This window comes from Thamnophis sirtalis, unplaced genomic scaffold (genome assembly GCF_051295495.1).
Source record: "Thamnophis sirtalis isolate CommonGarterSnake01/CBP01778 unplaced genomic scaffold, rThaSir2_p1.2 scaffold_1, whole genome shotgun sequence".
Classification (NCBI taxonomy): domain Eukaryota; kingdom Metazoa; phylum Chordata; class Lepidosauria; order Squamata; family Natricidae; genus Thamnophis; species Thamnophis sirtalis.
Window position 1 is genome coordinate 97147967 of NW_028261381.1, and position 288358 is coordinate 97436324.

The following is a 288358-nucleotide window of genomic DNA, read 5'->3' on the forward strand; positions in this document are numbered from 1 at the left end:
GCGCCCTGCTCTGCTCAAGCGGGAGAACCTGTACCATTTCAGATCAGTGACTGTCTAGTCTCTTCTTAAAAACCTCCAGTGATGGAGTGCCCATGATTTTTAAAGGCAAATTGCTCCACTGGTTAATTGTCCTCACTGTTAGGAAGTTTCTCCTTAGTTCTAGGTTGCCTTTCTGATTAGTTTACAATGATTGTTTCTTGTCCTGCCTTCCGGTGCTTTGTAGAATAATTTGACCCCCCTCTTCTTTGTGGCAGCCCCTCAAATACTGGAATACTGCTATCATGTCACCTCTAATTATTTTAAGTGAGTGAGTAAAATACAGAAGGTAATCAGTTGAAATAGGTTGGTAACTTGTAGTTTTCAGCTTAGATATGACCACCTAATCTACTTATTTTTAATATTAGTAATCCATTTTTTTCTCTAGGAGCTTAAGATAAACTCTCAGGGAAATCCTGTAACTTAGATGGGCTAAGACACTGACTGGCCCAAAGTCACCCAGTGAGTATCTATGGCTGAAGGTGGATTTGAACTTCCATAGTCTTCCCATAGTAGTTATTCTGCCACATACTGACTCTTTCATTGCTGCCTAATGAGCTTCTTTCACATTTTGAGAAATAAGCCTAGGCTTGAAGCACACACTGTAACAACTACTATGTGCAAGGAAAAAATAGCTCATTTCAAAGAACTGAGGGGAAAAAAGGATTGTGTAAGACTTTGTTTTCATTGAAAAACACTTTTCAGAATCCTGATAACAGCAGAAATTGTCTATAGTCAAACTTAATTAGCTCTATATGCTTAATTGGCTCTATGTGTTTTGGCTCTGTATCCCTTTTGCCTTTTGAACAGATAGTGTACGCAACAAATTATTATTCAAGGAGACTCATCTTGACATCAAGAAGTTCTACAAAGATGACTCAGAATTAATTGATCTCAGAATAGTGTTGGAAAACAGTGCATTAGAAATAAAAAAGGAACACTGAGGAACCCATCAATGAGGGGTTTGAGCACATAGTAGACAACATTTTCAAAATTGACCATAATTGGTATGTGGCTCCAGCTAAATTGGGAAAACCAGCTTGTATTCTTTCAAGTGCTAGAAAAATAGTCTGTAGTTAGACCCTCATTTATTCTTTGGTTTTGTTCTATACTTCCTCTAGAAGAGAATAAAACATTTGAAAAGGTAACTTAAGACTTTAAGACAAAACCTTTTGAGAACAAAATTCTGGCAAAGTACAGAGACCCTTTCATGCGAGCAGAGAAGCAGAAACAATATTGTATTTGTTTTAGCCAACTATTTTATCAATGTTGACTAGAGGGTAATCTATTGTGACATGCTGTTACCAAATTATGGGTATCAATCTATAAGCAGCGGAGCAGTGGCTACTTAATGGGTCTCTTTTAGTAGTGTGTGTTCAATAATTGCATTCAACATCAGGTTGCAAATAGATGAGGGTCGAAGTTGTGACATCGCTGCCCATATGTCCTTTTGACATACATTTGGTTTTCAGCAGTGCTTGATTTTCAAGCGCACTTCATTAGAAGTTCACCCTATTGTCTTTTTATCTCCTTATTGTGTCTGCGTAAAATAGATATCTGTAGAATTTTCATGCATAATATTTAAAATCTGCCTGAAAAGAAACTTCTCTCTCTCCTGAATTATTGCTGGAACCATAGCACTTCACAGATTTATTTGGCAAGTCTCTGCCAGCAGAAGGAACGCTGATGTCCTAAAGCAGGGGTACCCAATCCCTGGGTTGTGGGTCACCACCGGGCTGTCGCCTATTCGGAATTGGGTTGCATGAGCTAGCTTGGACCAGCAGGCTGCTCATGCAATTTAACCTCTGTGTGTGCCAGCCTGCTACTTGCGCAAGGGCTGCATGTGCGTATGCACGCACACCAGCCTGTCACTCACCTGGTCCAGTTCCCCTCTCTCTCCCTCCCCCCCAGCTAGGCCGCCCAGCTGCAAAGATTGGAGACCACTGTCCTCAAAGGTTTCCTATATGTGCATGCTAAGAAGCCTTTCAAGATCCGAGTTGTCCCATGGCATTTTTCTGCAGTGATTGTTTCTTCAAAAGGTTAGCTTATGAATATTAAAGCTTGCGTGCCCAGGTGAGACCATTATCTGCATCCAGTGCATCTTTGAAGGAAAGACCAAGGAACTGGCCAGTTCCCCTTGTGGGTCTGAGCATGCTATGATTTGGAGGACAACGACAAAGATATGTAGGGCTGCCACCGTTCCCTGCAGGGGGAAGGTGATGGTATGACCTAGTTGTCAGGTGTGATTGTGCCTCCATTTCAGAAATACTTGAATGGTTCTGACAGCTGGCAGCACCTATCTTGCTGGCTGGGAAAGGTCTTTGTCAGAAAGTGTGTACTGCAGAATGGATGCCCTTAAGTTGAAGGCTGTATAGTTGAGAGAGCCTGATCGGTAAAACTTCTATAATAATATGATATTATTATTCAGTCTTTCACTCTGTGATACAAGGCTCAGGTATTTGAAATGGAGACTGAGGGAGAATGATGCTTGTCATACCAGCCATATATCTGGAACTTAATGTCTGCTAAATTTCCCAAATGGTTGGTGCACACCCAACTATCCTCTATCCTAATGCATAGAACATGAGTAAGATAATGAATCTCACCCAACAAAACCTGCACAAATCAGTGCACTAGTCTTTAATAGGGTCAGCAGAGATTATTTTGTTTATGTTGCACCAGCCCAGTACCCCTCTGGAAACTAAAGCAATGGACACGCCCAGGAGAACTACTTACTCTACAGTCACTTGTTAGGTCATTTAGGACAGGGGTCTCCAACCTTGACAACTTTAAACCTGGTGGACTTCCCCAGCCAGCAAAGCTTGGCTTAAAGTTGCCAAGGTTGGAGAGCCCTGATTTAGGAACCACTAAATGGAGACTTCATGCTTTTTATACCTTCCAAAAAATGTATGTCGGCAGCTTTTATGTTAACTTTTACTAGTTGGGTGTGATATAGGAAAGCCTTTTCTCTGTTGCTTAATAGGAATCTTCTTTAATGGCAACAAGGCTGATCTGTCCGGATTAGCCTCTTTCCCTTCCACAGGTCCCAAACAGATTCTACCCTGATGCTATTCGCAGCCTGATATTTGCTAACACTTCCACTAGGGAAGTCCTAGGCTTGTAAGGATCTGGAGGAAAGGGTTGCCTAGGGGATGTGCACAGCAGTGGAAGTTCATCCGGTGCTGCCAACCGTAGTAACAGCCTAGGCCCCAGGAGGGTAAGCGGTGCATTCAGCTTGGCCGGGGAATGACTTCTCAGCAGATGCTAGTGGCAATCTTTTTTGTTGCCTTTTTTTAAGAAGGCGGTTAATGGGAAGGGCAATGGCTCGAGCCCAAAGAGATGGTGGGTGCTTGGTCACAGAGGTCTTCTTTGTGGTCAAGTTTCTTATTGCCAGAGATCAGCATGGATTTCAGAAAACGGGGAGAGTTGTTTGCCCAAGTAAATAAATCAACAAACACTAAATACAGATTTCCTCAATGTGCTTGTGTCCACTTGTTGTAATTCACATGTCTGAACTCTGCATTTTTTAACTGCAGCAGCTGTTTCCCTGGTGCAACTTTCTTGGCAGCCCTCAGTCAAGCTACAGGGGTGGGAGAGATGCATTTGTGTGGTCCTGTAACTCCATTCGAAAGGCCTAGAGTGAAATGACTGCTTAAAAATTTAGGTTTTGGAAACTTTTTGACTAAAATAAAATAAAATAGGAGCTCATACGCCCGTAGAGGTTCTACAAGGCTCAATTTCAGTGCTGTTCTAAACAATGTATGAACCAGAGATGGGCTGCTCCCAGTTTGGCCCGGTGTGGCCGAACCGGTAGTGTGAATACAGGCCTGGTTCGCAGAACCGGCAGGGACACAGGCCTGCCACGCCCAAAAATTGGTTCTCTTGCTGCCGCTGGGCTGCCACCATTTCGGATATTAGTGATGGCACATGCACAGTTCACTGTAAATTGTTCTGCGTATGCGCAAAGAACAATTTACATTGAACAGTGCACGGGCACGTCTGGCATGCAGGTTGCAAAAGTAGTGAAACCAGCAGCAATCCACTCCTGGTCTGAACCTTTACAACTGCACACTTTTTAAAGGTATTCTGCACCTGAGAAATCTTGTTTGACTTGGCATAGAAAGGCTGTTATTCCTGTCAGTGTCTAATAGCAATTTCTGTAAGTAATCCCTGTTTGCTGCAAGTACAAAGTTGACCACTGATGGTTCTCCTGACTAAGATCATCTCCACTGTCCGAAGCGAAAAGAAAAACTTGATCCATGAACATTTGATCCATGAGCAAATAAGGTTTCTCAGGTGAAGAATACCTTTAAAAAGTTGTAAATGTTCAGACATTTTTTAGTACTGCACTGAAATTGAACCTTGTAGAACCTCTATAGACTTAGGGACTCCTATTTTATTTCAGGCATACTGCACAGAAAAAAAATAGTATTTAGCACTGAAACCATGAACCATGTGAGAATATACACAATACAATTTCAGAGCATCAGGTGAAGACTGGTCAGACTAGCAAACTGAAAATTTTCTAATTCCACAAAAGCATTTTAAAAAGCATGTGTAGGCAATCCTTTCAATGACTCCTGGAGATTGCCTGGACAGCAGTTTTCTTGGCAAGTTTTTTTGGGAAGTGGCTTACCATTGCCTATTTTCTAGGACTGAGACAGAGTGATTGGCCCAAGGTCACTCAGCTGGTTTCATACTCAAGGCAGGACTAGAACTCAAGAGTTTCTGGTTTCTATCTTGATGCTTTAACGACTATGCTAAACTGGCCCTCTTTTAAAAACAGTATTTTTGCCTATATTTATCGCAATGCAACAAACACAGAAATTGGGGGGGGGGGGAAAGACCATACTTATATAGCCCATTTTTTGTGTGAAATTATTAAGCTTTACACCATCTGCAAAGTTTAACCAAGGGTCATGTTGTTAATAAAATATGGGACATTTACATAAATGACAACATTAATGTACAGTTAATATAACAGACATTGTCACAATACAACAGATTTTTGTACAGGTAGCTAAATCAGCTATTTAAAAATTATTTCCCAAAATGACAAAATTTGGGGTATTTCCTAACTACTTAATGACAAATCTTACACTTTTCTGTGATCTGGAGAATATGAGGTGCTTGTGTTTGTTTTGCGGATCCAGATTGGAAAAAAATGACAGATTTATAGCTTATCTTTTTTTTTAATCTTTAGAACTATTCTGCAAGTAGGAGTTGAAATGTGTAGGTAATTCATACAGTTCCCATGTTTTGATTCCTCTCCACCTATCCCACTTCTTTCTTGACCCATTTATAAATATTTTAGTTAGGTATTGCCTTTGTACCATGTGATTCACATGCATTATGCAAATGTACTGAAGTCTTTAGGCACAGGTTGTAACCGAGAAAAGAGCAAGATACCTGAGAAAAATAATTTCCCCCCAGTTAGTTTACCCAACCTCCCTGCTCAGTTACAATTATGGCTTGTGTTATTGCTGAACTGCTCCAATCTTTATAGCCTTAAACCAAATGTAATAAGCATTTCTAAACATGGTTCATCCTGTAATGATGTTTTCTCTTTGTTAAAAATGAAGATTTTATGGTGAGGACCTTAAACTCTCAAATAGGTATGGGAAAAGCCTCTCTTGCTTCTGAAATGTCTATATATTTGCATGATACTCTTTCATGATCTTTCCTGGAACCACAAAATCTCTTGTGGCATACACCTAGCTTCCTTCCCATTTGACTTGACTTCTTTTCCCTTGATTAGTTTGATAATTTCCTTCAATTTTGGGGGGTTTTGTGCATATTTCCCCAACTGATAACCATAATCCCTTTGCTAATACTCATTTATTAAAACTATAGCCTAAATTAATATTTTCTAGTCCAAAGATGGAAGCAAACTGTTGAGTATTGGAAAGAGGGGAAACATGTTCCTATTTCATCTATTTCCCATCTCAACCCTTACATTTCAATGCAGACTGAAGTATATGTGGAGGGATATGAAAATAATTTGTCCCAGTCATACTGACTTTCTGACTCAAATGGTGAGATGTCATGTGCAAAAGTCCTCGTTCAGTTATTTACAATGATTTAATATTCAACTTTGAACCCAGTCGGGCCTGATTTACCTACACCAGCTGAAATCCAGTTCAATGAGTCAGCATGCTATCACATGCAGCAAATGGTGCAGTAGCAGTATTTAAATGTGGCTCTCATTCGAAATCATACAATTCAGGCTGCGTGTGTAGTCAGCACGGAGCTTGATTATTGCTTGCAACTTCCAGTTCTAAAAATGATACGCACAAATATACAGTCTTTCTATACAGAGATCCCTTTAGCTGGAATTCCCTAGTCCTATTTCTGTGCGTGATGCACATAATTCCCAGGCAGACGGTGGTCCAGATCATAAGCACCAGATCAGGCATTTCAGGCAGTTTTTGCTATAATAGCGTTGACAAAGCAAAGCCCAGCCCTTTATATACAGCTGTATTGCAGAAATGAGAGAAATTCTATCTGCAACAACCAGTATCATAGATTCCACAGTGTGATGGTCTTGGCGATAATAATTTGCACAAAGATGTAGGTAGCTGTAAATATTAGGACAGTGTTTCTCAACCTTGGCAACTTGAAGATGTCCGGACTTCAACTCCGAGAATTCCCCAGCCAGCATTCGCTGGCTGGGGAATTCTGGGAGTTGAAGTCCACACATCTTCAAGTTGCCAAGGTTGAGAAACACTGTATTAGGGACAACAGGTTATGTTTCTTTAAATACAAAAATGGACAGCCAGAGCTAGTTAAAAACCGAGGCCAAAATAACCTAGATCTGTTAGGTAGCATATTATTGTATCTTCAAAACTAGCTTTTTTTTAAGCTTTAGCCCCTACTGAACCTGCACGTCTGAATGGAAAAAGCAAAAAGCCGGATCTGTTTGCAGCATGGCACTCTGGTGGAATCAGCTAACCCAATATTAAACAGTTTGAGTAGCCAAAGTTGAGAGAAATTGGAATTTCTACATTCATAGCCATTTTTTTTAAACAGTCTGTCCTCTGGCTAAATGCCAACTATAGTTTGTGCATTCTTCTAAGTGATCTTCTGGATGCTTAGAAGTGAATTTCCCCCTGAGTTCTCCTTTCTGATGCGTACCTAGCAGAATAGCAGCATCCCACCTCAGATTCTGCTCATCCGTTTTCAGCTAAAACCATTCTGGCATGTGAGTTATTTTTCTTGCGTTTTGGATAAGTTTGCTGAGGTGGTGGAAGAGGCACAGTCTTCAGAAGCCGGATGAAGCAGCCACGATGGGCTGCCGGATGAAGCAGCCACGATGGGCCCATTTCAGTGCAGTTCAATGAGCAGGGGCTTTCCTTAACAGCAGGGCCGCGGATCTTAGCAATTACACTCTTGAAGTTACATAAACGGAATGAAGTCTTCTGGCCAAAGTGGACTGCAAATCCTGGAGGGGATCCAGGCCCTGAACCCTACTGTTCCTGCCATAGATGAGCTGCCTGAACGATTCCTGCTGCACCAGGGAGTTCATATGCTTGAGAAAAAAGCCTTCGCAAAAAGAGGCCAGTTCTGGGGCATTATGGATCTATAAAAAACAAAGGGATGCTGTGATAAAACACACATTAGGCAGCTGTCAATTATCCCCCCCCCTCTCTCCCACCCTTCTCCCTCCCAAAACAGCTTTATCCTGATAGCAAATGCCTGAGAGCATTTTCATCCTTTGGTTAAAAAATACTGTCGATTTTGTCAGTGTGTTTGTGTCCACCCAATTTTTGCGTGGTTATTCCACGGGGATATTTTGAAGTGATTAAAATGCCTCCCCTCCCAAACGCTCTTTTCTTCTGCTGCTTGTTGAGCCAAAGTTAAGGAAACCTTAAAAGGGAATGAGCAACTTGTCAGTGGAACTGGCAGGCTAATACAGGCAGTCCTTGTTTAGCGACTATTCACAGGTACAATAGGGATGAAAAAGTAACTTTTTGACCAATTTTCACAATTGATGACCTTCTCGGGGCAAGTTCATAAACAGAGTCACAGTTTCAACTTAGCAACTACTTTGCTTAACAAGTTGCCGGCCCCAATTGTGGTTGTTAACCAAGGATTACCTGCTCCTCTTTGGTCATGGAAGACTGCAATTAATATGGAAGAATGATGATTAACTTCCCAAGAATGAATAATGTTAGCAGTCAAACAAATTTGAGGCATGTATGATGGGTCTTATGAAGAAAAGAAATAAAGTAAACCGAAGTAAGAGAGGCCTGGATCTTCATATTCAGCTTCATATTCAGCTGCCACCCATGGAATTGTTTATTATTTTGCAATACTTGGTTTCCCCCTATAAACAGGGGAATCTTTCTTAAGTCTGGCCTTGTCTATAAGACCTCTTTTACTGGTTTCCAGCTTCTGATGCATTAAAGGCCGTTTTTCCCAATTCCTCTCCTAAGATCTGGCATTCTTATACATGGAAGTTGACTAGAATGTCATCTTTACCTTGGCATATTTATAGATGTGAACACAACTTTCAGTATTGATGGTCTGAGCACACAGTATCTCGCAGTGGCGCTGGAGGCCATCCAACTGGAATAAACTTGCAGCTGAGAGCAACTGGCCGGGATGAAAGAGAAGGCATTATTTTAACATTTTGCTCATTCCATTGACATTCAATATCTCTAGGTTATCCCTGAGCTGAAGTCGTCGTTTGGGTGACATGCAAAAAAAATTATATATCTTAAAATGTAACACATTTTAAAAATGAAAAATATCAGTGTATATTAAAAAAATAATAAATGCATTTTTAGAACTAAAAGTATTTACCGGGAATGGAAGAAAATACAGAATAGGTCTCACGGTCTCATTTATTGCAATCTCTTGAGACGGGCCTTTCAAAAGAATGTCAACGTACACGTAGGAATATGTGAGAGGATAAATTTTGCAACCCTATAAATTTTGGGGACTATTCCAAAAGCTGTCTTTGCACAATAGTTTTTGTCCTGATTTATCAATTCAAATTGTTAAAGGCATCTGAGTCAGAGAGATACACTAGCAATTGTGAGGGATTAAGTAATTCCTCCAAACTGCATTTTCCCAGAAAGTTCGGAATGCTTAATTGAGGAATAATATACCCTAATAATGCCTCTGTCCAAGGTCGTTGGGATGGGAAGTTTTCAATATGATAACATATAGTTTCCCTCAGATCAACATCAAATCCTGGATATGCCCACCTTTGTGTGAGCACATCTGTATGTTTGTGACAATGTGGATGGGGTTTGTTATTGTTGCCTTCTAGGATATTTTTTCACCTTTCCATTGCATCTTTAAGTGTCTGCATAGTTCTATTATAATTCATTGTCCTTAATTTTTCAAGACAAAGGCTAGGCAGTGCTGTAAGTTATTGAAAAGTCTGAAAGATTATCAACATTGTTATTTGTTCATTTCTTGCATTTATTATTTTTATACACAATTCAAGCAAACATATACAATACTCCTTCCTCTTCCTATTTTCCCCACAATTATCCTGTGCGGTGGGTTGGGCTGACAGAGAGAATAACTGGCCCAAAGTCACCCAGATAGCTTTCATACCTAAGGCAAGACTAGAACTCAGAGTCCCCTGGTTTCTAGTCTGGTGCCTTCACCATCTACACCAGTGGTAGTCAACCTGGTCCCTACTAGTGGGCGTTCCAGCTTTCATGGTGGGCGGTAGGGATTTGCTGTAACTCTGCTTTATAAATTTTATAAAGTAAAGTTTCTTCCCTACTTTATAAATCACCATTACTGTGGAACTGGTGGGCGGTTAGAAAATTTTATTACTACCAGAAATACAAAAGTGGGTTGACTACCCCTGATTTACACTAACCATCCCTTTCTTGGTACTATGTAAAACAATTCCAATCTTCCTACAAGCGTGAAATATTTCCCATTCCAACTAGTAATCCCCAGAGATATTACAAAGATATTGCAATGGTGTGATGGCTGCATTTTGTGTATATGTGAAACTCTGCAGTTTAACTAAGCTCTTCAAGCTGTTAACTGTGTTGTTCAACCACAAGTCCCAAGGCCCTTACATCTACGTGCCTGACTCAGAGGTCTCATCCTTGTTGCTACCTCAGCATGATGAAGACTAACTTCCTTATCTTTTTTCTCAAGGTTATTTCTACTTGATTATTCCCAATATCTGTCATTACTTTAGCCTTAGTGCTTATCTTTAATCCCCTCTGCTTTGCACTTTACATTTTATAATACTCTCGTTAATCTCAAAGCTGCCAGAGGGAGTTCAGATTGTTCCTCTCTCTTTTTTTGACTATCACACCATTTTCTTCTTTTTGACTGTCCCACACATAGTTCAGCGCTGCAGGCTATCTCCAAACAAATCAACAGTCCCATCACTCGCAGTAATGGATGGCTTGAGATAACAATTTCAAACTTTAGCAATTTGGGGAAAGTTGAAGTAAATTAAGAGCATAATTCATCATACATCAATTTATATCCTGCTTTTCTACCTAGAGAATCTCTCTGGACACGCATTGAATCCAAGTTGCTTATTCAATCTACATTTCTGAAAATCAGTCTAGAATATTTTCATCACTTTTCCATCAATCAAAGTAATTTTTATGCTGTTTTGGTTTGCAAACGGATGAACAGTTTTAACTCTAGAATTCATTTACTGAATGTGCAGACAAGTGTTCCTAAAATTAGCACAGGTTCTGTAATGAAGATACATTAGCTATAGGTCAAAAGTCAATGAGAGGCAAATGCTCACCTCTAGGATATCAGCTATGGGGATTTCCATGGCTTCCATTCCTCCATAATATAAATACTGCATCAGCATCTATAAGAAGAAAGGTAGAGCATTAGGAAGTCTGTAGTTTCACTTAAGAGGAACATACAGAAACCTTCCACTACTGAAATGAAAGCAAATGCAGCATGTAGCATTAACCCTCCCTTAAGTACCACAATGTTTGATGTTACGTATGTTGACAGCAGCAAGATTACTTTATGCACAAAAATGGAAGAACCCTTTGATTTTCACAATAGATGGAATGGCTGCAAAAGTTGACGGAGTTAGCAGAGATGGCTAAATTGACCGTTTTGATTAAAGAAAAAAAATACTATTGTTTCTACTTGGAAACCACTTCTGGACTTTGTGCTTGAGGGAAAAATGAAACTTTGATTTTACTGATTAGATAGGTTTGTTGTTATAGAAATGCCTAGTTTATATTATTACGTAAAATTAAAAAATGGAGGTTTGATGTTATTATCTTATTCTACTGCAATAGCAATAGCAATAGCAGTAGACTTATATACCGCTTCATAGGGCTTTCAGCCCTCTCTAAGCGGTTTACAGAGAGTCAGCATATTGCCCCCAACAATCTGGGTCCTCATTTTACCCACCTCGGAAGGATGGAAGGCTGAGTCAACCCTGAGCCGGTGAGATTTGAACCGCTGAACTGCTGATCTAGCAGTAGCCTGCAGTGCCTGCAGTGCTGCATTTAACCACTGCGCCACCTTGGCTGCATTAAAGGGAGTCAGAAGTTAACGTCTTTTATTTCTTTTTCCATTTTTTCCCTACACTTTTCCCTTCCTTGCTCCCTCCCCTATTTTCCTATTATTTTCCTTTGTATTTTATATTATAAAGTTTTTTTTTAAAAGTTCAACCCTAATGGACAGATCTGGCTTGCAAAGACTGGTGTAAAGTTAACAAACCCTGGTCAATAGAACCCTAAATGCTTCTGTCTTCACCTAGTTCACTGCAACATAACTGCAACCAAAGGTACTTTTTTTTCCAAGAGGCAGAAACTGGACTTGGGAGGGAAAAAGCACCTTGGGAACAACCATGACTTAGATGACTAAGACTCTCCATAGATATTGTTGTGGCCCAGCAGGTGCCGTTGGAGTTGCCACCAGACTCCGGCAGCGAGGAGCCCTCTGAGTCGGCTCTGGAGGATGTGGAGGACCCTGGATAGGGTTCCGACTCCGAGCAGGGCGCAGAGAGGCTGGCTGGCCACCAGGAGGCACCTGAGCCTGGGACCAGTGGGTAGGAGACAAGGGAGAGTGAGCTGGAAGTGAGTTGTTCCTGGATGCACACCATCGAAGAGCTACTAGGCGTCAGGAACAATTATGCAATTACAGGAGGTAATTGCGCTCAGCTGGTGGTCATTAGGCCCCTCTCCAGACTATAAAAAGCTACTTGTGTACACGCCCCTCTTTGCAGAAGTCAACACAGAATCGAATGTCAGAGAACTTTGTGTGAGCTTGGCAAGCTGGATTGCTGCCAAGCCTTATCTGTGTTTATTGCTGCCCAAGCTTGTCTGTGCTGGGTTGCTGCCAAGGACCTGTTTGTCTGTTAATTAAATGCCGTAATTTATCTCTGGCTCAGAGTGTGCTTTGGTGTGGAACGGGGTGTGTGTATGTGTCAGAACAGATAGATATCTAAACTCATATAACACAAATGAAAAAGAAATGACTGTGAGTTTTCTGGGTCTCTGGCTTTTACATATTTTCACTTGCTCTATAACAGGAGTGTCAAGCTCACATCATCACGGTGGCGTCACGTGACACATTGTGACTATTTTTGCCTTCACTAAACCGGGCGTGGGTGTGGCTAACGTGTGACGCATCCGGCCCGCAAGCTAAGAGTTTAACACCTCTTCTCTATAAAAATGAATGTATTAATCCTATGTATTAAGATTTTACCGATCTATTTTTTTCCATGTCAAAGTCAGCTTTATTTATTGTCTTTTAACAACATTCCATATGCAAGGTTATGTATCTATGTAAAAATATTCCACAGTCATGTTTGGGGATTTTGGTTTTTTTTTTACAAGAAAGCCTCATAAGCTTTCAATTGCCTAAGTGGATTTAATATAAAGCCAGCAAGATTTTTTGCTCTATTCATATTTAATTTGTTTAACAGAGCATGAAACTTATGTCTGGGAAGCTTTGGTTACTATCCATGGAATATACTTTTGCTAAGTAAAAGGACTATTCTTCAGTATGTGCTTGCATTTCAGGAAACCTATAATGGGGGGAAAAATGAACTTTGGGTGGATCTGGTTTAATCTAATGAAAAAAACAAACAAATAAATTGGCAGGATTTTTTTTACTGTTGCTGCTGATTTGGCCTCATCCCATGGACATAAGCATAAACCACTATCTTTAGTCAGAGTTAATCATTGCTCTCTTATTGTGCAAATGTGCTAAGTATCAGAAGATAAAGGCATTCAAAATCACAGCTCCACATTTCAGTGTCGGAAAGAATAGACTGAACTATTTTTTGCAACCCACCTTGAAGATATTATATCTCATGTCACTAATTTCCACAATCTTACTGCCTTGGCTGTCTTGCCCTGTTTTATTGGTCATCAGTGTCTTAAATCTGTGAAAACAAGCAGAGGTGATTTCTTAGGAGGTTTTAAAAGTTTATTTGCTTGGATTATGTTTTAACTGATAAAGTATAAATGCCTTCCCACCACCCCACCCAATTCCATTCTTTGCATTTTCAGGATCATCAGCCTTCCTAGCAGAAGCTTTTTGCAAAAACAAAACAAAAAATCAAACCAAACCAAACCAAACTAAAAACAAAACAGACCTAACAGGTACTCTCTGAATTTATTGGAGAATTCTTATTCTAATATCTGACATTGAAAACCAGACTTTCTTCAAGCATGGAAAGTAGTTGCAGAAATCCAGTTCAGATTTAATTTGAAAACTAGGCTGAAAAACATGAACCAGGGATTATGATTATCTGTTATCTCAGCACTGGACAGATATAAACTGGATTTGTAGTTAATTACAATAAAACAACATTGTAATTCATCCCCCCTTATATATATATGTATGTTGTGTTACTGTAAAACTGTTTTGTACACTATCCCAAGAGTGAAATTCTAAATGCACAAGAACAAATATTGATATAACCTTGCTTAAATTATTACTACTCATAATAGTGCAACTTATGCTTACAGTTAGTGGCAGCAATCCAAGCAGGCTAGGCCAGCTGAGGTGGAATAACTACAAAAAGATTTTCTCTGCACAAATATCATCACAGTTATTACAGCAGTCTAAGTTTAGTACAAAGACACCAAAGTCATTTGTGCCGCTAGCAAGAATGGTGGATTAAATCCTACACTATGAATCTGATATTTAATAAGAGTGTAGCCCTCTTCAAACCAGATTGAAATGGTTTGATGGAACATGAACAATATTCTAAGACTATCTTTGATCAGAGTCAAATCTCAATGTATTGGTCCTCATCCTATTCAGTATATTAGGAGTTTTTAAAGACGAGAGCCTGAGGTGAATTTAACCGAACTTTATTGCAGAAACCAACACATAACAACAGAACACGAACAGGGAGCGGAGCCCGCCTGACAGCTATTTATATTTGACAGCTGTCAGGCGGGTAGCCAATCAGCAGCGTGTTTTTGTCCCGCCGGCCGGCGCGCCAGAGCCAATCAGAAGCCTCGGGCTCTGGCTACGGCTGCCAGCTGCGTCAGGAGGATGCAACAGGAGTCCCGAACCCCTGCACCTCAGACCAGTACCAGTCTGTGTCCTGTTAGGAACTGGGCCACAAAGCTAGAAGTGAGTAGCGGGTAAATGTGTGAAATGAAACCATCCCCCCACCCAAGTCCATTGAAAAATTGTCTTCCATGAAACCAGTAGATAGGATATTTGAATGAGATATATTGCAGCAGTCCCCAACTGCTACAGTATATCTCATTCAAACATCCTGTCTACATCTTCTGAAATGGAGAGGCAGGGCAAGGAGCCATCTGCATATTGATTTGACTTCAGTCCCTATGCTGATATACTGTAGCTATCTCTTGCTTTATTAGAAATGGGGTACAGGAATTAAAGATAAATTAGCAGAATCCAAGGAAATTCCATGGCATAACTGCAACCATCTACCAGCATCAGATAGGTTAATCCTGCACAGTCCAAGGTAATGAGATTAACAGAATGTAACCAATCACATAATACCTCCCATTTCTTTCAGCAAGGTTCATCTCCTTGCTGTTGACCAAAGTACTAACATAAACCCAGATACAAATTGCAAATACAATAAAAAACTACAGGATCCTGATCAACAATTACTCTATTGTGCAGAAAACTGCAGGAACTGATTTAAAATATTACATCATCTGTGCTGGCTAAGTTTCTTTAGGTGTGACCAGAGAAATTTAAATTTCAAGGAGATGGTATCTTTTTTTGTTAGGGAGAAGAGAAATCTACAAAGCTCAGGACAGAAATGAAGTCCCCTTTCTATTAGACTTAATAAGTCAAGAGGGACAAGTGAGAGGTCACTTAGACTTGGCCAATATTTTGTTTATATTCTCAAATTTCAGTTGTTGGAGTGCTTTCAGTAATAACTGAGTATATGTAGGTGGAACTGAGTACTTCCATAAAAGGAAGAACATTTAGTGTGGACCTTAGTCAAAGTGAAGATATACTATACAAGTTGATCTTTCAAATATCTCAGAGATATCAAAAGAAACTACAGAGTATTCTATCACATCTTGTCTAGAGCCAGAATGGTATTGGCTTCTAACTCCATGGACAATATTGATATAGTAATGTAAGTAGTGGTAATAAAGAACTCTTAAAGTCAATCAGATATAGTATATTATTATTATTACTCTTACCAGTTTAAAAATGCAAACTTTATAATTATCATATGACCTCTAACCTTCCATGTTTCTGCCTGGAAACAGTGGCAGAAGTTCCTTTTTATCCATTCTGGACTTGTAAATATTGTAAATCTATTTTCCAGCCACACTTGAATGGTTTATGAGTGATGTGGACACATTCTTGTCATTTGTCTGATCTGGATCCAAGCACAATCCTCTACTGCCTATGCTATTTTGGAATTTGGAATTGGGGTATAATTGTTCTATGCAGTACAGGGTGGTATTACAAACAGAAAACAGAATAACAGAGTTGGAAGTGACCTTGAAGGTCTTCTAGTTCAATCCCCTGTTTAGGCAGGAAACGCTGCCCCATTTCAAACAAATGGTTTTCCAATATCTTCTTAGACTTCCAGTGTTGGGGCATTCACAACTTCTGGAGTTGTGATTAATTGCTCCAACTATCTGGAAATTTCTCCTTAGTTCTAGGTTGCTTCTCTGCTTGATTAGTTTCCACCCATTGCTTCTTGTTCTACCCTCAGGTGCTTTGGAGAATAGCTTGACTCCCTCTTCTTTGTGGCAACCCCAGAGATATTGGAACACTGCTTTCATGTCTCTCCTAGTCCTTCTTTTCCTTAAACTAGACATACCCAGTTCCTGCAACCGTTCTTCATATGTTTTAGCCTCCAGTCCCCTAATCATCTTTGTTGCTCTTCTCTGCACTCTTTCTAGAGTCTCTGTTAATTGCACTTGCAAATGACCTTTGGAAGGATTGGGATGGTTGTGGTCACTTATCCTAAGTTTCCTTGATTTCTCAGTGCCTTCTGCTATCATGGTTATAGTATCCTTCTAGAGTGGCTTTGAGGTTTTAAAGGGAAAGACATGATGTTTGGATGGTTCTCATCCTTCCTCTATGGTCTTGTCCACTCAGTGTGAGAGTGGGGGTGGGGGAAACCTACTTTGGAGGGTTTCTTAGAATTCTACTCTGTTTTGACTCTTCTTTAACATCTACAAGTAACTTCTCAAAAAGGTTATTTGTCAGTACAGGATAAGGTATCATCCATGTGCTGTAACTTGGGAGATCCTTTGCATAATTCAGTACCAAGTACTACTCGCTGAGGGAGAAACTCACCTATTTGAAGCAGTAACCAAGAGAACTTTATGAGCATAGAACAGTTTTCCTTCCACTTGAAACGTCACATCAGACATATCTTTGTTATTTAGAAAGTGAGGATCTGCATAAAAGAGAAAAAAAGAGGAAGTTTAATTACATTTCATTGTAGAAAAGCAGGATAAGAAACCAATATCCACCCAATAACTGCTGATTGAAGGTTAACTATGTTACCTAGGCGGGCTGGCAGTGTCTTTCTGATTTCAGGAATACTGGGGATGGGGCTGCTTCCATAGCAGTGAGTAAAGATAGCTGCGAGATGCTGGCTGATTGAGTCATTCTGTGAATAGACAAGTTAAAGAATAATATTATTCTGTTTCTATTATGCATAGGAGAGCAAAATATAAAACACCTGAATTCATCTCTTTGCCAAGAGAGTAATTGCTGAATGCAATTCTCAGAGGGAAGAATAACTAAATCTGCACTGACACCTATAACTATAATCCAAAATAAATAAAATTCCTTTCTCAACCTACAAGTGGCATCTTTTTTACCAAAGGCCCATGAGTTTGAGGGTTCTGCACAGTATCTCTGTTTGATCCTGGTACTTCCCTCTTCTGGACTAAGCTCTGATGTTGCTCCTGAGAACTGTTGGAGCCACTCTCCCAGTTTAGGATTCACAGACCAAAGTGCTTCTTCCACCACTGACCACTTTGGCCTTTACTTTCCACATACCTCCACCTATAAGGGATCTGAGGATCTCTTGTACCTAAGAAATATAAAGTTAACTCAACTAGATTTTCTGAAGTGTTTTGCCATTTTTGTCACATTCCAATTTCTGGAAAGAAATAATTGCGAATACCAGAGGAGGATTGATCAACAAAACTATATATTTTGTAAAGGTATTGGTGGTATTGAGATTTATATATTTATATAAATGGAACACACTGAATTGTAAATTTTGTGTTCAGTTGTATGACAGAAAGGGAGAGTTTAAAATATTATTAACCTGTGGAGGTGAATTTATGAATGAATACCTTTATTAAATCGTGACCCGACAAAAGCGCGAACGTCAAAAGCGCGCCGACAAAACCGCGGTGCTACAACCGCGATGTCAAAAGCGTGCCGACAACAGCGCGCTGACAGAAGCGCGATTTAAGTTAAGGTAAGGTTTAGGGTTAGGTTTAGGTTTAGGGTTAGGTTTAGGTTTAGGGTTAGGTTACAGCGCGCTTCTGTCAGCGCGCTGTTGTCGGCACGCTTCAGCGCACATTTGTCAGCGCGGTTTTGTCAGCGCGGTTTTGTCACTGCGGTTTAGTCAGGCATGCTTTTGTCGTTCGCGCATTTGTGGTGGAACCTTATTAAATATCCACTCATTACAGATAAACCAAAGAGAAGCTGTCATACTTTGGTCCTGTCATGAGAGCTGATTCACGTGAAAAGACAATCATGCTGGGACTGATCAGTGGAAAAAGGAGAAGAGGCCACCCTAGTACCCATTGGCTGAACCCTATAAAGCAGTGGCCCCCAAACTTTTAGGCACCAGAGACCAGTTCTGTGGACCAGAGGTGGCATGGTTTTGTGTACTGCCTGCATCCCACGGAAGGGGCTTCACTTGTTTCCATGGCCCAGTTTCATGAGGTGACCAGAGGTTAGGGAGATGACACCGGGATGACCATGGCACATCTGAAGGAGGCGGTGTGAAACAGAGGGGCATGGAGAGTACTGATCCACAGAGTAGCCAAGGATTGGACATGACTGAGTGGCTAATGATGACAACGACAGATGATTTAAATTATTAGAATCAGGGCTTCTAGTACAAAAGAGAGCTTTTTCTTCTGGTCCCTGTTTGTGTTGCCAGTAAACAAGCATAAATACATATAGCTGGGATGAGTGAAAACCTAGAACTAATTATGATTTTTCAACAGCTTAAACTCCTTTTGGTTAGGTTATAATTTTGGACCTCATTGTAAATATATTATCAAAATGGCTAAGACAAAAAGAAAACCCATCTTACCCTTTCCCAAAACAGCTTTTTCTCAACAAGTAGACAGGTGAGGCTAAAAGCAAGGGACTGCGCCAAGAAGTTAAGTACAAAGCAAAGGGGAGCATTGAGTTTCAAAAACCAACCATTCTTTTAAAACTAGTTCTCTGATTTCACATCCATTTTCTAGAAGAATAACTAATGAGACACACATGCTAATTTGTTAGCCATGAACATGTGAAATCTGCAGCTGCCTTTTTGTTATATTCCCCATTATAAGAACTCAGTGATATTGCTGTATTCACATTCAGGAAAGCTTAATCCAGATGGTAAGTTTATTCTAACTGGCTTAATTTTTGTCCAGTACGTGACTGTAAACTGTGAGACTGTTCAGCCCTTTGACTTCTTTCACATTTCTGATTGAACTATCATTTCATTGTCAGAAATATGCAGCTCTGAAGGTTGATCAAGGAGGAGGAGGATACCTAGTAGATTTCTACCTCTGAGTGTTTGCAACTTCAGAAGAAGAAAGTCAACAAATCCAGCTGCAGAATGGATGCAAATGAATGAATGGATGAATGAATGAATGAATGAATGAATGACTAGGAAGTGCAAGCAACCTAACAAGCAATAAGAGTATGGTAGATGACTTGACAATTGGTATCTTTGAGATCTACCCTAGTAATCCAGTGCCAGTAGATGTATTTCTTCATTTAGCATTATTTGCATGTCTTGCCCAGGCCAAAGATCACCAAAATGACATAAGCGTTTGAGATCTCCGGATTTCTGCATCAAGAATGATGTTATGAAATGAGGCAAAGGAGATGAAGTGATGTGTAAAGTTTTAGAATAGCTTACTTTGGTGGTTCTGAGAATTTCAAACATTAGTTTCAGTCCTTCAGTCACTAACTCTTCATTGTATTCTTCTTCTTTAATGGTGACAAATTCCCGTAGGAGATTCTGTACCACTGAATAACGAGACTGATAAAAAGTTGTTCGTAGTGACTCAATCCATACATGCAGCTTCCATGGGATTCCTGGAACCATTCCGAAAGAAAGGAGAAATACAATTTTATTAATAAATGTGGATATTGAACTGTTAAAAGACAAATATGTACTTTGTATAAAACCAAATGTTTAGTTTTAATGTTCTAATAGCACCAGAAACTTATTTATAGAGTATGACACAGGGCGGCACAGGGAGGTATAAAATTCCAAATAAATATACGAGAGGTGATTATCTTTTAAAGGGTACTATAAAAATAACAGAACTTAAGAGAATTAAGAACCTGCTTTTGTTTTATATTTATGTACATGGATGATATGCTGGTATCATGGATGCATGATAACAGGTCCCACAGTGCTTTCACTATGAAACTATCTATGCAAATGATTAGGATGGATTGTATGATTATCTCCATTGCCACAAATCTGCTAATGAATAGACATCTCCATTGCACAAAACTATGCAGTGTATTTTAGTTATGTAGGAAGAATTTGAAGGCATGGTACTGAAGCAATTCCAAGACTATTCTAATCATAGCACAGAATTAGCAGGAATAACTCAAGGTCAGATAACACATTCGTTCAATCAAGTAGTGAGCTGTTCTATTTCTTCTTTTCTTTTTATCAATTTGGAAGCCTACACATGATTTCCTAATAAAGTAGACCGGTAGGTTTAATCCCACTTTCTGCAATTGCTGTTTAAGTTCTCTGCTGTCCATGCTTCTGAATATCCCAAACCTAGCTGGTAAGTTGTACGGTATCATGGAATGCTGAGAAAAAAAATATTAGTAGGGTTTCTATTTTCTTATGAAAAATCATCATCAATAAGTCTCTCAGCCTTCCCAAACCCAAGAGACTGAACTGGATTTCATAAAAGCGTATCCGGCTGACATTTATGGAAGTTCATCACCAACATGTCTCAAGGGCTTAAATGAAGCAAAGCCATGTTGGATTACCTGGAGAATTATTCTAACCAGAATATAATTGGAATTCCTATCCCTAGTTCCAATTCTAACCACAACCCAAGAGCAGGTACACCAGGAAATAAGGTTACTTACAAAACAATATGGGTGAAACAGAGAATCAAGAAAAAAAACTTGCTTCTTTAGTCAGAACTAAAATGAAATGTTTCTTTTGCTTCCTCAGCTTGTCAGGAAAAATGAAAGGTGAAGAAAGAACTCCTACTTTTAAAATGAGAAATTTGCAAGAATGCTCTTTTTCATACAAGAATAAAGATTAGAATCCAGATGCTTTTTTTTTCTTTCTTAAACATCATTTCAGTTCTAAGGAAAGAATGCAAAGCAGGGCAGAACCTCTATCCGAGTTTGAAAGTAGAAAGAAGAAATCCAATCATATATGGCTTGTTACCAAATGACCCATTTTTACATAGCTGTTTAAATGACAAATCTGATTTTAATTTGTGATTAGTCCAATATTCTTAATCTAATGTTTTCAAACTTAATTTAAAAAGATCTTGCACTGGACCTCATCTCATTTAAACTGCAAAAAACATTTGAGCAGATCATATGCCCTAATAATGAGACAGCTCTTTCATTTTAACGTTCATTTAATGCATTTTCAAAAGGTCTGATCTCCTTAAAGAGGAAGATTGAAACTCTCCAAAGTTTTAAGAAGCAATTTTCCAGCACTTAAGAGGACTGAAGCACATGTGGCTATTTCTTAATAGTCAATCTTTATTTCAGGACAATATATCTTTATTTCAGAATAATGATATCAGTGCCAAAGCTGAAGTTTATTTATTACCAAAGCATTCCTCTATTACTGTAGTTCAGTTATTTGACCAATAATGTATATTTTGCAGCACAGTCTACAGCATTAATTCAATATAATAAAAATGATTCTTCAGCTTTTTCTAAACATTCTTCCTGGAATAAATTAGAATGCAACTAATTTTTTACAACATACATTATCTTGTATGCCAATGGATCAAAAAGCCCTGCCTTAATGTAACTTCTGATTCTCTTTGCAGCAAGAATTAGTGTAGAGGTAGGAATATAAGCTACTACTTTCTATTTCTTTTCATTCTTTTTGCACTCTCTTTTTCTTTTCTTTTTTCTTTGTTTCCTTTTTGTTTCTTTTATTAAATAACTCAAGGTGGCAAACATATACAATATACTTTCCCCTTCCTATTTTCCCCACAACAACAACAATCCTGTTTGGCGAATTGGCCCGTGAGAGAGTGACTGGCCCAAGGTCACCCAGCTGGTTTTCATGGCCAAGACGGGTCTTTAATTCTTGGTCTTTTGCTTTCTAGCACGGTCCCTTAACCACTAGACGTATTATTTTTAATCTTCTTTTAAAAAACTTAATAAAAAATTATACCAAAACAAACCCTGCCTTGTTCACTTCCTGAACTACTGTCATAAAGTTCTATGTGAGGGTGCCCATCAGGAAGCCACTTTGTCCAGAATGCAGGAGCAATAGCAATAGCACTTATATACCACTTCATATTGCTTTTACAGTGGTTAAGTGGTTTACAGAGTCAGCCTATTGCCCCCAACAATCTGGGTCCTCATTTTACCCTCCTCGGAAGGAGGGAAGGCTGAGTCAACCTTGAGCCTGGTGAGATTCAAAGTGCCAAATTGCAGGCAGCCAGAAGTCATCAGAAGTAGCCTGCAGTACTGCACTCTAACCACTGCACCACCATGGCTCAGTAGTGCAGGTAATTACCATTACTTTGCAAGATCTTGCCTGCAGAAACCCAGACAATCACTAGATGGCAGCAAAGAGATTACCGAAGCCTCCTCTTTGCTGTCATCTAGTAGTATGATACATAGAGAGAGGGGGGGGGGGAGAGGGAGTGAGGGAGGGGGAGAGAAAGAGAGAGAGAGAGAGAGAAATGTACAAGAGACTTAAGGAATGTTTCCATGTCTTACAATGATAAGAAGAGTCAAAAACAAAATCTTACCAAGTACTCTCAGTTCCATTGTGATATCGACATAGCCATGCTCGGCACTGTAATACATGGCCTCCTGTAATGCTTTCATTCTGGTTTTGCATAACTTAACTTGGCCCTCATTAGAACTTCCTTGGCTGGAAGTATCACTTTCCACACCCTCTGCTAAAATCTCTTCCAGGGAGAGAACATCTCCCTTTGACTGCTGTGGTTGGGTCAACAGCTTGCGCAGAACATTTCTGTAAAGTAAAAAACAAAAGGATCTGTAACTATACAGATCTGGAAACTATGAGATAACTCAGTTTACTCTGGTAATTTGGTTAGTAAATGCCTACTCCCCACAAAAATAATTTTAACGACGTCAAGGAGATCTTTGTAGACAAGCAAGAGAAATGCAAAGGTGGAATTTAGCAACATTATTTCTTTTAATTATTTTCTTCTTTGATTACTGAAATATTCACTAGGCCACATATAAATTTATACTATAACCACACCTTGCAATTTAAAACAATCTTTTAAATTGCTACCAGCAGCTACATTCTGTGAATTGAACGTAAGGATACAGTGTGTGTATTAATACTGAGATTTTTAACACTCATAACTAATACAAACTAAAGTAGAATGAGAAAGGAAAAAGGAAAAGGGAAAGGCGAAAAAAAGTATAAAGTAATAGGAAGATAAAAACAAAAAAGTAGATACATATATTAAAAAGATATTAAAAAGTTAGCTTTTGATCTTTACAGCAGGTTTAAGTACAATAATAACCTCTCTGACTAAGATTATATCATGATTTTCTGTTTTCTATATCTTGCCTAACCATCAAAGACATAAATCACAACTTCGTTTTTTTTGTTTTTTACACAAAAAATCCACAAGGAGTTGTATCTTTTGTCAAGGACTGCAAAAGGGATACAATTTTTTTAAAAATTCTAAATCTCTCTTGCAGGTACTCTTCTTGTTGCTGTTTTTTTCCTACCCCAAGATGCTTGAGCCCTTGGTAATTTGTGTGTTTTCTATTACTGTTTGAAGTTCCCGGCCAATGATTCTCCATTAAAAAATAAATAACAAAAGATACTAATTTGGAAATGATGGTAGCAAAAATATGAATAGTTGTCTGAAAGTTAGAAAATGATTAAAAATATAGTGATGCTAGGATACTGAAACTTGATGAATACAATTGTTTTAGGCTACAGAAATATCCTGGCAAAGCTACTGTTTCTATCATGTGATACCTGGCAAATGAAAAAAAAAAGGAGAGACCATTATTCTCTGAACTTTCACAGAAGTCCATAATCCACAGTGTCTTTTGCAATGTTATTGAACCATCCAGAGGCCTTTCTTAATGTCCCGTGAAAGAGCCCAAATAAATTCCTTGCTCCAGGTGCTGATATAAAGCACAGAAGGAAAAAGAGGTGACATCTCTTTTCCTATCATCCATGGGGCACAACTGACTACACTTACCAACCTATGCCTATGATTTACCTGTGTCCATGAGCAGCAGCATGGCTGAAACAGTTCATGTCTTCATGAAGTGATGAGGAGATCCCATTGGCCTCCAGCATACTCAGAAGGGGATCAGCTCCTCGGCTCAGTAGCAAACTGACCAGTTCATAGTTGCCTAGAAATGCAAACAGTTTATGTTTTTTTTTTGTAAAATTGTAAGATAGCAGCTAATCTTTCTTTCCTTCCTCCCTCCCTCCCTCCCTCCCTCCCTCCCTCCCACCCTCCAATTTTTAATAGTGATCCTGTATATTTGATAAGATGTGGTGATGAAATCTTGCTATGCACATACAATAATGTGCAAACATTTGTGGATATTTATATGCACTTCATTATTTTCTATTATAGTTTCCATTCCCCCAAAAGGGAGCAAGAATCATGCCAAGTGGATCTATGTGCATACACTAGGACCACATATTATCTTGTATACATACACTAAGTACAATTCATCATTTCATAATCCTACATAGTCTCACTGCCCCACTGCAAATAGGTTGCCAGGAACTGCACGCCTGTATTAAGTACAAAATATTTGGCATCTCTGAAAATATTGTTTCTTCCAAATTTGGGTTTTTTGGCACTTCCTAGTCAGACTGAAACTCATATAGATATTGGAGGCAATTGTTGTTTTAAGATCATGTATCCACACCAATATTTCTCAATAACTTTAAGACATGAAAACTTCAATTCCCAGAATTCCGAGTCAGCCAATACTGGGAGCTGAAGTTGCTGAGGTTGAGAAACCTCTGAACTTCATTAGGGATGAAAGTGCAACACTTGCTGAAACTTGCCTGCTGCTGAGGCCAGTTGAAGTGGTGTCTCAGCATAGTTGTCTTCTCCACTGTTGACAGCAGAACCTTCAACATGGGCCCCTGCATCCAGCAGCAACTGTAAAACAACAACAACAGGGAATTCGAAGAAGAAATGGAGGCAGGGAGACTGCTAATCATGGCATATACTTTCCTTGGTTGCCTGTTGTAAGACCTACACAGTAAGGTTACTAGATGTGGAGTGCAACATTCAAGGTGGTCAATAGATGGCAGCAAATAATATTTTGTAAGCCTCTGCTACTCACTGGTGGTTATTTGGAATTTTGCAGCCCGGATTTGATAGTTCTAACATACAACACTTTTGGAATTCAATTTGCCATCTCTAAAAGTTTTCTCTGTCTTTTTTTTTTAAAAAGCTCTGGTAATATTCAAAGAGACAGCTGTATGTCAGATGCATAAAAACATAACATTTCCAGCTAGTTCTAAAAAAAAGTGGCAGATATGGAAAATCATTTGAAAATATGCTTTGAATTTGGAGTTGTTCTTAAATAATTGTATCCATTTTTGGATTCATGGCCTCTCTCAAATCTCACCAGCTGAGCACCATTCCATAAAGCTATTTGGATGTATTCTACTCCAATCAGTCTATTATAATAAGATATGAAACTGAAAGAAAGAAGCAGCCTGCACCTGCTTTTGTCCTCCTCCATGCCAGTCCCTTCTGTTTTGTGTTCCTTGTCTTTTTGGACTGTCTGAGGCAGAAGCTGCTCTACTACTTATATATCTATGCCACTTTGGTTTCAGAGAAGTGCTTGCAGTGAGGATGTCCATTGACAGCCTGTGTGTCTGTACCAGAGGTGGGCTCCTACCAGTTCGCACCTATTCGGTAGAACCGGTTTGTCAAATCTACCGAATCGGTTAGAAGAGGTTCCACCAGTGGACCCGGAAAGCAGGCCACACCTACAGAAGAGGTTCCAAATTTTTTTGAAACCCACCACTGGTCCTTGGATATGATTATTCTACACTATCATGCTCATATTTATAAAACTCAGTGCCTCTGTGAAAGGTAAGGATGACTACTACATTTGTGGTGGAATCAGAACATTGTATTGAAGTTGTTTTAACGCAAACCAAAGATGCCTTTTAAAAAACAAGTTTACATCATATTCTTATGCATGCCAGTGCTGTGTGTGAGGTAATTTAAGGTGGTTCTGACAAGTGTCGTCGGCATCTTCATATCCGGTCACATGGGCGGCAAGCCACTCCCATCCGGTCACATGGGCGGCAAGCTACTCCCACAAAGGAGGCCATACCCACAGAGTAGGTTGGAACAATTTTTGAAACCCACCACTGGTCTGTACCCACAACATTTTTACAAGGTCTCCAGACCCTTGCACACTCTTTCCTGCTTTTTCAAGCTAAGCAGCTTCTGATTTCTTTTACCGGGAAGTAAAGACAGTTTCCTATCTCCTTCCTTCTTCCTACCTAAGATTGCTTTAAGGCGGGAAGGTTGGTTTATCTTTATACCTGCCTGTTCATCCAAACAGTGAGACGCTGTATAGATTTTGCATGCAGCTGTCTCTGTCTATGTGAAATAAGTGTCTGAAGATTGTATGTTTTGTGTGTGTGCAGACAGTTCTACATCTTTCAGTGCTTATACAAATGCATGTCAATAAATGGGCCCAATCAGGTACCTTGGCACATTATGTACCTTCCAGCTTGTAAAGCATTGTCTCTCCCAGTGAAAATATCCAAAAATTAATGAGTATGAAAGCAATGCTTTGTTTCTGAAATAATTGGTGGGGCTACTGCTCTTCTAAATTTGCATTTATGAATTGTTGCCAGTTTTCCTGGGGAAAAGTCTGAGAAAGGCATTTTGTTTATTTATTTATTTATATTCACCTGATTATTTTTATAAATATCTCAAGATGGGAAACATATCCAACATACCTTCCTCTTCTTATTTTTCCCACAATGATAACATGTGTGTGTGTGTGTGTGAGAGAGAGAGAGGGGGGGAGGGAGGGAGGGAGAGGGAGAGATGGATGGATGGATGAAAGAGAATGACTGCCCCTAAGGTCAGCTATTGAGTAAGATATATGACTGGCTCCAAAATGCCCAGCTGGCTTTGATAGCTAAGGTGGGACTAGATCTCAGTCTCCTGGTTTTCAGCTAATTAACCACTAGACCAAGCTGCCTCTCATTGCTAGTGAGAACACATGTGCTTCGAAATGGAGGCATATTTAGCATCAAATGCAGAGTGATCCCTCCCAGGCATGTTCAAGCAATCTATAAAATCCCAGGCAAAATGGTTTTTCATCTTGTTAGTGATGTGTTATGGATCTCCGATCATATTCTTTTCAGATTGCGTGTGAAACTTTAACAACTTGTCTTTTGCTGACCTGGACGACTGAGATATGGCCATGTAATACAGAAAAAGTGAGCGCAGTCCAGTGTCGGCTATCAGGATGAACTGATGGGTATCGAGATGAACTTCCAGGAACCTGGGAAAAAGGGAGAAATATTTATTGGTTGCAATTCTTCTTGTTGTTAAGCTCCTAAAATGCATTTGAGAATAGCACAACGCTGGTAAATTGCAATCCTTGGAATCTGTAGGCTGACAAAATGCCGAAAATTCTGCCAACCCCAATCAGTGTGTTTAATTCTTTAGACTGGTTTGTTGATTTAAAATGCACCTGCTAGTTTTCTTTAGAGGTTGTGCTTGCAGAGGGAAAATAATTTATTCTTTCAATTTTTGCATTCCTTTGCATTGTGATTCATAATCTCATCTACGGCAAGTATTGTTACTTTAGAATCCATAAACCACTATCACCATCATTTTTAAAAAGAAAGAAATTTCTCTCCAAACTTATTCAGCAAATTATTATATGAACCTCAAAATACAATGTTGAATTTATATTTATCGACAAAGAAATAAAGGGAGATTAGTATAGATCTATTCTGAGCTATTTAGCTCTCGTCAGCTAGCCAATAAATAGCTAACTAGATCAAAAGAGATCTATATTAGTCTCCCTTTATTTCTTTGTCGGTAAATACACAAAAAGTAGTTTGTTGCGAAAGCGACTGCCTGTGAAGAGGCTCCTGGTCTGGGGCTGAAAGGCGCAAGCGGAAACAGTATGCTCCGTCCTATATTTGGGTTGACTAGGTTGCCTTGATAAAAAGCACCCAAAATACAATATTTCATTTTGCAATTATTAAAAAAGAATCCATACCCATTTACCTTTCTGCAGCTGCTTTTCACTTACCGGTATATCCAGATTTGCTCCAGCATCAATCAGCATCTGCACCATGGCTTCATCTCCAGCAGTACAGGCATACATGAGTGGAGTCATACCCTTTAAGAACAAGGCACACAGCCAGTTATTTTATTTCCAAAAGCAAAGCTCAGAAACAAAACGTTAGGTTCTATATATTCTACATATGAACATCTGTTTCCCCACACTTTATAATACATCTATGTTATCCATGTATGATATACTTCGGCATAAATATTTTTTTGTTCTTATAAACATTGGAAGTAGACTAGACGTTGCATTAATTTCAGTGTAAGGATTTATATTGATTCTCCTGCAGAAATGCTTAAATGTTGCACGATTGTTTTCCTTCTCTTTTTTTTATCTGAGAGACATAAAATGAGTGCATTCACACAACACATGAAAGCATAAACACAGGTTAATAGTGGGAAATTGCTACATCAACATAACCCATTGGGTTATGAACTGGCCTCAGAGCTGGGCAGAAGTGAGTTCCAGAAGACATGCTTAAACACTGAAATGACATTGGTTTACAGCTACTATATTTGCTTTACAAATGTAATTTGCCTATAAATCTTTACAATGCCTTCATGATATCAGTCAGATTAATGAGGCTTCTGAAATTCTTCTATTTCCCATTACAAATTTAGTTACTGCTTTCTATTGACTTGAAGTCTCCCATAATGGGATGATGCTTTAAGGAGAAGGAGGCGAACCACACATGCACCCAGTTTTGCTAAAATAACTAGAATCAGTTAAATGCTCCTAGTGCTGAATGATGCAGAATATCAGAGTAGCCCTGAGTCAACCTGTGGTAAAAACGTTTACATGCTGGTTTGGGGAAATACTCTTTCCCCAATACCCCAATACTCTTTACATGATAGCAATAGTATTAGCAATAGCATTTAGATTTATATACCGCTTCACAGTGCTTTTATTCTAAGCGGTTTACAGAGTCAGTATATTGTCCCCCAACAATCTGGGTCCTCATTTTACCAACTTCAGAAGGATGGAAAGCTGAGTCAACCTTGAGCCTGCTGAGATTCGAACTGCCAAATTGCAGGCAGCCAGCAGTCAGCAGAAGTAGCCTGCAGTACTATATCCTAACCACTGCACCATCACAGCTCTTTTGCTATGTCTTTCTATGTATATGGATGATTATAACCCGGACTTTGGATTTGCTCGTCTATGTCATGAATGTTACAGAACTGATTTTTATATACCTGATCATCCATTGTATTAACTCCTTCGGGTCCTAAGGCTTCTATAGCTTGGTTAATCAGATCAGTCCTTCCACAGTTCAACATTCGAAACCCCAGATCCTGCTGGAATTTTTCAGTAGCAGCCTTTGCATCCATTCGCCGGAAGGAACTAAAGCAGCATTCTGGCCTGTGGAAGTGTTACAATCAAACAGTACAACCACAGTTTATTAATATTGTCATTAATATTATAGCTAGGGCCCTATATCTCAGCATGTTGTGATCTTGCATTCACAGATATAAATGAAAGACACAGAATTATGTTTGTTGCATATCATTCCTGCTACAGTATTTGTCTTCCTCACTATTAATCTGAGGATTGTTTTACATTTGATATGGCAGAAATATGAGGTGGCATAAAGGATTGTATTATTTCAGACTTCACATAAGGAGATCATGTTTCTAAATAATGTTTCTAACTAAAATTTCCTACAAATAGGCAATGGTTTTAACTCTCATTATTGTTGATCATTTACAGGAAACGTTCAGAAGAGGCATAATTCTTCTTGTAGACTGAAAAATTACAATCCTATCATTCATGCTCACCTCACTTGACCATGTGTAGATCATACCTAAGACAAATGCTTTGTTAACAGTTTTGTTAACATATGATCTTGTCTTCAACTCATCCCTCTATGCAGGGACTTATTCATTTAATTAGAAAATTTATATGGCTGGCCACTCACTCTCAGAGACTGGAGCTTACCACAAATAAAAGCCCAATATACAAACATCTTAATCCTAATCCCCAGACAACAAAAAACATCAATCTAACAAGCCACTTGATGGGCTCCTTCCCACTCTGGGTTCCCCAGGTCTGTTGGCAAAACCAGGTTTCTAAGGCCTTGAAAAAGAGTGTCAAAGTGGGGCCAGTCTAATTTCCATGGGAATGAAACGGAGGGAGCCACAAGAAGAAGGGATCATCAGATGGATGTTCTTCAGCATCTCCAGAAGGGATCTTATTATGTGGATGCTATAGCACATACAACAGAAGGTAGAACAATAGGGTCCTATTGTTCTTGTTGCCCATTTGAAACCACTGTGACCATATCCATCCCTTTGGTCCCTAGCCATTGTTTTTCAGTCTTTTGGCAACAGGAAGGTCCAATCCCTCCCATTTTATTTGCTAGATTTGGCAAGTAGCTGTGCAGCTGCCGGGCTGGGTGAGATAGCAAGAGAAGTATGTATGAACTGAGTGAGTCTGTAGGCATGCATGCATGTGAGCATGGGAAAGGGCTCTTGAGACACAAGTTCTTCTATCTTTGTGTCAGGCTGAAACTACAGATCAATTAGTAGGAGTTGATTGTGCAATTTTTACTTGGGTCCAGCAGGAAGACAATGGGCATTGTTTCCATGCCCAGGCAGAATAAGGGTTGCAAGTGCAGTCAGCACTTTTTAATGTCATACAGTTGCCTTCCATATTGGTGAATTAACTTTAGTCTTGTTGTGTGGTTATCTCCCAATAGGTCTTTTATATGGATAGCTAGCTGAATCATTTGACAGTTTCTTCTGTATGTGCAAATTGAGGTTCTTTGGTCTTTTTTTTTTTTTTTACTAAGAGACCTTGATGAAATTATCAAAGCTTTTCTCTCTCTAAACATATGGAGTACTTATGTTTTAATTGTTGGTGTTGCATATGACTAAATAAAGCAGTTAAGATTAGGAAAACAATATGGGATGATGCTGCCAAGATAGCAGATTGGAAAATTCCAATGTGTGACTTTTGTTTATTCTAAACTTTTGACAGAAATCCATTTGTTTCTTAAAAAGCATTTACTTATATTCAGCACTTTTGGAAATGCTAGACTGAAAGACTTGGAAGAAAGAAATTTTGCACTGTTAGCCTATTTCTGAGCAGTTAAAGAAAACTGCTAATATTCTGTTCAATGCATTTAATTTAGCAATCTTAAAATTCAATTTATGTATTTGTTTGATACTGATGCCAGCTGACTGCAACTGACTCTTCAATGCATTTTTCTTCGTATAATAACTACTTTTCATAGTTTTTCAGAGAACCTTAAGAGTGCTTAAATGACTTTTCAGTAGCCATACAGAATTATTAAAGAGTTAAAGATTTTCACTGAAATCTTTCATGCCTAAAATATACTTACAGTATATACAGCAATACTCCAAATTGAGTATTCATAAATATAAAGTTAGCCTCATCGTCAAAATAATTTCCTATAAATATTTAGATTCTGAAGAGGTATTGAGATTTTCAAGTGGTATTTAAACATTAATATGCTAAACATATGACACCAAAACAGCAAACAATGATTGTAAAACCGGTAGAATATATAGCAACTGAACTGTGGAAGGAAGCAGGAAGCAACTGACTGTTTGATATTAGTTTATACAGTCCGTACTAGAACACTCCCCGCCATAATATTGAAGGTTCTTCAAAGAACAGCAGAACATTCAGCTGTGCTGAATTACATAGAAGGCCCAACTAATCCAGCTTTTTGTTTCCACAGTGGTCAACCATAGTGGTCAACCTAGCAGCCACTGGGATGCTAGTATCCAAGTATCCTAGCAATCATGAATAATCATGAATCTGTAATAACTCTACAGATATTAATTAAACCTATTTTAATTTTAAGGTTTTTTTGGGAGGAAGGAAGGACAAAAATGAATTAAAACTTTTTTTGAGGGATAAGGAAATTAAGCCTTTTTCTTTCCATGCTGTGCACTGAGTAATTCTCACTGCTGCAGATAAATTGAGGCGACAAATTCATGCAAGATTACTTGTGAGTCATTAGTCTTGAATATTCTGATGATTGGTGATAACATTTATTATTATGTGGTTAATCTTTGGTGAGATTCACAGCCTCTGGGGCTGGTTGGTAGCTCAACAGCTTGAGTCTTAACCAAGGACCTAGGAACTGTTAAGGTAACGTCGGAGGATATAACTTGTTCCAAGTAGGGTGGTTTTTTATAGAGTCAAAATGTTCAAGTCAGGTAAATTTAGAATTTCCAAATAGCAAGGTAGCCCTTTGGGTATTGCTCCAAGGGCTCCAATTACAATTGGGACAACACATGATTTCTTTTTCCACAGTCGCTCAACTTCAATTTGCAAGTCCCGGTATTTTGTGACTTTTTTCTTGCTGTTTATCTTCAATTCGTGCATCACCAGGTATTGCAATGTCAATGAACTATACTTTTTTCTTTTCAATTATTGTTATGTCAGGTGTGTTGTAGGCCAAGTGTCTGTCAGTCTGGATTCTGAAGTCCCACAAGATCTTGCCTTTCTCATTCTCTAAAACCATCTCAACCTGATGGTCCCAGTGGTTTTTGCTGTATTCAAATCCAAACTTTTGGCACAATTTCCAGTGAATAATCTTAGCAACGCGGTCATGGCGTTGTAGATAGTCATTTTGTGCACCCGCTGATCAAGTGGTCAACTGGCTCATCTTTCTCATTACAGAGGCGACATTTGCTGTTGGTGGTAACATGTTGAATTTTTGCCTTCATGCAGTTTGTGGCTAAGGCTTGTTTTTGAGCTGCCAAAATAAAGCCTTCTGTTTCTTTTTTCAGTACTCCTGCTCTTAACCAGTTCCAAATTAGTTTTTGGTCAGCTTTGCCTTCAATACTTTTCAAGTATTAGCCATGCATAGCTTTGCTTTTCTCAATTACTTCTTTCTTATATTCAGCTTTTAACTTAGTTGTCTTCAAAAGGCCTCCTTTATTTACTTCCTTAATCATTGGTTCTTCACTTTTCTGGATGTAATCATTCAAGCTGTGTCTTTCTTCTTCCACAGTCTGCTTTACTTGTAGGAGTACTTGACCACCCTCTGCTCTTAGTAGACACAATTGGTCAACCTAACTTTTAGGGTGCAAAGCATGATTCATTGTCATAAGCTTCCTTGTTTTTCTGTCCAAATTGTCCAACTCCATCTGGGTCTAATCAATTATTCCTGCAGAGTATAGAATTACAGATATAGCCCAGGTATTTATGGCTTTTATGATGTTTCCTCCACTCAGTTTGGACTTTAATATCTTGCGAATTCATCGAATGTACTTGGCTGAGGTTAATTCCTTGACTTTATTATGCATTAAGTCAGAGGCCTCTAAAATTCCCAAGTACTTGTAGCCTTCTGATTTTACTGCCTTTATCATTTCTTCATTCTCAAGTTGTATTCCATCATCTTCTAGGACCTTGCCTGCCTTGGTTGCCATTGTTGCACATTTGTCAATTCCAAATTGCATACCAATGTCTTGGCTAAATTCTTTTGTGCTTTCAATTAATAAATTCAGTTCAGCTTTTGTTTTACCAAACAGCTTCAAATCATCCATGTACACCAAGTGTGAAATTTTCAGTCCTTTCTTTGCAAGTTCGTATCCACAGTTCACCTTCTTCAAAATGGTTGTCAGTGGTAGCATTGAGAGTATAAAAAGTAGGGGTGAAAGGGAATCATCCTGGAAAATGCCTCGTTTAATTTCAACTTCACCCAATTCTTTTCCATTAGCCATAAGCTTCATTTTCCAGAGATTCATTGAAGTTTCCATGAATTTTTGTATGTTGCTGCTGATGCCAAAGATTTTGAGACATTTCTTGATCCAGCTGTGGGGAACTGAATCAAACACTTTCTTATAGTCTATCCAAGCCATGAACAGCTTGGTTTGTCTTTTCTTTGAATTCTTTAGGATTAGCTTGTCAATCAGCAGTTGGTCCTTTGTTCCTCTTTAATTTTTGCAGCATCCTTTCTGCAGGAAACAAGTCATTTCTTTCCAAGCATCCGTAAATTTGGTTTGCAATGTTACCAGTAAGGAGCTTGTATGTTGTTGGCAAACAGGTGATTGGCCTATAGTTTCCAGGGTCCTTTCCTTTTTCTTTATCTTTTTGGATCAAAAATTCCTTCCAGTTGTCATCCATTCATCATTTTCAGGTGTTTTTAAGATCTGGTTCATTTGGGCTGCCAATCTTTCGTGCATACTTGTAAGTGCCTTTAAACAGAAACCATGTAGCTCATCTGGTCCAGGTGCACTCCACTTTTCTTGATTGCCTTTACACCATTTCTTTTGTTATTTTCACACCTTCCATTTTATGCACTTTAATAGAATCTTCAACCTGCTTGATCCATTTTGCATTTCTGTTGTGCTTCTTGTTTTCCCACAAATTCTTCCAGAATTTCAGAGCTTTCTCTTTATCAGGCTTTTCATTTGTTGTTACTTCATCTCCACTTTCTAAGCTCTTATAAAACTGGTTCTGATTTGCTCTGAACTGTGAGTTTTCCTTGAACTGAGTTACTCAATTTTCATACCATTTAATCTTTTCAGCAATGGCAACAACCCTCTGCTTCAGCTCTTCAATTACTATCGCAATCTCCTTATTCTCCAAATTATATCTTGCTCCAGGCTGCTTTTGACCTGCTTGTTCTTTAGCTGACCTTGCCTTAAGTTCTTCAAGTTGCTCAAGTCTCCATGAAATTTTTTGATCTTCAATTCCAAATGAATTTTCCTCAGAGGCTTCTCCTTCTTGCCTCTTTGGTTATTATTGTTATTATTCAATTTAAATCATTTTGTGTGCACTTGACCTTTTACCATATGCATAGGTTTAATGAACACATACTTTAGAAGGAATATATGTTCATTTTATTTGCTATTTTATATGCTTAATACAATTAATTCATTAATTCATTCATTCGTATAGCACCAGCTCTTTATGATACATGCAGATATCCTGTCATAATCATCACTGGCAATCACCAATAGTTGACAGTGCAATTAACATTGCACTAGGAAAGAGCAACAAAGATGATTAGGGGACAGAAGGCTGAAACATATAAAGAACGTTGGAAGTGATTTTCGCCAATCGCGAAAAGAAGAACCAGGGGGTGACATGATAGCAGTGTTACAATATTTGAGGGGCTGCCACAAAGAAGATGGGGTCAAACTATTTTCTAAAGCACCAGAAGGCAAAACAAGAATCAATGGATGGAAACTAATCAAGGAGAGAAGCAACCTAAAAATAAGGAGAATTTTCCTAAAGGTGAGATCAATTAACCAGTCGAACGGCTTGCCTTCAGAAGTTGTGGTTGCTCCATCACTGAACAAATATAAGAAGACTGGACAACTACTTGTCTAGAATGGTATAGGATGCCCTGTTTGAGCAAAGGTTTGGAGTAGGACACTTCCAAGGTCCCTTCCAACTCTGTTATTCTATTGTTCTGTTAAAGTTTTACTGTTCATGAATTTGGCCAAACAGTTTTAAAAAATCAGTGGCCGCTGATTCAATTTGTGGAAATGGATTTTATAGTTTTAATTACCCATAAATTTCTCCAGACATTCCCACCATTCTGTTTAATATATAACCCCCTGGTGAGGTACATTGGCTGAAAGTGAGCTAAGTAAAGTAAATAACTTAAAGAAAGCATACCGAGCATGGCTTCATGAATTGCTTACAAACCGCTTGGCCACAGAAGGCATATTTACTTTCTCCTGTATAACAAACTAATACGCTATGGACGTTTGTTTCTGCTTTGTGTGCGTGTGTGCCCTGAGAAGTATTGAGAAGGCTGCACACATTCTGCACTGGGTCATGTGACCAGAAAAGTGGGGGTTTAAAGTAGAACAGCAGCATTTCTGAATTACTGTTTCCAGCTGCTTCTCCTAAAATATAGTAATGCACTGGGGGATATTTTTTTCCCCTGGATTTCTTTTCTCTGCAGTTCCAATCAGGTCCAGCCTATTAAAAAAACACGCACAATCATTGTTTTGCATGCTTCTGTCATAGATAATTTGCCCTGTTCTGTTCTGATTTGGGAGAGCTTTCCTATCGGCCGACAGATAGCCAGAGGGCAGATGGTACTAAGCTCTTTTATATAATTTCCTTCCAATATTCTGTCGGATTAGAAAGAATAAAAATATTGGTCCTGATGCAGACTCTTCAGGTTGATAGTAGTTATGTCCATCCATTGCAAGAACTGTTCACTTAATCCCATTCTCTGATTTCTGTTATTTAATCATTACCAATCTTTTCTTATTTATGACTGCTCTGTTTGATCAAGAATTTCTTAATATTTGGTTAAAGCCTCTTCAAAATCCAAGTCCACTATTCTTTCAAGGATATTCCTCTGTACATTTCTTTACATTCCGAAAAAAACTCAAAAGGCTATTGCGGCCTAATTTTACCTCACAGAAGCTACCGTATTTTTTGGAGTATAAGACACAGGTTCTCCCCCCCCTAAAAGAGCGTGGAAATGTTGATGTTTCTTATACACTGAATAGAGCCATTTTTGGCCTCCCGAAGGCCTGTCCCTGCATCCCATTTTTGCAAAAAATGGGCAAAAAACAGTCTGTTTCTCACCAAAACGGGTGTTTTGTCTTCCCCGCCCCACAGGAGTACTCTGCAGGCTTCAGCAGGGCTGGGGGAAGGGAAAACAACCCCCCCCATTATGGTGAAAAATGGGGGTGTTTTTGCCTTACCCCAGCCCTGCTGAAGCCTACAGAGTGCTCCTGGGGGCCAGGGAAGACAAAACCTTTTTTTCTTACTTAGCTCTTCCAAATCTTGGTGCATCTTATACACTGGTGCATCTTATAGTCCAAAAAATATGGTACTTTAATGTTCTTTCTATGTGCCTGATCATTTCACCTTTAAAAATACTGTCCTTCAATTTTCTTGAACAAATTGTGATTTATGTTCAGGGCCACGCGTGGTTATTCACAATAACTCCAAGGGAGAGCTTGTCCCATTTTAGATGATTTTTTTTGTTTGTTTGATTGCCAAGAAAAATGCTAAAGTTTATAAATCAACAGCTCGTGTCCTTTCAGAAATAATACCGACACAGAGCCCCTTACAAACAAATCAGTCTTCTGGCATGTACATATAAAATATATTAAAAAACAGCAGCCTTAATTAGAATATATTGCAATTAAATGTAAGTGGAATATTAAAAGTGCGCCACCTACTTCAATTGTCGAGGTTCACAGTCCAATCCAGGTAACAGCAGCCTAGCTGTCTGTCGTATATCATCACTGTGTACAGTTAAACTGCGCCGGTGCTCAGCATAGGTTATAGCTACTCGCATCCATTCCATCAGAGGGGGCAAAAGCATGAATGGCCTGAAGAAACAATAAGACATCCATCACAACTTCATGTTAGGGCCCATTTTATCTAGGAATATTCATCATGTATCATACAACTTCTTCAAAATCCAAACTTTCTTATTTCACAATAATTTTACTTAAGTTTATTACTGGTACCTACTTTGAAGTAATCATGTCCTCTTTAGTAAACATGGTTACACGGGACACGTTGGCTAGGATATAAAGTAATTAATGGGTGACCTACTTTATATTTCTTTTTGCATACAATGAATGACATGCCAAAGTGCCATAAAAACTGGAATATGACCTCTAGGACATCTTCTAAACTTGCCATTGAGTGAAGCAGGATAATAACATTGGCAAGAAAGAACATAATAATTCTGCTCTCTTTTGTTAGTCTTACATTCATCGTGTTTCTGGATGGGAGAAGTATATGTACTTAATCTTTGATTTACAATTGTAATTGAGCCTGGAATTATAGTCCTAAATCATACCAGTTGTTAAATGGGTCACCATGTGACTACACCCAATTTTGCAACCTTTTTTTGGGCATCATTAGTAAGCACAATGATTGTTGCGCAAATTCATTGTCTGCAATGGGTGTTTTTTTTGGCCAGAAACAGGAACAACGCATGATTTTTGGTAAAAAATGTTCTAAAACCTGATCACATGACCAAAGGATGCTGCAAATGGTGGTAAATGTGGGCTGACTGCAAGAGTCCACAATGTAATCATGTGTCTGTGAGGGTGGTGGTTGTGAGAATTTAGAATCTGGGTCATAAGTAATCATGTGAAGGTCCATTGTTACTTCGAAGGATGACTAAGCGACCAGCCATAAGTTGAGGACCATCTGTTCTCTGGGAAACAGATCAGAGAAGTCTCATGTGGGCATGTTTAATGTTCTTGCCCACTTCCCCATGATTTTGTCTCCATGGCCATTTCGTACACTTCGCAACAATCAAATATATTTCACAACAATCAAATATATTTTTCCAGATGCAAAACAATTTTGCACATGATGTCTCATGTATCAGATTTCTGCAACTGGATAACCATCCAAATGTGTAAACTTTAACTTCCAGAATTTTACTTTGCATGATCACTGCTGAACATTCTGGAAGCTGAAGTTCACGCATCTGGATAGTGCTCCAATTGTAGAAGGCAGAAAATCGGATATCCACTTCATAGACAACTGAGATAACAAGAGAATGTGGTACAAGCTGGGAGTTCACGTAATCTGTTTAAAGTATTGCTACGGCCATTGTTAGTAGCTAGCCAAGGGCAAGTCAACTATATAAAAAAGAAACTCTTTGACTCATTTTTCACAGAACTGTAGTAAACAATGTTCAGTGTTGAGACTCTTCATTACCTTTAATATTTCTCTGAACATCCATAAAAACCCATTTGTGACAGTGTATATAAAAATGAGTGGGCTATTAAGAAAATAAGCTGATAGCATGAAAGACAAATCACATTAAAAATAATGATGAATAATAACATCTATGACTGGAGCTCTCTTTTTAAGCCTTTCAGCCTTTCAACTTTCTGCTCATCAGGAGCCTACCATTTATGTTTATTTTGCCACAAGAAAGGCATGTTTTGTTCAAATCTGCCTTTTGAAAACACAGTGTGGCTTCTGCCGGTTAGACACTCAACTAATCAAGTTAATCTTTTTGACTCATGCTTTTCGAGCACAGCTTCACCAGTCATTTGGTCCAAAGTATTGCTACCGCCGTTGCAACAAAAACAGTATATGTCTATTTAGTTCCCTTTATTTTTCCGCCATCCCTCTAGGCAGCAACATCAAGATGACTTTGCATAATAATGGAAATATAGAATCTAAATTAGAAATAGGTTATAATGGCAGATACACATGCACACACCACTCTGGAAGAAGATAATGGCTAGCCCTTTTCATTTTGTTGCCAAGAAAATTGGATTTATGTATCTAATGCGTAACTAGGAATTGAGTTCTATCCACAGTGAAAAAGGTTTTGGAGGAGGAGCGGAGGCAGCAACCCACAAACAATATTATTAATGTGCTACATGACTTATAACAATCTCACAATAACAAACCAATTGATTTAAAAACAGATCTCCCACTCTTTAATCAAAAAATGATTCTTGTGGTGGTTTCAAAGAATCATAAATGATTCTTATGGCTATTTAATCTAATTTAAGAAGCAGTCTCAGAGTACGATTTGTTTAGCAAGAGGCGTGAACCCAGCCCTTATCTGAGAGCCATGCTCAGCAGATCTACTATTGGCAGCACCTGTCTGTGACAAATGACGAGAAACATAGGGGCGAAATTGGAACACCATTTCTCAATGCCCATACCCATCTGAAACAGAGAAGCTATTCTATTTTTTTCACTACCGGTTCAGTAGTGGGAGTGCGCGCACGTCTGGGCATGTGTAGAACCTCATCAGGGTGTGGGTGGAGCCTTGCACCACCACCACTACTGGGTCACCCAAACCAGTGCAAACTGGCAGCATACCCCCTCTGATGTGAAATGCATGGGATATGCTGGAAGATCTGATTACATATAGGTCTCCATGCCTGTATGAAACGTAAACACAAAGATAGTTGGTGACTCAAGAAAATAAAATAACCAATTTTGTTGTATTTAAGTACAATGACGATAAAGATTATACATACAGAGCAGAGATGGCTCTAAATATGATTGAAATAGAGGGGTTTTTTTCTGACAATGCTCAAGGTGACATACTCTAGAAAGTAATTTTGCATCCACACAGTGCAACAAGAGCACATACTGGACTAGAGTCTCTTGAAATTATATCAGATATAAAATATAATGCACAAATGGGTCATTGTTTAGGCATGTTTCAATAGCTCCCCCCTGATCCTCCTAAGGGAAATACAATACAATAGCAGAGTTGGAAGGGACCTTTGAGGTCTTCTAGTCCAACCCCCTGCCTAGGTAGGAAACCTTACACTACTTCAGACAAATAGATGTTTCCAACATCTTGTTAAAAACTTCCAGTGTTGCAGCATTCACAACTTCTGGAGGCAAGCTGTTCCACTGATTAATTGTTCTAACTGTCAGGAAATTTCTCCTCAGTTCTAAGTTGCTTCTCTCCTTGATTAGTTTCCACCCATTGCTTCTTGTCCTATCCTCAGGTGCCTTGGAAAATAGTTTGACTCCCCCTTGTTTGTGGCAACCCCTGAGATATTGGAACACTGCTATCATGTCTCCTCTAGTCCTTCTTTCTATTAAACTAGATATACCCAGTTCCTGCAACCGTTCTTCATATGTTTTATTCTCCAGACCCCTAATCATCTTTGTTGCTCTTCTCTGCACTCTTTCCAGAGACTCCACATCTTTTCTACATCATGGCGACCAAAATTGAATGCAGTATTCCAAGTTTGGCCTTACCAAGGCATTATAAAGTATTAACATTTCACGTGATCTTGATTCTATCCCTCTGTTTATGCAGCCTAGAACTGTGTTGGCTTTTTTGCCAGCTGCTGCACACGGCTGGCTCATATTTAAGGAAATGATTGTTGGGCTGCAACAGTCAACAGCAAACAAACTGGCCAACTGATGCCTTTACAACAGTGATTTCAGTATAATAAAAGGTAGATGCCTATATAAATCTGAACAACTAGATATATACAGTCACATTGCTAAAATGTTAATTTAAAACTAGTTGGGGCTTGAAGAATTGTTGGAAGCACTACAGAAACCTGAAAACCAGTTTAACCAGAGATGCCAGTGACAAAATGCAAAAAAATGAGGGTGTATAAGTACATATTAACAGTATTACTTCCAAGTCTTCATAGCCTTAGCCTTGTCAGTAAATCTACAACTCCTCTGTTTAATTCTTAAACTAAAAGAGAGGAAGGTAAATAGAAAGATAATCTGTTGGGGTGATGTTTGTTCGTTGTATTCGCGAAAATGACATTACCATTCTATAAAGTTGCTGGACTTGATTCAGAAAATTAAATATCTTTGAATTGGTTTGGGGCAATTCCGTTCCTGAGAAACAGGGAAGTGTCCTATTCATCAGGACACATATTAGCATATGCTTTCTGCATCAAGGCTGATGGCTACTCTGCGTATCCCCCTTTCTTCTTGCACCCATACATGTAAAACACATCATACATACATATGACGCAAGTATTTCCCCCTTCATGAAAGTAACATGAACTTTAGCTTTAACTGAAGCATTTACAAATGTACATTATGTTTAACTGAACAACCTATAGAGTCATAACAATGTGAAAAGTCATCCTACACAAAGGTCTTATTCAGAGGTGGGTTCCTCCTGGTTCGGCCCAGATTGGGCGAACCGGTAGTAGTGGTGGTGGGAGGCTCCACCCACTCGCTCGAACGCTTCTGCGCATGCACAGAAGTGTCACACACTCGCGTGTGCATGCACCCTAACCAGTAGTAAAAAAAGTACAAAACCCACCTCTGGTCATATTATTCTAGCAGCTACTTTTGCCAATAATGATTTTTGCAGAATGGGATGTACTCATCTTATTAATAGCTTTCTCATATTTTCCCCAAAATAAAATCATAAACATCCAGCTTAGCTGGATTCATATGCTTCTAGATTTAAAACAGGAGGAAAAAAGGAGGCTGCACTTGGACATTGTTTTGGATTATTATGGTTTGGCATCATAAGAATGAGCTGCAGTACATCTTGCAATTGCTCGTAAATCTTCCTCTTCCAAAGTGAAGAAAGAGTTTGGAAACTTTTGCTGCCATTTTTTTTCATCTTACCTGTAGATTGATATAAATTCCAAGCATTAAATGGTGGAGAATCTCAGTTGAAATAAGCCAACAGTTACAATTCGCGATGACTTCAGCTACCACTAGTTAAATTGAGCTATTGGTTAAAATTCAAACGATACGTTAAATAAGGATAAATCTAAATGGAAACTTCTAACCACCTTTGACCAATGTTAGAAAAGGAGAGGGAAAAGGAAGAATGAGTTTGAGTTCCCTTAGGCCTGCACTAAATCATACATTGGTATTTTTTTAATAGCAGATATTCTTTCCACTGACATTTAGGAAGTGGTATGACATGCAGAAAGTGGCATAAGTTGGACAAAGGGGAACCTTATGGGAACGCTGTGAATCAGAAACTAAATATGCATTTGTGTCCACATTTTCCTGGAATTGGACACAAGTCCCTATGAAAACAGGGAATCCCACTTCTGAATAAGCATACAAAGAATCGTCCTTTATACACCAATCTGGATTCAGGTTTGCTTATATTGTGCCCTTGATATTTTTATAATCCACAACTCCTTGATGTATTTCCTCCTGCTAAAAAATTAAATGACAAATTAAATGACAAATGTCCTAGCATTGCCACCCATTCCATTACTGCACATTATCTAAAATTAAATCTAAAGAATGCAACACAGGATAAAAACCGCTCATAAGAATGTGTGCAATTTCTAGTTTCAAAATTCTCCTACCAAACACTTTTCTCCCACAAAGTGTTTATTTTAACTTTAAAAGCTTTTTTATTCAGTTTGTTTGAGAAGACGACGAAATGGTAAGATGCAGATAAAGTAAAAGGAGTCAGACTGTAAAAGATTATAGAGAGATTGAAGATTAACGTTGGCTTCCACTCACTTTTTATCGGTTAACGTAAATGAAGCTAAGCTTTTGCAATGAGGGATATGCATAAATAATGGGATGCACAGCATAGCTTTTTAAGCTGCAGTAAATCTTGGTTTGGTATAGGAAGGTTTTATTCTCCCCCTCCCCATATTATGGCACACCCTTTAAAGCAATAGGGCAAACAAAGAAAAAAATATTACTTTTTGTTGTTTGGGGAAAGATTAATGATACCATATTACACACTGGTTCTTTTTATCCATTTTAATATTAATTTTAATGTTCTGACTTTTAATGTCTGATGTTTTAATGTCTTAATCCTGTAAGTGTAACTGTTTTATTCTATTATTTGAGGTATTGTAAACCACCCAGAGTTGCTTGGTAGAGAGATGTGCAGCATACAAATTTAACCAACTGACCAACTAACCAACCCCCCCCCCCTTCTAGTACACAAAACCTGTTACTCTAGTCAAGAAAATTGCTGACATTGTGGGATAGAGATGCTTCCCCCAAATTCCATTATGAAGCCTGTTCTGCCTACTCTGAGGCATTCATTGCATTTTGGCATATGTCACATTATATCATATTGTATCATGAGTTGTGTTATATCACATCATAGTTGCTTTGAGAAATTCTACCCAATCCCTGTTTTTAAAGAAAATGCTGGGGAGAAGCTCTTCTTCTACAGTGAAACTTTCCTTCACAAGTAAACATGCTTAACTTCAAGAAGGAGCAAGAAAGCTAAGCACTAGTAACTGTTAGAAGACCTGGTTCTGAAAATTCTCAGTGTGTTTTACTAATTTAGCACAATTAATTTGTAGGGAATTTAGATACAATTGAGCTGTAACTTTATCAACAACCTAATATGGCCAATAATGTATTTAGGTAACAAAATGAATTTCTAGTTAGTAAGTCATAGACAGGGCAGAAAAAGAAGAACTTTAAGAGAAAATGGCTGGACACTATTGGAATTGAGTTAAATCTATTTTTTAAACTACAGTATTTGATTGAAGTCGCATTTGTGCATGATCTGTTGTTGCTGAGCATGCAGACTTTGTATACAACTCAATTCCCATTTGAAGTGGATGCCAGTGTTTTCTTAGTGGAATGCTAAATTAGGATGTGTGACTGTATGTGCATTTGAGTGTTTGTAAAGGATAATTAGCTGTTGTCTGTGAAGGGCTCCAGAGATCATTTCACTTGGAACTCTGCAAGCGCAAAAGTTTAATATTTACAATACACAGCAAATACTTTATTTCTGAAGACCTACAGCAGGCTATGAATGTATTCAAAAAGAGAAAAAGGGAGAGGGGCATTTTTTCAACAGTGATCTAGCAAATGATTAGAAGGAGGAGGAAGAAGATATAGTACATGGGGAGAAGAAGCAGGAAAGCAGTGGTGAGGAATGAGATGGGTGGAATTAAGGAGGTCCTCCAGAGCAACAATAAAGACAAAAAATGTATTGGGCAGAGGTGGGTTCCTACTGGTTTGGCCAAACTGACAGTGGTATGGCAACCTGGGTCGCTGGAACCAGCAGCAACCCAGGCCTGCCACACCCCTGAACCAGTTCCCCGGTGGTCGCCATCTTGTTTTTGAGTTCTGTGCATGCGCAGAATAATTTTAATTGAACTTCGCATGCGCACACGAGTGAAGCATGCGCACGAACAAACTAGCAGTAAAGCTGGCCAGAACCCACCCCTGGTATTGGGGTACTCAGGAAACAGTTCCTTAATGAAAGAATAAGGATGTGATAGAGCACAATTAAAAGACTAACATTTACTATGTAAATGAATAATAACTTTTTTCAGAATACAGACGTTCCTGAGTGAAGAAGAGAACTGTTTGTCCAATGTGGAATACTATTCAGAAGAAGATAGGATTCCTGTTATATTTTTCTAATTCTGTTATCCTTCAGAAAGACAGGAATACTTGCCTCCTTCTTTAGGCTTGGTGCTGGTTGAATGGCGTTCCCATCCTAAGGGAGGTATGAATGATATTTTTTCTGGTAACTTATTTTAGTTTGGATTTTAATTTGAAATTGCTTACCTGTTTTCCTTTGGGAGTCTATTGTTAGCCATCTGGATTTATTGTGTTTGAGTGGTGACATAAATTACTTCAAAACATACACATACATATGTTCTGGGGAACCTAGCAGAAACTAGGAAAAACTATTTTTTTTGACCCTCGAAACAAGCGCTTAACCTTATTTTTGGGGAGGTCTTATTATTTTTGAGGTGCAGGAGGCAGCGAGCGTGGTCACCTCATGGCTGCTGCTGTGTTGCAATATTTTCAGGGAGGGATTATTTTAGCGCATGTGCTCAAAAGCCCGATTGGGCTTATTATCTGGGGAGGTCTTATTTGCAGGGAAACAGGGTAGTTAATAGATGGTTCTTGAATAATAACATTAATATCAAGACTGACATACTTTGTCTTTTAAAGGTTAGAGCTCATTTTCTAGTGAACCACAAATTTCTCCCAACTGAGATCCCTGGAGAAGATAGAAGGCAATATTATGAATCAGATTCCTTAGCTTTAGACTATTTACACTAGTAAAAGAAATTTCCTATTATTGCTGGTGGGAGAATCATAAAATATTCTATGAGAAATGCTGAGAAAACAAAGATCATTCAGAGAATGAGTTGGAAAGCGTGTTGATTGCTTTGCAAATGAGCCAGATGTCACAGTACTAGCATAAAATATTAGCATAAATTGATCTCATTCCCAATTTGGAATTGTTTGGGAAGAGACTGTATTGACCTAATGAGAAATTTATATATATATAATTTTATTTTATATATTTAAATATATATATATATATATATATATATATATATATATATATATATATATATATATATATATATATATATATATATATATATATATATATATATATATATAATTTTCTCATTAGGTCAATACAATATATATAAAGTTTCATTCCTTTCCTCGCCTTTATTATTAGCCTTGACTTTGTTATGCCATAAGAACAATATAAATGGAAGTGAAACAACCACTTTCCACCATTAAAGCATTATCAAGGGCAGGCTCAGTGCCATATGCTTATGTTTAGTATCACTTAATTATATAAGAACAGACCACATCATTCTTTTAGAAACCACAGATTCCTTTATCCTATAATTATCTCTAATGGAAAATTATTTTAACAATAATGGGTTGGGGTAGGCAGTGATGACTAAAAAGTATTCCTTGTTTTATCACATCTTTGCCAATGGTCTGCACTCTGCACGAATGATAATTGGTAAAGTAGTCCTACTTTCAACACAGTTTAAGTAACTATGTTTGACTCTAATGTTGATGAGGTGTGGTGCAGTGGTGAGATTCAAGATTTTTTAATACCGGTTCTGTGGGCATGGCAGGGAAAGGTTATTGCAAAATCCCCATCCCCTCCTGATCAGCTGAGACTCGGGAGGCAGAAAATAGAAGGGGGCAGGGCCAGTCATAAGTGGTATTTACCAGTTCTTCAAACTACTCAAAGTTTCTGCTACCGGTTCTCCAGAATTGGTCAGAACCTGCTGAATACCACCTCTGGTGTTGTGGCCTGTCAGCTGCCAGCCCTTCCAGTAGCCAAATCAGAGGAGGAGGAGGTGTGGGAGTCAGGGTCGGCATCAAGGCAACCTGGGAGCTCCAAGGGGAAGAGCGAATGGAGCTGGTAGAGAGGGAGACAGAGGGCCCTCAGCCCTCAGATAGAGAGTCAACAGCCCCCAGGTCTGGAGATGGTTGATGAAGAAAAGGAGGAACAGCTGGGTCCAGTGCCTGATGCCCAGCTGCGCAAAAGGCAGGGAAGAGGAGAGCAGTGCAAAGCTGTGGGCCGATCCTGGGGGAGGAAGAGCCATTGCTGCTAATGAGGCCTCACCCTAGCTCTGGGAATAAAAGGCAGGGATGGGGGAGATGAATAGATGTGGCAAACAACTATTCATCTTCCTTATGGACAGACTTGTTAGCCTGCAAGAGAAACATTTTGCCAGGGCTGCCGGCATTCCTAATAAAGGAATCTTTTGAGTTCACGTCAGAGGGTTTGTCGTGTTTGGGGAGCTGGGTCAGAACATGAGGTTTATCTAACATAATTTCTTAGCCTGCTATTTATTTAAGAAGTGGCCTGATTCGCTTCCCATTGGGAAAACCAAATTTAAACTTGCCTTTCGTTATGGAACAACCTAGATGACTTTGAGGTAGTCACTCCCATGTGCATAAGTGCAACAAATGTTAAAAATGAACTGAAAAATGAAAAGTAAAGCAAGGGCAGTGGGAAATGTGTGGAAAAAAACCACATACTTCAAACTATTATATGTTACACGTGTAATCGTTTATTCATTTTACTGGCACATCACTCTCAGAAGTGCTCTGGATTTCAATCCATTCACTTCTGGCATTTCTAGCCCAGGCCTTTCATCTCATAGGTCTGTGGATGAATTAGATCAGAGATCCCCAAACTCTGGATGGTGGACGGGTATCGGTCCATGGCCTGTTAGGAAATGGGCTGCATAACCAGCAGGCGAGCAAGCAAAACTTTATTTGGCATGTACGGGATCTAGATTGTATGTGAAACCATCCCCCCCCCAACCCCTGTTCTGTGGAAAAATCATCTTCCATAAAATTGATCCCTGGTGCCAGAAAGGTTGGGGACCACTGAATTAGATGGCTCAAATAAGCAGAAAATGTGTAAACTGGCATTGTGGAGAAACTGCGAAGGCAATGCTGGGCACTCATTCCTCGCTGTTATCTTCTTTTCAAGGCCATGTCTTCTTCACTAAACCACGGCTGGTGTGGCTTCACTTCTTCCTTTTGGCCCCTGGCTTGGCTTCTCCTCCGCTTGGGTACAGGCTTTCTTTCTCTCCTACAGTGCCAACTTCTGCAGTACTGCAATTCTGGATTGCCCCATATAAGCCAGCACTGCAGGTGAGACATAAGACTGGCCTTGCACAAGGCAGAACTATGAAAGATAAACTGGTTCCTTGGACATTGAGACTATGGAAAAAGGAGGGTGGGGCTCGAAAATCTGGAACAAATGGTAAACTGGGATGTATGATCACAAACTATTCTATGTGCCTGGCCAAATGCACATAATAGAGATGGATCAATAAACTGAGATAGCAGTACCTCGCAGGTAAGTCATCACGGGCATCAGAACAGACAAAGCTCAGCAGGTTGCATGGGCCTGCAGGATGTTTGTTTGAGACCCTTATGCTAGAGCAGGGTATCAAACTGACAGCTCCTGAGCCGGATGCGTCACGCGCAGGCCATGCCTACCCCAGCTCAGCAAAGGGAAAAAAACACTGTGAAACATCACGTGATGGCAACGTGAGTTTGACACCCGTGTGCTAGACAGTAATAATAAACAAGGGATACTGACCGGTTAACTGTATTAATCAACTTCATAGACATACCTGATTTGACACTGTATTTAGAAATAAATAATAAACATAATACATTTTATAATGAATAATAAAAATAAATAAATCACAATTTAAATCCTAGATTTGTTTGGTTACTTCAATGATCTAAGGAAGTGAATAGTCATTCACAAAAGCTCATGCCTTTTAATAAACATTAGTCACTAATGATTCCTTCTAAAAATAAAAAATAAGCATCTCTGTCACAGAACAATCATGTTAAAAATGTGCACAGATTCTACATCTCTCTAAAGAAAAAAAAATGCTAATCAAACCAATGAGATTATGTAAAGTCAAAGGATTTCTTATTCTCTCCAGTTTTGTTCATTTGTTTGGAAGGATATATTAGAAGACTTCAGTAGCTTCTCAGAGCACTGAGTGTAACTTAATGTACATATCTAAATTAAAACAATGGTTTACTACCGTGTTTCCCCGAAAATAAGAGGTCTTATTTTCTTTTGACCCCCAAAATATGCGGTTGACCTTATTTTGGGGGAGATCTTATTATTTTTGAGGTGCAGGAGGCAGTGAGCGTGGTCACCTCATGGCTGCTACTGTGTTGCAATATTTTCAGGGAGGGATTATTTTTTGGGGGGAGGGATTATATTTTAGCACATGTACTCAAAAGCCTGATTTGGCTTATTATCCAGGGAGGTCTTATTTTTGAGGAAACAGAGTAATAGGCCATTTAGGAAAAGTACAAAAAAGGCACTTTTACAATAGCTTTACTGTATTTAGTTTAAAGCTTTTATCTCAAAGCCACTTCATTGGCATCCTTCAATCTCAAAAGACTATGGTTTCATGCTCTGGGAAGCTGGAGTGTCCTCGCTAGCACGAGGCCTGGCCTCCTAATATGGAGGATAGACTGTTACTCAAGCAGCAGATCTCCCCTTTCCACGTCACTGAAATAGTCACTGAAATAGTCCAATGGAACAGCAGAGCTGATACGATTGGTTCCAGCCACTTAATATCCTGGAATATAAACTAGTGTTACTCTCCCTTGGCTCTGTTAAGTCCTAATTCTTTAAAAACAAATCATTCATACTTAAACTGTATCTTTAAATGCTTCTTTAGTACTTGCTTAGGCTGATGGGCATTTTGTGGGTCTTTTGCAAAATGGCTGCTGGAGAGCTGTGCCCAGTCATGCCCTGCCATATGAAATACTAACCATCAAAGTGTTACAATTTGTAACTAGTTATGATCCTGCTACTGGTCCTGCTTTTCTTTAGGTTTTTTTTTTCCTGGGCACATAGACAAATTTCTAAACTGGATTGCAGATGTTCTTTGATTAAACTTTTCAGCTTACAGAATTTTTGTGAGTAAGAAGTTAGAGACCAGTGCTTTGCCAATTTTTATACTTAAAAATATTTTAAAATATAAATGTTCAGGTAGGATAAAGAGCCTGGAAGATCCATCACCTATTGGATGACAACAACACATTGAGCCTCTCAGTTTTTTTCAAAGTTATGCTTTACCAAAGATGTAAGAATAAGAGGAAGTCTTCTCTTTCAAACAGGAAACTGTCACATCATATTAAAAAAAAGGCAGTTGCTAGGAAAGAAAAAGATAACATAATCTGCACTATGTATTTGGTCCAGTAGCTAACCAAAATGCTTTGCAGCTTTCTCACCCATACACCGATTGCCACAAATCCTTATAAATACTATGCCTGAAAACTAGAACAAGATCTCTTTTGTTTAAATTAGATGTTCTCCCCCCACTTTTCCATCCTACGCTCTGTTTCCATGAAGTTGGCATTTTCTGACTTTTGCAGTGTATTTCTAGATGGATGGCATGGTTCCTCTTAGTCCTAACACAAAATGCTTATAATCTAAATGCTTATAATCCTGATCAATCAGTCCACCCAATCTAATGGGTATCAAGTCAGACAACTCTACAGTTACAATTGTTTATCTGATTTCTTTGCTGTTAATAGAACCCCATAAAGGATTATACTACAATGTGGGGTACTGGCAAGCTGGACAGCTCATAAACCTCTGCCAATATTGATTCAAAAAAAACAATGGGATTTCCTTTTCTGGTACTTCCTAAAATGAATTCAGGTTCTCTTTGTATAGAATGGAATAATGCTAAAATGACTGATGGAAAAGTTACAAAATTACTCAATGATGTAACCACACCTGTTTACTTTTTGTACATTAAAATATATTGCTATGTAATGGATCCCTGTGAAATCAAAGAGGCACTGAAGCACACATACATATGGATTCTGCTAACATATTTTCTTTGATGATGGGATCTTATAGATATTATTACCCTTAGGCAGAAGGGATTTGCTCAATACGTAAAGAGCTTCATCACATTTTAGCACACAGGTGCAGCATTCCAGCAGGTTGCAAAATACCATTTCAGATGAGTCCACAGTGGTAGACAGACTTCTTGGTATGTGCACTTAAATTAACACATGCCTATATTCAAAAACTTTTCCATATATGTTCCAGTGACATGGGAAACAATGTGGCTGAACTGGGAATGCAAAGGTTCAAATATCAATCCAGCCATGAAGCTCAGTGACTAGTATTAGCAATTATGCTAAGGATAGTTGTAAGGAATGAAGACCTATATATCTTATTTTAGTTGCTTAACAAAATAATCCAATAAATAAAATGTCCATCTCGGCAATTAAAAGCAGAGGTACTTTGCATGATTTCAGATGTATGTTTCTCAAGCCATTATGGTTCATGAGAAAGTCAATGATAGGTGGGAGTAAGGAGAAGTGAGTAGATATGCTTCATCAATAGAGTTTGAAATTCAGGGGTGGAAGTTCAAAATTAAAATCTTTTTGGAGGTTCTTAGATGACTATGGTCTCTTTCTGTATATATCTCATAATATAATTTTGAAACTAAACATGATTATACAATGCTACTAAGACCTTCTAGAAAAAAGGTGAGGTATGAATGCAACAAATACAAGACTTGGGATTAACCAATGTCCAGCATGATTGTGACGTTAAAAAATGTTGCCTTTTTCTCACTTTATGTGGTCTTTTCATCATTCCAGCTTTATCCTCACAGTAATCCTGTGAAGTAAGGCAGGCTGAGAGAGAATATTTCATGGAAAGTTATTAGGTGGCTGGGTTTTCATAGTGCATTAAATAAAAAGTAGATTCTTTACTTTGCTTATTGGATGATGTCATCCTAGCCATTCATCCAAACCATCATTTGACATTCAGTATTACATTTGAATTCAGAAGTCATGGCTTAGTCTGCATAGAATGTCCATTTCTAATATAAAATATAGTTAAGGAAAGTCCTGTGAATCAATGTGGTAACAATGAAATAGCATAATACAGACTGGGCTTCATATACTTAGTCATATATATTTATTTTCTCAAACTGACACTGTACATTTGGGCCCCAAAGGATGTTTGAGTGTGTGCAGCAAGGAAGAGGAAGAGGAAAGGATGGGAGGTAAGATGTCCACAGAATTCATTTTATAGGCAGAAAGAGGATCTGGAACAAGGTGAAAATGAGACTAAAATAAAAGAAAGCCCAAAAGAAGAGAACTAAGACCTTTTCTGCCTGCTCTCCTCAAATTTTGTAGTTATTATTCAGTTATTCCACTAACTGAAATACTAAAAAAAAAGGTTGAAGAGAATTTGATGAATACCGGTAACCAACTGAAAGAATAACAAGCAAGCAAGTTCTCACAAAATTAATCAAAAGCAGTCTTGGGCTCCTGAAAGGCTTCGGGATCTGAAATTCAATACCCTTGCAGGGTGGCAGATTGGGGAAGCTTGTTCTAATGCACGCCAGTTAAAATAATGATAGGAATGACAAAAAATGTGCATCGCCTTTCTCGATGTTTAAAATGACTGCATTAAGCATTAATAGATTTCACAGGCATCTCAAAAATAATCATAGCGCAGCTGATCTTCAAAGATTTCCTTTGCTTTAAAACTGAGATTTTTTTTTCTGCCTTAGCTTTGCAATGCCTTCAAAAGCATACTTCATAAGCTCAAGGAGGCACAATGGAGTAATGCAAAATTTGCAGCTGAATTAGCACTAACAGTTTTTTAAAAAAAGGCTGGCTCTTACAGCCTTGCCAAGAAAGGGTATGTGAATCAGTGCCTTTATGCAGCATGCTGCGGATCTGGCATACTCAGAAATAACCTCAATTTACTTTTTCCTCTTGCTGGAAATAAACAAACAGAAATCTGTGTATATAGTATCCCTTGCAGTATATATCCCACTGGCCACATTAAATGGAAAGCGCTGGATTTATTGTGAAAAAGCACAGGGTTTTTTAAAAACCATTTTCAAAGGCTGGTTAGATTTTTATTCAGCAACAGCCACATCGTTCTGAGTCTGTTACCTTCCAGCTTGCATTTACCTATGCGTGAATTTGAGCTTAAAAATTATAATGCATGCAGAAAGGGCTGCACTTGCAGATGAGAAATGGATCTGCACGTGAAATTCTCTGGTGTGCATCAGGAGCCAAGAACACCAGAAGAAGAAAAAAGGAATATTATTGATCCATTTCTTGGAAGTAGAATAGTGGATATATTTGATGCATTCCCACGTGCGCCTGCTCTGATCAGCGTTAGTAGAATAAATGCTTTGAAACAGTGCTTTATTAAGACACCCACAATTATATTACCCTTGATCTGTTGTATCAGTGCCTATGTCTATATATTTTAAGCATTGCTTTAAAGATTCTCCATATTAAGTTTATTAAAAACAACCAATAATTTTTGCAGCATGTATATTGATTTTGGAATATTCCAGAGACACATTTTGAAAAAACAAACCAAGCTTTCTCCTCTTTCTGTCTCATGTCCAACTAGAAAAAGAGTTTTTCAGGGAAGCTTAAAATCTAATATTTGTATCTGAAATCTGCTTAGATCAACAACTCTCAACAGTATGCAAGAGGGGAAAATTAGAAATTAGAAGTGGCCCATGAGCAGTTAATTAAAATGGTAACAAGTACTGAATCTGCTAAAATATCCTTATTTTTTAATGATCTACAAAGTTTTCTTATAAAAATATAAGTTATTTATGTGCCTTAAAAGTTTGCTAGGAACTATGGGAATTAAAGTTGAACATGTCTGGAACAGAGAAACAAACATTAAAACAACAACAACCCTGGAACACTTCTGTTCTTTCCAGCCTTTCCTCTGTAACACTCTAGTTCCAGTTCCAACGTATTAGCCAAGTTAAGAAAATGTCTTGGCTGTGCTACAGAAATGACTGGAGAAGGCTGGTTCTGTGGAATTCACCGAGCAAACTAGTCTTAAAATGCTCTACAAAGTGAAGCTCTGTTAACTTGAAAAGTCATTTTGGAGCACGGAGAGGAAAAGACCTACCGTTCATTACTCAAGGCCATCCTTGGTGGATCCAGGTTGGGGTTCTCCATGGATTCCATCTGAGGGCAGCGTAGAAAGTAGTAAAGGGTATGGAGGGCGTCGGGGGACCAGGTGATGGGCGGCTGCTGTTGCCTGGTTTGCCGAACAGGGCTCATGCCAGGACGAAGGGTAGTCAAACACTGCATGTGGTGCATTGCTCGTGATACCAAATCACCTGGAAAGGGAGTAGAGGTAGAAACCAAAACAGTTGTATTTTCAAAAAGCATGACGATATTTCACCGCTTCTTCACTAAAAGGTGAGAAGTGAAAGGACATTCTGTTTCAGTTCATTCTAAGACCCTTTTGAATGCAAACCATGTTTTAAAACCTATATCTATGCCATTTACATTAATTTCAACTTCTGATTGGAATCTGGAAAGCCTGCTTTTTAATGCTAATGATTGGCTCAGTATCCCAACTTACAAAGTGATTTTTTTTTTGTAGTATACATACTGTGTTACATACATATTCAATGGTTTCCTGAATTCTGGTTTCTGTAAATGCTAATGTTATGAGAATGAATTTTATCCCCTATCACCTCAACAGACAATTTGGCTAGTTTTTTCTAGAACAAGCTAGAAAGAGAAGTCATCAGTAAATTGTATTTTCTTTTTCTGGTTTATTTGGACAATATGAATTTGAGCTACTGTCCATAGTTTATTAAAGCAATTGAAAAGATACTATATGATCTGAATATATAATATGCTCAATGTATCATAGTTGATATTGGTCAATTTGTAATATTGTGGCCCGCCAGCTGCCAAAGGAACTTGTGGCAGACTCAGACGATAAAGAGGTTGGGGTGGAACCTGGGCCAGTTATGGAGTCTGTGGAATGCTCTGCATTGGACGCAAAGATAGAGCCAGGGCTGTCTGACATTTCCCAGCCACTGGAGAGGCAGCTGCCTTTGGAGGCTGAAATGAGTGAGGAGGAAGAACAGCTGGGGCCTGTTCCAGATGCACTTATGCACAGAGCAGTTAGGAGAGGGGAACAACGGAGGACAAGAAGTTGACTCAGGAATCAAAGCACATATGGATACTGAATGGCCTCTCCCTGGCTGGGAAATAAATGGAAGGAAAGGGGAGTGGTTGTCGTAGGAGACAACACTTCATATTTCTGAAGATTTTGCTCATTACGTTTAGTGCCACAAAGACTGCTTGCAGCCTTTTGGCTGGGAGCTCAGGCCTTGCAATTATTGCAAGGAACTGGTAAGGTCTGTAACTGATTGCAGTTAAGTCTTTGAAAGACTATTGTCTGGACTTTTTGGTGGGTGAATACAATTAATTCACAAGAGGTAAATAAAGAAGGGCTTTTTTGTGACAAGAAGTCTGTTTCTTGCTTCTACTAAGGCTGCGTCAGAGCATGTATTTCTTTGATAACTGGTATGCACAATGAAGTTCATGATAACTCAAGAAGCTTCTACATTCAGAATTAAAAGAGGAGGGGACTGCTAAGTTTAAGGACTTCAAGACTGATTCCTAAAAAGTCATATAAATGTGAATGTTTATTTTTTACCATTGCAAAAAGGAAATGTGGGCCTTACATCTAAATAGCAGGATGTTTAGTATTCACTGAAATATACCCCTTACTAGGGAGTAAAATGCACTGATTTCACTGAACTTACTTAAGCTTGAAAGTTTATCTGTTTAGTATAGGAAAAGATTATAAATTTTTTAAAAGAAAATTGCTTAACTAAGTATTATATCTTAAAATGTGAATAACAATTTTCTGAGTCTTCTATTAATGTGTATTTATAGGTACAATAAGATGCGTATCCCGTATAAAAAGAAATGTGCAAATTTTCTGTGCAAATTTGTAAAATCTTCTACAAAAGATGTACATTTGGATTCAAATTTTCAGGCAAGAGATTATACGAGATTTCATTAAAGGCAATCAGAGAACTTGCCAAATTACAAAGTGGGGAAAGGAAGCTGTGTCTAATCATGGACTGATGCCATAAGAACATTCCTGCATTACAGAATATACTGTACATATGTGTTAAACTTTTTTTCTTTTAGATAAAACCTCAAATTAATGCAGGCCGTTAAAAAAATGGTGAGGTCTGTAAGGCATGGATTGATTTCTGATAGTCCCACTCAGATGATGATAATAAACAAAGAGGAGATATGCTAAGACCAACATTTTCCAGGGGAAAAATAAGTCTACAAAGCATCCTTTAAGTAGTATACAGTACACCCTAAAACATAGTTTACATTAATCAAAATATAAATAAACTTTTATAGCTTATTTTATATATATAAAATTCTGTTATGTCTGTGTTGTTTTTTTAAAGCAACACAGAACACACATTAGAAGTTTTATTTATTTATTTTGCTATTACTAACTGGCTCTTGGGCTGGAAAGTTGCCCTTTTGGCATTTGAGTATGATTCATCCGTTTGCCAGATTCATGGGCTTTAGGATGGATGTGGCATGTTAGCCAAATACTGGGGCCCACAAGTTTCTCTCTGGAATTTTCAGCAGGAGTGGAAAACAAGCTGGTCCTTCAAACATTAAGTGGGATGTAATCTATGGCTGGCAAAGCAAATGCAGCATAAACAGTTGCTACTTTCAGACGTCCATTTCAATTAGTTTGTTACTTATCAAAACAATTGTAGTACTGTACTGGTGCCAAAATAGGTGGCAAGCACTCACAAATGTATACAATTTCAGCATACAGTTGATATCAATCATTGAGTGTTCAAGTATCTCCAATTCTGTGAAATAAATAGATTCCTATCCATTGCTAGACTATGTATATGCTGTGATTTTTATCTTTGGCTTCAAAATCCTTGATAGCTTTTACTCTTTTATGTCTTCTTCCTCCCCTGGAATAAACCCTTTTTCTCAGCTTGGCATGTTCTCTCTAATATCTTGATAAGGCCATTCTTTCTTACATCTCATAAAGTATGTGTTTCCTATTAAATCTCTGAAACATTCCTGATCAAAACTACCTAAAATAACTAAACTGAAAAACATGACATTGAAAGACATACTTCTCCTCATCTGTCTTGTCCCCCATTTTCTTCTTACTGAATTGCTTCCTTTACCAGTTGACAGCACCTGGTCAGAACTTCAGAAATTAGGCAGGGTTGGTGATTAGATTGATTAGAACTTGGGGGCACCTTGAAATTTTAGGGCTGTTAGCCACTATGTGATGTTGAAACAGCAATACAGGTGAAATGAATAGTAAATTTCTGCAGAACTGTCAAAAAACCTGTATAGCTGCAGATTCTAGGAGATCAGCTTCACTTGAAGGCATTCTTACCTTTCCTTTTCTCCTGTTGCTTTCCACATACAGAATTCTAGATTCTAAATCCCTTGGAGTAAGAAGATGTTTCATGTATAAAGTACTGCATTTATTTATAAGTGATGACAGTTTTAATAATCTGATGGGGGCAGAAGCTAATCTCTTTGTAATACTGTATGAAACTCTGAAATATCCAACAAGAGGATCTTATTTTCCTGAAAAACGTCCTGAAATGTATTTTCCAGTGTCAGCACATGCAAAACAAAGGTAAAATGCAAAATATTTCCTCCTAATCTTCCTAGGGAAAGGTCCCATATGCTGTATAAATTAATAACCTATCGGTGCTTATGTCGCTTACTCAATTCAGAGATGCTTCCAACGCAAGTTGCCAGGAGAGATTGTTCTAGAGTCCGAAGTTCTAGCTGGGCATAAGCATCAGCTCTTCCATTGCTGCATATCGATCCATCGTTGTAAGGACTGAAGTAGGCAGGCAGAGAAAGCACACCTTAAAAAGCAAGAGAAAAGGAGCCTATTAGGAAACACCAGTACAAAATAAAGATATCTGAAAATGCAATGCAGTTCTATATGACTTCCATAATACATGCAGACAATGGTCAGTCTCAACATGCAGAGCATTATCTCTGAAGCTTAGCAACCCTTAGCCAATGTGATACCCATGCTCATCTACCATATTCTCTGCAGCAAACCACAATGCTCATTAATGGGAAGTAAATCTAATGGCCCAACTAATTAGCTTCCAAGTGATATATAATTATCAAAATCAAACATGACACAGTCAAAGTAGATCAGTTCCTCTCTATCTTGTTCAATTCCCCATCACTTAAGACTGATGGGAGGGAGAAATATATAACTAGAGAGCTTCCAGAACCTCAACATCTGTAACTCTGTGTCTCATGATAACCATAAAATCATTGGTTTATGTTTATTAGGGCTGTGCAGAGCATGTGAAGAGAGACACGGTGAAGCATATTAGCATGTGAAACTTCCCTTTTCTAAGCAGAAAGGCAGTTGTATCCATCAAGATGCCTGGGACATCTGCAAGAGCTTTCCTGAATTACCTTTGCATTTGTGTGCATGTACCCACAAGACCTCTGCAACTGCCAGTGGATTATACTTCAATAGTTCAGTGAAGAGAGCTTTGCTTGGCCAATACACTGCACAAAGCTCTTCTTTCAGCACTTTGTACAGTTATTGCACTGTTGAAGCTTTTACTGTACTTCTATTACAATTAAAAAGGGGGATTCTGAGACTGCTAGGGTTTATACCACAAAATAATTCCTTTACAGAGATTTAATGGACTGGCTTTGTTTCATGCTTCTGAGTTTCTTCAACTAATAGAACTAGGATACCCTTTGTACCTTTCATTTGATTTCTGCCATTATGTGGTATTTATTTATTTGATTTATATAGCCACCCATTTCACTTTCATGTAACTCTATCTTAGAATAAAGCAAAGAAAAACACAAAATAAATAATATAAAACAAAAATAAAAATGCACAGCAGCTGGACATGACCTCATCTAATGTCTATGTAACCAAGAGCAGGCTCTAATCCATACCTACAGCCCCAAGCTCAAGCACAAAACCAAGTTTTGCAGGCTTTACCAAAGGCCAACAGGAAGGGGGACAATCTAATCTCAGGGGAATGAGGTTCCAAAGAGTGGGGGCCACAACAGAAAAGGCTCTTGTTCTGGTCCCACCAGACAATACTGTCTATTTGATGCCTACCCATAGAATGGGTAGAAACAATTGGGGACAGGGGTAGAATCCTATAAGTACATATGTGTTATAATCCAATATGCATAACTTTTTAGACATTTTTAGACATTTTATTGGGATTTATAGGCCGCCCTTTTCCCTGAGGGGACTCAGGGCGGCTTACAATCGTAGGGAAGGGGGTGCAATACAAAAACAAACAATATGTGAACAAAATAAAATGATAAGACACAACTTGCATTCAACAGTCAACACTCGGGCGGGTAAATTGGGAACCTATCCCCAGGCCTGATGGGATAGCCAGGTCTTAAGGGCTATGCGGAAGGTCTGGACGGTGGTGAGGGTGCGAATCTCGACGGGGAGGTCGTTCCACAGGGTCGGAGCTGCAACAGAAAAGGCTCTCCTCCGTGTAGTCGCCAGTCGGCATTGACTGGCAGATGGGATTCGGAGGAGGCCCAGTCTGTGCGATCTAATCGGTCGGAGGGAGGTAATCGGCAGAAGGCGGTCTCTCATAACTCTATATGTAATTATCATACATTTTAAAGGCAGCCAATTCATCAACAACTCTGGGTGGTGTACAGAACTAAAAACAAGGGTATCAAACATCAGGGGGGGAAATCATTCAGGTGGAGCAAACATCCATTATAAACCCATAAAATCCCTCACAAAGGAGGCCCAAATCCCTGGAGATTAAAAAAAAAGCCAAGGATTCAGAATCTGTTTAAAATATGGCAGAGTCCAAGTCATGAACATCTCAGATTTACACAACAGATATGAGGGATGCTAATCTAATTTGTCTAACAGTACCACCTTTGTCAGATTGTTGAGTTTAGTGCTGGCTCATCTGAATTCAATAGAAATTGTTTTAAAGTATGCTTTACAATCCATGTGGTAGAGCTTCAGAGAACACTGACGATAAGACAGAAGTGAGAAATGAGCTTTGAACATCTAATTGAGTTTTCATTCCTACTAGGTACCTTATATGTGCTCTGCATATCCATTCTTCATAATTTGCCCAAAGTTTAGATGGCACAGCTTCTAACTGGACCATTTACCCCTCACACAGAAAGTTAGAAGTATTAGATGGAACATAGATTTTGCAGGTAATTTGTAAAGGGCCTACTTCTTTTTCATTCTGTCAACATTAGGAGCTGCAATGGCTCCCTATAAGGTTATAAAATCACATCCTGCAAAAATATCCCAAAGATCAAAGTTACAACTGTACAAAGTTACATGCATAACAATTCACATTTCTGGCTATTGTCTGCAATCAGATAAGAGCATTGGTGACAATCTACTGCTAGTTGCCAAAATGGATAAGATTCAATTGAAACCAGGTAAATAAAAATGTGCTGATTTATTTATTGACTAAAACTAAAGTTCATAACACCAAATAGGGGCAAAATAAAAGTCTAGATTGTGGCTACAATTGTGTGTTGGTGCACCAAGTAACAGAAATTATATTAACACCAGTTAATGGATCTCTTAGGTCAGGTTTTTTTCACCACCTGATTTGTTTGGATATCTGGAATTTGTTCTTTTTCAAGAAAAAGCCATTGAAAATTCTGTCCTTAGCAGCATTATCAAATTTAAAAAAAGTACTAGTGCCAACCAGAAGTGGATTCATAAATTATGCTAAATTGTGCTGCAAAGGAATTTGTTGGCTAAAATACAGCACAGAATGAAATGTTCCCGAGGGCTGTAAATTGTGTTAGATTGTGGTTATTTTTACTACACATTTCATATCCAGACTAATGCCAGCGGTGCTCTGTTATCTCTCACATCTCCTCTAAGGTCCACCAATTCTGACTATAAAGGCATCATTTAAATTGACAATTAACAAAGCAACATCTGTATACAGCATATTGTACATCTCTGTAATACCACCATCAAGACTACATTGAGCAAAAATACTTTCTGGCAGTTCCCAAAGCCTTTGAAATAGCAGCTGAGAATTAAGTGTGTTTATTCTATCTTAATATAAGAAACCTGTTCATGAAACTCTTTCTCCAGCACACTTAAAAGACGTGCGCACAGAGTGGAATTCCAATAACCCATTTTAAAAATGAAATGATTTAGCTTTTTTTAAAAAAAATGCCTACAATGTGATACTTTTTAAAACAGCCAACATGTTCCCAGTTTCCATTTTCCTAGCCAAAATCAGTTCAGCAGGAAGAAAAAAATGGGTTCCCCTTTATCGTAACATTCTTCTCTTTTAACAGTACTATACTCGGTTATTTCAAATAAAGAGCTTGAAATATAGTTCAGAGAAAAGAAACTACTTGGTATCTTTGGAATCAGCAGTTTCAATTTAAGGAGCAAACATTAATGCATCATTTGCATTTAATTTTCAGTTTTGTCAAGTGTTTCTGCATGTGTGAAACTTATAAGTAGAGATTCAGAAGAGATGCAGAGAGTGCATTTAATTGTTTTCTTTTCTTACTGATAAAAATCTCTTTCTTGAAGTTAATACATAGGCATGATGGAAACCCTACTGGTTATTCCTGAAAGTTATCACTATTTCCCAGAAAACAGAATACCAGAATTGGAAGGAATCTTGGAAGTCTTCTAATCCAACCTCCTGCTCAGACAGGAGACCCTCTACCATTCTGGACAAATGGCTCTCCAATTTCTTCTTAAAAAAGCTCCAGTGATGGAACACTCATAACTTTTGGAGGCAAGCCGTTCCACTGATTCATTATTCTCATTGTCAGGAAATGTCCCTTTAGTTCAAGGTTAGATTTCTCCTTGGTAAGTTCCATAAATTACTTCTTGTCCTTGGGTTAGGGTTAGGTTTATGCTTTGGAGAATATGTAAACTTCCTTCTCTGTGACAGCCCCTTAAGTACTAAAAGACTGTTATCAGGACTTCTCATTGTTAGACTAGACATACTGAGTTCCTGCAACCATTCATCATATATTTTAGCCTTCAATCCCTTAGGGCTTGGCAGGTGTTGTGAAGATGAACTATCTCTGTCCAGCTAACTGGGAATAGAATAGAATACAATAGAGTTCTTTATTGGCCAGGTGTGATTGGACAGATAAGGAATTTGTCTTTGGTGCATATGCTCACAGTGTACATAAAGAAAAATAAAATACATTCATTAGGAATCATAAGAATACATGCAGAAAGCCTGTGGACAATCTGTGGTCTGTAGACCATGGACTGAATACTACTGTCTACGTACAAGAATTACAAGCATTTTCTGGACCCCAATAAGCCTTAGAAACAGACTTAGAAAATTAAAACCAGGAGAAAAAAATCCAAGAAAAGTGCTTAATCAAGAAGTGTAATTGCCTGTTCAGAAAAAGCAAAAAGGAAAAAAAATACAATGATGGATGATTGAAAAGACCCAAGGGTTAGAGGGAATGTGGAGTAGTTGGCCTTTGGGGAAATGGCTAAGTCTTGGAGTCATTTTATGAACAGGTAACTCTGTTGCTCACTTACACACAGCAGCCATTTTATGGGAAAATGTGCACTATTCTTTAGTATTCCAATTGTATTAAGCAGCCTAAAGAAATGGTTAATCCCTGTAGTTGATGAGATGGAAGTCAGAGCACTAAGTAAAAACATTAGATATGCAGCACCTGAGCATATTTGTTAGCCTTTGTCCTAAGAAGCAGCTTTGTAGGTCAGAAACAGCACTTTGAATTGTGCCTGACAATTTAAATGACAGCCAACAAAATATAACCAGTATAACTGCAGAGGGCTCTGAGGTTTGTCTTGGGTAATAATGGTTCAACATTTTTACACCATCTGTAACTCTGTTTTGCAGAAGTCATCTACTCTACAGATTGATATCAGCAAGAAAATACAGGTCTTAATAAATCTCTCGTTAATTAATTCTGCATAATCCAAACTTTCTCTCTATGCCAGTGTTTCTCAATCTTCACAGCTTTAAGATGTGGAATTCAACTCCCAGAATTCCCCAGAACACATCTTAAATCTGCGAAGGATGAGGACCATTGCTCTATGTAATGGATTATGCAAATCTGTCCCAAGCATCACATGACTGGGTGAACTCCCATTCTTGCTCCAGCTCCTGCTAACCTAGCAGATTGAAAGCATGCAAATTCAAGTAGATAAATATATCCCAACCGGCGGGAAGGTAACTATGTTCTATGTTGTTATAGTCATGCCAGCCGCATGATCACAGAAGCATCTTCAGACAATTTCTATGGAGATTCTCAGTCATCCAGGTAGTGGTTGTCCCAAAGGTTTTTCTTTGAAGACTTTTCACTTCTCATCCAAGAAGCTATGCCTGAGAATCTCCATAGACATTTAGCTCTGCACTTTGGGATGGACACCCTTTGAATGGTGTGGGAATATGAACGGATTTCCAGAAAAATTGCAGACTACAGACCCATTTGCGCTTCAGCCTGAGATGTGCACAACACAGACTTATCCCCAACACTGCAACTGTGCTCAACAGTGAAGGGACATAGGGAAGAAAACATATTGCAGAAAGCACAACTCCACAACACAGTCCTTTCAGCAGTTCCAAGAAGGCTCCACACCCATTTGCACTACTCAGGTAACTGTGAGGACACAGGCAAACCTCCAAGAGCCCTTAATGACTCTCTAAAAGAATGCAAATGACTAGCTGTCTGCCAGGAGTATAAATCCTTCTATTCTCCACTATCCAGTCTGAACTGAAGAAGCTTTTTGGATGAGAAGTAAAACATCTTAAAAGAAAAACCAGAAAGTCCAGTTGCTTCTTGAAAAAGCATCTATGGGATCTTTGGACAATGCTGGATCCCTCAGCTAGGAAACAAAGATGAGTACTGCCCCCTAGAGTCGGTCATGACCAGACAGAGGAAATCTTTTTTTTGGGGGGGGGGGGTATGCCATTAATAGTCTACAGAAGGTGAATATGCCTAGTACAATTTGATCTGTGTTGTATTCTCATCATCATAATCAACAGTTTAGAGCCGTACCCTTTTATGATAATGGAAGTTTAAGTCCAACATATTTTATAGGACAATTTTAGTCTGCTGCTTTTTAAAGGTTATCACTCATCTTAAGCAGACACTCCTCCTTCAGCCTCTATGAATGTAGCGCATATATTGGAATTCCAATTTAATATTTAGCATTATTACTTGAAGGACAGTTGATACGCCTCTGTGTGATGGCTTCACCTTCCAACTGTTTCTCTCAATGGTCTCTAAGACTGTTGATTATATTTGTCTTGAAAATATGTATTCAATATTCCGAGTGAGACGTGAGGATGATCATTATATACTGATACTTACAAGTCAACTTTGGGTAGCGATATTTAACAGTGTGCAGGATTTTTTTGTAGCAAATAAAACGTTCTAATCCAACTGAAAATTTAACTCCATTGTGGAATTTGGCCAAGCCATCAAGAATGAAACCCTTATACAAAGCGTGCCAAAATATTTTAAGAGACCACAAATGGTCAGAGCTTCCATTCATGTGCTTTTAACATCACACCAAAAGCTCATTGTCCTATTAGCTGATTCTGAAATGCTGAAATACTAATTCAGTACTGCGTCCTGAGGCAGAAACCCCACCTGCTCATCAAACCCACTTCCTGGAGCTCATTCCTTCCTCCATGGGAATTCTCTCAAGCCAATACTTAAATTCTGGTAGATTTATGGACTCTGATTTACAAATCTCAATCATAGTTAATCAAACCTTATAAAAATCTAAAAGTCTAAGCATTTCCTTAAACATTAACAATGACACTAATAGCAGTAGAACTAGCAATTAACAAACAATGGTATACAGTTAATTTTACTATCTAGTATAATAACAAGTAGACATAATAATAAATTTGGTAGAATTGCCATGCAGCAATCAGAACTATATTTTTTTAAAAAATTAGAAACATATAGATTTCCTGACTGAATAACCTTGTTCTTCTTGCTGTTATTGGTATAACTTTCCAGAAGTCATACCAGCACAGCAAAGAGTGTTGGAACTGTAATTCAACTAAATATGATATTTAGTTGTACTAAGTTAGATAGGTACTCCACATCTACTATATAGAGCGCTCAAGTTGATTTATGTAACACAGCTTTAGTATAGAAATTTGGAAAAATTTCTAGATCATTGATCTTTGATAAACGATATCTTGATTTTGATTCCTTTGTGCAAGTTCTTTAAATTTCTGAAAATCAAGTGATAATTATATTGATTGCAACTTTTTAGTCAATTGCATTTTGAATAATATCAAAGAAATGAAAACAAAGATACAAATGAATGATAAAGGTTCCAGAATGCAATCAGATGTTTTCTGTCTATAAGTTTCAGAGCAACTGCATTGACAAAATACAGACTTTCCTGGGAGAAAAAAAAAAACCTAAGTATTATAAATGCCTGTCTTTCCAGGGTCTCTTGATTATGTAAACCATAAAAGAATGAACTTTATGTTCTTTACTATTTTTATTTTATATCACCTTTTAGTTTGCTGCTCCATGATTTGCAACTTTCTCTCTCTATATGTCTACTCATAAAAAAATTTCACTGGCTTAGATCCTAGATTGAAGACACATCTGCTTCTTAGAAAACAGCCCTTCAATGAACCCAATCTTCTCTGTGAATAAAGGCTTCTTTATTAAATAGAGCAGAATATTAACATCTACATTAGCTCAATGGCATGTATTGAGGTATACCTTTTAGCCTTAAAGCAGTGCTAATTTATTTGGTCCTTTCTGCATAAAGTCAAGCAAGCAACAGTTACTTATCACGAAATGTCCAAATATTTTGAGGGTGATATTGCTGTGTCTTTCACAAAATTTTGCAGGCATTTTCACTGTAACATTATGATGTCTGAGGGTGAAGGTTCATTCTCTGAGCTTGTGGGTTGGTTTCAGAACGTTTAGCTAGGTAACATCTTCAGTGGAGTTTAGGGGATGTTTATAAGGGCTTCAAGTGTAGCTCTTATAAACAGAAGAACACTGACATCCCCTAAACTCCACTGAAGATGTTACCTAGCCTGGTAATGAAACATTCAGAAACCAACCTACAAGCTCAGAGAATGAACCTTCACCCTCATCCTACACCCGAACTACAGATATTCCCCACTATTGTGGTGACTGCTCCTTGCTTTATCTGTCTTTATTTCTTTATTTAACTATCCAAAAGGAAATGACCAATCAGGAAATAATTATCTGCTGTCTGTTGAGTGATAGCAACACAGGCTCTCTTCTGAAGTGACTTTGTCCCAACGCTTCATAGTGTATGTAATGGCCCCTTCTGTCTTTACATTTCATGAATGTAAAACTATACTTGCAACTTCCTCTTAATGTATAGATTATAGCAATAGCAATAGCACCTAGACTTATATACTGCTTCACAGTGCGTTACAGCCATCTCTAAGTGGTTTACAGAGTCAGAATATTGCCCCCAACAATCTGGGTCCTCATTTTATCCACCTCGGAAGGGTGAAAGACTGAGACAAACTTGAGCCTGGTGAGATTTGAACTGCCACATTGTAGGCAGCTGGCAGTCAGCAGAAGTAGCCTGCAATACTGCATACTAACCACAGCACAGATTATTTGTAAGACTGCTACTTAGCTACTAAGTTAAGAGTTAAGAAGTTGCAATGTTCCTTCCAAAGTTATGTAACTCCCTCAATGCCATGAATGCCGTCATAATCTGTTGTAAGAGTATGACAGAGAGCAATATAATGATATTAAGCAATTGTTAAAGTTTTAATGAATGAGTCAACAATTCAGGAAAAACATTCAGCATAGGGTGTCTGCTTCCTTTTTATAAAAAACATTTTTCTCCCAAAATGTTGGGTACCAGATCTGATGTGTTCAGCTTTTTATACTCAGAAAAACCTTTTAAAAAATCAGTTTCAGTTTTAATTGTAGTTCAATCAAGTCAACCTTGATTGAGATAAAGGTTTTCCTTCATTTATCTCCATAATAGCAAATCTCCCCTGAGGTAAATTGAATTCAGACAGAATGTCTGGTTCAGGATCCATCAAGGATTCTGTGATCAAATAGAGATTTGAGCTTGAGTTTTCCAGTTAAATTCATTAAGTTAGGCACAAAAACATTCATATATACATGTATTCCTAAGAACAATTCAACACTGAAATACTTATACACATGATTATGGCACACAGCCATAATCCTGCCTAAGCTTCTCCTCAATCCTGTCTTCCTTGCTGTCATCTCCTCTAGCAATATTAACAAATAACAGAGTTGGAAGGGACCTTGGAGGTCTTCTAGTCCAGCCCCCTACTCAAGCAGGAGAATGTATACCATTCCAGACAAGTGACTGTCCAAACTCTTTTCAAAAGCCTCCAATGATGAAGCACCCACAACTTCTTTTTTAAAAAAAATATTTTTCCTTTCAAATTCATTCTTAAATATACATTGTAATCATTGTTGTTTAACATTTGTCAATTCGTATCATTTTTCCATCTGTATATTTACATTTTCATGCTTTCTTATTTCCCGTCCCCCTGATTTAATAATGTGTAGTCTGAATTATTTGTTTTGTGCTTTGTTCCTTTCTCTTTCTATTTGTTATCTTTTTTCAAGCCAACCATAAAATCACCCCCGTATCCTGTAGTACACTGATTCCTCTTTGTTCTTTATTCTCAATGTCAAACTACTCATTTCTGCACAATCTAATATCTTCTTTATTATCTCTCCTTCCGATGGGATTTTGTCTGCTTGTGCAAATACAATTCTAGCTGCTGTTATTATTTGTACAATCAGACATGAGTCTTCTTTAGTATATTTCTCTGGTAGAATACCCAATAAAAATCTCTATGGCTTAAATTCTATGTATCATTTTCTCTAACTATGATTGTATTTTAACCCAATAGCTTTTTGCGTCTCTACATGTCCACCACATATGATAATATGTTCCTGGCAATTGGTGAAATTTCCAGCATTTAGCTGATTTATCCTTAAACATTTTTGCTAATCTTTCCGGTGTCATGTGCCATCTATAAAACATGTTATATAAATTTTATATAAATTCTCTTTGTATGCTGTTGCCATTGTCATTTTATAATTCCTTTCCCATAGTTGTTACCATTTTTCTAGTTTCTAGTATATCCAAAGTTTTTTGCCCATCTTGTCACTGTTTCTTTAACCTCTTCTTCTTCTGAATTTATTCTAAGTAAATAATTGTACAATTTTTAATAATTTTTTCATCCATTCCCATGAGTATCATATCTAATTCTGAATCTTCCATACTAAAGCTATACTCTTTAATGTCTTTCTCATATCTTGTTTGTATTTGCATTTGTTTAAACCATCCTATATCAATCTCTTGTTCTTCTAATTCTTTCTTTTGTTTTAGTTCTCCCTGTGCTGTTAGAAGTACCCACAACTTCTGGAGGCAAGCTGTTAATTGTTAAAACTGGTTAATTGTTCTGACTGTTAGGACATTTATCCTTAGTTCTTACTTACATCACCATCTTACAAATAATCTTGGACTGCATAGCAAGAAAGGGAGCAGGATGATTTGATATTAGGTTGATGGGAACAGGTAAGAGGGCAAGAAAGCTAGAATTCTGGACTGAGGAATGGCAGCTCTTGATAAAAAGTGAGGACAGCCAGGGCTAGCAATCAGGGTAGGGATAGGGCAGCTAGGAAATAAAAAGAACAAGGTTGGGGAGAAGTATGATGGTTTAAAAGGAGTGGATGGACTGATGAAGTAGAAGAAAGAGCAGAGAACATGATGAATATAAAGAATAAGACATAAGAGATGGATGGACGTTGCACAGATTCAGAAAGAGGAAGAAAGCAAGGAAAGAAGCGATAGACCTAACCATTTTGTTTACAGTATTTATGGATTTCTGACCTGAGGGAGAATTTATAGTCTAAAACATGGCCTTATGTGGGCAATACTGGACATAGTATGCCAATAGGGAACAATTCATACATCATCTTCTCCTGCTTGGCAGATGAAAGCAAAGGGCAATGCTAAATAGACATTGAATGGGAAAGAGACTGCAATTTTACACTAACAAGGAAAAAAACAGTTTCTTTGGATTACTTATTAAAAGCACTATGCATGCAATTTTTTAGTAATCAAAGCTAAAGAAAATAACCAGTATTATTTCCACAAACCATAATTAGTATAAAAAACTGAATAGGGCTGAAATCAGTCTTAGAAATCTTGCCACTTTGTGTCATTTCTACAAATATCAAATAGTAGGTTTATAACTAATAATTTTACTTCTTAAAAGTTTCAAATAACAACTTCTGGGCTAAAATTCTCCTTGAAAAATCTGTCATCCATCCATCCATCCATCCATCCATCCATCCATCCAGATATACAGAAATTTAAATACTTTAAAACATTAATAAAAGCTAGGGTTCACATCTTATTTTAAAAATTCTAAATATTAAATTATTAGGTTTTCAGAGAGATAAAGTTATAGTATTCTAGAGACCAACATCTTTGTTCTGGTATAAGTTTTTGTGGAGTACCATTTCATTAATCAGATGAACAAATAAAAAATGTGTTGGAAATAAAATTCGTGTTATCTCCTGACAGTCTTATTTCCACTGTTTATTATCATCTGAATAATGATGTGGCTCCATGTGAGTTTGTGTACTGGAAAAAGAAGCCATCTGCTGCTTCATTTCCATGTTCTCCGATAAACACTTGGAACTGTTTAGTAGGGCGGGTTATTTGAAGTAAAGCAAAATACTTTCTTCATAATGCTTGAGTAATTCTGAATAATCCTTCTAACTTCATGATAATAAGAAATTCCAACTGGTCAGCCAAAACTGAATTGGTATAATGTAATGGTTAAGAGTGTGAATTCTGAGCCAGGAACTCCCTGGCTTAAATCTTACTGTCAGCCTCATTATGAAGGTTTAGACATGCCTTTACATGTTAAACCTCTGTACTCTGTCTACAGTAGGGGGGAAATACGCATCTGCTTTAAAGATTACTAACATGATTTTGTTTAATAAAGATTGTATATGAAAGGCATATGTAAATATAATAGGATTTTAAATATATATATATATAAGAAAAAGACAATAATGATCTTTTTACTACCTCAGGGTCTTTTAAAGAGAAGACAATTGTTTCAGACTGCATACATTCCTACATTTGGAGCAGAGCTCTGTTAAAATTATTAGCAACCAGTCAATGAAAACAGAATCCAGCTATTTCAGTATGTTGGGGTTCTCTGCCCAGACCCATTTGCCGGTCCATTGATTTCAATGAACAATAACAACAAACACAAATGAAGAAACGATTACATCAATAGAGGATGCAATGAAAAAAATGGGAGGGAGTTCAAATGCCCTTTCAAACTTGAAGGTCTTGGTTTTGTTTTAAAAAAAAATGATTTGACTGATAAATAGCATCTACATTCTTAAGAGAGGAAATCCAGGATAAAAACCAGCACAATCAGTGGTTGCTCCAGTATTAGAGGAAGAGGCCTAAGGATTCAGGTTTTTAAGTAAATGCTTTTTAGTATTCAGAGTTGCGTACCAAGATGTTTAAAGGTTCTGTGAAGGCTTGGTATCCCACACTGTCCTGGATATTGGTTTAGCTGGGCCTTTTATTTATTCTGTTTATTACACATACATTTTGCCTTTCCCCTCTTCTGTGTTACAGATCTCTTATAAAATATTGCTTCCCATGATTTACTTCTCTTCACCGTGTCCTTCTCATTTCACAGTGAAGTCTTTCCCCATTCCATTATTGTTCTACTAGCTATAGCGGATAACTTTAGCTGTGATGCCATTTTTCTTCAAGAGATCATATTCATATGAATTCATATTACACATACTACACTACACCACTCCACATCACACTATACATACTGAAATTATGTCTGAAAAGCAGGATTGTTTTACAACTTTCAATGATGATCCTGTAGTCATAGGATGGGCAGTGGGTTCAGAGCCCTCCAGTTAATTGATGTTACAATTTCTTCTGTTTATACCATCCCAAACAGAAGATTGTTTTGAACTAGACCACTTGCCTTTGGCTATTTACAGAAGCACAGAAAGCATCACTTATACTCCACCACGGAAGGGCCACACTTCTTTTAGTTCTATTTTAGATTGTATAGTAGTTCAGACAACTAATATATAATTCTCTGAATGCACAATTCAGATCACAACAATGTCACTTTGAGTTTTGTTTTTAGAAGAATGTCAATGGTCATGGCTATTATTGATTTTTTTTCCCAGAATCATTTTAAAGACATGAGAGAGAAAGCTATTTTATTAGCAATATTCTGACATAGTTCTTTGAAAAGTACAGAATCAAGATGATATGTTAATGATGTTGTGCTTTAAAAGCAAAAAATTATTAGCTTATAATGTTTTACAGTTAATAACAGCAACAAAGGCTCTCAGAATCTATGACCTAGAATACAAACAGGATTCTACAATATATATTTAGCAAGACACACCCATGTTGTAGATATTTTTAATTAACTAAAGTGCAAATTGGACCATGAAAATCACAGCCAGAAGCCTTAACCTAATTACAGCTCTATCAGATTGCCAGTTCTTTTTCTATTTTTTTTTAAATAGAGGTTATTTTAAAAAGGACCTCCACAGACTAGGATGCTGCCAGTGAAATCAACCACCACAATTACTCTATATGAATGAGCAATAGAGCAGTTATATACAAATAAAAATGTATGTCTAGTTCAATCTGTAGTGATCAAAGATTTATTTCTCCAACTTCTCATAGAAGCTATCAGTAGAGTTTGAGGTTATAAAGTTCTATCACAAAGTTGCTCAATTCTAACTGGGAAGTGAAAGTGTTACTTTGTTCTTGGGGTGGGAGAGAGAATCAGCAGGATGCTTGTGGGAGTTTGGCTTGGCAGACCCTAATAGGAGTCTGGTCAGAAGACATGGCCCCTTCAAACAAGGTCATGTGTTCAGTCATGTCACTCAAGTTTATACTCGTGAGTCATCTGACAATTTCAAGCCAATTTTCTGCATCAACTCCCTCAAATAATACATTGTTTTGGTGTCATGTGCCTAAAACAACAACTTCCTCTTTGTCTTCATAGAAGCTAAGTAATAACTGAGATGCCAATATGTTAGATTTTCTGTCTTCCCAGAATGACGATAAACAAAATATAGATGCATTTATGCGCGTGTCATAATAACTTTTTCTGTACTGCTATGTTTACTTTTGATGTATTGTTTAAAGATATCCTAATGATAAGAGCACAAACAAAGCTCTAGGTTTGGCTCATGAGAGCAACAGTTCTGCCTGTACAAAACCTCATGTTTAATAGTTATGCATGGTATACTAATAATAAGAAGGAAAAAATATAAATAGGACCGCTGGTCATCATGACGAATAATGAATAAACTTGGAAGATATATTCAGCTACCGAAGTTAATTCAATATATATAATTTAATACTAAAAACAATGGAAGTAGTTCCCTCTGGTTGAAGCAAATAATAAGAAAGATTAAACTTGAGCTGAATTTTCCAAAAGGCAGAGCTTGATTCCTTCCCATAGAGTTTTGTTGGCAAGAATATAAAAGTAGTTCAATATTGCAATCCGCCAGGATGGTTTTCTTTTGTTAACCTTTCTGATCTAGCCTACAGCCATGACATTTTGTGATAGTCTCCCACCCAAGTACAAAGCAAACCAGAACCTGCTTCACCTTTTTGAAATCAGCTAGATCCTACTACCTGAAACGAGCGAGTAATAGCCTTAGGTAGGTGTGTGTGTGTGTGTGTGTTTGTGTGTGTGTGTACAGGTAGTCCTTGACTTACAACAGTTCATTTAGTGACTGTTTGAAGTTACAATGGCATTGAAAAAAGTGACTTACAATACATACATACATACATACATACATACATACATACATACATATAAAATACACACACACACACATATAGATGCACATACATACATACACACACACACGTGCATACATACATACAAACATGTGGAGTGCTAAAACTGATACAGTAATTACTTTTGATGGTTTGAAGAAAACTATTCCTCCCTCCATCTCTCTCAACTTCAATACTTTAATAATTAGACTGGCTGGATGAAGTCATATGACATATTCTACTCCTGGAAAGGCAAAATGGGTGGGGGATGCTCACTGGCAGAAAAGGATACAGGACAACCAATCTAGAGAGACCTAGTTAAACAACTTGTCTATCTCAAGTTTCTGTCTTCTTGAACAAAATGTTCTTTCAAAATGAAACACACAATAAGCAAAAATTACTGGTGCAGGAAGAATCTAATAAATTTAGCATACATTAAAAAAAAAGAGGCTTAAAAATTATCTGGCCAATGCCGTTCCCTCATTACATTGCCTGACACTATCAATATATATATATATTTACCCTCCTATCCCCTCTCCCCTCCAATGTTGGTTACACATCAGCACTTTCAAACTGTACTTATTTATTTAATGCCTTTTGAATCATCCCACTATTGAGCACTTGTGGTGATTTAGATGAACCACGAAAAATAAATAAAAGAGGACATTTTTATTTATTTCCAAAAGGGGGGGGGGGGGCTTGATTAAAAATTTTATACAGAGCAACAAAAATTTTCATACAACGCAAAAATAGTATTGTAATTTTTTTATTTCAACATAACTACAATTTACAAATATAAATTGTAACTGTTGCCAAACATCAAAATTTTGATCACGTGACCATGAGGATGCTGCAACGGTTGCTAAGTGTGAAAATGGTCGCTAAGTGTGAAAAATGGTCATCAGTCACTTTTTTCAATGCCATTGTAACTTTGGTCACTAAGCCCATTATACCACCTTTCTTGCCCCAGTTCTTAAGTGAATAACTGCAGCTGATAAGTTAGTAACGTAAGTGAATCTGGTTTCCCCATTTGACTTTGTCAAGATTATATGACCCCAGGACACTGAAACCATCATAAATACTAATCTGTTGCCAAACATCAAAATTTTGATCGCGTAACCATGAGGATGCTGCAACGGTCGCTAAGTGTGAAAATGGTCGCTAAGTGTGAAAAATGGTCATCAGTCACTTTTTTCAATGCCATTGTAACTTTGGTCACTATACCACCTTTCTTGCCATAGTTCTTAAGTGAATAACTGCAGCTGGTATTTTGTATTTTGGATAGAATCTTTTTTTAAATTGTCTAAGACAATTTAAAAAAAGAATCCACACAGAATAAAAGTATTTTAAAAAATCCTATGCACAATAAATAAAATATTATTTTAAAATACATTAAAAAAATAAAAGAAAATAAACCAGCTCACTTACCAGCAGGCAAGCACATATAATGTTCAGACTGTAAAACTCCTAGGAATATTTTTTTTAACCTGAAATATTGCTTCACACAGACCTACCAGAATTATCTAATTACCTAATTCTGGCAGGTTGACCAAAAGATCTTATCTATAATCAGTAGATTAGAATTAATGATAATAATTACAATAAGGATATAGTAAGCATCAGAAAAAATGCCCCCCCCCCGCTGCTAATTTCCCCTTCTGCACCATTTTTTTTTGTAAGCACCAAATTTCCAAAATTAGGTTTGATTCATGACCAAATCAGTTTGCGACCAAAGTTATGGAACGAATTATGGTTGAGACCAGAGGTTCTACTGTATTCATGCCTTTACATACTCTATACCACCTCAAAATGTTGCACAGCCTTCATAAGTTTCTAATACAGATAAAATTAAATATAACATAAAAACCATAAAAAAGTAAAATTAACCTGGCTGGAAAATCCTATGCCTGTCTTGCTATTATTACTGACAAACTTGCTGCAGTATTTGATGGCTAAAAGAAAAAAAAAATGGTTAAAGTGTGTATTATGTTCACTCCCATGTCTTGTCTGCTGCGTTGATTTTGAATTCATTAAAAGAGCTTATTTTACATCAAATCCCTCTCATATTATTCTCCTATGTTCAATAAACCCTAAGAGACAGCATACTATACATGAAATTCCTGTAACTGTATATTTAGTAAATTGTGGAGCTGAGTTTATCCAATTAACTCAGTTTTTGGACTTGAGTAATCACATACAATAAAGGAAATAAAACTATTTAGAATGAAGTGTAGTTGGGTATTTGTGATTAAGGGTGTCATGCAGAAACAATTATAGTTTTGATGAGGAAAATACCCTAAAAAAAACCTTTTGTTCTTTCAGGGGTTTTTTTTAACCTTGCTTTGGGAACAAAAACCATTCTTGCTACTACAGATATTTGCAGATATCAATTCAATGATTTTTCCATGGCACATCATAATGTTACACATATTGTTTTGAATAAAAAAAACAGCAGCTGCACATTTTTAAAAACCTACGTTATTTTAAAATACATTAAAAAAAATAAAAGAAAAAAACCCAGATCACTTACCAGCAGGCAAGTCAACTGAGCAAATTAAAATGGTGAAATAGTCCCAGGAAAATATTTTTCAAATAAAAATGAGGAGCAGGCAGCATACAAATTTTAATAAACTTGAATAAACACCATTTTCTTACCACCTATAAAGCCCTTCATGGTAGTGGATCTGGGTACTTGAGAGACCGCCTCCTGCCAATTACCTCCTCGAGACCGATTAGATCTCATAGATTAGGCCTCCTCCGAGTGCCATCTGCCAGCCAGTGCCGGCTGGCCACTACGCGGAGGAGAGCCTTTTCTGTAGCAGCTCCGACCCTCTGGAACGATCTCCCCATGGAGATTCGTACCCTCACCACCCTTCAGACCTTCCGTGCAGCCCTCAAGAGCTGGCTATCCCGCCAGGCCTGGGGGTAAAGATTTGATCCGCCCCCACCCGAATGTTGAATGAATGTTGTTTATTTTTTAATTATGTGTTATGTTATATGTTACTGTTTGTATCCCCTCCCTATAAGTTGTTAGCCGCCCTGAGTCCCCTCAGGGAAAAGGGCAGCCTATAAATAAACTTATTCCTATTCCTATTCCTATTTTTTCCCCACACGAGCCAACCTCCAACCTCTGTGCCCCTCCCCTCCTGAAAATCCAGGAAGTAAAACTCACGACCTCTCTAGCCACGTGTTTCCTGCAGCTCTATGGTACTTGGCCATTTTTTCTTATAAAATGAGGTAAAAGGGGCGCGGGGGGGTCCGTCTTGTTGCTTTAACGTTTTAATATCTTCAGTGAAAGTACTGAGACATAGAGAGGGATTAGACAGGGTGTGCTCTGTCTTGCCCCGGTTAGGATTTCTTAAGCAAATCCACTGGGCTTTCAACATGAAGCCAGAAAATCGGGACTTTTTTAAAACGGCCCAGGACATGGGACAAATTGTTATAAAGTGTGATTGTCCTGCTGAAATCAGGACGTCTGGTCACCTTATGTATGATGGCCAGTTGAAATGCCCCGCTTGTGATTGCCCTTCCCAGCAACCTATAAGACATCCAAAGCATCAAACAGGTTCCCGCACTGTACAAAACAGCTAACCATTTAGAACATTGGAGTCTATGCCCCAAAGTAGCAAGCCAGCAAGCCAGAACAGCAACCTGACACGTCTCCATTTCATTCAACAAGTCCAGGGGTTCAGCAAAGTGCATCTCAATTCCTGTCACCTAAGAGAGTAAGCGAAAAGTTTCCCAGCACTTTTGCATTACAAGCCTGATTTTCCTGTTCACTGAAAGAAGACAGGAGTATTTAGAACCAACGTGCTCAACTTGTATTCAGCCAGCACAAAAGACAACACAGAAAAGAAACTTCAAACAATTTTGAAGGTCTCTTTTGAAAAGCAAATACAAAATAGGGCAAGGATTAGAAAACACACAGCACTCACAGCCTGGTCTTTTGTCTTCTTTTGCTCATTATTATATGGGGACATGACCTTCCCCCCCCCTGCAGATTTCTTGAAAGAGATTTTATCACATCCACTGTACAGTGAATAATTATTTTCACAACAATTACCAAAAAAGCCTGTCATAGTTTTCCTGAACTTTAATATTCTTAAGAAAAATGGAAGATAAAACCATGGCAACCAGAAAGGAAATATCTAGAGAGACCAGGTGTACCAGGAAAACACCTAGTAGTTTGATGGGAAGAATAATGAAAAATCATAGTCAGATATTGTGTTTGGCTGCATCTTCCTTCACATTCTTCTCATCCACAAATTTGTTAAATATCAAGGACAAGTTAGTTTCTCTTTTTCTCTGAGTGAGACTTAACTTACAGGGTTACTGTGGCTTTAAAGGACTACTCTGAGCTCCTTGAAGGAAGGCTATAATAAAAACATGGAATTTGGAGCACCAGGTGGAGCAGGATACACCTGTATTGTTTCAAGATACTGCTCAGCAGCCATGTGGCTAAAATCGTTTACAAAACACTGAAAGAAAGAGTCAAGAATTGTAGATGTCTTTTGGGAGTTGGCTGTTCTGGGAAGAGAGGTGATACCCGAGACTCTAAGAGTTTCCTCCTAGAAGAAAATGATTATTTTGAAAGTCGATAAGGCTGGAGAAGGCAATTTGTCACGGTGCTTTCAAAATATTTTGTTAATTGCCACACTGCGTTTACATCTCATAATCCACACAACTCCATGCTTTTTACCCAATCATCCACAGTGCCTTATCATGTCAACCTCATTTGGTTTTTTTCTTAGTACAATAATGGAGAAATGCAGTGAAAGATATCCACTACAATTACAACCTTAATAGTTTGCTCGTTGTTTGCTTTTCCTATTTCTGCTTATTTTTACAGAAATGGTCACAGATGGTATTTTACACATGGAGATGTCTTTGCATGAAATGCGTTTTATTTCATTTCTGCCTTTTTTTTCTCTTGCAAACTATTTTTATTCATTTCTTATCTACAGCAGTTCAGTCGTCACCCTGCTGATGTACTTAGTGTAATCTTTTATAGGAAACCAGTTATCTCCCTTTTTAAATTTAATCTCATGGCAGTATGAAAATGGAATCCAGTATTTCTTTCTTTTTTCTCACACACTAGAAGTTTTAAGACGGTAGGTTGGGCACCACAGCTATTGATGATTCTAGGAAATCAGCTTTTCTTATTATTAACCTCTGGGGTGTTTATCCCATCTGAGGTTTGAGGTTCAGATCAATTCATTTACCAAGGCAGGGTAAGTCATCATTTTTGGAGATAATCACAGAAGAAAAATAGTTTATTTTATATGAGGTTATCTGGGCTCCCTCTGGTATTTCTATAGCTTGATAAAATAAAGAAATGAGCTACTAAGAAATGAGCTACTAATTCAACTTGAATAATTTTCATAAATGGTACAGTCTTAACTAGCGTATAACATAGCAGACTCATTTTGGCAAGGTGCAGATGGACAATGTTTTGTTTTCCTTAAAAGCCCAGCAACTTCACTTGATTTAATGCCTCTGTAATTGCTTTTCAGTTTCTACTGTCTTTATTTGATATAGAAAGCAGTGCTTGCTCCTCTTATACTTTTTAGATACTTAAAAGAAATATGTTCTTAGAATACATAATCACAATACTTCCACAATGTACACAAAATTATTTTGGACCAACATTAATCAAATAAATTAATTAACATTCTATAAAAGGCTTTTCATTATAAACAGCCTTATATATTATATAATATCTATTTTTTCTAATTCTACATGTATTATACTAGAAAAAACAGATAATGTTTCTGCTCTGAGCTTTTGTATGGTGAATGGGAGGTCTTAGAGAATCAGATGTGTGTATCCTTCCAGGAAAATATTGAGGAGGTTGAAATAATGTTATTTTATATCTTTGTAAATGGTCCTGAACAAAGCTAATGACATGTTTCTTTTCCCATTAAGAAATACCCTCTGCTGACTGGAGGAAGGTTAACTGAATGGGCTGAGAAAACAAACACACAAAATTCTAAATCTCTGTTGTTCTATTCTGCTTCTCTATAAGTCAAATGCAGAAGACATCTATAATAGTAGATTATATGAATGAATGGGAAGAAAGTTCTGCCTTTTAAAGCTGAAACTGGAAGAACTATTTATGCCCTGAGTTTTTCCTGTCAGTTGCCAAAATAGATATATTTGGGGAAAAAATTCAGTGCATGGTCAATAGCATGTATTTGGCACTTTTTATGCATAAACCATTCTGCAAAGTCTTTATTTTATTCTTAAACACCAACTTGAGAAAGTCTTACTACCTTAATGCAGCCTTCCACATCCTAGGACCTAATGTATTGCTGTATAATCACAATTCTAGCCAAGCAAACTAAAAAATTTGCAGGTCCATTCTCTCTGGAATAGCAGCTTCATGCGTCATGCTGCACATCTATAGCAATAATTTAAAAATCTTAACAATGTCCGAAGAAGGAAATGGAAATATACACCCTAACCAAACTGGTATACCACGTTTGTTATCTGAAGTAAAGGTGGCGTCTGTCACTTCCTCCACTAACTAAAAAACATTTTGCCTGGCAGTTTTATCTTGCCTCCTGCATGGACAAATAGAAAGTCTTCATCATCATATAATATCAGCAAGGGAACAGGGCACACGTACAGCTCTTCATCATCTTGGCACTATGTCTCTTTGGCATTCACCTGCTAAGGCACTTGGTCCAATGCCTAATACCAAGGCACATTTTGAATCTCTGAAAACCCACTGTTTAGTTTTTTATTCAATGCTGGTATGGGTAAATGTTTGGAAATTAAAATAAGGAATAAATCCAGTAGATTTATAATCCAATAAATTCTCGTCTAATGCAATTTTCAAAATACACATGTTAAATAACTACTATACTCCCAAAGGGGAAAAAATATTATGAAATCTTAACACAGGTATTTTATCGACTTAACACTTAAAATTAAAATCCATTCATTCTTAATAAGTATGAGGTCCTCATTGAAAGCCAAATTTTGTATCATACAGAAGCTGGATTCATCTGAGATTCTGTTTCCATTAAAAAATAGGGCTAAATTTTCAAATCACCGCATGCCACCATATATAATGTACACTCAAGACTTCAAATCAGCTACAGAATGATGGACCTACTTTATCGGTAAAGTTGCTTATAGTTACACATCAGGTATACAGGAAACTTCGTAACCTGTGTTCAGGTTCTCCTGAGAAAACAACAAGGAGCACTCAATTTTCTTTTGGAATATCTACAAGCAAAGAAGGTTAGCCCTATTGTTTAGTAAGTTGCACCACTGCAATTATTGTTGCAGGTAAATGTATGTTATATCATATGCTATTATTAGTATTTATTAATCTGGAAGGTCTGACTGGCATATATAAAACAAATAAAATAATGGGATTGCACTCTCAATTAATTTACAATCATTACGATGCTTCCGAAATCCTATCAAGAAAAAGATCGTGTGCACAGGGGATCTTCAGAGGGAGAGCAGATTATTATGAAATCCAGGATTTTTACGGGTATCCTTTGTTACTACTGTGACTTAATGCAATTTCAGGGCAATTAAGTGTGTTTAGGATAACATCTTAATATGGTTTGCATTATGAGAAGAAGCAAGGAGACATAGCAGTTGGGTCTCTAACCAGAGTGGACAATGCCATTCTCTGTTCACTTGAAGCAAAGGGAGGATGGAAAGGGAACTGAGCCAGAAACAGTTGTCATTTCTGACCATGCAGGCTCTCCACAACCAACCTCCAAGACACTCATTTTTATTACAACTGAAACAAAACAACAAAAAGGGTAGTGAGCGAACCCTGTGGGTGTGAGATCGGGATACAAATGACATAAGCTATGAATGAGATATTCAGGAAGGGAGAAGTTCCTGCTCAGACAGTGTCCTCAGTGTTTGAATATAGTTGTATACTGTCTTTGCTGGATGAGTGTAAACCAAGTGATTGATATGGAAGGGATATGGACAAATACGAACTGAAAATAGAACACAAATTTCGCAGTGGAGAATTCTGGACTTCTAGATGGGGGATCATGGAAGTAAAGGACTACCTGTCCATATTAGAGTATTTGGATCACTTAAAATGCACAATAATCAAAATACTCCTCTTTTCACACAGTCCATGTGAGTAAGAATGTAATTGCAATATCAGCAAGATGCTTTTTCTACTTCTTTGTCTCATAGCTGACTTCTATCTGTAAGTCTATATTTGGATAAATAAGGTAAAGGTAAAGCTTCCCCTAGCACATATGTGCTAGTCGTTCCCGACTCTAGGGGGTGGTGTTGATTTCCGTTTCAAAGCCGAAGAGCCAGCGCTGTCCGAAAAGTCTCCATGATCATGTGGCCGGCATGACTAAACACCGAAGTCACATGGAACACTGTTACTTTTCCACCAAAGGTGGTTCCTATTTTTCTACTTGCATTTTTACATGCTTTCAAACTGCTGTTGGCAGAAACTGGGACAAGTAACGGGAGCTCACTCCATTACAAAGCACTAGGAATTCAAACTGCTGAACTGCCGACCCTCTGAACAACAAGCTCAGCATCTTAGCCTTGAGTCACCACATCCCATCGTATTCATAAATAAGGTAGGAAGAAGTAAAATGCTGAAATGATAGAACAGACTGATGGTGTTGACTCTAACATCGGAAGATTGATCCACCACATTGGTCTGGTGATTAAGGCTTCAGGCTAGAAAGCATGAGACTCCTCTTCAAGTCCCATCTTAACCATGAAAGCCAGATGGGTGACTCTGGGCCAATCACCCTCTCTCTGCTCAACTCAACTGACAGAGCTGTTTGTGGGGAAAATAGGGGGTGAAGGAATGTTGAATATATTCTCTGACTTGAGTGGTTTGTATAAAAAGAATGAAAGTGGGATAAATAATAAAAAATGATCTGCAGTTTTAGCAAGAAGATGGGAATTGCTTTTAAAAATAGAAACCAACAACAGAAGTTAGCAATAAATATGGATATCTGATATGACCCATATACAAATATATAGGGAGAAGCATATTTGAAGCTAGCATCAGAGGCTGGTGATTTACAAAATCCATTTGCAAAGAAGAAAATGTTTCCTTTTATTTCAGTTGATTCATCTTCAATGAAGTCTTTAAAAAAATATCTGGACATACATATTATCCACAGCATCCTTCTTCTCCCGGAACGCCTCTCTAGGACTGCCGTCCATTCTCCAAGGGGAAATATATACCAAGGACACTTATAAAATATGCCTATTTTGAACTGTGAGGAGCTTTAAAATGAAATAAATCTCATCTGCTGCAATATAATAGAACACACAGAGAAAAGCCTAAAGCGTAACATAATGGGTTTTGTCACTCATGACCAGTTTGCTTTGCAACATTTATTTTTTCCTTAAAATATTCCCTGTAGAGTGTCACAGTATAAATCTTACTTTAGGACCAATAAAAAGGGTCTCTATGAGAGATAAGGAAGTATGGTTGCATGAATATAAAAATCTATGATTTGTCGAAAAGAGAAACAAAACCTAGTTTTGTATTGCCCTCTATTAGTAGCCTCAGCAGGGCCTGGTTAATAATAGCATATCTGTACCGGGAAAGATTCCTTAAGAAAACAGAGCATGATGAATGCTCAAAAGCAAGCCAGATTTTTTTGACCTTTTAGTTCCTAATGTTAGCAAGGTGTGGGGGGATGGCAGGGGGGATATGCAAAAGGGATCAGCAATAAGCAGCAGTTTTAGAGATTTGTTTAATGCAAGAGAAGATGGCTGAGAGAAGAAAGAAGGAAGGAGAGATTTGGTGAAGTGTATTGGTGCCAGATTTCAACAGGCTTTCCTAAATGAATTTCGTCCTACAAATCTAAAGCTGCAAGGGGTCCCCATTTTAATTTAACATTTACTGTTTTTCATCTCTGAGGCTTTGCTACATCCAAACCTGCCCAAAGGCCCAACCTTTAGAATTTTATATCATTTTATTTTATAGTCTTGCTCTGGGCCCTTCAGAAATTGAATGAGTGCAAAAATCCTGATCCAATGAAAAATACATACTCCTTGACTTAGACTGACTATGCTCTGGGACCAATGAAACTATAACTAATTTGCTGTGTGTGCTCAGCAACAGCAATAGCACTTAGACTTACACTTAGACTTCATAGACACTTAGACTTCACAGCACTTAGACTTACTTCATACTGCTTTACAACCCTCTCTAACTAGTTTTAAAAAACAGCATATTGTCCCCCAAAATCTGGGTCCTCATTTTATTGACCTTTGAAAGATGGAAGGCTGAGTCAACCTTGACCTGGTCAGGATCAAACTGCTGGCAGTTGGCAGAATTAGCCTGCAATAATGCATTCTAACCACTACGCCACTGTTCTTATTGTGCCCTGTGTTAGCTTCTTCTCTCTTAAGAGTCGGTATCAAAAAATTAGCTAGTCAGTTGAAATCAGTATATAAAATTAAGTGGAAAACTCACTACCACTGAATCTTTGCTGTGGGCTCTGAATTAGTGATGCAGTTTGAGAGTGTTTGGGCTTACACTGAAGCCTCTAAGAAGGTTTAGGGAAGAGAAAATGTTAACCTATGTCCACCCTGTTTGCTCTCTGCATCCACTCCCAATGTAATCTTTCAACAGGCGAAGAGCCAAGGTGGCACAGTGGTTAGGGTGCAGTACTGCAGGCCACTTCAGCTGACTGTTATCTGCAGTTCAGCGGTTCTAATCTCACCGGCTCAAGGTTGACTCAGCCTTCCATCCTTCCGAGGTGGGTAAAATGAGGACCCGGATTGTTGTTGGGGGCAATATGCTGACTCTGTAAACCGCTTAGAGAGGGCTGAAAGCCCTATGAAGCGGTATATAAGTCTAACTGCTATTGCTAATCTTTCCCCTATTTTTTTCCTGCTGAAATCAATTACTCAGTAAAAACACTGAGGGGGACCGAATACCAATGTAACTCTTTCAATAACGCCTTATCTGTTATGGTTCCTCTTATGATTCGGCCTGTGAGATTGGACAAGTTTAATCCCGTTAGCCCCTTAGGAAGGCTTTGAAGACTTGGATACTGCCTTGGCCACTAGAGTTAGGATGTTAGACTGACTCATCCTACATGGTGTTGCTTTGACTGTGGTTATAATTCCTGATTCATGGGGGTCTATTATATTTTTGAATTGTCCCATTTTTGTGAGTTGAGTAGCCACATAAATCTTATAAATAAATATTACTTGGGGTGTTCAAGCCAATTAGTTTTACTTCCTTGAATTGATTTCTCTACTAATATCAAAGGCCAAGAGTTCTTTGGAGATGGCCCAGTCCACATTTGGATCTCAGAGCTTATTGTAGCAGTTGCCACTACAAAAAAACGTTTCTTTTTTAAGGGTGTAATATATTGCAAGCCAGCACTACTCTAATTATCTCTTCCTTTTCTATTCATTTTGCTGGATTTGGTCTTGGATTTCAGCCCTGGCAGTATCCCTGTGTAGGTTGTTGATTCGTGACACTGTCATACTGCAAGAAACTAAACCTACCAATCTTTTCTATGATGCTCTAAACTTCTTGACAATCATACGCATTGTGTATCACAGTGCCTGAGGCTGCACAGCTTCTTTGCCTAACAACTTTCATATAAAAACTACACAACGTTTATTTATTTTAAAGGTTAAAGCTATCTACAACTTTGGAGAAACCCACCATCCTTACAAATGAAAATCAATTCATGTCCTCTCTGTCAGGTTCCGAAGGGATAATGAAACCAGTCAAACACAGAAACGGTTTGAAATGCAGTTTGTATTGTTCCTTCGGCATGAACTGACCAGATTTAGGTAAATCTCACTTTTTAAATGGGCCTTACTCTCCAATAATAGCACAGAAGAGGAAGCCTCAGGCAGACACCTGGCTTGCCAGAGGATTAACTACAGCTTTCAAAACCTTTGAAAAACTACTACTCGTCTTTCTTGTGAAAGAAAGGGGAAATTATTAAATACTCAGGGAGTGATTAAATTCTGTATTTAATTAATGGAAGGTAAACTTAAAGGAATAAAATGCCTCTCTTGCCTTGGTTTCATCCACCTATTTTGTTAAGTATTCATTAATTCTGTCCTTTAACCTGTTTTTCCTCTGAAGAAGGCTCTGTATACTGGCTGTTGTCTACTGAAGAATGCAACTCCCAGAATGACACCAATGAGAAGAACAATTTTCCCTGAAGGTGGACTCCTTTGATGTAAAAGCATACATCCAAATCATAATTCTCTTAAGGTAGTGCTGGAGCACGGGAAGGAGGAAATAAGATGTAACTAGCAGAAAAAGACCTTGTTATATTTCAGGGTTTCTTTGGGATAAGAAAATGACTGGAGTAAAAGCTCAAATATGTTCCTTCTGAGTTCTTTAGCTAATAAATGATACATGGCTCTGCATTGAAAACAGATGAAATTCAATAAGAGCCTCTCCTGGCATTACTAGCCAGCATGAGCTTTCACAACTAGTGCATGGAGAATTAATGTGTGCTTCCCTCTCCCCAGATCAAATGGCACTGTGAGTTTCAATGGGACTGTAGATGACTTAGATGACATGTATCTCTTCAGAAAGGGATAATATTTCTATCCAAATTTGCCATCTAAAGAGACTTGTATACTTGGTATGGCTGACTACATATTTATTAACAATTATAAATACTGTATAAGCATGATTATATAATCCACCCATTACAGAAGGCACAATGATCAATAATCAAAAAGTGTTATTAAACATTGCGCAAATATTTTTTATTGGTTATACAGTAATTGAAAGTTTGAACCTGTAAAAACCTACTAACCCAATGATCATTTCTATAGGTCTGGATTCCTCCCGGAGTCCTACGGGATTGGGCGGCATATAAATTTTATTAAATTCAAATTCAAATTTGTTCTCCTCTGATTACCTCAACGTTAAGTCCTTCTAGGACTGGAGAATAAGAAGGCATGTTGTAAGGTTAGACACCTTCCAATTTGGTTTGGAGGACAATAGGAGTTTGGAGAAGATGGGATACAGTCTCAGAAGGGCTTGTCAGCCTTATTTATTTAAAAAAAAAGATTAGTAAGCAAAACAGTTGCCTACTTTGGCATATCAGGTAGTTTTTTTACATGAAGATAGAATGCAGACATGCAGTTAAGTGCATTGGTTTCTGAAGTCTGAACAAATCATTGATACACTTTTAATGAATGAATGATAATGCATCCAGAGTACAACACATTACTTTAAGTTTTTCAGTCTTTAAGTTGAGAATGATCAGAAATAAACTTGTAATATTTGCAATTCATTTGTCATGACTGAAAGAAATGACTTAGTTAAAATCAAAGAGCAACTCAATGTATTCTCTAAGTACACACCGGGGGGGGGCTGTTTGCTGCCGGCATTGCTGCCGGTTCACTTCACCCGTGCATGCCAGATGTGCGCTGCATGTGCATGCACAGTTGACTGTAAATTGTTCTGTGCATGCAAAGAACATGAAAAAAATTACTAATAAACATGCTGGCAATGGCCGCGGCAACCGGGGAACCAGTTCGGGAGTGTGGCCAGCCTGGGTTGCTGCTGGTTCTGTGACCCATGCCAAAATACCACTACCGGTTCATCCGAACCAGTGCAAACCAGTAACAACCCACCTCTGTTACACATGTACTAAGAATTCAGCCACTGCTGTAATTTGTAAGTCAATAGCACAATGTGTCGTCCCTGTGCACTAATTCTTTTTCATTCTAAATCAGATTAAGTAATAACTATTTTAAAGTAATAATCCTTGAAAATCAATAGTATGAAGCCTCTTAAGGATAAAGATACCAAGGATTGACATGATCCTCTTGAGTTCCCAGACTTTACTGAGGAGTTGGCAGTTAATTGAACTATTTCTCATGTTGGCCAGAGGAAGTGAGCAAACCTGCCAAGAAGACTACAAATAGTTGCTTTTTGTTTCCTGTCCAAATGCATGGCAAGTGAGGAAGCAGAGTCATTGAAGGGGGCACTATTGATAGACTGTGCTTAACCAACACCCCAAACTTGCTGGCTGAAACCAGCAAAACCAGAAGCCACTAATTGAGAATGCCTTCTGTGCAGAGCAAGTTATATGCCATGGTGTCGTGCCAAAGTCCTTGACTTGGGAAAAATAAGAAGGTTAAGAAGTTATACTAATCCAGTTCACTAAGATATCTCAGATTTGTTTTCAACAAAATGGATTCTTAAAATGTGCTTTTTGTGTTTAGAATTGGGGATTGATTGCCTTGTTCTGGATTTCATTATCCTAGTGGACTTACTTGAAAGCTGTTAAGTGTGCTTTGTAAAATCCACTCAATTGGAGAGATCACAATCTAAGCAAAGCAAGACTGATTGAATATCAATGTTTTTGAGTCAGTATTTGGATAAAAGCTCTTCTGTGTTTTTCACTTAGTCAGCTTTATGGAAAGAAGTTTCGGTCAGAAAAAAACAGAAACAACACAGTTTGACCAATCCTATATTCAGAAATATGCATTCAGATAAAATGAGTTTTAAAAGTACATAAGCATACATATAGAAGTGTTTTATTTGCATGTAACAGATCATTTTATAGAATTTCTCCCTGTCATGGATACCCCATACTTCAAAGAAGTGTCTGTCTCTAGATAGCAGACACAGAGTAAGCTCTCTTGCTATGGCATCCAAAACAAAGTAACCGTCATATAAAAAGATGTTAATTTTATGAAAGAATTAAAATTAAAGAATTAAAGAAAATGAGCAGACAATATCAGCTAGCCTGGAAAACTAGTAAAAAGGAGAGCCAGAAAGATCCTTAGGAGGCTTAGCAGATCTAATACGTATATACTCCACCTGCTGTACTTTTTTGTAAAAATGTTCCCGATCACAATACCCAAAGCTGACTCCATCTCAAAACTAAGTCTGATGCTGAATTAAATTGTATACATTAAATTAAGTTTTAGTCAAGCAGATTAAAGGGATTTGCTAATTGATCTACCATCTTAACTGGTAATAGCACTTGCCTGAAATTTTCTTAGTTTAGTAGCTAAGAATGGGCAAGCATCAGTGGTGGGCTGCAATCGGTTTAACAACAAGTTCAGTGAGTATACACTTCACACGCCTAACACGCAGCGTTCAAAAGACAACAATTTAAACTCAGCTGCTTACTTTCAAAGGCAGCTCCGGGAAGTAGAACAGTGGAGGCGCGAAAATCAGCTGTGCGGTGCAAATCAGCTGAGCCAGAAAGAAGAAAATATAGGACAGGATAGGGCAGGAGTGGGAGGGTGGGGCCAGCTGATCATCAGAGCTACCAGTTCACCAGAACTGGTCCAAACCAGCAGCAGCCCACCATTGGCAAGCATAGTACTGTAGATAGTTGGAGAGAAGACTTCAAGAGTATCTTATGGCAGTAGCATAGACTAGACCGTCGAAAAAAATATCCTAGAAGACGGCAATGACAAATCTCTTCTGTTCTATTGCCAGTGAAATTATGGGGATCTAATCATAGCATTATTAGAAGTCAAGCTCAGCTTGGAAACTCTATTTGCTAACCGATGGCATGACAAGTGGCCAAAGATGAATGCCAGAGAAATGAATACATATTAAAATAGTTCTTCATTGTAAGTGCCATTTCTATATTTTGCCTGCCTTTGCTGACTAAAAATTAATACGGATAACGAAGAAATTTTTAAAAAGGTGAGCATTAATAAATTGGGGAAAAGTTTTCTTTTGCTTTCCTTGGGCATTACAGAAAATCAAATGTTTTCAACAGTAAAGAATATCTGTTGCTCAGTGTTGAACTCTTGACTTCTTGGCATTCTCTGAACTTGGCTATTGTCTTGCTTCATGTGTTCATGAAGCTTTTCTCGGTTTAGTAGCCTCGGTTTAGTAGCCTGCTTTAGTAAAGCATCAGAGAAACCATGAAAAAGTTCAAAGAACACCAAGATTTCAACAACTATTTTAGCTTTACATGTAATGTCTATGTGTTTAAATGTGGCATTAATTTAAATCCCTTATGAAGAAACAAAGTGTTTACTGTTATGAATATAATTATTTTGCTAGCTAGCCGAATTCAGGTATTCCCCACTTCCTTTTCTCACGAGTAAGACATGGTTATGGATAATGTCAAATGATTCCAGATCCTCCCTTTGCTGCAGATAGGAAAAGTCAATGGTTCTCTTCAACAGCCTCTGGTTGAAGTGGAATTTCCACCAAAAGTTGAAGCAAAGAATGATCGTTTTGGAAAGTTTCTCATCTTGGTTGAAATAGAGAAACAAGCAGCTGGCAGTTTGCTCAACTATGCAAACTGTGTATGCATTTGCATTCATAGCCCAGGTTGTAAAAGAAACAATAGTATTTTCTTTAAACTATTTTTGTAATATAATTTGGAATTTTTGATAGAATCCACTCTAGAGATATCAGGTATGACTGCTGAGTTTTCAGCAGATCAGCATCAGGTTACAGCCTGCCTATAGCACTGCCTTTTCTTTTGTGTTTTTTTTAAAGTTGCAAACTGTGGTCCTTGACTTATAACAGTTAATTTAGTGACCAGTCAAAGTTACAGCACTGAAAAAAGTGACTTATGATCATTTTTCACTTAAGACCCTTTCAGCATCCCCATGATCATGTGATCAAAATTCAGATGCTTGGCATCATAAATATGATTCACATTTAGCAACTATGGCAAAAAAGGCCATAAAATGGATCAAAATTCACTAAACAAATGTCCTGCTTAGCAACAGAAATTGGGCTTAATTGGGCTCAATTAAGGTCATAAGTCGAGGACTATCTGTATTGTGAAGATCTATTATTTATATTGATTGTCCAAATTATGTATTTTGGGTTAGAAGAGGCTTTTATATTTTAGTTCACCTTTTTCTAATAAAGTTTGATTTTGTTTGTTTCCTGTGAGAGTCATCTATTTTCCTGGACAGAGCACATCTATGCATTAGTTGGCCAGAAACAGACCTTTTAGAAATTATTTTATCACTTACATTTTAATGGCCCGAAAGGCAGCATAGATATAAGAGTCTTAATTCGTTTACATACAGGGAAAATGCCCGGTAAGGCATTGTCTATACAATAGAGTGTAGCAATGGGAGCTACCAAGTTGTTACTGCAAGAGTCAGGTCCAGATTGTGAAGACGAAGAAACTTCTGAGAGAGAAGACCGCTAGCCCATGGCCCAGACGCTCTGTATATGCCACCTCTGACTTCTCTGATTTTTTAAAATATTCTTTTAACAAACAAGTAAACAAAACATGAGGACATTGCATGCTACAAAGCAAAGCATTAGCTTCTAGAATCATATTTATTTGCAGGAGTACTCAGGGCTCCAATCGGGTTGACTTTGATGGGAGACAGCATTGTGGGATGCGAGTTAATCTTCTGCTAAATTAATGTTTGGTGCCTAGACATGCCTCTATAGTAGCCATCTTGTGAAAAAGCAAGTCTCCACAGTGGTCATTCTGTGAATATGTCTACTACATACTCTCCCTATTACAAATGTGTCTCCAACTCAGGAAGATTGCTGATCTCTATTTTATTTGAAAGGGATTAATTACAACTTGTCTAGAGTCAAGTACCGTATGTAAATGAATATTTCATATCTAGCCCATGGATGGCTAGTTGATAGCTCTGTAAAGCATGAGATGCACAATGTGATTCTGTCTGGTTCTTATAACAGCTTCAGGGATAGTTTCAGAGGTGGGTTTCACATAATTTTATCACCGGTTCACTGCGCACCAAAACTGTGAGTGCATGCGCACACATATTCATTTCGCTTTCTCATGTGCGTTCCACACATGCATGTGGCCTTTCACGCATATGCTTTGCTCTCGCATGCTGCTTGCATGCATGCATGCATGCGGCTTAGAAAACATGGCTAAAAAGAAGGGCATACCGCTGGGGCAGGCACACTTGAAGGTCGCCACTATTGGTTCACCTGAAGCAGTCCGAACCAGCTGAGTACTACCACTAGATAGTTTATTATCATACTATGCTGATGATATACAAAACTTTGAAAAATATACTTTCAAAGAGGCATTAGTAAAGTGTCTGGATTTCTGGTTCTGTTGTTTACAGTGCTCATTATTCCAAGCACACAGATGAAAAACCAATCTTGGAAGAATGAAAATGCTTTCAAATAAAAAAAAAAGATAATTGGAATGAAGAAAAAATTAATGGAAAAGAGACATGGCACTACATTTAATATATATCCCAACCGACACCGATATCAAAGCCAAGGATGGTTTGGCCTACTTTATAGTCTTGGAACAGAAGGCAGATCTTCTCTAGGATTCTCTATTAGTCTCTTAACTTCACATCTTGGATTAAAACTAACAGGTACATTATTACAATTGTTCTCATGATTTCCATTTATGCACTGTGTTCCCAAAGTTCAATCCCTTTTCTCTATCTCCAGGCTAACTTACTGAATGCAAAATGCTACTGTACTCCTTGAAGCATTCTTTGCTGCTGTTGCTCCCTGCCCCCAAACATGTGGTAGTAGTTAGAGAAAGACTGCTGAAGCACAGCACTTGGCAGTGGGGCAGAAAATGTGTTCTATGCCTGGAACATAACAAAAGTATAAATTTTATTTTAATCTTGCTCTGTGGGAATTTCTTTGCTTACAATTTTATGTACAGTTACATGCATTATACTGACAGAAGACAACACTAAATCCAAAAACAGTCCGTTTATATCGTGGTTGAATAACTAACTATTCCATATTCCTAGAGGATTATTGCACAATACTGTATTATTTTAATCAGTTGTTGTAACCATCTTTGTTGGTTTATTCCAAAGGTGTTGAGCCTAAAACAGTCAGAATTTACTACCCACAGACATAGCTGTTATCTATAACCTATCGGGGGCTATTGAGAAGGGTATTAAGTTCAGAACATATAACTTTTAAACCTGCTTGTTGTTTTTATAAGAATATTTATAGACAGTAGCCTTTTTGGAGTCATGATGAAGGTAATTTAGCTCTGGTATCAAACTGAATGCCCACACCATTAGTCTTAAATTAATGCATGTTCTTATCAGACACAGTTTTATCACCTGGAATAAATAAGGCCGTCTATACATTTAGAGAAACTGGGGAGTATTGCAAAAAAGTGAGTAGAAATTAAAGCAGGTATTCCCCTCACAGGAAGCATACACAGACAGGAAACACATTTTGATTTGTGCTGAGATAGTGAAGGGCAAGAGGAGACTAAAGGAAAATAAAATGATGTGTGACAAGAGGGCTGGTTTAAGCACAGCTAAAACACAAATGTGCTCACATCTGCCTTACTGGGGTGGGAGGAGGGAAAATCCAGGAAAAGAGAAAATCAGAACCAAACAACACTTCATTCACAGTTTCCCGCCCTTTGCAACCAACTCTCCCTGAAATCCTGGGAGAAAAGAACTTCAAATATCAATGCAGCTGGAACATTTCCAGCAGAGAGAGCCTCATTTCGGAAACTCTAACATCTAATATAAAACATTCTCATCAATAATTCCACACTGTGCACAACTTTATCATTCAGTCTGAATACTAAACAGAAGGGGTTGCATTTTAGCAGCCGCATTACTGTATGTGAGAAAGGGTGAAGCAGATCGCTAGTTAATGTATTGCAGAAGATCTTTTGGATGGGTGAAGCAGTGAATCTTTTAGTTAAACTGGCAAAGAATTATGGCATTAGATCTGAAACATCTGAAGAGTCCCTGTTAGTTTATCCTAACAGAGTCCCTTATCTTAAAGCAGAGGTGGGTAACTATGGCCTTTTTATGATTTGTGGATTTCTGAGTAAGCCATGCTGCTAGCCCACAAGTCTTAAAGGAGCCATGGCATAATACGTCAGGGGTGTCAAACTCACCTTGTCACGGTGTTGTCACATGACATACCGGGACTTCCCCCCTTCACTAAACTGGGCATGGGTGTGGCCAGTATGTGACGCATCCAGCCGGCGGACTGGGAGTTTCACAGCTCTGTAATACAGCATCCTATCTTTGCTGGAATCACAGATTTGGAAGGGGCTTTTTAAACCATTGATTCCTTTGTTTGCTTCAGGGAAAGGATCCACGTTAAAATAGCCCTTCAGACAGTTGCTTAAATTATACTTGGTCACACCTAGTAGAATGGAAGGATAAGTGTGCCTACTGGTGAATTGATCATAAAGGTATTGTCATAAAGGCGTCATAATCCCCCACCACTGTCCTCAAGAGTCTCTTATCTATCATACTATCTTCTGAGATGTACATTTTTCTGGCCTCCCATCCAGTTTTTTTTTTAAAAAAATTGGGCCATTTATCTACCACTTGAATCCTTACAGATTAAAGTGAACTAGACATTCCTTGTGACAAAGCATAGACCCAACACTTAAACACAGACAATATTTCTAAATAACCTGGATTCTAATGAAATATTGATTTTCATTAGAAATATTAACATTTTAATACTAATATCATCAGCTTTGCTTCGGATGAATGATTACAGCCTATGGACAACTGTAGATTCTACTACAGATTCTACTGCATGGGTAGGTTTTTAAGTGTATGTCGCACTAATAGTAATGACAGGATCTGAACCCCTCTATCTGGATTTCTACTCTCAAGAAGATCACTGGGTATTAATTGCATCCCATTACCTGTGCAGTCATGCCATCCCTAACATAAAGGGTTGACATAGTCATCGTTGCCTAGCAGGATCCCAGTAATAAAATAAAGTCCAACTCCTACAGCTATTGCTGGTCCTTATTGTTGCTTGTCCTCCAAAAGAAAAGATCAAAGGATTAATGATTTGAGAACATTGAGCTGCAGTTGGTGTCTTTTGCTCAGTCACCCATCAACAATCTCACTTGTAAACCAGCGTTCATAGCAATGACTATAAAGAAAATGAAACCCAATAAGAAGGAAGTACTGTATCTTAAAGCCAGTGCAATAGAGCCTTGGGGATATACTACATATAGATGATCTTAACTGGTGCCACTTGGCTAACTTTCTCTGGGTTCAAAGGCCAAGCAATCTTTGGACATTTAATATGAAGGTAATTTTTCACAAAGCTGGACTTTTGTTTATCCAAGTTCCTTGGGGTTTTTCTTTATCACTAATTCCATTTTTGATGGCACGACTTTGATATATTTTGCTGCAAAAAGTGGAGCCTATGGCCAATTTTCAGAGAAAATGAAATGAAATTACAACCCCTTGGGTTAGGATAGGGTGACATCCATCTTTTTCTGCGGTGGCAACAGAACAAAAGCTTGTCTGTCCTGGAAGACCCAGCAATTAATGATAAATGTAAGAATTCCCTTGCTCAATCCATCTCTAGAATTTCTAATTTCATGGTCAGCTAGCAGGTGATAGGAAAGACCTCTGCTGGAAGAGCTTGATATAATCCAAGCGCTTAATCCTTGGTCCAAGAAATGAACAGTGTAAAATAGGTAGTTCTTAGTTCAAAAATATGATTGTATCCTATTGCCATGGTAACGATTACAGTGCATGCTTGCTATCATACCAAATCTTTGGAACATCCAAAGACTTCCAATTGTAGAAGCTGGTCCCCATACTGTCATAAATTATTTTAGTTAGTTCCAGTATCAATAGATACTATCACGTAATTTGTTTCTAAGTTAAAGAAATTAAGAAGGATGAATTAGTTGGATTTTTCACCACCACTATTAAGGCAACATTCACAAATATTTTATCAGAAATGGGGAAAAAAAGAATAGACAATTACTAGCTAATGCCTAATAATTGAGCAGAAACCACCAAGGCAGAATCTGTATGCTTTGAAGTACATGAGAATATTAAGAAATGGAAACATAACAACAACAAAGGATGTGAATAAGGGTTATTAAAATGAACAGACCAGTGTGTTCAATTTGCCTCCTGTCTTTTTTGACAACTGGTATACTTTTTCTCTGAACGTCTACTCTAAAAAAGGCCACTGGAAATAAAATGCATCCCAATACTATGCAGATACTCACCTGTTGAGGCTAACACTATGCCCAGTTCCAAAGTTTCTGCAGCAGCAGAGTTGAGAAATTCATGGAAATTCACATTTTGCTAATAAAATCCACAAGAATGTCATATTAACAATAGCAATACCATTAAACAACATCTGCCTATCCCAGGTCCTTGGGAAAGATTCGATAGATGGGATAAAATGCCAAAATGCAGTCCAAACATCTGGCTGACTGTGTGACAAATCACAATAATGCATTGGTTCAATTAATTCACACGAATCACTTTTAAAAGGCACGTGGCAGATTGCCCAAATCAGATAACTTCTGGAGGAAGGCTGATGAATTCAAATCCTGGTTTCAATATTTGGCCCCCTCCAGTTAACTTTGGGAAAAGTTTCTGCTTTCTGGGATCTGTTGCCCTTGAAGGCAGTACCGGAGACAGCAGAATAATATAGTTTGATTTGATTTCCCTCCCCTTGTGCACAATCTGCAATCTGTGGACCAGGTGTCAGATGGTGTGCCTGATCTCACTACCAGAATCTGTCACTGAATGTTGATAGTATCAACCCATCCTTCACTGTTCCCAGCCCTTGTCCTTCCACCATTCTGCCTCATCTTGTTACTACCATCGCTCTCCGCTTTCTTACCAGTCTCAATATCCACTGCAGCATTTTGTCTTCCTTGTCCCTTTGTTTACTGTCTTCTTTGACCCAAAGCATACAATCGCTTAAGGTGTCCTCTCTGTCCCTATCCCAGTCCTGCTTATATTCTCCTTTCACATCCTAATAGCAATTCGATTTTTCTCACACTCCAATTTTTAAAAGCATTTTTAACATGGTCATGTCCCTGTCGCAGTGCAGTCCCTGATCTACCTGTAGGAACTGTCTTTGTGTACTTTTTCCTACTCCTGTATACAGGACTGAGGACTTTTAGCCCACCAAATATCACTGAATGGTAACTCCCACATCCCTCAATATTGATTGCTGACAGATGAAACACAATAACATGAGCAAAAACACTGCTTTCCTGACTGTATGAATGCTCTTTTGCAAGAGGGAGAGAAAAAGAGCTCTTATAATGTGGGTGCACATTGTTTCCAGATCTGGGGCTACAATCACCTTTCAGCAGCATCCCAAAAGCTAGAAAAGGCCAGGAGAAATAGCAGCAACAACAACCTGGACCTAGACATGACTAAATTTGATTACACTGAAACCCCTTTAAATGACCATTCATTTGGAGTTAAATGAATTCAATATATTTGATTACTTCCCATGCAGTTGATACATTTGTGGCTAACTTTGCGGTGGTTTTTGAGCAACCCAAGATTCAAGGGGTCTTAAGCTCAGTAACTCTGATTAGCAAATTATTATAAGGTGAGTTTCTCTTCCTGAGGAATAATCAGTCAGTCAGTCAGTCAGTCAGTCAGTCAGTCAGTCTGTCTGTCTGTCTGTCTGTCTGTCTGTCTGTCTGTCTGTCTGTCTGTCTGTCTGTCTGTCTGTCTGTCTATCTAATCTATCTATCTATCTATCTATCTATCTATCTATCTATCTATCTATCTATCTATCTATCTATCTATCTATCTATCTATCATCTATAAAACGTCTCTCTCTCTCTCTGTCTCTCTGTCTCTCTGTCTCTCTGTCTCTCTCTCTCTCTCTCTGTCTCTCTCTCTCTCTCTGTGTGTGTGTGTTTCAGCATAACTCTGGAACACCTCAAGCAATTTCAACCAAACGTGGTACACATATGACTTATTCTCTGGAAACAAAGAGATAATTGTTTAATAAAACCTAGTAAATGAATGAATTTTACTATGAAGCAGATGCAAACAGGATCACCTTGAACATTCCAGGTGCATTTGTATTTTCCTAATATAAAAGATCCGGCACATGGATATGCACTTCCCAAGTAAAGGATTTTTCAAACCACAAGCAGAGTGGAGCGAAGGTATGTTAAGTGGTGGAACCTGCAGCAGTTAAAATTAAGTGATTCACAAAGTTATTTCAGAGAGTAAAAGTAACAGTTCTTGGCACATCATACACAGGATTTTTGGAGAAGGGAACAATATATAGATTAATTTATCTTTGAGAGCTGAAGCTTAAGTTAAAATAGTTTAGTCATCAAATGAGAAGAGAGGACTCACTGGAAAAGCTCCTGATGGGAAAGACTGAAGGCAAAATGAGAAAGGGATAGCAGAGGATGAGATGGTTAAATAGTGTCATCGACGCAACAAACATGAACAAACATGAACAAACATTGAAGAGCCGAGGTGGTGCAGTGGTTAGGGTGCAGTACTGCAGGCCACTTCAGCTGATTGTTATCTGCAGTTCAGCGGTTCTAATCTCACCGGCTCAAGGTTGACTCAGCCTTCCATCCTTCTGAGGTGGGTGAAATGAGGACCCAGACTGTGGGGGCGATATGCTGACTCTGTAAACCGCTTAGAGAGGGCTGAAGCGGTATATAAGTCTAACTGCTGTTGCTATTGCTATGAATTTGGGCAAACTCTCGGCGATGGGGAGGACAGGGGACCCTGGTGTGCTATGTTCCATGGGGTCACGAAGAGTCAGACACAGCTTAACAACTGAGCAATAACAGAATCTTGGAGTGGTTTTGAATGTAAACCACAGCAAAAGCCTTACATGATTGAAGTGACTTGTAAAAAATGAATCTGGAGTCTTTTTTTTTAGCATGCTGAAAGGGTATGGTTGTGTAGTTTATTGCATTATTTGGAATTTACGCTTGCATAACATGGAAGTCATTAGTGGGGAAAATCACATTACTCTCAAATTCCAACTCAACCACTTTTTTATTCACTTCTCATAAACAAGAATTAGTATTTTTAAGTTAGAAGAGTGAGATAATCCATATGCTTAAGATTCATGTCCAATACCATACACAGTAACACTAAGCACCCATGCTTAATAGGAAAATTTAACAAAAATCAATCTTAAAGGCATGCATTAGGATATGCAACCTAACCTTTCTTTTACAAATACCAAACTTTAAAGATTGTTATTTACACATCTAGCAATGTGTGTGCATGCCCGCGTGTGTGCATGCACACCCCTGTGTGAACAAGTAATCCCTCTATAGTTGTGTGAGATCTAATGCCATCAGAGGGTATTTCATTTATTTTGCAACCTAAGCTTTCTCAGGAGGTTCCTTTTAAAAAAAATAAGTTGAATACAATACTTCTATTCATACATTGCTTTTTTCTCATTAACTGACATGCTGGGGGGCTCATTCTCCCCCTCTTCTTGCCAGCTTCTCACCTTCCCACACACATCCTATAAACCTAAAGCACCATCACATTGTACTCTGTCTCTTCTCTTTCACCTGATTTTGGTTTGGGTTAGAACATGTCCTGTAATATTGAGGGATAATATTTTGCTACTGTTAAATATAACTAAAGGAAGCTCCAGTGTCTCCCTAGTGGGAATGGTCAGAACCATGTTTATTTCTTTAACCAGCAATGTGGAAAATAGCTGGAGTCCAGCTGGCCTTTCCATTCAAGCATACTGTACAGAAGTGATTATCCCTAGTTGAGTCAGTCATGACTTTTCTTGCTTTTATTTATACTTAATGGACCTACCATCTCCCCTTCTGTTTGTATATGCCTTTCAATTTTTAGTTATGTTGATTTATGGCATTAATAGTGAAAGCAAATTTATGACCAAACTATGGGGGACATGTACGAAGCCTAAGCATTATTGGGATAAAATATGTATTTTTTTAAATTCAGAAAAAACTATTTTTAAAATCTGGATAACATTGGAAAGTATTGTTCCAAAATATAATAACAGCCTTTAAATAGACAATTTTCCTAGCTCAGGAAGATGAAATCTCTGTGTTAATATTTGGTAAGGGAGCAATTTTGAATGGAACTACTAAATGTTGTTACAGAACTGAATGGTTTCATTCGTGGAAATAAGGTCAGTAGATGTAAGCCTTCTTTAGAAATCCCACTGATATTTCAGGAATGTTGGGGATGAGCAAATAGCACAATTTATCTCCTTTCAAAGAAATTATGGTTTAATGCAGGGGTGTCAAACTCAAGGCCCGAGGGCTGGATGCAGCCCACGGAATACTTAGATCTGGCCTGTGGGACCTCCCTGGAAACAGTGAAGGACTGGCCTGCGGTGCTTCTGCAAGCAAAAAGGGGCTCCTGAGCTCCGTTTTTAGCTGCCATGGCCTCCTGAAACCCTCTGCCAGTGAAAATGGGTTGCAGGAGGCCGTGGCAGCTGAAAACAGAGCTTAGGAGCCTGTTTTAGCTGGCAGAGCACTTGGGCCCACCACAGGTGCCCCCGACAGGAGTGACATTGAGCTGGCCATCCCCACCCTAGCTACGCCCACCCCAGCCCCCCGAGGTCAAACACAACCCTGATGTGACCCTCAATGAAATCGAGTTTGACACCTCTGGTTTAATGTATCAGCTTGTAACTTCATGGACAAATCCATATCACTTTCTTGGCAACTGTAAAGCAGTGATTTGTCACTGCCTTTTTATTGGATATTTTCTGTGTTCTCAGTCAAACTAGGAACGTGATAATAAGCTATTCAGTATATTGAATTCTCATGTAGAAATAAGTGGCAAAAGACTATTTGGTTTCACACTACCATTAATAGCATCCTGAGGGCACAGACATTTCAGTATTTGTGTTGTTTCATAGTCACCCTACCAAAAGCATATTTGAAGGAAAATAATACTCCTGAATTGGAATGACAGTATTTTTATAGGATTAATAATAATATCAAATGATAAAAATAATAATCTTCATTATCCCTTTGTCTTTCGTTCATAGATTCTATTCAGGTAGGGAAAATATAAAGCAATTATTTCTTACTCTTTCAAGCAACTCAGTATGAGCATGGGGAAAACTGATGTTCCATGAAACATAGTTTAAGAAACCCCACTGCCGTACCCTTCTGCCACATGAGTTGCGTCGGAAACCTTCTCCATGCACAGCTTATATTCTGTTACTAAACTATGGATCCTCCTCCTTGCTCCCCGTACCCTAAATTTATCACATTAATTCTAGTTTCTTTTTATTTATTTGATTTATCCCTTAGCAATGTTAAGAAAAAAACTGTGGGCATTGTAACTTCTAAAAAGAATTGTTTTGCTAGGAAATATCAATTGGTTAAGTACACACAGTCTATATGGTACATTTTAAAAAAAATAGGACAAGTCTCTTTCAAGTCAAGCTTAACTTCTGGGGACTTCATGACCATATCTGTGCAGTTTTTCTGGACAATACTATGGAAAGGACTTTGCAATTGCCTTCCTCTGGTATGACTTTTATTTCTCAATCACTTCCATTGTAGTCTCTGCTACAAGGTGCTGCTTAGTTTCTGAAACTGTTAGCTTTTGACAAGGTCGGCCAGATATGGCCACCCACTGAGACTTTGCTTGAATAAATAGGCATTTAAAATCCCAAATCAGGGCTTTCCAATCTTTTCCCCTGAAGCTGCCTGTCTGTGCATTACATTTTAGCCTACCTTTGCACATCTTGCATCAGTGCCGAGAGACATACTAGGAATAGTAATTTCTAAACACTACCCTCCTGCTTCTCTTCTGCAGCACATATACAGCACATATACACCATAAATTCGAAGTCATCCATTTGGGGAAAACAAGATATATCAATGCTTTTAAGCAGGGTGGATGTGATTTAAATCTCTAGTAAAAAGGCTTGATTTAAATCAATTCCATTTAAATCATAATGTTTACAGAGCAACTGTAATCTCTGTCCCGCAGCTGACTGGCTGTCGACTCATTGACAGTCCCAATATTGCAGAATGCTATATAATTAAGCTCCAATAAACTAAATTATTAGTATATCTTAAATAGAAAATTCTCTTTAAGTAGATTTTTAATCCAAAAGCATTTTATTAAAATAAATTTGATAAAAATAAAAACATCGATGTAAATTAAAAAAAAACCCAATTTAAATTTTAAAAATCATATTTATTTATTTTTAAAAGATTCATCAATTTTTATCCAACCTGCTTTTAAGCAAATCCACACATGCATTCCAGTCATTATGGTTTTTCAAAGCATAAAATATGTCTACTTCTCGCCATAATGAATTATACTAACAAATAATCCAATACAACTCTACCCCTCCCTCTCCCCCACATCTGATGCCCTCCAAAAGTTGATTGGCCATTTTGGGGAATAAAACTAGGTTGGGGGAAAATGTTAGGACAATTGTCCTAGCCACCATAATCTTTAATATTATTGCCTTTTTACCCTATTCCTGTGATGGCGAACATATGGCACTTGTGCCACAGGTGGCACTCGGAGCCATATTTGGTGGCATGCCAGCTGTCAGCTCTGGCGCGCATGCATGCTCTGGCCAGCAGATTTTTTTACCTTTCCAGAGGGCCAGAGGAGACGGTTTTTGTCCTCCCCAGCCTTCAGGAAACCCTCTGGAGGCTGGGGAGGGAGAAAAATGGTCCCAGCGGCCCAACCAGAAGTTCGGAAATGATCTGTTGTTCCATATGTACGATAGCATGCACATGTGCAATTTTGACACGCCTTTTACAAAAATGTTTCCCATCACTGCTCTAGGAAGTAGTCTGCATGACATGGGATGAATTAGTTTGTGGGGGATGGATTTAGTTTAAACTTAAACAAGACTGGTTTTGTTAAGACTTATAAATTTAGCTTCCTTTTTTTTTAATGGATAAGAGAGACTGGCTTGTCTCCTGCCCCGACATCTCAATTAAGCATGTTGGGTTAGCTAATGCAATTTCAAGAACTTTCACAACAGTAGGTAACTGAATTAGGAGAAAAAAATGGAGCAAATAAAAAGTTCATTCAATACATATTGAATTAAAACAGTATTTTTCCCCTCATAAACATTCTATCATGAAACAAGTCTTGTTCATTTTTGTAAATGAAATGAAAACTATGATTTATGTAGACTCTCTTTTATTGGATTAAGGGTTGATAATAGGACATAATGCTTAATATACTGGTCTCTCCCCTCCCCCAGTCAGTTAAGTACTTAATTTTAATAACTATCTGACAAGGAAGTTAACTTTCAGTTAGGTGGAATATGTATGACACAGGCCTAAATTAGATTCTGCAGAAAGGCAAGGCAGGCTGTTCAGCCAAAATAAAGCACTTCTCATCCTGTTGATCTCACTGAGAAAGGTAAGTGTGTTACGTTCCTGATACTACTTCACTGGCTTAGAAACTGGTTTTACGTCTTTCCTCTGAGTCATTCTGTTAAGGTAAGGAGACTGGTAGTTGTGGGAGGAACAGTGATGGTCTACGTCTTGCTTATGTATTGCTCTAATTCATATTGAATTTGTTCTATTTCACAAAATAGAACTGAGCACAACAGATTCATGTTACAATGGCGCCCACCACTTAAATCCTTTGGGAAGAAGCCCTTGTTACTCTTGGCTGGATTTAGGGCAATAAATTTCTTCTGGCAAAAATATTGCCTATACTCATCTGAGGCATTTTAAGGAAAATCATCACTTTTTTTTCCCCAAATAAAGTCAAAATCAGTGGTGATTTTTACTACTAGTTCTGTGGGCATAGCTTGGTGGACATTGCATGGCTTGGTGGGCATGGCAGGGGAAGGTTACTGCAAAATCCACATTTCCTCCCGATCAGCTGGGACTCAGAGGGCAAAGAATAGATGAGGCCAGGGTCAGTCAGAGGTGGTAATTACCGGTTCTACAAACTACTCAAAATTTCCGCTATCGGTTATCCAGAAATGGTCAGAACCTGCTGAATACCACCTCTGGTCAATATACAGTAAACTGAGATATCTGGAGAATTTTGAACATTGCCGTTTGTTCAGAATAAAACATGAAACTCAGGATAAACATTTCCACAGGTTAGATTGTTCACTGAAACATGGAGGAAGGAAAGGTAATCAGGAGAACATGCTGCAATCTTCTTGTTTCTAGCTTTCTGAGGTAGCAAGTTTAGCACAGAAGTGAGAAGACTCTCTGAGAATCCTAACATCTCTTGAAGAGCAAATTAAAATTTGAAATGGTTTTCATGCTCTTTCAAGCACTGTTTCTCTACCTATGAGTCAATGTGGTAAAGACCTTTCTTTTCCCCCCATGCTTCTTAATTGCCTTTTAATTCATATTATTTTACTTTTGAATGACCTCCTTGCAACTTCCTAATATTTATATTGGTTTTATTTTAATGTAGGAATCTCCATGCAAATTGCACTTTAGTGTGACCACTCACATTGGGGAATTTAAAATTTTTGACCAACAAATATTTAGGAAAGCACCTAAAACTTATCTCTTTTAACAAGCTTTAACTGTTACCTGATTTTAATGAATGGGAATTTGAATTACGGTAACTTTAACTTGAGAGACAAAGGCAATGTTTTATTTTTAGTTTGTCTTTCAGAGTCTTACCCTCATAAGACAGATTCCAATTTGCAATAATAGAATTAAGAGACAGTTTAATTATGAAACACTATAAAATAGCAGTAGTTTGAATAAAATAGCAATGGAGCAAAAAATTACATGTCTTTGTTGATATAATCACCTGGAATCAAGCTTGGTCTCTCTCCTTCCTTCGTCCCTCCCTCCCTCCCCACCTTCTTTGCTAAAGTTACTGCTCCATGCACCAACTTATTTTTTTTTAAAAAATGCAATGTTTTTAAAACAATTATTAGATCATACTCTAAAATATTCTTTCCTCCTTCTCCTAAAGTCCCTTATACTGCATAATAGTACATCTAAAATGGATTCCATACAACCAATTATTGCTGGAAACCTAGCTAAATCAAGGAATGAATCTAGGTTAAACATGACATTTTATTCAGCAACACTTTTACTCGTAATCTTGTTAAAAGCAAACTCATGAAGAAGTTGCCAAGAAGAGACTTCATAAACCAGAGGGAAATCCTCTTATACTCAGGAGATCCTTGAAGAATGCAAGCACACAGAACAAACTCTTCTAAAAAGGTAGACTTAATACCCACCGACTATTGCAAGTTAGTTGTGAAATCAAAACACCAGGAAGAACAAATGACTTGCCCCGGTTGAACAGAATGACTGGTTGAAACCATGAAACCAGGCAACCTGGGCCTCTGATTAAGAAAGTAGCTATAACATTCCATTGCAATTTTTGCTTCTCCCTTTAAAATAGCCAAATTAGAATGATGTTCACTCTGGAAGTTTTGCATTGTTAATAGAGTTTTGCTATTCAAGGAGGACGACGGCTTTTTGTGGAATGTCACTTTGACTCAGAGTAAGATTGAGAATGCTGATGTGTTAGAAAAAAGATGTTTGAGTCTTGGGAAAGTAGAAAGCGTGAGAAAGAAAAGCAAGACAACTTCTCCTTGATTGTGTTAGGTATAAGCTGCAGTAGAGAGGACTTTGGCAGATCTTCAAGATTCTGCTCGAATATTGCAGCATTGTACGCTAATGCACAATCTAAGATTTCTAGAGACTTCTGTTTTCTGATGTAGCCTAACCAGAAGGGCTGACAAGCTTGAATCTCTTTATCCACATTTAAATACTGCCCATTCTTTGAATATTCTTCCATTGTCTATTGACAGAGTCAAGTGATTCACTGAAACATTTAAAGTGGACCAGTGCAAAAATTGGCAACCTGCCTAGTTTTGAAGTAGAGGTTTAATTGCCACGGCAATCTTCTTTTATAGTGTTTTCGGCCCTCTTCTCTGCTGTCTATCCATAAAAGTAATATGAGAGCCTTCTGATTTGGTTCTTTCATAGCAGAGATGAATATTGGGGTGGGAAGAGTTTCCACAAAGGCAGATGTGAGCACCCTCCCTGGAGCACAATATCTTGATCAAGCACTACTCACAAGCTATTGTAGTGAAGGATGACAATCTTACGAAAGTTTGATTGTCCTACAGTGGAAAGCTCAGCAGTTTTGGGAACAGTTAAACATTAAGTGGGCATACAGCCATCACAATGGCAAGACTTTATCTGGGTGGAAAGAATTCACGAAGCCTAATGAATAAACTACTAGCCCCACTGAAACCAACTGACTCATTAATTGTTATGACAAAGAGTTGACATCATAGATTACCATCTGTTTATTTAGGAGTCCAGGTGTGTGAGGTTTTTTGGAATCAGGAAAGAGAATTAACCATTCATAAAGTTTTGCCAAACAAACAGACATGATTATTTAAACCAGTCAGGAACAATTCTGGGGCATGAGTACATTAAATGAACTCTGTCATTATTTAAGCATAACCCCAAACAACAATACAGATGCAACGTAACTAACTATAAATGTAGTGCTACCTCTGAGTTTATTTCTCCTATGCCTCTCGTGAGATGAAGGTGCATCTCTATAGCAAAAGACTTCTATATCCAGACAAGTTATACAACAATTGAAGGGAAATGTAATTACAGAATTTAAATGATAATCCAGTGTTTGATATCCATCCAATAGACAGAATATTTGAGACTTTTTACCTTAAAGCTTATAAAATAGTTGAATTTTATAAAATCAAGGGAAAATGGAAAATAGGGATTTCCCCCCTTGTTTTCAAAACTCTAGCAAGCCATTAGATAAATTAATGTAGCAAAGGTCTATTAAGGGTTTAGAGGAATTTTGTGTTAATAAAATCTTATGCACAGTCAACTACAAATAAATCCTATCAAGCTTAATGAAGTTTGTCGAATTATTTCATACATTAAATTGATTTATAGGACTGTCCATCTCTGGAATGTGATTCTGGATAGCCAATTGCACATAAAAATAATAAAAAATATTAACAAAAAACCCAGTAGTGACTACTAAGGATAAACCCAGACAAAATATATCAAGGTTTATTTTTGATTAGAAGTAGTATCAAATCACATTGACTCTTCTGGTATATATTTCAGAATGCAAATGAAAACTGCAATTCAAAATTGCTCTGATTTCCTAAAACCTTTTTCTTAAAAATTATCCATGTACTTTACAATCTATTTTGCAAGGCACATTAGGCCAATGTTTCTTTCTAAAGGTTTGTGTGGGTGAGAGAAATTCCTAATTATAAAAATCATTGGAAATGAATCTGGTTCAAAGATTGGTTTTTTGACAATATTTCTGGAGTTTCCTTTGCCAAAGAATCTCTCCAGATAAATTTCATATTAACAAACTTCAAAATCTGATTTAAACTCACATGTCTTACAAGGAATAATTTAACTTTATTACATGAGTATGCACTTTAGGCCATTAAAATAACAATAATATTATTTCTATGCTAAGATGCTTTAATGTTTTTAACTTAAAAGGACCAGCTTTCAGATGTTGGCTGACCTCACACAGTGAACTTGTCCACATAACACATTTAATGCTAACTAGACAGATATAGTGGCAGAAAAGAAACATAACCATGCTTATATATTCCTTTGCTGAAATGAGGCAACATATTCCTTTTATCACCCAGATTAGTGTATATTAAAAGAATTGTAATGATGTTTAAAAATCTAAACGAGAAGCGTGCAGCTTTTTGATATCCACCAATGAAATGTGCTATGAAAAATTACAAGATTATTTAAACACTGCAGCTGCAACTTATTTGAGATGCCTTAATAAAATGACGATGAAGTATATATTGGTACACCATTAAAAGAGAACAAGAAAGAAAACGTTCCTTAATTAAAGTTCTGTGTATCCCTTTATTGAATTCTATTCTTTTGTAATTTGATATTCAGTTCAGTGATTTCAGTGCTGGTTAACTCCAGTAATGGACCCCTTAATTACATTTTAGGGCTTAGTCCCCATACTGTTTGTTCAATTGCAATTCACTCTACTTTGAAGCATACTTGGAAGCTTTAACTGGTCCAGAAGACAATGATGTGGACAATTTGGAGCACACCACATAGGGGTGGGTTGCTGCTGGTTTGCTACACATGTAAATTGTTCTGCACATGCGCAGAACATGAAAAAAATGACTAAAAAAACAAGCTTGCAACAGCAGAGACAACCAGGGAACTGGTTCGGGTGTGTGGCCAGCCTGCCATCCCTACCGATTCAGCCACCAATTTCCACTACCAGTTCGCCCGAACCGGTGCAAACCAGTAGCAACCCACCTTTAACAACATGGTATGCTCATGTAACGTCATTGTTTTGTGAGCTGCACTGGCTCTCAATAAGTTCTGGGTACAATTCAGGGTCCTTGGTATTACCCATGAAGCTCTTCATGATATCTGAACAGGCAAAGGAGGACATGGATAATTGGAGAGAAGGACAAATGGGAGAACGAGGGAATACATTAACCGTTTAACTTTCTTGACATCTGTGACAAATTAAAGCAAAGAGAGAAATGTGCAGGCTGCTTTGAAATAAAATATAATAGGAATCAAATGTGCATACATCATAGTTTACAAGAACACCCTCCCCCCTCAAAAAAGTGGCAAAAGTAATACTTTGAAAAAAAAATTGTTTTTGCACATAAGTGATTTGCAACAACAATTCCAATTGCTTTCCAATAAGGGGTAAATGCAATTTTATATACCTCAGAAAAGTTGCACTGGATTGCATTATAAACAAAATAATTAATAGTCTAAACAAATTGTGATTTAATGTGGAAACTTTCAAAATCCTATGAAGATTAAAGACAAATATTTGGAGGACTATCAAAATAGCTGAAAGATGAGGGTAGGAAGTAGGGAATGGTGGTGGTGGTGGGGGAAAGTGAATAGTCCTTCTATTCCAAATACTGATTTAATTAAGAGAGATGCATTCAAAGGAACCATTCACCAAGGGAGTCTTTTTAAGACAGGAAACAACTCGCTCTGCAGGTAGTATTCAGATAAATAAAAAGTGCTTTATTAAAAATTGTGTTTAATTTTTTCCTGGCAGTGAGTTCATCTTCTTTTTCTATAATAAATGAATAGAAAGAAAAATCTTAGTGGTATGTGTAGACAAACTTTGACCTACGGACTGGAAGCATCCTTAGTCTCAAAGGCTCAGTGAATTGTCAATTTTTCTACCAGCTAGCTAGCTGATCATCCATATTCATTCAAACAGAGAACCTGCTATTAAAAAATAAGGTGGATCGTCCACCATTCTCAACAATAGTGCTAAAATGTGCTGTATTTTATATTGGAAACCAGCAATCTGCCCTAAAGATCATGGGAAAGTGAAAAGTTTCCTGTCATCCTTCTTTGGCCCAGAAATTCCTAAAGCAGGGATTCTGCTTGGAATGGTTGGGAGACAGGGGGACTTCGTTTCTTCCTCTTACTCAGCAACCTTATTTTAAGGTATTATTATAAAATAGGTAAAGAATTATCAAGGTTATCAAATTAAAGTGCAGTGTAAATCTAGATTGACATGTAGAACTCTAGTTGGTTTTTATGGTATGTTTCCCTGGCATTTACACAATAGTTAATTCTCAGGCTAAACTTGCAGGTTCTTGGAAATCAGTATTAACACTTCGGTATATCTTGTTTTTAAAAAGTCTCTTAAAATAATTATTTTAATATCCACTAATTTCCAAGGTACTAAAAAAAAGGGATTACCAACATCATCCTACAGTGTTCAGTGTTCAAGAGCCAAGGTGGCACAGTGGTTAAATGCAGCACTGCAGGCTACTGCTAGATCAGCAGGTCAGCGGTTCAAATCTCACCGGCTCAGGGTTGACTCAGCCTTCCATCCTTCCGAGGTGGGTAAAATGAGGACCCAGATTGTTGGGGGCAATATGCTGACTCTCTGTAAACCGCTTAGAGAGGCCTGAAAGGCCTATGAAGCGGTATATAAGTCTACTGCTATTGCTATTGCTATATTCAAGCAACCCAAGCCAATCTTGAAGTCATATCTCACATAAGTACTTTTTCTGCTTGGACCTGTTTCTAAAAAAATGTCTGTTTCTAATAAATGGAATCCCTATCTTGTGTCTTCTCTTACAACTTTAGGATCCAGAAGATATCACTGCAAAAATAAGCTTGACACAGATGTGAGATGGCTATCCATGTAACTTAAACAAACAAACATTGTTATACTGTACACTTTCAAAGGAACTACTTCTGCACATAATAGTCAGACAGAAGAAAACAGTAAGTTCGTGTGTTTATCATTTGTTTTACAAATCTGTTATCAAATTTTGAGCGATGCTAGCTGTGCTCACCTGACCAGCCTAAGCCACCAAATAATAAAGTGATGGTGGAAAATCACCACTGCCATATGATAGGCAATATTTTGAGCTCTTATCTATCTTAGTTATATTCTTTAACATAATTGTGTCACCTGGATTTAACCATCTATTTCTTTGTTTCAAAGGGAAGGACATCTCTAAATCTAAATTCAGTTGACAGTATCCATCAGGACTTTTATTGATTTCCCAAACTTATTGAAGCTCACATACTGCTTACAGTTGTAATACCTTTGATCTAACCCACTCACTCCAGCTCCTTCTAATATTTACTGGCTATAAGATATGTTGACTCTGAATGACCAACAAAATTATCAAATTACCCCAAAAATAAAATGGACATTACGGCCATTAAATTTATATATATTATACAACCCAAATGCTTCATTCTTGATTAAGTGCAAAGTACGGAAGTGCTTTGTTTAAAGAATACATTTTAATAATAATCTATCTGATCTCTGAGCCAAGATTTCTTAGCGTGTCAATTTTTCTCATTTGGCAGAGCTGCTTAAAAAGAAAAGTCTGGCAATAATCCCACCTGGGAGACAATAAGGCAAGTTAGCCATTTCAAGAGCAAAAATAGCCTTGATTCTTATGAATGTAAATGGAAGTATTCTAAGAGGCAGCTGGGAGCCACAACTGTAAATATAGACTGTCAAAAAACTCCTGAATTGAATGCCAGGATAAAGGGGGGGGGGAAAGGGGCCTTGGAGGAACACTACAATAAATCGTTTAAGTAGTAAGCAAATACACAGCCTGCCCTAAGTCGTCTTTAATTCTCTTTCTATACAGGATGGCTTTTCTTCTTTCAAGTTTCTTTTGTTTTGATTTGACTTTTTATCCATTTTTTAATCCATTTTTAAAAATTATATAGAGAGAAGAGGATAAGATCACTGTGACTAAAATGTTTAAAGTTAGTTCACATAACATGGGAATAAACTTTTGCAAGAAACCTTGATCCCTTGTGCTTTGCTTCTGCTGCCAGTAAATATCTCTTTAACCCGGAGTAGGCAAATCTTTCTGAATTAGAGGGCACTCCTAGAATGCTGAGAATTTGTCAAGAGTGATCTCACAACTAGCTACCGTCTTCACAAAATGTTTATCATAGTGGAGGTGATCAGTCACAGAACATTTACTGTGTTGTGTAAATTACCAACATTACTTGGTAATTTACCAGAAAGTTTCTTCCTAACGATCCAGCATTAAAATATGTTTTTTTCTTGGTTTCCAATCCCTAGCTTGTTTGAGAGTAACTAGTGGAATAGAATAGAATAGCTGAGTTGTAAGGGACCTTGGAGGTCTTCTAGTCCAATCCCCTGCTCAGGCAGGAAACCCTATACAATTTCAGACAAATGGTTGTCCAATCTCTTCTTTAAAACTTCTAGTGTTGAGAATTCACAAGTTCTGGAGGCAATTTGTTCCACTGGTTAATTGTTCTGTCAGTAAATTTCTTCTTAGTTCTAGGTTGCTTCTATCCTTGATTAATTTCCATCTATTGCTTCTTGTCCTGCCCTTATGTGCTTTGGAGAATAATAGTAAGCCTGCTTCAAGCATTTTGGGTAACTAAAAAGCAGAAGATGCTTCCATAACTTGCTTAGCTGTTTCCCCTGGCAGAATAATCCATGAAGTTTATTCACAACTTATATTAAGAAGTTATATTGTGAGAAGCATTTATGCATATACATCAGTGAGTAACTAGGATTCAAAATTAAAGCTAAAAATATGACATGGCTCCAACATCAGGCATTTTTTTCTTTCTTTCTTGGAAACTTTTGTTTAATCACAACTTCTTGAAACACAAAACTCTGCAGTGAATTTTGTGCAATTTCAGTTAGCTTCTATGGATTTTGGATTTTATCTCTCCCGTTACTTTGACCCAGTTAAATACATATTTTCAATTTCACCTGCAATCAGTAACATGAAAGTAACAAAACAATTCCATCAAAAATACTATGCAGTGCATAGTATACCGGTAATAGTTTGTCATTTTTACTTTTCATCATGTTTTGCCTTTTTTTAAAATGTAACACTCTTGAGCGGAGATTAACCAGTGGATATCTTCAGTATCTAGATATTTTCAGAAATGAGCAAGCGAAATTCTCATTCTCAAAAATGTTTTTGTTAGCTTCTTATTTCTCCGATGTTTATATTCTTTCATATTAGAGTATTATACCTTTCATTTACTATTGTTTATCTTGGAACTCTTTCTGTATGTTAAAAGTCAGGGCAAATCAGTTTATGGGTCTCTGTTCAATGATACCATTGCTCTCTTTAAATTGAAGTATTATACCAATAACTTTTTAATTACATCTCTGGGCAAATCTAATAAATGTACATGCAGAATTATTTAAAAACATATGTCATGTCCCCCGAAGAAGAAAAATCCATACATTTCTTACTTGTAAAAGGTATCTCAGTTCAACAATTTCATAAAATCTTATGATCTTGTCTTGGTTCACTTGATGCTGTTTACTAAGAAGTTTAACTTAATTACAGCTAGCTAGAAGATTTTTAGACTAACATTTTTGTGTTATTATTGTGGCTCATTTGGCATTTTGCTCTCCAAAAATAAATATTATTCTCTATTTTAAAAAAATTGCAAAATCACGGTGTTATCTAACAGCATGGAAGCAGTTTACCATCGTCTTTGGATGGTTTTTTGGCTTCCCAGTCTAGCTTGCAATCCTGTGAATTTCCTGGTACTTTTCTATCCAAGTATTAACCAAGACCAGGCAAACATTTTCAAGTTCATCCACGATGAGTTATAACATTTTATTTTATTTCATAGTTTCTTAGCCTAAGTATGAATTGAAAATATTCAGAACTATTTTGTTAGGTTGCATCATATGGCTCGTGCGCAAAAGCTATAATTCTGTTATGCCATAACTTTCCATTTAACATATTCACATATTGCCTTAATTCTTCACAGCTTGCCTGAAAATAATGGCACACTCAGTTTATCTAACAGATAACTGGAAGATATATGTCTCTCACTTTTGCAAATGAAAAGTAACCTTTAAAATATATATTTTAAGGTCTGCAGTAAAAAAAATGTCTAACGTAATTTGCTGCTACAGTTAGTGCAATCCTATAAAAAAGTTGCATTGCACTTCTCTGTTAGATTTGTTTTAGAACATTTAATAAATTAATTTAAAATACATTTTAAATTAGTTTGTTGATACATGTTTAAATATTATTTTTATCTGTGTAATATCACAAACTGTCAAGCATTAAAATGTCATTTTCTATCAATATTCAGGATAAATCATATTATTAAAAGACTAGTGCTAGCATCTCAAACAATCTACAGAAAAAGAACTGAAATATAACTAAAGTTTCAGGTATTCTGTATACAGTAGGAAAGCCAACTAGCAACTGATCCCTTATAGCAGCAATTCCCTATGCAATAAGATATATTGAACCTGAAAACACCTTTCTGTCTTTCTGCAAATCCACCATAAGTGTACATTCTTATTCACATTTAAGTTCATACCATTTCATAATGTCTGAACATTATTTTGAGATCACCATCATGACATGAGATCAACTGGGAACAAGCATAATTGCATTAGATTCACTTAATCCTATCTGTTGAAGCATCCGGCTGTACAGGTACTCCTCAACTCATGATCACAATTGAGCCCAAAATTTATATTGTTAAGTGAAAAAATTGTTAAGCATATTTGTCCCATTTTACAACTTTTCTTGCCACATTTGTTAAGCGAATCACTGAAGTTGTTAAATTAGTAACATGCACTGGTGGGATTCAAATAATTTAACCATGGCTTCTGTGCCCTAATGACCAGCTGGGTAGGCGTGGCTCAGTGGTCATGTGACTGGGTGGGCGCAGCCAACTCGAACATCACTCACATCGATGGGCCTTAGCTGCTACAATGTAGTAGGGGTTAACCGGAAAGGTAGTTTCTGTAAGCAGGGCAATAAAGATTAGGCTACAAACAACACCAGAATGTTTCCTTCCCACCTTCCTTACAGGATTAGCCCTGTAAAGTAGGAAAAAAACAAAATGATTTTTTTTCTAACAACAGGTTCTTCGAACTGCTTAGAAAGTTAACAACCGGTTCTCCCGAATAGGTATGAACTGCCTGAATAGCACCACTGGTAACACGGCTGTTAAATGAATCTGGGTTCTCCATTGACTTTGCTTGTTAGAAGGTCGCAAAATGACTCCCGAACTTTCCAACCGTCACCAAGCATCTGAATGTAAATCCTCTGACCATTGGGAAGTCATAAGTGTGAAAAATGGTCATGAGTCACTATTTTCAGTGCCGTTGTAATTTCGGACGGTCACTAAATGAACTATTGTAAGTCGAGGACTACCTGTACCGTGGATGATGAGACAACATGGTTTGATGCACTTAACAGCATGACTAACAAATAGTTTGTTAAGCTTTTCTGATACCATCAAGTCTTTTAAAAAATTAATTTGTTGCAAATTGCTTAATGCAAATGACAAACACAACAGACTGCCTAATGTGAGCAGAAGGAAAATTTTAATGGCAGCAGAACCTCTACACCCTTTTACTGTATTTCACTTTCACTGCACACTTGGGGCTTTTAAAACCAAACCTACACCTGTGTCAGAGGTTTGATTTCAAGGGTGTTTTTGGTCTGATATAGGAAGCTTATTCCACATTACTTAAAAGTCTATTGTTTCATTGTCTTGCAAGGAGAAATGGTGAGGATCAATTAATCAGCCGTTGGTAGAATATCATAGTTAACGAAAATCGAAGGAAATTTTATGAGATTCAAAACTTGACACTTTGCAGCAACATCCTGGTTTAAAATCAAGAGATTTAATTACATTGCCTCATGTGATTTCAATAATTTCATGTTTTGTTGCAGGAAACTGCGGGAAAGTGAGATGTTCTTAGCCACGTGGCTCTGTTCTGTATCATTCTGCATCTGCAGTCTGATCTGTTGACCTTGGTGACAACTCCACTCAGCTAAATGCTGACACAATTAAAAGAGAAAAACAATAGATACTATTCCCTTCCTGCACAGAAAGCATCAATAAAATGATTCGGCTAAGCCTCAGAATCTATACATGACTGCCCAGAGAGTCCCCGAGGGCTTAATTAGTCAATGATAAAGTTACCCCAACACTACTAAGGGCACAGTTTAGTAGCAGAACCTGTATGATTGATACATTGGAATGAAAGAGTCAGTCATGCTTCAAAGTGGGATATGCAGATTGAAGTTAGAAGAACAAATGCATTTTCTCTTTTAAAAATGTAATAATATATATGCTTCGAGATATTGTTAGGAATCCTTGTCCAAATTGTTTTTTAGAATGCCAAGGAGTGCTTGTTTTTTTCCAGGTCCAGATCAGCAAGCCATTTTGACTTTATAGAAGAAGTTTCGAATATATTTTTCTGTGTTTTATCTCGATCTGTCTGTCTGTCTATCGGTGTCTGTCTGTCTGCTTGCCTGTCTGTCTGTCTGTCATGTTATTACAAGTAATCTCACAACTATTTAGTAAAGATAGGAAAGTACAGGTAGTCCTTACAACCAGCACTGAGCCCAAAGTGTAATTGGTAAGGGAAACATTTGTTAAGTGAGTTTGGCCCATTCTACGACCTTTCTTGCCACAGTCGTTCAGTGAATCATTGCATTTATTAAGTTAGTAAAATGGTTGTTAAGTGAATCTGGATTCCCCATTGACTTTGCTTGTCAGAAGGTCACAAAAGCGGATCACGTGACCCCAGGATACTGCCACCATCATAAATGTGAACCAGTTGCCAAGCATTTGAATTTGGATCATGTGATCATGAGGATGCTGCAATGGTCATAAGTGTGAAAAACGGTTATGTCACTTTTTCAGTGCTGTTATAACTTTGAACGGTCACTAAATGAATCTTTGCAAGGCGAGGACTACTTGTACATACCAGATTAAAGGCAATGACATGGATGACAAACCAAAAGTTAAAAGGTGGAATTAATCACTTGGACAAACAAGCATAAAAAGGCCTTTTAAAATGAACCCTGAAGCATGTCAGGAGGACTGACATCATTCCATAGAACAGGTGCCACCTTGAAAATATCTGCCTTTGTCTCAGTGCCAAGTGGCAATGCAGACTTTCAGGTGTGCTCTACTACTCACAAATTGCTCCGGGCATAAAAGTCTTCATTAACAGCCAGGCGGCTATTGAGCCAGATTCAAGACGAATGTATATATGTACACATATAACATATACAGGCCCATATCTCCCTCTTCCTCTCCCTCCTTCTCCTTCCTTCCCTCTTTCTCTCTCTCTCTCTCTCTCTCTCTCTCTGTGTGTCAGTGGCTAAGATGCTGAGCTTGTTGATCAGAAGGTCAGCAATTCAACGGTTCGAATTCCTACCGCAGCGTGAGCTCCCATTACTTGTTCCAGCTTCTGCCAACCTAGCAGTTTGAAAACACATAAAAAATGCAAGTAGAAAAATAGGAACCACTTTTGGTGGGAAGATAACAGTGTTTCATGCATCTTCGGAGTTGAGTCATACTGGCCACATGACCACAGAGATGTCTTCGGATAGTGCTGGCTCTTCGGCTTAGAAACGGAGATGAGCACGGCCCCTAGAGTCAGAAAGGAATAGCACACAGGTGTGGGGGAACCTTTACCTATAGCTATATGTATGTATGTATCCATTCATCTAAATATGGCAGGCATACTATCTATGCCATTAATATTTAATTAACTGATACAGAAGTACTATTTTTAAGCCACCAAAACCTCTTGTTGATCTATTTGGGTCATTGATTTATTACTCTGGAGATCAACATTATCATTTTCTGGCTTGCTACTCCCAGTTATTCCAAATTCAAGCATGCCACCAGGGGTGGGTTCCAGCAGGTACTATTGCCGGTTCACTTATGTGTGCGTGTGTGTGCTTAACACATGCTGCGTGCGTATGCTCAGTGCAATTAAAATTGTTCTGTGCATGCGCAGAACTGAAAAACAAGATGGTGGCACCCAGGGAACCCGTTTGGGGGCAGGCCTGCTGCTGGTTCCAGTGGCCCAGCCCGCCAAACCACTATTGGTTCAGCCAAACTGGTAGGAACCCACCACTGCATGCCACACATAAGCAAACATCTCCAGCTGGAATTAACTATAGAGATCCAACTCACATCCAATTCAGTGGATGTTTTTCAGCTGCCAGACTTGCAGATTAGTACCAATTTAATAAATAATCAGACAAGGAAGGAAGAAGGCAAGTGGGCAATGTGTTTGCAAAGGGCAGGAATTGCCTTCTCATTGATAGTTTGGAATGGCCAGCTGAATCATCCCTGCTAATCCAAAGCAGATGAAAACAAAATTGCTCTATTGCCAGTCTTGGTTTTGGTGCTTCTGGAAGCTGCATCACAGCTGTGCCTTTAAAACCATTCCAAACCAGAATATTTCAGGAATCTCCATAAAATAAATAATTGTCAAGAAGTTTAGTTTTTTTCCTCTGCACTTAACTTAGGCACTGGTAAGAGATGGCTCTACCCTACTGACAGAAAAGAAATACCCCAGGCTTTGCACTGATGCAAGGATTGCAAAGACCACTACAAAGCCAAACAAGAAGACATTTAACCATAAGTTTCTTCAAATTGGACAGTTTGAAAGCGGCTTTTCTCAAGTGCTCTGGCTATTAACACAGTTATAGTACTATTATTGCTCAGACACTGTAACTGAAAAAGGACCCGAATATTGTAGCACCTTCAAGATCAAACAACTACTAAGGCAGGGATGATTAACATTTTCGGCACCAAGTGTTGAAACTGGGACGTGCATACGCATGTGTGAATGCACGCACGCCACAGTACCACAACCCAGAAGAGAGTAACTGGTTGGTGCGCATGCACACAGCAGCCAGTTGCACTTCCAGGTTCCGTTGTGCACATGCGCGCCAGCCAGCTGATCCAGCAGACAAGTGCACTAGCCAGCTGCTCTCTTCTGGGTTCCAGCACATGCATGCATGAAGATCAGCTGGCTTGCATGCATGTGCACACCAGAACCCAGAAGACAGCAGCTCTGTATGTCATCTCTGGCACACGTGCCATAGGTTCACCATCATGGTACTAAGGCATACATTTTTGTGAGCAACCACTCACTTCAACTGTGGCTTCACTGTATAGATAGACATTAAAAGGGAGGGAGGGAGGGAGAGAAGGAAGGAAGGAAGGAAGGAAGGAAGGAAGGAAGGAAGGAAGGAAAGGAGGGAGGGAGGAATTCATTTCAACACTCCCCACAGCTTCCAATGAGGCAATGACACATACTACAGGGGAAAGCCAACAGGAAGTTGCTCCTACTCAACAGTAACTTTTTTGTCTGCTTGTGGTTATTCTGTTTCTCTGTTTAGGTAAGGAATATTTCTGAAATGATGACCCAGTGGGTAACAAGTTGTCTAGTAGACTTTAAATACAAATAATTAAAGGGATGAAGGGAACAAAGTGATTAGTTAATGGGTTTACACAACAGGTATAGATTGTAGTAGGCCAGTCTTGTTTGTCTATGGCAGCTACAAATCAGACAAATTGGACAGCACCTTTTGTGACTACCTCAATTTATTTAAAGTCATAAGCTTTTGTGAGCTGTAGTTCACTTCAAAAGATTCACGGAGTAGTTAAACCAGGGGCCAGCAACCTTAAACATTCAAAGAGCCACAAAGGTCCTAACCAGTAGCCGCCTGTTAAATTCTGGAGCCGGTTCCCCCACCATAGAGTCTCCTCCTAGCGTGGCGTCCTTTTGCCTCTACCTGTCCTTTTTTCAGCCCTATCAATTGTGGAGCTGAACAGAAAATACTTTCTTTGCCATAGAGTCTCCTCCTGGCATGCTGTGCTTCCCCCAAACCGGAAGCTCCTCTCAAAATTGTGGCGCTGACGGGTGACAGGGAGCCACAGCAGAGGGATGAAAGAGCCACATGTGGCTCTAGAGCCGTGGGTTGCTGACCCATGGGTTAAACTGATATAGGATTTGAAAAGGAGATGGTCAGAGGAGAAGATAGGGTAGTTTTGTGCAAAGACAGATTACAAGTATCTCTTCAATTAGCAATTGTAATGTGTTAAAATACCATTGTGTTAAGACCTTCTGAGATAGCATGAAACTCTGATATATGTGAGTTATCCTGCCTCTTGCTCTACAATGCTGGGATAGTTTCATTGTTCTAAAACAGCCACCTTGAAATCTGTAATTGAGAGTCCTGGGTAGTTAACGTGCTCTGATATTACTTTGTCCTTGTTTTGAGTCCTGATGTCAAACTTAATTCTTTTGTCCAAGGTTTGTCCCATTTGTCCTACATGGAATCCGAGGGGCGTTCCTGATAAATGATGCTATATATCACATCAGAGGATGAGCATATAAAGGCACCTCTAAACTTTGTGTGAAGTTATTAGAGACTGTGATGCGCTTTGTTAATGCGGGGGCAAAGTAGATATCTGGGATTTTTGCAGAATCTAATCTCCATATTAGTATCATTGTTTTATTGTTTCTCATTGCTTGTGAGAATCTTTTTCAGGGTCATTATCCATATAATTATGGCCTCACCTCCAAGGCCTGGTATCTCAGAGATAGCAGAGACTGAGAGACACATTTTACATGCATGAGCAAGGATTCAGTGTAGTTTTCCAAATTATAAAATGCTAAGAGCTCATTGCTGTATAAATAGACTGGAAAATCCTAACTTATTGTTGCTTGATTGGTTTCTTGTATCGTGGTTGCTTTGTGGTGGCAAAGTTTATATTCTACAACTGCTTCTTTAAGGTTAGGAATGGAAGGTCTTGGGAAATTGAAACGCTTGTCTTGTCACTGTTTGGGTTTTGGAGGCCTGTCCGTGTTCATTTATTCTTTTGCACAGAGAGATAACTGAACAATAGTTCATTAGACAATCCAAATGCATTGCAAAAGGCCATACAGAGACAATGGGTTCTTTGCCCATTAACCAATAAAGTAATCCTCACTTATGAGATTTTCCTCTCAGTCTCACCTATTGCACGCGTGTCAAACTCACGGCACCACGTTGCCTTCACATGATATTTGGCAACATTTTTCCCTTGGCGGAGCTGGCTTGTGCATGGCCTGTGCGTGATGCATCCGGACCTTGGGTCACCAGTTTGACACCCCTGATCCTATTGTATAAACCCATAAACTATCTACTTGTATTTTCTTCTCCCTTCTCCCACCCACCTCTTTTAATTATCTGCATTAAGGTCCTCTAATAAAAAGCCACTCTATGCACCTGATTAATGGAGCTGTTGGTCAAAAAAAAGTATGCCCCAATACACCCTGTGTATCTGTTACTTTTAAAAGTACTACCAGACTTTATGTCTTATTGTCATATAGACTAACACAGCTTTCCCCCTCATTTCTAGTTCAATACAGAATTATAAATTATCTTTGCCTAATTGTTTCATGTAGAGTACACTAGTTTCTCTGCAGGGATGTTGCATTAATATTTACACTGCTCTTTAACAGCTGAAGTCTCAAATCATTCAGGGACTTGGATAGATGCTACCTTGCACTGGACTGGGCTTAAAATCTAATGCTGAATTGCTTTAAAATTCAACAAACAATATGCATCTACACACACACACACACACACACACACACACATATATATATATATATTCACTCTGATGGTATGTTGAGAAAGCTTTAGTGATCCTTTAAAACAATAAAACAATTTAATTGCATTATATATAACAGGAAAGAAAGCAGAAAAGGGTGGAGTGGTCATGTTTTGGTACGTATTAGTCAGAGTAATCTGTGAATGCCACCCAAACCAAAAGAGATATGCTATCATTACCGAGGGAGAGATCATTTCCAATACAGGAAGCCACCTTGGTTTACCATCAGAAAGAAATGGCTTTGCTGTGTTGAGCAACGGTTTGTCACAGGAAGGGTTACACAGAAATTGTGGCTGGAATGGATCTGTGGTGAACGGAATGAAAATGGCTGAGATAATGACTCTCATGCATGGTGACTTGTAATCAAATACCATGAAAGCCTCACTTACGTGCGAAAAATAATCCATGAGAGTTGCACCCCGTCTTTCAAAAGTTTAAGCAGGGCTGAACTGAGTGGCTTCATAAGTCAGGAATATGTTAGGCAAATTATTTGTGTTTGGCTGTAGATATAAACATTGTGACTAAAACTACCTCCATTGAGAAAGCACACAAACAGAAATTTTAAAAAAATAAATAAACAAGGGATTGTGCCCAGCAGTTTTTTTTCCTCCCAAGGTCTAATTTTTTTCATTATCAAAAAATAATAATAATAATTGCCAAAAAAGGAAGAAACTGAATTCAGGGCAGGTTTTATGCTCAGACAATTGGACTGTTGGTTTTATTACACTAAAATAAAGCCACTCAAACAAAATACTGCTCCTATACTTTGAAATTAGAAAAGATAGGTTTTAGAATAATTAGACCATTTTGAGTTTCAGCAATAATATTTCCATCAATACAAAATCTTGTGCTTAACACATATATTTATATCACAGCCCAGAAAATAATGTCTAAAACATTATTAACAACCTTGTTTCTTGACTCTTCCCTTATTTCCAGTTGGTACTCCAACAAAATCAGTTTTTAGAGAAAGATGGTGAAATCAAAGCTGAATTCCTCAGTTATGTTTGGAAACCATTTCCCTTCATTTGTCCATTTTAAGACAGATAGATCAGCAAAAATGCTCAGCCCAGATCATTTAAAGATGAGTTGTCATAGTCCATGAGACAAACACCTTCATTTCTACCCTATGGAACTGGCATGCATAATTGGCCACCAAGAAAGGCCGATATTTACTTGCTGTTCCCTTCTTCACCAAACATATGGCACATATATGTTTTCCACTGATATTACTGGGCTCCTTTGAAATATGACTTTTGGTTACATATAGATGACTTCTTGAAGAAAATCATTTATGAACCCTATACTGCAGCTAAATCTGGTTTGTAATTAAAGCTCCAATCCTATATACTTCTTTTGGAATAATTCTTACTGAACACAGGAAGGGCACATTGTTTCCCAAGTGAATGTTCTCCCCAAACATTGACATGTTATATGTCCTCCATTTTGCGGGTGTCCTTTTGTTCATTTCTTCAGAATTCAAGGGTAATCATAATAGTTGTTGACATAAAATCAAAAATAGGTTTTATGTTTATATTATCACTGGAGTAGATTATGGATAATCGTGGAATGGATGATGCATTTTAGTTGTATTCAGTTTGATTATGTTTTAATGATGCTGGATTTGCTTCCTGAATAGATGTAGACTTAAATGTAGATGTAGACATAAAATCATTCTGACGATAAGAAAATTTACATAAATTTACAAAAACTCTTCAAGGAAGCAGAAAAAGTAATTGTTTGTGTCTATGGAGTTGGCTCTTTGTGCCTGTTCTCTTAAGTTGCTGTTGGCTATAAATTCCAATGATTATATTGTGAATTCTAGCAGTGAATAAAATATATGTGCAGGGGCCAGTAAATCAGATGACTTACATATAGATTGCATGTTAATTCCTGCACAAAGGTGCTTTCCAATGGAAATTATGTACTGCGTGATGTGCCTTTAATTGGGTTTGAAATATTAGCTGGAGCACATGAATGTTTCTCCCGTGGGACATCCACGTGTTAATGTTGCTATGCTAATGACAAATGCCTTTCAAAACCTCAATTTCTAGCTTTTTCTAATGTTTAAATCAAAACAGAGACATAAAAAAGAACTCCTAATTTACCACATAGTATGGGCTATGATTAAAGCCATCAAGACCAGGTTCCTGAATTTCGCTATATAAATATACCCAGCTCAGTCTTACAATTATTTTAGCTGAGAAGGAAGGGGAGTTAATGCCTAATCCCATGTGCATAAAGTTACCATTACCAGCTTTTAAAGTTGTGCAGTAGATATTTGTGCTTAGACAAATCCAGGATTTCACTTGTGTTTTGTTCTTTCAGTTGCACTTAAGCAGCTTATTGCTTGCCTTATAATGAATTCCTAAACAGGGTTAATGCAGTTTCTCTTAAGGCATCTATATAAACAGTTTCCTTAAATGTTACAGTGAATTAACAAAACAGCAGAGTTTAATACTATCATTTTAAAGCAGAAAACCATGGAGAATTACAATCTGTGATGCAAATAAAACAAGTTTTGGAGGCAGTTGTCAAGGATCTTACTTCCTTACCAGGAAAGTAGCTAAATGAAAAAATCTTAACACTGCATTTTGAAGAAAATTAAGTATTATTACACTTGAAGCCTCCTTTATCCAATAAGATAGTTAAATCAAATCAGAGTATACTTATCTAAAGTACCTAAGGCAATAGTTATCAAGAAATTTTGAATAGCGAAACTTCTGGAGAAAAAAAAAGCCTAAGATTGGATTGCAAATGAGATTATTAAGGGACAATACTACTACTGGTACCATAGTAATGATGATGATAACTATGATAATGAAAAAATGGCACAGATAATAAAGAGCTCTATAAGCCTTGAAAATTGAATACAGATGTTCCTGCTTGGAAGCTCATGAGGCCAGTGTCTTGTGTTTTTCATTTTATCGTTGTTGATAGCTTTGTATACGATCTAAAAACTTATTTTACAATAATACAATACAATACAATAGCAGAGTTGGAAGGGACCTTGGAGGTCTTCTAGTCCAACCCCCTGCCTAGGCAGGAAACCCTATACCATTTCAGACTAATGGCTATCCAACATTTTCTTAAAGACTTCCAGTGTTGGGGCATTTACAACTTCTGGAGGCAAGCTGTTCCACTGATTAATTGTTCTAACTATCAAGAAATTTCTCCTCAGTTCTAAGTTGCTTCTCTCCTTGATTAGTTTCCACCCATTGCTTCTTGTTCTACCCTCAGGTGCCTTGGAAAATAGTTTGACTCCCTCTTCTTTGTGGCAACCCTGGAGATATTGGAACACAGCTATCATGTCTCCTCTAGTCCTTCTTTCTATTAAACTAGACATACCCAGTTCCTGCAACCGTTCTTCATATGTTTTAGTCTCCAGTCCCCTAATCATCTTTGTTGTTCTTCTCTGCACTCTTCCTAGAGTCTCCACATCTTTTCTACATCGTGGTGACCAAAACTGAATGCAGTATTCCAAGTGTGGCCTTACCAAGGCATTATAAATTGGTATTAACGCTTCACGTGATCTTGATTCTTTTCCTCTGTTTATGCAGCCTAGAACTGTGTTGCCTTTTTTGGCAGCTGCTGCACACTGCTGGCTCATATTTAAATGGTTGTCCACTAGGACTCCAAGATCCCTTTCACAGTTGCTGTTGTGCAAGGTACCACATATACTGTACCTGTGCATTTCGTGCATTTTCTCCAGCATCAAAATAGTTGTGCAGATGGAATCAACTTCCAAAGTAAGTGAATGAGCTTTACAAAATATGTGCTGATTTTAACTACACAAAAGGGGGGGTACTTTATTTGTGTACCTGTTTATTTTGAAACATCTCAGAATGTTTTCTGTGTCCTGCAATCTATATACCAGGCATACCTCTTGGTTATTCATACATTTTGATTGATATGTCCAGAATGAACGTTAAATTTTCCTGAATGGTGTTGCTATCACTTTGATTTGAAAATTAAAGAAGAAAACATCAGCTTATTAAAGAAGAAAAGGGTCTAGCAAGAGAAATATAGTTCTCATGATCCCATGATCAAGATTTCTGACTTCCTACCATCTTCCCCATTGACTTTGTTTGTTGGGAAGCTGGTAGGAAAGGTCAGAAATTACAATCATGGGTCTGTGGGGATGCTGCAACAATCATAATTTAGCAAGTAAAACTGATCAATTCCACTGGAGTAATCTGTCCTAGATTTTTTTCTACACATTCTTAAAATTAGCAGATTTTAGGTACCTTATTTCAAAAACTGTTGCAGTGTAAGACATCATTTGGGCTAACTTGAAGGTAGAAACAGACAAACACATAAACATGTTTGAAAGTGCTGATCTTAAGAATGTAATATAACAAGGACCCATAGAATACAAAGAATTCATCCCGTTCAGCATCTTCTGTTTCCACAAGCAGGATATAACACCCTTAGTGTTGCTTCATCTAATGAAGTCCATGATTTCTACTGGGTTTTCATTTAGCAGCTATGTATAATGCCATTCATAGTTCATCCACTCTGAATTCATCAACGTTATTTGTATGAGTCTTCATTTCTTTTAAGAAAAATACCAGCGTTGAATCTTTTCTTGGTTAATCAATGCCATCACTGGATTCATAAATCTAAATATAAATCAAGATTTTGTCTCAAAAGACATAAGGTGGAAATTTCAGGGCAAAGTCCATCTTTTTCTATTGTGCCTATGACATCTCATCCAAAGGCATCACTTTTAAAGAGCTTTTTAAGTTGAACAATTGGGCATGAGGTAGCTTCTCTATCCTGATGTCAAGGGCAATTTTAAAAAAAGCTACTATTTTTTTAACTTGCAGCTCTATTCTAGGTCACCTTTGAAGCTAATGACAACAGTCTTTCAGACTTTCATGTATTCTTAATTAATCGATCCCAACATGGAAATGACTATTACATTTCTTTTCAGTCAACTGAAAGTAAATCGAATAGCAGCAAGGAATCATATTTTGTATCACTGGCACAGAGTTATGTGTAAATGGACTGAGGAAGTTGGGAGTTTCGCATCTATTGCTTTAATACAAAGGATTCCTATTCCTGTCTTACATATAGCCAAGTAAGTTTTACAGAGGGCAAAAATAATTACGAGGCCAAGACCAGCTTGCAAGCCAGGGACTTTTCAGTAGCCAAAACAAGCAAAGCCTGACATGTTTTAGTGTATGCCTGCCCAGTTAGGGAAAAACTGACACCGCCTTAAATGAAAGCATGCATAGAAATCTTGCAAGGAACAACTCATTCTATGTACAGGAATTCAGCTGGGAGAATTAGGAAAGGTATGCAAGATCAAAAGCGGAGTTTTCTGCCATGGCAACTAAGCGATGTACAGATTTCAGAGATAGACTGTATGAGTTTCCTGTGGTAGATTGTGTTTTGTGTATTCAGCAAGCTACCTATGAACACCTGGGTAGGAAGCAGGCAAATTGTGGGAATTCTAGGCTTATCTCAGGCATTGATCTTACTTCTCACAAATGGTTTTGCCTATACTTGGAGAGTCACTTCCATTCAAAATAAAGCATATCTGTAGTTGAGAGATCTGTGTTGATTGAGGGAACCTAATAAGGCATGAGTTTTCTGTTTGACAGGAAAGTGATTACTCAGCTAAATTTCAAGCTATTTCAGAAAGCCTTGGACAGCTTGGGTGGTTAGTGATGGTGGCGAGGATATAATATTTATATTTCATTACTGGTTGCATTTCATTATTGTTTAGGAAATAATGCTTAAATGCAAAGCAGAATGAAAATACATTTAAGTCATCATTCTGTGTTATACCTGTTCAGCCCCTCCATGCATATCAGGGGTGGGTTCCAGGTGGTGTTACTGCCGGTTTGCTTCTGTGCGTGCTTTCTGTGCACGCACTGAATGTGTGCTGCATGCACATGCACCGTTCAATAAAAATTGAACAAGATGGTGGCGGCGACTACTGCAACCAGGGAACCAGTTCAGAGGCATGGCCAGCCTGGGTCACTGCTGGTTCTGCAACCCAGGCTGGCATTCCACTATCGGTTCAGCCGAACCAGGCCGAACCGGTAGGAACCCACCTCTGATGCATATATTTGAGAGTAGCAGAGCGGCACCTGCTTAAAAAATGTGGTATTAGCATCATTCTTTAGAACCTGAATTAAGGCACCATTCCACAATTCAATTTTAATCCCACATTCTGAAGGCATAACCATATGGTATTTGAAATGACACTTCTCAAACTTTTGTGCCTTGCTAGCTTTTTAAGAAGAAAGCATAGCCTTGCTTACTATGTAAATTTATTCAGTCCTTACAAATAATTTTATTAGCGTTCTATGGCACTCTTTTTAATTCCTGTGAAAAATATGCTTGCTTCATTAATGTATCAGAATTCCTCTGGAAGCATTTGACTCAATAAAACTAGGGTGGTGGGATTCCTTTCTGTGTAATATGGATCATATTAACAATAAGCTACCAAATAGTTTCATACTGAGGCTTGCAGGAAAAAAAATCAGGGAAGAGAAGAACTGGATTGTGTAACTCCCTTTCATTTTTGTCACCCCTTACACCCCTTTTATTTATATATTTTTCTGTGCTTTAAAAGCTTTACAATAAATTTCCTGGAAAAAGAAGATATATTAATAATGTAAGAATTGACCAGATTTCTCTCTGTGTGTGTTTGTGTGTGTGTTTCTCTCTGTGATTTTCTCTCTCTCTTTCTGTAATGCATATTCTGTTGCAATTGTAGAAGACTCTCAACAGATCACAAAATTAAACAGAACATATGAATTAAACCAGTTTTACAATTGTGCACAGGTGGACCATATAGCTACTATATAATAAATAATAAATATAGATGATGATGATGATGATGATGATGATAATAATAATAATAATAATAATAATAATAATAATAATAATAATAATAATACAAAATCACCATCAGTCAAATGCAAAAAGCTGCACTGCTTGGATTTGCACGCATATTACGAAAATACATTACGATGTCCTAGGCCCCTGGGTGGGGCCCGATTAGTAACCAATGCCAAATCTGACGAAACAACTGGCAGCTGTGATACAATTGTATAATAATATAGATACAATAAATCATACAGTGGAAAAGAATACATGCTAAAAACAGAAAAAGAAAACCTAGCCTAAACTGACTAGATTTCTAAAGATTCCCCTCAGATTCAGAAATGTCCATTTGCTAAAAAAGCATCTTCCATAGGTAGTCCTTATAACCATTTGTTTAGTAACCGTTTGAAGCTTCAATGGAGCTTTTAAAAAAGGGACTTGGGACCATTTTTCACACATAACCATTGCCATATCCCCATAACCATGTGATCAAAATTCAGACAGTTGGCAATTGGCTCATGTTTATGACAATTGCGGTGTTCCAGGTGATGTGATCATCTTTTACGACCTTCACTCAATGGAGAAGCCAGATTCACTTAACAACTCTGACACTAACTTAACAGCTGCAGTGATTTCACTTAACAACTGTGGCAAGAAAGGTCCTAAAATGGGGCAAAACTCATTTAATAACTGTCTTGCTTGGCAAAGAAAATTTTGGCCTCAATTGCAGTAGTAAGTTGAAGACTATCTATATTCCTCTTTCCCCTGAGTGGATTTTTTTTTAGCAAATAGAGCAGCTGCCTTAAGTCCTTTCTAGGTCAACAAATGACAAGGGATTTAAAGTCATCATGTTCTGTCCAGAGCAAACTGATATATTCTCATTCATATTAAAGAGAATAATTAGCAAGTTCATATCAGGTAGCTAATTTGGGAAATTGTCCAAAATCTGTCCTGGATGCCACTGCAGCATTGCTCTATTTGATTCACCCTGTGACTATCTTTGAAAAAAATGCAATGCAATTCTATGCTATTTATTGAAATTTATGTAGCTGCTTATCCATTTTACTCCTGGGGAGCATCCCGAGTGACTTACTCCTACCTTCCCCAGTGAATCCCACTGAATAGATTCAGACTTTATTTATTAGATTTTTATCCCGCCTTTCTAAATATATACACTAATGGATCTGATGCACTCCTGTAAATTCTCTTTTCTTCTGAGTCTCATCATGGAATTCAATGGAGATGACTTTTGAATAGGCACAGACGGGATTATAGTATGTGTTTCTTTCTTCAGTCTGATCTGTTGATCTGAAGCATCAGATCCTGTGATAGTCAGTTGCAATGACGTGAGATACTTTGTGCTTGTTCTTGAATTTCACTGTTGGATCTGATAAGCTGCTGTTTTGCACAGCACAACTAAATAATATTTCTAATGTAAAGACGAACAAATGCATTATCCTGATCATTTAATTCTGGTTGAATTGTATAAATAACTGGGACCAACTAAATATTTATTTGTTTACCAAACTTATATGCTGCTCATCTTCCCAAAGCGACTTAAACTTTCTGGCAATGACTCAAGTAAGAGCTGCATTATATTTCCATATTAGTGGGTGAATATGTGGGCTATTAAATGAAGGATCTTCCTGTTTTCTGTAAAAGAAGCATCTAAGTAATTCACTGTTATTTATGAAAAGTACATCAAAAGGACAACAAAAAATATCCCACAGTTTAATTTAAACAGAGCTAACTGCTCACTCCAAAAGTTTCACTTGTTAGGTAGTGGTTGAATAAATTCAAATTTCCCAGCACATTTCTGTTCAGCGATATATCTATAGTATTACCCCCAACATGTTTATATTTGTGCTTACACACAAATAATGGCCAGAGATACATTGCATTTAAAATGGAAAATATGAGGCATGTTTCCTGCCACGGGACAAATATGAGCTCACCAAGCAAACGTGATTTGGCCCAATCTTGCTTCTCATGTTCACGCCAAATGGCATGTAATTTCTTGAACTGGACAGATCCTCTGAATCACCAGTTTTATTCAGCCAGAGGTGTCCGTCATACAGATATGGTCTTGGATCTGGAATGTTTTCTAATTATATTGAGAGGAGCTTCACACAGAAATGTTTATAGTTACAATTTTGGATCTAAAACAATAATAGGTTTATCAAGCAGTGAATAAAAGTGTTTCCCTTGCTTCAAACTTAAATAATATTTTAAGAAATCAACTGTAGTTCTGTCTGCAGTAATCCTAAAGAAATATTGCATAGAACTATGTACAAAGAAAATAGTTCTACTATTTTGTTCTTTATTAAAGGCATACTTTAGAGAGGGCAGGATCTGTGGCAAATTGCACCCAAAAATTTTTCAGGTTTATCAAAGTAGTAAAACAGTTGTTAAAACATTGTATTTTGGCACAAACCTTTTGTTGTTGTTGTTGTTGCAAGAATTTACAAAGGCAGAGATGTTCGGTTTAGTCCAGGAGTTTAGTTTGTTTACAAGATAAAGGTCTATGATTAAATGCAAATGTAAATAGTAATTTTAAAAATGATCATTAATTTTATTTTTTTAAGATGTGTTTTGGAATATTTCTCTCAAGTCTCATCTCTAGAAGTGTCACTAAACAATTATATTGGTTTACCAGTAGTCCTTGCTTAGCGACTACCTCAAACAGCAACCATCTGCAGTTTTGACTGTGCTGAGAAAGTGACTTTGTGACAAATGCCCACATTTGTCTTTGCAATGTCTCCTCTCTCTTAATCATCTGTTTGCCATTAGAGTCATTTGGTATGCATTGTTCTGTGTAAAATTATAAATATAATCGCTGAGTTGCTGGTCCAAATTATTGTCCAAATGAAGACTATCCAGAGTGGGCTGCACTTATGTTCACAAGCGGTTTGCTGGTTGTGAGTGCACACATTCCTCTGGGAATGAAATGGAGCTTTAAAGAAGCAGATAATCAACTCCGGCAGCTCTGGTGAGTAAAGCAGGGATGGCACAAAACTCAGCTGGGCAGCGAGGGCGGAAGGAACGAGCCATAAAGTTAGTTATAAATCAATAACTTAGAACAAGGGCAGGTGGGGGGGCCCCAGCCAGCGATCAAAGCTAAGGGTTCGCCCAAACCTGCATGACCACTAAGCAGCCCACCACTGGGACTATCTGGTAATATCATTTTGGATATAGCAGATAGCCCTTCCTATTTATGTTTATTCAGAAACAAGTCTTATTCCTTTAAATTACTCTCAAAATAAATAATAAGAGAGCTGCCTTGCTGGTGGGGAAAAAAAAGCCCTCCCTGAAATTCCTTCTCTAGCGTGTCATTAGGCCCCCTATAAGAGAATTATTAATTACAGTTTTGGCTAAGCCTAGTGGTTTTGCAATTGCTTGCACAAAACTCCACAATCATTTGAATCCAGGGAGTCCCTGTTCTTTAGCTTTTACCCAGACGACTCCCAACATTTCTGCATTTACAGATTACATTCCAACAGGAGATTTTAAACTAAAATCAGGAAGCACTGTGAAAGTAGGAGTTCTCAATATGCCTGTAGGAAGTCAGCAAATGAATTGGAAACTTTAGTTCTCCTATGTCCAGAAGAAGAAAAAAAATCAAGGAACTATGAAATTTTTTAAACAAGTTTAATGATGTCTTGTTCAAGTCTCATAAATCATGAAGTCACACTAACATGTGATATATTTCCAGGCTTCTATCTTTAAAGCAGCAAAAACAAGCTCTATCCCCTCCCTTTTTCTCCAGGACTACTCTGCAAAAAATAAAAACAAACACCCAAGAAGGACATTTACATTGATTACACCCTTCCAAATGCTGAGTACTGACAGCTGTTCTGCTTGGGGGGGAAATTAACTCCAGTATATTTGTCCATGGAGGTTGCAGTTGTATAACTATAGAACTATGAATTCTATTTTTTTTAAAAAAAGAAAAGCTCAGTTTCCTGCCTTAAGTATTACAGTTTCTAACTAGATGGTGGGGGAAACAATCTTATTTACTGCAATTCAGAACGAACCCCAATCCATTCTGCCTTTGAGTGAGTCTTGATTCCTGGTAACTCCATGGACAACCCTGCATTTTTCTTGGCAATCTTTTCGGAAGTGGCTTGCCATGGGCCACTTCCTAGGGTTGAAAGAAAAAAAAAACCCAGCCCCAAGTATTAGGTGAAAATGAACAAGCAAAACTGAAAGCCACATTTTACTGGATCCTTTGATCCAGGATCAAAGTTTCCATATTAAAGGGCAAAACTCAGATGGAAACCTCGAGGACTGTATTAAGCTAATATCTCCATAATTTCTTTCATGTCCCTTATGATGCTGCACAAGGCCAGCTTACCATTGCCACCCTTCATCAGGCCCAGCCTCCATTTCGGGGCTGGGTTGTTGCCAAGCCAATGACTGTCGCTATTTTGGCACAAGTACCAATTTAACAGAGCATGTTCAGTATGATTCAGACACTAAGGCCTACTCGCTTTGGTGGAAAGGGTATGTCGGGTAGAGCCGAGGTGGTGCAGTGGTTAGGGTGCAGTACTGCAGGCCACTTTAGCTGACTGTGATCTGCAGTTCAGCAGTTCAAATCTCACCGGCTCAAGGTCGACTCAGCCTTCCATTCTTCCGAGGTGGGTGAAATGAGGACCCGGACTGTGGGGGCAAGTTGCTGACTCAATTTGCTAAAAAAAAAAAAAAAAAGTAAACCGCTTAGAGAGGGCTGAAAGCCCTATGAAGCGGTATATAAGTCTAATAAATAAATAAATAAATAAATAAATAAATAAATAAATAAATGTCGCATAGGACATTTGTCAGTCAAGGAATTTTAGCTGATGGGGTCTAAATGAGTCTTTTCTGCCATGGCTGTTTGGAAATTTTGCTTCTAGAAGTGTGAGACCTGCCCCCACCATTTTGGCCTGCCAGAAGGACTTAAAACCTGTCTCTGCCTTTGTACTGTTGGTGTGGGGCCTCAGTGGGTCATTATGTGGAAATGGTGGAGCAATAGAGAAGATACCATCTCAGTACTGTTTGTGAGTTTAGTTTTATCTAATTCTCATTAATGTTTTTATGTTTATGTTTTTATTGTATTGTGAGCTGCACAGATAGATAGTGAGGTGGGCGGCATATAAATTTTATTTATTTATTTATGGAAATTTATATGGATGCCTATTGACTGATCGCGACTCTAGATGGCTTACAAAAACACAGCACAGAAAATAAAAAACAAAAAAAACAATACCCACCATATCCCAGTTATGATCGAGATAGTCCAGGTTGCTATATAGCCTCAAAATTGTAAAACCAACAGAAACTCCATTCTTCCTGATTTGGATTTTCTTTTCCTATCATTAGGTTTTTGGAAACACCTATTATGCACTTGCAGCAACTCCCTTGTCCCTCTTCATTAGCTGGAAAGCTTTTAGCTTACACCAAGACTGCCCAACCTTCTTTCTACCTTTTCATACTATATGGCATTGTGTGTTGTGAGCAAAGAGTCCCTGGATGTGCATGGATCTAAAATGGCACTAAAAGCAAAAAAAATAATAATAATCCCAAAAGATACTAGACTGGTTTCTTTATTCATTTTTCCAAGCATCCAAATGTTCTTAATGACAAAGATCTGAAATTATGTAGCAACAGAAGAATTGTGTCTCAGTAAAGGAAGATCAATGCAAATATCACACACAGTAAACACTGTGTGACTACTTTCACTGAGAAACATATTCAGATTTTGAAAATAGAAATGTAAATATGAAGAGACCTGGAACAAGTCAGTTTCCTTTGGCATTGCTTGATGAGTAGCACTGGCAAGGCTGCTCTCTCAACTTCTTTAACTGAAGCTCTTCTACTATTTCAGTATATTTGGGGTCTTTTTTCCATCCTACCATGATTTTCTGAGTCTGCTACCCGTAGCAACTGAGGGAAATTGCTTCTGCTTTGTAGATGGTGCCAGCCCAATTCCCTAAAATTGCCAGTTTAGCATCTTTCTTCCACAACAAGCCCATTGCGGAGTCTTGGCTGCGCCTCAAGTGTTAGCCTTCTGCTAAGAAAGTCAATCTATCTTAATTCAGAAGAGGTTGTTTTCCTTAAGGCAGCTTTGACCTTTTGAGCAATGAAGAAAGGTTGAAAGACAAGACTCTGAAAGGGAGGATGTAAGTTAGCACTCTGGGTAGCCCCGGCATGTCACTTGCTAGAATTAATTATCTGAAAAGGTCTTTTGCTGGAGTTATAAATCATGCATTACAATAATAACTTCAGATAAGCACCACTAACTAAAAACCACAGATATTTAAATTACTGTATATGCATGTGCTTACAAAGTAGGGGATTCTTAAGGATCACGATCCAACCACAGGAAAGAAGAGTGGAGACAATGTCAAAAATTTTAAACAGGCTCCTTTTAATTTACTTAATATAATACAGCACTATATTTTACATAACAGTAATAATAGTGCACCAACGTTGGTTATTGCTAATATTTTCATTAAGGCTCAAATACAAACACAATGATCATCAAAATCAATTCTTTATACAAGCTTTAAGTAGCCAAAGGCACCTGAGTCTCTCGGGAATAGGGCGGCATACAAACCAAATAAAATGAAAAAGGTATCTCCGGAAATCAGAAAGAAAACCTGGCTGCTGAATTTCAGCCATGCAATCAAAAGATGTCCTGGAAGTGCCACAAAGTGATGTCAGAGGCCACAATACAGCCATCATTCAAGTAAAATTAATTATTGTGCTCTTTGTTTTTGCCTTTTATCCTATTTTTTTATTGTGGGGTCTGGCTAGAGATGCAGCAGCCCCTTGACCTGCCTTTGCGTCTCATATAAAGCTGTAGCAGAAGATGTCAGTGGCGATGACCTTGCTCTTTTGTCCCTCTCTCTGCATCCTTCAGGTGGAGGAGAGGTCAAGTATTGGGGGAGGTGGGAATGTTCTGCAAACCTACTGCAGAGAAAGGGGGAGGGGGAAGGTGTCTCTGCCTGGGATTTCAGCCCTTTTGCATTGCAGTGTTGTTCTCAAGATCTCTTGTGAGCAAACAGCTTTCGGTCCTCTTAACCGCTCTCCACACAAGGGTGCTCCATCCCTTGCCCAACTCCAATGGCAATACTAACCCAAATCCTTTGTTGTGGCCAAAGTAGAAAGCCAAGTAAAGTACTGGTAGTCCTTGACTTATGACCACAATTGAGCCTAACATTTCTGTTGCTAAGCAAGACAGCTGCTGTGAGTTTTGCTCCATTTTACGACCTTTCTTGCCACCCTTGTTAAGTGAAACATTGCAGTGGTTTAAATCAGTAACACGGTTAAATGAATTTGGCTTCCCCATTGACTTTCTTTGTCAGAAGGTTGCAAAAGGGGAATTACATGACCCCCGGATACTGCAACCATCATAAATATGAATCAGTTGTCAAGCATCCAAATTGTGATCATGTAACCATGGAGGTACTGCAACGGTCATAAGTGAAAAATGGGCACATTTTTAAGTGCCATTGTAACTTTGAATGGTCAATAAATGAACTGTGATAAGGACTAGCTGTACTTTTATTTTGTAATAAAGTTGCATATCACAATTCTCTCTTTTGACTTAATATTGTATCAATATATATAAAGGTTTTAGGGTTGCAACCCTTAGACTAATGAACAAAACCTCCTGTGGCCCCTGTTATAATTTGAATTTAAGACCTCAGGGCTGAGCACTGTCCGTTATGATATTGGCTGCTCCTGGGTATCTAATTAAACCATCTGCACATCTAATATATTTGAATTAACCATGTGAATCAGATGTTGCTAAACTCACTGAACATTAACTCACCAGTGAATTGGTTTACTCTTAAGCTGATACAGTACTGAAATAATGGCTTTGTGTGCATGCTAATAGAATTATTGTTAACATATGCCTTACTAGGAAGCAAGTATAATGGCATTTGTATAGATGCCAAAATAACATGACTTTCTAACCTTCTTTATAGAGGAACCACTTCTCTGTTTTATCCTAGATTTTAAACCTGGATAGGCAAATCTATGCAAGAAAAATTATGGGATAATGTTTTTTTTTAAAGCACATAAATAGAGTACTTCACAATTTTGAGCAACACCAGCAGACTAACCACTCTATCATTAGTGGATTACAGGATTACAGTGCAATGTGACATACCAAAATTCACACAGTTCTGACTTTACTATAATCTAGGATTTCTTATGATGCAAGAGTAAACAGAGGCACACCCTACTAATCTTACAATATACATTACTTAGCACTGGGGATACTACTGATGATACCAGTCCTTTCAAAATATTGTATGGGTAAGGATAGAAGAAAATGCCATCAAATCTTTCTTCTAGATTTGATTTTTCAAATTCTTAAGAAGTTTATGTGAAGAAATTTGTCAATTCTAATAAACTAAAAAAATACTTTCTTTTGATCAAATTTAGTAAATGCCTCTATTCTCATAAGTATTTCTACCAGCCTGCCATATAACTGTTATATATAAAGAATTGGCCAGGAACTTGGTTGAACACACGGGGAATTTAAGAGCTACACAATCAGTTATGCTTCCCTCAATGTTCTTTTCATCATACCTAAAATTTAATTTTTATATGGAAAATATATTCAAACAAAGTTCTCATGGATCCTTATTACTGAATACACTGCTGAAATTCTACAATTTGGTCAAGCAGTACTGATACACAAATTTATACAAATTTATTTTTAATCAGACAAGTAAAAGAAGTAGTTGAATTAAAATGGGATTATCAGAAACCTCATATTGTAATGGATCAGATTGTTTTCATGTTTTTAATGAAATAAAAATAGACATTGTGCCTATAAGCATTAGTTGTTTATTTTGCATCCAGAATATTAAGTTCAACATTGGAAGCAGATAGTATAAACCAATTCTTGTATAGGAAATCCCAGTGAGTTATGGAGCAGCTTAGGTGTTATTCCAGGTTTAAATCATTCCATAATGCTGACTGCCAAGAGTACTTAGTCATGTATATATTTCCTAAGAAAATTTTCCTACCTGTCTACTGGGAAGGGCAGTCTTCTTAATCATTTGGCATAAAACTTAAAAAAAGGATTTTGACTTCAGCAAAGAGTTCCAGCATAGATACAGGCATTGTTCTGGCGTGTTAATTCTTTCAATATCATTTTATTTTTCTTTCCTTTTTTTGCCAATGATGCTAATAAGAAACATCCTTGAGGAAATATACCCAGTTACACTTTTTCTTCTGTTTCCTCTCACACGTGTGGCTATATGGGTGAATTGGGTTTATTTAGCTTCCACTCCATAATGGTAGAGGCTCATGGTATTTTCATACAGTACTGATTCCAGAAAACGGTATGAACTCAATATTAAAGTGGTGTCAGTCAACCACAAACATACAGGTGAAACTCGAAAAATTAGAATATCGTGCAAAAGATCATTTATTTCAGTAATGCAACTTAAAAGGTGAAACTAATATATGAGATAGACTCATTACATGCAAAGCAAGATAGCTCAAGCTGTGATTTGTCATAATTGTGATGATTATGGCTTACAGCTCAATAAAACACCAAATCCACAATCTCAGAAAATTAGAATATTACATGTAATCAATAAAAGAAGGATTGTACATAGAACAATATCGGACCTCTGAAAAGTATAAGCATGCATATGTACTCAGTACTTGGTTTGGGCCCCTTTTGCAGCAATTATTGCCTCCATGCGGCGCGGCATGGAAGCTATCAGCCTGTGGCACTGCTGAGGTGTTATGGAAGACCAGGATGCTTCAGTTCTTTTGCATTGTTCTGTCTCATGTCTTTCATCTTTCTCTTGGCAATGCCCCATAGATTCTCTATGGGGTTCAGGTCAGGCGAGTTTGCTGGCCAATCAAGCACAGTAATCCCACGATCATTGAACCAGGTGTTGGTGCTTTTGGCAGTGTGGGCAAGTGCCAAGTCCTGCTGAAAAATGAAGTCAGCATCCCCCATAAATGCTCCAAAATCTCCTGGTAGATGGCTGCGTTGACCCTGGACTTGAAGCACAGTGGACCAACACCAGCAGATGACATGGCTCCCCAAATCAACACAGACTGTAGAAACTTCACACTGGACTTCAAGCATCTTGTAGTGTGTGCCTCTCCATTCTTCCTCCATACTCTGGGGCCTTGGTTTCCAAATGAGATGCAAAAGTTGCTCTCATCAGAAAAGAGGACTTTGGACCACTGAGAAACAGACCAGGTCTGTTTTTCTTTAGCCCAGGTAAGACGCTTCTGATGTTGTTTGTTGTTCAGGAGCAAGAGGAATACGACATTTGAAGCCCATGTCAAGGATCCGTCTTTGTGTGGTGGCTCTTGATGCACTGACTCCAGCCTCAGTCCACTCCTTGTGAAGGTCCCCAACACTTTTGAATGACCTTTTCCTGACAATCTTCTCCAGGCTGCGGTCAGCCCTGTTGCTTGTGCACCTTTTTCTTCCATACTTTTCCCTTCCACATAACTTTCTATTAATGTGCTTTGATACAGCACTTTGGGAACATCCAACTTCTTTTGCAATTACCTTTTGAGGCTTTCCCTCCTTATGGAAGGTGTCAATGATGGTTTTCTGCACAACTGTCAGGTCAGCAGTCTTTCCCATGATTGTGATTCCTATTGAACCAGACTGAGAGACCATTTAAAGGCTCAGGAACCCTTTGCAGGTGTTATGGGTTAATTAGCTGATTAGAGTGGGATACTTTGAGCCTAGAATATTGCACCTTTTCACAATATTTGAATTTTATGAGATTCTGGATTGGGGGTTTCATGAGCTGTAAGCCATAATCATCACAATTATGACAAATCACGGCTTGAACTATCTTGCTTTGCATGTAATGAGTCTATCTCATATATTAGTTTCACCTTTTAAGTTGCATTACTGAAATAAATGTATTTTTGCACGATATTCTAATTTTTCAAGTTTCACCTGTACTATTAAGTAAAAGGATTTTAGATTCCAGAAGATTTAGATTACCTTATAAACAGGGGTTAAGATGCACCAAAAATGTCCCCTTTACCCTTCATTTCAAACAGCAAAAAATCTTGGGCCAATCCTACATTTCAAGATAACACAAGGCTATACAGTTAGCATTAAAAAAAGTAATAATTGCAAAGACCACCAATCCAGACTATATTTATCGCACAGGAGAAGGAAGAAGGGGAAGGTATAATCCCTTTTCCTTAATATTTTCTTTGCTTTCTTTTTTTTTATGAAAACCATCTCTAAAAGTGGCTGTGACTAGGGAAGGAAAAACGCTAGCAGGCCATATATTAGACTGCCTCCTGGTATAATAGATTTAGAGGGTATATTTTTGAAAGGGAAAACAATCTGTAGCAAAAGTCTAAATCTGTTCCTCAGTCTGGATTCAGATCTTTCCTCCTACCAGCATTAAAAAAATAAAATTATTGAAATAGTGTAACACATTTCTTAGCTGTATACTTCAAATCCTACGTCTGTTTTACTTGAAAAGTGTTTAATTCTTATGTCTGTTTTATTTTAGAAAACTTTCTCTTTCCAAGGAATCACTCAGTTCTCAGTTCAGAAACCAGTGTTTAAATCTAGACAAAAAGACCTCTTAGCTTCTATGTCTAAAACTTCACACAGGCAGAGATTATCAGTCTGCCCTCGATTTGCTTGTTCCTCCATCCTCCATTCTTTTAAGAATACACCACTTGAATGAAAATGCCCCACTTTAAATTATCCACTCTGAGGTACAATTTAGGGATGTGAAGGTCCACAGGGAAAAGTACAAATAGACAAATTTGGGGTGGGGGTGGGTGGGAAGAATATCTGACACATTTCTGTTCTCATCTGCCAGGCCCTACATTCGAAGTTCAGAAACATTCTATACCCTCATAGAAAACTATTTTTTTTCCTTGTATAATCAGGCAGATCTAATTTACAAATAAGTCATTGTAGCACTATCTTGCCATACTGTAGTGGGGAAAGCAGTAGAAGGAGAATGTGAGCCTGGATTTTGGTCTCACTATAATAGCATTCAAAGTCAAGCTATTATGTACCTAGCCAAGTAACAAATGGTAAAAAAAAATCCAATTTGGAGATTAATTCCATGTCTATCAATACTTATTTCACTTTTTGTACCAGAAATTAAATTAAAAGTCTACTGAACTATGTTATCTTCTTTTCCTTGAAGCATTAGCTATATATTGGTTAGTTTATAGTTTAGTTAAACTTAATTTAATGCTATTTATAATAGTACTTCTATTTGAATGCTATATGATGTACAAAAAGAACAAAGAGAATATGATTATCTCTTCACTTCTGATCCACATTTAATATTAATACACGCTCACACTGACACACATACATACAGACTAGGTCACTGCTCAAAAGATTAACCGTGGAAAACTTAATGCATTGAAGACCGTTTGAAGGAATTGTTGCTTGATTTTGAATTCCATTTCAGTTAAATTGGAATTAGAAAGATATACTGTATAGTTTTTATTGCTGATAGCATAGGGCCATAGGCAATTAAGGACAAACTGATTTATATACTGGGTTATCTGCCATTCTTCAAGAATGGAGAATGTACTTTTGAATATTATATATGAAAATCTATGCATAGGCAAAAAACATTGTCAATGGCAGGCTGCTATATAATTATTGGGAATGTAAACAATTGTTGCAAGTAAATGAATAACTACTGCATGTTTTCTAGCATTTTGCGAAGTGTGTGTATAAAAAAAGGCTACAATGATGGACTATTGGTGAAAATTCCTCATTGCATCAGAGAAAGTAAGCCTGGGTTGATGTCAGTGATTAGAATGCAAACACAATTCCAAGTGATGCACTGGACATCTTGCTAGATTCTAAGTTGTCTTGTAAAAACAATTAATTTTGTTACAACAGCTAGAGACAAGGATTTAAACCATTTATATAAATATGAATACAATTTATGTTTCTCACATTAAATTGTTTTACATTTGAAGACAGTCCAGTAAAGGTGAACATGGACTTAAAAAAGAAACATTATGTTTTCATTATGATCTTTTGGTATTTTTCTACCATACCTCAGCAAAGGATTACAAACAGAAATTGCAATCAGTTGTGACAGACTGGCTATGTAAAGTTATGCTGACACCATAGTTGCCACTGAAATATTAGCTTGTGTGGGAATCTAGTCAGTTATGTTTATGACGGTTGCCTATGGCATTTATGGTAAATAATTAATCGGGAAAGTCCTCAATTTCACGGGGGAGAAATCCTGCAGGCATATTAGCTTGAATCATATATGTAGACACTCCCACAAACAAAAGAACTAAAAGCATGATTCATTTTATTGCCAGCCACTATGCAGAACTGAATCTTCTGGCTCAACTTTTTGAATTGTTTTATAATACTGTAATGTTGCTATTCAGTCAAATGGAACGGTGGATGATCAATGTTCCTGCGGCCTGCTGGTTTCCTTTATCAGATTTGCAGCTATTTTCTTATGCAGACGTAATTCCACAAAACACAGCAATGAAGATAATAGCTTATTAAAATTAATGAGCTACTCTCCAAACACTTTGGCTACTACAGTTCAACTGTTTAGATTGGTACTGTCTTTGGAATACAGAAAACCCATTACAAGGTAATTCTGCTGTTCAGGATGTGCATCTCACCAAAGAATTAGAACATAGATTTGAATGATAATGAAACACCCAGATTTTCCGAGTTGTCATTGAAGTCATAAACTATAAGACTATAACAAAGCTGTAATATAGTCTTTGCTAATGAAGGAGAGAAGCAAAATAAATACAAGTGGGCACCTAATCAAATAAACCTTGAATCCTTCCTGAAGCATGATGCTTGATGAATATATGCCACATTCATAGCTCAGATGCTTTTATTAAATCACTACAATGAATAGATGGGATTTTAAATGAACATTAAAACTCCAATTACCTTCTTCCAATCTACAATTCAGAATACTTTCAGGAGTATTGACAGTTTATGTTTAAAACAAAAGTTAGATGGGATCATCACACCCAGCTTTGGTGTGATCAAAGCTTTTGTGATGAACATTCAATTTTTTCTTTAAATATAAACAATGCTGCACTTCAACGGTTATGTGGCCTAGACATTGATATTTGAACATAAATCTTTTAAATCTTTATATTGTACTGTGTTTACTAATCTGGGTGAAATGTTAATATATATTGCTAATCCATGTATGATATGCTAGAGATTAAATAAATAATGTGCAGCACACACATAGAGAGAAAAAGGGAAGAACTGATCATGCTGATGTGGCTGCCATCATCACTCTCTTGGCCACGCCCACTAAATACTTACTTATTCACCCAATATTGTGCACTGAATTTTTTGCCTACGTCTCCATTCCAAACATTCCAAGCTTCCCCCAAAAGATTCCAATGTCCTCTATAGGGCATCTCTTTTCTAATAAATTAGAATTGTGAAATTAACAACTACACTTTTACCAATTGTTCACAGCTTCTTTTATAAAGAGTTTAAATACAGTCAACCATTTTTTTCCAACAAAAAGAATATGGAAATGATTAATTTAAACAATACGTGACATCTCCTGTGGTCTTTACAGAAATAGTGCCTCTCTTGTAAGATGTAAACTATTCAGAAATATTCAGCATCTTATACACTCAACAAGTAGCTGTTAGGTAGAATGCCAAATCCAACATTCCACAGTCTGGAATGCAGCATCTCTTGATGCAGCACTCTTGAAATAATTATGTAACCAGAACTTGCATTATATAGAACATATGGAAACAAATTCTGTTTTGCAGTAGTATTTCTGCAGTCAAACAACCAGAGGTAATCTACTAAAGGCGATGATCATTAATTCTCTTTACTTATCACTTGTTTGCCTAATCCATAGATTAATGCATCCTTATTATATACTTCTATAAAAATATGCTTCTTATGCTTCTTCCAGCAATGCTTCACTGATCTTGAGAATAGTAAGCAAGACCATGAGAGATCATCACTAGGAGGTCCCAGCCAGGGCTATAAACTAGATTTGGGAGATTAAAAAATCTTCCCAAAAAATCAGCAGTTGCAAATGATTTCTGTATTATCCAAAACTCAACACACAAACATCTATATTCATGTCATACTTAGGAATAAAGCACAACGGGAGTTTTTAAAGTATTTGGAATACAGCAAAGAGTGTGTAAGTATTACTGTTACGGTCTCATGTTTGAACTGAATAATCTTTATTGATTCCATTAATTCCTCAAACCATTCAGGCATTTGTTTAGATTAAGGACAATTGATAAAGACGTAAGTGTTTGGTTCCAATCTTCTGAGCATGCATCTTAACATCAAAATTTATTCTTCTAAAAAAAAAACCCTCATTGATCCAGATTTTAGATTCTCAAATTTTATTTTAGGAAGTTCACCTAAAGCTACATACCATTAAATGCTATTGAATGTTTTAAGTGCTTCACATTCAAGATTTTCTGGCAACTTTGGGCAAGATAAATCAACATTATTATTTCTCACTCTGGGAGGTAGGAAAGAATGGCTGATATGAGAGATGACCACCTACCTTGTGAAGTCATACCTAAATTGAATCATGGCTAAAGCAACTTTAGGGTATCAATGTAATTCTCACCAAAGGTAATAAATGCAGTTGCTCTCTTGGCAACTTTTAGGCCTGTTTTTAGCCTTTAAAGTAAGGAGTAAAACTACATTAACAGCCAAGATTTATTTTACGATATTTACTGGAGAGACTTTAGAGAAGCAGAAGGCTTGTATTAATTATTGAAGATTTCCCCAGGGATTCTAAGCAGTGACAATTAAAGCAAAGTATACAACTTAGAAAAATCACGACTCAGCACTCTCCTTTTTTCACCTAAAGAATAGATATCTCTACAACATCCAAAAGCAGGTTATCCAAAAGCAAGTTATATTTTCTAAAATAATAACTCAGTATTTTTCCACTTACACATGATTTACATTTTGAAAATCTTGAGAAACCATGAAAAAGCCACTGCTTCCTTTTACAAACAACAATCTATTCCCCCCACCAAAATCTATAATAACTTTTATTGAAAGATGCCTCCATTAAAAAAATAGGACTGGGAGACGTGCATGCATGCAGGGGGCGAGTGAGTGCACATGGGGGGGGGGTGCAGCATGCCCCCTGTGTCCCATATTTTGTTCCAGGAGTGTTCCAGGAGGATTGCTAGTCCGAAAATGGGCCACCGGGGTGTGTGACACACACACACACACACACACACACACACACACACACACACACGTGGCCCATTTTTGGTCCCAGGAGACAGCAGGGAGGCCACATGTACATGCGCAGAGGGTGGGTGCACGGGTGGGTGTTTCGCATATGCATCGCATTATGGGTACACACATGCGGCGATAAAAAGGTAAGCCATCACTGGGATAGAGTATCTTTCTGGCTAATGTTGTCACCCAAGATCCAAAATATTTCTCTTCAGAAGATCTGGAACTAATAAAAGGGGCAACAGGTAACTTCTACAAATTTTCTTAGAACCTAGTCACTCTGAACCAGGTTTCAGAGACCTCTTCTTCTAAGATAAACTATCAGCAGAATCACTATCACACACTAGTGGATATAGGTAGCAAATGATAATATCTGGCTTGGATGAAATGACTGACCATCTAAGAAACATCTGAGTCTTTAATCTTCAAATTGAAAGTGCAGAATATGTATTTCTTGAAACAAATCTTATTTTTGCTATGAGAAATTGAATCCACTTAACCAGCTGCAATATTGCTGCTACTTTATCTCTGAAAGAATAAATTAATTTATACTGAAAACCAAGCTTCATTTCTTCCAATTAAAGTAACACTTGCTCAGTTTCATTTTGCAAAGTACAAGTAATCAAGTGCACTCCATGCACTCCATGTCTTGCATTCCATGTTCCTTGTTAACACAATAAATACATTCCTAAAACTAAATTAAATGCACATGTGGGCACAGGAAGTCAGAATTTATATATAAATAAATATATTTGATAGAATGAGCTAAAAAAGCATATACCACTGTGAAATGAAACCCAGCCTTTGCAGGGCAAATCAAAGCTTTGTATCCAATTCATGATTGTAACACAATTACTTCACATTTTGAATCCTTATACATATTTCTTTTCATATCTCCTTACATTTTCATATAGTACAAGCCTCTGTCCATTCACTTTGCTCATTTAAAAAGAAATCTTTTTCTCTGGCTATTTTCTAAATCAGGATCTTGATTAGACAGACCCTCTAGATTCTTTGAGCTATGCACCTACAGCATCTTGTAGCAATGGGATAACAATATTTCTGTTTATTCACTGCTTGCATTCCTAATAAAGTGGACTGTAAAAAGAAAGGGGTGACATAAAAGTTTGTTTAGGTAATAAAAATATTTAAAATGATAACATTTCCAATAGATAGTAGAGTTTAATTTTGAAAAGTAGCTAGCATAAATTCCAAGGGGCTTTTTCAGGAGGCAACTGGACTTTCTTGTTTTGTTTTCCTTTGAAGACATTTCACTTCTTATCCAAGAAGCTTCTTCAGCTCTGACAGGATAGTGGGGAATAGTGTCAGAGCTTTAAAAGCTTCTTGGATGAGAAGTGAAATGTCTTTAAAAGAAAAAACAACAAGAAAATCCAGTTACCTCCTGAAAAAGCACTTTTGGAACAACCATGACCTGGATGATTTGAGAATCTCTACAGACTTTTAGCTAGCATAAGCTGACCTCAGGAAGAAAAACCTAAGAGTTATGGAGTTTCCAATTCAAGACCAAACATTTGTAGAGAATGAGGGTGAAAATACTGCATTCCCTCCAGATTCGAATGTAATGGAAGCAGATTAAAGTGAGAGTTCTCAACTGTTGTGATCAGTGACCACTTAAAATGAATTTGTACAACCCCCAATAAAACTAATGATTTGATTGTGGCTAGGATTAGACAAAAATCAACCCGCCTCTTATTTTAATACATCTTCCTGCATTAAATAAATCAATGATAAAAATGTGCAACCTTATAAAATAAAGCTGTTTTGCTAGAAATAAGACAAAAAGTAACTTTTAAAAACATTTTTTTAATGGGGAGGCTTATTTTTGCATAATTCCTGACATCTGCTTTTGCTTTTGAATAGAGTTAAAAATTAATTTCTCTTAAATCATTGCAACTTGCAAAATATGGGCAAGGGTTGCTTTTGGAATTCTCTTTCCTTACACAGCCTCAGTGAGAGAATAACCACAGCCCATCTTTTCTTTCCTAATCCAGTCTTCTCCCTCCTCTCAGCTGCCTTTCGAGCTTTGCTTTCCATTGCAATTCCCTCTGCATAGGGAGCATTAAATCACATGGTAATAGCTTTGCTGTCAAGCTTAATTTATCAGAGGCAGATTGTCAAATCCAGGACTGTCACTTCTAACTTCAAAACATACAGCTTAGAAATGAAACAAATTACTAAAGTTGATGGGGAAAGTCAAAAGATTGAATCTTTCAATAATAGTTAGCGGATATTCAAAACCAAAATAACAGAAACTCAACTAGAATGTGTACTGCAGATAAAACAAGGTCAAATTATGTCCAGCGTGGCTAAAAATGGAATCAAGAAAGCAGTTAGAGCAAAAAGGAGATTTCCTAGCTAAACAAGAATTTTAAAAAAGGGATGTAAACTTGTTCAAAGTAAAGATGGAAAAGCAGAAGGAAAACAGAAAGAGAAACATGTCCTATATTTGTGCTTTCCATAAGCATTTGATTGTCACTGTAAGACTAATAGACACTTGTCTAATCCAGGAGGAATCTGCCATTCTTTTGGTAGTGAAGGGCGGAAGCTGACTGGGCTAGATTCAGTCTGTAGCACTATTATTTTGTGAATGGGAATTGTCAACAGGCTGAGCTTTTTCCCACAGCCAATATATGCTGCCATATGCTGATGACAATACAGCCTTTAAATGGAAGACCTTTAGTCATTTCCTGCTTTAAAGTTACTTATCAACTTGTGTAATCAAAACAAAACAACTGTAATTGGTATAACGTATTAGCACCCTTGGTGAAACTGATGCAGTACAGCACTAGTGACACCAAGGTGAAACCAGACAGTACTGTTTGATTTTCACATTTTCCTTACTATTTCCAGGAACATTTCTTTAATATTATCCTTACACTCCCAGGAACTTAGACAGAATGTAACAGGGATGGGTGAGAGAGTTGAAAGACTGACTGTGAGTCAGAGACATGATATGGTGAATCCCATAAAGTTCAGCCAGCTACACCTTATCTACCAACCGCATTAGCCAATATGCAGCCAATCAGAATCTTCTAAGTGGGTGGCTCTAATAAATGCAATGACATAAAGAAATAAATATGAGGAAAAGACACTCAGAAAATTGCTATTATATTCTGAGCAGGGATGAGAGGAATCTCCATCTCCATAACAATATAGTTAGGCTTTTATCCAGCTAAGATTACTTCTGTTTAAGATTTAGTACATAGAGAATGTACATGAGATGACAACCTATATCTGTCCTAAACCACTTTGGATTGTAGGTTGAGTATTCAGTTAAAAAATAAAGGAAAAATGTTGTTGTTACTGCTCTTGTTATTTTCCGAAAGATCCCTCTGTAAAGAATTCGGCTATGAGACTCTTCAGATCCAAGAAGTGATGATAGATTAAAGAGGATACCATTGTATCAGAACCTTTAAACTAGCTTTCAAAGATAATAGAAGATGCTGTCCAATTGCTGTAGGACACAGCTGCCTGTCATCTGGATTCTGTACATGGAACTGAAAAGGAAACTTGTTCCGAGAATCTTGTGTTTCTAAAGAAAGCAAATCTTCCTAAATCAAAAGAATGAATTAGCCCTGACCAGCTTAAGTCCCATTATTTGTTCAACAGGACTTTCCCATGAGTAACCTTGAACAAAGGCTTTTTTGGCATGTGGTGAAAAATGCCTGACCCATCTTGGCTTAAAAAGGAAGAACGATTAACATGAAGTGTGAAGAATACAAACCTCCCCCCCACACACTTTGCAACTTACTGTTAAAATATCATCCTCAGTATTTCAATAATATCCTATGATGTACTGGTAGTCCTCAACTTACAACCATTTGTTTAGTGACTCACAATTATAACGGCACTGAAAAGAATTGGCAAACAGGTGGTCCTCAAACCTATGATTATCACAGTGTCACCATAGTTGTGTGATCAACATTCAGGTGCTTGGCAATAGGCACGTATTTACGATTGTTGCAGCATTCTGTGCTCATGAGATGGACATTTGTGACCTTCCCACCTGTCTTCCAACAAGCAAATTCAATTCGCTTAATAATCATGTAATTCACTTAACAACTACAGTGATTCATTTAACAATCTTGGCAAGAAAGATCATAAAAATGGGTGGCAACTCACTTAACAACTGCCTCATTTAGCAACAGAGTTTCTATTCCCAATTGTGGTCATAAGTGAACGGCTACCTGTGTAATTAGCAACATTAATTAATTACGTGCACTGTTTGAACTGACTGATTCTACATAGTATTTACTTTCCTTAGTTGACCTGGTCTTATTTTATTTTCACTCTCCATTAATTAGCACATCTCATTCCATTTTTGGGATTCTACTCAGCAAATGCAAAGCATATACTAACTACATGGAGTCTACATGTAGAATATTTAATCTTCAAAGACTTAAATATTCTACATAGTACAGTTTGGATGTCACCACAGTTTGAATGGTTGAACAGACTGCAGTTCTGTCTAAGTTCATCAGAATTACTTCCCAAACTTCTAAAGAAAAGTGCTACTAAACTTTTAAGTGCATTTGTGTAGGATATTGCAATTTCACTGTAACTAGTACTTTTATAAACCTTTGAAAACATCACTTGTGGGGTCATTGAGGCTCTCTGAACTTAGTTGTTTTCTTGCAGACACTTCATTACATCATCAGTGCTGAACTTCACCTTTCAACGTTGAAGTACCAATATTCTCTTCTGTCGGTAGTTTGTTATTTTTTTAAGCTCAACACAAAGCAGATCACTTAGAACAATATTATTTTGCTTTCCCCTCCCCCATTTGCATCTTTTGCACACTTACACTATTTTAGCATCCCCACCAAGAAGTGCAGTTCCTCTGAAACATATGCCACCAAGAAACTTCCCCAGGTGGTATGCTAAATCTGCAGCAAATTCCTACCCCCCGCTTCTTGTCCGACCACCGCTCCTTACCGTTGGCGTTCTTCCCACAGATGAGATGCTCGTAAGGCTGCAGGACGCCCCAAAGCTCCGCGTCGTTGTTGATCACCGCCTCGAGGACCTCGGAGGAGACCTCACTTCCTGCCCCGTCTCCGTCTGGGTTTTGGCTGGCCAGGACCCGGCCCTTGATCTCCTCCACCAGGTTCTCCATGCAAGAAGCCAGAGCGATGGCCGCGTACTCGTGGATCCGAACCGAGATCCGAGTGTCTACCATCCACCTGAAGAAGCGCCCGACGGAGAAGGTGAGGCCACAGCGGGCCGATTTGCCTTTCCTCAAGCCGTCCCCGGCGCTCATGCTGTACAGCGAAAGAGCCTTGACGGTGGCCAGGACGCAACTTTCCGCCAGGGACCAGCTCTGGATCAGCTTGATGGCACTCTGGATCTCGAAGCGGGTGCACTTGGCGTGCATCACGCTCAGGCGTTGCGCCTCCCGGGAGATCCGGATCAGCGGCCTCCGGAGGAGCATCGACAGCCTCCTCGCGGCTTCTGGGCTGAAGCCTCCCCCCTGGGTCGCCTCCTTCCCCTTCCGCAGGATCTTCTCCACGTCTTCTTCGCTCCAAGGGAATTCCTCCAGGTCGGGCAGCTTGGCGCATTTGGCGAAGATATCGGCGACTTCGGGATCCTCCGGCAAGACAGTGTTGACGGTGTCCCAGCTGTTGTTGCGGCTGTTCATGGAGCCCGAATAGTACCACCAGTTGCCCCGGGGTTGAGACGAGGCCAAGGCTTGGCTGTTGGACTTGCAGGACGAGAGGCTGAGGGACCTGCAGGAGTCCCCTGCCCCATACCCGGAGTCCAAGGTTAGATCTTCCAGGGTCTTCAAAGGCGAGCTGTATAGCCCAGCCATAGGGGAAAACTTGCCTCCTCCGAGGCACCTCCGCCGCCGCTGCCGAGTCCCGCGCGGCTCGCAAAGGCGACCGAGAATGCTCGCAGGGCTTAGGCTCCGGGATGCGAGTCCCGCGGTGCCTTCAGGTTTTCACGCGTGCCAGCTGTCTCCATTCCACGGGCCGAGTGAGATCATTTCTTCTCCGCCTTGGAAGGAGACGGGATGGAAAATCTTGGGCCAACGGCAAAAGATGCGGAGGATCCGGCTGAGCTCTGAGGAGGCAATGCCTACCTACCGCCTAATTGGAGCGGGGAAGAGTTCTCAAGCGGCGGCGGGAGGCGAACAAGCCTTTTCCCACAGCAACGATCCAGAATCAACTCTGGACTCATCCAGAAGGGGAGAGAGAGGAAAGGAAACCCAAAGCGACCCAGAACGGCTGCTGCCTGCCGGTGTTTCTTCCCCCGCTCCGCGCCCCCCGAGAGACACTTTACAGAAGCTTTGCGCGAACTTCTCTCTTCGCTGCTCTCCTCTGGCTCACCGATCCGGAGACGACATGCAAATGACCCGACGGGATGCCCGCCAATCAGAGCTCCGGGAGAGCCCGGGGGGCGGGGCCATCCGCTGAAATGCGAGCTGAAGGCAACCTCCAAAACGTACGTATCCTTCAGGGCGGGCTGAATGGGCGGAACCAGGAAAGGGGGCGGGGCGGGCTTGAAAAACAAGTCAGAAGTCGCGAGAGGGAGGGGCAAGCTTGGCGAGCGGAGGTGACAGAAGACAGGAGCCATTGCGAGGGATTTTGGAGGAAACAAAGCCGCGTGGGCACCATGAGCCGATCCAGAGAAGAAAAGGTAACCACGCCGAAGGAGGCTTGAGATTTCCTAGGTGTGATCTCTGGCCTTTTGCAGGCGCACGTCTAACTTTCCCGCCAGCTTCCCAGGACTTGCTTCCCAGGAAGGGGCTGCAGATGGCATCTACTGGCTTGTGCAAACTTTTAATGGGGATTTAATAAGCAGCAACCCCCTCCCCCCCAAAGGGGTACCTCTGTGTGTTTTATAAGGGTCCAACAAATCTTATATTGTGTTTTTGGAATATCTCCCATTATAAAGTCTATACTGCTTAAGATGCACATTTTGAATGGAAATTAATGCATTTTTCAAAACGATTTCACAACACCTGTCTGTCTGCCTCTTCTGAGAATATTCTCACATAATGAAGGTGAAAACTGGTTGAGAGCTTTGCTATTCCTTTCCCCCATGTGTAAATGAGATTGGTAAGAAAATAAAACAAAAATGATACCTGCCTGTCAATATAGATTTTATAATTGCATTACAGAGGATCCTACAAATGTTTAAGCCTTCAACAATCTTGTAATACCCTCATAGTTTGGAAAGAGTACATTATAAAGGAACAAAGAAAGGAAAGGAGTTTTTACAAATGTTACAATATCTTATGTTATTGGCCATAAAATAAGGCATCAGAATTTATGGTCTGCCAGATATTGTCCAACTATTTTTCCCAGAAGCTTGGACATGGTGTTCTTGCAATTTTGTTCCAAAGTGACACCAGGCAAAGTACTTTCAAGTAAGGTTTTTCTTATGGAATCATCATTTTCTGTTCACATATTTTAATGACGGGCCTAGACATTTATTATTAACTTTATTTGGCACTCATTTCATTTCAAAATGACTCTGATGATGTGATAAATAGGAAAACATGATTATTATTTATTTTCCAAACAACAAAAGATCTGGCAATGAGAGAGACCGAAGAGAGCAATAGTTCAGTTTTCCAGATACAGATGGGAAAATGTAGCATTAAGTCAGTTATCCCAGTCTGTTTCGTATTGTGTGTTGATTGTAGAGCTAGTTTTGTACATTTTCTTGCCTTCCAAGTCTCCTCTGGATGTAGAAAGACCCAATACACATAATAGTGCTTATGGACTCCGTTAGACTCCTCTGCAGACATTCTTTTGACTTTTAATTTGGAAAAAGGAATTAATTACAGTGTAATAACAGTACTCTGAAATTATGCCAATTTAAATTAAGGCAGATAATTTATAGATTGTCCTCTTTTCTTTTTGAAGAAACAACATTGAGAAGAAATAAATAATCTCACATAGAGGATTTGAGGAGGCTAAGGAAGTTACATTTAACAAAATTCTGCAAAGGTTTCTTATCTGGTTGTGAAACTGCAAAAATAAGAAGATAGGTTAGAAACTGTCTTTGAAAAAGTTATGTTAGTGGGAAACTTTTATAGTCTTTTGTGAAGCTGACCAGCAGAAACCAAGATTTCCAGTCCTAGCAAATAAAGCTGCAGTTGGTTTAACTTGTGATATATATATATATATATATATATATATATATATATATATATATATATATATATATATATATATATATATATATATATATATATATATATATATATATATATATATATATAATGTGTGTATGTGTATGTGTATGTGTATATGTATATGTATATGTATATGATGTATATGTATATGTATATGTATATGTATATGTATATGTATGTATGTGTGTATATATATATATAGTCTGTCTAGACACACCTATATAATGGTTTACCCAAAAAACGGGGAATTAACTACTGTACAGGTTCATACATGCTAAATTATGGCTTATTTTTAAACAAGATTCAATATGCAAAACTGCAGGCCAAAATGAAACTACCCAATGAATTCAGCCTACACGGAGTCCCTGAGTTTTAATTTTTTTTTTTAAAAAAAGTGGCTTTTTACCATGGACTGGTCATTTAAAATTTCATTTCCCACTTGTAATAGAATAATAAGAGTTAGCAGTAAAGCCCTACTTAGGAACACTTTGTTATTTTATGAGATTTAAATAATTATTTTGAGGCTTAACAGGATTGTATTGAATTTACAATCTACAGTGCTAAAAACAAACTTCATTCAAAATGATTTTGTCTCCCATCAGATTGCATCAACTTTTACAAGTGAAGGCTTGCAGGTTAAAGTCTTCTTCAAGTTGAAATCATTAAGTGGGTGTGTCTAGGCATATGCAGGCTTATTTAAGTATATCTGCAGCACTAGTCAAACTGCAGGCTTATTTAGTTACTACAGAGGCTTGTCTGTCTTTTTTAGCAGATGAGGATTGCCTTTACTTTTTCCACATAGGTGTTTCAATTTCTACTCTTACTCCCATTACTGGGACTTTTGGTATTCTCCCAGATCTTTTTATTGCTTAAATTCAGAGTTCAGCCAAAATTGGCTGGGTGCTGCAGGAGATGGTGAATTCTAGTCCCACATTAGGTGCAAAGTCAGCTGTGGGACCTAGGGCCATTTGCTGAACTAGTCTGGGCAGCTACTAGAAGTCAACAAGGTCTTGATGATGACCCCTCCCCTCCCTTTAAGTCTGTTTAGTTAAGATAGCACGCTGAAATCTGACAAAAGGCCTTTGTATGGGAATAAGTACATTTTTGACCTTGAATGGTGAACTAGATATGAAATAAAAATATCTGGTTTCTTTGATTCTTTCTGTATGTAGGCTATTTAAAAAGAAAGCACTGGACCTCTCTGTAGGTACTTTTTCTTTTCAACTTGCTGCAATCATTATTTATGTAACAGTACCACCTTGTGGTAAGACTGGAATCTTTGAACCACTGGATAGATATTCAGATCTTGTAAATAAGCAGTACCACTGATGACAATGCAACAAACTATACTTTAAAAACTTGGCTTTGCGGGATCTGTGAACTCAACATTGCATATATTTTTTTAATCTATTGTACAGGTGGTCCTCAACTTAATGACTGGTTGTTTAATGGCAGATTGCAATCATGATGTCCACATCCATAAAGTACTTTGCTGCCTTCCCTGGGTGACATGAATGCATTTTGAATGCTTGGCAACTTGTTCACATTTACGACCAGTTGCTGTTAAGTGCCCTGCAGCTATGTGATTGTGATTTGCAATCTTCTCTGCCAGCTTTCGCAGAAAGTCAATTGGTGTGTGTGTGTTTCCAGAGAAAGTTGCAAACAGAGGGGACAGAAGGTTGGCACCCTAAAGAAATGGATCTCAAATCTGTCAAAAACAGTTACGAATCCAGCAGAGATTTTTATAACATAGGCTTTACAGGTGTTTTTCTCTTCAGAGGAGAAAACACTAGCCAACACCATTGTTCTTACAATAGTTTGGAAAAAGCCTTCCAAACCATTGCAACAATGGAGCCTGAGTTCAGAATGGAGCCAGGTGATGGAATGATAAGTGAATCCAGGCAATGGCAGAACAGGAAAAAGGTTTGTGCACTAGTGCAGGGGTCACCAATCTTTTGGACCTCAGGGACCACTAAATTCATAATTTTAAACCCCATGGACCACTAATATATTTTTTAAGTAGATAAATACCCTGTTTCCCTGAAAATAAGACCTCCCCAGATAATAAGCCTAATCGGGCTTTTGAGTGCATGTGCTAAAATAATCCCTCCCCCGAAAATATTGCAACACAGCAACAGCCATGAGGTGACCACGCTTACCACCTCATGAACCTCAAAAATAATAAGACCTCCCTGAAAATAAGGCCAAGCACTTATTTCGGAGGTCAAAAGAAAATAAGACCCTTATGGGGAAACACCATAGTATTTAGTGCAATATAAAAATGCAAGTAATTTTTCTGCGGACCACGAAAAGTTTCTTGTGGACTACAAGTGGTTGTACAAGGTGGTCACATGGATACCTTGCTTAACGTCCATAATAATTTATGACAAAAATTTTGGGCTCAATTCTGGTTGCAAATCAAGAACTACTGTATACACATTTACATAAGTCTCATGTCTTAATATTTGGTTAAGAAACAAGCTATATTGTAATAAAACTAATTAAAAGAAATACAGTAGACAAGACAAAGTTGCTAGCCTAAGAGCCTCTGCAGATTTTAGGAAATTTGACCCAGAGGCATATAATTTGTACTTCAACTTTTCAGCTACTACCATATGTAGAACTGAATTGGTCTTTTAAAAAAATAAGTCTGGATTTTGAGAATATTCCTAAAACTAATTTATTTATTTACTTCAATGCATGCAGCACATTCCTGGATGTTTGGTAGTAATTTTATAAATTATAACTGGATAGAAGTGGTTTATAAATATCTATACTCCAAGAAGATTAGAGATTTGGTTTCTCAAAATCAATCTATCAGTGAAATGGTCAAGTCTTGTTCAGATAAAGAAGTCTTTTACCCATGTTTGAAGATGCTAAAGAATCTTCAGTGTATAAAGAAAAAGTAGCCTTCCCTTAATGACTGCCCTGTTTAGTAACTGTTTAAAGATAAGAGATTGCTGGAAAGATAACTTTATGCCTGGTCCTTGTACTTACAATTGTTGTAGCATCCCCTTGGTCACATTACTGAGATTTGGGCAGTTCAGACCAAATAGTTGCAGCATCCCTTGGTCATGTTATTGCAATTTACTTGATTTTTAGCCAGCTTCTGACAATCAAGGTCAATGGAGAAATCAACAGTAAAATCATAAGCTGTAGTCAGGTGTTGTCTTGTTTAATGGCTGTGGATGATTGCCTTAATGACCATGATGCAAGTGAAATTGTAAATCTGTTGTGGACATGTGATCTCTTGCTTAATAACTGTGTTGCTAAGCAACAGAGTTGCTCAATCGTGGTCATTGAACAAGGAATACCTATACTAGTTGGTTTATGCGGGCTGCTATAAGTGGTCTGCAAAAATCTCTAGAAAAAATGCAGAAAATATCCCATTTACTGCCTTCTAGCAGTTGTCCAGATTTGTGGAACTCAAGTAGTATAGCTCTAGTTTGGTTAAGAAATTTTTTGAAAAAGTTTTATTCCTGGATTGTTCTCAGCTTTTAATCTAACTACTGAGAACTTCATGTAAAATCTTCTACAAATACTTTCACATTTAGAGATGAGAATTTTGTAAGAAAGGATGCTTTCTGGGGTGAGACTTGCTAATATGGATGGTAAGCTACCACTTTCTTCCTCAGAAAAACATTTTATCATTAACGTTGTATGCTTCCCAACTACTCAAAACAGATTTACAGAGTTACAGATGGAAAACCATTCCGCAAGCAGTTTCTCCTTCCAATAGGCACCATTTAATGCAATTCTTGCATGTATAAAAAGGCAAGCTAATGTAAAATCTTATGTTGCCCATCTATTATTTAAAGTTCTACCATGATATCAACAAGTGCTAGAAGATCTAATCTATTTTCTGGTCATTTCTCATTTGCTTGTTTAAAAAGAGATACAGAGTAATGGAATGCATCAGTTCAGGACTGTGACGACAATGCCTTAATCCTGTTGCTTTGTCATTTTCTTTCTGACTGTCACTAGAAGACTCAAAATAAGATTCCAAATATAAATGCTGTCAATCAATAGGGAAATTCCATCACAGTAGCTTCTTCACTAGAGGAAAAATATGGCGGCAGGGCTTTGCTGATAACAAACAGGCTATCTTCAGTAATCAAAACAGAAAATAATTACCCTGAGCAATTAAAATATTATAGTGAGTGCTGGAGGATGATTATTCCTGTCTACTGCCATTTTGATTGAAAATAAAGGTGGCACTCGGTGAGGTAGAAGAAATGGTTTGAAGGAATATAGGGCAGAATGAACTGAAGCTTGCCTTTGTTTTTTTTCCTGATCCATAGAGTGGTGCCTGGGGTCACCTGGCTGAGCTTATCCTGCTGTCCATATTTGCTTCCAAAGCTGCCCCATTTGAAGAATTTAAGAGCACAATGATAGATGTCATAGTGCACATCTATTAGAAGTGAGATTCCCCCAAGCTTCTAACATTCCATGGTGTCTCTGCTTTTCCTGTTACAATGGTTTGTTAAATATACCAAGATCAGAGGCTGATGCAGCATGGTGCAGCCTTTCACGTTGCTAGAGACACTTTTCTCAGTCATGGACCATTCTGGGCTCTGTCTTGGAGTTCCTGTATAGGATGGCTATGGTGGCCAATTTCAGAGAGCACTTGTGCTCGCATTGGCTATCAAGCAAGTGGGACACCCAGCCATGGAAAATCCCAGCTTCTGGTGGGTGGGGAGGAGAAAGGGGAAAGAGAGAGGAAAGTTGGGTTAAAGAGAGCCAGTTTGGTTAGGCAGTGATGGCTAACCTTTATCAGATCACGTGCCAAAAGCGGGGGAAGCGCAGGGGGTTGGGGGCACAGGTGTGCCCACAACCATAATGCTACACACGTGACCCCCGCACACATGCAATTGTGACCCCCCTGCATGTATGTGCACGGGACCCCTGCCCTCTCCTCCCACTTTTGGCCTGTGATTGACCAATTTTTTTACCCTCCCCAGGCTCCAGAGGCTTTCTAGGAGCCTGGGAAGGGTGAAAACAGCTTCCATAGTGTCTCTGCTTTGTGGAGTAATAAGGGCTGTAAAGATGCCAGATACAGAGCAATAAGAGACTTCAGTAACTAGTTGAGTTATTGAATAACCAAAGGGAGAAACATAGACAGCAGGGGGTACCATATTCCGGCTTAGATCAGGGCTCTGCATAGGAACCACAATTTTGGAGTTGGGGGACTTAGGCAGCAACCCACCTTAGAGTGTTTGAGGAACTGCCACAAATTCCATAGGCAGATTTTGATAATACCAGACACTGGGCTGAGATGCGGAAGGACAGATTGTATATCATTGGATTTCTGAGCTTGGTTGTTTTCTTGCAGACATTTTGTTATCTATCAGTGCACGGGAAGATGAGGTTTGCGGCTTGTTTATATATCTGGCATTCATACAGATTTTTTTTTTTTGTTGGAAAACCTATGTGCATTCTAATTGACCTAGACATTCAGAGGACAATGCTACTATCATAGAAGATGGAAGTATTATAAAGGTGATGGACTGTGAATGTCTGTTTGGGTCATTGGGTCAACAGGACAATCTGGGAATCTTGCATGTGTAGTGTCCACCTTGCTGTATAGCAAATCTTGACCTCACCTTGTGAAATTTATCTTGGGGTGGGTAGTGCTGGCTTTAAGTGCTGAGGGATTGCAATCCTCATGCCTTAAAAATAGCTATAGGAGAATTTAGTGGTTTATGACTTTACAATATCCTTTGGCCTGATGCATGCAGAGATCTACTTCAGATCTAATTTTCAGTTCCAAACATTGATAAGTGGTCTAGAATTGGGAACCAAAAATCTTGCCATGCCACATTCTTTCTCTGAAACTCCTTGCTACCAAAGGGCTGTGCAGGACAGAAGGATCCATTAAGATATATGCTGCTTCTAGAGGTGGGAGTGTTCCTTGATTAACTGAAAACCTGAGGAACTCCTGGAGATGAAGTAACAAAGGCGATTCCTAAAAGCCACTGAAAAATATTAGAAGGATTAGACAGGGGTAACCCTCATGTTGATGCTTGTATCATGGCAATAAGTGCATCAAAACAGGCTTATTGTGGCATGATGTGTCTACTGTTAGAGTAACACACCTCCTATTGAGATGTGGGAAACAGGAAGATTTTACCAAGGGACAGGTTGAGATCTTGGGACAAAATTTTGCAAATAAAATAGCTCAAATTTGCTCTGACTCTACATGTATTGGCTCAGAGAAGGTGAGTGGGCTGGCATCTTGTGATGTTTGCTACAATTAATTCCTTCCAACTTATGGACTTCAGGGAAGTGAATAGAGTAATATATGTGAGAGGTTTGGCCCCTGGAATCCAAGCATCAACTGGGAAGTCAAAAAAATATATAAGGGCTGGATTTTGGGGATTATTGATGCCAGTCTGTGTAAGGCAGGTATGCCTAGTGCTTTGAAGAGGTGGTGGTGTCCCCCATCCTGAAGAGATTCTCCCTGAAACCGGTAATTATTGATAACTATGAGCCACGGTGGTGCAGTGGTTAGAGTGCAGTACTGCAAGCTACTTCTGCTGGCTGCCTGCATTTTGGCAGTTCAAATCTCACCAGATCAAGGTTGACTCAGCCTTCCATCCTTCCAAGGTGGGTAAAATGAGGACCCAAATTGTTTGGGAGCAATATGCTGACTCTGTAAACCGCTTAGAGAGGGTGGTAAAGCACTGTAAAGCGGTATATAAGTAAGTGCTGTTGTGCCCAACTTTAAACCACCTCTTCTTAGGAAGAATGTCATTCAGCTGAATTCTGTTGTAGAGGAAGTTCATTTTTTAGATCATATTCAATTGGTTTGAAATCTGGGCATAAGATGCAAACTATCTTGACTGTCCTAGTAGGTGACCTGAATCAAAATGCAAATAAGTGGAGTAAAGCCTCGACATTATTAGCATCTTTGCTCATCAGTCTTGGAATCCTTCCTGTGAGTCTGGAAGTCAAAGATTCTTCATTTCACTTGATAATAGTGGGAGAGAAGAGGATGGGGAGGCAATTTATGAATTGTGGGAGGCTGACTTTGAAGGTGTCCCTTTGAAGATGTAATAGTTATTTACATCATTGCATTAGTGATGGGAGAGAGCTTCCAGTGATATATAACAGTGGTATTATGAAACTGCATGGAAAATGCCATGGGCTTCAGACTGTAACTATAAAGGCCTTTATGACCAGACATCCAAGCTTCTGCAGGATTGCCTGCTTCAGGCAAAAACTGACTTGTCCAAGCTCTGTGAATTCAAGACAAAATTATTACTAACAGCAGGTGAGTCCATTTCAAATGATTATTCCAACTTAACACAGTCATTACAACCAGACCTTACGTCAGTTTCTCCCTAAAACATAGAAATCAGGTTTTCTGTTCATAAAATTGCTTTGACTCAGATTGCCTCAGAGCTAAGAAAGCTTTGATAACACTTTTCAACAACTGATAAGAAGCCCGTTTTGCTGTATGCTACTAATGTTTTATTACCACAGAAAAGGCAATGCAAACAGTTACTCCATAAGAAGAAAAGGGAAGCAATCCAGACTCTCTGGCAACACTTGAGAGCTGCAGCTCAGGCTGGACCTCCTCACAATTTTGGCACCTTATAATATTACAGCTAACAAGTCACCTTACTAGCTCATCATTTATCATTCCAGACCATGTTTGGGGTTGAGGTATGCTTTCATTCTTTATATGGACAAAGGGAGCCTTGCTCCTATCAATTCAAATTAAAAGCTGATATGCTTCCATTGTGGCTCCCAGCATCATGCACAGAAATCAAACACCTGATTAACCAACTCAAGCAAAGAAAAGCACAAGGGAATGATTCCTAAAATTATTTGCAGTAACCCAGAAATCCCAATCTCACCCTCTGTTCTCACCAATGCTGTCATATGATGCTGTGCTTTACAAACGTATTGCTTAGTGATGCAAATTCTGGTCCTAATTGCCTTAGTAATTTTAGAACTTCTGTATAAAGTACAGATAAACCTACTCAGCACTATAGTCAGCTCTTATTGAATTTAAAAATGCATTTGACTCAATATCTAAACTATGAAACAAACTCAGTAAATCCACAATACGTAAACAGTTATTACTGCCAATATATAAATTGTAGGAAAACCTCTGTAAAGATTTGGTTTACTTCATAATACACAAAGTCATCTCACAAAATTCTCATAATTCCCTTTTTGAAGAGTTGAAAAGGGCTGCATTCTGTCTCCATCACTATTCAATATATATAAAGCATAAATTTCCTGGTGGCCTGTCATAACACTCTTGATTTTTTTTTCAAGGCTACACATAGGCATTTTCCAATTCTACACTCTCTGAATGATACAATCCTTCTGTTCAAGACTCCAATTACTGTATTTTTCAGAGTATAAGACACACCAAGGTTTTGAAGAGGCAATTTTTTAAAAAAGTAGGTAGGTAGATAGAGTGATAGAGAGGGAGAGAAAGAGAGAGAAATACAGTAGGTACCATGTTTCCTCCCAAAAATATGACCTGTCCTGAAACTAAGGCCTTGTCATGGTGGGACAGAGAGTCAGCCAGCCCACAACCATAAGGCATAGTCCCAGAATGGCTTCCAATAGCAGCTCTCCAGAGTTTGAAAGCCGGTTATGCTCGGAGCTCGATGGTGGCAGTGTGGCGGTGCCCTGGCCCTGCAGGGAGAGCTGGGCCAGGGCATGGTGAGGCTGGGAGGCACGTGAGCTGGGATGGAACAGGCTCTTGCGCAACCTCCCTTTCCAGCCGGGCAGAGCACCATGTGGCTTAGTTCCTTTGGGATATTACTGGGTCGATGAGTGGTGTTTTGCCCACCTGGAAAGTGGGGTTGCTGGGTGGCTACTCATGAAAGCAACCACCCATCCACCCCAAACCAATAAGCCCCCCCCCCCGATAATAAGGCGCGAGCAACATTTTTTGGGGGGGGAGAAAATAAGACCCTGTCTTATTTTTGGGGAAACACGGTAGGTAGGGAGAGAGAGTAGTTAGGTAGGTAGATAAAGGAAGATATATATCTTCTAATCCCAGTAAGGGTATGGCTAGCTGATGAGAGCTAAATTGCTTGAACTAGATCTATACTAGTCTCCCTTTATTTATTTATCAGCACAAATACAACATGTGTGTGTGTGTGTGTGTGTGTGTGTATACACATACACAAATACACACAGAGTAGGTAGGCTGGTAGGTAGATGGAGAGAGAGAGAGAAATAGAGAGAGAGAAATAAATACAGTAGATAGGTAGGGAGAGATAGATAGAAAATAGGTAGGTACATAGGAAAATAGTGGGTGGGAGAGAGAAAAATACAGTAGATAGGTAGCTAGAGACAGAGGAGGGAGAGAGAGAGAGAGAAATACACTAGGTAGGTAGGTAGGGAAAGAGAGTAGGTAGGTAGGTAGATGTTTCCAGGTGTATTTATCCATGTACTGGAGAAGGAAATCGCTGACAATCTGCAGCACCTAAAACTTTGTTTTTGCTGGCACAGCGCTTGATCAATATAATTCTCATCAATCAGTTAAAGAGCTTTCCGAAAAGAAAGAAAGAAAAAAGTTTTTGCACTCTGCAAACCTCCCAAAAACATTTTTTGCAAAAATGGGCCCGCTTTTTTAAAAGGCATGAATAGCCTTGGGGAGGGTCATGCTGAATTCTCCTGGGGATGGGACAAAACTAGCAAAATATGGCCCATTTTTTCTCAAAAAAAAATGCATGCACTTGTAGGAGGCTTTCAGAGACCTAGGAGCTCTCTGAAAGCCTCCTACAAGCTACGCACGGCCATTTTGGTGAAGGGGTGGGGCTTCAGGAGGCAAAAAGTGCTATATTCAGTGTATAAGATGCACCCAGATTTTCAGTATTTGAGAAAATACTCCGAAAAATACGGTAACTTAAAACATGCACTAAGATCATTTGCCACACATTGCATGGATGATAAATTAACAATATATTAGGAAAAGACAAAAATATTGCAATTTGCTAAGGACACAAGGATCCACATTTGGCAATTGAATAAGATAAAGTTTTTAAATACCTTGGTATTTCTGAGTGAGGAATAGCAAACTGGTAGATATCTGAATGGGCAGAGACATCACCAGAGGTGGGTTGCTCCTGGTTTGGCCCGGATCGGGCAAACCGGTAGTGGCAGCAGTGGGAGGCTCCGCCCACATGCCTGGACGTCACGCACATACGCACTGGTAGTAAAAAAAGGCAACCCGCCACTGGACATTACCACTGCTGTGTCTCAAGGACTGTTAAACAGACCAATCACATGGAACCTCTACAGTTAAGAAAAGGATGGAAGATCACCTACTTGTACTTTGGATGACTGCTTCTCATGAGGAGACTGCAGGATAGCAGTTTTTCATAAAGATGCTGTATTCGCTAATGTGACTTTCTAGTCACTTTAAGAAATTATCTTTTTAACTATCTTCAGCTAACAGAGATCTTCAAAATGGCAAGTTTTCGAAGCTGCCTGAGACTTTACTTTCATTCTGGATCAAAAGAAAAATTAACTACTGGTATAAGTTTAAGAACTTAAAGAATTTAAAATTAGTGACAAAAGCTAAATAAGATTTTAATACAAGAAATTCGTAAACAAATTAAGACATGAGATCAATTTTGGTCATTAGGACTTTTGCTGTAAGATTTTGGAAATATTTATCTCAATAAATAGCACCTTCTGGGAACCAAACTGATAGCCTACCTTAAATTGAAGACTTTATGATAATGACTGCACATTAGAGGCCACTAAAGATTCCAGGCATAAAGAGATAGAAAAAGAGGGGGGGGGGGGGTAGACAAATTTGTCTTATGTTTTGGGCCAGCATTGGGGCAAAATGACAAAAATGGCATAAAATTTGAAAAATTACAAGAGGTTTTTGAAGAATAGGGACATAAACTAGAAGCTACAATATCATCAGTGTCCTCTGCCTCTATGGATAGACTATGACCAAAATTATTTAAAAAAGAAATGACATATCTTAAAGAGAATACTTTGTGAGATCTACAGGATAAAATGCTGAAACAAGTCTTAGGAATATGAGCAAAATAGAAAGTTTAGCTCTAACACATGTTTATTTCTATTAATTATACATTGATTCCATATTTTCTATAGAAAGCTATACTTCTTTTCACTGTTAATAGCCAATCATACTTTTATATGGATCACAAACTTAAATAACAGGCAAGAATGATTTATGTAAAGAGAGGTTCAAATGGATATTTTCTCCTATTATGTTACTTCTCAAAAAATCAACATTTTCATTATCAAGTGTTGACATACTTTAAAAGAGGGATTTAATCCAAATTATGTTTACCATAAAGTAAATATATGTTTGTCCTATCCCAGCAATGGTGAACCTTTTTTGGCTCGTGTGCCATAAGCGGGGGGGGGGGGGGGGGCGGCGCAGGGAGGTCGTGCGCAGGTATGCCATACCCATAATGCAATGCACGACCCCCCAGCACGCATGCGCACATGACAGTTTCTCTCCCCCCATTTTCTGCATGCTTTTTTCGTCCTCCCCAGGCTCCAGAGGCTTTATAGGAAAACAGTCTCCCCCCCCCCCCCCGGAGGCCTTCCAGTGGCTTCAGGAAGCCTTCAGAGCGCAAAAAAATGGCCTGTTTGCCTGTAGGGGGGGGCTGTTTTCACCCTTCTCAGGCTCCTATAAAGCCTCTGGAGCCTGAGAAGGGTGAAAAATGGCTTTAAAAAAGGCTGAACTCACCTGCCAACATGTGCATGCGCGCTAGCCAGATGTCAGGGCAACGCCTCGCATGCCCTGACAAATGGGTCCGTGTGCCACCTATGGCATGTGTGCCATAGGTTCGCCATCCCGGTCCTATCCCATTGGTCAAACTACTTTTACAGCTGTTAAAAAACATTTAGTCTACAAAACCTAATTCCAGTGGTGAAAATGAGGTGTTTTACGTCATTGATAATAAAATAATCAACCCAATGTCAAAGGACCTATTCAAACAACATGAATGTTCAGATAAAATTGTAAAATAATGTTAGAAGTTAGGTAACCCATTTTCAAAGGTGGCATAGATTGAGAAGAAACTCTTTAGCCATTGAGTTCAACCTTAGTTCAGGAATGCAAAGTGAAACATTCTGACAAATAGGTTCCCAAATCAGCTCTTAAGTATCTGTTATAATGTATTTATTTCTTGGAAATATTGCTGATGTGCACCTTGAGGAATTCTGTGAATAATTTAATTTGTCCAGCAGATGGCATTTAATACACAAGAAAGGCACATTATATTCTACATTTACAAATATTTAGTAGCAAATTATACAGAAGATACCATTTCCTCTGTCTTCCTATTAGCACTATAGGCTAATATTTGAATGTAATAGTGTCCTTGTGAAAATATAGTATCCAATAAGTGCTTTAAAAATGAATTACTATTGCTGGTTTGTTACAAATAGGAATTTAGGCCAAATCCACTCCCAGGTGGAAGATGATTAGCTTCTAGATGTAGTGCCACTTGTTCCTATGATCTGGTTTGGTTTGTAACCTGTAAGTTATAGGCTACCTGTAAACCTGTAAGTTTGTTAACCTAGTTTGAGAAAAATAATATGGCTTAATATTGTGATTGTTATTTTGAATTATATACCAAAAGTTTGGATTTTAAGAAGGGTGGAGTTATTAAGCATGGGATGCAGAAAAAAAAGTGCCAGTCAGGTTTTTCAATGTTGAATTGATTGGATGCTTGCTCTCTGCTCTTGAATATGTGTTTGTGTGTGTCTGTGTGTAGTTTTGTTTCCCTTACTTATTTTTATGGCATTCCTCATTATTTCTTTCTATATATCAAAACAAAAAAAGTGTACACCATTCTCATGTTCCCCAGATAATATAGATTGCCACTGACTTTCAAATAAGCAGTGAAGTTTTCAACTGAAATATATTTTGTTTTTTCCCCTCCTGCTGCAAAGGCTAGCTCAATTGGCTTGACTTCTAAATCAGAAAGCATTAGGTAGATCTAATTATTGGAGCCTCTGTTAAAGTCATAAGTGGGAAATAATTTTGTGTATTTTAAGTAGATAATGCAAGAGAGAGTGTGCCATTCATAGTGTAACAATGTTTGGCCTTCCCCCATTGGCTTCAGTCTACAATTCATTCAAGGTGGCATTTTCCATATGCTGATAACTCCTGGAAGAATTAATGTGGTTTTAAGTATGTGAAGCCATGATTTCCAATATTTTTGTAACTTGTATTTCCATGTCATTTCATTTATAATAGACTGACTATAATACCAGCCTTAAACCTATAATGGTTTAAAATAAAGCAGTTGGACACATAGACTGTGCTAAGTTCTTACTTTCATGTTAGTGCATTCCTCTCAGAGCTTCATTTTTTTGTAATTTTATTGAAAATTACAATTAGAAAATATAAAAACTAATGCAAAGTACAAAAAAGTAAGAATAAAAAGTGTAGAAATGAAAAGAAATAAAAAGAAAAGTTTATCAAAAAAGTAATTTTCCCACATCACAAGTTTAAACAATTTTAATAATTTATCACCAACTCTTAAAATATAACAAATGAATTCTTAATCCCATATCCCACCTGTTAACTAAAAACAAAATCCAACCTCATAATTTGTTCTTTATTATCAAAAATTCAGAAATTACTACATATTTATTTTAACCATGATGAAATAAACAAACTTGATATTTGTAAAGGAAAGTGTGGATGACCGAAAGGAAGAGATACTTTCTAGGAAACAATCAGAAAAAAAGGCAGAAGTCGCCGAAGGCTTAAAAGTCAGAGAGAAAAAAAAAGGAAAAAACCCTCCTAATTGACTGTTGAAACCAGTAGCAGGAAGTTTGTACTTTCACACTTGCAAAATTCTGTTAATGTAGCCTTGCAATAAAGTAGAATTAGTTCAACTAATTGTATTTCCTGTTTACCCGGAGGGCTGACAATATTCCTTCTCTCTATTTTTAACAATCTTGGTTTTTAATCCTTTCAAATAATATCCAAAACCTTTATTTCTGTTCTTTTTGTCCCTTTTCAGAGAATTCTTCAAGACTTTAACAAATCTCTTTTGTACATAGAAAAACTTATCCAAATCACTCTTCTAGTTTGATAATTGTATGACCCCTTTAAATATGAAGACATCAACTGGTTTCATTTGTGTAACCAATATATATCATGTTCCATATCCTTCTTGCAACTTCTCGTATTTAAATCCACATGCAATTCAATTTATATCTTATCCGGTATAGCTTGTTCTTCTTCTGTGACATCATAAATACACCAACTATCTATAGTATCAGATATTCTTAATTTCTGAGTCTATTGCTCAAAAATGTCCTTCAGAATATCCATTGTTACAGTATTTTGCTCCATTCTTTGTTAACATGTGGAGTTTAAATATTCTTCTCTTTAATTGTAATCTTTATTTTTTTTCTATTTTCCTCTATTGCCGACATTGCAAAGTCCTATCCTATCATATTTAGTCTCACAAAGAACTCAATCAGACAACCAGTTTCTCACAGAAAGGACATTTATAATTAATTTCAAACTTTTATTCCAAATCCCTCTTGTGGTGGAATGTTGTCTGGATTCCCAAGAAGGAGAGGGTGCAATCCAAAGGAGAAAAGGTCACCAAAGTTTAGATTGTCTGTGAGGAAGAAAGTCAAAACAGCCCTTCCTAGGAATTCTCAGAGTGTCAGACCTGGAAGCTATATTTTACCTTTGGGACTTCAGGCTTGCCACATTTTCTATTGTGGGAAAATGGGAGGGGGATTATACAGAGTGTGGGTGATACATAGTCAAAATAACATTCTTCTCAGAAAGTCAAGGCTATCTTGCCCTACAGCTGCCCTGAGGTGACTGGGAGGTCTCTCCAATTTCAGACAGTGCCTGATTGGATCTGGTGATGGGCATGTAGGTGCTGGGCAGGAACATGAACGTTCCTTTGGGTGGAGAAAACCTGAAGACATTCAGATTCGGGTTTTCCCAGATGTGCCATTATATCTCTAATAAAATGGAACTTTGAGGAAACTCAAGTCTTCTTTTTGTTGGAGGTGTTACTTGGAAGGAACCCTGACAAAGAATGTATGTTTAACGGAGTAAATAGTTTAATTTGGCAAGATTTCTGTTCATAGGCGAGGAACAGTACAGGAAATTGCTTAGAAAAAGCTCAGTACATTCTTTCTTGTTTGGAACCTGGTATCTCAGAATCTGAAAGTTAAAAAAAGTTTATTTTTAACTTTTCAAAATTTGCAAATTTTTCATCTCAAATATAATGGTCTCAAAAAAATATTGTCCCAGATGTACACTGCACTATCGCACCTCATTTTTAGTGATTACAAATACCAACATTTTATGTTTATCCTTTTCCTTCTTCCTCATCTTTAGGTTGAGTTGTTCCCTTGGAATTATCATCTCCTGAACCCGTACTACTGACATATCTCTTATTAAGCAGGCCTGCATATGTAGTTTAGAGATTGGTAGCATTATGCTGAATCAGTATGAATATGATTGTGTCTATGTCTCTAAAATTGCCATGTCTAGCTATTTTCTTTTAGATTGCCTTAATTAAAAATAAATAAATTGTCATGCCAACTATGACAGCCATTTTATGAACGCACAGAATAGTAAGCTTGCTTATTCTAAGTACTTTTTCACACTTACAAACTTTCACAAGCATAAAAAGACAGTCTTTCATAATTTCATGTATGACATGTATACTCATGTAACTGAAAAAGCTTGAAAATGCTGAATAAATAGATGAAATATTTTTCTCTTAATTTGCTTTTCTTCTGTTACTCATCACATTCTACCTACAGAGGAAGTCTTTTTTTTCCCCTATGGGTTTATTATAGGTAAAAAGTTTATTATCAAAGTGAAACCCAAAACTTTGTTAAGCTTAGAAGCAAGTACAGACAGTTTTGATTATGTGGATTGGGAATGCAGTTGAGAAAAATGTCAGCCTACTGAATGCTTATCTCAGCCAATTCAAACAAAACAACTGCATAACAGGAAAGGAGTGGTGAAAAATGAGAAGAACATATGCGGCCCCAGCGAGATTCTGTGGATTCCCCAAGATACACAAAATTGGAGTCCCCCCCCCTCAGACCTACTGTACGAGACACCCCTATGTAAAACCTGCCTAATGGCTGTCACAAAGCTTAAACTTTCTGACCCAATCCTCAAACAGCACAGTCACATCATCCACACAATTTCTGACAAAACTACAATGCTTAAATGTGACTCCTGATGATATAATGATCTCCTATAATGTAGTATCCCTATTTACATCCATCCACTTGGCATATGATGTGATAGAAAACTAGAAAAAGAATGCAACACAGATCAGAACAACCTAACCAGGACACATGAAGCTACTTCAATACTGTCAACGCGCCTTCTTCACATTTAAAAGCAAAATGCATGAACAAATAAAAGGGATATCCATGCGATCCCCAATATCAGGAGTCATTGCAGAAACAGTCCTGCATGAAGTAGAACACTGCATTTCAGAACTATACTATGCCCTTAAATTCTGGTGCCACTACGTGAATGACATATTTGTCATCATCAAGACAAATGCACTTAAAAACTTACATACCATTCTGAACTCTATCTTCCCTGACATACAGTTCACAATGGAGGAAGAAGCAGCTAGGCAATTGCCATTTTTAGATGTACTTGTTAATAGACAAGAGTGGAAGCCTAGAAACCACAGTTTATTGCAAGACCACAAAAAGTTGCATCAGAACACTATATGGCATGTGAGAACCCACTATAGTATCCAGCAAATCAAATAGCTGGAGAGCAGGTACCTACATGAACAATTAAAGCAGAATGGGTACCCACAATCATTCATCACAAGATGTCAGTGCTACACAGTTGGGAGAAAAAGGAAGAAACAAGGTACAAGACAGAGGTCTTGCATGCCATGCATCAAAAACATTTCAGAAGTTGTAGAACACAGCTTCCAAGATCTGCAAGTGGGCATAACACACCACCCAGAGGCTACCATATGAGGACAAATTATGCATTACAAAGATCACTTGGATGTGGGAGATACTTTTAATGTCATCTACCAAATCCCCTTGGGACACAAGCGAATGGTCAGATGAGGAGATCCAAATTCATTGGTAGCTCACACTGCAGTGAACAAGGACACATATTCAACTTTTTAGCTACTAAGATTGTTGGACAAGCAGGCGCAAAAACAGGGAAGTGATTGAAGCCTGGGAAACAGGCCCTTCATCAGTAACAGGAGTTCTGATTTACCACAAGCCTATCAAGTTCTTAGAAGGTGAGGCTGGGCAGCACAAGGAAATGACAGCTAATGATTTAAAAGCCAGCCATCAACATACCCCAATCAACATATACAAATCCACTTACAATAAATATCACACACAGAACAGTGCAAACTCTGCTAGAGGCTCCAACACTAGTCTGAAAATTCGGAAGACAAAACCTCTTGTCCCGGTGATCTATCCATATTGGATCCTGCAACATTATCCTGGGACACACACATTTGCCTTCATTCATGAGAAAAATGTATGCCTGAATGATGAAGATGGTGAAAAGGAACAGCATCTACTATCACCTTTCCAAAACAAATTTAAACATTTGCTTTTCCTATCTCATGTTGGGATGAACGTTCAATACGAAACAACCATTCCACTTTGTGACTGGGAGGTCAATTAAGGAAACTGAATGTATTGAGAAGCCCTCTGTGCTAGTACTATTTACTATCAAGTCTTGAGGATAGTGTTTTTTAAAATCTCCTTTATGCAGACTGCATTCTGAGTCAGCTGTGAATGTGTTTTGGGTTTAAAAGATAATGAGGCAGAAGTAAAAAAAACCATACGCCTAGCATGAGACATGCCAAAAAATGAAACTGCTGTAATCAGAAGCAACCTGTTATTGAAAAACAGATATTTGTGACAGATAGCAAGAGAGTTGGCAAGGATTCACCTAGAATGACTTGCAGTAAACTTTGTTACTTCACCCTGACTTCAGGCAATTTGAGAAGACACGTGTGGAGTATAGTTGTAGGTTTGCTTTCTGATTGTGAATTGGCACACCCAAACTAGAGTATTCTCATGTTATCATAGCATATTGTGGATGTAGTCTGATCAACTCAAAATAGGGAGGAACAAAGACTTATGACTCAATCCTAGCATCAGGAAAATAAGCAACTAAACAGAAAAGTTGCAGAAGTTTATTAATGATTGAACTTTATTTTAGGATAATAATCATACAGATTTTTTCCTGAAATACTAGGTATTCCAGAAAAAGACTCTCTTTCCAGATTTCTTATTTACTACCATTTGGATTTTTATTTAAGAATTAAGCACTTTGCCCTGAAATACATGAACTCCTAGTTATTTTATCTAATATAATTCTACAAATAGTAAATCCAGGACTTGAGTGAAGCTCACGTTCTGATAACTCCATGGATATAATCCCTGTAGTTTCCTTGATAACAATTCAGTAAAAATTTGTAATTGCTTTTGAGATTTCCAGATCTATCTTAATGATAGTGACACATCAAAATACTAACCAATCTCCCCTCCCTTTCTGTCTTCTAGAGACTTGGTGTAACAAGACTTCTCTAACTCAATCTCGGTTTATGAGATTTGCAAGCATAATAGCAAATGTAATGGGCTCTCAATGCTATTAAAATAATAAATGAAAAGTTGTATCTTTTCAATCAACCCAAGAAATGGTAGATATAAGCAAGCTTATTAAAGGTCAATGTAAGTGTCAGGTACAAGTATATCTACATTTTCTATTAGCATAGTGAGTCTGTTTATAATTATAATCTTATGAAAGAGATGGTTGTATAACTAGATTAAAAAAAACTTTGCCTCAATAGTAGAGCATTTGCTTTGTATGAAAAAGATTCCTGGTCAATCTCTGGCATCTTCAAATAGGGATGCAGTGGTATGTAAATCTCTGATAAGGACTGCTGGATGTTTTTTATGAAATATTTACCACAGAAAACATTTCAGTGTGAGACAAAAGAAAATGATAGATGTGCACTAATATTTGATTGGTTGATTGTGTGCCATCAAATCTGTGTCAACTGTTACCAATCTCATAAATGGATCTTCTCTGAGATTATCTTTGTGCAAACTGGCCCTTCAGGATGTACCATAACTATTGTAATTCAATCCATTCCCCTAACTCCTGTTCATTATCTTGTCTTTCCTTCCAGCTTTTCCAGCATTACAAACTGCTCAAGGGAGCTGGGTCTTTGCATAATGTATTCAAAATATGATAATTGGAGTCCAGTCACTTGTGCTTTGAGCTAAACTTCTGGATTGGTTTCTTGTATGACCTGATAGCCTGTTTACTGGCTGCCCACGGTAATCCAAGGAATCTTTTTGCAGAATTTAAGAGCATCAGTGCTATTTCTATCCTGCTTCTTCAGAGTTCAGCTTTCATTTCCATAGAGTGTCACAGGGAATATAATTTTCTGCACAGTTCAGAATTTTGTTGGTAAAACATGTTTAAGACATCTGAATCTCTCCTCCAAGGCCTTCATTGCTACCCCACTCAATTCTACCCCACCCAATTCTACCCCACCCATCCAACACTGATTCTTTTATGTAAAAAGTTCATATTTCAATTTCATGTGATCTTTTTTAAAGAAATGATTCTCTGTTTTGACTCAATCTATTTTATAATTTTATGTGGTGAATTGTACTGTGTTTGCCATGGTTGATATTTATCCTTGCTTAAACCTTAATCATGATTTTAATCATTTAAAGTAATATAAAGAATGACAACTACAATTTCTTTGACATTGTTCTGATTTTAGATAAGAAATGTTTACTCATTTGTGCTTTATGTTTTTGGTTTTTAAATTTGTTTTCTATTTTCTATTTGTGTATTTCTCAAAAAAAAATTCAAAGAAAAGCCAGTTTGAACTAGTGGGTAAGGTGGTGGCTTAGGAACTAACAGACTATGATTTCTAGTCCTATCTTAGGCCTGAAAGCTGGTTGGATAAGTCTACTTGATCAGCCCAACCCACCTCACAGGGTGGTTGTGGAGAAAATAGGAAAAATAATATTAGGTATATTTACCACCTTGAGTTGTTTATAAACAATAAGAAAAAGTGGAATCCAAATCAAATAATGAAAAGAAAAAAGTCATTTGAGTTGAGCTGACGTTCTGTGGACTTTACAGATTTAAGACAGAATTAAAATGGTGGCAGCCCAAAACAAAAATCAATTCGCTTATGGCAAAACAGTAAGATAATAGCTGGCTTACAGCTATTGCAGATCTTATGCTGGAAAGAAATGACTTTTTCCCAGGCAAAGAGACCAGTGTTCTAAATGCAAATTGCTATTAGTATATCAATAATACTATCAACTATTGAGGAGTTGGCCTGTGTTGGCACCCCAGTGTAAGAGTAGGAATACAGAAACCTCTTAGCCTGCTCTGTCTTGGTATGGAGCCATGCTCTCCTTTTAGTCTGTGGGAGATTTAGTAATAGCTAAATGAGATCAGCCTCCGCTATCTTACTTTCAGCTGCCGCCTCCTCGGAAACTGACTGCATACTATCAGTGGAAGGCCAAGCATTTAATGGTCCTGCCATTATTGCTTCTTCTATAAATTCCTGCAGTAGTGAACCCTGCATTTCCTGATAGTCTTCCCCAAAGCCAGGTTTCTAGGGCTTTGTGTATCCTGAGGAGGATCCAGAAAGCACAGAAATCTGAAGCACAACCACCACCACCACCTCCTCCTCCTCCTGGAAAGATATAGGAGCTGTAGGGAGGAGGAATGGAATTCCTTGCTTAGTTTCCTAATAATGCTATATAGCACCTTCCATTCCACCCAGTTCATGAAACAAGTGGCAGACTATATATTTGTAGAGAGTGAGTTGTCAATAATTATGCTTCTATAGCTTACCTTCTGTGGACAGCACAGCAAGGATGAGGACATCCTTACATTGCTGAAAGAGAGGTGTAGAATATTCCAGAAGCAGACTGAAACTTCTTTTGCAAGCATATTTGGATCAGAAAATCATAACTTATTCTTACCATTCCTCTCAATGGGGTTCAGGTGGGAAGGGTGGAAAAGAAATGGAAAAGAAAGGAAGATAGATGGTGGAGAAGTAGTAGAGGATGGATAGATACATTTCAGTACTCTGGGCAGTGAAAATTGAATTCCACCAAGATGGGGAACTATATGTTGGGTGCAAATACTTAAAACTGTAGTTTCAGCAAATCAGGCAGGCATCAAGTTCAGGGACGCTACCATGCTCATTTTAGCTTCTAAATGTAAATAATTACGTGGCCCCATCACATTGCTCTCTTTGCAGCCCTTCCTTCTCCGTCCCTTCCGACTGTTTCTCAGGCCACAAGCTGGCCAGCTGGTCAGTCTTCCAGTGTTATTTTGCAAAAAGAAAAGAATATCTTGTTATCAGACTCACTCTTCCACCCAATAAGCATCAGCGAAAGAGCTTTATGATGGGGGACCCTTAACCAATGAAGAAAGGAAGGGGCGGGGCCATAGGGACGGGGGCGTTGAACTTTCGCAAGCTGGGTTTATTAATAGGGCGGTTGCAGCTGGATGGCAGCCGTAGTGATCGGAACATTGCAATTTTGGGGAGTCGCTCCCTTTTTTCGCAATAAAGATCTTTGACATAAGCGCTTCCCCAGCCGACAGCGTCCCGTTTCTCTTTAGGGTCGGGGTCTCCGAGTCTCCCAAAATGGCCGGCAATCGGGATTACGCTAAAGAGCAGCTGAAGCGCTGGCAAGAGCAGCGGGGCTCGCAGGTACCGATATCCACCCCCAGTTCCCGGCAGAGTCTGTGTTTCTGGCGCGCATCTATCGGGCAGCGCATCCGGGGAGGGGGCCGAGGACATAAATCTGCAATAGCGTAATGTAATACAGTATATTGTTACTGGAGTAGAGAAACTTTTGTGCTTTTTATGGATGAACGGATAGCCAAAAAAACGGACTGGAGATGTGCGGTTAATAGCTGGGAAGAGGAAACTGCAGAAGGTGTACTTCTCGGTCTCCGGGAGGAGAGTAGACTGGCTATAAGGAATAGTTTCAGAAATAATTTCTCCTAGGTGTAATGGGTGTAATATGTTCAAAATGTAAGCTGGTTGTGTTATTCTACATTGGGGGGGGGGGGTGTCCAATTTTTGAACTTTATTTGAAATTATTGGAAATTTAAATTTCCAAACATAGGAGTGCTCAAAAGTTGTGACATGCCTTGAGAATGTAAAGATATTTTGGTTACTGGAATATACTTTAGATGTGCTTGGTGAGTAACTGCATAAACATAACTTTTCAACATTTTGTTTGTTTTATTTGCATGGCTCTTTTTGTACCATAGCAAAGCAGTTTGTTATTTGTGTACTCAATTCAGCTAAAAGTACCAAGTAGTTAAAGATTGACCAAACAATGGTATAATATTGTGAAGTGTTGGGAGAACTCTGGAAAAAAGTGGCACTTTGTACTTTGCTTGGAAATTAATCTAAAATAGCTAATGTCTATATTTGAAGAACTGGATTTTACCCTGATAACAGTAGTTACATTAGTGGTACTCATGTTGTCCTGACTTAATGACTTACTCTATTTTGTGACAGTAAAAGGAAGGAAAATACTTTTTCAGCATCTGTCATATTCTGTCAAATATGATATGCAATATGTACCACCTTAAAAGGAGAAGCTCCTGGTACAATCCATCCATACTAAAGCTTTTTGAAGGTTATCTTCAACTGAGATAAATTTATACTTAACTTGACCACTGGCATCTGTTGGATTGAAAGAATTTAAAGAAGAACTGGTATACTTTTGAAGAACTGTTGACAGTTTACAAAGGCTAGTTAGTAATTCAAATCAGATCATTATTTCAGTTATCAGAAAAGATCTACACAGGCTTGAATGCTTGCTACGCTCCTACTCTCAGTTTCTCTTTCATTACTCACCTTTGTCAGCTTTCAAAACAGATATAGGTGGGTTCACATTTTGAGCTAAGACATAATAGAGCTGGTTTGTAATTTAGCATTGTGAACCAACCAACTCAGATTATAATTCAAGATTTATTGTGTAGTGTGTTATCTGAACTCATATTCCACAATTATGGTTAAAAACATGATTTATGGCATTGTCTGGATCTGCCTTGTACTTTACCCTTCACTTTCTAAGTTGATAGGAAATCTCAAATTAATATGTTTCATTCTGACTTGAAATATATTTTTCAATTTTGAATTATTAGAATATCAGTTTGTGGTCCTTTGCATCATACTTTTGAGAATTGAGCATTCTGTGCACCTTCGGTGTTTAGTTATGCTGGCCACATGACCACGGAGACGTCTTCGGACAGCGCTGGCTCTTAAATTTTGAAACAGAGATAAGCATGTCTCCCTAGAGTCAGGAACGACTAGCACATATGTGGGAGGAGAACCCTTTACCTTTACCTAATCATTTGAATGCATTTGTTTACTAAATTGAAAGTTATATTCCCTTCAGCATCTTTCAAAGGAACCTTGATATACAATTAACAGTTTCAACCTGGATAGCAAGCACATGATTCTTCAGCTTAAACATTATTTAATATTTTTTATAATCCTAACTTAACTGTATGAAAGATGGCTGTGTGTAGCATTACATGATTGATCTTCAGTATGTATAAGTTTCCTTTGCTGTTCTCTCCTTCGCTCCCTTCCTAGCCTGCAACCTGCAAAGTAGATCTGGAGTATGTTGAAAAAGTAGAATTTCAGAGGGTAGCCCAGTCTGTCAAAGTTATCCTTCTAAATCAGATAAAAATAATTAGATACAGTCTAGAAAGTCCTACAGTATTATTCAGGAAAGATTCAAATTTATTTCAAGTGTTGCTTCCATCTAGTAAAAGTACAGTAATTGCTTTAGCGCGTAGAACTTATTAAATAAGTTCATTTTGAAGATGAATTTACATGTTGACATGAAATGCATTATTGTAACTAGCACTCTTCACCTGCTTGCTTCCACTTATCTATCCTCCATATTATTTTACCATAAATGGTAAAAGAGGAAACTTAGCAATTTGTCTGAGTCTTTTTGAAATCTGTCTTATCCGAAAATCTTCCACAAATCCTTTGACACACCAGGAAAAATCCTAGCAGTTAGAATACAAGTAGCCCAAAATTTCTGTTGTTAAGTGAGACATTTGTTAAGTGAGTTTTGCCCCTTTTTGTGACCTTTCTTGCCACAATTGTTAAGTGTATCACTGAAGTTGATAATTTAGCAATTAATTAATTAATTTAGGTTAAGTAAATCTTGCTTCCCCATTGTTTTTGCTTGTCAGAAGGTGATCACATGAGCTTGCAACACAGCATAAATACGAACCAGTCGCCAAGCATTGGAAGTTTGTTCACATGATCATGGGGATGCTACAAAGGTTGTAACTCTGAAAAACGGTCATAAGTCACATTTTTCAGTACTGTTGTAACTTTGGTCACTAAATGAACTGTTGTAAGTCAAGGACTAACTGTATAAGAGGGTGATATGGATGAAGAAAGCCTGCCATACATATGCTGCTGCAGCTGAATAATTACTGTCCCCTATTCAAATTTGGAAGGTTACCTTAATCAGGATGCATATTATTTTATTATTTTCAATCTTTTTTATTTTAAGTCTCAGATTTTCTAATTAATACATTGTAAAATGAAATACATTAAAATTAATTTTGCCAACAATATTGTACTTCATGTAAAATATTTTAAAACAGATCAATTACTACTTCTCATTTTCTGTTTAAATTATAGACTTAATTAAATACTGAACAATAATGATATTGTATGGCACCTCAATCACTAGAGTATTCTAGGTGGCTTACAAAAGAAGGTTAAAACAATTCACAGGGCAGGCATGACCATCACAGAAGACATGTCTCCTAAGTCTAATGTGACGACAGTGGGAATCTGAAATAGATTAATTGTCCAGAATTTGCTAATTAGGTAGAAATATATTGAAATACCCAGAAAAAACAATGGTAAACTTGGCCTATGGGAACAGTTCTGCCTATTAGAGGAGAAAAAGAACAGATAAAGAGATATAGTGTTACCAGTTTGTCTTCAAATATAAACATGGTTTTTCGTTAAAAACCACTCAGTGGTATTGCACAAATGGCATTTATGATCAATCCTCAAAGTTCTGGCCATCCCAACATTCCTGCAGTCACATGATTGTGATCTGGATATGGGGAAACCAGCTTACACTTATGATGGTTGCAGCATCTGGCAGTTATGTCACCATTTGCAGCCTTCTCTGCTGGCTTCCCATAAGCAATGTTAATGATAGAGAAGATGGCACCCATTCCTGCCATTTTTTCTCTCAAGCCCAATTATGGAGCACAAGATGCCAAGAATTTGTACTCTGTACTGTGCCTTCCCTCCGAAGCCTGCCAACTTGGCCTAGCTGGGCTTGTTATGTATTGCATTACGAAAGACATAGGTACATCCTTCCTGGATTAGCCAACCAACCAATTGTGCACGCTCCTGCACCCAGTAATAGCCACCCCTGTTTAATTTAGTTATGAGATTCCATTGCATATGGAAGAAATTGTAACTAAATAGCTAAAGATGTTACAAATATGGTAAAATAAGAACTTGATGTGCACAGATGTGGCTTGTTGCCCACAGCACAGAGCTTTTAAAAACTTACTAAAATACTGGTACAAAATGGTTGTGTAAAAAAATAGAATAATGTGGGTTGATATAATTAAAAAATATAATTCATCTGTATACCATCCCAAACTTTTTGCAGCTTGTGAATACATTGGCCATGTTCCCTAAATCAAATCCTGGCTTAATAAACGAACACACAGACATTCTTTATCCATAGTTTCCTCTCTAAATACTTTTTTCAACTTTTGCATAAGGAAACCAAACAATTAAGAAACCCAGTGCTAATATCTACAAAATATCCAAGATGAAGAATAATGTTATTATTTTACTGCCTTTTTGTTTTTGTGGTTACTGATATGTTAACAATTGTGTGTCCTTCTAGGATGATGATTTCATTGCAGATCTTTGCAGTGGAACAATGAAATGTAAAACATTTATCAAGCAGTGTGGGAATATTCCTGTTTTGTACAGTCCGTTCTGAAACCTAGAATTGGTTAAATGCATTGCACAAATGCATTATTACAAAGTTAGTAAATAGGGTGTGGACAAAACTGACTTAGTTAGATTTGTTGTTTTATTCTATAAGTGTACTACATTTTCTTATAAGCACATAACAAATCAAATTACTACTAATTACTACTACAATCAAGTGGTTAATTTTATTACTCTCCAGCTATTTATATGCTATAGTTATTTTCACCAATTTTTTACAATTTAAATTACAATTTAATAATAGGTCTTAAAGGTTTCTGACATTGCATGTGGCCTTGAAGGCTTGGATTTAATGGTTTTCTTATCCATGCAGCACAGAATTAAATAAAAGACAATTTATCAAAAGTTTTGGAAGTGTGGGAATATTTTTTGTTTTGAGGTCTTGTGATGAAACTTCCCTGAAGCATGCAGCTAGACTATACATTAATACATAGTGATTCTCTTGCACATTTTGCTTGACACACCTTAATTTGCCACATCGCTACAGTATGAAATATATCATCCGTCTTCTTGGGCATTGGATAATTTTCTCACTTGATCCTATAATCAAGCTCTCAACGTTTTGAATGTTTCATAGAAGTGAACTATATTGCAGAACTACTTTTCAAAATGCAAGAAAAGATCAGGAAAACTTCTTTTCCTCAGAACTCTTGAGTGCAGTAAATCTACAATCTTGATTAGAAACTTTTATTACAAAACTATTTTTAAGAGTTGTTCTTATAAAGATTATAGATAGATTCCAATGATTTTGCTCAATTTTAAATCTCAGAGAAGCATTTATTTTTCTGCCAAAATAGATCTTGAGGGACTTAGTGTAATCTGATTTCAGGATTTCTGCAGCTTTTTCACATGGTTATCTGTAACAAGAATTCTGTTTACATTGAACTTCTCTCTTTCCTGTGCTTCTGGCAGTCTGTGCTCAGGAGTTTTGGTTAATAGATAGTAAATTGCTAAAGTTGCAGGTTGTCATCTCAGTGCCACTGACTGTAATCTGTGAGAGTAGAAGTGCCTGAAGTTTGGAAAAAGAGCCAGTGTTATCCTAATATTGTAAAATGGAAGAAAAGTGACTGCAGAAAACTATGTATTTGGGAAAATACAAAAGAAGTCAAGAAATCTGAGAAATACTACTTTTTTACATAATCACAACATATTTCTTGGTAAATTGTGACCAAATTCTGATTAACTTTCCCATTGTTGGCCACAGTAATTGTTAGTCAAATGATCCTGAGAAAAGTTTTAAAACTGTGTGCATGGCATTTGTTCCTGAACTGCACAAATGCTGAGAATAAGAACAAGCTGTAAAAAACTGCCCCACAAAGATTACACTGTTCCATGACATCCAAACAAAGTGTGAATTTAATGACACAACACAAGGTGACGTTAATACATTGTTTTGCACTGCTTTTCTCCTTCCTAACGTTTGAAATCCTTAGAGAAAAAAGAACCCCAATTATAAGGAGGATTAACCTGTATTACTCACATGAGTCTCATTAAAGAATTATCAGGGCATTAGGACAATTAGGATGCAAACAGTTGAACTTTAGTAGTCAGGTCCATCACTTTCAGTTGGGTCTAGAAAGCAGTGCGGATGCTTCAAAACAATTCACACATGTTATTGCATAGCACAGTGTACTCTATTACCCGGACTGCAATATGTGAAAAGTATTACAGGATGATGAAATTGGTAAGTTATCTCCTGATTGATTTTTGTCAATGGACAAGGAGCAAAGGAACAGTAGCATAAACTTGTCCAAACATCATCTTTCCTTTGCTATGTATTCCTTCCACATTTTTTTTATCTCCAACTGAAATAGTAACATTGAATAACTTGTTAATGGAATCCAGGAATCTTTTTGTGCAGTTATTTTATTAACACCAACAAATCCTAAGATTGCTGTTACTAAAGAAAAATATTTATCACTTCAACTTTTTCTCTCTGTGTGCCCTCCATTAAAAAATTAAATTAACAAATATTACTGTAGTTTCTTCTTTAAAATTTACCCAGAATGCTTTATCCATGTCTCTAAAGAGGATAAATTTTTAAATTAATTTACTCAGGTGAAAATGTAGGTTCCAGTTTGTTAGTAATTCCTATGGAATTTCATTCTACATAATCCCTTTCTTATCTTTCTTATCTTCATTTTTGAGTGGGATGCATTGGACTATCCCGTTTAACAACTGGATGATTTGATTACCTAGATAAATCAGCACTTGGCTAAGTGCAACCCTAGCCAATCATGAGTTATGAAGGGTGTGTGAATTTTCCAAGATATGAAACCAAGTTCAAAAATTCAATTTGCAATTCCCAAATTATGTTTCTTTAACATAGGCAAGAGTGAACCCTAGATTGAAATTGTGTCTTCACTCAAGTGAAATAAAAAGAGCACGTTCAAAAAATATAATTTATGTGACCATCTGAGAAGATAATTTAATGGCTTATTTACCAATATAGCAGAATCATAACATTTGTCAAGAGTTTGGAAGTATGGGAATATTTCATGTTTTATGAGAGCTGCTGATGAAACATCCTGAAACATGCTACTGGATATATACAGTGCATTAATCCATGCAACCCGTAGTGATTCTCTATATACCTATTGCTTAACATACCTTCATTTATCATGTTATTGCATGTAACAGAAGTGACAGTTAAACCACTCTCTGGTCCTATAAATAAGCTTTCAGCCATGTGAATGTTTCGCAAACCTCTTTAAAAATTGCAAAGACTTTTTTTCAAAGCATGTGAAAAGATTAGGAAAATTCCATTCCCATCCCATTGAATATTTTTTTTGCATGCATGTACTGAATATTTTTTTTGCTTGCATGTCTCAAGTCATGTGGTGCTCTATCAATTGTGCTCTAACTAATTCAGAGGTCTTTTGAATGTACATGTGCAATACTTTTCCTCCAAAGCAGGAAAAGTTACTCAAGAGAGTAATTGACTTCAGGGAACATTACAGAGATGGCAACCATCTTAACATTGCCTTATTCCCATGTTCTTTAAACTTCATTAAGTTTATATTAGCACATATATTCCTGAGCCTGCAAGCACCCATGCAAGCAAGAATCTGTGTGGTTCCACTATGGGGCTGCCAATGATAGAGCAAGATTTCACTGTTGGATCTGAAGTACTGTTACTCTCTGGAAACAGATACCAAACATTACAAAGGTGTATATGTAGGAAATGTAGTTTCCTAAATTTTGTGACATGGAAATATAATACCCTTGAAATGAAGTCCTTTATTATAAAATATCTTTGAAAAGAGTTGACATTCTAAGAATTGTGGTTATATTCATTTGCTGACACAGAAAAACTATTGTGGGGTGGAGACAAGGGGACAGGACCCACCAGTCTGGTGTCATCATACCTTCATTTAAAGAATAAACTCTTTTTGCTGTCGTACTTGTCTTTGAGAGCATCATGTCCTCTTGGAATTACACTTTTCTGGCTATTTCAAAGCACTAATCCTGAGTTTGCTATTGAGGCTGAATCCTGAAATGGCTTGTGCTAAATGGCTTGTGTGAGCCATTGTATGAATGTTCTCTGCTGTTTTTTTTTTTTTACTATTTTTAATTCTGGTTGTTTATTTTCTTCTGTTTTAATTGTAAGCCATCCTGAGTCATATATATAAGATAGATGGCGTGTACATGTATTAAACAAATAAATAAATATTGTCTTGTCTTCCTTACAGAACTAACCCTACTAACAATTTGCCTTAATTTTTAATATTTCAGTCTGGAAATTTATGTAACCAGGAGAATATTTTTAAATGTTGCACTTTTCTTCCTTTGGTGTGGTGTTATTTGGAATTTTATTGGATGCATAGCTAATCTGTTTATTCATATTATGAAATAATAAAGTCTAAGATAAATATTTTCCTGTAGCTTTAGGAAGCAAATTTCATCAGATGTCTGTCAAAGTAATCTTGGCTTGTTTTCAAGTTACCTTTAAAAAGTTGTGGATGCTTTTGTTGTTATAACTGTGATTCTTGTTTTGAACCTAGGAAGCTGAGTCCTTAACCACAGGAGCTGGAATCCCAGTGGGAGACAAGCTGAATGTCCTGACCGTTGGTCCAAGAGGCCCACTCCTGGTTCAGGATGTGGTTTTCACGGATGAGATGGCACACTTTGACCGAGAAAGGATTCCTGAGAGAGTTGTCCATGCCAAAGGAGCTGGTTAGTTTTTGAATTTGCATCGTGTCTTTTTTTTTAGCCTTGTTAATGGGGCAATGTTACAGTGTCCCTTACAGCAGTGGTTCCCAACACATGCCCAAAGCTCCATTGGTGTGAACAGTGGGCACATACACCCTCTACTTGCATGAATGGAGCTTTGCACATGAGCAGAGGGTGCTTGTGCTTACACATGAAGCTCCAGTTTTGTAAGAGCAGGCACTTACACTTGTGCACGAAGCTCCACTTGCATGAATGGAGGGTGCTTGAGGTCACGCAGGAGTAGAGAGAATTTGTGCATGAAGCTCTAGTTGTGCACGAACAAAAGCGTCCTCCACTCCAGTGCCCCCGCCCACTCGTGCGTGTGAGTTTTGTGTGTGAGTATAAGGGGCTACCACTCATGCAAGTAGAGATTTGCACGCGCATGCTTGCCCATCACTCACGTGACCCTATTTCAAACAGGCCGTAGCCCGGTAGTTAGGGACCCCTGCCTTATATAATGTAGGTACGTTTTTGTGATTGACAATATTAAAACTGCATCTTGTATAGGTTCATCTTTCTATTCAGGTGTCTATTTTTATTCTGTGATGCCGATACAATATTCTGGGGTAGCCAATGATAGATAGTCATTAATAACAACATGGATTTCTGCTACTGATTTTCTTTATTAGGAGCTTGAATTATCTGTAATCTATCCACTTGTGGGACATTTGAAGTTGTTATGTTTTGTCTTGTTTTTATTTACTAAATAACAATTTTATTGCTAAAATTATTTAACTGATTGATACAAGTAAATAACACTTTTTTTCTTTAAAAAACTGAAGGTTTAAAATTGTGCTTAATTATTCTTTTGCATGCCTCTTAGATTTATAAACAGAAGTTACCAGGAAATATTAGAATTAGATTAACCTTCTTTTAAGATTTGAGAAAGAGTTCTTTTTTTATATTTTTTTCAGTCTTCTATAATAGTGCATTCTTTTCTAAATATACTCTACTCAATCCTTGCTTGTGTTATGTTTAGCAAGTACTTATAAATATAATTTACTTGTCAACTTCTAATTATAACATTTTTCTCAGAATTTTTAAATGAACAACGAGAAATAAATATTCTCTAGAGAAAAATTACTTGTATTTATTATTCCAGAAACACTTTTACCATTCAGAGCTTCTTATTGATGTAGTCCTGGTTTCACTATCATGTTTTAATGTTTAATTTAACTTCTTTTCTTACATTTAATGCACCTTTTCTACGTGCAAATCTAATAAAGAATGATGTTACATGTAGAAATATTCAGAAAATATCATTATTCAATCTGAAAAATCCATTTGTGTGTAATGATTCAGAATCAAATAATTGTTCTGCTTAATGTAAATATGAGCCTTGCTTGACTGTGGTTATTTCAGCTCTCAAAGATGTTGGAGTTTTGGTAAAGAATGAGCCATCCGGATTGAATGACTTTTTAAGAATAGGGACAAGAAAGCAGAGTGGTAATGTTAAACTACTATATGATCGTCAGTCCATATTGAATATAGAGAATAAAAACAGTCTTATTTTAATGTTTAATGTTGGAAAACCTAAAAAGATTGTTGACAAGTTTAGAAAAAGCAGGCACAGTCACACACTTCTGAGTATTAATGATTCGCCTGTGAATGTGGTTAGCACATCAGGTTTCTGGATGTGCAGCTAACAAGTAGGCTGGCTTGGTCATTCAACAGCGAGACACTGGAGAAGCGGGCACAGCACCTGCATTTTCTATGTCGCATGAGAAAAATTCATCTTCCTTCCCCTGTCCTTACCACTTTCTGTAGAGAAATGATTGAGAGCATCCTGCCATATTGCATTACAGTCTGGTTTGGAAGCATTACTGCTTAGGACAAGAAGGCAGTGCAGAGTCTGGTGAGGATAGCAGAGAGAGATTATTGGCAGTTCACTTCTGTCTATCCAGGACATAGCATATAAGAGATTCTTGACCAAGGTCCGCAGTATTGTCTGGGACACTACACATCCTCTTTACGATTTATTGGTATCTGAAGCAGAACATCCAGATTCCGTCACAGTTTCTTTCCATATAGTATCAACCTTGTGAACCCTCAAGCTTCCTCTTTCTGTTATGTATTCAAGATGGACAGTGATGTATGTATGTATGTATGTATGTGAATGGGACTAGGTGTGTGTGTGTTATGTATGTATACACTTTTGAGAGCAGGCTACATAATTTCATTTTTAATGTGTGCCAGTGTGCCCACAGTAAAAAAATTACAATAAAGGTCAGTTGGTCGGTCTGTCTGAAGGAAAAAATCAATGAAAGTTGATTGATTGATTCAATTTATATGTTGTCCATTCGCTGTTCAAAGTTGATGCCTTCCTTTTTGTTAGCAGAATCCTATGTTGAATCAAATTTCCAATAAAAGGAGATGTTATATTTATGGTAACCATCAGCATTTTTTTTAAAAAAATAGCATAAAATGTATACTTATAAATGCCTGATAATAATGAAAACAATATCTTTTTCAACTACCATAATTATTCTTTGCAAATCTATGAACTTTGGAACTATTTTTTTTTAAATTGTAATAAATCCCTTTTAATTTTTCAGGAGCATTTGGCTTTTTTGAAGTGACTCATGATATCACCAAATTTTGCAAGGCAAAGGTATTTGAGCACATAGGCAAAAGAACTCCAATGGCTATTCGATTTTCAACTGTTGGTAAGGATCTTATTTATTTACTTTATACATAAAAGGGTTTTATATCAATTTCAATATTTTAATCTATTTCAATGGATTTTTATGTGCTGTTTTCAATTGACACTGGAAAGTAAGTAATTTAATAAAGGTGTTACACCTTTAATATGAAATGTTGATTCCTTATATTTTCCTAATTTTTAGTAGAATATTAGGATTAATAGCTGTGTATTCTTGAACAGGTTTTATGAATAGCAGAAACAGAGGCATGTTTATCACTGCATGCATTTGAAAAAGAGTAATGACATATGGGTAGCCCTTGACCTATGACCACAATTGGTACCAAAAATAATTCAGCACATTATTTAAATTTAAAAGATAATTTTCATTACTTTTTCTATTTCTCTAAGTCATCTCATCGAAACCACATGCTACCCCCTGAAATTTAAATTACTGCTGTGCAATTCTGTTTCTGTATTTATCTTTTAAATGTCAACCGTACAGATGATAGATTCCACAGTAAGTAAATACATGACAAAGTTGGCCAAGGCATTACACTAGGTTCATAGGATTTAATCATGGGAATTTTCATTCTTTTTTTTATTTATTTAGCTGGAGAAGCAGGCTCAGCTGACACAGTGCGTGATCCCCGAGGCTTTGCAATGAAATTCTACGGTGAAGATGGAAATTGGGATCTTGTAGGAAACAACACTCCCATCTTCTTCATTAGAGATCCAATTCTGGTAAATTGGAACAGATGTGCTCCTAATCGGGTTTCTGTCAAAGGCCTTGGAGCATGTTAAATGTGGCCATTGTTTTGGAATCTGCCATTATAGTTCCTTCTGGACACCTATAGCTGTTCGATAGCATGTTGTAAACGCCTACAGTTTTCTATTGCAGTGGGCATAAATCCATCAGTCAATAAATCTTATAAAAAGGGCTTTGTTGTGATCATTGGTGAGACTAAGCTAGTTTGATTTGTTTCCAGTTTGAGGTGGGAAAGAAATCTTTATTTTAGAATGAAATCTATAAGGTTTGGATATTTTCTGTCTCAAAATTGCTTTGTAGATTTGTAGTAGTAATGGTGATAGGAAGTTTCACATGTTGCAAGGGAAAGGGATGCAAAGGTTTTAATTTGCCTATCTTGAATAGGCAAGTTAAAGTGGGGGGACCTGGATAGTGGTAGACCTGGACCAATGACCACAATTGAGCTCCAAATCTATATTGCTAAGTGAAACAGTTGTTAAGTGAGTTTTGACCCATTTTGTGACCATTCTTGCCACAGTTGTTAAGTGAATCACTGCAATAATTAAGTTAGTAACACAGTTGTTAAGTAAATCTGGTTTCCCCATTGACCTTGCTTGTCAGAAATTCGCAAATATGACCAGGGGACACTGCAACCAACAAAAATATGAGTCAGTTGCCAAGCATCTGAATTTTGATGTTCATTTTCAATTATATATTTACAAGAGTTCTACTACTAAAATAAGTATCTGAAAGTAGAAATAAGGAAGCAGAAGCAATGTGCCAGTGTTCATCATTACAATCTTAATGGTTGTACATAAAAATTCAGTAGGTTTTGTTCATTTTATTTTCATATTGATAATTTAATAGTTGGCACAATAAATTCATAAATGCATATTTTTAAAGCAAGCTCAGAACCCATGCAGGAAGATTTAACTCTAATGCAAATGTAAAACATTTTAATCTTTCGTTTTTGTACTCTGTTAGTTTCCATCTTTTATCCATAGTCAAAAGAGGAATCCACAGACACATCTGAAAGATGCAGACATGGTATGGGACTTCTGGAGTCTTCGCCCTGAATCTTTGCACCAGGTAAAATTTTACTTCCTTTTAATTACTTTTAGTCTGTTTCTTTTAGACCCTGTGTCCTTCATCTTTAGTTCAGAAGAAATGGCAAAGAACAAATGTATAAATTAAAAACTTTATTATTGTTAGGCTGCTGCATAAAATTACATATCTTATTATAGAAAAACTTGTCAAGAAAGAAGAAAATTGGGTTGATTTTCTATGGTATCTTTATTTTCTTAGATATTTTTTATATAAAAGCCAAAATAGTCAAAGTTGATCTTAGCCTTTTCTTGTTCAAGTTCCACTCTTGCAAACATGAAGGGAAGGGAAGAAAAATAGGGAAATGCCTAGAATTGCTTGAAATTCATTTGTTTGTCTTTGCCAGTAAAATATGGAGCTAGAAATGTTTGTACGGTAAGTATAAAAGCCATCAATCAAATGGGCAGAACACACATTTTTATTTATCTGTTGATACCTTGTATTTTCAAAAAACAAAAGCAATAAAATGTCATAACATACAAAAGAGCAGCTAAAAATATTTTTTTTCAAAATCGTGCTAGACCAGAGCCATTCAAAAAATTAGATTGTTTTCAAAGTTTGCTTAAATGTAAAAGAAACTGCTAAATTTCCCCATGATAAGTTTTGCAAAGTCTGTGTTACCATTATGTGACTATGATTATATTGAAAGAATGTTTAATTATGACAATTTATTATCAATGCTCGCAACGTAAGCTCATACATAAAATACTGAGCTTCACACAGCCAATTCCAATTCATTTATTTCTGGGCTGGAAAATAAAATTGGGGAGATATTAGGAACAATTTTCTTTGATTAATTCCCGAGTTTTAAGTTTAACTCTTTGTTGTACACAATTCAGAGACGTTCAAAGAAATTGTGCTGTATTATTTATTTATTGTGCTGCTCTTTTTCCTACAACAATTTACCAAAGGAACAGTAGAGGGATGGATTCCTACGCAAACTGGTACTGGTTCACTTCGCAGTGCTTTGTGCTCATTAAAGATGGCTAAGTACATTGTTTTGTCTCATGCAGGTATCATTCCTGTTCAGTGATCGTGGCATTCCAGATGGGCACCGTCACATGAATGGCTATGGATCACATACTTTTAAGCTAGTCAATGCTTATGGAAATGCAGTATACTGCAAATTTCATGCAAAGGTAATTATGGTCTATTGTTACCATTTCCTGCTCAATGTTGAGCTATCAAAAGTCTATCCCTCACCGTGCCTTATGATTCCATGTATCTTTCTTCTTTCAATCTGTATTGACCATGCTTTTAATTGCTAGGCAAAGCCGCTTGCATTCATATCGGTTCCTATTTCTAAATAATAATAATAATATTTTTAGCAACAGGCTTATGGGTACCTTTATATATGGACAATTTTAGTCCTTCCATCCATAAAAATGTCTGTTCTACATGCAATTTCATGATATATCTTTGGATCTAGCTTTGTTTCTAGCAGCTTTATAAACATTCTCTTACAGTAGATTTTTAAACTGGTCTGTTTTAATGAGAGAAGCAATTTAGAACTGAAGAGAAATTTCCTGACAGTGAAAACAATTAATCAGTGGAACAACTTGCCTACAGAAGTTGTGAATGCCCCAATACTGGAAATCTTTAAGAAGATGTTGGATAGCCATTTGTCTGAAACAGTATAGGGTTTCCTGCCTAGGCAGGGGGTTGGACTAGAAGACCTCCAAGGTCCCTTCCAACTCTGCTATTGTATTGTATTAATGCAGATTACTGGGTTAGGGTTAAGAATAAGATTAACCATTTCTACATTAATAATTCTAGATAACAAGTTATTAATTCACATTTTGATTGCTTTTTAATATTTTAGACTGATCAAGGAATTAAAAACATGCCTGTCAGAGACGCAGAAAGACTGGCTTCTGAAGATCCGGATTATGGCCTACGTGATCTTTACAATGCAATTGCTAATGGAAACTTCCCCTCTTGGACTTTCTATATTCAAGTTATGACATTTGAACAAGCTGAGAAGTTTCCATTTAATCCTTTTGATGTAACAAAGGTGAGTATATTTTTGTAACCTTTTCTCCAGCGTACAGTATATCTTGAAAGCCCTAGCTGAATGTAGCAAAATAAAATATCCCTGTTATATTTTCCAGGTTTGGCCTCACAAAGATTATCCTCTCATTCCTGTGGGAAAAATTGTCTTAAACCGAAATCCCGTCAATTATTTTGCTGAAGTGGAACAATTGGCCTTTGACCCAAGCAACATACCTCCAGGCATTGAACCTAGCCCTGATAAAATGTTACAGGTAACTAGAATAGATTTTCTTCCCCTATTCATTGCATTGTGAGACTAGTCTCTCAATCAACTCAGTCTCTCAATCAGATAACTTTTGCAATAATGAAAACATGTTAACCTCAATCTGTTTGGTATTAGAATTTTTTCTTTGTTCCATGTTTTTCAATTTTTTGGTGTGTTGAGTTTTTTTGTTCCCACCTTTGAATATTAAAACAATTGGTAAAAAGAATATCATTCGTTATTTGCATCTTAAGCTCTAGCAGAGTTTGATACAAGGAAGTTGCTTGATCAGAAGACTCTCATTCTAGATATATTTAATTAATGAAAAGTGTAGATAGCACTAGCAATAGCACTTATATACTGCCCCAAAGTGCTTTAGAACACATATTGAGTGGTTTATGGAGTCAGCCTATTGCCCCAACAGACCGGGTCCTTCTTTTACTGTCTTTGGAAGGATGGAAGACTTGAGCCTGTCAAGATTAAACTTCTGAATGGGGGCAGTTTGCTTGCAATACTGCATTCTAACCACTGCACTGCCAGGGTTCATAAGATTTTTTTGGGTTTAATTACACTGTTTCAATGTATGTATGTATGTATATGATTAATATGTGAAACCATTGAAAGTGTCCTGTCAAAGCTGGACTTAAGTGACCAGAGGTGACTTTTTCTCTGCTTCAGTCTCAGGGTCTCTGGGCTTGTCAGGTTATAAAGTACTTAAAAAAAGAGTTGGAGGGGCATTGATGAAAACATCAAAAACATCCTTGTAGTTGTGTTGCCTCTTTTTGCTATATTGAACAGATGCCTTTGATCTGATTCTCAAGGTTTGCTTCTGTTCCTGGATCCTTTGAAATCAAGACTTTGCCCCACCCCACCCCTCATGTAGGATAGGATAAGCAATAGTCTCTCTCTTAAAAAGCAGTAATGACATAGGCAGTGCAAAAAGCACTGGAAAGCATTCTGAATAAAACCTAGGGAAATGCTGTCTGCTTCCTTACTTTTACCCCTGTAATATATTTTTCCAGGGTCGTCTTTTCTCATATCCGGATACCCACAGACACCGCCTGGGACCGAACTACCTGCAAATTCCTGTAAATTGTCCATATCGAGCTAGAGTGGCCCACTACCAGAGAGATGGGTTTATGTGCATAACTGATAACCAGGGTAAATCTGAAAATAACATTTGGGAGCTAGGCTGTGGCGGCAATTTAAACTAACCTTGCAGGTGCTTTTTATTTCATTTACATTGACACTACAATTCAATCAACTATTTCTACATTTTTATTTTATATTAATTTCTCCCTTATTTTTATTATATGGATGTGTACAAATGTTTAGATTTGGATGGTGTGCGAAGGCTCATTGAATATGCCTAGCAATCAAACTCACATAGTAATTTTGCTTTCAAGCTTTTTTTAAACATTATTAACAATAATAATAGTCCCTAAACAGTTGTTTCTTTTGGAAATTGGAACCAGCTATGAATAGACTTAATATGAAGAAATTCAGGCATTGTAGAAATGCCATAGCTTGCTAAAACAAATTTTTGGCTATGAGACATAGTGATGCGCTTTCACAGCTGATACTCTTGCATTCTTTGCTGCTTTTGTCTGTCTCCTAATATATTGTAAATTTTTCCCCTTAGGTGGTGCCCCAAACTATTACCCAAATAGCTTTACTGGCCCTGAGGAACAACCAGCTTTGAAGGAGAGCCGTTCAACTACCTTAGGCGATGTACAACGCTTTAATAGCTCAGTTGAGGATAACGTCTCTCAAGTAAATAAATTAAAAATGCCCAGTTATTTTATTTTAGAAATGAAATGTCTCTGTAAATTATTTCTCTCTCTCTTTTTAAGCAAGATAAATTTATTATCAATGTTTTCTTTGTATGTCTTCCAAATACCTAATTTAAAACAAAGGTTTGAGAGCACTTGCTTGATATAATTCTGTCCTAAGGTAAATAAGCTTTGATTTCCTGTTTGCTCTCAACTTTTGTTACTCAATTTTCTCCACAAGTGGAGCCAAGTATAAAAGTGAGATTATTCAGTCTCTTGGAGTCAGCACATTATTTTCCTGGTTTAGTCAAAATTATTATAAGGTGCCAATCCTCTATACTGCTGATCTTTCAATATCCCCCCTCTCTTTTATAAAAAAAAAAATTAGAGGTAGTCCTTGATTTATGAACACAATTGGGACTGGGATTATCGTTGTAAATTGAAGCACTTTTATCAGTGAACCTGATTTTATAACATTTTTGCGGTATCAAGCAAATCAGTGGACAGTAAATGATTCTACAGTTGTTGAATGAACTCCTTTCCTCCCCCACAAATGGGTGTTTTTCACCAGAACTGTATCACAAATCACAATCACATGAATGTGAGATGAAAGAACAATCCTATAAAGGAGAACTTTTCACATTCTAAACTTCAGAGAGAATTCCATGGTAATCATAAATAGCCATCAGTTTATTCTGATTTATGTAATAGCTGAGGTTGATACTGTTAATGAAATTGGAATTATAGAAAATTTCTATTAGCAGTAGAAGGTATATCTTTAACATTTGCTTTCACTATTCATTAAAAGGTACGGGACTTCTTTGTCAAAGTATTGAATGAGGAAGAGCGCAGGAGGCTTTGTGAGAACATTGCCAACCATCTTAAGGATGCTCAGATTTTCATCCAGAAGAAAGCTGTAAGTAATAACGTGATACCTCTTAAGATGTACAGAGATTCTGGTTTAAGGGTCAACATTGGCTTTGGAGCATGTAGAGGTACATATATATCATCTGTTAAAAAGCAGCTCTGTCTTTTCTTGGTCTGACACATCTGCTGGCATACAATTCTGGATAAAGACTTTTGGTTTCAAGGTGTTTTGTGCAGACCTACATGCCCTCCAAATCATATGCTGCCTTTTGAATCTGAATTGCTCTACAACCCTACCATATAAGTTATATACAGCATGGGCTTTAAGTAAGCTCTATGGTGCTGTGATAACATTAAATGATAAAAAAACTGCATAATTATCCTCAGTTGTATGATATGGTATGAGAATATATAACTGATTAAAGCAACATTAAGAAGGTACTTCTTTACAATGTGACGATAAAATTATATGAAAAATATCAATTATACAGTGGAAGACCTAACAGAAAACCTCTGTCATGTGATTTGGTTAGAGCTGTGCTCCATCTTGCCAGAATTATATAGTCCAGAGTAATTATAATTTAAAATGGGATTGATGGCCCTTGCTCTATGGAATATTATCCTTTCCAAAGTAAGGTTGGTCCCAAGACTACTGGATTTATGGGGAGCTCTTAAAACATGTTTCTGTCAACTGACCTAGGCATAGAGTAGGAGCCTTTTAGATGATTATATAATACTTAATCGGAATGCATGCTCTTGCTTGTTTTTTTACTTTTTATTTTATTTTTACTTGAGAGACCGCCTCCTGCCAATTACCTCCCTGCGACCTATAAGATCACATAGATTGGGCCTCCTCCAAATACCATCCGCCAGTCAGTGCCGACTGGCAACTACACGGAGGAGAGCCTTTTCAGTAGCAGCTCCGACCCTTTGGAACGATCTCCCTGTGGAGATTCGTACCCTCACCACCGTCCAGACCTTCCGCACAGCCCTCAAGACCTGGCTATCCCGTCAGGCCTGGGGATAAGATCACAATCTGTCCCCACCCGAATGAAGAATGAATGTTGTGTACTATTTTACTCTTATGTATTGTTTTATGTTTATTGTTTATACCCCCCCTCCCTATTTTATGTAAGCCGCCCTGAGTCCCCGCGGGGAAAAGGGCGGCCTATAGATATTAATAAAATATCTAAATATCTATCTAAAATTTTTTCATCTTTTTAATTTAATCTGGTTGTAGAACCATTACAAAACAACATTGTAATGGTTTTTTTCTTCATGTACTTGTACTATTTTATTATGTTGGCCTCCTAGAATTGTTATGTGAGATAGACAACTATACAAATGTAATTGATAAATGAGTAAATAGTCAATATTTTAATTGTTGGATCAAAATCTTACACAAAAGGATTTTTAAAGAATATCTTTTGGTAGTTCTTACAAAGAACTTTTCTATAAACAGCATGACATATTAGTATATTCAGTAGTTAACAACTCCACCCTCAGGTCAAAGTCATCTTTATCTTCAGACTATTATATGTTATTCCAATCACAATGTTTTGAAAGAGATGGAAATATAAAATTCATTGGCTAAAACATAGGCTTTCGACTATAGTTTCAGGTTCTTACAGAGGTATGAAGTGGTTCAAAGCCGAAGCATTATTTGAATGGTTCAAAATAAAGAAATTAATCCATATTATTTTTCTCTGACTGCAGTGTTCTAACAATTTATCATACTGACATGCTTCTGCGTTGTTCCTTGTCTTATACCTTCTCTTTGTAAAAATATCTATAAATATCATAAATATGAATAAATATAAATGTCTGTGTTCATATGTATTTGCGTATGTTATCAGTCAGAATATATACATATATTTAAATGTAACTACACATAACTTATTTTTATATAAATATACATCTACAAATCCCTTCTAAGGTTAGAGTTATGGATTATGTATGTATACATTCTCTGCAATATCATATTTCTTAAAACATAGATGGTTGCTGTGTTTGTTTTCTTTTGAAAGTTTCTTTTACTATAATGGATATGTGTTCTGGAGCAGAGTTCCCCAATGTTTCTGGGTTGGAGGCTTGGAGGGGGGGAAGGGCAGGTGCCTTTACGTGTGTATGAACTTGTGCGAACCTGGTTGCGAGTGCGTACGTGATGCCCACATGATATTCATGGCAACGTTCGTACCTGTACGACACTTGCAGCAATGCTATTGTGAGTGAGGGGTGTGTGCATGCTCATGAGTACCAGCCACTCATGTGTCCTAGTAGCCCAAAAGGCCATGGTCCAGTAGTACACAGCTTGGAAACGCCTTTTAAGTTGCTCACAATTTAAAGCATGTTGCTGAAAAATCCATATTGATTTCTATGCAATTCAGCATGCTTTTTCTATTCAAGTCGTCTTATGTGATAGGCCAGTCAAACAATGGGTTGCACAGAGACTGACTCTGATTTGTCAGTTTCTTTTCCTAGAAAGATTTGTGGTAGTGAGCTTATGCTTGGTGATATCAAAATGTGTAAAGATCCTTGATCAGTAAACTTTCACTTTTTTAGTTGGAATTAATTAGCTTTAGCAGTAATTGCTTTGGATTGCAATCCTAAGGTTTTTTTAAGGTGCATAATTGAGCATAGTTAAGTTTCTTTCTGAATAATTCTTTTGACAATTATTTTTTGCAGCCTTTTCAATATTTTACATTTGAAAACTACTGAAAATATAAAGTGTTTAGTTTGCAATCCAGATCAAGTTCAGTGTTGAATATATCTCACTGGGTAGAAAAGTAAACTCTTAATGATATAGCCTTTTAAAGTCAGATTTAATTATGTTTAGCATCTACTTGTTAAATGTAACATGGAAAGGTAAATGTTTTCTTGTAAAAATAATATTTAGCTTTTTTTGTCAGTTATAGCCTTATTAATTGCCAGTTATGTGTTATAAACTGAAAAATGGTACTTCTGCTATCAGTTGAAATAACACTAGTCCAGATGTGCTGAAATTTCAGATCTCTGTGCCAAAGCAATTGACTTGTCCTTATAAGAACAGGTATTAGAAAAAGAGACAAATGACCTAAGCTTCCTTTTTCAATCCAGGTAAAAAACTTTATGGATGTTCATCCTGATTATGGTGCAGGCATTCAAGCCCATCTGGATAAACACAATGCTAAAGGGAAAAGAAAGGTAAGAAAACATTATCAATTTAGATTAATGTTGAAAGTAAATAGATTAAGATTAACTGGATAAGATTAAGCAATTGAAAATGGATCAAGGCATAGATGGCATAAATGGCTGTCTCAAAGGAAGAGTGAGAGGATCTTTAAGAACAAAGTTGAAAACAAACAACAAATACGTTACTACAAGGAGTCTTCTACTTATGAATACAATCGAGCTCAGAAATTTGGTCAAAAATCATTGTGAACATATGTTGAGTCTCCACATGACAGGATTTGATTTCATGACTTTTTATGATGGTTATTAAATGAGTCATGGTTTGTTTAATGAATCACATAGTCATAAGTCTGAATTCAGCTTATTCAATGGACATTTTTTCAGTTTTTATCAGAAAAAGGTAAAAAAAAATGCAAAACATATTCACATAAAAATCAGTAGCTGTCACAATCCCTACGGCTATGTGATAGTACATGTAGTTAGCAAAGAAAGTACCAATGAGCAATAAATGAATAAGGAGTATTTCATTATTCATTTAGCTAAAATGTAGTTTAAAAAGCATGTGTGCAACTAAAATTAGTTGTGAATTGTATATTAACAGAAGTTATTTCTATTTTTAATTGTCATTTCTAGGATCAAATTCATACTTATACACAAACTTCATTCACTGGAAAAGAGAAATCTCAACTGTAAATGGCATGTGATTGTATTGGAAATCTTCATTTGAAATCCGTCCAACTGGAAAATGAGATATGAAAAGCTTTGCCTCCTGCCTTCTCTGCTATTAATGGCAATATATAACCAAGTGTGATTCTATTTTAACAGAAAATTGAATTAACTGTATAGATTATTAATTTGGAAACAATACTGATGATATCTTTGATATGTTATGTCTGAAATGTACAAGAATAATAACTTTGTATCTAATTTTGTTTATTAACATGTTTTATTCTTTGGATTGATCTTTCATTTATTTAGCAAAAGAACGCACATTCATGGGATTGATATCTTTTACTGGTAGTATGACAAATCCTTTTCAAATGGGTATTAAAAATTGAAAAACAGTTTTTAAGAACTATAACTGAATGTAAATCTTTTTAACAGCAAATCTCCACATAGTACATTATAAAACTATTATAAAGTACTTGTGGGACAATAATGTTTAAATGTGAAATTTACCTATGCTATGAAAACTTTATATACAATAGTATTAAGTTCTAAGCTGTTAGCTGCAAATACAAAAGCATTTCAATTTGAAGACCCTTTAAGAAAAACAATATAGATAACATGCTGAATCTGTGATGATAAATAACTATGAAATAGCATGTCTGAAATAGTGTAACAATTTTGTGTTTATTTTTGCCTGATTTGTATTCTTGTAACAAATCTCACATTTATTCTTTGAAAGAATATATATGTCTTCTTTCTTTTATTGGTAATCCTGACATCAGTACTATAAGTAAATAAAATCCTTATTAAATAAATATTAATAATTAAAGCAATTTTAAATAAATATACATTATATATGAATGTTTTTAACATAAAATCTGCGTTCATATGGTACCCTTAAGAATTGTTACAATACCTGATGGATTATGTTAAGTGCAAATTTTATTTGTTCTTGGACTAAATGTTTCTTTTGTGGCTTCAGGATGGATCTCAACAGCAGACTTTTGAAACAAAAATTATTGGAACATTTTTATAATGCTCATTCTACAATAAAATTCTCATAAAGTATCTGCCTCAATTCTCTTTTAATATTCAGTATAGTTTATAATCATATACAGTATTTGCTTTTTTATTACAGTCCAGCATGGATGAGGCAAAGCCTTCATTCTTTTCCTCAGTGCATCACCTTTTGAGGAACACAGGTGTATGCATAAGAGAGAGAGATAGGATCGCAGTGCATACATGATGATAAAAAGTAAACAGAGTTCTGTCAGAAATAACCAGGTTTAGAATTTTCCATTTCTGATAATGCATTTTTGGAGACCCATACTACAATAATGGGGAATATCTATAGCTTGGGTATAGGATGAGGGTGAAGGTTCATTTTCCAAGTTTGTGGGTTGGTTTCCGAATGTTTCGTTACCAGATTAGGTAACATCTTCAGCGGAGTTTAGCGGATGTCAGTGTCAGTGTTTTTCTGTTTATAAGGGTTTTGTGTGGTCAGTAGGTCTTGTTGATTGAGGTCTTCATTTAGGATTGCAAGGTAAAGCATCCTGACAAATGTGTTGCCACATCAGCTGTTAAGAATCTATCACAGTGTGTTAATTTCTTAGGAAACAATCTTGTGCACCTTGAAGAATGAGGACACGAAAAATAATTTATGTTTGTCCAGCAGATGGCATTTAATTCACAGGAAAGTCAGCAAAAGTCCATTAAAGATTATCCAAAATTTCATATATATATTAACCTTGCTGAAATAAATCAATTCTATATTCCTTCCCTATGTTTTATTTTTCATATTTTTATTTTTAATAATCTTGGTTTTTATTTCATCAAATAATGTCATAGAAATTAAATTATTTCATTTTCTTTTTGTCCCTTCTCAGAGAATCCTTCAAGAGTTCAACAGATCTCTTTTGTTGATCCAATAAGAAACAGTTATCCAAATAATTCTGCTGGTTTGATACTTGTTTGTCCCCTTTAAATGTTAGGACATCACCTGGTTTCATTTGTATATTCGATATATCCTCTTGTTTTATATTTTTCTTGCAACCTGTCATATTTAAATCCACATTTTAATTTTATCAGTGTAGTTTTTTTCTTCTGTGACATCATTAACACACCATTTAGCCATAGTATCAGATATTCTTAAAATTAATTATCAATCTATTGTTCAAAACTGTCCTTCAAACCACCCACTATTTTCTCCATTTTTTGGTTATGTATTCTTTTCTTTTAATTGTAATCTTTATTTTTGTCTAGTTCCCTCTAGTGTCCAATCTTCAAAGTCCTCTGCTATTATTATTTTTCCCAAAGAACTCAAACACAGGAAATATTTTTAAAATTAATTTAATTTTTTGAATTTCAAATCCTTTTGGGCCCCATTAATCTGTTTTTTAATTTTCCAAAATGCATAAGACTTCTGATCTGCAATATAATGAAGACTTCAGATATAGTGTTATCTCACATGTACATTGCAATGTTACATCTCATTTATAAATATTGAGTTTAGAAATACTTTCATTTTTATCTTTCTTTTCTTCTTCATCTCCGGGTTGAAATATTACCTTAGAGTAATGTCAGTGGGAATGCAAACATTTCCTGAACCTGTCTTACTGAGGTATCTTTTTATGATTATGACTTTGAAAGGGGTAAATTGGATATGATCAATTCAATATGATCATATTGAAAGGGTAAAATATTATTCCCAAAATGTATATACATTTATTGAAAATGGAAACAGAAGATCAATAAGTTAACGATTGTATGATGAAATGGATATAAGTTGGACCACGGGAGTCTATGTGAAAGAAAATATTGAAATTTACACTGACATGTAATCTTAAAACTTTTATGTATCATTGATATATGACACCACATAAATTGTGAAAAAAGTAAAAGTGGATTTCAAATAATTGCTTGAAATAACAGAACACTTTTTCATTATTCCAGGACATGTAACAAAACTAGAAAATATTGAGATAAATAAGTATTTTGATATATTGATGAAGATTCTCAGTCATCTAGGGTTGTCTGAAAATTGAGTCATGGCAACTGGACTTAATCTGAATCATTTCGCTGCCCATTGAAGCAGCTTCCTCAATCTGAGCAAGTTGGTTAGGCAGAATCTTATGAATTTTGATTTATTTTATTAATTGTATTTATTTAGTTTGTCAAACATGTACAAGATAACAGGTATAAGTGTAAAAATGGACATGAACAAAGGAAATGAGTACAAATAAATGGGGTCAATAAGACAGAGATGGTAGGCGCGCTGGTTTTCTTATGCACGCCCCCTTTATGGACCTCTTAGGAATTGGGTTAGGTCCATGGTAGACAGTTTAAGGTTGAAGCTGTGGGAGTTTGAGGATGTAACAAGATAGAGCATTCCAGGTGTTGACCACTCTGTTTCTGAAGTTGTATTTTCTGCAATTGAGTTTGGAACGATTTACCTTGAGTTTGTATCTATTGTTTGTATCTATTGTTTATTATTGAAGTTGTAACTGAAATAGCCATTGACAGTTAGGATGTTGTAGCAATGTTACATAGCAATTTTATGTGCTATGCTTAGGTCAGACTATAGGCGGCGTAGTTCCAGGTTATCCAAGCCCAAACTTTCAAGCCTGGTGACGTAAGGGGTTCTATTGTGAGCAGAGGAGTGGAGTACTCTTCTCATGAAAAACTTCTGGACCGGCTCAATTGTATTAATATCCGATAAACAATGTGGATTCCAGGCAGATGAGCTGTATTTGAGAATTGGTCTGGCAAAGGTTTTGCATGCCCTAGTTAGCAGTACAATATTACCGGAGAAGAAGCTTCACAAAATTAAGTTAACAAATCTTAATGCCTTTTTGGGCAAACAAATGGATTCATTTTATGGAATTACTTTTTTTATATTTAGTAATAGCAAGATTTTTACATGCTCCCAGGTGGAAGAACTTACAAATACCTACAATAGAATGGGGTGAAATGGGTAAAATTGGCAAAGATGGAAAATGATAGCCTTGATGAAAGAAAAGACTGATAAATTTTGTTTCCACTTGGAAAACATTTCTGGACTTTTTGTGAAAAACTGAAATAGACGTGGTTGATATGGAAAAAAAGGGTCTTATTGCAGGCCTGCATATATATTGCTGATATAGTTCAGTGATCGGCAGTATTGTCCTGATGAATACATTTGTGTATTTTTATTTAAATATTACTCCATATGACTTTATTAAATTATTTTAATGAAAATAAATGAATTCTCACACCATCTATGACAGGTCCAAACTTGTGGCCCACGAGTAAGATACGTCACACACCCAGTTTAGTGAAAGGGAAAAAAGTAATGACACATCATGGGACGATGCGAGTTTGACATACTTGATCTATGACAATCATATCATGAGAGCATGAAATGCTCACACACAAGTACTATCAAAATTCCAAATGTATTGCTTGGCATATTGGATTGCCTAAAATTATCCCTTGTTCATTCTGAAAAGACGTCAAAAATCAATCAGTTCATAAGCTTTATGCGCTTGAATAACACAATAACAGAATTGGAAGGGATCTTGGAGCTCTTCTAGTCCAAACCCCTGCTCAAGCAGGAAATCCTGTACCATTTCAGATGAATGTTTGTCCAATTTCTTCTTAAAAACCACCAAACTTGGAGCACTCAAAACTTCTGGAGGCAATTCATTTCACTGCAGGGATGGGGAGGCAGGGGCTCACCACTGTCGTCATGAAAAGAAAAAAAAATGTAAAAGGAAAAAGGCTGAGGTAGTTGCTGCCAGAGTCACAGTGGATGACTCTGCTAAGTGCTTAATTGTTTAAAAAAGCATCTTTAAAAAAATGCCCTCTACAGGAGGAGGCGGGAGAACCACATGCCTCATTTAGTCTATCTTTACGATCACTCGAGCAGAGTTAAGCAAGGGTTAAAAGCCGAAAAATTCCTTATGTAGATGAGGCACGTGGTTCTCTCGCTGCCTCCTGTAGACGGCACTTTTTAAAGAGACTTTTTAAAACAGTTAAGCAGAGTCATCCATTGGGAACTCTGGCAGCAGCTAACCCAGCCTGACCTCAGCAGCTCTTGCCATTGTCCTTTTACATTTTTACATTTTCATCATGGCAGGCAAGAGCAGAGTTGAAATCCTCTGTGATTGTGAAACAGGTGAAAAAGTATGTGGGTCGGAAGGAGGGGGAAGAGTTCAAAATTAATGTAATTTGTAAGTAATTTTTAATTGTAAGTAATGTACATGTGTGTGTGTGTGTGTGCGTATGTTTGTTTCTTCACTTCACTCAAACACTCAATTTGAGAGACAGTTTGTATGAGAAGAGAGGGGCAGCCTTGTTTGAGAAGAGAGGGCCAGCCCGCCAGCAGAGGCGGGTCTTTTACCCGCCTCTGCTGGCGGGCTGGCACTTTCTTTTGCCCACTGTGCCCCCCTTCCCTTTCTCCTCTCCCCCCATCGAGAGCCCCATCTTGCTCCCCTCCTCCTTTCCTCCTCCTCTACCTTTCTTCGCTGGCTGCAGCTCTCCACGCCAGGGGAGGAATGAGACCCTGTTATCCTGTGGAGCCCGCCGCCGCTTGAGCGGGGAGTACGAGGAGGAGGAGGAGAGCGGTGAGGTGTTGTGCTGGCCAGCCGGCCAGGCGGGGAGTACATCAGACAGAGAGTGGGTGAGCTGGCTGGCTGGGGAAGGGGGGCCATGGCCGCTCAGGTGGCCCCCGCCACTGCCGTCAGCAGCTTGGGTGTCCCAGCTCCGTCCAAGAAAGCGGAGGCACAACAGCGGGATTGTTTGTTGGAGGAAGCGAGGCGGCGGAGCATGGCGGCGATGAAAAGCAGTCAGAAAGTGAACGTCCGAATGCCCCGGCGCTGTGGCTGACAGAGGCATCTCGCATCTATGGCGGACACAGCGCCGGGGCGTCTGAACGCCCTGCCGCTGTGTCCGACATAGGGCGGCTTTTGCCCGCTTGCCTCACCAGCCATAAACCTCACCACACGTCACTGTTTCACTGATAGTTTCCACTGTCAGGAAATTTTTATTCTTGATTACTTTCCAGCGATTGCGTCTTGTCCTACCTTCAGGTGCTTTGGAGAATAGATTGAGCCCCTCTTCTTAGTGGCAACCCCTTAGATATTGGAACAGTGCTTTCATGTCACCCCTAGTCCTTCTTTTCATTAAACTAGACATACCCAATACTTGCAGCTGACTTCATATGTTTTAGCCTCCACTCTTCTAATCATTTTCATTGATCTTCTCTGCAATTTTCCTAGATTCTCAACATCTTTATATTGTGGTGACCAAAACTAGATGCTATATTCCAAATGTCTTACCAAGGCATTATGAAGTGGTACTAACATTTCATGTGACCTAGATTCTTTCCCTTTATTAATGCAGCCTAAGACTGCTGGCTTTTCTGGCAGCTGCATGTTTAGATATTGCTGAAGGAAAATAGTCAGATTTTATAGTACTTGTGTTTTCTTTATTTGCAGTTTGTCTTACAATGCATCTGCTTCTTCTAAATACTTCTAAGTATTTTTCTGATACTTGTAACATTGCGTGAGTCTCTTCCATCAGCATATACAGTATTTCATAATCTGTCACATGTGTACAAACCCAAATTGTTGAAAAAGCTTGTAGATGCGGAGTAAACAGATGAAATACTTTTCTTTAATTTGCTTTTCTTCTGTTACTCATCTAATTCTGCTTAGAGAGGAAGTCTTTTCTTCTTTTATGGGATTATTATATAGGGTGTGAAGTTTATTATCAAAGGAAAAACCCAAACCTTGTTAAGTTTAGGAGCAGGTACAATTTTAAGCCAGTAAATTATGTGGATTGGGAATGTAGATGAGAATGTCATGTGCCTGAATAATGAAGATGGTGAAAAAAACAGCATAACCTTTCCTAAACAAAAATTTAAATCTGTTTCTCTCGTCCTATGTTGGGATAGATATTCAGTACAAAGTAACTGTTCCACTTTGTGACTGGCAGATCAGTTAAACCTGATCTATTGAGGGAAGGAATGATAAGTCCTCTATACTAGCACTATTTACTATCAAGTCTTGAGAATAGTACTAGAGTTTATCTTTTTAGAAAGAATGCATTCTGAGCCAAGGGCTGAGCAGACTTCTCCAGAACTGTATGGAAGAGAACATACAGCATGTGCCTGTTGTTTGGGAACAGTTGCATAGCCATTCCATTTATATTTCTGTAAATGTAACATTCTGGCTAGAGGGCACTCAAAACAGCAAAGCAGAGAACAGGAAGTTGGATCAACCAACCTGCATGCAGGATATGTACCTCCACACAACGTGCAGGTCACATGCTTGACCTCGTATTTCTCTCAGAGCAGTGGAATTGTGATCTTGGTCTGAGGGGTAGCGAGATCTTGCCCCTGTCATGGTCAGACCACTACCTATTGAGGCTTGACTTTCGGAGACCAAACCCGCACTGTAGGGAGGAGGAGCCGACCAGGTGGTTCCACCCCAGGCGACTTATGGACCCTTTGGGGTTCCAGGCGGAGCTTGGGGTCATTCCTGATACTCTCACCTGCAGTCCGGTGGAGACCCTGGTTGCTGCCTGGAACTTGGCAGCGACGGAGTCTCTTAACCGGATTGCGCCTCTACAGCCGCTCCGAGGCAGTGGATCCCGGAGGGCTCCTTGGTTTACTGAGGAACTCCGGGAGATGAAGTGCCGAAGGAGATGCTTAGAGCACTTATGGAGGTCCAGTAAATCCGAATCAAGCCGAGCACTTTTAACAACCTCCACCAGAGAGTATATTCGAGCAATCAGGACGTCTAAGAGAACACATATTGCCTCTCTGGTTGCGTCCGCTGAGTCGCGCCCAGCTGCCCTGTTTAGGATAACCCGTTCCCTCCTAAACAGGAGGGATACGGGCGATCCGCTGCAGGGCAGGGCTGAGGATTAAGTCCAATTTCTCGCGGACAAGTTGCTCGGTTCCGGGCGGACCTGGACTCCAATTCTGCAGAACCAGCCGAGGCACTAAGGGATAATCTGGTAAGCCATCGCTGGATTGATTTTCAAGCTGTTACCCCTGAGGACGTGGACAAGGTGATGAGAGCTGTAGGTGCCTCCACATGTGTGCTGGACCCGTGCCCCTCCTGGCTGGTTGTAAACAGCAGAGAGGTGACACGAGGCTGGATCCAGGCGGTTGTTACCACCTCCCTATGGGAGGGGGTCTTTCCCCGCGCTTTAAAGGCGGTGATGGTGAGACCCCTCCTGAAGAAACCATCCTTGGATCCAGCCATTTTAAACAATTATCGTCCAGTCTCCAACCTCCCCTTTGTGGGGAAGGTTGTTGAGAAGGTGGTGACCTTTCAGCTCCAGCGGTCCTTGGAGGAAGCCAGTTATCTCGATCCATTCCAGTCAGGCTTCAGACCTGGCTACAGCACAGAAACCGCTTTGGTCGCGTTGACCGATGATCTCTAGAGAGCCAGGGATGGAGGCCATGCCTCCATCCTGGTGCTCCTTGATCTCTCGGCGGCTTTCGATACCATCGACCATGGCATCCTTCTGCGCCGACTGCGGGAGGTGGGGGTGGGAGGCACTGTCCTACGGTGGTTCTCTTACCTCTCGGACAGGTCGCAGTCAGTGTTAGTCGGAGGGCAGAGATCGACCCCTAGGCCCCTAACGTATGGGGTGCCGCAGGGTTCGGTCCTGTCCCCCCTTCTTTTCAATATCTACATGAAACGGCTGGGGGAGATCATCCGACGGCACGGGATAAAATACCACCAGTATGCGGACGATACACAGTTGTATCTGTCCGCCCCGTGCCAACTCAACGAAGCGATGGATGTGATAAGCCAGGGTCTTGAGACTGTTAGAGACTGGATGGGGGTTAACAAGCTTGTGCTCAATCCAGAAAAGACCGAGTGGCTGTTGTGCTTCCCTTCCACGAATTGGCCAAGTGTTCCATCTCTCAGGCTGGGGGGTCAAATTGTACGCCCCTCAGATAGGGTTCACAACTTGGGAGTCGTCCTGGATCCACAGCTGACTTTCGAACATCATTTGTCAGCTGTGACCAGGGGGGCATTTGCCCAGGTTCGCCTGGTGCGCCAGTTGCGACCCTACCTGAACCGGGAGGCCCTCACAACAGTCACTCGTGCCCTTGTGACCTCTAGGCTGGAGTACTGCAATGTGCTCTACATGGGGCTGCCCTTGAAAAGTATTCGGCGACTTCAGCTGGTCCAGAATGCGGCCGCGCGAGCGATCGTGGGTGCGCCTTGGTTCACCCACGTAACACCTATCCTCCGCGAGCTGCACTGGCTACCTGTTGATCTCCAGGTGCGATTCAAGGTGCTACTTGTCACCTACAAAGCCCTCCATGGTATTGGATCTGGGTACTTGAGAGACCGCCTACTGCCAATTATCTCCACTAGACCGATAAGATCGCATAGATTAGGCCTCCTCCGAATTCCATCAGCCAGCCAGTGTAGACTGGCAACTACCCGGAGGAGAGCCTTCTCGGTGGCTGCTCCGACCCTCTGGAATGAACTCCCCGTGGAGATTCGGACCCTCACCACCCTCCAGTCCTTCTGCGCCGCCCTTAAAATCTGGCTGTCCCGGCTGGCCTGGGGTTAACGATTCTAACCCCGCTCGAATTGTATGACTGTTGTGTTCTTAAATGATGTAGTGTCTCCATGTTGTAAATTGTTTGTCCTCCCCCCTCATTTTTGAACTGTGAGACGCCCTGAGTCCCCCCAGGGAAAAGGGCGGCATACAAATAAAGTGAAAATGAAAAAAATGAAAAAATGAAAAGTTGGGCTTTGGAAGGTGTTTGGTTTATCTGAAGCCAACTACATCCTACATTTACCCAACAGCCCTTCACAGTGTAGGTATGTGTTGATACCTATGGGCAGTTGTGAGCAATTCTAAATTAGCCTTCAATTGTCAGCGTGCTTGGGTGTAAAAGATGATGAGGCAGAGGTGAAAAGAAATATGCCTAACACGCCATAAAAGGAAACCGCTGTAATCAGAAGCAACCTGTTATTGAATAATAGATATTTGAGATAAACAACAAGAAAGTTGGCAAGGAGTCACCTATAATGACTTGCAGTAAACTTCACCCTGGCTGCAGGCAGTTTGAGAAGATATGAATGGGGCATAGTTATAGGATTGCTTTCTGATTGTGAATTGGCACACCCAAACTACAGCATTCTCATGGTAGCATATTGTAGATGTAGTCTGACCAACTCAAAATAGGGAGGAACAAAGAAATTTAGGACTCAATCCTAGCATCAGGAAAATAAGCAACTAAGCAGAAAAGCGATAGAAGTTTATTAATGATTAAACTTAATTTTAGTGCAATAATCATAGATTGCTTCTTGAAATACTACGTATTCTAGAAAGAGACTCTCTTTCCAGACTTATTTGCCGTAATTTGGGTTTTTATTTAATAATTAAGTATTTTGCCCTGAAATACAAGAATGCCTAGTTATTTTATCTAATATAATTCGATAAAATTATAGAGTGAGGCCTTGTTGCAGGTTTGTTTTCTGATTGTGGATTGGCACCCCCAGCCTATATCATTCTTATGTTATCATATCATATATTGTGGATATAGCATGTAGCAAAGAGTCTGTTATTAATTATAATCCGATGAAAGAGATAATTATATATCTAGATGCAAGAACTATGGCTCAATAGAGCACATGTTTTGTGTGGAAAGGTCCCTGGTTTAGTTTCTGGAGGAGAAATCTGCCTCCACCCTTCTGGCCTTCCAGAGGAGCATTAAAACCTGCCAGTTGGCTTGGGCCCAGGTAGAGTACACTATACTGGAGGTGGTTGATTGAATGATAGATAAAAGTCCACCTCTGTGCTGTCTGCTCTTGATTTTAACTTTTTATTTAACGATTGTTAATCTTAACATTTTTAAGGTTTTGAAATGTATGCTTTTATTCTATTGTAAGCCGCCCAGAATCACTCAGGACAGTGAGCATATAAATATGGTTAAATAAATAAATAAGAATATCAAATGTATGTAAAATATTGATCAAAGGCAATGCATGTACTGTATTCATATGCATTAGTAAAAGATCTTAATAAGGAAATATTTACTTTACAACTGGTAAAAATTCAGGAAACAAGAAAAAGGGATATGTGAGAACATTACTTCTCAACATCATAGTTTCAATAAATTATTTTGGCGGCTGCTTTACTACTTATTCTAATAGGTTCATGTACAATATTTGATTCTGGAACAGAGAAATATGGAAATACAGCTGGATATTACCTTGAATCTTTTCTCTTTGCTTAAAGGCATGAATTTGATAACAAATTAGTCACAAGCACAGATTGGGAGAGTAATGCAAATCCAATAAAGATACTTTTGAGAAATATGACATAATCTTAAAATATTGTAATCCTATATTATACCATGTTAGAGTATTAAAACATAATTTTGTTATAGGTTCACATAGTTAACTTAAGATGAGTTATTAAAGTCCTTCACATTAAAATCATACAACCACATTAACTTGCTTTTAAGTCCCATGTTTTTAATTGCAATATATAGAATTATACATGCAGAAATAGCAAACAGGTTTTGTTTGTTGCACCTGGAGTCTGCTAAACTGAGGACTGATGAACTGAGGGTGTACTTTATATAGCCACCCATCTTATATAGTGATTCTGGTTGGTATACAAAGCAATAATGAAGACTACATAAAAATCATTACAACAATCAATTTAAATTACAATGAAAGTAAATGAAAAACATAATGGCAGTAAAATATGAAAAAACTGCATTGCATAACTGTTATACAGGTAGTTCTCACTTAGTGACTGTGATAATACAATGGATCAATCACAAAGGTACTTGTCACTTGATTGTAAAGTTCCAAAGGCTGAACACATATATGCTGCAGTCAAATTATCACATTTTTGGTTATTGACAACCAGCTCACCTTTATGGCCATTTACAACATCCCATAGTCATGTACCATAATTTTTGAGGTTTTTTTTCCTAGTTTGCAACATTAATTTCTGATTTGTAGCAAAAAAAAAATCCATTATATAAAACAGCTCAATGATAACAGTTTTCACTTAACAACCGCCTCACAAAAGTCATAAAATTAGGAGCAGTCATGTGGTGATCCATTTAATGATTGAAAAGACTTACCACTATAACTCCAGGCTATATAGAATAGAATATAAAGATGTAATATCATTGGATGATTTCATGATGATGTAATAAAATGTCATAATATAAATTTACTTCAAATTTAATATGCCTTATGTTGAAAGGATGTAATAATAGCTGGGCTTAATGGATGTTTAATAATTATATCAATTGGTATACATGTATATTAGATTGATGATACTAATAATGGGGAAAAACATGGAATTGAAAATTATTATAGAATGTTATCAATGCTAAAATAATAGAATGACTTCGAATAGGATAAAAAAAACCCTTTATTATTGGATATATTGAAGATGATACAATGAATCATTATAATATTAATGGTTATAGATTTAGAATACCTTGTCTAAAATGGAGAGACAATAATGATAAACAAAGGAAGCATAATAACAATGTATACAAAGATATCTTGATTGACAATATGTGAATTTTGATAAAATTCAAATGATGACTATGGAAAGGACGCAGAAAGACCTTGTAACCAATTTACACACTGTATGTATTTGAAGAGGCTTTTATGTAATATGTGTTGTGTGTTTGTGTTTGTTTGAAAATAAAAATTTTATTTAAAAAAAGACTGAATTCTAATAAGGTGGGAAATAAATACTATGTTGGTTGGGAACACAGGTAGTCCTTGACTTATCACAGTACATTTAGTGACTTTTCAAAGTTATAACGGCACTGAAACAATGACATATGACCATTTTTCACACTTATGACCATGGCAGCATCCCCATGATCACATGATCAAAATTCGGATGCTTGGCATCTGACTCATATTTATGACACTTGCAGTGTCCAGGGGTCATGTGATCATCTTTTGTGACCTTCTGACGAAGTCCATGGGGAAACCAGTTTCACTTAAGTAGTGTTAAGAGTTACTAACTTACCAACATAGTGATTCACTTAACAGCTGTGGCAGGAAAAGTTGTAAAATGGGACAAAACTCACTTAGCAACAGAAATTTTGGGCTCCATTGTGGTCGAACGTTGAGTACTACCTGTATTGGGAGCTTTAGTTTCAGACAACAGGCAAGGATCAAGTTCAGGGATGCTGCTGTGCACATTTACCTGCCAAATGTAAATAATAAGGTGGCCCCACCAGATCCCTTCCTTCCAACCGTTTTTCTCAGGTCCGCAAGCCGGCCAACTACTCTGTCTCCAAATGTTCCTTTGCAAGCATCCAAAATATCAGTTCTTCGACTCTTGACCCACTAAGCATCGGAGAAGAAACTTGGTGAGGGAGCCCCAAACCAATGAAGAAAAGAAGGGGCGGGGCTGCGGGCGTTGAATTTTCAGGAGGCTTATATTAAGCAGTTGGATCCGGCTGTTAACGATGGTGATTGCGAGTGGTGCAGCTTTGAGGAGTCGCTCTCTATTTTTTCGCAATAAAAGATCTTTGACATAAGCGCTTCCCCAGCCGACAGCGTCCCATCTCTCTTAGGGTCAGGGTCTTCGAGTCTACCAAAATGACCAGCAATCGGGATTTCGCTAAGGAGCAGCTGAAGCGCTGGCAAGAGCAGCGGAGCCTGCAGGTACCGACGGCGGTTCCCCCCCCCACTCCCCCCCCCCCAAATCCCGGCAGAGTCTGTCTTTCTGGCGCGCGTTTGCGTGCGGAGGAAAGTCGGAGCGCATCCGGGGAGAGGGCGGAGGAGATCAACCTGGAATAACGTGATGTAGTATAGTATATTGTTCATGGAGCCGAAGAGAAGCGTGCGCTTTATTTCGTAATGGGACAACAGATAGCAGCAAAACGGAGTTGGAGATGTGTAGTTAATAATTGGGAAGCGGGAACTGCAATAGGTTCGGTGTCGGGAAGGCTGGCTAAGGAATAGTTTCAGAAATAAGATTTGATCTGGTTTGGATACTCTACATCTCTCTCTTTTTGCAAGATAAGCAGTGTGTTTCTTGCTTGTAAAATATAATACAACTAAAAATATCAAATAGATAAGGGGTTGACTAAAGAGTAATTTGTTTTCTTTTTTTTCTTACTTTAATCCTTTTATTAGTTTTGTAAAGAGTTCAAAAGGACAAGCATACAACCTAGTTCTGCTGCTTAGACTGAGGATGCAATGGGAGAGCTTCACTGTAAAGGTGGATGATGGATTCATGGCATTTTCCACTTCCCCCCTTGCACTCTGCACTCCATCTGTCCATCTTTTGGGTGATCCTGTAGATGTATTCTCCTTAGTGTCTCCCACTCCCAGTTATTTTATTGTTTTATTTTATTGTTTAGAGTCCTTTCATTTTCTTCCTTTTTATTATTGTAACTGCCTAGAGTAGCCCCACAGTGAGATAGGTGGCAAATTTCAATGATGATGATGATGATGATGATGATGATGATGATGATACTTAATACTCCCCCCTCCTCCTATTTTCCTCACAGAAAACCACTAGACCAAGGGTCTCTAAACTTGGAAACTTTTAAGACTTGTTGACTTAACTGACTGTGGAATTCTGGAAGTTGATGTCCACAAGTTTTAAAGTTGCCAAATTTGGAGACCTTTGTGATAGAGCAAACTGTTGTGGATTAATGAGGGACCTCTGGAAAAAGTGTCCTTTTCTTACGAATTAGTCTAATGTAGCTTATTATATTTTGGGACAAACAATTCTTAACTACACTTTTTATAATGACTTATTTCTATCAAGAAGGAAAATACTTTCTCAGCATCTGCCATATTCTGTCAGATACAGTATGTGATATTCATGGTACCATCTTACAAGGAGAAAATGCAGCTCCTGGTACAATCCATCCATACCACATTTTTTAAACCCTATTTCAAGAGAAATAAATTTATACTTGACCACTGGTATCTGTTGGATTGAAAGAAATCTTAAAGAAGAATTAATATCAATCCAACAGATACCAGTGATCAAGTATAAATTGAAATCTGCTTAAATCCATATGCTTTATTCTGACTTGAAATATTTTTTTCAATTTTAGCCATTAGAATAAATAGAATAGAATAGAACAGAGCAGAGCAGAATTCTTTTTTTGCCAAGTGTGATTGGACACACAAGGAATTTGTCTTTGGTGCATATACTCTTAGGTGTACATAAAGAAAAATTAAATAGAATACATATTCAGCATGCTTTTGAGAATCAAATTAAGATGAAGCAAACAGTCTCTTTTCTGCCTTTGCTTAACTGTTAATTACTTTAATACAATGTAATAAATTACAAGAGAGCCAGTTTGGTGTAGTGGTTAAAGCATCAGACTCGAAAATGGGAGAGTGTGAGTTCTAGTCTTGCCTTAGGCACAGAGCTGGATGGCCTTGGGTTAATTGCTCCCTGAGCCCTAACGAAGCAGGCAATGGCAAACTACTACTGAAAAATCCTGATCATGATCTGAAATAATTGAATGGAAGAAACAAAACTATGTACACATAAATACATCTAAGGAAAAGTCAACACTATGATAGTCAATTTTGTTCTATTTTTCTTTTCTTTTTTATTAACCAGGAAGCTCAATTATTAAATAATGGGATCATTAATTATTTTAGGCTATTTTGATTGAAGATTCCAAAATAGAATGAAAAGCAATAAAGTTGATTTCTCTCTTTATCAATCAAATGCATTTGTTTACAGTGCAGTAAATTAAAATTTATATTCCCTCCAGTGTCATTTAAAGAAACTTTTAAAGATTTTGATATACAATTTAACAGAATTAACCAGGATACAAGCAGGTGATTCTTCAGCTTAAACATTATTAGTGTTTTTATAATTCTAGCTAAATTGTACAAAAGATGGCTGTGTATCACTGTGTAGTACATATCAATCTTCAGTTTGTATGGTAAGTTTCTTTTGCTGTTCTCTCCTTTGCTCCATTCCTAGCCTGCAACCTACAAAGCAGATCTGGAGTGTATTCAACAAGTAGAGATTGGGAGGACTGTTCAATTCACCAGTTAGCCTTTTAAATAGATGAAAATAATTAGCTGTAGTCTAGGAAGTCATACAGTATTATTAAAGGGTTCAATTCAATTAAGATTCAATTGTTTTAATTGGATGGAAGTGTTGCTTCCAGTAAAAGTACAGTATTTTTTTTAGAACGTAGAACTTACTAAGTGTGAGTTCATTATGAAGATTATACATTGTGCTGAGATGCATTAATATGATTAGCACTCTTGCCCTGCTTTCTCTGACTTATCTATATTCTGTGATAAATGGTAGAAAAGGTGGATAGGCAACTTCAAGGGATTAATTCCATTTCTCATCTCTTATCAGAAAATCTGCCACAGACACTCCTTTTGGAATACCAGGAAAAATGGTCACAACAATCAGAGTAGGAGGGTGATATAAATGAAGAAAGCCTCCCCTGTCTCTTTCTGCTGTTGCAATTGAATATGTATTGTCCCACATTCATACTTGGAATTCATCCTCTGTCTATTAGAGGAGATCATGAGAAACGGTGTCACCAGTTTGACTTCAAATATACAGATAGTTCTTAGTTAACCATTCAGCAACCATTCAAATGAGGGCACAGAACAAGAGGTACTTATGACATTCTCAAAGTTCCAGCCAGCATGCACATGTACATTATCTCGGCAACCAGCCCAGACTTTTGATATTTATAGTTTCTGCAGTCACGTGGTTGCCATTTGTAACCTTCCCTGCCAATTTCCCACAAGCAAACTCAAATTAAATGGCAGAGAAAGTTGCAAATTGCTTCTGTAAATTGTTTGTGCAATTGGCCTGCCCATGCTTTTGCAGCATCATTGCAGTACCTCTCACACTGTTTTGCACCTGGCAGCAGCCACTCCCTGCCCAGCCACTCCAACCACCTACATACCATCCCGCACCCAGCAGCAGCCATTCCCAGCCCTGCCATACTCATGCCATGCAATATATTCTCTCTCAGCTGGCAGAAAACAACCCTAGCTCCCACTCCATGGCAACCATTTACCTGTCCATTGGTTTGCTTGCAGGCCACCTGATATTTGGAACTTCCTGCCACCTTTGCCATTGACTTTGCTTGTTGGAGGCCAGAAGGAAGTTGTGATGATATCCTCGCTTACAGGCCAGAAGCTACATTCCTTGCTTAACAACAGCAATGTGGATTTCCATCACTAACTGTCATATGATTCCATGCTTAATTACTATCTTGCTTAGCATCAGAAATTTAAGTCCAAGTTATCATTGTTAAGCAAGGACTACCAGTATGGAAGTTGTGTAACTGAACATACTCACAATAGCATGCTGATTACTGATTTTTACAAGTAGCATTGACATCACCGTTTAATGAAAAATAAGCATCAAAGGCGATCATTTTGGAGATATGGAACGTGACTTAGTATGAAGCTTGAGTTAATATTAATCAAATATTAAACTTGATTAATGGAATGAATATTACAGAATTTTACTCTGTTTAGTATCTTGACACATGTATGGAATGAGCAATGAGAGATGAGTTTTGTAATTCATCTTTTTGATTTATAAGAAATTAGCACTCAGAGTGCATACTATGAGTTTTTAATGGGCTTCAAAGTCCTGATATATTTAGCTTTAAAGTAGTATGTTTTTGTTATAATTAAAGAATATATTTTAAACAGAAAAGACAATTTAAATTTAAAATTGCACTGATATCTTAGTTGCAACTGAAACGACAAAGTGGTTGTATCATGGTTCCAAATAGCATCTAATATAAAATCAGAGTCCAAGGCAAGAGGTTCCTCAAAGTTCCAATTTATTAAAAGAACCATGTTGGCATATCTGGGAAAACCCAAATCTGAAAGCTTCCAGGTTTTCCCACCCAGTTAAGTTCAAGATCCTGCCCCAACACCCGCAAATTCATCACATGGTCCAATCTTTCACTGCCACGAAAACAGATTCCTCCCATCCAGATCTGGGCAGGAGCAGAGTCAAAGTCGACCTTGACTTTCAGAGAAGAATGTTGTTATGGCTACACATCACCCAACTCCACATAATCCCCTCTCCCAGTTTCCCATGATAGAAAGTGTGGCAGGCCTGAAGTCCAAAACGAAAAGATGGCTTGCAGGTCTGACAGATTGCATGTAAATTAAATTCATTCTCATTGGGCTATTTCTCTGCAGTATAAATGCACATTAAGATCTGCTATCGCCATTCAACCCTATTTAATTTAATTATGAGATTCCATTGCATGAGGAAGACCTTGTAAATTATATAGATAAAAAAATCACCAACTTGGTAAAATAAGAAGTTGATATTCAAGCTGTGACTGGTTGCCTACAGCATAGACCTTTTATAAAAGGCTTTTAAAAAAAAACTGGCAATTTAAATGGGTGTATTAACAATGCTATCATGTGGGTTGATATAATTAAAAACATCTTATACCACCCCAAAGGTATTTTGCAAGCCATTGAATTAAATATGCTGGCCATGTTCCCAAATCAAATCCTGCCTTAATAAATTAATATACATATTTTATTCTTGGGCTCCTCTCAAAATACTTCATTACAACTTTATATAAGTGAACAAAGCAACTAAGAAACCCAATGGCAAGATTTCAGCACTTCCTTAATATAAGAAATAGCCACGGTGAAGAATAATGTCTATTATTTTACTGCCTTTTTTGTTTTTGGGGTTACTGGTATGAACAATTGTGTGTATTCTAGTATGATGATTTCACTGCAGATACTTCAAAGAAAGAAATGAAAGTTACGGTAAAACATTTATCAAGCATTATGCAATGTTGGAATATTCCTGTTTTGTACAGTCTGGAAATGAAACTGCTATAAAACCCAGAATTGGATAAATGCATGAATACAAATTTAGTAACTAGGGTCTGGACAAAACTGATTTTATTAGATTTTTTGTTTTATTGTAGAAAAGTGCTGTTTTATCTTATAAGCATAGAATAAATAAAATCACTATTGTTACATTATATTATTGTTACATTTAACATTTTTAAACTTAATTAAAGGTGAAGGTAGTTAATTTGATTACTACCTTCATTTATATGCTATGGTTATTTCCCCTAATTTTCATATTTAAAAATTACAATGTAATAACAGATCTTAATAATTTATGATATTGTGTGGTATCCTGGGGCCATCCTGGAAGATTATTTAATGGCTTTCTTATTCATGGAGCACAGCAGTAAAAAACAGATTTATCAAGACGTTTGGAAGTGTGGGAATATTTTCTGTTTTATGAGGTCTCATGATGAAACTTCCCTGAAGCATGCAGCTAGACAAAACTGGGATATATCATCCCAGAAACTTGTGCATGGTTATTTTATTAATGTCAAAAAATTCTCAAGTTGTTGTCACTAAATAAAAATAAAGTATCGCTTAAACTGGTATCTATCTCTAGATTTCCATTTTAAAAAACACTACTTTAGTTTCTTGCTTAAAGTTACCCAGGATGGTTTATCCATGTTATTTCTGAATTGAATACATTTTTGAATAATTCCTTGAGATGAAAAAGTAGATCCCAATTTGTAAGTAATTCCCTAAAGGATTTCATTGGCATGATCCTGTTTCTTATCTTTCATTTTGAGTGGGATGCACTGGGTGATCTTGTTTGACATAATGGTTTAAAATACCTAGATAAATCAGCAGTTGCTAAATGCCACCCTAGTCAACCATGAATCACCGAGGATTCATGAATGATCAAATATATGAAACCAAATACAGAATTCTCATTTGAAATTCCATAATGTTATTTTTTAAGGCAAGAGTGAACCCTAGATTGAAGTATTGGCTTTTGACTGAAGTGCTGGGGGGACATTCAAAAATATAACACATGAAATCATCTAGGAAGATAATTTAATGGCTTGTTTACATGTGTAGCAGAGTCCTAAGATTTGTCAAGCATTTGGAAGTACGGAAATATTTTTTTGCCTAATGAGAGCTGGGGATGAAACAGCCTGAAATGTACAACTGAATGCATTGAACCCATAGTGATTCTCTGTGTACATATTCCTTGATGTATAAATAGTCCTCGACCTATGAGCCCAAAATTTTCATTCCTAAGTGAACAGTTGTTAGGTGAGTTTTTGCCCCATTTTATGACCTTTCTTGCTACAATTGTTAAGAGAATCACTGCAGTTGTTAAGTTAATAACATAATTGTTAAGTGAATCTGGCTTCTCCATTTGGCTTATTGGAAGACTGCAAAAGGTGATGATATGCCCCCAAGATTCTGCAACCGTCATAAGATAGTCTCCAAGATGCTGCAACCGTCATAATATGAGCCAGTTGTAGTTTGAATTTTGATTGCATGACCATGGGGATGCTGCAACATCCGTAAATGTGAAAAATGGTCCTAAGTCATTTTTTTCAATGCTGTTGTAACTTCAAACGATCGCTAATGGAATGGTTTGAAGTGGCGGACTACCAGTACCCTAATTATGTTGCTACGTGCATGTTAATCCACTCTCTAGGGCACTCTAAGTCTTTTGAATGTTTCACAAAAGTTTTAAAAATAGCGAAGACTTCTTTTCAAAGCATGTGAAAACGTTCGGAAAATTCCTCTTCCATCCTGCTTAATTTTTCTGCATGCAGGTCTCAAGCCATATGCTGCTCTATCAAGTGTGCTTTAGCTAATTCAGAGCTCTATTGAGTATAGTGATGCGTGATTCTGTGATGAGCGATAGCCATGTGCAATAGTTTTCATCCAAAGCAGAAAGGTAGTTATTTAAGTTCAGGAAACATTGCAAGAGGTAGTAACAAGATGCAACCCGTCACTGCCTTATAGCCATGTCCTTTAAACATCTTACTGAGCCTGAATAGCACCTATGCAAGCAGAAAACTATGCGGTTGCGTTAGGAGAAACATTTCCTAGTGACATAGAAATCTGACACCCTTGGGCTGAAAACCTTTATTATGAAATGCTTTTGAAGAAGTTGTCATTCTTAGAATTGTGGTTATTTCATTTGCTGACTTTAAAATCTCAGAGGAACTCTTTGATGTCAGCATAGCTTAATTTCAAGAATAGCCTTTTCTTTTTAAAGATACTTTTATTGTTTTAAAATAACAGGTTAAAAAAACCTCACAAATATAAAAAGGCCTGCATTGTCAAAAAAAGAAAAAACCTAATCTTTTTTTTAAAAAAGAAAAATACAGTAACAACAAAAAGGATATATCATTTTATATGTAAATAATTACAACTCTATATTAATATATCTATGTATTATCTAATGTAATTAGTCAAGTAGATATATATTTATAATACATTTATATAATTATCATTTTAACCTATTTATGTAAATGAGTTCCATATCTCATTATGAGATTCATTTGCTTGTCCATACAGAGTCTATGTATGTATGAAATAGGCTCATAAGTGGCAAGTTCAATCAGTCTTCAATTTATTATTGTAAAGAACCATATATTTATTTTTTCAATGCTGCAGCCCCAGTCTTTTGAATGTAACAAGAGGTTCCATTTACATTAGAAGAGAAAATTGGTAGCTCAGGTTTAAAATGAGGAGTCCTTTTTGACCCTCCCCCCACGCATGTGCGTGCGCCCCCTGTCCCGCCTGTGCACCACATCTGCGCGACAGAGACACGAAAACAGCTGGCTGGTGGGAGTCATGCACACATGCACGGTGGAGCTAGCTGGGACGACCGCTCGCGTCCCCACAGAGATGGCTGTGCATGCCACCTGTAGAATGCGTGCCAAAGGTTCGCCATCACTGGAATAAACTCTCAGTGCTTTCAAACTCTATCCCGGCTCATGATTCCTGCACTGGACACTTCCGTGTTTTACCACTAGCTATATTTAAACTTAAAATTATATTTTATTGTATTACAGCTAATCTCTTAATTCATATGATAATAATATGTCAAATTTTTCTGAAACTACGGAAAGCAAATTTCCTCAGATTTGTCTGTCAAATTAATCTCGAATTGCTTTAAAGTTACCTTTAAAAAATTGTGGATGCTTTTATTGTTATATTAACTGTGATTTTGTTTTGAACCTAGGAAGTTGATTCCTTAACCACAGGAGCTGGAATCCCAGTGGGAGACAAGCTGAATGTCCTGACCGTTGGTCCAAGAGGCCCACTCCTGGTTCAGGATGCGGTTTTCACGGATGAGGTGACACACTTTGACCGAGAAAGGATTCCTGAGAGAGTTGTCCATGCCAAAGGAGCCGGTTAGTCTTTGAATTTGCATGTGTCTGTGCCTCTTATGCTTTTAATCAATCTATTCAGGAATATTTTTTTATTCTATGATGCTTACACAAGTAGTCGTTGACTTAACAACAGTGACTGTTCCAAGTTACAAACAGCACTAAAAAAAAGTGACTTATGACTAGTTTCCACACTTACGATTGTAGCATCCACATGGTTATGTGGATCAAAATTCAGAGACTTGGCAATTGACTCATATTTATGACAGTTGCAGTGTCCTGGGGTCATGTGATCCCCTTTTATGACTTTCTAACAAGCAAAGTCAAAGAGGAAGCCAGATTCACTTAACAACAGTTTGTCTAATTTAGCAACTCTCATGATTCACTTAACAATTGTGGCAAGATCGTAAAATGGGTTCAACTCACAAATGTTTCACTTAAGCCAGTGGTTCCCAAACTTGGCAACTTTAAGTCTTGTGGACTGCAACTCCCAGAATTCTGGGAGTTGAAGACCACAAGTCTTAAAGTTGCCAAGTTTGGGAACCACTGACTTAAGCAACAGAAATTTTTGGCTCAATTGTGGTCATAAGTTGAGTATGTACAGTAGTCTGAGAAGCAACCAATGATGATTAGTTATTGTAGTATTAATTTTTCCTACTGATTTTTTTTATTGGTGTTTGAATTATCTATAATCTATCCATTTGTGAGAGTTTAAAGTTTTGTTTTTATCATAACTTTATTTATCTTTGCTGATTGTATTTTACTGATAGATACAATTTAATAACACTTAACATTTTTTATTTAAAAGTTTGAATTAAAATTGTGGTTAATTAATTGTATCAATTGTATGGCTCATAGATTTGCGAATAGAAGTAACCAGAAAATATTAGAATCCGATCAACCATCTTTAATGTTGGAGAATGAGATCTTTTTATAATTTTTTTCACTTTGTTCTGTAATACTACATTATTCATATATCATGATTTATTCTGCTGAATCCTTGCTTAATTGTATCATATGTACTAAGCTCTTATTAACCTACCATAGTTTACTTGTCAACTTTCAGTTGACTCATAATATTTTCTCAGAATTTTAAAAAGAAAATCCATAAATATTGTATTGGCCAGAGGAAGAATTCTTTGCATTTATTGCTCCAGAAATGTATTTATGATTCAGAGGTTCATATTGAACTAAGAATAATTTCACTATGCATATTTAATATTTACTGATAATTTAGTTTCTGTTTTTTCTTGCATGTAATACACCCTTTCTTTCCACATACAGATCTAATCAAGAATGATATGCTATAGGTAGAAATATTTAGAAATTACTATTGCTCAGTCTGTAAAAACCATTTGTGTGCAATGGCTATGGATCCAATAATTGTTTCATTTGCTTTACGTTAATGTCAGGGGAGAAACAAGAAAAAAATAGTGAAAGTTGTTTTTTTTTGTTAGAATCCTTTGTTGTTCATTAGAATCCTTTGTTGAATCAGAGACTCACTAAAAGGAGATGCTTTATTTCTAGTAATGTTTTCCCCCCCAAAAAATCACCAAAATGGGTACATGTAAGTCCCTGATATTAATGTTTCTTCTACCGTAGGTGATATTCTTTCCAACACTATGGACTTTGGAATAATCTTTAGCATAATTAGCATAAAATGTGCACTTATAAGCCATTGATAATAATGAAAATATTATATTCTGCTTCATCTACTATAATTGATATTCTTTGCAACTTTATGAACTTTGGAACAATCTTTTTAAAATTGTAATAAACTAATCCCTTTTAATTTTTCAGGAGCATTTGGCTTTTTTGAAGTGACTCATGATATCAACAAATTTTGCAAGGCAAAGGTATTTGAGCACATAGGCAAAAAAACTCCAATGGTTATTCGATTTTCAACTGTTGGTAAGGATCTTCCAGACTTTCAGTGTATCTAATTTATTTTCTTCATATATAAAGAAGTTTCACTGAGTCTGTGTGTGTGTCTGTGTCTGTGTCTGTGTGTGTGTGTGTGTGTGTGTGTGTGTGTGTGTGTAACACATTTATTTCAGTGGATGTTTATGTGCTGTTTTCAATTGATACTGGGCAATGTCATTTAATAAATAACATCTTCAATATGAAATGTTGATTCTTTATATTTTCCTAATTTTTAATAGAATCTTATTAAATAGATTACTACATGAAAGGATCAACACATGTATAGCCTTGAGCAAGTTTTAGTAATACCCAAAATATAGGTGTATTATTTCTCTAAAGGATGTTTATGTCTGTATGTATCTGAAAGAATAATGACATATAATTTATAACATTATTTGACAGTTTGATTAAAACAGCTGTTTTTTTAAAATTTGTATTGCCTTGTTTTGTTTGATGTTTTTAATTGTTTTAATTTAGTATTATATTTTCTAAACTGTCCACAGTCTGCTGAGTGGGCATCTCCAATACATTTAAAGAATGAAACCAAGGTGTAAATTTAATGAATATTTCATAAGTGCTTTTTCTGCATTTAGTCAGTGAATGTATTTTGTAAATTATTTGTGTTTAAAAGATCATTTATAAGTAATGTTTATTAAGTCACACCTTCCTAGCCTCCTGCTATCTCTCTGAACTTTAAATTACTTCTGTGCAATTCTGTTTCTGCTCTTTATCTCTTAAATGTCAACTTTCTGGATTATAATTCCACCTTAAATAAATAAATTGGCAATGTCATTTAGGGTATTAGATTATGAGCATAGGATTTAATCACAGGATATAATTTTTTTAGCTGGAGAATCAGGCTCAGCTGACACAGTGCGTGACCCTCGAGGCTTTGCAATGAAGTTCTACACTGAAGATGGAAATTGGGATCTTGTAGGGAACAACACTCCCATCTTCTTCATTAGAGATCCATTACTGGTAAATTGGAACATTAGTGATATTTATGATTTATGGGACCTTAAAAAGTAAAGAAAAAGAAAATGGTGTGTATTTAAAGCAATATCTTCTAACAAGGGTCTTCTATGCCATTTGAATGTGTATAGTAATACAAATAAATATTCTATCTCAAATGTTTCAATTGCAGTGATGCAATTTGCATATGTGAGCACATTCAAACCATTAATTTAATGGACCTGAAATTAACTCTATAAATAAATATTCCTGACTTGGATTATTTCCCATGTAGGTTTCTCTTGATGATTGTTCCATATTTAAAATTTTATTAAAATGGGATGGCACTAAAGGGTTTGCAAATATTCAGCTTGCAAAACTGAATATCATTGTCTAAATATTTGCAAATAATATCAGGATAACATAATCGTCTGAGAGGGGAAAAAAGCTTGGCAAAAACAAAAATCATGCTATCTGAAATTCTAAGTAAATAATATGCTTTTAATCAGGTTTCTGCCATAATAAGCATGGTCGTTGTTTTGGAACCTGCCATTATAGTTTCTTTCGGACACTTAGAACTCATTGACACTGTATTGCAAACTGCCAACAGTTCTCTAGCAGGACTTTTAGTTCCTGAGCAGAGAGCAGGACTTTTAGTTCCTGAGCAGAGACCCTGTTATGCTGTCTGCACTGCTCCTCCCAAGGCCTCTTCCACAACCCTATCCTCCTTGTCTACTGTGCTACCTCTCTGCTCTGTGGCTATAAATCGTCTGGGCTGAAAATCCTGCTTGAATTTTGGGTTGGATCTTTTTCAGCAACCCCTCAGAAACGAGAGGAAGTCCTCTTGTCTGTGAGGGCTGGCTATAAACATTTCATACTGCAAATGCTCCATGCTGAAATCTTTGCATTTCAAGTTATAAATTTTTCAGCCAGTCCCAAGAAAATAAAGGAATTTGGCAGGTAGCAGCAGTGACTTGCAACCTTTTCTACTAGCTTCCCCATTGTTCCCTGTCAGCTTCTGGGGAAGCTGACAGGGAACACTGCAAATGGTGATCACATGATGTAGGGCAACCAACCACAAGTACAAACAGGTACCCATATCACTATCAAGATTATGGGGGCACTACAACAATCATAACTTTGGGCATAAGTGATAACCCCTTTGTTCAGTGAACTTATAATTTTGAATGGTCACTATGCAAATGGTTGTTAAGCAAGGACTACCTGTAGATTTTGTAGGTATGTGGTGGCTCAGTGGCTAAGACGCTGAGCTTGTCGATCAGAAAAGCTGGCAGTTCGGCAGTTCAAATCCCTAGCACCATTTAACAGAATGAGATCCTGTTACTTATCCTAGCTTCTGCCAACGTAGCAGTTTGAAAGCATGTAAAAATGCAAGCAGAAAAATAGGAACCACCTTTGGTGAGAAGCTAACAGTGTTCCGTGTGCCTTCGGCATTTAGTCATGCCAGCCATATGACCACAGAGACGTCTTCGGACAGCGCTGGTTTTTCAGCTTTGAAACGGACATGAGCACCACCCCTTAGAGTCAGGAATGACTAGCACATATGTGCGAGGAGAACTTTTACCTTTACCCGTAGATTTAAATTTAAGTGTATAGCATTTTAATTCTTTGTTTTATATTCTGCTAGTTTCCATCTTTTATTCATACTCAAAAGAGGAATCCACAGACACATCTGAAAGACCCAAACATGGCATGGGACTTCTGGAGTCTTCGCCCTGAATCTTTGCACCAGGTAAGATTTTACCCCCTTCTAGTCTGTTTCATTTAAGTCATCTATTCTTCATCTTGAGCTCAGAGGAAATGACAGAGACCAGGAGATATAAAGACTTGATTCTTATTATGTTGCTATATTAAATTACATTTTTCATCGTAGAAAAATTTCTCAAGAGAGAAGAGAACTGGGTTTAGTTTCTATGGCATTGTCATTTTTTAAGATAAAAGCCAAAAAGTTACAATAAGCCATTTCTTGTTCCAGTTCCACTCTTGCAAACATGAAGGGAAAGAGAGAAATATAGGGTAGTATCTAGAATTCCTTGAAATTAATATGTTTGTCTTTGCAAGTAGAAATATGAATATAGAACTATGCATACAGTGTGTATAAAAGCCATAAATTATGATGAAGAACAATGTTTTTTATTTATCTGTTGTTACCTTACATTTGCAATATCAATAAAAATTTCATAACATACAAAAAGCAACTAAAAAGATTTTTTTAAAAAAATAATGCTAGCTGAGTTTAAGACTATTTTTTAAAAGAAAAACTCAAGACTGCTTTCAAAGCTTGCTTTATATATAAAGAAGAAACTATCCATCTTTTCCCATCGAAAGATTTGCAGAATCTGTGTTTAGATTATATGGTTGTAGTTAGAATGCTTAATTATGGGAATAAAATAGCAATAGCAATTAAACATACTTCTTCATAGTGCTTTACAGCATTCTCTAAGAATTTAACAAATTTAACAAATTGTCCCAACAACCTTGATCCTCCTTTTACTACACACTACAGTCAGGATCGAACGCCTAGCTATGGGCAGAGTTAACCTGCAATACTGTATTCTCATCTGTATTCTAACCACTGCATTACCATACAGTGTTAGAATGCAGTATTGCAGTAATAAACGCTCAGTAACATAAGCTAATAATTGAAATACTGAGTTTCACACAGGCAACTCCAATTCTTTTAATTCCAGGCTGGAAAATAATTTGGGATGTTCTGAGACAGCATTAGATTTATTGGGAAGATATTGGAGATACTTTTATTTGATTGTTGTTTTGTTAGTCGCAAAATCATGACCGACCGATCATGACCCAATAGACAACATTCCTCCAGGCCTTCCTGTCCTCTATCATCCCCCGCTGTTCATTTAAACCCACATCAACTGCTTCAATGTCTCCATCCAGCCACCTTATTCTCTGTTATCCCCTTCTTCTTTTGCCCTCAACCGTGAGTCCTTCCTTCTCATTAGGTGGCCAAAATATTTGAGTTTAATCTTCAGGATCTGGCCTTCTAAAGAGCAGTCAGGGTTGATCTTATCTAGGACTGATGGGTTTGATCACCTTGCAGTCCAAGGGACTTGCAGGAGTCTTCTACAGCACCATAGTTCAAAGGCCTCAATTCGTTTCCTATTCTTTTTATTTGATTAATTCCTAAATTAAGTTTAACCATTTGTTGCACATAGTCCAGAGATGTTCCTTAGAAATTGTTCTTCAATTGTAAATATATTACTTATTTATTGTGTAGCTCTTGCTCCTACAACAATTTACTTATTTCAGTAATCAGCATTGCTTCTTTCCTAGGGCTGAGAAATAGTGATTAGCCCAAGATTACCTAGCTGGCTTTGTTCATAAGGTGTGGCTAGAACAGTGGGCCAGTCACTATTTCTCAGACCTAGGAATGAAACAATGGCAAACAAGGGCTGTTGTTGTGGGGAAAATAGGAGGGAGGAGTATTTGGTATGTTTGCCACCTTGAGGTATTTTTAAAAATAAAGGTGGTCCTTATTCCTGAGGAGTGCTCAGTTGCAAGTTTTTTATAGAAATCAATTGAAGATATACCACTTCACTTCATACCTGTTTTTAAAGCAACCGGATAATTGCGCACATGCGCGCAACGTGCGGCGCCTGCGTGAGCTCCGACAAGCAGCTGGGTGTAACAGGGGCGGTGGAGTGTGCATGTGTGTGCAGTGCCTACATACATGCACACTTCACTGCCCCTGTGCACAAACAGGACGTGCGGCCCCTGTGAGCAGCATACTGGTAGCAACAGGGAGAGGAACCCACCACTGTTCTAGCCTAAGGTGACCAGATTTTCAGATTGGAAAAGAGGGACACCCTTGACCGGGGGGGGGGGGGGGCTTGATTAAAAAAAATTTTTTTTGTCAAAAGGTCACCCCAGGACACTGAAACCAGCATAAATACGAATCTGTTGCCAAACAAAATTTTGATCACGTGACCATGAGGATGCTGCAACGGTCGCTAAGTGTGAAAAATGGTCGCAACAGTCGCTAAGTGTGAAAAATGGTCATCAGTCACTTTTTTCAATGCCATTGTAACTTTGGTCACTAAATGTTTTCCCCCTCCTCGAGACTCCTCACTTAGCGACCATCAGAAATACGAATCTGTTGCCAAACATCAACATTTTGATCGCGTAACCATGAGGATGCCACAACGGTCGCTAAGTGTGAAAATGGTCGCTAAGTGTGAAAAATGGTCATCAGTCACTTTTTTCAATGCCATTGTATCTTCCTGATTATTAAAAGTGCAAATTCACTCAGTGTCAATCATGACTCCTGAGTCCATTTCAAAGTATTGTGCATAGAAATTTTTAAAATGGCTTGTTTCAATTTATTTTGGATAGAATCTTTTTTTAAATAGTCTAAGACAATTTAAAAAAAGAATCAACACAGAATACCACTATTTTAAAAAATCATATGCACAATAAATAAAATATTATTTTAAAATACATTGAGCCTATACTTCTTACAGTAAATGACTCATCTGGAAACAAGCCAATAGCAGTTTTGTGCTTTAAAATTTACAGATTTTCCAAAATCAGCTTAAAGTCCAAATATTTAAAGACCACCCCCCTCAAAGCTATCTTACCAGAGCTTTAAATATCTTCTGGGGAGGCCCTGCTAGTAATCCCATTCATGACAAAGGTAGGGCTTTCTCAGGAGGAAGGTCTCAGCTGGTGCCCATCCTTTGGAAACCTCCTCCAGAGCAGGGAGCCCTAACCTGCTGTCCATTCAGGGAGGCTGTACAAATTATTCTGTCTTCTAGAATCTAGAGCCATTGGGATTTAATATGGTTTTATCACTGGATTTTCTTTTTATTGTTTTTGTGGAATTGTTACAATGATTTTATAATAATATAATTTTATTTGGCATTTTTGTTGCTGTAAACTGCTGAAAGCCCCTGATAGAATACAAATTATTTAATAATAAATTAGGAAATGTGTAGCTGTTTTCTACACATTGGTTTGTTTGAACAGCTGAAATCAAGCCTGTTCACCCAAGGCAATTCTAGAGTAACATGTGCTTCAGGACAACCTCCCTCTTAGACTGCTTTTTAAAAATGAATTATGCCTTGCTTTTCTATATTATCTTCACTGACACTGTTAGTTTTATTGTTTTCTTGAAGAGATATTTTATTATTCTTTTGTAAATCCTTTTGGATTTTTTCATGAAGAATTCCAGTATAAAAATAAAAAAAACAACACCATAGAGTAAGCTATCTTTTTCAAATACACTTGCAGTGGCAACCTATTACATATTACCTGGCAAAAGAAATCAGTGTTTCTTAAAATCTCTCCTTGGAGTCCAGAGGGTCAGACCCAATCAAGGGTACTCAAAATTCAAATTTGCCAGCCTATGTTGAAATCCCATCAAACAATTGTGAGAATCCACAGTAGCAGTGAATACTTAGATTTCAATATTTAATGCAATACATATTGATAAATATAACCCATACAAACAAATACCATTTTGGGATCCTGAGAGAAAATTTTTAAAACAAAGACAGTAATATAGATTCAGGCGGCTAACACATACAACTGTAATGTTTTGAACATATTTTTCTCTCTACACTATACAGCCTTCTGATGCATGAAATGAAACTCTTACTCTTAACTCTATAGGCACACAATCTTTCCAGTAGTTCACATACTAGTTGGTAACATCTTAATTTGAGGCTTGATTGGAACATTATACAGTTATTGAAAGACAGTAAAATGGACATCAACAATCTCACACCCTGCTCAAAGTTGTGACAGCAAGTTTAAATTTTTGACCTTAACTATCAAGAAAAAAAACAATTTTAAAACGGGCATGTCAGTGACTTCTTAAAAGTCAGGATGCCTGGTCAAGATTAAATTGCAGGTAGATTTCTTATCACTTTCTAAAAAGAGAAAAATTCAGAACATAACAAATAAAAGGTTGTGAATTTCACAGATGAGACAGAAAACCACAAATGGGAAAATATGACCTACAAAGGCATGAATCTCCCATATTATGGGAATCCCATAAACCCTGCAGATGTTCATAATGAAATTATATTTAACTATTTGGGACAGAAAGACAACACAGACTATTTTTTTTTAAAAATTCACCAATATCACACCATAAGATTCTTTATCTTTTCTTTGCAACAATTCCTACAACAATTGCACAAGAAATCTCCATCAATATCTATCCCCAAGAAGAAAACTCTTCTTTAACAGCAAAATAATGTAGAAAAATTACAAACAATAACTCTTTTCAGCTTTATGCACCACCCCAGTAAACACAAATGTTTGATCAGAAAAAATATGTCCAAGATAGGAGCAATAAGCTATACACCATGATTTAGGAGTTTGATTTTTTTCAAAAATAAATGCTAAAATACTAAACTGTATATATGCACATTTAGGTAAATAGTGTTCTGTATACCCTCTCGGAGGCGGCGATGGATCCCAATCACGAACGGACGCCGGCAGCAGATAACTTCCACGTGATTCAGGGGCTTTTGCCAGGCGGCGGGACCCCCGAAAGCGAGAGGAAATTGTCTGCGGGCAGCTGGAAGCACCCCAACCTCTCCTCCTGCCGCGCGGATCCATTTTGATTCACGAACGGATTCCGCGGCAGTTCAGGGGCTTATGCCGGGCGGCGGGACCCCCGGAAGTGAGAGAGGAAGTTCCGGAAGCGAGAGGCTGCCCCGGCGATCGATCCCAATCACGAACGGACGCCGGCAGCAGATAACTTCCACGCGATTCAGGGGCTTTTGCCAGGCGGCGGGACCCCCGAAAGCGAGAGGAAATTGTCTGCGGGCAGCTGGCAGCGCCCCAACCTCTCCTCCTGCCGCGCGGATCCATTTTGATTCACGAACGGATTCCGCGGCGGTTCAGGGGCTTATGCCGGGCGGCGGGACCCCCGGAAGTGAGAGAGGAAGTTCCGGAAGCGAGAGGCTGCCCCGGCGATCGATCCCAATCATGAACGGACGCCGCCCGCAGATAACTTTCCATAACTTTCCGGGCGGCGGGACCCCCGCACGACGTTCTGTGCGGGCGGCAGCCGCTGCGCCCATGCTCTCGGAGGTGGCGATCCCATTCACGAAGAGGCAGCTCCTCGTGGGCGCAGCGCCTGCCGCCCGCACAGAGTGAATTCAATTGCGAGGACCCCTGCAGAAATGGATTCCTCGCGGCCGCAGGCGATCCCAATTCACTCAGCCGGGGCGGGCAATTTCTGCACGAACGGACTACTCCTCGCGGCCGCAGGAGGAGAGGGAGGAGGAGGGGGCAGCCGAGCCGCCCGCACAGAGTGAATTCAATTGGGATCGCCTGCGGCCGTGAGGACTCCTACACGAACGGAGTATTCCTCGCGGCCGCAGGCGATCCCAATTCACTCAGCCAGGGCGGGCAATTTCTGCACGAATTGCCCGCCCCGGCTTAGTGAATTGGGATCGCCTGCGGCCACGAGGAATAGTCCATTCGTGCAGAAATTGCCCGCCCCGGCTGAGTGAATTCAATTGGGATCGCCTGCGGCCGCGAGGACTCCTGCACGAACAGAGTATTCCTCGCGGCTGCAGGCGATCCCAATTCACTCAGCCAGGGCGGGCAATTTCTGCACGAATTGCCCGCCCCGGCTGAGTGAATTGGGATCGCCTGCGGCCACGAGGAATAATCCGTTCGTGCAGAAATTGCCTGCCCCGGCTGAGTGAATTCAATTGGAGGAGGAGGGGGCAGCCGCCCGCACGCGGTTCAGGGGCTTCTGCCGGGCGGCGGGAGCCCCTGAACCGCGTGGAACTTCTCTGCTGCGGGCGGCTGCAGCTGCCCCCACCCTCTCCTCCTGCCGCGGCGAGCGGAAAATTCGATTAGAATTAGATTACTCACCAGTCAGCGCAGCTGCAACCTCTTTCGTCTTTTGTCGAAAGGAAATGGAAACTCGCGCAAGCGTGCTGAAAATTTCCCATCCCAGCCAGCTCACTGATTGGCTGGAGTCCAGACCAATCCAATCAGTGAGCGGCAGGCTGGGCTGGCTTAAATTTGTAGGTAGTAGGTAAAAGGCTAAAAGCACGCTTTTTTTGGCGCTCGCAGCTCCAGCCCATCAGCTGCTAGCTTGCTGGGCTGGCTCATCTGGTAGGATAGAGAACAGAACGATGAGCCAGCCCAGCAAGCTAGCAGCTGATGGGCGGGAGCTGCGAGCGCCAAAAAAAGCGTGCCTTTTAAAAAGGCGGGCGGGACGCGGGAAAATGCATTGGAAAGCGGGTGTGTCCCGCCAAAAGCAGGACGTCTGGTCACCTTATTCTAGCCGTACCTTATTCACAAAGCCAGCTGTGTGCATGTATGCAATTGGACGGTTGCCTTAAAAACAGGTATGGAACACGAGCGGGCAGGTGGGCCAAGCAAGTCATTGTACCGGTATGCTGTCAGCTGCTCCTAGCTAGTACTGGTAGGGCCGTACCGGGCCATACCAGGCGGAACCCAACTCTGGGCTAGAACTCACACTCTCCTGCTTTCTAGGGCTAGAACTGACATTCTCCTGGCGATTTAATATTATACCACACTGGATCCTGTGTGTAACATTTACTTAACAGTGTATATGATTGTTCCTTCCCTTACTATGTTGCTAACTGGCTCAGATGCTATTTTTTGTCTGTTTATGAGTGTATGAAAGGAAGCATTCTCTACACGGAGCCTAATTATTCTTATTTCTTGAATGAATGTTCTAAAACTGCAATATGACATTATAGATATTGAGTAGGGCTGGATGAGAATAGGCAAGAAATATAATTAGAATCTACTTTTGTGCGGAAGGAGACAGTTGTTCAATGGAATCCAGCCTCTGTGTTCTCATTAAAGATGGCTATGTACGTTGTTTTGGCTCATGTAGGTATCATTCTTGTTCAGCGATCGTGGCATTCCAGATGGGCACCGTCACATGAATGGCTATGGGTCACATACTTTTAAGCTAGTCAATGCTTACGGAAATGCAGTATACTGCAAATTTCATGTAAAGGTAATTATGGCCTACTGTTACTATTTTCTCTTCTATGTTGAGCCATCAAAAGTCTGCGCGCACGATGTTTACACACGAAAATTCACCATCACTGACCTAGTGGGTAACAGGATATATTAAGAATAACTATTTCTATATTTAGTCCTTATTAGTAGCTAATTTTACTCCTTCCATCCATAGTACTGTACATATAATTTCACAATATATATTTGTAGATAGATTTATAACTACATTTAGCAACTTTTGGTAACAAATTATTAATTAACATAGCATTTCAATATTTTTAGACCGATCAAGGAATTAAAAACATATCTGTCAAAGACGCAGAAAGACTGGCTTCTGAAGATCCGGATTATGGCCTACGTGATCTTTACAATGCAATTGCTAATGAAAACTTCCCCTCTTGGACTTTCAACATTCAAGTTATGACATTTGAACAAGCTGAGAACTTTCCATTTAATCCTTTTGATGTAACAAAGGTGAGTATATTTTTGTGACCTTTTCACCAGTGTACAGCACAGAGTAGAAAAGGTAGATTTCTACATCTTGCAAACTCAAGTTGGAACATCTTGGTCATATATTCTAGGTTTGGCCTCATAAAGATTATCCTCTCATCCCTGTGGGAAAAGTTGTCTTAAACCGAAATCCCGTCAATTATTTTGCTGAAGTGGAACAATTGGCCTTTGACCCAAGCAACATGCCTCCAGGCATTGAACCTAGCCCTGATAAAATGTTACAGGTAACTAGAATAGATTTTCCTCCCCTATTCATTGAATTGTGAGACTAGCCAACCCAGCCTGTCAATCAGATAACTTTTGCAATAATGAAAACATGTTAACCTCAATCTGTTTGGTATTAGAATGCTTTTCAATTTTTTGGTGTGTTGGGTTTTTTGTTTTTGCCTCTGAATATTAAAACAATTGGTAAAAAGAATACCATTCGTTATTTTCACCTTAGGCACTAGCAGAGCTTGACACAAGGAAGTTGTTTGGTTATAAGACCCCCATTCTAAATATAGTTAATGAACTGAAAGATTGTAAGTTTGTTATTTGATTAAATCATTAATTTGAGGACCTCTTAGATTATAAATTATTTAAGAAAGAAAAGAAAAAGTCTGAGGAAAAAGAAAAAGTCTGAGGAAGAAGAAAAAGAAAGCATGAAAGTCATTGTTCTAATTTTGTTGCCACTTTCTGCTATATTTTACAGAGACCTTTGATCTGAATCTACAGGTTTGTTTCTGGGCCATGTTATTGGGGCCTCTGAAATCAAGACTTTTCCCTCCTGTGGAGTAGGACCAGCAATAATCTTTCAAAAGCAGTGATGATATAGGCAGTGTTGAGAAAAACCTAGGGAAAAGCTGCCTGCTTCTTCACTTTTTCCCCTGTGATATATTTTTTCTAGGGTCGTCTTTTCTCATATCGAGATACCCACGCGCATCGTCTGGGACCCAACTACCTTCAAATTCCTGTAAATTGTCCATACCGAACTAGGGTGGCCAATTACCAGAGAGATGGATTTATGTGCATTTCTGATAACCAGGGTAAATCTGAAAATAACGTTTGGGAGCTAGGTTATGCCAGTAATTTTGAGTAACCTTTGCAAGTGCCTTTTTTTCATTGACATTGACATCTCGGCTTAACTACTTAAGTCATATAAGCTGATAGCTGTTTTCTTCATTTCTATTTTATCTGATCAATTTCTCCCTCATTTTTATTATGTGGACTTGTAAAAAGGTTTAGATTTGGATGTGGTGCTATGCTTTATTCAATAGGTTTAGCAAACAAACTCTCTGCTCTACACATACATACATAGCTACAGCGATAGCACTTAGATTTGAGTTCTGTAGTGCTTTACAGCACTCTCTGAGCAGTTTACAGAGTCAGCATTATACCCCCCAACAATCTGGGTTCACATTTTACTGGCTTTGGAAGGATGGAAGGCTGAGTCAATCTTGAGCCGATCAGGATCAAACTCCAGGCTGTGGGCAGAATTTGCTTGCAATTCTGCATACTAACCACTGCCCACCAGGGCTCTTTGTATATATTGTTCTGACCTAGGCATCCCAGAAGCATGAAGCAACTCCTTGCCTCAACAAAAATCCCTTTTATTTATTTACTGTGAATTTTGCTCATTCACATCCAGCAAAGTCTTTCAAGGGAGGATTTACAATCACAGACCTTATCTGGCTTGGAGAGCTGGGAAGGTGATATCTGCAAAACCTGGCAAGGCGTCTCGGAAAGTCACAAACCAATTAAGTGAACTGTTTCCTGCAAACTCCACTCCCCTTTCATTCCTCCTTTATTTCCTCTGGGAAGGCCATTCATCGTCCACCTGTGGCCTTACTCCCAAGTCAATCCCTGTCATTTAGCTGTTCCCTGGCAACTCTGTGCATGCACACACTGGGAACAGGCTCCAGCTGTTCATCTGCCTCATTGATTTCTGACTCTGAAGGCAGCTGATAACTGGCATACGGCTCTGGCCCCCTCTCTGCCTCCAACACAGAGCCCTCATCAGAGCCTTCCCCAGACTCCAAGACTGGCCCATGTTCCTCTCCAACCTCCTCACTGGCTGAATCTGCTGCCAGCCCTCAGCCTGCTGGCAGGCCACAACACAAAGAACATATTGCCATGGCCCCATTGGAGCCTGATTCGGAGGACTAGTAGTCAAAATTGGACCGTTCAATAGGGATTGGACCCTTGGATCTCCCTTGGCATGTTTGGAGAGGCCAGGGGCTGAGGACAATGTTGTCCCAGCCCCTCAAACATTGGGGGAGATGGTCGACCAGACAGAGCACTGCTTGACTGCACAAACATGGAAAGATCGGCTGCTGACAGGCAGTCATGCTGATAGGCAGCAGATCTCTTCTGATGAGGAACATCTGCCTCCTCCACTGGATCCAAGGGCAAGGAGAGTGCAGTGGAGGCAAGTACAGAGAAGGACTGCAAGGCTACTCGGGAGGAACTTGCACCGCACCCTCACAAGGAGCACCTGGAATAGAGTAACTGAAGGAAAAGTAGGGAGTTTGCTTTGGCTTACACCCCCTGGCTTCAACTCGTGCATGTTGTGGTTAGCCTTGTCTTGCTTGGAAGATTCCTCTTTGCCTTTTGTCTTGAATCTAGCCCTTCTCTTGTGGACTCCTTTTGGCCTTTGCTTCACTGTGCCTTTGGAACTGCTTCTTGCCTTAGACCTTTTCTTTGCTCTGAGGACTGCCATTGTCTTGTGCCTGGACTCTATCTTGTGGACTGGATTTGGAACCCTGGACCTTTTCTTGTAAGCATGCTCCTACTCTGTGGGCTTTATTTATACTATAGGGGCTGTTGTTTAGTGGATTGAGGGTGGCTGTCTTCGGGGTAGTATGGGGGGGGAGATTTAGTGGTCATTGCAGTGCCATTTGCTGGAGAGAAATAAAGGACTCTCTAGAGGCGATCACCAGGGTCATAACATATATATATGTTAACAAATAACAGTTAATGGAAAGCTAGTATGCTGCAAAGGAAACATAGGGTGTCCTCCCCCTTCCTGCCCCAACACTGCTGTTACACTCTATATCAGTGATGGCAAATCTTTTTTTGGTCACGTGCCAAAAACGAGGGGAGCCCAGGAAGGTCGTGTGCAGGCATGCCACACCCATAATGCTATGTGTGCGACCCTGAAGCTTCCGGAGTGTGAAAAACTGGCCTAATGAGCAAACCGGAAGTTCAGGAATGGTTTGCTCGTAGGGTTTTTTTTGCCCTCCGGAGCCTTCAGCGAAGTCTCCTGAAGGCTCTGGAGGGCAAAAAACAGCACTACAGTCAAACCGGAAATCACTTCTGGTTTGGCCGTAATGCCGTTTTTCGGCCTCTGGAGCCTTTAGGGAAGCTTCCTGAAGGCTCCGGAGGGCGAAAAATGGTGCTATGGCCAAACCGAAAGTCCATCCCAAACTTCTGGTTTGGACGTAGGGCCTGTTTTCCTTGAAGCCTCTGGAGGGCGAAAAACGGCCTCAAAAAAAGACCAAAGTCAACTGGCCAGAGTGTGCATGCGGCTGGAGCTCACAGGGCAATGCCCCACATGCCCTAACAAATGGCTCCACGTGCCACCGCGTGCCATCACGGCTCTATATAGTCTCTTGAACATGTTTTGTGATCATACTTAAGACAAGCATTTTGCCAAATTTCTGTTTATGCTCTCAAAGTTTCAAATGTGTCTATTATTTCAAGAAGGTTGGGAACTTCTGAAGTATACTAGAATGTAGATAATTTGGTTAAGCATATTATATGACCTTCAGAATCTGATTTCTGCACTCTGCCAAAGGGAGTCCTCTCAGCAGGTGGCAGCAGCGTTCAACCTTCCCTGCTGGTTTACCCATTGACCTTCTGGGGAAACCAGCATGGGATCACAAATGGTGATCACATGATTGGCAACTATTTGTTAGCTTGGCAACTATTTGTTAGGGTGAATAGGTTGCCAAGCACCCAGATCGAGATAACAGGATGGGGAAGGTGGTACAACATTTTACAATGGCTGAAAGTCTTTGTAGGTTGTAAAACACCAGTTCCGAAGCCATTGTAACTTTGGACAGATATTAAACAACTAGTGATAAGTTGAGGATTGTATATCAAAGCAGGTTGCAGTTCAAGGTTGTTAGGACAGTGACCCAAAATAGGTGGATCTCCCTCTTCCTCCCTCCCTCCCCCCTGCCCCCCCTCTCATCCATCCATCCACATGTGAGCGGACTCACGCATATAGACACATTCACATTTTGGATGAGGAGAGACGATGGGTACTGAAGTTTACAAAGTTTAAGCTTTCACTGCAGTTATTTTGTGCTTTTCATCTCAACTGTTACATAACTGAAGTGAGGTTGTGTATCAAAGGCAAAGAACTTGAGAAATGGTTTCAGGGCCCTCAGCCTCCTCACCTCTGATGTAGAACAATATATGAGACGTCCAGATGTTTACCCCACAAATGATTCTAAAATGGGCCAAAATTAGCATAATAAATGAATTCATTATTTTTATTACTGCTGAAGCAAATTAATAGACCCACAATATTACAATATTTACAATACAGTCATTACAATATGGTTGTGAGTCAATGAACGTTACAAATATATGTAGGTTAATTTCACCTTCAGGCTTTTTTTCTTATGTTAAGAAGATAATTACAGGAACAGAGAATCAAAGCCCTAAATGGTTTTTTTGTTTGTTTGTTTTGGGAATTGGAAGCAGCTAAGAATTCAGTTCTCTGAAAAGAGATTGTAGAAATGCCATTAGCTTGCAAAAACAAATTTGTGGTTGTAAGACATAGTGATGTGCTTGCAGAGCTGATACATTTGCATTCTTTGCTTGTTTCTAATACATTGTAATTTTTGTTCCTTAGGTGGTGCTCCAAACTATTACCCAAATAGTTTTACTGGCCCTGAGGAGCAGCCCACTTTGATGGAGAGCTGTGTATTTATCTCAGGCAATGTAGAACGTTTCGATAGTTCAGTTGAGGATAACGTCTCTCAAGTAAATAAAGTAGAAATGCCCTGTTACAGATAGTCCTCAACTTACAACTGTTGATTTAGGGACCATTCAAAGTTACTTTTGAGCATTTTGCAGACTGACGTGAAGGTTGCAGCATCATCCATGTAATCAACATTTGGATGCTTGGCAACTGGTTCGTATTTACAGCTGTGGTATCCCTGGGTCGTGATCCACGTTTGCGATTTTCAGACAAGCAAAGTCAATGGGGAAGCCAGATTCCCTTAACAACTGTGTTCCTAATTTAACAACTGCAGTTAAATATGGCAAGAAAGGTCATAACATGGGGCAAAACTCAGTTAACAACTGTCTCACTTAGCAACATAAATTTTGGGCTCAACTATGGTCGTAAATTGAGGACTACCTGTGTTTTATTTTGGAAATGAACTCTCTGTAAGCACACTTTTTCTTTTTCTCTCTCTTTGTTAGCAAGGTAAATTTATCATCAACGTTCCCTTTGTACCTCTTCCAAGTACCTAATTTAAAACAAAAAATTGAGAGCACTTGCTTGATATAATTCTGTCCTCAAGTAATTAAGCTTTTGTTTCCTGTTTGCTGTGAACTTTCATTACTAAATTTTCTCAACTAGTGGATCCATGTATAATGCGATTATTCAGTCTCTTGGAGTCAGTCCTCTATTTTCATGGTTTGGCCAAAATTACTATAAGGTGCCAGTCCTCTATACTGCAGATCACTCAAAAATATTCCCTTTCCTTCTTTTTATAAAAAATAATATTTGGAAGTAGTCCTTGACTTATGAACACAATTGGGACTAGATTTATACTCGTAAGTCAATGCACTCTCATGAATGGACCTGATTTTACAACATTTTGGTGGCAGTCGTTAAGCAAATCACTGTGGTCATTAAACAAATCCACACTTATTAAGTGAGCCTATTTTTTTTAAATGAGTGAGGTTTTTTACAAGTAACAAGCAAACACTGTCACAAATCAGAAATGACATAACCAGTCATAAAGGCAAGAAAGTTGACAAGATCCTAAAATGAATGTGATTGCGGTGGAGATGCGGTATGACACTTCCTGATAACCAAAAGTGCTTTATAGCAATAGCAATAGCAGTTAGACTTATATACCGCTTCATAGGGCTTTCAGCCCTCTCTAAGCGGTTTACAGAGTCAGAATATTGCCCCCAACAATCCGGGTCCTCATTTTATGGGCTCAAAAGCACCTGTTCTGTGCCTGATATAATTTTAAAAGATTTTTAAGTGACCGATTGTACATTGACTACTATTCTGTCAATAATGCCTTGAAGGCAAATTAGGGAATATCAGGATGTAATCTGCTTGATCCAGATGTGGTCCTGAGAGCTGTTTTTGCTAAGGAGGCAGTCAGTTATCAGTGCTTTGTTTATAGCATATGAAAGGGGAGAGGGAGTTCAAAGAAGGCAGAACTTTTCACATTTTAAACAGCAGAGAGAATTCCATGATAATCGTAAATAGCCATCAGTTTATTCTCATTGATTTAATAACTGAGGTTGATACTGTTCATGAAATTGGAATTGTAGAAGATTTCTATTAGGTCTGCAAAAGGTATATGTATAACGATTGCTTTCACTATTTATTGAAAGGTACGGGACTTCTTTGTCAAAGTACTGAATGAGGAAGAGCGCATGAGGCTTTGTGAGAACATTGCCAACCATCTTAAGGATGCTCAGCTTTTCATCCAGAAGAGAGCTGTAAGTAACAACGTAATGCATAACAATGCAGAGGTTCCAATTTGAGAGGCTTTGGATGTTGGAGCATGCAGGACACACAGATATCATCTGCTGATAACCCCTTAAAGCAGCTGTGTCTTTTCTTGGTCTGCTGGCACACAATTCTGGATAAAGGCTTTTGATAGACTTTGTTTAATGACCACTCATTTAAGTATTGCTCAAAATTATACAGAAAAAAAGGGACATATGACTTGTATTCAGACTTAGGACACCTCAGCATCCCTGGAATCACATTATCATGATCCGGGATCTTGGCAGGTGCAGCATCCTACGGTCATGTGACCACCATTTGCAATCTTCTCAGAGATGTTCTGACAAACAGAGTCAATAGAGAAGCGGTCAGGAGGTCATAAATCATGGTTGTATGATGTCTTGCTTAATGACCATGGATAATTTGCTGAACAACCATGGAAAAAAGATCGTAAAATTGGGTGCAGTCACATGAAAACTCAGTTAACATTTGTACTGTTTAATGATGAATTTTCTAGTCCCACCATTGTGGTCATAAATCAAGGGCACTCCTTTTCTCTTTCTCTTTGTTTCTCACTCTGTCTCTGTCTCTGTCTCTCTCTCTTTCTCTCTGTCTGTCTGTTTGTCTGTCTGTCTCTCTGTCTCTCTCTCTCTCTCTCTCTCTAATATTAGTTAACTATATATAACTTATAACTAAATCTCTCTTTTCAGTTTAGTGTTATGGATTATGGAGGTATGCATATTCTACAGCAGGGCTGTCAAACTCGCGGCCCATGGACCAGATGCATCATGTACTGGCCACGCCCACACCCAGTTTAGCAAAGGAAAGGGAAGTCACAATACATCCTGTGACAATGGCGTAACAACCCAAGTTCTACAGTATTATATTTCTGGATAGTTGTTGAGTTAATTTCCTTCTAAGTATAGATATTTCTTGTACTGAGTTAGATATTGTGTGTTCCAGAAGAAAAATACTCGGAAACCATGTTGTTGAAAAAGCCATCTTGATTTTTATGAAATCCAGTGTGCTTCTTCCACTTAAGTCTTGTTATGTGATGGGTCAGGCAATCCATGACTTGTAGAATGACTCTGATTTGCCAGTTTTTTTCCCTAGAAAAAATTGTGGTAGTGAACCTTATGCTTGGTGATACCAAACTGTAAAGATCCTTGATTAGTGAACTGTAGATAATCAGTCACTGATTTTTTTAAGGTGAACCTTCTCGTCCTGGGGAAGTAGGATACAAAGGTCCACCTGAAAGGGTGCACTGAGGAATTTGCTGATTTTCTGGAAGACAAAATTTATTGGCTTTATTCCCAGTTAGATGCCGATGTGGTTGCTGGTCTAGTAGGATCACATGAGGCAGGTTCTTGTTCTGAGAACAGCTTAGTGCACAGGGAGTGCACAGGAACCTAGGGAGTATGAGTGCAAGTATCTGTATTTTAGACCCATCCTGGCTTGTGAAAGTTTCTTGGGAATTGACATGCGGGTGGGTTCTGGTGGTGATTAATGCTTCCATGTGGGAAAGATTTGTGCCCAGAGGTGATATTCACTTACTTTCCCTACCCATTCACAAATGTGAGCATGCGCGCTAGCTTCGCTCATACATACCCTGTCCACGCATGCACTCAGCCTTCCACACATGCACTTTGATTGTGTGCGCAGCTTTCACGCATGCACACGGCTTGAAAAAAGTGCCTAAATAGGACAGCATAGAGACGGGCCCATCCGCGATTTTCACTACCTGTTTGGGTGAACTAGTCCAAATCGGCTGAACCACCCCTGGTGTACCCCAGCATTTTAAGGAGGCTGTGGTCTGCCCTCTTTTTAAGAAGCCATCACTAAATTCCATTGTGTTGAATAATTTCTGACCTGTCTCCAAGCATCCCTTTTCAGGAAAGGTGGTTGAGCAGTTCTAGAGGTTCTGGATGAAATGGAATGTCTAGAACCTTTCCAATCCAGGTTCAGCCTGGATATGGGATGGAAATGGCACTGGTCATGTTATTTTATGATCTCTGGTGGGAGCGGGATGTGGATAAGGCATCCATCCTTGCCCTGTTTGATCTCTTGGTGGCCTTCGATACCATCAATCATGATATCTTTCTGGGTAGCTTCAGTAGGAGTTTTTTTAGACTGCAGTCCTAAGATTCTTCTTAAGGTGCATTGTGCCCAATTACTAGTAAGTTTTTTTTCTGAATAATGCTTAGATTTGTTCTGTTGGAGCCTTTTCAACATTTTAATTTGAAAATTAATAAAAAAGTAAATTGTCAGTTTCCAGACCATATTAACTCTATTGTTGAATACATTTCATTTTGTAGAAAAATAAAGACCTTATGATAAATAATTTTAAAATCAGATTTAGATATGTTTAATTTTTACAAGTCTATGCATATTTATCCATATAATATGGCTGTAATATTATCATCATCATCATTATTATTATCTTCTTCACTAACCCCTATTATTGGTATGATGATGATGATGACAATTCTGTTGCTTTGTATGTACATTGAGAACTTCTGCACCAGAGACAAATTCCTTGTGTGTCTAATCACACTGGTCAAATACAGTTATTCTATTCTATTCTATTCTATTCTATTCTATTCTATTCTATTCTATTCTATTCTATTCTATTCTATTCTATTCTATTCTATTCTATTCTATTCTATTCTATTCTATTCTATTCTATTCCACTCCACTCCACTCCACTCCACTCCACTCCACCCCACTCCACTCCATTCCATATAAATAGAAAGATAAATAGTATTTTTCTTGTAAAAATAACTTTCAGCATTTCAGCTGAAAAACAGTACTTTTGCCATATCAGTAGTTGAAGTAAGTACACACCTGGTATGTTGAAATTTCATATCTCTGTGCCAATAGCTATTGACTTGTCCTCATCAGTACAGGAATTACAAAAGAGACAAATGACCTCAACTTCTCTTTGCCAATTTAGGTAGAAAACTTTACTGATGTTCATCCTGATTATGGTGCAGGGATTCAAGCCTATCTGGATAAACACAATGGTGATAAACACATTGGTGAAGGAAAAAGAAAGGTAAGAAAGCATGATTAGTTCAGGTTGCTATAGAAAGCAAATAAGGAATAAGCAATTGGAAAATAGAAGACAGAGATGCCACAAATGGCTGTGGACAGACTTAGAGGAGGAATGGGAAGAGCTTGAAAAACTCTATGTTCTTCCATATAACATGCAATATCTGGGATTCCATTTTAACAAGGGATATTAAAATATTCCATTTCAGTGGAATTAAAATAGTATCTATAAATCTTAGAATCACTATGGCTTCTGTCGTTATACAGTTAGCAAAAAGTACAAAGTAGCAGTAAAGAAAGGAATATTTTAGTATTTCATGTATATGTTTAGATGTTTAGATGTTTATTAACATTTGTAGGCCGCCCTTTTCCCTGAGGGGACTCAGGGCGGCTCACATAAAATCAGGGAGGGGAAATACAAACAATGACATAGACACATATAATAAATGTATATAAAGAAAAGTGTGCATATATTTAACTCTTTAAAATTAATTATGTATTTTATATTAAGACTTACTATTTTTTTTAATTATGGTTTCTAGGATTAAGTTCATACATACACAAACTTCATTCACTGGAAAGGAGAAATCTTATATGTAAATGGTATGATGTATGATTAGCAGTGACACTGCAATTGTTTATCTGAATCCCTCAATCTGGAAAATGAGCTATGAAAAGATTTACATGTAATGTAATTGCCTGCTATGCTATTAACTCTGTTATTCTGTTAACTGCAGACACAACCAAGTGTGATTCTGACTTTGAAAACAATTTGAATCCATCGTATAGATTGTTAATGCTGAATATATTCTGGCAGTACTTTTGAAATACATTACAATAATATTTAGTTTATTTTTGTGTATTAACATGCTTTATTATTGTAACTTTGCATTTATTTAGCAAAGGAACATACATTGCTGTGATTGATACCTTTTATTGCCAGTGCTGGCTTTTTATTGAAGTATAAATAAATCTTTTTAAAATCTCCATGTAGTACATTTAAAAACTATTGTAACATATTTGAAGCAGAATTATGTTTAAATGTGAAACTTATTTATGCTATGAAAGCTTTACATATAATAGTATTATGTTCTTAGCTGTTAGCTGCAATAAAAAAGCATTCCAATTTGAAGATCTTTTTAAAAAAAAACTTTATAGATAATTTATGCTGAATCTATGTTAATGTCTCTAAAATGGCATGGTTGAAATATTAGTGTAACAATTTTATGTTATTTTTGCATAATACACAAAACATGATTTCTATTCATGTAACAAATCTTCATTTATAAAACCCTAGTAAGAACACACCTGTAATATTGTGACCAATATTGGTCACCATACCACAAAAAAGATGTTAAGACTTTGGAAAAAGTTCAGAGGAGAGAAACTAAGATGATCAAAGGTCTGGAGACTAAAACATATGAGGAATGGCTGCAGGATTTGGGTTTGGCTAATCTAAAGAAAAGAAGAATTAGGGGTGACATGATAGCAGTATTCCAGGACTTGAGGGGCTGACACAAAGAAGAGGGAGTCAAATTATTCTCCAAAGCACCGGAGGGCAAGACAAGAAACAATGGTTGGAAACTAATCAAAGAGAGAAGCAACCTGGAATTAAGGAGAAACTTCCTAACAGTGAGGACAATTAATCAGTGGGACAGCTTGCCTTCAAAAGTTATGAGTACTTCATCACTGGAGGTTAAGAAGAGTCTAGAGTCTATTATCTGAAATAGTATAGGGTATAAAATGGTATAAAATCTCCTGCTTGAACAGGAACTGGACTAAAGACCTCCAAGATGCCTTCCAGCTCATTCATTCTTCGTTTATTCACTGAAATGCATATATGCATATATACTGTATGTACATGCACATTTATGTCTCTTATTGGTAATGCTGACATTTTATTTATCTATTTATTTATTTCATTAATCAAATTTATATAGTTACCCTTCTCACTGAAGATGCCTTTGGATGTCACACCATAAATGGGTAAAACCACATCATAGAAGCCAAAAATACATATAAATGGTATGCAAAAATATATAAATGGTACATAATATAAAAACAGGCATACAAAAACAGGCATACAAGGAGAAAAGAGGGAGTAAACTAAAACTAGCTATCTCAGGAATGGAGCAATTTCAGCAAGTCTTTAATTCCCTGAGAACCCCAGACCTTACATTATAAAAGGTTTTGAGAGCCTTTTATAGATTGTGGAATATCAAAAGGGTGGAAGTAACCTAACTTTGCAGGGAAGAATATTCCATAATACGAAGAAAACATGGAGCATGGGAAACACCCCCCCCCCCCCGCATGCTGATGGTACCTGCAGCATGCCTATCCTGGCAAAATGGGAAGGACTGTTGTAACTAGGGAAATGCATTCTCTGAGATAGCCCAGACGCATGCCATGAAGGGCTTTATAGGTCAAAAACAACATCTGCAGTTGGATTGGAAGCAATCTGACAACCAATGCAGCTCACAGAACAAAGGTATAACGTGCTATTCTAAGAGTACATATAACTGCCCGCACCACTATTTTTTTACAAGCTGAAACTTTTGATATTCTTCAAGAGCAGTCCCATATAGAGTTCATTTCAATAATCCCATCTGGAGGTGAGTTGGGCATGCAGTGTCTGCTGATCCAGGAACAGGTGCAATTGGCACACAACACAAAGCTGGGCAATGTTGCTCCCAGCCACAACTGCCACCTGCTCATTGAGTCTAGGAGGACCTGTTGTGAGTCTAGGAGGACCTCCCAGTTGTGTACTGGGTATTTCGTTGGACAGTTAATCCCATCCAGCACTAAAGATGGCTTTGTCCTGGAAACCATTGGGCCCCAAAATCCAGAAACACTGAGACCCCAAATCAGCCACTCAGACATTTCAGTAGTATAACAAGTAAATGAAATACTTATTGTATAATTACTACAATTAGATCAATTTTAAATGAAGATACAATGCATATGAATCTTTTAAATAGAAAACCTCCATTCATACACTTAAGAATGGTTAAACAATGAATTCTGCTAAACGCAAATTCTACTTGTTCTTGGGTTTCTTTTGTTGGTTCAAAATGGATGACAACAGGAGACTTTTGAAACAATAAAACTGGAATGTTTTACAATACTTACTGTATAATAAAATCCTCATACATGTCATAATGCCTCAATTCTCTCAATACTCTGTATAATCTACTAATCATATATTTGGTTTTCTGTTATACTCTAAAATGGGTGAGTGAGTGTCTTCATGCACGTTCTCAATGCATCATTTTTTGAGACTCACTAGTGTTTGTGTAAGAGAAAGGGGTGGGGGAGAGAAAGGGATATAGGGCTACAGTGAGGATAAAAATAATTGGAGTTCATTTACAAATGAGCAGGTTTGGAATGTTCTTTTTCTGATAATGCATTTTTGGAGACCCATGCTATAATTCCTACCCTCATCCTCTATAATTTTATCATTTTAGAATGGAATTTTGGCAATGATATGACTAAAACTCAGCAGTATGTTCAGAGAAAGCTCCATGGGATTCAGATCCAGCATATAGTAACTCTGGGGTTGCAGCCTTCCCAAACGACAGTGTAAATCAGATTTATTTGTCTTGCTCAAACTAATGTGGCTTGTTTGACTTTGCTTAATGAATTACATAAATTCAAGCATAGTTTATTCAGGAAAGTATAGTTTTAAAAAAACCATAGCGATGTACTAATTTACAGATTCTCATAATCCAAATGATCTGTTCACCTTGGTTAGTTAATTATATAAACACAGCATAACACAAGGAAAAGTGGCTATGGTTAACAGTGCAGCATCCATTAGAAGGTGCTGCAGTCTTGCCTCATTTAACTGTCTTACAACCACCATGATTTTTTTCTTATTGTTACTAATAATGGAATAATGGACTTGGAAATGGAGTGAAACAGATGAAGCAGTAGATTAATATATGTCGAAGTATATTTGGAATGAATTCATGCATGAATTCATCATGCAAATAATTTCAAATTAGCACACATAATACTATTCTGTTTTAGTGTTACACAGTAGAATTCTTTGATAGATTCTGCACAGATTAAAAACAGTCATTTCATTGATAGTGTGGATTCCACTATTTTTTTCATCTTGAAAATGACAAAAGTGTCCAGTTCCTTTTGTGTAAGTATCAGTTACTGAACTTCAAATCTTTGATTCAAATCCTTTAGGAAAATAAGCAATGAATTTTAATCTGCGTTGAGATTCTGATTTGAATCTGGTTCCATCTGCTGGTGACAGAAATAAGTACTTGGGGGGGGGGAGCTCAAATGAAAACTTATGAGTAGTTCTCAATTTACAGCCAAGTCTGTTGCTAAGCAAGACAGTTTTTAAGCTTTTCCTGTGGGCTATAAGCAGAAAATATTTCATGTAAATTCTCAGCCTCCTGTCATTTGTAAAGCTTTCAAATATGTAGCTGCTGCTAATATGAGTTATCAAAACGAATTCAAAATAAAAGATGCTGTTAGAATTAAACATTTTATATACACTCTATAAAATGCAATGAACCAAAAATGAATGATTACAATATAAGAATTTACATTTGTTCACAAACATATTTAATAAAATATCACATTTATTCTTAATCTAGATCATGCACTGGGTGGGTTTTCCACTACTACTTCATAGGTAACACAGTAAAATCATGCTATACATTTTGTAAAAAAAAGAACAGTTTAAAAAATTGTTGGCTGACTGCTACAAACTCAATTTTGATGTTAACCAATATGTAATTTTGCATTGGTATTCTAGGAACTACATCCTATGGAAGTCATTACGTTGGCATATTCTGCATTTGGTTGTCAAAATAAATACAGTAATAAAGAAGATCCAGAACAAATGATAAAAAGATATGTGGGGACATCAAGTTAATATAATGTACAATTTTGTGTGCGAAAGAGGGTGGAATCCAACTGTTTACCTATAATTTGGTAGTTTACAGAATCTCAGAAAAGCAGCACAAAGCTCTTACTAAATATGGCTCCTAGTTGGTTAACTTTTGTGTGCTTCTTATTGTGATATAAGCTCAGTCTCCTAGCCTTTTCCTTCTTGAAACAGGAACTTAGTTAAGTTCAAAAAGAAACCTTCCTTTTAGTGAAAAGCTGCACTTTATGTGGCTTGTTCTTGCTCTTGAAAAATGAACACTGACGGATATTTTTTAAATACCTTTTCACAAAGAACACTTTTTAGGTATGAATTTTAGAACCTTATTTTGTAGATAATAAGCCTTCTTGCTTGTTCATTACAACATTCATTGACATAAACACCTTGAGAGTATGAAAACTCTTTACTTATGTTGTGGAAGTTTGGGTGAATCTAAGAATTACAGTACACTGCACAGTTTTGGCCTATCAATTTTTTTAAAGCAAACAAATAAACATTGACCAGTGCAGGGACATCTGCAGGGAGTTCAAAAAAACCAGAATGATAATCTTGATCACACAAAGTCATGTCCTTTTTACATGATAGCTCTTGTAAAATAAGATGGGGTGAGGGGTGAGGTTCAATTTCAGGTTGCCATCTTGATTTTTTTAAAATGCATTTTTCTATTTTATTTCCAAAGATAAAATAAAATCTTGACCTTTTGATGCATGCATCCTACTGTGGATAATGCTGGAGCAATATTAGTCTGTTTGCAAGTCTATCTTAAACCTTTATTAACCAGTGAAGAAAGAGAGGCATTAATAGGAAAAAGAAACGCTGCAGAAGCCAAAATGAAATACGTAAATGGAGAAAAAAATGTGAAAAGGAACCCTGTATTAATTAGAACAGTGAACTTGTTTTACTTTTGGTCTTATGGACTTAGTTTCGTGACATGTCATGTGGGATCTGTCAGATGTTTTGATCTATAATTCCTAGAGGTTTTTATTCAGAATGGGCAATAGTAAGGGAATTGTAATTCTAACAGGCATTAGATTTGATTCCCCATGTTTGGCTGACAAGATTGTATTCAAAACTGAATTTAAAACAACAGCACTGCTTTTATTTGTAATGTTTGAAAAAAGTTGCATATTCTAAAGCCTTCTATTTTTGTTAGGATTCACAATTGCTATCATTTAAAATAATAAGACTGAATTATAAAAGAGCAAGTGAGATCTATGAAGTTTGTAGAGGACCTCCTAATTTAATGATGACCAAAGCATCCCCAATTAATCCTATCAAGATTCATCTGAGGTAGAATATATTAATGCAGAATACAAATACATTGCTTCAAAATAATTATGCATTTCTTCTAATGTCAATATCAAATTTCTTGAGTTAAGTAAATCTACTTAGAAGTTCTGCTAAGTTCATTAGGATTTGCTAAGAGTTCATAGAGGCACCTTCTTTTAGAAGACTGCAAGATAAAGTTTAGTGATTTCTACAAAATAATATTTTATCACTTTTCTAATAAAGTACAAGATTTTGTTTTCAGCTAAATGTAAATTATTTAAATTATAGTCTAGGTATACACAGGCAGTTAACTCATGTAGTTTCATTTATTTCAAATATGTTCTAACTGTGGCAGGCTTTATGTATTTCACTCCACCCAGCACCAGTATCTATCTATCTATCTATCTATCTATCTATCTATCTATCTATCTATCTATCTATCTATCTATCTATCTATCTATCTATCTATCATCATCTTCATCCATCCATCCATCGAAACCCAGCCAGCCAGCCAATATTACATGAACAAATAAAAAAGTGTGTGCTAAAGAATATATCATGTGAAGGAATTACCATTAATTAAAATGTTAATAATAAAGATGATCAAAGTTACACTGTTACAATTTTGTAGAAATCTAGTAAATTGGTTAATGAACTAACTTTATTCCCAGGAAGAGAATCAACAGTCCCAAGAAGCCAACTTAATACATTTATTCAACCACATTCTTGATGTACAACCTTGATTTGAGTGAGGGCGTGTAGCTAAAGTCTTTTCATGTTTTATAGATTACAAAAGTGGCATTATGAACACAGAACACAGTGCCTTTCTTCCTGAAACACACAAAAAACTTCTTCACAAATTCTGAGGCAGAAATATTGGTTCAGTCCCTTTCGCATGTGTAAAAGGTGAATAGTAGCAGCAAATCCTTATCCAGCTGGAATCAGAAACAGTCCTTCCCAAGTCTGTTTGGACTCAAGTATAACCTTCATATACAGTACTACAAATAATTTTTTAATTCATTCTGTGACAAATGTTGTGATTACCAGCATAACTGTACTAAAGAATGCTGCTGCAGGCAAGATGAAACTGCTTTTGAATGCAAGAGGACAGGCAGAGGACCTTGTTGGCCTCCCAATGTTGGTGAATTAGATCCATGTGCCATTTTCATTGGTTATATTGGTTGAGGCTGTTGGGAAGTTCCAATTCAACTATGTCTAGAAGAGCACATATCCACATTCTGGTTGATATAATAGAGAAAAATGATTATTCTCAGTTACCTATTAAAGTATGATGGTAGACATGGACTATCTTTTACTAGCTGGGAAGTAGATTTTTTTTTTTTACATTTAAGTACTTTTTAATATTATTTAAACCCATTGTTTTAAAAACACATATTATATTCCATTCAAGCAATAGGAAATTGCATCTGTTTCTTGGACTCTGCTGCTGAGTATTAGAGACACTATTTCTATGGTTCTTTGGGCTTGTAAAAATATTAGAGAGACTCATACATATCACATGGCGATTGGATGCCCACCCATGGGTGAGTATAAAGATGATATCAAGAAAATGCTATTCAAAATTCCATCAAACTCAAAACTGAAGTATTATAATGCTGGGATTTAGGTTTAAGCACTGATGACAAACTCTTATTGGCTTTCAGAGCAAAATCGTACCAGGTTACTGGAAAGATTAAAACCATATTATGGGTGCTTATGCCATGCAGGTTATATGGTAGATAAAAAGTGCAAAGGCAGTACATTTCCTGATCCAGACTGTATATTAATGGTTATTTTATCCAGTTATCCAGAATATATGGCCACCTTGATTTAGAAAAGCCAGCAGAGAACTTCCATCTGTTGGAGTTGACCTTCACATTGTTTATTGGATAATGAGTCCAAAGATATTTGTATCTCATGAGTTGCTTTCTTGCCATCCATGTGCATTTTTTCCAAACTTATACACTAATCTCCTGTCAACTCGTTCCAAAATTCCAGTTTTATAATAATACCTGCAAACAATAACAGTGAAATGGAAATTAGAAGCACCGAAACACTGCATTTGAATGACAACTAGCTACATGGAATATTTGGTTTTGACCAAGCAGGGGCTGCCACACACATAGGCAAAAGTCACAGTTAATTGTCTCAGAACTTAACATTTTCCCAAATATTCTGGAATTCAGTAGCCTTTGGCCATATTTTATTTTCCTAATATTTCTTTTTTATTTTTCAAAGTAAAGTTCTCAGATTATCATCAAGGAAAATGGAAATGTAGGGGTATTAAGCTTTATATGTATGGGCTAGGCTGGCAAGCACTCTAGTGATAAATGTGTATTGTTTTTATTTATTTTCTCCTTCAAGAACATATCAGGCTGTAGCATTACTTCCACCCCTAATCCTGCTCAGGTTTGATCATCATTGGAATCAGTTAACCCATATCAAATTGGAGAGTAATTTTTATTTTAAAAATGAGCCTGCTGTCTCTCAGAACTAAGATTTCCCCAAATCAGCTGGTCACAGTACCTGAAAATGAAGTGTAGGAGTATTAAATTATTGTGTTTGTTTTACACCAAAACCAAAACAAAATTAAACTACATACCCCTGCCCCCCAAATGGATGCCCACCCTTCCATGTTGAGCAGAGCTTTTCAGAGTTGGTTAGTTAGTGTTGAAGACCTCATTAATTACTCAGTATGATTGGCTGCCTTGAGAATCCGGAAAAAGCGTTTTCAATTTACAAATAAGAAAACTGAATTCCCTAAGTATATATGACTTTCCTGGGTTAGTAAGAGTTTCAGAATTACCCCAGAAGAGGTGGGACTGAAATTACTTCTATGTTGAAAAAGCAACCATTTTGAAATTTATGTTTTAAACCGACAATACGTTGTTCCTTTCACTTCTTAAATTTATTTATCTTTAATAACTAAACAAGGCTCTTTTTCCTCTTCTCACAAGCTATAACTCATTTTTGAAGAAATAGAAATATAAGAATTTAAAAAGTTGCAGTTTTATTTGGCCATTTTCATAAATTTGCCACCCTTATTTGGGTTTATTTGGGCACTTTTAGGTTGTTTGTTCCGGGAGGTTGAAATCTTTTGATTTTAATGGATTTGCACTGTGATTAAAGAAAATATTTTTAGCCCAGGGTTGAAATGAGGGGTCCTTGGTTCTCTCTGAGCTTGGTTTTCTTGCAGACATTTCATTATCCAAACTAGCTAACCTCATCCTTAATATTGATGATGTTACCTACCTATCAAGGATTCTGATTGGCCAGGAGATACCAGCTGATCTGTAAAAAGTTTTTTAAATATTTTTTTCTTGACCACAAGAGGGAGCTAGAGTACAGAAGAAGATGAAGCAACATAGACGATATCTAAACTAGACAGGAATTGCAAAAATTATTTTGGAAGAATATTTAAACCAAACAATTCACTTTATAGATCAACTACAGGTAGTTGTTGATTTACAACAGTTCATTAGTAACCTTTCAAAGATACAAAGTCACTAAAATGTAACTTGTGATATTTTCAGCATTATAATAGTTATGACCTTTTCACCATCCCCAAGATCATTTAACCAAAATGCAGATGCTTGGCAACTGCTTCACATTTATGGCCATTGCTATGTTCCAGGGTCATAAGATTACCTCTTGCAGTCTTCTGACAAGCAAAACCAATGGGGAAGCCAGATTTACCTAACAACCAGGTTACTAGCTTATTAACTGCAGTTATTCACTTAACATCTGTGGCTAGAAAGATCATAAAGTGGGACAAAACTCACATAACAAATATCTTACTTAAGAATAGAAATTTTGGACTCAATTGTGGTTGCAACTCAAAAACTACTTGTATATTCCAAAGACGTCATGTGAGGATCAAGACAAACAAATTACTCAAGTAATTACAAGAAAGATGAGTAATCCAGATTTGCAACCAAGTGCAGAAAGTTATCAAGCTACTGAGGCTACCGCATGAATATTTGACAATATAAAAGGACATCACTGCAATTTTGGAATATAAATCTGGCACCAATCATGCTCCTATGAAGATGGTTTAATTATAAGTCACCCAGTGCAATTGAAAGAAGAAGAATAAAGTGTAGTGCAAGTAAATCTACAAAATGTTGACATATTTATTTTAAAAATCATATTGTGGAATCTCTTGAGAAAAAGAGAAGTGTATATATGTAATGGGCATTCTGAAGAAGAAAAAGATTTTATTCTATGAGACAAGCTGTAGGGAATGACTTAAAGATTTTAATTTATTAAATTCATTGGTTTTATTTATGAAGAGGAACGTTTTAAAAACATGATTAGAGTTTTAAAATAAATATAAAATAACTTTTATTTTAAGGTCAAAGAATTGAGAGAGTATAGTTATTTTTGTTAAAATAAATGATGATAGAAATAATAATAAGGGTAAGTAGAAATATCAGATAGTCCTTGATTTACAACAGTTCATTTAGTGGCCATACAAAGTTACAATGGCACTGAAAAAAGTAACTTATGAACTGTTTTTCACAGTTACTTACGACCATTGCAGCATTGACATGATCATGGGATCAAAATTTAGATGCTTGGCAACTGATTCATATTTATAACAGTTGCAGTGCCCAGGGTCATTTGGGAAGCCAGATTCATTTAACAATCGTGATACTAACAACTGCAATGATTCACTTTACAACTGTGGCAAGAAAGGTCATAAAATGGGGTAAAACTCACTTAACAAGTATCTCGCTTAGCAACAGACATTTTGGGCTCAATTGTGGTTGAGGGCTACTTGTATGTGTCACTTTCCACAACCGGAAGAAAAAAACGAAGAAGAAGAAAATGGATTTGGTTAAAATGGCAATGTAAAGAAGTTTTATTTGGTCTTGTTTCTATTGGAATATTGCTTGTGGTTTTTATGTTTTAAATAGAAAAAAAATAAAATCAAAATTTAGTTTGATGATTTAATAATTGTGTAGTTTTAGAACTGGCTTATAATAATTATTGATAAAGTAAAAAGTTGAATTAGTATTTTACCGTGTTGGAAAGAGTCAGAAGAACACCTTTTTTCTTATTTTTCCCCCTCATGCACTTCCCCTCCTTTTAACTTTTATTTTCATTGTATTTTATGCTATAATAAACCTTAATAAAAAAATATTTATAAAAAACACTCAGCTTAGGAGGGCACTAAGAACAGAGTAAAAACAATTGGAAGAGCAATTCTTTAAGTATGATGATATCTCCTTATAAGCTAATATAGGCATCTGACGGAGATGGGCAGTTAAGAAATATGAAATATAAACAAACAAACAATGAAGGCACTCAAATTGGGAAATGATGAGAAACCAAAGAAGATTGTATAAATCTGTTATAACATATTTGAAATGCCCAGCTCCTACTTGCATTAGATATGGCTTCTTAAAATATGAACTTACCGGAGTGCTCTGCTTAGCTTTTCATAGGTCATTCTGTCATTTTTTTTCCTTTGTCCCCACATCTTTGCCAAAGCATCAGATTTGATAACACGAAAGATGCCTTGGTCTCTGTCTTCCCATTCAAGGATGCCGGAATTCTCCTCAGGGGACAAGAGAAGATCTCGTACAAACTCCCACAAGTGAGAACTCTGCAGACCTTCAAGAATGAAAGGGAATAGAGGTAAGAAAAGCTTTTCTATGACGAATTATCAGAAGTTAAGAAAATGCTATCTGGATTATAGAGCAATGACAAAAGTAATTGTTCTGATCTGACCTTCACAGAAGCAAGAAACAAACTCCTCGCGAAGAAAACCCCCTCTTTATTTACACCTTGGGAATTAATTGTATTCAGAAAGTCAGGGCAAGAGTCCTCAGTTCTGGCACGCCAGTCTTTCTTGCACAAAACACACAAGGAGCAAACTTTCCAGAATTGTGAAAGTTGGTTGCGACAACCAAACTACTCCCCTTTTCTCCTATTTATTCCTCAGCCAGGGAGGGCCAGTCAGTGTCCCTGTTTGTTTTGCTTCCTGAGCCAGAGCATCGTCCTCCATTGTTCACCTTTCCTATCTGCTCTGTACATATGCGCATCTGGAATAGGCGCCAACTATTCCTCATCCATCTCTGCCTCCAAAGGCATCTGCCTTTCTGGCTGGATAGCCCTGGCTCTATCTCTGTGTCCAACACCGAGCCTTCCACAAAGTCCAGAACTGGCCCAAGTTTTTCCCCACCTTGTTGTCTGAATCTGCTGCCAACTCTGCTGGCAGCAGACGGGCCACAACAGTAATGCCAGTAAATCAGTCCAGCATAGGCTGCCACCAATGGTTATGCATAGTCAGGAAACAAAATCAATTGGATGACACTGATATTAAATTTATTTGCTTTACAATATAGGAAAGTACCAAGCATCCAAACGTGCAATGCAGTTTTCATCAGTGTATAAACATAGCAGTCATAATTAGGACCAGGGTAGTCAATCACCTGCCATTTTTAAATCCTGTCAAATCCCACTAGATGGATTTCTTTCTTTTTTTTAGTTATCTTCCTGCCATCCAAAATGAAGGGATAGTCAGGAGAATTAATCTGTGAACTCCTGACTGGCAAAACTGAAAGGCCCAATGTCCATGTGTCTAAAAAGAAAGAAATTACTTTAGATAATAAGCTGCTTTCTCTTTGAAAATAAAGTCTCCTGTCCCAGAAGACAACCTTGGTGGTAGACTTATATAATGCTGTTTCTGCAGATGATGAGAGCCCCATCCAATAATTCTTGTTTCAGAAAATATAATTCTATCGCTTTCCAAAAACTGAGCATGATTATCTTTTCATTGTGATCTTTTGTAAGGATTGTCTTGTCTCCTGAAGCTTTTTTCCATTCTAACCTACCTACCTTCCTATCTTCCTTCCTTCCTTCCTTCCTTCCTTCCTTCCTTCCTTCCTTCCTTCTTTCTTCCCTTCCTTTCCCACTGTGTTTCACTTCTTGTTTCTCAATAGCTCTATTTTATTTATTTATTTTACTTATTTATTTATATTTTATATTTCAAAACTACCCATCTTCCTCAGATTATGGTTACATATAAGAGTTTGACTAATTATATTCCCATAGCACCTAGGATTCAGATAGTTTGGGCATTTCTTTTATAAGAATTAGCATGCCCTCCTGCATGGTGCTAGAAAACAAACAATTAAAAAATAAGAGGACCTATGAGTATATTTGAATCATCTTTGCTGAGATCACACAGGTTGGGGTAGCAGGAAGTTAAGGATGATTTGGTAATCGAAGGAGCAGATACTGTCTGACCTCTTTTTTACTTTCCAGACTTGCTTAAAAGTCTGATCAGAAATGCAGAGTCATCACTTGAGGTTATAATGAGGTGAGGAATCTACCGACCTTAGACACGTTTGAGGCTAAATTGCAAAATTAATTTTAAAAATAGCACATTTGACAAGCAGCATAATCCACAAAGCTCCAGGCACGGTATATTATTGATGATCTTCCTGACCTTTACCCAAGTTGTCTTTATTAAAACCTGGTGGAGGGGTTTAGGCCAAAAATCGAGCCCTGTTCAGGTATTTGTGAAGAACTCAAAATGGAAGGAAAATGGAACTGTGGACACAGCCCTGCTCTCATTTCTTTGAGCTTCAGAAATCAGAAGGGATTGTTTTTAATAACAACTAAGTGGGCCTACACATGACATACTGTATGTCATGAAAGTCATAAGCATAAGAAATAATGACATGCAATCTAAAATCCAGGGTCAAATGGTAATCTATTTCTCTTGCTAAGGATTTCAGATGGTTTATTTTATCATTGGACTTGAGAGATCAAGAAACCAACACCTAAATCTCAGAGCCTATTATCACATGTGATGCCTATTGACCTATGGCTGAACACTTTTCCCCACCCCATACTGACTTCAATTCCCAGATGGCCAAGCCAACATGTCTATTGCAGAAAAATTTGAGAACCGAAGCTTCTATTCCTGAAGGGTGCCCAGGTTCAGAAACCACCTTAGATACATCATAACAGAGTTACATTTTTAAAGCAGGATTTCTTGGTAATAGTTTATCCAGTATATCTAGCTTTTTCTCCACATTCAGCTATAGTCATAGCTAAAATTTCACACAATTGCTACATATAAAAAATAATTACAAAAGAATGTTTCTTCATTTATAATTTAGATTGTCAATGTTCATAATGCCTGCTTTTCATATTTCTTCTCCAATAACAAGCCAACCAACAACATAAGAACCCAGTCTGTTGGGGGCAATATATGCTGAGTGTAAAAGTACTATGAAGGTATATATAAGTCCAAGTGCTATTGCTATGTTCAAAGATAGCATGTTCAAAGTTTTTACTTTTGCCTTTCTTCCTGAAAGAGATGCTTACACTGACTAATAGAATTCTTATTTACAGTATATATGTGTTTGGCAGAGTCTACAGAGTCGTAAGATATATAAAGAGATATTTATATACTGGTTGGCCTGTAAATGGACATATAACTTCATGTATATAATGTATATAAATTCATGTATATAATGTATATAAAGAAACTATTTTTAAAAGTAAAAGCAAGTAATTGCATATTTGGTTTCATTTTTGTAAATATGTATATGTATGTGTGCGTATTAATAATTCTCTGATACTTATACATAAGATTTTATATGTCAGAAATATACCTACTTGTTCTACTGTGACCTTGAAACTCTTGACTCTTGATGCCATCTGTTTTCAAACATGCCTTATCATTATCTGGAAGATATTTTTTTTTTTAAAAAAGTAAATATAAATAACTCTGAATGAATTTCAGTGATATTTAAAGAAGTCTTCATGTTCCCTGAATAAAACTCTATGGAACACTAAACCTGTATGGGTCTGAGACTTTTCTTAGAATTAAAAACCCAACTTCATCATAAAAGATAATGATTAACTCCAAATTGGATAATTAGCTGAAATGGCATCAATAACCACTGAAAGTCCTCCAAAGATCATCATTGGTCAAGTGTGAATGATTTAAAAGATGATTACCAGAAAACTCAGTGTGCCCTGATATCATCTCTAGGTAAATAGTACTTCATATTATAACATTGTTCCAGAATGATAGTCATGGACCATAATTGTCTGAGGGGAAAAACTATGATCAAAGAGCATAATAAATATGAGGCAAAATAGCTCACTGGATGAGGGCAAAATTGGCTGGTTAATCAGTGATCTTATTGCTGCTAAGTGCCTAACCTAAGTTAAACAATGATACAGCCTTGATTTCATTGCATTTCTTGGTCTTGCAGCATGCACATAGCCAACTGTTTAGTAAAGATACACATCTGACCTCTGGGAGACTTACACAACCTGAAACTATCAAAATGGACTTATAATTACACTGAGTTTGGAGGTGAGTCAGACTTGTATATTACCAAATCCATGCAAATCACATGCAAGAATTGTCCCATTTACTTATTGAATATCATTTCCTGCTGAAAACAAATGGCAGATAGCAAAGAAATAAACTAACTTTCAAAAAGCAATAAAAAAACCTTACAAATGCTACCAATCACTTAAAAAAAAACCAGTCATTTTGTGGAGAAACTCCACAAGGAATATATTTCCTATCAGTCCACCAACTTTTAAGACTGGAATATCTGCTTCAATTTCAACAGGAAATACTTCTATAGCTTCCAAGATGGGGTTATAAATTTCTTGCTTTTAGTATCAAATGTCTTGTATAATTGATGGCAGATAATTAGGGCCTTGATAGAGGCTGAATTTAGAAGAAAGGTAAAAGGGAACTAGTGTACATTTAAAAAAATGAAACAGTAGAGGAAGGTGACAATTATTTAGATGACAGCCAATGGAAGTAAGAAGAGGCAACACTTAAAATTTACAGTGGAATTTTTTTCTTCCAATGCAAATTCCATGTCTGGAGGAACAATTTTCATTAGAACCATAATGGGGACTGAAAGATTAAATTCCCACTTGAACAATGATAATCTATTGCTATAAACATTTAACTTGCAGTTTTTAAATGCAAAGAAGTATTCAAAATAGTACCTATATTTAGTCAATAGGCTTCTGTATAAACCATGTAAACGTTTCACCATAAAACATGTATTACAGTAGTCTAATATGGAAAATGTACTTAGAATCACAAAAGTTCAAGGAGGATAAATCTTTGAATATAGGATTTAATTGTAAGAAAAGTGTTATTTTTACCACACTATCTACTCATTTAAAAGCAAGGCAGAATCTAACATAAGAACAAAGTTGTAAACTTGGTGGATGGCTTTTTCTTGCACTTTATTATTAATCATTAGAAAAATTATAATGTATGTTGAGGGAAGAAACTTGCTAAAGCAATTGAATATGTTATGGGATTTCCAATTAAAATCACATCTAGGTTTTTTTTTCCTGATTTAAACTGTTTGTTTACCTTAGACTATTTGAACACAGCTTCCAAACATTGCTTAAATTCTAATCTGTCAGGCTTAGATCTTTAATTTATGAGATATAGATCTAAATTCTTTGGCAGTACTCCTCTCTAAAGCTACAGTTGTAAATATTTAATGTAAATATTAAAAAGTTTTGGCAAGAATTCTAAGCCTACCTGATACCATTTGGAAAAACTTTGCACCAGTGATGGGATTCAAAATTTTTTACTACCAGTTCTATGGCCGTGGCTTGGTGGGTGTGGTGTGGCTTGGTGGGGGTGGCAGGGGAAGGTTACTGTAAAATCTCCATTCTCTCCCACTCCAGGGGAATGTTACTGCTAAATCCCCATTTCCTCCCGATCAGCTGGGACTCGGAAGGGAGAGAAGAGATGGGAGAGGGGCTAGTCAGAGGTAGTATCTCCGAACTATTCAAAATTTCCACTACCGGTTCTCCCGAACTGGTCAGAACCTGCTGAATACCACCTCTGCTTTGCACCCTATCAAGGGAAAATATATTTATCTGAGAATATATGTCAACATTCTTTCTATTTTTTCAATGATAGGGGGAATGGCACAGTCAGAAGTACTGGGAGCTAATGAATTCAATCAGATGATGGAGGAAACACTTCCCATTTCAGTTTCCTTCAGTTTCCTTTCCTTGTAGAAATCTCCTACCATTATCAATTGGGCTTCCATTCCAAAATCAGTTACAAGCTAAAGTGAAAATAATTAAGAGGAACATAGCACTTAATCATATTGATGTTGCTCTGCTACCAACTGGTCCAAAACAAAAAACCCATACTCAGAACAAAAGCTCTAAGGTTACATTGGTGATGGGAGGTTAGATCTTATTTAGAGATGGTTTATTACTATTATTTTTATAAAGAGCTATCGGGGCTTTACATTTTGCAGTGATTTTGAATAGGAATTTTGCTCTAAGAATACAGAAGATGGCTCATGATTCCATAATTGTTTCTTCTGAAAGGAAACAAAGATACATGTCACTAATTGTGACCAAGGGTGTCTTTGGGGCAAATTTTGATAAGTGTGTCATGATATTTCCACATAAATCTGTAACTTATACAGCCATAGCATTGCATGGTGACATCATTGGGAATATGTTGCTCTCACTGTTCTTTTACAGCCTGAACAAATGAGAGTAAACTATTACTGCTGAGGGATCCCTAACCCCTAACCCCAGCTAAAATATTTCATTTATTAGAACAATTTTATTACAAACTTTAGAAGTTTCCCTTACAGTCTTTTTCAGATGACTTTGTATCGTCATTGTCCTGAAAGAAGGAGATGCCTATAAAAAAAAGCAAAAATGGATGACAGTGTTATATATCGTAAAAACAGCTTAGTGTACCTTTGCAATATTTTTCTTAAAAAACCAAATTTCTGATGTGAACAGATTGTTCTGTGCTACAATTTGGTATTTCAATTTCTTCTTCAAAATGGCGCAAAAGGCCAACACCCAGACACACCTACAGATGCTCCATCTTGTATTTATGAAAACCACAGCTCTTGCTAGAGAAGAGATCTAAGGTTCTGAGGAGGGACATGGCTTAAAGCCATAAGGGCTGAATGAACTACTCTCTCTGTCTGGATTAGTCCAAGGGCTGCCCCTGGATGGGGTCAAAAGAATCAATTCTAACTTTTTAAACACTCCCCTTCTCCCATGAACATTGCTGGTTAGATCCCTGAGTCAAAATTTACTCTTTTCTACATTTCTTCCTCGTTTTAATCTCATCTTGCTTTGGGGTGCCTTTTTTGGTTTTCATTTCACTTTCACCCAATCTTATCTCTTGGTATAATTTTGCAAAGATTAATTTGATTTAATGAGTTTCTAAATTGTTTCAATCTTATTTTTAATATTGGTCTTTCTTTCTTTGGATATGTCTGCTGGATTGTTATTTAGCATCACACCACAGTCTCGCTGGCTGCCAATAAAGTACTTTGCATAAGGCTGAGCGTTACACCCAAAAAGAAATAGTAATATTCTGAGTAAATGTTTGGCACACTGACCACGAGTCTTGATGTTTTGGAGAATGAAGTAGAGGTATTCACCACAGATTCCAGCAGCATTTAAAAAATCTTCTTGGGTCATACAACAGAGCTGGTGACCATTTATGTTGAAGTGGGAAAAGGAAATGCAATTAGCATCCAGTTTGTATTGATCACAGCAAAACTGTAACCACTCACAGACATTGTGTCTTGTCCAGTATTCTGGATGCATAGAAGTCCAGGACGAATCACAAGCTGTCACAATATGATGATGAGAAAAAAAATCAGCAGTTAAAGTTTGAATAACTTAATTGTTTACTTTAATGAAGAACTTCAAATCAACTTCTGAAGCCATAAATGTCTGCAAGAATATAGGCAACTGAAAGAAACCCATGCATAACAATACAATGTCACGATGCAAAGCATACTCGACATTTGCATTAACATTGCAATATGAAAATGAAAGGATAGAGCTTGCAAGGTGACTTTCACATTGCCCTTTTAATCATTTTGCCATCATTGTAGTTAAGAATGGAAGCCAAATGTTATTTAATGTCAGTTCAAGCTAACAATGCCATCTATTACATTATTGTATCATATTAGTGATAATATGTCAATTTATGAGATAGAACGATGATAGTTCCTAAACTGGGAATCTGGGTTGGTATGAAATGGAAGATGAAAACTGTACAAAAAGTAATGAGATATGGAATGGAGGAAATGTTAACACTGGCATAGTTATATATTTTCAGACTACGGTATTTTGTTAGTACAACCTTCAATCTTTTGTAATAGTGGATAGTTCATGATTTATAAATTATTTACTGAGTTGTACAGTTAATAAGACAGCTCACAAAAACAAAAAAGGTAAACATGAAAATTTAGCCAATGGACACTAGATCTTTGATGAAAACATCCGCATGAAATATTGGCAGCAATCAAATAACTGCCTTAATTTTTGAATGTACAATCAAGGCAAGAGACTGGTTTCCCTCACATTCTGCACATGAGCTTTTTTCAAAGCTCTGTCCAGATGACAACATTGGTCTTCTTCTTTCCTTTTTTTTTCCTGACTTCCATGTTTTGATCAAAACTTCTGATGAAAGACTAAGCACATTCCTCCTTCTTAAGTCATGAGCTAATTATCCAGTATCAGAGCTGGAGACAAAATAACAAACAAAATAATCTGTATTTGAATCTACCAGTGCAATCTTTATGCCCTTATGTAACAACCTTTATTAACCCAGTAGTATTTACCAATAGAGAGGGGAAAGTCTCTGTGTGTGTGTGTGTGTGTGTGTGAGAGAGAGAGAGAGAAATGGGGGGGAAGAAGGGGGGAGAGAGAGACCATGTTGTTTAGTTTCTAAACTAATTTTGGAAGTCCTGAGGGAGAAAACTGATGAGTGCTTTTTTGTTTTTCTTTTCTTTTGTTGTTGGTGGATTTTTAAGCTTGTCCTCTCCTCACTATACAAAAATATAGTTATGGGCTAAATTGAATGGTATACAAACAGACTTGATTTGCACAATGGTTTCTTTCCCCTTCCATTCCTTTACACTTTTCTTGAACATACCCTCAGTATGTTGTGAAAATGTCTTCTTCATATGGGATGAAGTTGTACAACAACTTCTTTTTGGGTTGGATGAGACGTCAAAGTTGGAATAGCTGGAATTTTTGGATTGTTAGTTTTGTTTGTTTAAGGGATAGTATATTGTTAGGTGTGCAAGAAATGCTCTACAGACTTATTTTCTGCCAAAATAATGTATTTATAGTTTGCTACTGAAATTCAGTGGAATTTCTGTGAGCAGTAAAAGGGCTCTCTTGTCATCTGCATAGTGGTTTAATATTTGAGACTAGTGGACCATGTGCACACCCAAACTAAATTTTTCAACAAAATCTGCTACCCAAGTATTATCAGCTGGATGATCATATTTCTCCTATCTATTAATTTTGAAGAATATTGGATGCTGCCGCCAAAACCAAGTGTTAGAAATTGGTCTGGGCCTTTGTTTTTTAAACTTCAACCCATAAACTATGTTGGGGAATCATACCCCAGAGAACAATATTTCACATACTTAAATTTTAGAAGTACTATTTTGCATTTCCTTATTACTATTATGCAAAATGACATGCTATAACCCTTTGTTTTTGGTCGAGTCCATGGATATTTTAATGACTTATAGGTAATCAGATTAGCTTTTTTTACACAGTTATCTTTTTTCCTCTCAATAGCAGGAAGTTAGGCAACTAAACAAATATTTTCCCCATCCTTAGAAGAAGCATTCAAGACATAGAAATCGAAAAGCATATCCAAAAGAGTTCTTTATTCCTGTATCAGCCTAAAATATTTTAGTACACTCTGAGGTGGTCTAATATTCACAAATGGCAATGGATTTGTAAAAGTGGCAGATATTAAGTGGTAAACAAAAAGGGTTGGGAAGCAAGAAACTAATTATGTAATGAATCTGGAAATATATTTCTGAGAATATTACAAAATAAAGGCCCTTCATTAATTTTTAATTTTTATGAGATGTCTAGTCTACCCACCTGTTGGATGATCAAATAGTGAGTACTGTTCATCCACTATTCCAAATACATCTGACCATGATGTCAAGGATTCACACATCACTGTGTTTGGCAGGAAGGTATTATGGCTAACGGAGTCCAGCATCATTCTAAAATATTATATGATTATTCATATCACTTGTTCATCTTTAATTATTTGTTTTAATATCATGCTAATAACACACAAACACATATCATACTAACAATAGTGACAGAAACAGAAACTCCCAAATATAGTTTTTACATCTAACAATTATACTATAAATAGCATTGAGCAAAGAAGTCATGCATTGATCTATTCTTAGTAAGATTGGACTAGACTTTTGTCAGTTCTTTTTGTTGCTTTGATCAACCTGCAGTGGATAGTTGATGGCAACCCAAAATCTGACTGATGGCAACAAAAGAGGAAACTCTTTTCTCCCAGAGGCATTCTTTCCCAAAATCACTACTTTCTCCGCTCTGATACTTCTCCAAATGCTTCATTAGATAAGATGAAACGCCAAATTCACTTTGTGGATATTTTTTTATCTCTCAGATTAATATTTAATTAAAAACCTCAGTTTAATAATCATAATTGTTACCTTCCAAGTATCTGAAAGAATCTGAGTGTCTTTTTAAGGAGACTTTATCAAGTCCTGCTTAGCAAAAAATTTTCACCAATGGCATAAGCTATTATGCTATTCTCTGTAGAGTTGGCATTTTGTTGTAATTAAAGGATTAAAACATCTGTGTATTCCAGAAATTAAGATGGCTTTGAAAAGAACACCTTGTGCAGAAAACTAGTGAACCAAAATGAATCCACAAAACCTAGCTAATACATCCCGGCTGAATAGGACAAAGGTGACACCTCCTTCTTTTCTTTTCCTCAAACTCTCTCTTGTTGCTAGCATCTAATGCTTACATTTTAAATGTTTGCAGTCACCAGAATGGAATTTTCACTATCAAATTGTATGCGGCAACATGTATTTTATCATTATCCTCATCATCCTCATCAATTTAGTTAGTTAGTCACACTGCGGTTTATTTATTTATTTAGAAATAACTCAGGACAATGAATATATTCAATTCACCACCTTCCCACTATTTCCCCCACAATAACAACCTCAAGAGAGAGTGAATCAAAGCCAGCTGGACTAACAAAGGACTAGAACTCACAGCTTCCCATTTTCTAGCCTGGTCCTTTAACCACTAGACCAAACTGCTTCTCGGTTTAATTAAGTGATCTATAGAACTGAAGGGGTCTGAGTGATCAACATGTCAATGATATTCTGATCTACTGAACTCTTAGGCTTGGTTGACTATATGGATAGTCCATAGTGATGTATATAAAAACATTTCCCAATGATGGAATGGCATCCATTAGTCCTTTCTTTCCTGTGGCTGACCATAGGCTTTTATCCAATATGTACTGAATAGCTGGGGAACATCCCAGAACCAATTTGTGGCCACAGGAAGTAGGAGAACAATAGAATAATAAAATTATATTTGGAAGGGACAAATGGAGCATCTAATCTCAACCTCTGCAAAGTGCAAATAAACCCAACTGTGAACTATCCATGAAAGATATCTGTTCATTTTCTTATTAAAAAAAATTGAGAGAGGGAGAACCTCCATAGATGAATACAAAGTGAAAATTCTATTGCATGAGTAGAAATCAACACATAAAACGTAAGACAAAAACTTCTAATAAATTAAACAAATAAATTAAAAGATACATGTGTGTGTATTATGTATGTGGATAAAATGAAGTTAAACCTGAATCTCTAATTATGTTTCTATTACATGCTAATAAGGAAGGTAGGAAGAAGAAAAATTAAAAGCACTTAATTGCGATATAATTTTCATTTATAGATAATTTTTAGATAAACCCAAAAAGAAATTAGTTTTAATAAACTTGCTGATATCCACATTTGTATTGTTGGATCCCAATCTTTCTCTACATCAAAATCAGAAAATCATGTACTAGATCTGACTAATATAGAAACTTATTGATTTCAGTCAATTTTATTTTAAATAAGAATAAACTTCGTGCAAAATATTATTGTTTTCCTTTTTAAAACACAAAAATGGAACAGCATCACAAAGCTTTTGTGACTGAAACTTTAAAAAGAATACTAATTGACACTAATAACCTGTGTTGTTATAATAAAATATCTTTCATTATAGTCTTATGCTTTTCTGCACATTATCAAAACCCCTAATATTTTGTAAATAACACCTCAAATATGGCGAAGAAAGATAACAGGTAACAAGACATTTGAACAAAATGTGTGTGTGTGTGTGTGTGTGTGTACGCATACACACAGAGAGAAAGGGGAAAATTAAGATTATCGGTAATAGGAGAAAGATGCACAACAAATTAATGTTTCTTATCATGGACCACAACCAATCAAAACTGGAAATATTTTCAAGGCCAACCTAAGCAAAGGAATACAGACTTTGCCTCTTGACCCCCAATATTTTCTAAAAAGTAGTTGTTGAAAAAGAGTTAATCATGACAACTGTGTGTAAGTATTCAGAGTAAAAGGGAGAAAAGAGATTTACTGAACATGAACTAAAGAAGCATAAAGGTTCGTACAATTTTTTTTTTGCCTTACACTCAGTATTTATTTAAATTCATTACCTGGAAAACCACTCAGAAAGAAGACAATGAATCAGATGAGAAATGAAACTGATTACCTACATACATACAGAATTAATTTATATGAAATAAAGTCATATTCTCTGTAACCATATCTATGTCCATATCTATCTGATCACATTTTTTTTCTTTTGTGAAAGTTTGTTTAGCAGAATTTTAGAAACTAATTTTGAAAGAGTTATAAAAGAAACTAGAGTTTTAAAAGAGGGGGTATAATATTTAATAGATTATTATATACTAGAAAAAATGACTACAGATGTTAACTGTATTTAATTCAATCACACTACTGCAATGTCTTACTGATTTTAATAAATCAATCGAAATTTTAAATATAGCCCATTACATTCATCAGAAAGGATATATATTTATGTACAATTACCAAATGATTAATTCAATTAACTTGGTTTATGAAATGTCTTCCAATTAAGTACGTGGCAGCAAATTTGTAAGAAAGATTTAAAGATTTTTAAGTAAGATTTCTTAATAGCAATAGCCACTAGGGGCCCCAGAAGTATAACATATATTATACAGCAATGTCCTCGCCGCATACTAATCTGATAACTGTTATATTATTCCTTAAATGTGCCCATATGGATATATTTATTTTTAATTTCAGGTTTAAATTTTTTTTCTAAAGTTAAAAATCACTCTAGTCATGAACAATTCTGAGCAGTGTACATTTCAAATCTCCATAAATTTGGTTTTAAAAAAATTATTAGTAATATACAACATGTCTATAGCTCTAGATGTGTTTCTTCATATAACCATTAAAAAAAAAATACTACTAGAATCAGTAATGGGAATAGAAGATTATTTAACAGTTTTGGTATTGATGACATTTATTTTAATGATGTTACTGATTTTTGAGAAGTACAAAGAATAAAAACCAAACCCAATAACAAAAAGTTTTGGAAACCAATGTCAAGAGGTCAATGTCAATGTTTATAGTCTAAAGGCATCTAACAAAAATTTTGGTAGAAAAATCTGCTATATATTCCATAGAGCCTAATAGCTAGAAAGTGGGCATTAATTACACTTCTCTAAACATTAGATTGAGTGTCACACTCACATTTGCAGGCTGTGTTTTTCCCATGAAAGAGGGCAATGTTCAGGACTAATACAAAACCGTGCCAATTTACTTCTACAACATACATCATTCAGCATTGGGAGCACGGGACTTTCCTTAAGAGCCCTTACGAAAAAGTAAATGAAGCTTACGTGCAGCTGGGAGCACTTGTTTTCTTCTCAAGGAAAGGTTAGATCCAAAAGTAATCTTCAAAGCCAAGAGGTTTTCCGGCTCAGTGAGGTGTAAACTGCGAGAAGGGCCCCTGCAGTTCTCCGATATATGGAACACTTTCCAGACAGGTCTGTTTGGTTTTTCAGGTTCTTATACACACCCCCTTTTGATGACAATGATAATACAGACTGTGACACAGCTGAAAAGAGTTGGTCTTAAGATTGAGAAGAGTCCAGTTTTGAACATTCACCCATTTGTTTTTGTTTTTTAAAAAAACTCTCTTTCCTTCCTTGTGTAATTTGGATACAATTGTTGGTTCCAAATAGGCATAATTGCCTTAATCTGATCCATGATTTGTCCTAAGAAAAATGGAATTATTAGGTACATAAAAGTAGATTTTTATCTTTATATTTTGGGTATATTCTATAGATCAAATTCTAGCAAATTCTTCTAAATACATGGAATGATGAAAATGAATCTATAACTGTGAACTGGAAGACATCATTGGGGTATTTATAGGACATTGTAGAACATTATCTGGTGTTCAGTTTTAAAAGCAGCAGGAATGAACTGCTTTAACTATTAGACTTGGGGAATAGTAAAATTTAAGCTGTAAAGCTAAACATTTCTATTTACACATCCTTCATGCATGTTTTTTTAAAGCTTGAGAGACCTTACACGGTTTACTTCTAAAAAGCAGGTCCGCCCACAAGTTACATTTGAATGATGATGTGTGGATTATACTTTTGTTGTGAAAGTATGTTGATGTAGATTTGCAATAGGGTGACATAAGTAATATTATAACTCCATTCATAAGGTAATGTTATTTTTGTACTCTGGTTAACACTTACCAAGACTGCTGATAAAACTGAATCGATATTGTTATTGACTGAGATCAGGACCTCCAATTTGCCTAAAAAAAACAAACCAGCAACTTAGAATAGCATTCAAAATCTGAAGTTTATACTATCATCTAAGTTAATTAATTCATGAGGAGCATGATTAGTGGTCATGCAAAATGGAGACTCTTCAGAGTCTGAAGAACCTCTCTAATTGCTGAATCACATATCCAAGATACCTCCTGATCTCTGAATTGATTCGTCCAAAACACAAATCAGAATATATCATATTAGTCATATTTACCAGCCATCAAAAAGCCTTCAGTGTTGTTATGTGATTTTTTTTAAATAAAAAAAACATCAATATTATGGGAGAATAATTGGATGAAACATGGATTGCAGACTATAAATGGCATAACATTAGATTTTTAAAAATTATCCTAATGTTATGCAGTTTATGGATTTGCAAAGCATGCTAAAGTTTTTTTAAAAAAATTAAGAAGCCATTAGATGCCTTACAATATGAATTTGCTCCTGGATATTAAATTAGAAAGATACTTGCCTTAAACAAAAACCAAACATTAATAATTTGTTGAGATTAGCAGTAGGATGAGGAGTAAAAGAGGTCATGTGGTATGGATGTCACACATGCAGGCTGGAGATTGCCATCCATGCTCCTTCCTACTGTAGGTACCAATGCAGAAGACCAATTAAGTTTAGCTACCTATTCAGTTTTGCACTTCATATCAAAAGCCATGTTCACTATGAAACACTTTCCCTTCTTTGAAAACATGCTGGGTTTATAAATACTTTCTCAACCTAGAACAAAACAGTGCTTTGGCTAGGCTTAAAAATACTTAGGGAAAGATCGTGTTCTACATATTTTATTCTCATGGTGGTCAAAAACAGGTTTGTAGGAAGCCATAAATAGGATATGAGGTCATCCTTCCATATGTTTACTGAGAGTTTATACTACTACTGGGCTTAATAAGTACTAACTAAATATTAGAGGAACATAGAAATAGCATTTCAGTAGAGGACCAAATTACTCATACTGGGTGATTGGTGCACAGCTACAAAGAGCACAAGATGAAGCAAATTATCTGAACCCTTTTCAGTCTGGGTTCAGTCTGGGCATTGAATTGAAACAGCATTAGTTGCACTTCTCAGTGACCTTTGGAGAACTCAGGATGGGGTGGTGCAACCATTCTGCTCCTCCTGGACCTCCCTGTGGCTTTTGATATTGTCAACTATGTTATGCTTCAGGATCAACTCTGGGAGTTGTGAGTGGGAGGCACTGCATTATGAAATGTCTCTTCCTTCCTCTGCAGCCAATTCTAGTCAGGGTTAGTGGAGGAGCAGATGCTAAGCCCTAGGTTCCTGCAATATGGGGTGCTCTGGGGTCAAACCTTTCCCTTTCTTTTTTAATATCTATATGACAGAGATTGCCTGTTTGTATGGAGTGCAGTGCAGTATCATCATTATGCTGATGATGATGCACAGTTACATAACTGGTGATGCTGTGGTGGCACTGGCCAACAGCCTGGAAGCTGCAAGGGTCTGGATGGGATGGAACTGGCTTTGGATCAATCCCAGCAAGCCAGAGAGGCTCTTGGTTTTTGCCCAACTTAGCCAAGATGATATTTCATCTCTGACTCTGCAAAGAGTGGTACTTCCTGGATTGAATTGGTGCACCATTTGGAAATGCACTTAGATTCCTATAGTACGAGAACTGTGCCCCTTCCTGTTTGGCTTACTGCAATGTGTTCTACATGAGACTGGCCTTAAAGACCATCTAGAAGTAATAGCTGGTCCAGGATATGCCAGTGTGCCCAGTGATGGATGTCCCTAGCTTTAGCCATTTAACATCTCTGTTACATAATTTCCCGACCCGCCACCAAGCTCTGGGATAGAATGACAAGGATTTAACAATGAATTGGTTATGGAAGCCTAACTTTGGTGCCAGATTTTAAATGTTTATGTTTTTAATAATGAGCTGCAGTGGTGCAGTGGTTAGAGTGCAGTACTGCAGGTTATTTCTGCTGACTGCCAGCTGCTTGCAATTTGGCAGTTCGAATCTCACCAGGCTCAACGTTGACTCAGACTACCAGTCTTCCGAGGTTGATAAAATGAGGATCCAAATTGTTGGGGGCAATATGCTGACTCTGTAAAACCACTTAGAGAGGGCTGTAAAACACTGTAAAGCGATATATAAGTCTAAGTGCTAAATGCTATTGCTAATAGATATACTGTGCCATTCATAAACACAACTCCATTTGCTCTGCTCAATGACAATCACATTTTACTACTGATTTTTCAGCCTATACTTTTATTATTGTTTAAATAGTTAAAAAACTTGTAGTACTCACAGTCTGGCACTCTGATTGTGTTAAAATCCTGAGCTTTAAACCATAGACTGACTGAATCCAAGGTAATGGTAGTACAACACAGAGGTGGGCTGCTCCCAGTTTGGCCCAGTTTGGTCAAACCAGTTGTGGAATTTATGCCTGGGTTGCAGAACTGGCAGTGACCCAGGCCTGCCATACCCCTGAATCAGTTGCCTCACCGTCGCTGGGCTGTCACCATTTTGGTTTTTAGTGACTGTGTGTGCACAGTTCACTATAAATTATTTTGAGCATGCATGCACATGCGTGTGCATTGCGCACAAGTTGCAAACCAGTAATAAAACCAGCAGCAACCCACCCCTGGTACAACAGGACTTTCCTTTTTCCACTCTGCTTTGCATTCTATGTGAGTTCCTCGAATCTACTATGGATGATCCTTCAAAACTCTGGAGCAAGGCTGGAAGATGTGTAGAAAACACAAAGTCCATTCTGCTTAGAGAGGAAAATGAAAACCGATTGGAATATACCGTGAGGAAAACAAGACAGGGTCCTATTTTCTTTTGACCCCTGAAATAAGCACTTGGCCTTATTTTTGGGGAGATCTTATTATTTATGACGTGCAGGAGGTGGCGAGCATGGTCACCTCATGGCTGCTGCTGTGTTGCAATATTTTCGGGAAGGGCTTATTTTCAGGGAAAATGTGTTCAAAATATGCCTATTATCCGGGGTGGGGGGTGGGAATGATTTGTCTTATTTTCAGAGAGACAGACATCTTTAAATCATTTATTGCAAACCTGAACTATAGGTAAAGGTAAAAAAAAGAAAAAGTGTATACCTGGCCCTGAGTCTAAGACCCTGCCAATTTTACATGATATTGAATACCAAATTGAACCTAGTTTATGAGTCCATAGATTAATTCACTACTTGCTCACAGCTAAACTATTCTCGGAAGAGAGATATCATCACTTCAACTTACTTATATGATTATACAGTAAATTTAGATAAAACTGTGAAGTCAGTGTCAGTCAAGATTTAACTCCTAGTAACTGACATCAACACACCCATGCAATTTTTATAATGGCTCCAGTATTTTTTGCTTACGCACTAACCCTAGAGGAGCGTTTGCCAAATTTTTATAATCATGGATTCTTAAATAAATGTTAGGAAAATGCAGGAATACGCCAAATAAACTCCATCCCCTCCCATATTTTTGCCTTAAAGAGAACAATACCTTAGTCCCCCCCCACCCCGCAAATAATATTATGGATATAGTTGCATTTGTTTATGCTTTCACATCCCTTTATTTTTCAAAGACATTAAACTAAATATAGTGCACCCAAAATGAATTCATAATTGAGTACTCTTTAGGATCTGAATTATTTTAATAATAATAATAACATTTTTTTGCTGATTACAAGTTATCACAGTCTCATATAGCACAGCTTATATGGATTAAATTATGAGTTTTCTGAATGTAATGCTCACATTGCTATCTGTCCTTGTATGCTTCAATTAACCAATTCAGTAACCAATATATTTTTACAAGTCCACTGGCTGGCAGTGAGCTTGGGAAGGCTGTAATGAACCACTGTTAAAACACAGTTTCATTATCACTACAAAACAGGAAGATATCTATATCTATCCTATACAAAAAACCTGATTGACTGCTATTTAAATCAAAATAAAGTGCTTTTGCTTTTGATATCTAAGAAGTTTAAGAAGTTACTCCATGGGTTTGAATATTGCTGACCTCAAGCACTCTTACCTAAGAGAAGAAAATTAAGGTAGGTCAAAATACAATTTCAATACATTGAAAACCAAGGAAGAACCATAACCAGTTCTCTGTATTTATATTTTAGTCAATTTCTCACCACCTAAAAGACAGCTCAGATTTCAGATGACTCAACTTGATATTCCAAGCATTGTGTGCATCCAGCTCATCTGTTATTTTCTTGTTTTATGACCCCTTATTATTTTGTATCTGTGCAAGTGATCTAAGTGGCTCCAGGGAGCAGTGATTTGTATTATATGGGCTGGGACAACAGAGTGGCGAAACAACAGTAAAATCAGAAGTGGCAGAAGAGGTTCTAACACACTCAGAAGGTAGAAATTGTGGATAATTGTACATAATTACGATTGGCAAAGCAAAATGCCTTTTATTGTCTAGCAAATTCATTCATGAAATAAGTCTAGGAAGACAAACAGAAATCGCTTTCCATGGAAAGATCTGCTGAAGAGATTGTTCTGCAGGGGAAAACCCAATTCATGAAGATGAGGGCTAGGCAGGCTTTGAAAAGATTCAGAAGAAATGTTCCAGTTCTTGTGTAAACTGAAACTCTCTGCTATTATTTTGAGCATCTTCCCATTTGCTGGATTGGCCCCCAAGCCTGAAAAAAGGCTGGTATTACTATAAGGAAAATGCAGTTCCTAAAAGAGTGGCATCTTTTTTTGCAGTCTTGTATCAAATCCTTAAAAATAGTGGGTGGTTCTAAGGAATTGTAGGATAGTGCTTCACTCAAGCAAGGTCTAAAGTACATCTTCCATGCACTGGTATTCCAATTGTATCCATCCACATAAATCTTCCAGTTATCCTATTGCCCAGAAGCCTGGTAATTGCTTTAAAATGAATTAAGATCTCCAGAAGGTAGAACAGTCTGCCTCAATGACCAGATCCTCAGGCTGTTGGTATCCAGTGGATCTTGCAAGAACTCAGCATGTATGTAGAAAAAGCTCTGTCTATTTGGCTGAATAAGTTTCTTCTTCAGATTTTCTACTCAGCACATAATGATCTCTAGAAACTGGATCATCAGTGAAGGGGTTGCTGGGAGTGAGGCTAGCAGAAAACAAAACAAAAGACCCATTCTTGCATCCGCATTAAGACTATAAATCTAAATGTACTAATTACAGTACCAGTATGTACTTATTTTTATGTGATGATGTTATACATCTTGAAATATGTACCATAATATCCATCCTACAGCTACAGCAGTACAGAATTTAGGGGAGATTATTTTAATAACCAGACTATACATGCATTTCTCATTTTAGTATAATTACTACTATTACCTCCCCCCATCTTACATACACCCACACAAGCAACATTTATGTTCCCATTTTTATTAAACCTCATGTGTAGACACAAACAGGAGCACACAGCCTGATAAGTGCCTGGAGAGATGGTACATGCAGACAAACACACATATAAGAACAGCACATTACTGTGTCATACAAAAAAACTTTCAAATGTCCTTTATAGCCACTTCGGTAATAGCACAGAAACGAATGTGACCAGCAATCTTCTGCAGGCTTTCCCTACATTTCCCTACATCAGGGGTGTCAAGCTAGCGGCCCGCAGACTGGATGCATCACATGCAGGCCATGGCCACCCTAGGTCCATGAATGGGAAAAATATCACCTGATGGCAACGTGACACAGCAAGTTTGACATCTGTGCCCAGGGATGGGATTCAGCCGGTTCGGACTGGTTCGATCAAACTGGATGCTCATTTTACATCTGGTTCACTGAATTGGTAGTTGGAAGAGCTGCTGCCCCACCCACTCTGCCCCTCCCCTCTCAGGAGTCTTCATGCAGTTCATTTATCATGACAGGTAAGTGCAGAGCCTGCACAGAGGCTCTGGGAGGGTGAAAAATAGGTCTCCCAGAAGTTCTAGAAGTCCAGAAAAAGGCCTTTTTCCAGCCTTCAGAGGGCCTTTGGAGCCCAAGGGAGGCCCTTTTCACCCTCCCGGAGGCTTGAGGAAAGTCTCCGGAGCCTGGGGAGGGTGGAAAACAGGCATCCTGGAAATTCTGGAAGTCCAGATCCTGGGGGAGGTCGTTTTCGCCCTCTCAGAGGCTCAAGGAAAACCTCTGGAGCCAGGGGAGGACGAATTACAGGCCTTGTGAAAGTTCCAGAAGTCCAGAAAGGGGTTTGGAGCCAGAGGGAGGCCTGGGGAGGATGAAAACATGTCCCCCCCCTGTGGTGCAGGAGGCTGATTAGGCCATTCCCACCCATGGCCACACTCACCCAACAATTGGGCAGAGAATTGCTAAAATTTTTCAATCCCATCTCTGTCTGTGCCCTACATTGAGCCATGGTGACACAGTGGTTAGAATGCAGTATTGCAGGCTAACTCACTGCTCACTACAATTACAATTTCTAAACATATAGCTATCTAGTCCTTTGAAGCAAATAATGCAACATTAAACTAATATAATTAGTTTTTGGAGATTACAGTCCACTTTAGCAAATGTATGAAATAAATTCCTTAGAGAAGACTACATTGTTGGATGGGAGGGGGGGAGAGTGAAGGAGGGAGGGAGGGAGGAAGATTGTGAAATAAGAGAATTACTTTGGTGAGTGGCCAAAGTCAAAGCAACTATTGGGGTAACTCAGACATTTTTGTATAAGTTAGTCAAAACATGGAGCAATAAGAAATTATAGGACTGACATTTGGCGTATAGTCTTGATGATTTTCTACTCAACTGTTTCGGGATAACATTTATCATTGTGATTCCATTTCTGCCCTGCTGGCCAACTTGAAACTAATAATAAAAGGGTCTATGCGTTGAAATGTTGCTCTTACTGTATACTGTATGTTGGAAATGGCAGCAGGATACTTACATTCATTTTCTCTTTATAAAGCTATTTCTAACTCAAAAAGCTATTCATTTCAACTGTTGCATAACTTATGAAAGAGTGAAAGGGAACAAGAGTTCTACGGAAATACTAAATCACACATAGTTTCAAAGGCCAATCTGCTGTCACTTGTGCATTATCAGTCATTAGAGTTACAACATTAATTTTGCTACTAAACTTGGAGAAGTTTGTTTCCAAGTTCAAGCACTTCCGAGTCCTGGGATAATTGCCTACTTTCATGTTGCGGTATAATAATATTTTTTTCAAACCTTCATGGAAATGTACCACTGCTGTAAAGAGGAGTTTAATTATGATTTATATATTTATTTATCAAACAAATTTATTTAGCTGCCCAACTCACACATAGATGACTTGCTGTAACATTCTATCAGTAGTAAGTATGAACATTTGCAAAAGATACACAATATTACTATTATAAGTGCTATGCAGATATTGTATTCATATGAATTATGAAAGTTATAAAGTTTGCTATAAATAAAGGAAGGCATCACTTCTTGGCCCTGATACTTAATGCTTAGCTATTTTCTTTTTAAACATACATACATGAATGTTGCATGTGTATCAACCCTCATGATGTGATTTTATTTCTGTGAAATGATATGAGTTAATTATATATGCAATCTATTCACACTTTCTGTAACAAAATACAGGTGTTCCTTGTCTTACAATAGTTCGTTTAGTGGCAGTTCAAAGTTACAATGGCACTGAAAAGTGTGACTTATGACCAGTGGTGGGATTCAGCTGGTTCGCATCTATTTGGGAGAACCAGTTGTTTACTTTCTAAGCAGTTCGGAGAACCAGTTGTTGGAAGAAATCTCCTTTTGTTTCTTTCCACTTTACGGGGTTAATCCTGTAAGGAAGGCAGGAAGGAAACATTCTGGTGTTGTTTCTAGCTAATCTTTGTTGCCCTGCTTACAGAAACTGCCTCTCTGGTTAACCCTTATTACATTATAACAGCTAAGGCGAAGCGCCCATCGACCTGAGTGATCTTGAGTTGGCCACACCCACACAGTCACATGATCATCGAGCCACACCTACCCAGCTGGTCATTAAGGAAGAGAACCGGTTGTTAAATTATTTGAATCCCACCACTGCTTATGACTTATGAACTGTTTTTCACAGTTACGACCTTTGCAGCATCCCCATGATCATATGATCCAAATTTGGAAGCTTGCAATTGTTGCTTTGTCCCAAACCATTTGCGACTTTCTGACAAGCAAAGTCAATGGGGAAGCCAGATTCACTTAACAACTGGGTTACTAACTTATCAACTGCAGTGATTCACTTAACAACTGTGGCAAATGAAGCAAAGTCACTTAATAAATGTCTCACTTAACATAAATTTTGGGCTCAATTGTAGTCATAAGTCGAGAATTACCTATAGGCGTTTATATTATTTACAAACAGGGTGGATAAAAATAGATGATTTTTAAAAAAAAGAAATAAAAAATGGATTTTTAAAATTTAAGTCAGGTTTTGTTATTTTTTATCAAATTTATTTTAATAAAATGCTTTTAGAGTAAAAATCTTTCTAAAATAGTTTTCTATTTAATAATTCAGTTTATTCAGCATGAAATGGAGCTGACTTATGTAGCATGAGGCTGTATATTCTGCAATATTTACATTTTTGGTAAACCCATTCAATGAATCCAAGCTCTGCAAGCTGTGATATCATGCACTGCATTGATGCATTCACACAATTTCACAGTAACCATGAGATAAATCATAAAACAAAGTCAGGAACATTCCTTTATCCCATTGTTTTGCAAATCTAGGTACACTACAAACTGTATGATTGTTTGTGCATCTGTATCACCAGGCTCTAAGTGTGAGGAGGAAGGGCAAGCAGTAAAAATGAAAGTGAAACCTTCTAAGCAGCTTTTAAAAATAATATTAAAGAGCACCTGTCATTTCATATCCATCATGACAGTGCCTGTTAGCGGGCATCACCTGCTGCCTACCATGTCCCTCACCTTGTGGTGTCACTGCCGCATCACCAGCCATCCCATTAAACTTAATGGGACTGCCTGACAATGGGTCAGAGGAGGAGCCTTTGCAGGACAGAGATGACAGTTGCTCTTTAAAAAACATGATTTAAATTGAGTTGATTTAAATCAAGCCTTTTTACTAGTGATTTAAATCATGATTTAAATCGTGATTTAAGTAGACTTGATTTAAATCTAATCCACCCTGTTTACAAAATGTCCAATTTATAGCACAAATTATCAGAAGCGTACAGAAAGATTGACCTTTCAGCTGTGAATGATTGTTTCTCAGAATAGTGTGGCTTTTCCTTCTTGCATAAGTTACGTAAGACTTTAATTATATTTTGACATACTTTGAATAAAATGTCCATAACATTGCCAGGCCAATACTAAAGTAATTGATGTTCTTGAGTCCTTATACCTTAGAGGCAGGGAGGGCTACAATGATATCTGAAATCTATTTTGTTTACTGTAATAGACATACACAAGAGACATCAAACTCATGTGATCAACATGTGCTGAGATCCATTTCAAGCTCTTCTGTAATGAGAAAAATAATGCTGAATGCAGCAACTGTATGCTTAAATAATTTAAAGTGTTTTATAAGGAGTCTGGGATTAAATCCTGAATTTATCGTCATATGGAAGCTTAAACAGATTTGCAGGTCCTAGACTGAAGATTGTTTAGCTAACCTGCCAGATGAAATAGAAAAGTATTTGTAAGCTTAAATATAAAGTATGCATTACTACATGATGATCTTACATTTCTTTAGCCTTTCTCATATGAAGTTGAGAGTTGGTTCATAGGGAAAGAATGATTAGTACACAATTAACTAGAAAACTTTTAGAGCAGCAAAACCAATTGTCCAGAACAATAATCTTAGCAGATCAAGTCCTTCATATGTCTACTATGATATAGATCTTATTGAGTTCAGGAATGTTATTCCCAAGAAAGCTTTTGGGAATGGAGCAGGAGTTTATCAGTAGTTAGCAATAGCAATAGCAATAGCAGTTAGACTTATATACTGCTTCATAGGGCTTTCAGCCCTCTCTAAGCGGTTTACAGAGTCAGCATATTGCCCCCAACAATCCGGGACTTCATTGTACCCACCTCGGAAGGATGGAAGGCTGAGTCAACCTTGAGCCAGTGAGATTTGAACAGCCGAACTGCTGAACTGCAGTCAGCTGAAGTAGCCTGCAGTGCTGCACTCTAACCACTGCGCCACCCTGGCTCTTAGTTTATTAGATCTTGCTGATAAAGATGAATGCAATGGCAGAGGCCCTTCTGCAAACTACTCTTTGCAGCATTTATGGCAATTCTCATTCATTCAGGTCATGGTTGTCCCAAAGGGGATTTTTCCAAAGGCAACTGGACTTTGTTTTTCCTTGAAGACATTTCGCTTCTAATCCAAGAAGCTTCTTCAATTCAGGGAGAGGGATATGACACCACCTATCTCCTGTTTACAACAGTCTTTTTAGCAGTTCCAAGAAGGTTCAACACCCAACTGCACTATTCAGGTGACCTTGAGGACAGACATAAACCTTCAAGTGACCTCAACAACTCTCAGAAAGAATGTTAAGGACCAGATGTCCGCAAGGGGTATATATCCTTCCATCCTCCACCATTCCATAAGAACTGAAGAAGCTTCTTAGATGAGAAGTGAAACATCTTCAAGCAAAAACAAAGTCCAGTTGCCTTTTGAAAAGCACCTTTGAGATACTCCTTGCAATGTAAAAGCTGATTAGAGAAGTGATTCTGTTTGCATTTTAGATCGGGGAGTTCCCAGTCCCTGGGCCGTATCCTACACTGGGCTGTAGCCTATTTGTAACTGGGCTGTGTGAGTGGTGAGCCAGTGCACATGTAAGTACACGCTTGATTTATGTGAGTGGTGGGCTGGTGCACTTGCGCTAATGCAAAGCTCAACTTGCTTGTGCATGTACACTGACCTACTGCTTATGCAGCCTGACTCTCCTCTCAAGTTTCCCTGAAAAAGCCAGACTGCCAAAACACAAAGATTGGGGACCACTGTTTTAGATTATCCTACATGCTGATGTGGTGGCTCAGTGGCTAAGACGCTGAGCTTGTCGATCAGAAAGGTCGGCAGTTCGGCAGTTCGAATCCCTAACGCTATGTAACGGAGTGAGTTCCCATTACTTGTCCCAGCTTCTGCCAACCTAGCAGTTCAAAAGCATGTAAAAAGGCAAGTAAAAAATAGGGGCCACCTTGGTGGGAAGGTAACAGTGTTCCATGTGCCTTTGGCATTTAGTCATGCTGGCCACATGACCATGGTGATGTCTTCAGACAGCGCTGGCTCTTCGGCTTTGAAATGGAGATGAGCACTGCCCCTTAGAGTCGGGAACGACTAGCCATAAGTGCAAGTGCTTTTACCTTTTACATAGAATAAACATTTTTAAAACTGCAGCAAGAAAAATATGCAGTACTGAGGTAATAAAACATTCAGTATTCAACATTAGATGAATGTCCAAAATATTTTAAAATATTAAGAACCACAAAATAATTTTTAAAAGCTGGAAAAATAAGAAAAGAAAATGTTATTTTCTTTTTTAAATTTATTTTTGTACATTGTTTTCTTTGTATCTTAATGCAATAAAATATGTCAGTGCACTGTAGTGTCTACCTATTAATATCTGTGGATATGATTTTGGCCACAACATCCTTACTTTCGGCAAGATAAGGGCAAGCTTGAGCAATATGTTAAAATGTATTAGAGAATCATCTGTTTCATGCAGACATTTGTACCAAATTTTCAAGAAATTTATCCCAGCAAATAAGTAACAAAGAGATCTCTGCCAGTAAACCATTTGTTTATTACATTTATCTCCCTTTTCTTTCACAACTCATGTTATGAAATAAAATTCCGAGACATTCTTAGAGACTGCATAGAATCAACCTAAGCCAGCTTAACTTCTACCAATGGCTTCATCAAATACTTTCTGAAAAGCTGAGCAGAATAATGTTTTAGGTTGGCCGCAATTTTTCTTTGCTGTACAAATTTTTAATCAGCTCAGAAGATTTGGCATATTCATGGAGTAGTTGGGAAAAGGTGATCTGCTTGCTTAAGGAAAAAATCTGTGTATATTTTTAAAATGAATGTGAAAGTCATACAAGTTGTTGCAAGGAACTTTGAACATTAAACTACTTTTTTGAACATTTCTACTCGATTATTTAACTGTGTAACAAATTACAAATGATTTGTAGTTATTTCCTAAAAGTGGATAGCTAATTATAGCCATCTATATTTTGAAAAAGTAACCAAAACATGGTGGGCATTGAGGAACAATCTTGCTCTATTGAGCTATTTACAAACTGGATTTAAACAAGCAAATCCACTGAATAAGTCATCAATGTCCAATCTGGTGCCTTCCAGATCTTTTGAAAATTTCCAGTCAGCATGACCTGTAGCATGGATTCTAGGACTTGCAATATTAGCATATTTTGAGCATACTAGATTGAGGAACAAAGGAATAAGTCAACCAAGTATGAAGTGGCTCCAGTATAAGTTTTAACATGAGATCTGTTTCCTACTCTGAAATTACAACATGATGTCAATTTTCAGAGGAATAATAACAGTGCTGAGTGAGACTTCAACTTCCAAACCAGCTGTAGATCAAAAAGAATTTCAAGTAATTAATGCGTGAGATATATTTATGCACCCTTCAGAAGACAAGTGCTGTGTATCATCTCTTCTTTATCTCCTTATCCCAGTTGAAGACCGTCATCTTGAACTAAAACCTATAAAAGACGATGAGGCTAATAACATGTTTAAACAAGGTTGGTGGCATGCCTTACATTTCTGCCTTCATTTCTCTTGAAGCTGATGTAGGTCTTCATAATGACCTACCTATCCTAAATGGCAGTTCTGGATTGGGTGGCGTCAGGCAGTGATTAAGGCAAGAATGATGTCAGTCTGGATCAGCATTTAAATGCCAGTCACTTATTTGCATGTTCTTATATGGTGCCATATGTTTTCTCAATAAGAAGCAGATGGCACAGTACCAGTGATTTAAACGGCAATGCTATATACACACTCATCAGAGAGTTAAGCCCATTGAAATCTGAATTGTTTACTGCTGAGATGAGCATAAGAGGGAGTTATTAGGGAGTTACCATTTATCGCATACTGGAATCGGCGATTCAATTTTCGTTGTTAACTTCTATAACACATCTTTCTATAAATTATATCTAAGATGATTTTACACTCAGGATAACAACATGCAAAAAAAATAAAATAAAGAACTCAAACACAATTTCTTATGTAAATCATAGCAATAGACTGTAGTTGGACAGAATTCCATAAAGGCTTGCCAGGAGAAAGCTTTTTTTCCCATTGCAGGTCTAAACACTGTAGGGTTAAAATGATCCTTGGAAAATCTGGCCAAATATGAAGAATATGAAGAAGCTACAACAGATACAAAATGCAGTGACCTGCCTGTGGTCAGTAAGGTGAGCTATAACCCTGAAATATTGGTTCTCTGGCCACTGTCAGTAGGTTTCTGAATACAATCTAAATTCTGGATTTTTTAAAAAAAATCTGTAAATTCCTTTATGGGTTGGTTTTCAGTTATTTTCAGGACTGACGTCTGATAGAATTGATTTCATCTCAAGTAGGAAAGTATCAGGCTCTATGTGAGATTTGGAGTGAAATACTTATGATTCCATTCTGTTGGAACAATCTTCTTCCAAAGTTTTGAAACTTTGGAAGACTCTCTGTGGACCTGCAGCAAATTGCTTAACTGAAGCTTTCCATGGTGTTTTTAATTTATGAGAACTACTGCTTGGATTGTAGTTGCCGGAGTAGCTTATACCTTTATTAGCTTAATTGGTTTTATATATTTGTTTTTATTGATATTTTACTTTGATTTTGTAAAATTGGGCAGCATTTTCAGAGTTTGATGGAAAAAGAGGATTGTAAATCAAGATCATACCTGGAAAGGATGAAAGACTATTATCACAAACAAAACATTTCAAATAATTTGTACCTTCCCTGTTATTATTTTGGTTCTTGTTTTTTTGCTACTTATGTCATTGTATTGTATCTTTCTTAAGATTCAATGATCAGAACTACCACATTGTTTCCAATCTATCACACTATTCCAAGTGTGATTGTAATAGAAATGTATACATCAGCTGACATTTTTATCCAATTATTCCCCAATATTCAAAGATTTGTTCCTGTTCAATTACTACTAGGCCAAACTGCTATTAATGCAAATATGGATTAATTTTTTTAGTCCAAAGCACTTAAGATTAGCCACCTTTAATAATGTATTTTTATCAGCTAATTTTGCTTAGATCTAGATAGAACTACTATAAACTGTAAAATTGGGTTTCATGTGCCCATCTATGGAAAGGGTTATGTATAGTGGGCAACACTGAAAGACAGACCTGCTCAGTTTCATTTTCAGATCCCACTTAAAGTTCAGGTATTATTGTTTAACAGGGCCTGAGCAGGGCCCCGGGGCTAATTTGGATGTGGGTCAGAAATTATCTACTAAAAACATGGAAACATGAACAAACCTGTTGATTTAGAATCAGGCAATTGCAATGATTTAGGTCTGGTTTGAGCAGAATATTTTACTAGGTTTGCTGTTTGAACAGAACCCTTTCAAGTTTATCAGTCAAGTTTATCTGCCAAGTCACATAGATCCTGTCACCTAATCTTTTGTAAACTCATTTGCTTTACTGTATAAAGTGGAAAGCAAAGTTCACTGACTTCAAGATACAGTACATTGAAATAAATGTTGGTTTTAGTGTAGATTAGAGTAGTTTTCAGTCTACGTTGGGAAAAAATAACCCTTTTGGTCTTTCTAACATTATTTGTTGCATTACATGTACGTAAGTAAAAGAGGAATGGAAGAAAAAATTGCAATCTCAGATGGAAATGTAAAATGTGGCCTCTGCAGAAGACCTCTGCATCTATACGACTTCCCCAAAACTTGGTGCTTGTGTCAGAGATAGAAAATGAAAGGACTATTGATGTGTGAATCACTCATCACTGATCCTTCTTCACATGAATGTAATTTTGTATTTTTCTTAGTTTGCCCCCCAAAAGTTATTCGTAAGAGAAATGTAATAATGGTAATAGAAGTTTCTTAACCACTTTATTAGGGAATGTTAAAAATAAAACCTATAGAGTTTGATGGCTATTGGCAGTGATATACAAACAGTTGTGATAATCGCTGTTCAGTGAGCCTCTGCTTTATCAACAGGTCAATGGGAAAAGATGCAGAATATAATGCTAAAATACATGGAATAAAATATTAGCACCTTATTTTACAAAAAGGGCAATTTTGAATTACTTTGAATCTAGTGAAAATTAAGAAAAAAGACAGATGATCACATTATGTATAGATGTACTGAAATTGGACTTGACAAACAATCATCTTCTAGCACAGTGTTTTTTAAGCTTTCTGCATGCATCACTAAACAAATGTTTAAGCAAATGCCTCTCCCTGCATTTTTGTCTTCAAGAGCATGAGTGTTCATGTTTTTCAGCAAATAAAATAATGATTATAGATAAATCCATGCCTATCTCCTATCCCTTCCATTTAGAAAAAACAAATCAAGTATTAACCTGCTTGAATTGTTTTATATTCTCAGTGCCATATAACAAAAGCTCCTAGTACCAACTTGCCAGCCACAAGAGATGACAATTCTATATAGCATGTGCATCCAGAGTCTGTAACTTCATCCAATACTTGTTTTTTCTATACATTATTGTTTATATTGCTTCTTGTATACTGCAATGGAAGATTTTTCATTCACTGATACATGTTTCTGAACCATTAATAACAACCCAAATTAGGGCACGACCAAATGACTAGATGTGTGTGTTTGCTGAAGGGATGACCAGGATGTGTGTGTGTGTGTGTGTGTGTGTGTGTGTGTGTGTGTGTGTGTTTGTGTTTGTGTTTGTGTTTGTGTTTGTGTTTGTGTTTGTGTTTGTGTTTGTGTTGTGTGTGTTTGCTGAAGTGCTGACTAGGATTTGGCCAGTGATTACTGATAACAACAGATCTTCTGGCTGACCTTCCCAGATTCACTATCATGTGTGATTCACTCATCTGGAGGCTGAATTTATTTTTGTCTCCTAGTCCTTTTTTCATCTGTGACATGTTCTTCAGATTGTGAAATCTAAGGGCAATTGCTCAACTCTGTCTTACCACTTTTACCTGGTGCTTTGAGGTTGAAGACAAGAATCAAAGGTTCAACTGGACATAAATCTATATCACAGCTCTGGTTTGGTTGAGTGTTTTTAAACAGGACTCACAGGAAGTGGGAACTGTGTCAATTTGGATGGGGTCTCCAATATAAAGAAAAGACTTTCACTTTTTTAAAAAAAACCAAAGTTATTGTCATACCATTATTTTTGCGAGGGAGAAAAAGATACATATAAAGTTTGGAGCATGGAATAAAGATCTATTCCAAAGAACTGGATTGGATAGCAAACCACATGGGGAAAGACTTAAGGTCTCCTAATTTAGAATGGAAAAACTAGTTGCCCATAATTTATATTTCACTTTCTAAATTTCAGTTGCCATGATGTATATGCCATTACATCCTATTCTAAAAATATCTGATAAAGGTAAAAAGTATCTGATTATTAATATTTAGTTGCTACATCTTGAAAAATGCTAAAATAACTTTAGACCAGCAGTGTTTATGACACACCATAGTAATGTCAAAATGGCATGCACTTGGTGATATCATTAACCACATGCTAGCTTACTTGCACTCTGCTGCATGATGAATATACATAAATTATAATATTTTCATGATGATGTTTTGATGCACATTCCACTTTTTAGCTGTAACTTCAAGGCTGAAGCTTGCATTACCAGTTATTTGTTAATCTATATTCTTTACCTTGATATTGATTTTATCATGCTATTCACACTTCAGCAGCCAACACCCAGATAAGCATGGATTAACACCAGGCAAAAAAAATCAATCAATCAAATAAACAATACCAAGGAATGATCAAGGAGCTATCAAGGAGACAACCAACATCCACCCACACCAAAAGTAGTTGGGCAAACTATAGTATATAAACAGAGAACAAAATGAATGGGTAATGAAATGTCTACAACCAAATTCAAAAAGCACCACAGTTCAGTCCTGAGTTATAGTACATATATTCTCTTCTGTTGGGATATCCCAGCAGATCAAACCATCATGGCCAAAAGTAGGGAGCTGGCAGTTATAGGTGTGGAATATTGGGATGCAAGAATTTCCTCATCCCTGAATTATATCAACTAGTGAAATAAGTAATGTTCCAACAACATGGAGTTCAAATATCAAAGCAAGTGTGGGAAGATCCTTTGGGGTCCAGTTTTGAGGTCTATGCCTTCTTATTTTTCTATTCTTTCCCCCTCTGTCTTCTCTTCATGAATGACATACTTTGCAGTACTTACCGTATATACTCGAGTATAGGCCGACCCGAATATAAGCCGAGGCACCTAATTTTACCACAAAAAACTGGAAAAGTTATTGACTCGAGTATAAGCCTAGGGTGGGAAATGCAGCAGCTACCAGTAAATTTCAAAAATAAAAATAGATACCAATAATGTTTTTGAATATTTATTTCAAAGAAAAACAGTAAACTAGCGGTGTATTCAATGAAATACTTCACTCACCTCATGATGCTGATGTCCCGCTGTGATGATGATGTCCCGTGCAGCCGTGGGAGCGATGTCCCGCCTCCTATGACACACGGCACAGTGATTCCTATCATTGGATCACTGTACCAGAGGAGGTGGGACATCGCTATGCGGCTGCTTGCCATAACAAGGAGGAGGTGAGACATCGTTGCAGAGCGGCAGGAGGGGGAGGAAGGGGAATCGTAAGACAGCCCTGCATTACATTAGAACGTGAGGAGGGGGGATGGTGCGGTGCGCGCTGCGCGGCAAACTGACACAGAGGGAGGGGAAACTCACAGGGGCACTGGGCCATTCACGAGCGTCACCCAGCGGCATGGCCCCGCCCCTTTTTCTCCTCCATTTCGGGCAAATTTTTCACTGACTCGAGTATAAGCCGAGGCAGCTTTTTTCAGCCCAAAAAGTGGGCTGAAAAACTAGGCTTATACTCGAGTATATACAGTAGTTCAATGGCTCAAAATATGTGAGCAGTTGTTTATATTACATATTTATTTTTGTGTCTGTTCTAGTCAATAGATTCAATTGTCTGGCAGGCATTTTGCTAGATCTGCAAAATGTTTGATCCCATCTACTATCTTTGCAAATTTTAAAATTTGTCATTAAAATTTAATTTTAATTTCACAGAATGCAAAATCCACCAGTTCATTTCCCATCTTAATCATGACCAATAAATAAATAAATGATTCGTTTAATTTATGTTTTATCTGAGATCATCCCAAATTTCATTGCATTTGATTAATAAACATGAAAAGATATGAAGAAATGTTCCAAAAGGTTGATTTTTTAAACAAACTTTTATTTTATTTTATTATTTTACCATGTGGAAGACAAGTGTTATCGTCTTTAAAGCCCTTCATGACATAGAATTAGGTTGAGAGACCACCTTACTCAAAGATATCTGCTTACCTCACATACTCTGAAAGGGAAGGTACACACTCCTTCATTGAAGCAGTAAGTTCTTGTGAGAGGCAGCAAGCATTTCTCTTGGTGACAGCTCTCGTTTTATGGAACGATCTTCCCCTACAGCCATGATGGCGAACCTATGGCATGTGTATCACAGTTGGCACGCAGAGCCCTCTCTGTGGCCACGCCAGCTGTTGCCCGTGCCCAGTTTCACCACACATGCCCGTGCACCTCCTGCCTGCCAGCTGGTTTTCAGGTCTCTGCCAATGTATGCACTGTCTTCCATTCTCCTGTGTGAGCATGCCCTCCAGCCAGCTGATTGTTGTCTGCGCATGCACATGCCGGAAACCAGAAGTTCATTTTCTAGCATGCGCATGTGCCCTGGGCAGCTTCTCTTCTGGGATGTGGCGCAGACGAGCGCACACACACACACGCATTCAGTGCTGAAAAGATTTGCCATCACAGCTCTACGTTATAAAAATACAAAAAATAAAACTTTAGAAAATGAAAAGGACGAACCAGAACTGTGCTGCAAAGAGCTTTTTAGAGTTATCAAGAGGTTTATTATAGTCTACTGCAATAGACACCTGATATTCAAGTCATATGACAATCAGTTTTAAAGCTCTATTCAAAAGCTCTTTTCAAGTATTTTCAAGAAGTAGAGAGAGCTTGAGAGAATTACGTTTAAAGTCCCCTTCACACATCTTTAGACCTTATCTATGGATTTTGTTCTTGAGGCTAAGATTAACTCCTTGTATAACTTTACTTGTATCATAGTTGAAGTAATCCTATCAAATGCAATGGCTTTACTGTTAAGTTTGAAGTTTGAAGTTTTATTTTATTTATATGCCGCCCTATTCCCTATAGGGACTCAGGGTGGCGAACAACTCAAACGGGGAAGGGAACATACAAATACAAAACAAACATTTAAAATAACCAACAGCCACACCTGTCGAGAGGGGAAGGGAGCTCATTAACCCCAGGCCTGCCAACACAGCCAGGTTTTAACGGCTTTTCGGAAGGCCAGGAGAGAGGTGAGGGTCCGAATCTCCGCGGGGAGTTCGTTCCAAAGGGCCGGAGCTGCAACAGAAAAGGCCTTCCCCCGGGTCATAGCCAGATGGCATTGGCTAGTAGATGGAACCTGGAGGAGGCCGACCCTGTGCGATCTAATGGGTCTTTGGGAGGTAATTGGCAGCAGGCGGTCTCTCAAGTACCCAGGTCCAATACCATAAAGGGCTTTATAAGTAATAACTAGCACCTTGAAGCGTATCCGGAGACTGATTGGAAGCCAGTGCAGCTCGCGGAGGATAGGTGTAACGTGGGTGTATCGAGGTACACCCACAATCGCTTGCGCGGCTGCATTGTGGACAAGTTGAAGTCTCCGAATGCTCTTCAAGGGCTGCCCCATGTAAAGCACATTGCAGTAGTCCAGTCTTGAGGTCACAAGGGCGTGAGTGACTGTTGCGAGTGCCTCCCGGTTCAGGTAGGGACACAACTGGTGCACCAGGCGAACCTGGGCAAATGCCCCCCTGGTCACAGCCGACAAATGATGTTCTAAAGTCAGCTGTGGGTCCAGGAGGATTCCCAAGTTGCGAGCCCTGTCTGAGGGGCGTAAAATTTCACCCCCCATCCTGAGTGATGAAATACTAACCAAATTTTTGGGAGGGAAACACAACAGCCACTCGGTCTTGTCTGGATTGAGCACAAGCTTGTTAACCCCCATCCAGACCCTCCAGGCACTGGCACATCACGTCGACCGCTTCACTGAGTTGGCACTGGGCGGATAGATACAACTGAGTATCGTCCGCGTATTGATGGTATTTTATCCCGTGCCGTCGAATGATATCACCCAGTGGCTTCATGTAGATGTTAAACAGGAGGGGGGACAGGACCGAACCCTGAGGAACCCCATATTTCAGGGGCCTAGGGGTCGACTTCTGCCCCCCGACCAACACCGACTGCGACCTGTCCGAGAGGTAGGAGGAGAACCATAAAAAAATGGTGCCTCCCACCCCCAACTCTCACAACCGTCGCAGAAGGATACCATGGTCGATGGTATTGAAGGCCACTGAGAGGTCAAGGAGCACTAGGATGGAGGGATGATCTCCATCCCTGGCTCTCCAGAGATCATCAGTCAGTGCGACCAAAGCGGTTTCTATGCTGTAGCCAGGCCTGAATCCAGACTGAAAGGAGTCCAGATAATCGGCTTCATCCAAGGACCGTCGGAGTTGAGAGGCCATCACTTTCTCAACAACCTTCCCAATAAAGGGGAGGTTGGAGACTGGACGATAATTGTTCAAAATGGCTGGATCCAGCGATGGCTTCTTCAGGAGGGGTCTCACCACCGCAATCTTCAATGCCGGTGGGAAGAAGAATGCCTCCCGAAGAGAGGCATTCACCATCGCCTGGATCCAGCTCCGTGTCACCTCCTTGTTGTTTGCGACCAGCCAGGAGGGGCACGGATCCAGTATACATGTGGCAGCACTCACCACTCCCATGGCCTTGTCCACTTCATCAGGGGCAACAGGTTGAAAGTCAGTCCAGAGATGTCGTTCAAGACCTTCCCCTGGTACCCCGGCAGAAGTTAAACAGACTTGAATAATGTTGTGCTATTGGTTATAATAACTCGCTAACATCCTGTCCAATTAATTTTAGAGCAGAAAGAAATGGATTTGTTTTTTTTAATTTCCAGTAAGTTATTAACCATTGTTCTTTGGCAATAATCAGTGTCTTGAAATCAAAGATGGGAAGCCTTTTTCAGCCCAAAGGCTGTACAGATAGTCTTCAACTTACAACAATTCATTTAGTGACCGTTCAAAGTTACAACATCACTGAAAAAAGTAACAGGACAGTTTTTCACATTTACAACCAATGTGGCATACCCATGATCAAAATTCAGCCACTTGACAACTGACTCCTATTTATGATGCTTGTGGTGTCCTGGGTCATGTGATCACATTTTGTAACATTCGGTTATAACATTTGACAACCTGAGTCAATGGGAAAACCAGATACACTTAACAATTGCAGTGATTCACTTAACAACCTTGGCAAGAAAGGTTGTGAAATGGGACAAAGCTCACTTAACAAATCTTGGACTCAATTGTGGTCATGCATTGAGGACTACCTGTATTCATTCCTGCAGTAAAATTCCCCCTCTCCATTTTACAGAACATACCAGCATCTGAGGGGAAATTACTTGGAGCTATTGAAATCATCACATCGGTGTGTTGCTTAAATTTGAATGACAACACTAGTTGGAGTTATAAAAACTTGGCATATTGCTCAGGGTTGTCCATCCCTGATTTAGGTCGTAGGCCTGCCTAGGTTCTTTGAGGTATTTCTCGTTTCTTCATGGATTAATTGTGACCATTAATAGAAATAACTGGATTACAGTATTCTGTTTTTGGTCAGAGGTGAACCTAACACAGTATCCCTGAGGCTTCAGATGATGGGAAACTCCCCAAAAGGCACCTGGACTTTTATGAAATTCTGTTCATGGGGGAAAAAAACCCCAAAGCTCTCACACAACAAGTGTCTTCTCATTCTGCTTCAGGCAATCAATTGAAGTTATGAAAAATGACATTTGATTACTATGTCATTAGTCCAGGTTGCATAACTGCAAAGGTTATTGTTTCTGCTGGTCCAGTCTTTAAGACTCGCTGTCTTATTTGCCTTTGCGATAACCTCTTGGGGCAGCAAATTCCTAAGCTTTACTAGATTTTGGATAGAAAAATTTCCTTTTAAGGACAGGCTCACATGACTAAAAATGCAGCTCTAGGCACACTTACTTTTCAATCAAGCCCAAGGGATACTGACTTCTGAGTAAGCAGATACATGATTTCAGCAAAAGTCATGGTTATTATGGTTATTATGGAAAAGCAAAAATAAGAACGTAAAGCTGCTCACTCCAAACAGAACAAAATCCAGCCTACTTATGGTCCTTTCCTAGTAATTTTGAAAATTGATTTCTACCTGAATCACGCATAATTTACTCAAACCATTCATGACATCACATAAATTGTGAAAAAAATATGAACATGAATCTATCATATCTAGGTACATTTTTTTTCCAATGATTGACACTAATATGTACATATCTATCAATCCTTCTATTTAAAAGTACATGTAAAAATGTTAGCAAAGGATATATATTGTCTATATATTATCTATAGTGCTTAAGATACACTCCAATATTCAGGACAAAATAACTGAATTGAGCTATGCATTTCTGGAAGTATTCAACTTTAGGACATCCATAATAATATAGTTTCAAAATATACTTTGTGTTCTGTATGTCCTGGTAAACAATTGCTAGTAACAATTTCCTGAGGATATGAACACGTGATAGCCTACAGAAGACTACTAGTGGTGTTTAGACTTGCATTCAGAAATAGCCCAAGTTTACTTGGGTTAGAGTCACCAACTATCCAGCTTGTACCTGATGACTTTTAACAAGAGAAAACTAGCTTACATCAAGGTAATTGGGTTTCATTATTAAAATATTCACAACATTTATTTATTTATTTATTTATTTATTTATTTATTTATTTATTTATTTATTTATTTATTTATTTATTTATTTATTTATTTATTTATTTAAGAGCCATGGTGGTGCAGTGGTTAGAATGCAGTATTGCAGGCTAATTCTGCCAACTGTCAGCAGTCCGATTCTGATGGACTCAAGATTGACTCAGCCTTCCATCCTTCCTAGGTTGGTAAAATGAGTAGCCAGATTGTTGGGGGCAGTATACTGACTCTGTAAACTGCTTGGAGAGGGCTGTAAAGCATTGTGAAGGGTATATAAGTCTAAGTGCTATTATTATTGCTATTAATCTACTACTTTCTGGGAGTGCGAAGAAGATAGCCCACTGATTTTAACTGTATTTTTTTCTTCTGGTAAGAAAGTAAAGCTATAATCATAGCCGAGTCCTCAATTTCAAATTATAACTAAACAAATGGATTTGGAAATATCACAATTACGTTATAAATTTGATAGAAATTATTGGTACAGTCTTGCATCATCCTGTAACCTGAAACAGACCACCACTGCATTATATTTTTAAGGTGCTGAATTTTATTTTTATATTTACTGTATTTTCAATTTTAATATTTTTAATTGATCTATTTTAGCTTAATAGATTTTATACATAATATGAGTTGCTGCATTCCAAACTGAGTTAGGGAGACTAATCATCAAGCCAATTGGATGGTTCCTTAATTTGTTAGAAAATTTTGTAGAATAGGATGGTTAAAAATGAAACAAGCAGTCCCCATTAAAAACTAATTTGAAACTGTCATGGAATCACTTTTCAATCGTTGTATGATGAAAATGACTACCCTCGGTTGGTGGATGTACAGATTCAAATTTGCTTCTCTTCCTTCTCATTGTTCATGATTTCCTAATGAATATCCACCTCCTCCTAAGCAAACCTGTTTCATTTTGCAGATGAATGTGAAAAGCTATTCTTTTATCAAAATGTTAATTTATATCTAAATGAAGATTGAAGCATAGGTTGAACAAACCATAATTTGCTCTTTAATTATTATATTTCTAAGCCATACACAGTTGC

At 37.7% G+C, this 288358-nt stretch overlaps 4 protein-coding genes across 6 annotated transcripts; 2 read left to right on the top strand and 2 right to left on the bottom strand.

The window, feature by feature from the left end:
- Positions 1-6738: 6738 nt before the first annotated feature.
- Positions 6739-148727, bottom strand: ABTB2 (ankyrin repeat and BTB domain containing 2). The gene is made up of 17 exons (XM_087719645.1): positions 147308-148727; positions 57498-57644; positions 53852-54065; positions 37374-37526; positions 29430-29595; positions 28198-28287; positions 27334-27435; positions 24953-25049; positions 24144-24279; positions 22674-22900; positions 19598-19776; positions 16993-17098; positions 16780-16882; positions 13309-13399; positions 10784-10852; positions 8518-8631; positions 6739-7615 (listed from the first exon to the last, which is right to left on the bottom strand). Exons 1-17 carry the CDS (start codon positions 148176-148178, stop codon positions 7418-7420), a joined length of 3063 nt encoding a protein of 1020 aa, XP_087575771.1. The 5' UTR covers positions 148179-148727; the 3' UTR covers positions 6739-7417.
- Positions 148728-148874: 147 nt separating this feature from the next.
- On the top strand, positions 148875-195099 carry LOC106543222 (catalase). 2 transcript variants are annotated; one of them, XM_087719631.1, is made up of 13 exons: positions 148875-149005; positions 180598-180769; positions 183361-183471; positions 184060-184190; positions 185179-185283; positions 186312-186437; positions 187121-187312; positions 187410-187562; positions 188575-188713; positions 189195-189325; positions 190133-190240; positions 193288-193374; positions 193996-195099. In XM_087719631.1, exons 1-13 carry the CDS (start codon positions 148982-148984, stop codon positions 194053-194055), a joined length of 1539 nt encoding a protein of 512 aa, XP_087575757.1. In that variant the 5' UTR covers positions 148875-148981; the 3' UTR covers positions 194056-195099. The 2 variants fall into 2 exon arrangements, with proteins under 2 accessions (XP_087575757.1, XP_087575766.1); XM_087719640.1 differs by lacking the exon at positions 148875-149005 and adding an exon at positions 172045-172258.
- A 12491-nt stretch (positions 195100-207590) lies between these two features.
- Positions 207591-243273, top strand: LOC106556784 (catalase). Its single transcript, XM_087704316.1, has 13 exons — positions 207591-207713; positions 216085-216256; positions 218033-218143; positions 219003-219133; positions 220755-220859; positions 227991-228116; positions 228404-228595; positions 228703-228855; positions 229518-229656; positions 233475-233605; positions 235208-235319; positions 238283-238380; positions 243154-243273. The coding sequence occupies exons 1-13, from the start codon at positions 207648-207650 to the stop codon at positions 243271-243273; spliced, it is 1656 nt and encodes a 551-aa protein (XP_087560442.1). The 5' UTR covers positions 207591-207647.
- Positions 243274-245250: 1977 nt separating this feature from the next.
- Positions 245251-263516, bottom strand: ELF5 (E74 like ETS transcription factor 5). Of its 2 annotated transcripts, none has more exons than XM_014075964.2 (7): positions 263366-263516; positions 259489-259616; positions 256965-257198; positions 256195-256245; positions 253195-253263; positions 249978-250173; positions 245251-246566 (listed from the first exon to the last, which is right to left on the bottom strand). In XM_014075964.2, the coding sequence occupies exons 2-7, from the start codon at positions 259613-259615 to the stop codon at positions 246470-246472; spliced, it is 774 nt and encodes a 257-aa protein (XP_013931439.2). In that variant the 5' UTR covers position 259616; positions 263366-263516; the 3' UTR covers positions 245251-246469. The 2 variants fall into 2 exon arrangements, with proteins under 2 accessions (XP_013931439.2, XP_013931447.2); XM_014075972.2 differs by lacking the exon at positions 263366-263516 and adding an exon at positions 263217-263334.
- Between the last annotated feature and the right edge of the window lie 24842 nt (positions 263517-288358).

Excerpts from the sequence above, each read along its gene's own strand:
- ABTB2 (XM_087719645.1), bottom strand. The coding sequence starts at position 148,178 with ATGGCTGGGCTATACAGCTCGCCTTTGAAGACCCTGGAAGATCTAACC. Across the intron at positions 37,527-53,851 it reads ATGGCCTTGAGTAATGAACG|GCCATTCATGCTTTTGCCCC; the intron begins GTAGGTCTTTTC and ends TTGTTTCTTCAG. Across the intron at positions 19,777-22,673 it reads AATGGAACTGAGAGTACTTG|GAATCCCATGGAAGCTGCAT; the intron begins GTAAGATTTTGT and ends GAATGGTTCCAG.
- LOC106543222 (XM_087719640.1), top strand. The coding sequence starts at position 172,193 with ATGGCCGGCAATCGGGATTACGCTAAAGAGCAGCTGAAGCGCTGGCAA. Across the intron at positions 187,313-187,409 it reads ATCCTTTTGATGTAACAAAG|GTTTGGCCTCACAAAGATTA; the intron begins GTGAGTATATTT and ends TATATTTTCCAG. Across the intron at positions 189,326-190,132 it reads TTGAGGATAACGTCTCTCAA|GTACGGGACTTCTTTGTCAA; the intron begins GTAAATAAATTA and ends ATTCATTAAAAG.
- LOC106556784 (XM_087704316.1), top strand. The coding sequence starts at position 207,648 with ATGACCAGCAATCGGGATTTCGCTAAGGAGCAGCTGAAGCGCTGGCAA. Across the intron at positions 235,320-238,282 it reads CATCCAGAAGAGAGCTGTAA|AAAACTTTACTGATGTTCAT; the intron begins GTAACAACGTAA and ends CAATTTAGGTAG. Across the intron at positions 238,381-243,153 it reads TTGGTGAAGGAAAAAGAAAG|GAACTACATCCTATGGAAGT; the intron begins GTAAGAAAGCAT and ends TTGGTATTCTAG.
- ELF5 (XM_014075972.2), bottom strand. The coding sequence starts at position 263,311 with ATGCTGAATGATGTATGTTGTAGAAGTAAATTGGCACGGTTTTGTATT. Across the intron at positions 253,264-256,194 it reads AAAGTCATCTGAAAAAGACT|ATAATGATAAGGCATGTTTG; the intron begins GTAAGGGAAACT and ends AATATCTTCCAG. Across the intron at positions 250,174-253,194 it reads TCAAGGTCACAGTAGAACAA|GTCTGCAGAGTTCTCACTTG; the intron begins GTAGGTATATTT and ends TCATTCTTGAAG.